This window comes from Erithacus rubecula (assembly GCF_903797595.1).
Source record: "Erithacus rubecula genome assembly, chromosome: 24".
NCBI classification, from domain to species: Eukaryota; Metazoa; Chordata; class Aves; order Passeriformes; family Muscicapidae; genus Erithacus; species Erithacus rubecula.
The window spans coordinates 484,042-765,013 of record NC_136676.1 but is presented as its reverse complement, the minus strand read 5'-3'; the positions used below and the strand labels follow the sequence as shown (position 1 = coordinate 765,013).

At 48.7% G+C, this 280,972-nt stretch overlaps 10 protein-coding genes and 3 long non-coding RNA genes across 32 annotated transcripts in view; 1 reads left to right on the top strand and 12 right to left on the bottom strand.

Moving 5' to 3' along the window:
• Positions 1 to 259, bottom strand: part of LOC306811907 — a 653-nt gene extending 394 nt beyond the window's left edge. Inside the window, exon 1 of the long non-coding RNA XR_013776765.1 lies at positions 65 to 259. This is a non-coding gene — a long non-coding RNA (uncharacterized lncRNA). The remainder of the gene's footprint in view (positions 1 to 64) is intronic.
• Positions 260 to 2,766: 2,507 nt separating this feature from the next.
• FBLIM1 (filamin binding LIM protein 1) lies at positions 2,767 to 8,382 on the bottom strand. 5 transcript variants are annotated; one of them, XM_079325936.1, is made up of 9 exons: positions 8,285 to 8,382; positions 7,155 to 7,459; positions 6,189 to 6,371; positions 5,678 to 5,811; positions 5,496 to 5,607; positions 5,238 to 5,407; positions 4,967 to 5,145; positions 4,754 to 4,871; positions 2,768 to 4,441 (listed from the first exon to the last, which is right to left on the bottom strand). In XM_079325936.1, exons 2-9 carry the CDS (start codon positions 7,177 to 7,179, stop codon positions 4,328 to 4,330), a joined length of 1,035 nt encoding a protein of 344 aa, XP_079182062.1. In that variant the 5' UTR covers positions 7,180 to 7,459; positions 8,285 to 8,382; the 3' UTR covers positions 2,768 to 4,327. The 5 variants fall into 5 exon arrangements, with proteins under 5 accessions (XP_079182061.1, XP_079182062.1, XP_079182064.1 ...); XM_079325938.1 differs by lacking the exon at positions 8,285 to 8,382 and having other exon boundaries at positions 7,155 to 7,296; positions 7,423 to 7,579; XM_079325935.1 differs by lacking the exons at positions 7,155 to 7,459; positions 8,285 to 8,382 and adding an exon at positions 6,815 to 7,132 and having other exon boundaries at positions 2,767 to 4,441.
• Positions 8,383 to 9,245: 863 nt separating this feature from the next.
• Positions 9,246 to 12,215, bottom strand: TMEM82 (transmembrane protein 82). Of its 2 annotated transcripts, none has more exons than XM_079326443.1 (6): positions 12,069 to 12,215; positions 11,912 to 11,984; positions 11,537 to 11,711; positions 10,393 to 10,801; positions 9,759 to 9,946; positions 9,246 to 9,651 (listed from the first exon to the last, which is right to left on the bottom strand). In XM_079326443.1, the coding sequence occupies exons 1-6, from the start codon at positions 12,145 to 12,147 to the stop codon at positions 9,565 to 9,567; spliced, it is 1,011 nt and encodes a 336-aa protein (XP_079182569.1). In that variant the 5' UTR covers positions 12,148 to 12,215; the 3' UTR covers positions 9,246 to 9,564. The 2 variants fall into 2 exon arrangements, with proteins under 2 accessions (XP_079182569.1, XP_079182568.1); XM_079326442.1 differs by having other exon boundaries at positions 9,759 to 10,054; positions 12,069 to 12,203.
• SLC25A34 (solute carrier family 25 member 34) lies at positions 12,164 to 14,723 on the bottom strand. 4 transcript variants are annotated; one of them, XM_079326445.1, is made up of 6 exons: positions 14,166 to 14,723; positions 13,541 to 13,606; positions 13,036 to 13,188; positions 12,811 to 12,850; positions 12,500 to 12,720; positions 12,164 to 12,300 (listed from the first exon to the last, which is right to left on the bottom strand). In XM_079326445.1, the coding sequence occupies exons 1-6, from the start codon at positions 14,619 to 14,621 to the stop codon at positions 12,247 to 12,249; spliced, it is 990 nt and encodes a 329-aa protein (XP_079182571.1). In that variant the 5' UTR covers positions 14,622 to 14,723; the 3' UTR covers positions 12,164 to 12,246. The 4 variants fall into 4 exon arrangements, with proteins under 4 accessions (XP_079182571.1, XP_079182570.1, XP_079182573.1 ...); XM_079326444.1 differs by lacking the exon at positions 12,164 to 12,300 and having other exon boundaries at positions 12,486 to 12,720; positions 12,811 to 12,945; positions 14,166 to 14,720; XM_079326447.1 differs by lacking the exons at positions 12,164 to 12,300; positions 12,811 to 12,850 and having other exon boundaries at positions 12,486 to 12,720; positions 14,166 to 14,722.
• A 907-nt stretch (positions 14,724 to 15,630) lies between these two features.
• On the bottom strand, positions 15,631 to 40,027 carry PLEKHM2 (pleckstrin homology and RUN domain containing M2). Of its 2 annotated transcripts, XM_079326431.1 has the most exons (20): positions 39,692 to 40,027; positions 29,597 to 29,703; positions 29,335 to 29,444; positions 28,275 to 28,374; positions 27,707 to 27,794; positions 27,058 to 27,244; positions 24,761 to 24,820; positions 22,693 to 22,927; positions 20,865 to 21,665; positions 20,542 to 20,611; positions 20,372 to 20,462; positions 20,038 to 20,102; positions 19,619 to 19,707; positions 18,901 to 19,033; positions 18,631 to 18,821; positions 18,262 to 18,327; positions 17,634 to 17,793; positions 17,247 to 17,426; positions 17,047 to 17,163; positions 15,631 to 16,708 (listed from the first exon to the last, which is right to left on the bottom strand). In XM_079326431.1, exons 1-20 carry the CDS (start codon positions 39,749 to 39,751, stop codon positions 16,571 to 16,573), a joined length of 3,048 nt encoding a protein of 1,015 aa, XP_079182557.1. In that variant the 5' UTR covers positions 39,752 to 40,027; the 3' UTR covers positions 15,631 to 16,570. The 2 variants fall into 2 exon arrangements, with proteins under 2 accessions (XP_079182557.1, XP_079182558.1); XM_079326432.1 differs by lacking the exon at positions 24,761 to 24,820.
• A 9,026-nt stretch (positions 40,028 to 49,053) lies between these two features.
• Positions 49,054 to 71,176, bottom strand: DDI2 (DNA damage inducible 1 homolog 2). 4 transcript variants are annotated; one of them, XM_079326437.1, is made up of 10 exons: positions 70,966 to 71,176; positions 66,389 to 66,518; positions 65,179 to 65,409; positions 63,173 to 63,299; positions 61,249 to 61,376; positions 60,595 to 60,723; positions 59,743 to 59,846; positions 59,148 to 59,337; positions 55,256 to 55,318; positions 49,054 to 55,171 (listed from the first exon to the last, which is right to left on the bottom strand). In XM_079326437.1, the coding sequence occupies exons 1-9, from the start codon at positions 71,101 to 71,103 to the stop codon at positions 55,302 to 55,304; spliced, it is 1,194 nt and encodes a 397-aa protein (XP_079182563.1). In that variant the 5' UTR covers positions 71,104 to 71,176; the 3' UTR covers positions 49,054 to 55,171; positions 55,256 to 55,301. The 4 variants fall into 4 exon arrangements, with proteins under 4 accessions (XP_079182563.1, XP_079182560.1, XP_079182561.1 ...); XM_079326434.1 differs by lacking the exon at positions 55,256 to 55,318; XM_079326435.1 differs by lacking the exons at positions 49,054 to 55,171; positions 55,256 to 55,318 and adding an exon at positions 56,947 to 57,158.
• A 1,071-nt stretch (positions 71,177 to 72,247) lies between these two features.
• Positions 72,248 to 77,115, bottom strand: DDOST (dolichyl-diphosphooligosaccharide--protein glycosyltransferase non-catalytic subunit). Its single transcript, XM_079326025.1, has 11 exons — positions 76,939 to 77,115; positions 76,062 to 76,172; positions 75,757 to 75,843; positions 75,402 to 75,505; positions 74,545 to 74,639; positions 74,149 to 74,242; positions 73,578 to 73,726; positions 73,183 to 73,330; positions 72,950 to 73,070; positions 72,714 to 72,820; positions 72,248 to 72,623 (listed from the first exon to the last, which is right to left on the bottom strand). The coding sequence occupies exons 1-11, from the start codon at positions 77,075 to 77,077 to the stop codon at positions 72,474 to 72,476; spliced, it is 1,305 nt and encodes a 434-aa protein (XP_079182151.1). The 5' UTR covers positions 77,078 to 77,115; the 3' UTR covers positions 72,248 to 72,473.
• Positions 77,116 to 77,187: 72 nt separating this feature from the next.
• KIF17 (kinesin family member 17) lies at positions 77,188 to 77,869 on the bottom strand (the record flags this gene model as incomplete). Its single annotated transcript, XM_079326165.1, has 2 exons — positions 77,651 to 77,869; positions 77,188 to 77,462 (listed from the first exon to the last, which is right to left on the bottom strand). Exons 1-2 carry the CDS (start codon positions 77,841 to 77,843, stop codon positions 77,188 to 77,190), a joined length of 468 nt encoding a protein of 155 aa, XP_079182291.1. The 5' UTR covers positions 77,844 to 77,869.
• Positions 77,870 to 79,276: 1,407 nt separating this feature from the next.
• On the bottom strand, positions 79,277 to 90,399 carry LOC306812084. Its single transcript, XR_013776793.1, has 3 exons — positions 90,289 to 90,399; positions 89,827 to 89,928; positions 79,277 to 79,383 (listed from the first exon to the last, which is right to left on the bottom strand). It is a non-coding gene; the product is annotated as an uncharacterized lncRNA (long non-coding RNA).
• Positions 90,400 to 93,933: 3,534 nt separating this feature from the next.
• On the bottom strand, positions 93,934 to 98,519 carry SH2D5 (SH2 domain containing 5). The gene is made up of 9 exons (XM_079326478.1): positions 98,256 to 98,519; positions 98,008 to 98,088; positions 97,822 to 97,896; positions 97,333 to 97,476; positions 97,036 to 97,245; positions 95,874 to 96,036; positions 95,686 to 95,785; positions 95,190 to 95,349; positions 93,934 to 94,267 (listed from the first exon to the last, which is right to left on the bottom strand). The coding sequence occupies exons 1-9, from the start codon at positions 98,334 to 98,336 to the stop codon at positions 94,058 to 94,060; spliced, it is 1,224 nt and encodes a 407-aa protein (XP_079182604.1). The 5' UTR covers positions 98,337 to 98,519; the 3' UTR covers positions 93,934 to 94,057.
• A 3,093-nt stretch (positions 98,520 to 101,612) lies between these two features.
• On the bottom strand, positions 101,613 to 122,064 carry HP1BP3 (heterochromatin protein 1 binding protein 3). 4 transcript variants are annotated; one of them, XM_079326023.1, is made up of 14 exons: positions 121,932 to 121,985; positions 120,707 to 120,771; positions 114,377 to 114,574; positions 113,861 to 113,963; positions 112,518 to 112,668; positions 112,019 to 112,178; positions 110,881 to 111,024; positions 109,967 to 110,047; positions 108,095 to 108,249; positions 107,280 to 107,370; positions 106,458 to 106,617; positions 104,538 to 104,649; positions 103,471 to 103,605; positions 101,613 to 102,746 (listed from the first exon to the last, which is right to left on the bottom strand). In XM_079326023.1, exons 3-14 carry the CDS (start codon positions 114,470 to 114,472, stop codon positions 102,461 to 102,463), a joined length of 1,674 nt encoding a protein of 557 aa, XP_079182149.1. In that variant the 5' UTR covers positions 114,473 to 114,574; positions 120,707 to 120,771; positions 121,932 to 121,985; the 3' UTR covers positions 101,613 to 102,460. The 4 variants fall into 4 exon arrangements, with proteins under 4 accessions (XP_079182149.1, XP_079182148.1, XP_079182150.1 ...); XM_079326022.1 differs by lacking the exon at positions 120,707 to 120,771 and having other exon boundaries at positions 121,932 to 122,064; XM_079326024.1 differs by lacking the exons at positions 120,707 to 120,771; positions 121,932 to 121,985 and adding an exon at positions 121,762 to 121,779.
• A 9,661-nt stretch (positions 122,065 to 131,725) lies between these two features.
• On the bottom strand, positions 131,726 to 276,206 carry EIF4G3 (eukaryotic translation initiation factor 4 gamma 3). 5 transcript variants are annotated; one of them, XM_079326426.1, is made up of 35 exons: positions 275,651 to 276,206; positions 232,772 to 232,847; positions 224,647 to 224,790; positions 205,730 to 205,825; positions 200,958 to 200,990; positions 192,743 to 192,922; positions 191,702 to 191,816; positions 189,231 to 189,331; positions 186,457 to 186,579; positions 180,524 to 180,632; positions 174,582 to 175,394; positions 167,797 to 167,885; positions 165,954 to 166,218; positions 163,439 to 163,596; positions 162,214 to 162,339; positions 161,038 to 161,148; positions 157,242 to 157,412; positions 156,084 to 156,281; positions 155,096 to 155,242; positions 154,578 to 154,814; positions 152,449 to 152,553; positions 151,011 to 151,143; positions 149,920 to 150,014; positions 148,265 to 148,358; positions 147,588 to 147,705; positions 146,054 to 146,277; positions 144,757 to 144,872; positions 142,863 to 143,035; positions 140,308 to 140,433; positions 139,270 to 139,351; positions 137,357 to 137,455; positions 136,389 to 136,535; positions 135,207 to 135,288; positions 133,655 to 133,801; positions 131,726 to 132,773 (listed from the first exon to the last, which is right to left on the bottom strand). In XM_079326426.1, the coding sequence occupies exons 1-35, from the start codon at positions 275,818 to 275,820 to the stop codon at positions 132,592 to 132,594; spliced, it is 5,385 nt and encodes a 1,794-aa protein (XP_079182552.1). In that variant the 5' UTR covers positions 275,821 to 276,206; the 3' UTR covers positions 131,726 to 132,591. The 5 variants fall into 5 exon arrangements, with proteins under 5 accessions (XP_079182552.1, XP_079182553.1, XP_079182554.1 ...); XM_079326427.1 differs by having other exon boundaries at positions 180,524 to 180,629; XM_079326428.1 differs by having other exon boundaries at positions 224,647 to 224,775.
• Positions 275,736 to 277,754, top strand: LOC306812144. The gene is made up of 2 exons (XR_013776803.1): positions 275,736 to 275,810; positions 276,305 to 277,754. It is a non-coding gene; the product is annotated as an uncharacterized lncRNA (long non-coding RNA).
• The last annotated feature ends 3,218 nt before the right edge of the window (positions 277,755 to 280,972 follow it).

Below are 280,972 nucleotides of genomic sequence, written 5' to 3'. Positions count from 1 at the left end.
GGAGGGAGAAGAAGGTCAGGTTTCACCCGCAGCGCTTTCTCCGCCCGCCCGGAGGGATTCACACAGGATCAGAGTCCCTCCGCCGTGCCCATGCCGCTCCGGCCCCGCAGCCGCCGCTGCCTGTCCTTCCCCCGCTCTCCTCCCGCCGCCATTTTGTCGCCTCCGTGCCGCTCCCGCGGCCCCGCCGGGCGGCCATTTTGTGAAGCGGGCGCGGGGGCAGTGCCTCAGGGGCCGTGAGGGGGCAGCCCCCGCCGGCGCCGCCTTTGTCAACCCAAACCCTCCTTTTCTTCCTGATTTTTTTCTTCAGGAATTTATATTTTCCGTCGCGCAACTCTTTGTCCTTATCTCCCCGTCTAGAGCCCGATCGCTTCAGAAAAAAAAAAAAAAAAAAAAAAAAAAAAAAAAAAAAAAAAAAAAAAAAAAAAAAAAAGAGAGCAAACCCAAAACGAATAAGCAAAACAAAAAACAAACCCCATACTCAGACTAAGCAGTCCAATAAATGAGATTCAAGCATATTCCCCTGTTTGGCTGTGCGGAAAAGTTTAGCCGCACGGAGAATTAAGGGATATATTAATATATATATATTTATTCCCCATCCTTCTTCACTTTTTTCCTCCCAGTGATACATCCTTGAGGACAATAATCCACCTTGACGAAGGGGACAATCTCTTATAAAAATATCCGTGTTTTTATTTCAATAAAACACATCACTCACACTGCTTTACTGGACATTCCAGCAAAATAAAGATATAACTTAAACCACTCAAAGCCATATCTGGGTGAAAATTGGTAATTTTCAGGAAATTGGACTGCAGGATGCTGTAATCACTGATAGGATGAAGGAAATCTGGGATCTAAAATAGTAAAAGCTGCTCGCAGGTATGTGCTGTGCATCTGTTTTCAGAAATAGGGTGGGATGGGCTTTTTATCCTTCATTTTATAAAGAAGCCAGGGTAGCACTCGCGGCCTGGTAACGCGCTTGCGCACTCGCCTCATCGCTTTCCTCATGCTATCAAAATCAAAGTGTTTTAAAACTACATTGTGGCAGTGCGTGTTTCAGTTTTGCCAGGAAAGCTGGGGGGGAGGAAGGGGTATATTAGCATACAGCTTTTTTTTTTTTTTTTTTTTTTTTGGGTTGTTGGTTTGGTTTTTATTTGGTTGTTTGTTTGTTTGCTTGTTTGTGTTTTTAATATTTATCCCACCTGTGCTGCATGAGCTGGAGAAATCCAAGCTTGGGCTGTTCCTGGTGTAATTCCTGCTGGGTTTTGCCTCTCCCAGAATCATCTGGATCAGACGACTTTTCATTTAAGAAATGTAATTTTTTTTTTAGGCTGTGTCAAAGGAAAGTGCAGAAAATAGGTCTGAATGCACTGTGGGGAAGATCAATGCCGCAGGGAGCTGGCTGGGATGTGACTGGCATTAACCTGGGATCCAAAGGAAAAACTGCAGCTCTTACTATCTTATTTGAGAAAAACCGTCACCAGCACCCAACTTTGTTCCCAGCACTTTTCCAGCCCCTTTGTGATCCCACTTTCCTTGCACCATACTACAAATCTTCCATTTTCCAACAAAACTGCAAAAAGGGTTTTTTTTACGAAGCAACCCTTTAACCACTGATTCAAAATTACTACAGCTGTGCCTGGTAGCTCCTTCAATTTAAACCCTCTTTTAAAAAGTCAGGCAGTCCTTTGAGTTGTAAAAAGATAACCTTTAGGCTTTTTTTATGGCATGCACCGTTGTACTCCTGGGAGCCAAATTGGCCTTGCAGCAGAGAGAGGGATCAGATGCCTTCGCTGGGAAAGCCCGAGGAAATTTTATCCGCGGGCCGCACCCAGCCTGAAGTGAGGAAATATTTGCATTTGCTGCTCCTTGGAAGGCAGCCAGCTCCTTCCCGCTCTCCTCAGGCTGCCAAGAGGGATTGCAAGAGCTGATGGGCGTATTGCAGCAGCCAAGGGAAGGGCTGGAGCCATTGGGAGCGCTGCGATCCTCTCTGTCCTTTGGCACTGCCACAGGGACAAGAGGAGGTACTTGGAGTGGATTTTACACCTAGGTGGTCCCGGGGGGGCTCCACAAGGCTTTGGAGCCCAGCCCCCCCCAAATGTTATTTTTCCCGGCAGGATGTGTGGTTGGTTTATTTTTGCAGACCTGGGTGCTTGCAGAAACGCTGGTGATGGGGTGAGGAGCCCAAGGACAGGCTGAGCCACTGTAGCTGATTTGAGTTTGCTCGGCAGCAGGACGGGATCCAGCTCCTGCAGGATCTCCTGCATGCGGCTCAAAATTCCTCGAGCTCCTCCCAAGGGAAAACATGGGGCTGTGCTTTTCAGGCAAAGCAATGCTCCCCACGCCTCCGCTCCTAGTGCTTCTCTCTTTATCCAGGAAGAAGAATGCCTTGCATCAGACTTTTACCTGTGTCCATGCATCCCTGTCCCTTGTCACTCTCCACTCCTGAAAAATCATGCTGAATCTGACCACACCACATCCCTTCACCATGCTGCCAAACTCTCCAGCAGTGCCTTTCCTTTCTCCTTGCTTTCCAGGACCTTCTCCAAGGCTGCCTGTAAATAAAAGCATTTCCCTGCCTATATGTGGCCAAAGATTCGGCAGTCCCAGTGCCAACAGCCCATTCTGGAAGGCTCCAAGGGGGAAATGCCCAACTCCCTCCCACCACTCCTCTGTGGAAGGGCAGTGAAACTTGCAGTAACACATCCGAAACACCACTCAGCATTGTACTTCCATCCTGCCCAAAAACCTTGAGTGAAAAAATATCCATATTGCAAAAAGCAAGCAGCCCTTTGCCATCCGGGACTTTTTTATCCTGCTGCCTTTGGCCACTGTCACATCCTTTTACTTTCTTAGCAGCATTTTGATGCCAGATTTTCCTCACAGTGCAAGAAGCTTTGTAAAGTGAGAACTGACTTGGAGCACAGGAATTCGGAATTCCTTGGCATGGGACAAGGAGTTCCCACCCAACTGGACCCAAAGCCACCAACTTATGTGACTAAGACAGACCACAACTTATTTATAAATGTGTTTAAAGCAAGTTATGACCTGATTGGTGGCCTGGAGAGGTGCTCGTTAACAAACACTGAATAATCAGCTTTGTAGACAGGGAAGAGTCATCAGGAAATAGCTATTGATGTGACTAATTAGCCATCATTAACCCCTTCACTTATAAACACAGCACACGCTGGAGATATTATACGTGATCCAGGAGCTGCTGGTCTGGTGGTTATTTTCTTTGTTTACAGCTCACATTTTCCATCAGGAAAGCATTAAACATCATCTCACATGTTCTTGCTATTTTCTGCTCTTGATTTGTGGCTCTTTAAACACTTTCGGTTAAAAAGAAAGTTAAAAAGTTTCTCCGCCTGGTTTGCAACGCCCTCACAAACAAAACCACTGAGCACCAGCAACATCGGTTGTGCAGATGTTGGGCATGCAGAGAAATGGTCTAATTTCTGCTGGTTTGAGGCCTGGACTGAGAGGAGATCAAAAAACTTCCACTGGCAGAGCGATATAATCTCGGATAACATGCAGAAAGCAGGCTGTCCATCTTTCCCAGCGTCCCAGCCCTGCGGGATGCTTTTAGCATAGTTTTGCTGCCTGATGGAGGAACCTGTGCTCCGGCTGCCCTCTGCTGGCTCCGGGATAGATAGTCAGCAAAAAAAAAAACCCAAACCACACAAAAACCCCTTTTATTAACACCACGAAACATCGCCAGATGCCATATCCACCCCAAAAAACAACACCCGGCCCTCCCCCAGGTGACAGCAGCATCTGCCACATTGCTACACCCTAAAATCAACTGTGATGGACCCGAGTGGCCCGACTCTTGCCATGCCTAGAAAATTCAAAACCAGCTTTTTGCCTTATTTTTAAACTTGCATTTGATAGGTTTGGAATGCAGGGTGGATGTAAGGAATGAAAGTTTTTAAACTAGGGGTTTAATTTAACTGTGAGTAACTAAATCAGTTCCTGCTCTCCACAGAGAGAGAAACATTTCAGTGAAACCTCAAGGAAGCTCGAGAAGAAACACCACCCAAGAAAACCAAACTGGCCTTGAAAAAAAGAGTTTAAAAAAAGAAATAAGGAATAAAACCTCTACTCCTTGTTGCTGCTCTGTCAGGGCATTTTATATTCATCATCATGCACATATCCACAATAAATCCACAATTATCCACCCCCCCAGGTCAGGGTCATTTTGGTGATGAAAACCCAGTTCTGCAGTAATTAGGGGTGCTCCAGGCAGGCAGGGTTGTGCCATGGGGCACATCCCACTAGGGGCACCCCCTTTTTTGGTTCCTGGCACTGGAAGAGCTGCAGGGTCTCAGCAGGATGACTCGTTGCGCCAGCGGACGTGGCAGGACTTGCAGAGGAGGTGATCATCCAAGGGGTAGCACCCATTCTCTGCCATCTCTGGCGACAGGGGCATCCTGCAGCTCTAGAGGCAGGAGGGGAAAAGGAAGACAGCTTTTATGGGTCCCTGTATTGTGTTACATCCTATTTTCCCTGCAAAACCACTAGCACTCCAAGAAAGTGACAAACTACATCAAAAGTGTACAAAGCTCAAGTTCTCCAAACACATCATCATCATCACCACCACCCAATTTATTTATTTTCCCCCTCCTCGTTACTTGTAAGATAAAGTGGGGGCTAAAAAACAGCCGTGGATGCTGCCATCCCTGTGTCCATGCTGAGCTAAGGCTCAGTGCCACCCCCTTGGCTTTGGGGGCCCCCAGCCCTGGGGCCGTACCTCACAGCAGTAGCAGCTCTCATGGAAGCTGCGTCCCAGGCACTCGATCTTGTAGGTGTCCTCGCCCTCATGGGGGACAATGGGGCGCTGGCAGGCGCTGCACACTGCGGCGTATTTCCTGATGGGAGCAAACGCAGCGGTGTGAGCCCTGCGCGGTGACAGGGATGAGCTGAGCCCAAATCCCAGTGTGGGAGACAATCCCCCATTGCCAACCTGTAGAAGTCGGGCACGCAGTACACGTCACCCTGCTCATCCACGGCAAAGCTCTCGGTGCCCATGGCCCGGCCGCAGGCAGCGCAGGAGAAGCAGCTGGGGTGGTAGCCCTTGCCCAGGGCACGGACAATGTGCTCTGTGATCAGCTCCTGGCACTTGGCACATTTCTCCAGCGTGGCCTGGAATTTAGGGAACCTGTGTCATGAGACACCAACCTACACCCCAAGGGATGTTCCGAGGGTGCCCGTTTTCCCTGAAGGAGGATGAGTACCTGAAAGCAGGTGTCACACGTGGGGCACCCATCTCTCTGGAAGAAGCGCTGCCCAGCCAGGAGTCGGTGACATGTGCGGCAGGTGAAGCAGCCAGGGTGGTACTGCTTCTTCATTGCCTCCACTGTCGGCTCCTGGGGCCCCAGAGCTTTGTGGCAGAAGGCACAGATGTCTGCAAGAAGCAGGGAGAGTGGCTGGGGCTGCATGCCTCTGTTTCCATAAGTGGGGATGAGCCCATGCACTGCTGGGTTTCCCCTTACCTCTGGAGCTGTCCCTCTCTGGGTACCCATTCACATCCTGCCACTGCTGCTTGCCTGCTTGCTCCTGACAAAACGTGAGTGGCTTCAATTCAGCAGGAAAGGTGGAAGGGGCCTGGCAAGTAGGGAAGTTATACCCCCTGCAGGTGGGGAAACTGAGGCACTGGGGGGACTGCACTCCTCACCTGGAGGGTGGTGGGTGCTGCAAGGTCCAGTTGTTGCAGTGCCAGACCCAACGCCTCCTCAGACAAGGGCTGGGGCACTTCAGAGAGGGAGAGGTCTGGTGGGGATGAAGGTACAGAGGCTACTGGGTGGGTTTCTGCAGCAACAGACAGATGTGGGGAATTTAGGGGATCAATAACATCCAGTACCACCCCATCACAATAACACCCCGTCACAATAACACCCCGTCAGCTTTGCAGCTGTGCACACTGACCTGCCCCAAAAGCAAACGCCATCGAGGCAGGAGGGGACAAACAGCACCGATAATCACCCGGCAATGGAGAGCAAACACAGCCCGTCCCCAGGAGCCGGATCCATGCCGGGATGGGTGCAGGGATTTGGGGAATAACCCCACAAAAAATACCCCCACATCCCCTTCCACGCGCGCATCCTTTAGCAAAGCATCTCCACAGCCTCCTCAGCCCTATCACCATCCTTCCACACTGCTCACAGCCCCCCATGGACACCCCTCACCTCCGTTGGGCAACGTGGGGGCTGACAGCAGGATCTGCGGGTGATGGGTGCCAGGGACCTCAGCACCATCTGGCTGTGGCTCCCGTTGGGTTTTCTCCTTGGTGGCCACGTCCCTCCGTGGTGGCACAAGGGTGATGAAGATGGACGAAGCAATTCTCTTCTCTGCTTTCCTCGGCAACATCGCTGAAGGGGCAGATCGGGGGGTTGATTGTAGGGAACACAAGAAAGAAAGAAAGTAAAACTTGCAGGCACACTGGCAGCTCCTGCAGCCGTGTTGCCCTTCGGCATCAACCTGCCTCCCTCCTCCCAGAAAGGGAGAAGGAACATCCCCGTCCCACGTCACAGCAATAAATGGTCTCATGCCTGGGAGGACACAGGGTTCAGAGTCCTGGTGAGGCAGCAGCTGATATCTCCCATTTTCACACTTCTGTGGCCAAATCCCACCTTTTCATAAGCATTTGAATCCCCTGTATTTCCTCTTATTCCTCCCACCCACCTGGGATTAAACTCCCCATGGGCAGCAGGAAATACCCACCTTTCCTTTTAAAAAACAGGGCTGCAACAGGATTTTGCTTTTGCAACCCCTTTTTTGGAATTTTTTACATCCCCATTCCCTCCCTCCTTACCCCAAATTCCCTGCCAATCACTTCCAGTTCTGTGCATCCCTCCTTTTATTTTTCAAAGTGGGAAAACTGGGGCATGGGGCTGTGAATCACCACGTCCCCAACACTGACACCATCCCCTGAGCAGCACCCGGCAGCACAGGCAGGAGGCACCCAACCCCGAGAAACCCTGCTCAGGAAGGAAAAGGGCTGTTTATCCAACTTCCCAAGGGGAAAAGCAGCTGGGGCGAAGCTTCCTAAATGGAATGGTTTGGCAGGGGGGAGAACCCTGAGGCTTTGTTCAGGGTGCCGTGTTGGTGAAGCGGGATGCATCCCTGAGGTGAATCGAGCGCTTGAAAAATACCTGTGTGATGAGTTCCTGGTCTCATGCGGCTCTGCTCCCCCAAAATGCCACTCACGGGAGTCAGCACATCCTTTTACGGGCAGACAAGACTCCCCGAGGTGGGGGAAAAGCTTCGCGATGTTCCTGCCGGTGACTTCAGCTTCTGACTCAAGCAGGGAAGGGATTAAAGAGGAAAAAGAACCCCGAGCACTTCGCTCCCTCTTTCCTTCCTTCCTTCCCTCCCTCCCCGCCGGCTGCCGGCGCTACCGGCCTTTGCCCCGCTCCTCACCCGTCGGAGCCGCCGCTTTTCCTCCTCCCCAGCAGAGCTGCGGAAAACTGGGGGGGAAAAAAAAAAGAATAATCATTAAAAAAAAAAAAAAAAAAAAAAAAAAAAATTCTCCGGGGTTAATGGGAACCATGTGCTCATCGCATTCCTCTTTGTGCCGGGGCTGACGGGATCCCGGCGGCCCCGGTGGCCGCAACCCCCAGTTTCCCCCCAGCCAAGGGGGTGCATCAATGGGGGACCCCCTTCCCCTTGTAACTCCATCCTGGTTTGGGGTGACTGAGGCTGCACTGAAAAGGAACCCCCCTGATTTTCCTAAAATCTCCTAGGATGGGAGCTCAGGTGGGATTGATGGGGTATTCCCACAACCCCCAAAACTGGGATGGGACACAACCCTCTAGAGCTGTACCTCAACTCTGCCCCTGCACCAGGGACCTCTCAGAGGGACACCCAAGGAAAAAGCGATGGGATGGGGGTACACAACGCCTGGTGTTCCTTCTCCTCCCACCCCGAGTGGTCCCACTGTCCTCTTGTCCCTCACCTGGGGGAAGTGGGGGGCCCTTGCAGCCCCCCGGCATCCCTTTGTGTCCCACCGTGCAACCCCACAGCTCCCTGTCCCCTGCCTGGCAGTGCCACTATGGAGCAGTGGCCCCGACGTGTCCCCCTGCCCGGGAGCCCCCCATCCCCTCCCTGGGAGAGTCCCCAGTGGCCTCGCCCTCCTTGGGAGGGGCTCTTGGTCCCCTTGGCGCATCCCAGGATGACTGCTGTCCTTATCCCATCACGTGTGGGGTCCCGTGTCCTCTCCTGGGGGGTGTCCCTACCTCCCTACCTGAGGGTGGCCCCTGTCCCCTACCTGGGGGGGTGGTACCTTGCGGACGAGGCTCCCTGCCGGGGGGGCGGGGTGCCGCCTGCCCGGAGGCGGCCCTGCAGCCCCTCGGAGGGTGACCCTGTCCCCGTCCTTGTCCCCTACCTGGGGAGCCGGTGCGGGTCCCTCCGTGCGCTCTGCGGGCGCGGCGGGGGCAGCGGGAAGGCAGAGCCGCCCGGCATCACCGCCCCTTCCTCCCTCCTCCTCCTCCTCTTCCACCTCCCTTCCTCCTCCCCCCTGCCTGCCCCACAGCCCTGGGCGGAGGAAGAGGGGGACACATGCCCTTAGGGTTCCCTGTTCACGCCCCGACTGCCCCACGCTCCCCAAAGTGCTCCATGGGTGCCCCATCTAACCCAGGGTGCCCTCATATACTCTGGGATTACCCCTCCCAGGTTTTCCCATGGACCCCCCTGAGAGCCCCACACACCCTCAGGGCACCCAACCCCAAGAGGTGCCCCGTGAGCCCCCCCACACGCCCCGGGGTGCCCGTGTACCCCAGTACACCCATAGTATCTACTTATACCCTCAAGATAACCCCTATTCTCCAATACAGCCCCACTTACCCCTCATACAGCTTCATCCCCAAAATGCCCCATATTTATTATATGCACCCCTGGGACACCTAAGTGCCCCCCTAGAGCCCCAGCATGCTCATATAGAGCCCCTGGTGCCCCAAACTTCCCCAGACTCCCTCCTACTCCCCCCCGGCATTGGCAGCCAGAAACCCCCCTCCCTAAACTGCACCCCACCTTCACATGCCTGTTGCCCCTGGCACAGCACAGCAGGCTGCAGTCAGGGGGAAACTGAGGCACAGGGGCACTTCCCAGCCAGAGGCTCACCCCACTCCCTGCCTCAGTTTCCCTTCCCAAGGAGGAATTCTACCCACCTCCCTCAAAAAGCTGCACTGCCACCATCCTAAGTGCCTTTCCAGCACAATGGGACCCCAGCTTGCTCTGGTCATGGATTTTGCTGTAAAAGACTTTATTTTCTGAGATTTATAACCCCCTGGAGGCCCCTGACAGTGTGACCCAGCAAGGATGGGACATCCATCAGTATCCCACAATCCCACTGGGACCAGAGAACAAACCCCAATAGTGCTGCCCCAAAAAGCCAGGGGCAACGTGAGTCTTCCCCCAGCCTCCTCCATCCCATGGGATGGGGTTGGATGCGTTCCAGGAGCGCCTTTTTCCTTAATCCCCACGGGGGATCTGTGATGGGGGGTTCTGGGCGTGCCCAGCGAAGCCACCCTGAGTTTCTGCTGAGGTCCGGTTACACCCCGCGGCTCATCGGGACGTCTCCTCCGATCTGGATCCCGTCGCCTCCGATCTGGATCCCGACAAACTATCCAAGCGAGACTGCTGGGCAAAATCCTGTGGGGGACGAAAAGAGAGAAGCCGAAAGGGCTCTCCCCGTGGCCTCGGGGCTGCCGCCAGCCCCCCAGCCCCGCGTCGCGGCAGGGAGGTGTCCCCCCTCTCACCTGCCTCCAGCAGGACTCCAGCAGCACCCCGGAGCGGAGCAGACACCAGAGCTCCGCCAGCAGCGACACGAAGACGTGCAGGATGTCGGACCATCGGCCCACGGTGAGGAGGAGGATGAAGAGGCCGCCCATCCTCACGAGCACGGTCCGGATCACCAACCCCCTGCCCGTGCTCTGCCGGGACTCCTCTGCAAGGACACGGCATTGGGGAGCCACCGCGGGGACACTGCCACCTCCGCAGCCCCACAACGGGGACACCAAGCACAGGATGGCTTCACGTACATCCCATGTATCCCCTATACAGTCCCAGGGTGCCCCATGTACCCCCAGAACATCCAATATACTCTCCATGCACTCCCACTACCCTCTATGTACACCCGGGATGTATACACATACACCCCCTACAGACCCCCAGGATGCCTCATATGGCCCTATACACCCTCAGCATCTACTGTATGTACCACCTATACAGCCTAAGGACACCCTGCGTACCCCCTGCATACCCCAGTACACCCCATATACTCCACATTCACCCCCAGGACCCCCCATCTGCCCCTACACAGCCCCCCAGGGAGCCTCCAGGAGCCCCGAACACCCCGAGTATATCCCACCTGCCCCCCAGAACCCCACCCACCCTGCATGTAGACGACCAGCAGGGTGTAGCAGATGGTCAGCGGGGTCCAGAAGCGCACGGCCTCGCCCGTGGAGAGGAAGTCGCGGTTGATGAGCTCCACGGCGGCCAGGTCGGCCACGGCGAAGGTGAGGGCCAGGGCGTTGCGCAGCAGGCGCGGGATGCCGTGCCCCGCGGCCAGCAGCAGGATGCAGACGCCGCAGTAGCGCTGCCGGCTGTGCAGCTCGTACAGGGCGCAGACGTGCCGGGCCAGGCGCCGGGCGTGCAGCGCCAGCAGCCCCGCCAGCCCCGCCGCCAGCGCCAGGTTCCAGCTGCGGTGCGGAGCCCCCTCCAGCAGGAAGCTGAGGCCGCAGGACACCCCGCAGCCCAGCGAGTACTGGCACAGCAGGTAGAGCTGGCTGCTGTGGGCGCCCTGCAAAGCAGCAGCCAGTTCAGAGCATCGGTGAGGCTGGGAAAGACCTCCGAAATCAACGAGCCCAACCGTTCCCCTCTAAACTATCCCCGAGTGCCTCATCCAAACACTTGTTGAGCCCTTCCCAGGACGATGACTCCAGCCCTGACCCAGGCAGCCTGTGCCAATGCCCGAGCACCCTTGCCAGGAATGATTTTTCCCAATATCCAATCTAAACCTCCCCTAGCTCAGCTTGAGGCCATTTCCTCTCATCCTGCTCCTTGTTCCCTGGGAGCAGAGCCCGACCCCCCTCACTGCCCCTCCTGTCAGGAAGTTGTGCAGAGCCAGAAGGGCCCCCCTGAGCCTCCTTTTCTCCAGGCTGAGCCCCTTTCTCAGCTCCCTCAGCCTCTCCTGGTGCTCCAACCCCTTCCCAGCTCTATTCCCATCTCTGTATACACTCCAGCCCCTCAGTGTCCTCACCACAGAGGTCCCAGAACTGCCCTTGAACAGGAGGTGTCCCAGCACTGCCAGCACAGGGGACAAGCACTGCCTTGGGCCTGTGCCCACATTGGGACCAGCCAGGGACCATCAGCATCACGCCCACCTGGGGACACCTGGCTGAGGTGCAAAGGGACACATGGCTCCCTCCACACCACAGCCCCTCCCATTCCCTGTGGATGCAGAACAAATCCCCACTTTCCCAGCTCCATCCACACCGCACCTCAGCGTGCCTCAGTTTCCCCCATGCCATCTCACCTTGCCAAGGGAGAGGATGGTGGAGATGGCGCGCAGGGAGAACTCCAGCACCACCAGTGCAGCCACACGGGAGCCCACCAGGGCCAGGACACTGGTCAGCACCAACACGTGCAGCGACTCCAGCAGCGGCCGCCGTGCCGCAATCGCCTCCTTCTCCGCCTGCCTCTCCGGGTTGCTGGGGACAGCGGGAGGGATGCTGAGCCGGGGGGATGTCACCCAAAGTGGGGTGACAAGCCTTAGTGACATCCCTCTCTGCACTTTGCAGCAGAGGCTGCCCTGCACCCCTGGGTGCCAAGAGCCACCGCCCAACAGCAGATCCCAAAATCAGATCCCCAAAACCAACCTCCCCTGAGGGGAGGAAGGGCTGGTGCTTACTTCACACACTGGATGTAGAGATAAACCTTCAGGAGGCTGCAGAGCACCGAGATGGCACAGGCACCCACCAGCCCTGCAGGGAAAGGCAGCAGTGGGTCACTGGTGTCACCTGGGCTGTCCCCAGGCTGACCCCAGGCCACCCTCGGGGGAATCTCACCTTGCAAGAGCGCATCCAGCAGTGCCCAGCCCCACGCCAGCCCGGGCAACGGCGGGAGCCAGGACCCCAGGGAAAACATTTTCGATGGAGAGTGTAGCCACAGTGTAGCCAGGCCCCGGCTCCAAGGTCCGCGGGGCGGAGGCGGGGAGTGGCCCGCCCCCCCCCGGCTAGTAAATCATTATTGGGGCAAGCCAGGGCAGCTGGAGCCCCGGCAGGAGGAGACGAGCTCCAGCTGCCCCGTGGAAGTGAAAATTAGGAGAAGAGGGATGTGATGCACATGGAGGGGCTCAGGGACTGCCAGCACCTTTAACCTCCCCCTACCGCAGCACTGCCATTCTCCTCTCCACCCTGAGGCACCGCAGCATTTCAGAGCCTGCCCCTCATCTGCACCACCCCAAAGACCCCAAGACAACATCAAAAAATAGAAAAACCTCTTTATTAACATCGGTGGTGATGGCAGGAGTGTGTCCTACAGCCCTGGGGGCTGCTGGTGCTGAACTATGTTCCTGAGCTTGTCCCAAAAGAAGAGGCTGAGGACGGTGTGGGGGCCGAGGCGGAGGTAGACAGCGCCGATGCCCTTGTACAAGCCCAGCAGCCCCTCTCTGCTGGAGATTTGCAGGATACAATCCAAAAAACCTCGGTAGAGCTTGCCCTGGGGAGAGAGGAGCCAGCTGTGCACCCCTGCCAGATGCAATCCTGGGAAAAGCCACGTGTCCTCTGTGCGTATCCGGAATGGCCTTACTGTGCCGTCGGCATCCACCGGCTGGTTGTAGAGACGGGTGCTGATCACGTCAAAAGGTGTCATTGCCACAGCCACGGCCACACCGCTCACCATGCCCCCCGCCAGCACTGCCGCCCAGCTGCCCTTCCTGAACCACTGCGGGAAGCGCCGGCATCAGCTCTTCCCAACAGCCAAAGGGAGCACGGGGGGCCGGTGGCAGCCGGAGCTGGCGCACCTCCCGCTCACCTGGCGCTCGGAGACCCAGTCCTTGGCGGAGGTGAAGGTGGCGAGCTGCACGGCCGAGCCCACGGCCACACGGGGCACGGCGCCCGTCACCCCCCGCCACAGCCCCACCACTCCGTGCTGCTGGTAGATGCTCTTGAAAGCGCCGGAGATGCTCTGGGGAAGAGAGGAAATTGAGGAAAAAGAGTAAAAAGGGAATAGTGCATCTCACCTGGCCAAAACTTCCCACCCCTGTTGGTCATTGGTGACATGAAGCCACTACTGGCTTGGGAGAGATCTCAGGGGGTCTGGATTCTCTGCATTCAGTATCACAGCCCCACGTGCCTGTCACACCCCCTCTGTTCTCACACCGTTATTTATAGAATCATTACGGGGCCAAGAGGACAAACAACAGCTTTAAATTCCTGCTGACTAAAATAGCATCGTCCCCGCTGGGGCCCGGAGTGTGCACGGACAAGGTGCCACCAAATCCTCTGTGTCCCCCCACCCCACTCCTGTCCCCACTCACCTCATGGTTGTGCTGGTGGCCCACGGCCATGGCCGACAGTGTCTGGGCTTGGAGGTGGGTCTTGACCTTGTGGGGGACAATGCCAGGTGACAAAACCCTCCAATGGCCCCTCTGAGCCTGGCTGTGGTCCCCCCCGTCTCCTCTCAACAGATTTTGAGGGGAAGTTTCAGCCCCTCCGATAGATGTGGGGGACACAGCTGAGCAGCCAAGCGGTAACTCCGGACTTTGAGTCGCGTTTCTTTTACCCCTCTCACCCAGGGCAAAGGGACCCTGCAAACACCCACTGCTGGAGCTCTGCAACCTCAACCGGGGAAACCCTCTGAAATAGGAGTGGGGGAATCCCCCGTAATTTCTTCTGGGGTCATTTCCTCATGGGGGAGCTCTCTGCTGGTTTTTTGAGGGGGATTTGGGGTAGAAAGCAGAGGGAGAGCATGCACAGCGCAGCCCCGCATTGGGGGGGGGGGGGAGGGGGGGGCTGGGGTGTGAAGCAAAACGGGACAAGAGAGAACGCACCAAGCTGGTGTTTATAGGATGCAGCCAAGATACCGAACCTTTTGAGGAGGGTGGGGGTCCCCAAATCAGCCTCCCCCCTACCCCACGACTTTTGGGGCGGAGCAGCACTCACCAGGTACGCGGGGCTGCCCACGACGGCTCCCACCGCCCCCGCCACGGCCCCGGCGGCCACGGTCCCGCCGGGATACCCGGTCCAGCCCGCGTCCTCGGCGTGGGAATAGCAGTAGAAGCGGACGCCGTTCATGAGCCCCTGGTAGAGCAGCCCGGCCGCCAGCCCCTTCTGCAGCCCCCACAGCCCGTCCGCCCGGCACACGGCCACGGCCGCCCGCAGCACGCCGCGGTAGGGCCGGGGGTACGTGCCCGGGGCCTGCAGCTCGCCCTGCAGCTGCAGCCGCGTCTTCACCACCTCCAGCGGGTTGGTGAGGAAGCAGGCCAAGCACCCGGCCGTGGCCCCCAGCACCAGGTCGGTGGCCGGGGGCACCCCCCCGGCCGGGGGTCTGTTTTGGGGGGCGTACTGGAATTCCTGCAGGGAGTCGGAGGGGTGGGGGGCGAGGGTCCCCGCCGCCATCCAGCACCTGTCCGCGGGGGCGGCCCCAGGCTCCACCTTCCCGAACAACCGCAGGGAAAAAAATCCGGGGGGAGCGAGAGCGAGCGAGCGAGCGCCACCTCCTGCAAACCAACCTCCCCCCCCCAATCCAGCCCCCAGTCTGGGGAAGGGATGTGGGGCAAAGGTCGGGCCTGGGGGTGCGTGTGCGGCCCCCGCGCGCCCCCGCACCCGCGTCCAGCAGGGCCCGGCTCACGTGATGGTGCCGCCCCGGCGCCAACAGGGAAACAGGCAAAAAAAAAGGCGGGATAACATCCATACAGAAACGGAGGGAGAGGCATTTTGGGGGGCACACGCAGTCACCGAGGAGGATGAGGACTGGAAAACTCGCTGTGTCTCCGGCCGCAGTGCGAGGGGGATTTGCGGGGGGTCTCGCCCGCCTCTCCCGGTGCTTTGAAATTGGAGCTTCCTGCGGAAAAATGCTGCGGGGTGTGGCGGGTGCCGCTGTCCCGCCCCTCGCCGCGGATTCCTGTTTGTAGGGTTGCGCAAGGATCCCCTGGGACTCGGTTTACCCCACGACCGAGGCACTTCGGTGATTATTGAGGGGGAGGATGTAAGAACCCCTCCAAATCCCGGACTCCTTGCCAGTTGCTGTCCCAGTCCCAATATCCCCCAATGCTTTTGTTTTGATGTCAAAAAGGATTTATGGGGACAGTGGGTGATGCTGGGGACTGTCCCCATGGCTGTCTCTTTCTTGTCTAGACTGGACTAGATCTCTTGGATCCAGGGATATGGGACTCTCTCCTGGATCCAAGGATAAGGGCAAAACATGAAGACTCTGTGTCCCGATGTGCAATTCCTAGTTGAAGCCACGAACATGTCCCACCCCAGGGTTAATGCTGCTGGGGTTCAGGGAGGAACTGGAGGTTCACGTCCTTCCCACTTTACATCCAAATCCCCCCTTCTCCCTGCCCCAGAGCCACCCCAAAGGCTCCAACGTGAGCGCAGGAGGAGCAACAGCATAGGGCCAAGGTTGAGTTATCAAGGTCCATTTATTTGGGGAGGGGGGAAAGGAAGCAGATGTATGTACATATACATTCAGTCACGTACGTTTCCTCCCAGAAAAAGGCCCCGTGAACGTATATTACATGAGAAGGTCTCCACGTTATTGTTATTATTATTATTATTAATATTATTTAAAAGCTGGGGTTGTGCCCCAAAGTGCTCGTTGTGGAGCGCAAGTGGCAATGGGTCCTCGCTGGCCTTGGATGCAGTGAGCTGAGAAGATGGGGACATGTTTGGTGGCAGCCACGTGACAACGTCCCTCAGGACACCTGAAGAACGCGGGACTCCATCTCTTCTCCCCAGTGCACAGGGCCAGCATTCAAATCACAAACCAGCTGCTAAGATCACGTAAAACCATGTTTAAAGCCAAATATTTGGCCCTGTTCCTTCTTCCCTAGCCTCAAATCTCCTGGACAGGCTGAGAGTGATTCAGTGGTGCCTGGAGGCCCCAGAGGTCTCCAGGAGAAGGAGGCAGAGGGGTGCCATCCTCAGTGATTGTATGAGCAAGAAAACATGCATGGCAACGATTGAGTGCTCTCACCTCACCCCGACCCTGTTCGAAAATGAACAAGTCCTCAGTCCTGCTCCCCACCAGAACGGGGACGCTCGTCCCAGCCCACCCCGCTCCCACCCTCTCCCTCACTACTACTGGGATATCATTCTGTGAAAGGCAAATTATTTGCCCCGTGGCAGCTGGACAAGGAGGAAGGCGCAGGTGGTGAAGCGTCTGGCTGCTCCCCAAACCATGCTGGATGTCCCTGGCTTGGTAGAGAGCGCAGGGTCCACGCTGCAGGCATGGCCCTGGTGGGGACCAAGCGATGTCAGGAGGGTTTGGGGTGCCAGCTGGCCAGATACAGGCCCTGATCCCCAAAAATGGGCTCCCGTGAACTGTCCTCCCCTGGCCACGGTTAACACCAGGGGTCTCGCTCAGCCCGGCCCCGGCAGAGGCTGTCGCTGCGCTGCCAGGCGCTGTCGATGAGGCTCTGGGCATCCTCACATTTCTTCTTCACAGCAGCATCCAGAATGGCCTTGTGCTGGAGATCGACCTGAAACACCAGTGTGAGGTGTGAGGAGTGGAACAGACAACTGTCACTTCTCCCTCTCGCTATAAAACCACCCCAAATCCACATGGGGAAGCTGCCAGTGCCATGGATATGGTGACAGCATGGCCAACCCACATTCCTCCCACTCCCCCCGCCAGAACTGGATGCTCATGGCTTGTCTTGCCAAGCTCTAAATCCTACATGCTGTGATTACATGGACCCAGAGCAGCTCCCTGGCTCTCTTGCCCTTTGTGGGAAAGCTGGGTTCACCCTACAGGGACAAATTCATCCCTCTGCCGCCTCTCACTTGATGAGGGTATGAGGCAGCCCCACATGCTCACCTGGTAGATGTTCCTCCACACGATGTTCAGTGCTGACAGAAACCTCTCCAGTTCTGTAGTGCAACTAAAATAAAGGACCCAGGGGGGCAGGAACTCCTTGCTGTCCTGAGCAAACTCCTAAACACCAAGAGAGAGGCCAGGTGTCAGTGCGGGGTGCTTGCCCAGCCTCGGGCCAGCAAGGCCCAAAGCTCTGCACTCACCAGGATACAATACTCCTTGCCAGCCTCTGTGGAGACAGCAGTGATGTCCGTCAGCTCTGCGGTGCCCAGCGAGCGGAAGAAGCTGGTCTGGCAGTCCTCGTGGCACGTGAAAGCCTTCTCGTCTGTCAGCACCAGGCAGCAGGGAACGCATGGCGTAGGGGCAACACCCTGGGGGATCACCTACAGAGGGGTGGGGAAGGGGGGCTAAAACCTGGCATGGTGGAGCCCCATCTCCATGGGATGCCCTGTGGGGAAACCCTCCTGGCTCAGGATAAAGATGCCTGCTCCATCCTGCCAGACATTCCTGTTCCTTTCAGCAATGCCCAAGGGGCTCTGGGCAAAGGAGGGGGTCAAAGCACCCACGCTCGGGGCCCATCCCCAGCTCACCCCTTTGGAGACAGCCTGGCAAAAGTACTGCATCCAGTCTGCCATGTCCTCCTCGTTGTCAGCGCTCAGCTCCAGGGAGGGCCGGTCCGTCAGGATCACCTGGAAGGAGTGGGGCCGGTCGGTGGTGTTGGAACGCCGGCATCCCCCGCACTGCTCGCCGCTGGGAGAGAGGGGGAGCATGGAGATCAGCGGGATGAATGGGCCAGCACGAGCTGAAAACAGCCTCTGACTGCCCTCCCCAGGCAGCCCTCACCCCTGCTCCCAAGAAACACTCATTTCCCATCTGTGACATCCCCTGGGATTGCTCCAAGGACCATCTTCAGGCTTTTCACATTGCAGCAGAGCTGGATTGGAGCATAGTGGGTCTCCCAGCAGGGCTCTTGGAGGGATGCATCACCCACCCCCGAGAGGCCAAGGCCCCACCCAAGGAAGGAAATGAGCCCATTTCCAGTGGCATGCACTGGAGCCAAAATGAATGGGCACCTGCCCCCAAGGCAGCAGCAGCCGGGATTCCTGCGGCATGGACCAGGTCATGATCCAACCTAGAACCCCTCCCTGGACATGCCAAATAGCTCCTGCTCCCCAGATCCCCAATGAGTCTGGGTGCTGTGTCCTACCAGTCACTTACCCCATGTTGATGGAGAGTAGAGGGGTGACGTCCGTCCGATCTGGGTACTGGTACAAGATCCCGTTGCTGCCATTTTGGAAGATGAGAGAGGGGCTAATTGGAGTCACCTCAGCTCTGGTATCCTCTGTCTGTGGTCCCACAGCCACCCCTGCCCTGCCCTCCACCCATGCAGCCCCATGAGGTCACATTCCTGCTGCTGGGCACCCATAAACGGTGGCTTTAGCCACCGAACCGGTGGCTTGACCACTTTAAGTGGCAAGATGAGTCCTCTACACCTCCCAAGTAGCTCTGGGGCAGCAAACTGCTCCCAGCACCTTCTTCCAACAGCCCTGTCTGACCCCAGGCCTGACCCACAGCCCAAATGCCCACCTGAGCACCACAAAGCAGGGCTTCCACTGCTCCTTGCCCAGGTAGGAGGTGCCTGCCTTGTAGTGCAGGATGCCATCCTTGGTCACAGCATTTTCTGCAGAGGAGCAGCTGCTGCTGCCAGGTCCCAGCACCTCATCCATGGGGTCTTCCCAGTGAACGAGGCCATAGAAACGCACAACCACACTGCAGGCCTGTAAGAACCAGGGGATGTCAAGGGAGACTCCTGAGAGCTTTCGCCACCTGCAGTGATGGTAGAGATACCTAACTCACCTCACACTTGGACTCCTGTGCCACAAACTTTGCAAGTGCCAGTTTCTCCATGGTGGCATCCGTGAGGATACTGGGATAAGGGGGCTCCCGGCACCCTTTGATCATGGCTGACTTCAAGGAGACCAGGAAGAACCTGAGAGGGAGGCAGAAATCTCTGACAAGGCTGGGGCAAACAGCCCCTCATCTCCTTCATACATTCTGGTGCCCAAGGGCCTCCCCTTAAGCATGGGCCTCTGGTCTTCCAGGCCAAAGAGTCACAAAATCAATCTACAGACCAAAGGTAGCAGGAGGCTGCAAAGTCTGAACTCCAGAAAGGAGACGGGTGACACTTGGGAGGGGGTTATTTACTCCAGCACAGATCCCAGTATGACCTGATGGTCACCTCCTTGAGCTGCCAGCACACACAGAGATCTGGGGACATGCCTTGGAACTCAAGAGCTCATCCCTACTCAAGAGACACAAGTGACACGTGGTCTGCATTGCCCAAAGCCCCAAAGCTCAGACTAAGAGATGGGGTGACAGTTTATCCAGGGAAGATACTTTGGTTGTATCCATGCCTCAGGCATTTCCAGCTGTCAGCAGGGTTCAGCTGGTGGTATCAAACCAACCCCCAAGCCCCACACAGGTGGAAGGACTGTCATGAAGGAATGTCTCTGGAGTCTCCCACTGTCCCCAAGTCCAAGAATTCCAGAGTTCCATGTTCCAGTTCCCCACTCACTCAGTGAGAGCCACGTCGGCAGTGTCGAGCAGGAACTGCTTCCTCCGGTTGGTGCACACCAATGTCACCGTCTGCTGATCCAGCCCAACCTGTGCCACACACCAATGGTTAGGGAAGCCAGGCACAGGTTCAGGGGCAACAGAGCAGGGCTCACCAGGCTTGTGGCCCCAAGGAGAGGGTCAGTGGTTACTCCGCTGCCCATGCAAAGACATAAGCAAGGGGGGCACCCACAGAGGTGGTAGTGGAAAGGGTATCACTGCCAACTCTGCCAGTCTCAAAGGTTCATGGCCCAGAACACTCCCCATGGACACAACACGCCCATTGTGGTGCTCCTGGCACTTTCACCCCTGGACAGGTGAAAACTGACCCCCCCCACTCGCCTCCAGCTCCCCTGGGCTGCCCACCCTGGTCAGGCTCACCGAGATGTAATCCAGCTCGTTGTAGGACACGGCCTCCTCCACCATGTACGGCTTCTCCGCTGCCCCTGGCACAGACACAGAGAGCCACGTGAAGCAGGGCACAGGACCCCCTCTGCAGCAGCAGCAATGCACCTGCAAACTGAGCCTGGCAGCACAAAGCCACGGGACATGTGTCCCAGGGCTCCCAGGGGGACAAGTCCATCTGAGCTCCCTACTGTGACCACAGGACTCAAGGGAAATGGCAGTGAAGGTAATGATGGCCTAATCCATGGGCAAGCCATGTATGGAGCCTTCCTCTGTGTCACTGAGCCCAGAGGCTGTTGGGAGGAGATACCTTTCCGGATCAGGTACACATAGCAATCCGTCAGCAGGACATAGATCAGCTGCAGGTTCCCTTCCATGTGCCCCGTGCTCATTCGAATCATCTGCATGGAAAAAAGGAGCTCTCAGCCCTGGGCTGATGCAAGCACAGAGCTGATCCTTCCATTGATGGAGACCCCTTACCCTGAACAACTGCTCCTCATTCTCCCGAAAGACGTGGATCATCAGCAGGAGGAGATGGTTGTTATCCACCCTGCGGAGAGAGACAGCAGAGGATGGACATAGATGTGAGTCCAGGAAGGGCAATCCCCTTCCTTGCTGAATGTGTCCATGATTTGGGCACTTGTTAGCTCCCCAAGACCTCCTCTTCCTGACCCTTTGTGCCTCCTCTTCATCCTGGAGAAGGATGTGCTTTGCCTCCCAAACCGAGGACAAAGGGAAAAGCATCAACTTGAGCTCAACATTGTTTTGAAGCTGCTCTCCCTGCTGAACAAACCCATCCTCACCTGAACTCCGAGGGATGGGTCAGCTCCGAGGGGCTGCCCTGCCCTTCCTCCACCCCAGAGTCCTCAGCGCTGCTTGGGGAAGGGCTGGGCTGCTCCTTCTTGGGCTCACAGAGAGCCTGTGGGTTGGTGGTTTCTGTCTGGCTAGTTTGAGGTTCATCACTTGCCCTTTCAGACTCCTCTACTGCCCCAACTGCTTCTCCTTCTCTGGTCTCTTCTTCTTCTTTAGGAGCCTCAGGGCTACCAGAAACATGTGGCGGTTGGCCAGGCCCTGCAGGGTCATGGTGGCCACCACCTGGTGCAGCAGCGTTTGGACTCTCGACGGTAAATCGGTAGAAGTCCATGGGGGCTGAAATCCCCTCGCTAAAGTCGCCAGAGGACGATCCATCCGGGGTCTCCCCTGGCGTGCCAGTCCGAAAGGGCTGCCCAGGGGGCTCCAGGGCAGCGTTCCAGCCCCCGGGGTCCAGCTGCCCGTTGAGCCTGTCCATGACCTTGCTCAGGGGCTGCCCCACACTCTCCATGGACGTGTCTTTCATCTCGGGGATGCGCAGGGCCAGCGGGCCAAGGGCACCGCGCTCCCCGCCCTCCTCCGGCCCGCCCAGAGCAGCAGGGCCCCCGTCCCTCGCTGGCTCCTCCCTGTCCCTCGCTGGCTCCTCCCCGTCCCCGTCCCTGTCCCTCGCTGGCTCCTCCCTGTCGCTCAGCCCGTTGATGCCGCTGTCCCCGCTGGCCTCGGGTGCTGGACTGTTCACTGCCTCCTCAGGCTTCACCTTCTTCTTCTTGCCTGTCTTCTTCTTCTTAGCTAACCTGTGAGAGAGCAGAATGTCACCCACTGTGCCTGTTTAGGCTCTGCAACCCTTTCCCAACAACATTCCTCTGCAATTTTCCCTGCTGCAGAGAAATCCGTCTATCAAGAACATTGCTCAATGTGTAGAGCCCCTATCTCTGTGCCAGTTTTCATGGACACTTTTTCCTATCTATCCCAAAAAGAGGTGTGTCACTGCTGACACAGCACCTTGGGCTTGCTTTCAGCTGTAAAGGGATCACAAATGGCTGGGGAGCTGAAGTGACTTGTGAGAAATCCCTGGTTGAGATCAAGAGGCTAGGAAGGGAGGAGGTTTCTCGAGGTGAGAATGCCAGGTGTCCCCACCTGCCAGAAGAGGGAGATGCAGGTTGGAGCTCACTGGCATGTCCTGCCAAAGTGTTCTGGCACCCACGGAATCCAAACTGCTGCCAGGTCACCCCATCTGGGAAGTGAGCCCAGTGCTTCCCTTCCCTGTGTCTCCCATGTGAGATGATGTGTAAAACCCAGCCCTGCTCCTTCCCTGGGAAAACCTGGCATGAGAACAAAGCACAGCACAGACCTGCTGGGCAGGTTTGGGGAGTCCCCATCACTGGGTGTGAGCAGACAGAGCCCTGAGCTCTTTGTCTGCATTGAGAGCTCTGAGGGATCCCTTGGGGATCTCCCCTGCAGGAGCCAAATACCCGAATACTGGCCAGGAGCTCTGCAGATGCATCTCCTGCAACAGGTTTGGCCACAGTTCACTGACAAACAGGAGGAGGGACAGGATGGGAGAGAAGATCCAAGCCCCAGAGCCGCTGCAAAGCTGCCACCAGCTGGAGAGAGCCCCAAATAAACACTTGTGGACTACTCTGAGCCCTCTGACACACACACTGACAGGGAAAGGGGGCAGTGTGAAATCGGCCCAAGGGATCCAGCCCAGCCCCATGGGGCTGACTGAAGGCTGCAGCAGAGACCGTCCTCGCTGGGTAGGAGAGGTGGCTCATCCTCAACACCCATCACCTCTCCCGAGGCCAGCAGCTCTGCCCCTACCTGATGACCTCCAGCTCCGTGCAGCTCTCGGACTGGTCGGTGCCCTCGGGGGTGGCCCCGGCCCTTTCCCGGGCAGCCGCGTGCACGGGCGTGGTGTCGGCGGAGGACGCTGCCTCGGCCCTGTCCTCGTTGAAGGGGTTGTGGCGCTGCGTGGGGCTCCTGGCCATGGCCCGGCTGCCGGGCGCCTCCGAGGCCGTGGAGCGCGGGCAGCTGAGCGTGTCCGTCAGGTCTCCATCTGCAGGGACAGGGTGGGACAGCATCAGCGCCAGCCGGGCTCCAGCCTGGAGCCACATCAAGCCAAGGCACGGAGCAGCGCTGGGGGCTCGGGGCACTGGGTGGGCACCACCACTGGCAGTGTCAGTGGCTCCTGGCGGGGAGGGACACAGAAGCCGGTGTGAGATCCTGCACCTGCTCTGCAGTTCAGAGAATGCCTGAACACAGCAGTCACCCAGGAGCCAGCAGCCAGATGGAGAAACAGAGGTGGTGTCTGTGGGAAGAGTCTGAGGGGTCTTGGGGCCATTGTTCCTGAGCAAGGTGACAATGAGCCAAGAGGCTGCAGCTTCTGCCCTGCCTGGGGCATGGGAAGGTGCTTGCTCAGCCCATAGAGCAGCGATCCTAATGATCCTAACATCCTAACGGGGCTGGCTGTTCTCCTCTGCTCACATGAGACACACGTGGGGACTGGAGTGTGCTGGAGAGGGGACACTGCATTCATGGGGGTCCAAGGACAGCACAGACAGGGCAGACCACAAACAGCTGGGCCCGTGTTAGTCTTCAGAGAGAAAAAGAGCAGTGGAGAAGGGCTGCAGGAATCATGCTCATACTATTATTATCGATTATGAATCCAAAATCATGGTTAAATTAAAGTTATCCATGCCCTCCCCTTTTCTCCAGCACTTTTCTGGTCAGGTGGAAGGTGTCCCTGCCCATGACAAGGGATTGGAACAAGATAATCTTTAAGGCCCCTTCCAACCCAAACCATTCAATGATTCTGTGATTCCTTTCCACAGCTGGCCAAAAAGACCCCTTGGGAAGAGAACCACAGCCCTGGCAGACTTATTTGGGGTGTAGGATTTGAGGAGGAAAATGAAAACTCTTGTAAAACTCTAATCTAGGTGTTTTTTTCTGGATGATTCCAGAATGCCACTTTGCTCCCACTGAAGAAGCTGGCCCAGAGCAGGGAGAGTGTGAGCTCAAATTCCTCAAATCCACAGGGATCTGCCTTCCCCCAACACCACTGGGCTTCAGCCTCCACCCAACACCCACACTGGAGCTGCTGGCTGCACCTTGGGTTTGGAAATCTGGTTTGTACCCTCAAGGGACAGGTTAAACCACCTCAGTGACATCCCTGCGTGTGGGGTAAGAAAGAAGTCAAGAGGGAGCATGTTAGAGCCAAGAGCAATCCACGTGGAATTCAGGCAGATTTGCCCAAAATATTCCCCAAATATTCAGGTGGTACCATTTCCATCCAGCTTTGAGCTGCAAAGGATGGAGTGTGGGTGTGTTTTCTCTGGGGGTGAAGCAGAGAGGATGCTGCTCCAGTGGAGGATACACACAGGGGCTGCATGTGGAACAAACTGCTTTAAAGTGGGCAAGTGCTCTTGGCCATAAAGGCCAGAAGTAGCTGGTAAATGGGTTTAAAAAGTGGTAAAATCAATACAAATAACAAATGTAGGGACTCAAACTGAGCATGGCCATGCATTGGATATTGTGGCTTTATGGGAGAAGTTCCCACACAGGACAGGATGATCTAGGGAAAATCTAACATCCCAAATTAATTCCCACAAAATGCCCAAAATTAAAGGCAGCAGAATTAGTTCAGCTGTTTTCTAGAGCTTTCAGGAAACCAATGATGGTGGATCAATTTTTCACCCTGTGTGCTTTACACTGAAGAGGAAATTCATGGCACGAGGGCAGCTGGCACATCCCACATTTTGGGCCTGTACAGAATTCCATCAGGACAGGGCAGCTGGTTGTTAAAGAAACAAACATGGGAACATGCAGCAAGCTCAGGGGGCAGCAATGCAGAGAGAAAACCAAAATGCTGTAAGAGATGAGCGTGTCCCACCTTCCCAGTCTCTGCTGGGCATGGTCTGCATTGCTGGAAAGACATCTCCAAAATCATAATCTACAAAAATGAGGGATAAAACTCAGGATTAGAAATACTGGTAGTGGAGAGGGAATGGGGAGAGGGAAGAGTGTGAAGGGGATTTGGGGAGGGAGAAGGGAATGGGGAGAAACAAAACAATCATCCACTGGTATCTGAAACACATGAGAGAATAGGGAATGTGGATGTGAATGGAAACCAGCTGCACTAATGGTTGTTCCTTCTGGAAGAACCATGTTATGGGAGCTACAAAGGGACCAGGGAAGAGTGAAGGCCCCACTATTCAAACTGCTGGGAAGCTAAACCAGATAAACATGTCACCTAGGGCTTGATCCTCTCTGGGAAGCAATTTGATCTCTTTGTGCCTCAGTTTCCCCACTTCACACTTACCTCCCATAGATATTGTGATGTTTGACTCATGAATGTTTGCAAAGCCAGGGATCTGATTAAAGGGAAAAACTTGTCCTCTGATCCTACAATCCTCAGTTCCACCTACACTCTCAGGGTAGAGACACGCTCCAATTGAAAAGATGAGCAGAGTAATAGTTACAGGAAAAAGCCAAATTCCTCCACACCAGAGGAACAGCAGCAATTCCTGCCCTCCTGGGTCCTGGTCCAGCATTCCTACAACAGCACCAAACCCCTCTGTGCATGGACAGACTGAGACAGAGCACAGCCACTGCCTGGACACATGGAATAGGCTGAGATTATGTGATACCCAAAATCCATCTCCAAAATCTCCTGAATCTCTACTCCAAAGCCCTGTTCTCTCCAGCATTAAGCAGCCATGCACCAGAAGGCCACAGACACCCAGTGACAGTGACAGGCAGGAGATGTCTGGCACATGACATGCTCTGCTCAGGAAGAAGCAGGAATACAAACCCAGGGATGCAGCACAACAGCTGCTTATGCAACACTTCTGGGGACAGAGAATCTTCTTCCTGTGATGTTTATTTCTAGGCTCCCCATGCTGTCTCCAACTTCCCTGGAACTCTGGAGATTTGGCATGAGCAAGTCACTAAAATCAAACCCTTTACTGAGTGCAAATGTGGTGTGCCCAAACCAGTGCTGTGCTTCCAAGTCCTTTGTTAAAATAACTCTACTGCCCATCCCAGGCTGTTCCTTCTCAGCACCTTTAAGACCTACAGGTTCTGTGTTGCCCATAAAAGGCAACTGATGACCCTTGTTTTGAGGGAACCCATCTGTATATGGGCTCAGTCCCAAATTCCCTGCACCCACCTAACAGTTCATTCCATTCCAATTCTATTCCAGAATCCCCCTTGCTCTAACTCCTAAAAATTAGGACAGGGTCAATGCATTTTGGATTAGGAAGAGCATCAGCAGAGCTGCTGTTTCATGGGAATGTGGTGGGTGCAGGACAGGAGCTCCCTGCTCTGGCTGCAGCAGATTCATGGGGCAGGTACATGAGGTACATGGGCAAGGTACATGTCAGCCCAGTTCCTCAGGAACAACAACCAGCCTCTCTGAAGGGATAAGGGGCTGAGTAGGACAATTTATCAGGTTGCTCAAGATGTATCAAGAGGAAAAACCAACACCTTTGAGACCACTGGCTGTCTTTCTCCCAGATTGCAGACACAGAGAAGAAACTGGAAACTACTCCCCACCAGGGCCAGCACATATGGGTCTCTGGACTGTGAAATAAACAGTTAAAAACATCCCCTGCAGCCCTGTGCCCCTGCTGAAGCCACATTCAGACACAGCCACGGCCTTCACTTTGTGGGGAGATTCCTCCAGCTCTTGCTAAAACCCCCAGGATGGGAATGTGGCCCGGGGTGCCTGCAGGGAAAGTCCTTCTCTCCCAGTCTGATGCATACAATCAGCACAGAATGGTTTGGGTTGGAAAGGACCTTAAAGCTGACCTAATTGCACCCCTGCCATGGGGAGGGACACCTTCCACTATTCCAGGCTGCTCCAGCCCTGTCCAGCCTGGCCTTGGACACTTCCAGAGATGGGGAAGCCACAGCTGCTCTGGACAAACTATGCCAGGACCTCCCCATCCTCACAGGGAAGAGTTTCTTCCTAATACCTAATCTAAATTTCATGCATTTTCTTTTAAAACTCTCAATTTAAACCCATTCCCCCTTGTCCTGTCTCCCAAGGATGTAAGACAGGAGAAACTCCAAGCCTGGCTGCTGGATCTCTGGCTTTGGTCTCTCCCAGTCTAAAATCTGCTGCCTTATCTGAAGGGGATGTGAGAAGAACACAGCCCTGCCCACGCTGCCCCCAAAACCACTGACCCTCACTGGATGGAGCAATGGCACTGTCATCCCATTCCAGGTTGGTGGAGGTGACAGAGTTGAAGGAGTTGAGGGAGAGGCTGTCGGAGCCGTGCACGGAGCTGGGCAGGCGCTCCTCAAAGTCCAGCAGGTACTGAGGCTTGTAGTAATCCGGCATGTATGGGGCCAGATCCAGGTAGGGAGCATCCTGCAGGGCAGGGAATGTGCTCAGAGTCAGGCTCCATCACTGCTGGGCAGAAATGCCACCCCACCAAAACACTGGAACTGTCCCTTGAAGGTCCCTTCTCAGTGTCCATCTCAGAGGAAACCCAGTGTTTTGCTAAGGGTTACCCAGTGGATTCGTGTTTTCTGGAGGGACACCAGCGTTTCATACTACACTTGCAGAGCTCAGCTCCTTTATCTCCATCAATCTGCCCTGCAGCTGCCTTGTTCCTCCTCCAAACAGTGAACAAGTGAGCAACAGGAATAAGCCCCATCATTGTATCCCCAAAGACCTAAAAGTCTTTCCCAAATCATCAGCTTTGTGTTTTCAGCTAAGGTCAACAGGAAGGTCCATCCTGGACCAAGCAGTGGGATCTGTCCCACCCTGGACCTCCCCTGCTCCACATTCCCACTCTCCCAGAGCCAGAAGAACAGATCAAACACTGACCAGGTCCAAGTCAAAGCGGATGAACTCCAGCCCAGACACCAGTGTTAAGAACAAGGTCAGATGATCGTGACTGCAGACCAGGGCGTTCCTGCCACAGGGAGAACAAAAGAGCTTTACAGATGTGGGAAAGAGGAGGAGCAGCTTCAAGGGCCCTTCTGTTTCTTTGGGGGCATCTCCAAGCTGCCACAGATCGGCCCCAGAGCTGGCAGCCCACTCCTTGCCGTGGACAGCCACTATGTGCTTGTCCCCAAACTGAGCCACAGTCACATTTCCAGGTGTCCAGCAAACCTGGGTGTCTGCACAGGAGCTCCTTGGAGATAATGGAGAAATATAAAGGGGACTGCAGAGAAAAAGCAGGAACTAGGAAAAATGCTTGCAGGGCCTCATAGAGGTAAGAGAACAGTGCATTTACGTCCAGGACCTTTAAATTAACCATGTAAATCTCACAAGAAAAAATAAAAATCAAGCCCTGAACAACTGCTTGCCCCCCCACTGGCAAATTTAGGCTGGCTTCTGACAAGGAGGTATGTCACACATTGCCCAAAGGAGAAGGAGTTGGGATACTCACTTGACATAGTACTTGTGCAGCAGGCTGAGGTTCTCCTGGAACAGCCTCAAGTAGCTCTCCAAGGAATTTTCGTTGAGGGCAAGGTACAGCCAGGCCCGGCCTGGAAACAGAGCAGCAAAGAGATTTATCTGGAAACACCTGAGAAGAGACACAAGTCTAGAAATAGTCATGAATTAGTTAAAACCCCTCAGATCATTAATTCATATCATTTGAGGGGAGCAACTATGAGGGAAATCTCGTGGGGGGGGGAGGTGGGGGGGTGGAAATGCCAGTGAGAGATCCATGACTTGGAGTAAAATTGGTGGGAGACAGGTGAAAAAGTAGTCACACCACTGTGTCTCTCCAGCAAGATGGGAGCCCTGAGAGAAATGCCAGGAGAGGCAGAGGGAGAATCGCTGTCAATCAGCCCAGGTGAGATTTGACACACATTCTGGTGCAGAGAGAGGTGACAGTAGAGTCTGCACTCAGCTCTGCTCTCACCAGTGCAGGCCCAGGACATTGCAGGTGCTTGGATAAGCAGGCACAGTGGATCTGGGCATGGTCCTGCATCAAAAGTGGCCTCGATGGTCCCAAACTTCTGCTACGGAAAACTCAGAGCACGGAAAATGCAGAATCATGTACATGACTGGTACACCAAGATGTGGGGTGAGAGGGGATGCTCCCATCTGCCAGGAACCCTTCTGAGGCCACAGCTCCTTGGGTTCAGGGCAGCAGAAGCTGGGCTACACCTCAGCACACGAGGCACAGTGACATTACTTCAGAGAACTCATGGGGCCATGGCAGGACTCCCATCTCCTTGGCACAGACTGCCCAGGGAAGTGGTGGAATCACCATCCCTGGAAATAGTGGCACTTTAGTGGTGGACATGGGAGTGCTGGGCTAATGGTAGGACTTGATGATGCTAGAGGTCCTTTCCAACTCTAATGCTTCTGCAATTTCTTTGCCTGCAACCTGGATTCCAATGGCTCCCTCAATCTACCAGCAGCCCCAACTCCTCAGCACAACCTGGGCCTCCTCAGGTGCCCCCAAACCCAGAGCTGGGGACACTGTGGATACTCACTGCGTCCCAGGTTGGTGGCCACGTGCTGCAGCACTTCAATCTGTTTGATGGCCTCCCGGCGCGTGAAGTGAACCACCAGCACCCAGTACCCTGAGGAAAGATCTTGCAGTCTGGAGGAAGAAAAATTGCATAGGAAAATTAAGCAAAAGTTTCATTACCTCCACCCCAATCACTGCCTAGATGCACTCCCCATGCTGAGGCTCCACACCAGTTTTTTTTTCCATGGGGAAGAGCAGCACCCCAAGGCAAGCTCCAGGCTCACCCATAGAGCAGAGCGTGGTCCAGGTGCTCACAGAGCCGCTGCAGGACCTTGTCGTGGTTTCTGATGGCTGGCGTCTCATCTTCACAGGCAGCAAAGTAGCTCTGCAGCTGCAAAAAGAAGAGATGGGATGGCTGGAATGTCCTTCTCCAGCCCATGAGGAGCAGGTGGAGGTGCCAAAATGCTTATATCCAGCATTAAACAGATTTTTGTGATCTCTCAGCTTGCTAAACTTTATTGCAGGTTTTACTTATGGGGAGCAGCTGATGGTTTTGAGAGGACCCTATAGGCAATAACTACAGGGAGAACCGTGCTCAGTGTCCCCATGTCTCCCAGCCCAGCAATGCCAGGGGGGCTGCACAACCAAGTTCCCTGATGGTGAGCAGCCTCTTCTCTCCCAGCCAACACTACCAGACCAGCAGGGCCTGGTGGTTCCTCTGCAGCCACCACAGAGTGGTTCAGAGCAGAAATAAACCCCAGCTCTGTTCTGCTTCTGGCTCTGTCATGGATGAGGCCTCTCCTTGGTTTTGCTAGAAATCCCCTTGCACCCAAATCCTATATTCCTTCCCAGCTGACCCACAGGCCTCCTCCTGCCCCCAGAGCTTACAGATCTATTTAGGTCCTGTCTCACACATCCTTGGCATCCAAGCAGGGAGATTACTCTCCCGGGATGTAATCTCAGCTGGACAAGCCATTGCTGTTTGCTGGCAACAAACAAGAACAGCTTAGCTGAGCCACACTAATATCATAGACAATATAAATGTTATTTTAGTGACCTGACATGTCTTTGCCAAACCTCACTAGATGACAGAGGTGTAAAATCCAAAAACTTGACATTATTTGCTTGTCAAATCTGACCTGTCTCTCAAAACAGGTTTCTCTTCCAGAATTATTACTCCTTTTGGCTAAATCATGCAGTCTTGATGTGAAGTTACCCAGGGGTCAGAGAACATCTCAGGGCCCCTGGAACCAGTCCCAACAACACCCTTAATAGTATGAACAGATCATGCTCCAACACCCTCCTGGCCTGAAGACCTTGAATCCCTCTGTAGCTCTTAGGTAAGATGGAAAAGCCAGGCATGTTCCTGCCTGGAGCTGGTCCCAGCTTTTAGAGAGAAAAACCTGCTGAGCCTGGAGAATTGCAGCCAGAGCTCCCTGTCCAATGGCACCTGCTCTGCCTGTCCCTGTCCCAGCAGGTGAACCTCCTGGGAATGCAGATACACAACGAGGTGGTGTTTGCAGAGGCACCTGTGGGTGTTCCAGAGATCCACAGGGCCTTTCACAACACCCAGGTGAGACCTGGCACATTTCAGCTCAACAGCTCCTATCCATTTTTGGGAGGAAGCTTTTCCAGAAGATTCCCACTATTCATAGACAGCCCAGACTGAAGCAGAGAGGAAAATGCCCTAAAATCCCACTATTTAAGAAAAATTGCAGAAGGTGCTTGCAGACAGCTGCAGCAAGAACACCAGAGGAACAAACAAACCCATAATGCAGAGCCATATCCCTCAGGTGATGGATAGATGGAGTCATGGGGATGATCTCCAAGAGCTGGAGCTCACTAAAATATCCAAATTTTGGGAAAATTGAGGCAGAAACAAAGATCTCACAGAACATGAGCCAGAATTTGAAGGCAGAAATTCCCAACTTGTCCCAACCAGGCTGCGGGCTCTGTAGGGAGCTGGGACACCCTTGGAGGAGGTTCTGGGTGTTTCTGCAGGCTCTGTGCTAGAAATGCAGCTGTGGGGGAGAGCTAGGGGGAACAAGAATAAATCAGGCATTTCATTAGCTCACCACTGAAAAAAAGAGACAGCTAGGAGAGATCAGTGTGGAGGGAACTTGGAGCCTGTGCCTCTTACTGGAGGAATTCCTCGTGACAGATACACTCCAAGGCTGGGTAGCAGAAGAGATGAGGAAATAGAAGTATTTCCTCTTTTTTCTTTCCTCCTTTCCCCTAAAATAACTCAGAACTTTGTCATGCTCCTTCCTGCAGCCAGTGCACAACTCCCATCCCCTCTCCCTGGATCGACCCCTTCCTGTCATCCAAGGGTGCAAATTATTATCAAATGGTGGCTGTCTCCATCTAAAAAATGGATTTTTCTGCCTTAGAAAAGCCCAACCTTCCTCCAGGAAGCAGTTTAGGTTTTGAAGGGCTCATTCTATGTTACACCAAGGGTTGGTGTCCCTTCTAGCTGCTCTGTAAGGAGCACTGAGCCTCCTGCTCTACACAAATCAGCTCCCCCTGCATCCCTGCTCCTGGAGAGGCTGCTGGAAAACCTGGCCCCACAGCCATACTCAGAGCAACCCACTCAAAGGGCTCAACCTCGTACCCGTGGCACATCAGGAGCCAGAGGATGAGCTGGTATGACTGTGCTCTGCTCAGCCATGGGGTCACAGCAGCACAGTGGGCAGGAAACGTGTGCTCAGCAGTCTGGAATTGGGATTCTGGCACTGTGAGTCAGTCATGGCCTTTCTGAGGGTCACAGGGAAGCCACAAGGGATCACTCCCACTGAGATGTGCCACCACGTCCCCATACAGCACTGTGCTCAGGGATGGTGCCATCCCAGCATCCCTCCAAAATAAACACTGCCAAATGATTCCAGCACCCAGCCAAGGGCAGGCATGGCTCACTGGAGCACAATTCCCAAAAGAAATCAGCCAGGTGAATCCCTGCCCAGCCACCCTGTCCAGGGAGGAAACAAGACACAGCAAGCCTCAGGATCTCCTGGGTGGAGTCATCCCTCCAGCCAGGGTGGGGAAAGACTTGCAAAAGCTGATGGGGAGGTGTTTCAGGCTTGGGAAGAAGGGTGAAGACACACAGAGAAAAGTTAGGATGAAACAGCTTTCCCAACTGGGGAACAAAGTGCAGCTGCACCATCTTTCAAAGATCCAGTGCTTAGCTGGAAATTTGCAGGAAATACAACCACGAGCATCATGAAGGATGATCCCAGCACCTGCCCCCTGAGCATGGTGATGGCAGGAGTGATATGGCACTGCCCCAAAAAATGGCATTTTATGGAGTGTTTATATGGAGTCCCCTGTAAGCTGTTATAAACACACATTGATAATTGAACCATCCTCTCCTTCTGCAGTCAGACCTGTCTGGGAGGTGGTGACCAAACTTCATGAGGCATCCACAAAGCAGCTTCCTGACACAGCTGGGCAGTGAGCTGGGCTGGAGCCAGGGAGGTCAGGAAGGAGGCAAATAATTGGGTTAAAAACATCATCCGTGGGTTTCTGGGGAGATGCTCTTTCCCTCTTCTCCTCTGCACCCCAAATCCAGAAGGAAGGGCTGAAGGCTGGCTTGCATGGAGGAGTCATGAGGGGCACAGCAGTGCCTGGAGCCCTGACCCAGGGCTATTTATAGACATTCCTGTGGCCAAAATAAGCAGTGCTGGCATGCAAAAGGCATCCTGGCTATACATCCACTGTGAGCACTCTGCAGCCCTGAGCAACTCTGAGCACCAGGGCTCGTGGGACAGAGCCTCTCTCTGGCAGGGAGAGGCCCACAAGAGCCCAGCCATGGGCTCAACACATCTGGGAGAGCCTGGAGCACAAGAGTGTTTGTCCAACAGGAACAGACACCTGGCTACACTCACCTGGGAAACACTCACACCTCAACCCCACTGAGGAGGAGGATTTAATTGCTGTTTATCAATCACAAAGTCATTTTTCTAGCAGTGGCACACCCTGGCACGCTGGCATACATGAGAGAGGCTCCTCCTTGCACAGTTTTATAACCTATTAATTCCAATGGTTCTCAATGAGTGTGAAGCTTTCCAGGCTGATCTGTAGAGCTCTTACGTTGCAAGGAAAGCAAAAAAATAATCAGAGAGGTGTTCTGGAAAGCCCATTACCCCAAATCCAATCGTTCTTGTGGTGGCCTTGAAATCCCTTCAGTAATTCCAAAAATTCACTGGACACTGAAATAGTCTCCTGACATGTTCAACTCTGGCCACAACCCAACTGAGTCCACATCTCCCCTCTGTAAATCTGCCCTGCAGATGTTTCACCAGCAGCTTTCCAGCATCAATTCCATGTCACTTGTTCTGCTTGGCATTTCCCTGGCAGGACAAACACGGTAAGAACAACAAACACCCTTTGCATTCCTCAGCTCCTTAACTGGGATGGGAGAGGGGAGAGGTGCTTCAAAACCCTCATTCCCACCCACAGCACATGGATTGAGATGAAGGGATTTTTCCCAGCTGGAAGAGCTGAGTACTCTCAGAAGCAATCCTGGTCAGTGCCAGGGAAGTGGGAAGGGCCAGGACAGACACCTCAGAACTGTCACTTTCACAACTGCTCAGGGGGTACAGACATTCAATGACAAATGGATAAAGAGGAGGCTGAACTACTGTGCCTGGAAAACTCCTAGTTTTCCATATCACCCATAAAAGAGGGCTGAATGTCATGGCAGGGGTGCTAGTCTCTCTCATACACTTGTGCAACACAAACCCCCAGCTCTAGCAGGACATTTTGGAAGTCACACACATGACCTGACCCAACACTCCTTACAAATCAGCACTGGCCTCAGCACCCAGCTTCCCACTTTGTGCACCTCACCTGATCCTGGGCTTTGTTCAAAAAAACACACCAGGCACATTCAGAGGATCAGCACCTGGAAGGCACCACGAGTGCCACTGGGGCAGTCTAAAAATGCAGAGAGACAGGAGCCTGCCACAGGTGAAGCTGAAACCCACAGCAGATTGCTCCTTGCTGGAAACACTGAGCTTTGAAGCACTCCCAATCCAATGCCAGCAAGATTGTCACCTCCTGGGACACATCCACCTCTCAGCTCACACCCCCCCCCAAGGCTTTTCTGGGGCTTTCCTTCACTATTTCTAAGCAGCAAAGCTTGCAGCAGGCAGGACCCACGTGTGGCTCAGACAAGGACAGGATTTTTTCCAGTGGGAATTTTTATGGCCTATCCTGTTCCTCTGTCACAGTGAGCAGAGCAGGGGCTGGGCACAGAATCGGCTGCAGTGGAACAGGGTCCCTGAGCTAAACAAAGGCAGGCGGGACTAACATAACAGAAAAAAACAGATTTTACAGGGAAAAAAACTCAAGTCTAGTGGCAAACACTCCAGAAATAAACAAGGTGCTGCTCTCCCAAGGAGCTGCTGCTCCCTCTCACGCAGGGTATTGAGTCCCTCCCCCTCTGCTCGCAGCCTCCTGCCCACGCTTAACTCAGTTACACCTCTTGGACCAGTTCACCAAAAGTGGGGAAAGCTGAAATCACTCAACAGACACCAAAATTGTGCAATCAGGGGCAGAGAGGCTTGGAGGCTTTCCTTTAGTTCCTTGGGAAAACCACAGCCAAATTCACCCTCCTAAACTGGCTGCTCACCGAGCAAAACACTTTGTGTTAGAGGAAGGAGAACAAATGGGATGTTTTAAGTCCCCAAATATTATCACAGCCTTGCCTACCCTCAGCTCCAGAGCTGATTTTGGGTGTTACAGAGGACAAACATCAGTTTAGGTACCTGCAGAACCCAATCCCCTTGAAATTGTAGATGGTGAACCCTGGATCATCACCAGACCTGTGGTGGTGTAAGTGTGACTACCAGAGTGGCTCCCGGACAGCCAGGCAGGGAAGTTTCCTGATCAGTGAGATCAGGCAAGAGGAATTTCTAAAGAGATAAACCCTAAATACACAAGCAACCCAAGCAATACACAGCTGTGATGAGAGCAGAACCACAGCCCCACAGAGACAAAGCCCCTGGAGGCCCACCAAAACACATCTGTGGACTTGCTAAAAGCACCTGAGTGACCCCATGTCTTGTCTTCATGGACAACTCAGGAGTTCCATGAGATGGTGTTACCTTCACCCACAGGCTTTTGGCAGCTTGCAAACCTGGTTACTATAGGCCAAGGAACATGCAGGGCTACCCTCTTAATGTGGTCCCTGCAGCAGTAACAGATGTGGCCTGGAGAGATGTGAGTGAACAAGATGAAAGACCCTGGCAGAGATAAAACCCCTGTGGTCTTTGAGCCAGAGAGATGCCTCCCAAAAGGGAGCAAGACTTTGGCTGTTCTCACATCTCCAGAGCTGCTGCCTCCAGCCACAGCAGCTGGGCTAAATAAACCCAGCCAGGCAGAGATGAGCACGTTCCTGATGTGATTTGAGTAGGAATGCTCCACTCCAGCACTCCCTGCTCCTCTCCAGGACATGAGGCCACTAAGCCATGCCCAAACCCACCCTCCCTCACCTCTCTCTGCAGGAGAAGCAGAGGTGTCACAAGGCAGAGCTCAGCAGCACAGGAGACTGCAAAGGTATTTCAAAGGTACAGAGCTAAAAATCCAACCTAGAGACAGGCAGCAAAGGCTCAGCATTAACTTGCTGTGAGGGCAGTGGAAACCTTCTCAAAGTCATGCAGAAACGGAACAGAGCCAGAGCTTTTGGCAAGAACTCCTGCAATGTCAGCAAAAACCACTGCCCCACCTGATTGACATGCACCAAGGATCAGCTGCTCCAGAGTTCATGGCAATGTGTGTCCTTCAAAGCCAGCAGAACGGCCTGAAAACTGGAGAAGAGCTCCAAAATCTGGGATTCTAACCTCCTTTCTGATTATACATTCAGCTCCTGGATTTGTCAACAATAATACTATTTAAGGACTTTGCATTTTCACCATCTAATCCCAAGTAGGAGAGCACTAAACCCCTCCTGAACCCAGGGAATATTCAGGGAAACCCAAGAGAACACAAACCACCAGCTTCATGGACCAGGGAACCTGTGGCAGCTCATGTTTACCAAGAATTGCTTGGCCAAGGATGGATTTGAAGTTGTTGGCATTTCTGGTATGTTTAGAGTCCACCTGGGCAGCACCAGGAAGCTGCCCTCATCCCACTGCCACCACACACAGCAGCATCTCCTAGAAGGAAACAAGCACTTGAATGAACAATAGGCTGCACACTGAGCCATAATGTTCATCCCCAGCCTTCTGCTCCAATAAGACCCTAAATCCTTGCAAAAAACAAGGGTTATGCATCAATTTGTGCAGTAATGTGAGCTGGAGCACAGCCCTCTTAACAGAAGGGGAACTGAGTGGGAAAAGGGAAAATAAACAGTCACAAGACAGAATTAACACTGTCCATGTGTGCAGAAAGCATCACCCTGTGAATTAATTTGTAGCTCCCAGGGAGGACACAGAGGACAAGTTGTAGATGGGAAATCAAAACCATGCTCCAAGTTCCTTTGGAACTGAAACAGGAACCCAGCTCCCCAGTGTTGAGCTTTCTCAGCCTCTCCTGCAGCCATCAAAAGCAGAAACCTCTTGGCATCTCTCTATTTTGTCTAAGTTAGCTGTTTTCCCTCACTTTTTTCAGTGAAGGCCTGACTTCACACCTTCAACCTCACACCTCTGAAATCCACAGCAGAGCTACCACTGATCTCTCCCTGGTACCTGGGAACAATACAGAGAACTCCACAGGATGGAATTACCCTCTCCAAGCCACTTTTTCATCTGTGCTCCATCCCTCATGTCTTTCCAGGAAAATAAGAGAAATGGTCCTAATCACTGAGGTTTGAGGGATTTGCTTGGAATTAAAGCTTTTTTTTTTTTTTTTTTTTTGTGAATTTGTACAGATTTCACCCATTGCTTGTGCTCTGCTCCTCCCTCCCTAAAACCCAGCAGCACCTGGTAAAAACTGAAAATACAGCCATGTACAGTCACAGCCCTGAGTGTCAAACCCTTTGCAGGGCTGTGCTGCTGTTTCTCTCCTTCTCCATCCGAGGCTGCCAAGCACAGGGTAACTCCATGAAAATAAGGCTGTTTCCTCCTCTTTGGGTCTGCAGTTGAGAAAAATAAAACCCCCAGCATCACCATAGCCACATTTAAATCCTCCATTCCACACCTGCACTGGTGGTGAAAGTAAGAAGTGAGCAACCCACAGTGAGGAAGCTTTAGAAAACAGCAGCAGGATGCTTGGAAAACCCTCCAAGCCCCATGACACAGCTTCAGCACCAAGGAGTTACTCAGGAGGAGGTTGAGGGACAAGTAGGATTTCCCAGCACAAAGCCACTTGCTCCCTTAACCTATTACTTTACTCTTGCCACTCACAGGAAAAAAGAGGATCAGGGATTTCCGGCTGAAGTGGAAGGGGTAAGCACTGGGAAAAATGAGCAGCTCCATAGTGATTTCCCTGAGGAAGGAGAATGGCATCCTGGGGGTAAAAAAGCAGGATGGAATTTCACCACAGTCTGAGTTTGGTTTCACTTGAGTGGTAGAAATTAATCCATCAGGCTGAAGTAGGCTCCTACACTCCCCAGAGTTTTGCTCTGAACAAGAATGAAGAGACGGGATTAGAAAATTCCAAAATTTTCACTGCTGGACCAAGACATGAGTTGGCAGGGATCAGGCAGGCCAAGGTGTGTTGACAGAGCTGGAGCTGAAGAGTCCTCTTCGATCACACCAGCAATTAAAATAAACATCATGTTGATTTTTTAGCATTTCCAAACATGATCTTCCAAGGATTTTCTGAATGCAAATAAATTATGTCAAACCAATCCTGTGTGCAAAGTTGTATTCCTTATATATACACAGGGAAACTGAGGCAGAAGAATAGCAGAGACTTGTGATAGAGCTCAGATTAGGCTGAACATCCACTGATTTCCAGATAGATATATATACGATTATCCTTAATTTTTAGAGGATAAAAAGACAAGAGATCAAAAGTGTGATCATCCACAGAAGAAAAATGCCAGGAGAGATTTGCATATCCATCCTACATCCCAGAGGCAGTATCCAGCCATCCCTTTCTTAACAGCACCAGGAACTCACTCATGCTGGTCTTCATAAAACAAGTTTTCATGGATGAATCTGTCAGGACACACCGCAGAGCACAGGAAAGCTCCTATTCCATAAGGCAGAGGAAACCCAACAACTGGAGAAACCACAGCAAGTCCAGACAGCCTTTCCCCCAAAACTTGGAAAAACATAAATGAAACTCCCGTTGCCTCCTCAAATGGAGCAGGGGTTCTTTTTCAAGGTTGGCTGGAGCTCATGTGGGCCAAACCAAAACTTCCAGCATGTCCTTACAACTCACTCCTTTAGCCTTCCCAAAGATTCCAGCATCCTGGTCCTGTCTGTGCCAGCTCACGGATGTTTCCACCACCACTGTGGGCTTTAAGGAACCATCCGAGAAGAAACAAGGGGCAAGGAGAAGGTGACGTGCTCAGAGCCCTGTTTTGAGGGCACAGGGATGAACCACACATCCCTTGTGTATGTGGGGAGAATGTCCCAAGTCCTGCCCCTCTATCTGGTGCCCCCGCAGGACATGCCTGGCTGGAGGCAGAACCTCTAGAAAGATGGTTTTAGGCTGGACTCCAAATCCCTCCTGAATAGAACCCCAGGAAAAAGGACAATTCTGTTCTTTGAGAGGGGGACCCCCGACAGGAGAATCCCAGTATATCCCAACCAGCTAAGACAGAGGGTCCTGGGAGTGACCCTGGCAGTGTCCCTTTGGCAGAGTGACTCCCCACCCCAGATGTGCCATCCCCACTACCAGAAGGACTCTGTCCAACCTCACACCGTCAGCACAGGGAGTCTCCAAAGACAGTCCCAGAAGTGTTTACTTCTGGCAAAGGGGATGCTGGGTGCCCTTGACCCCACACTCCTGTCCCAGAGTTCATCAGTATCCCTGGGATGTTTCTTGGGTGTGGGGGTCTGTAGGATTGTCCCCCAGCCCTACGCCTCAGGCAGCGGGTCCACAGGGACCCGTACTTCAACCCTACAGTCATGGCAGTGGTGATTGTCTGGGGGATCCCCAGGAGCGTCCCCCAGCCCTGCACTTCTGCAGACACAGCCCCCACTGGCACCCTTGGGCAAAGAGGAGTCCCCAGGGCTGTCCTGGAGCTGTCCCCAGGCCCACAGCCCCACCTCAACCACAGGACAGTAAGGGGTCCCTGAGATGTCCCCGGGCCCAGCACAGGGGAGTCCCCAGGGCTGTCCATAACACCGCCACCACAGCACAGCACCGGCCTACGCTGTCCCAGGGCTGTCCCCAACCCCGCAGCCCCGGCCCAGGGATTCCCCAGGCCTAGTCCTTCCAGCAGCGAGGGTCGGTATCCGCAGCCCCCGCCGAGCTCCCGCTCTCACCTTCTTGACGGAAAGGGAGATGTTCTCCAGGATGCGGTCCTTCACCTCCGCCGGCTCCATGGCGCCTCCGCCCGCCGCCGCCGCCGCCGCCGCCCGCCGCGCCCGCCCGGCGCAGGCCGAGCGCCGTCCCGCCCGCCGGGCCCGCTCCGTCCTGCCGGCTCCGTCCTGCCGGCTGCCCCGGCCGCCCCCGGGCTGGGGCTCCGCGGCGCTCAGCGCGCCATGGCCGGGCGCGGGGGCGAGCGGGCCCCGCAGCAGCACAGCGGAGCCGAGCCGCGGTGGGGCCGCGCTCCGCCGGGAACTGAGGTCACGGGAAAGGAGGGAGGGACGGAGGGAGGGAGCGGGCGGCGTTGCCCGCCCCGGGCTGCCAACGGGACCGCCCCGCCCGGGGATGCGGAGCGGCCAAGCCCGGACGAGCGCGCCCAGCTGGGACGAACGCGGCCGAGCCGAACCGAACCGAACTGAACAGGGCCAAGCGGAGCCGAGCAGAGCCGAACCCGGCCCGGCCGAGCCCAGCCCGACCGAACAGAGCCGAGTGGAGCCCAGTCGGGTCGAAGCCAGCCCGCCCAAATGGCGCCCGCAGCGGTGGCGGTGGGACCCTCGTGACCCTGCGAGGGGACTGTGAGGGGAGATGGCGGTGGATCCCTCATGAGCCCCTGAGGGTAGATGGTGTTGGAGACAGCTGAGGGGATGTGAGGGGATAGTGAGGGCACTCGAGGGGATGTGCCACTGCGGACAGTGAGGGAAGGTGGCACTGGGTTCCTCACAGCCCAGGGCTCAGTGAGGGGATACGAGGGCATATGATGTTGAGGACAGTGAGGGCATATAGGGAGGTAGCCCTAGTCAGTCACAGCCCTGGGGTTAGTGAGGGGACGTGGGGGCACATGGCACTAGGGACACTGAGGGGCATGAGGGGAGATGGCCTTGGGTCTATCATGGCCCTGACCTCAGTGAGGGGAGATGGCATTTGGGACTCCACGACACAGTGAGGGGACACAAGGGGAGATGGTGTTTGTTCCCTCACAGTCCAGGAGGACAGGAGGGGACAGCGCTGTTGGGTGCCTGCTGAGTGGACACACAGTGTGTGATTAATAAATTCTTCACAGAAAGTTTTACCCTGTCTCTGCTCCCGTTCTTGGTCCTGCCCCGTCCCCGCTCTCGCTGCCGTCCCCGATCCCATTCCCGATCCCGCGGGAGGGAGGGGATGCTGCCCGTGGCTTCAGCCCCGCACTGGGATCCTGGGCAGAGCAAGTGGCTTCACAGGGATAAAAATTCCAGGGGACATCCCAGCGGTTAAAGTTGTATGTTTTTATAAATGTTCCCGGTTGTCTGTAATGTTAATTGTTAATGTTAAATTCTTGGCCTCACCCTGTTCTCGGCCCCCAAGTGTTTTATCCCATACCCCTTTCCCCTCTCGTCGAGTTAATGCCCTTGCTGCCTCCCTAAAATGGCGCCTATGACAGAGGAGGAGTCAGTGTAGCACATGCAAATGCAAGACGCAGAGAATGCTGGGACACCAAGCAGAGCTGAAACCTCTAAAATAACGAGCCCAAATAACATCTAAGACTGAAAATAGCGTTCCACAGATGGGAATCATAATGCAGAAGGCAAAGTCACCAGCCGGAGCTGCTTTGTATGTCGCCGTGACCTCAATAGCATCCTACCATCATGACCTCCCCTTACAATAAGGCTTCCTTTCCTAGTGTCATGTGCAAGTGAAAGAGGAAGTTGTGGCTGTGGAAATAGAGCTGAATAATCAGTTTACACGGTGTTGCTGTTTGGGAGCAGCAGGTGTTGGTGTTCCATGCCTGGTGTGTTTATCTCAGCAGTGGGTTTGACGACATGAGGTGCCACCCAGACCTCGGAGCCAGGGCCAGCCTGCGGCTTTGCTTCATTTGTTCTGCATGGAACCCCGCCACCTCGGGCTTCAGCAGTGCTGCTTTCAGTTCTGCTCCAGCAACCTGAAATGGGGGATCCAACTCTTTGCTGGAGTCCTTTTGCTGGTGGCACCATGGATCTAAAAATGGGCCACATTGTTCCAGCCCAAACTTCCATTGGTGGGAAAAGTTCCTAAAAACCTCAAATACAAGCTCCATTTGCCATTACAGGACAGAGACAGGAGTTGGTGAAAAGACTTAAGATAAATTATAAATAAAATCTGGGACTGAGGTGAAGGGTTGTGACTCGGGGCTGGGGGCTTTTCCCAGCTCCCCATCAGCCTCTGGGGAAGCAGAAATATTGCTCTAAGGAGGACCCCAGGGATCACAGCTTGTCTTGGCATGTGGGGAGGAAGGTGACTCTTTCCTGCTGAACTGAGGGGAAGAATGGAGCAAATCCTGAGCTTGAAACACCCAAGCCTGATCCCCAACAAGTTACTGGGGAGACTAAAGTCAGCTGCTTGTAAAGCAACCCAACAGATCCCACACACCAGTTTACTCTTTCCTGGTGAATTTTAGGATATAAAGCATAAGGCAAACAAGCTGTACAACAGCAGCAGTACCTGCACCCATTTACATTCCTCCCTGCTCCAGAGGCACTAGGTGCGGCATCGACACCTGTCTAATCCCATGGGGGCTGGAGTGAGCTTTAAGGTCCCTTCTAACCCAAACCACTGTGGGATTCTATGGTAGAACAGACTTCCTGGTGTCATGCTGTTTCCCTGAATGTTTTGGATGCCCCAATGTTATGGGCTGATGTTTGGACTAGCTCCTCTCCTTGCTTCCCCCGTGCAGCTGCCGGTCCCTCCCTCGGATGGTTTTATCTAGGCTGGTGTTTTCCGGCTCTCGCTCTCTTGCTGCGCTTCGGTTGTGGGCTGTGTCTTGCTCTCTGCCGTCTGCTCAGCTGTGACCCCCTCCCCTGGCTTCTTTGGCCGTTTTTTCCCTTTTCCCCCAGCTGTTTTGTCTGTGCCCCCGTGTTGGCTTGTCTTGGGTTTGCTTTTGCTTGTCTTGGGCTCGCTTTAGCTTGTCTTGGGCTTGCTTTGGGCCTGCTCCCGGCTGCCCCTCCCCCTCTCTCCCTTCTCCCTGCTCCAGGGATTTGCACCGACTCCGGAGGACAAGGATCTGGACTTCGGGGGCCGCTGCTGGAGGTCGGCTTGGGAGGCTCTGCCACTCTCCCCGGCGAGGACCGGCTGGGTTCGTCTCATCTGGGTTTGGGTTGGGGGAGTGTTTCTTTTGTATTTTTGTTAATAAAAAGTTTTTTTCCATTTTCACCACAAGAACAATTCTTTCTGAGCTCATTGAAGGAAGGAATTGTAAAAAAGAAAAGGGGGGGGGGGGGCCCTTTGGAGCTCTTTTTTCCCCAAATTTGTCCTAAACTTGGACATACTTTTTGGTGGCCCGTACGGGAATCGAACCCGCGACCTTGGCGTTATCAGCACCAGAAAAAAGTGGAAAAAAACTTTTATCTAATACTATGTTGGTTTCAGCTCTCGGCATGGCTAAGTTTCTTAAATCCATAATGTCTTTCGTGGTGGGGACCTGTTTGTATGTCGGCTCGTTAGGTTTCTTTGATGTTTTGATGCCTTTGTGGTCAATGGGTCTGTTTACTCATCCGGAGATAGCTCCGGTGTTGTCTTTGATGCGTAGTTTTTGTATGAAAGGAATATTGACGAAAATGCTCATCGGGCTAGGCTTGGTTGCAATGGCTTACAGGAGATTTATGAGAATGTTGGAATCTGCTTCAGGAATGTATAAATCATGGTTTGTGTTATTTATTAGAGGAGAAGCAGGCAAAGAAGATTTCCTGCCTTTATTTCCTTTCCTCTCCTCTGAATCGGTTACATCTTTATTAGAAAACATTCAGATCTCCCTGATCTCCTTGAGTATTAAGGAAATCATCTTTATGGTAATTAATTTAGTAAGTCTTTGTTGCACCATTTACAGTCTATATAGAATGAAGGCTGAGATTTCTAAAGGGGCTGGGAAGACTCCTGATTTAGGAGTCAAGCTCGGCAGGAGGAATCTTGAGTGGAATGGCAAATGGGAGAATGCACATTCCTGAGTACAGCCAGATTGTGAGCCCTCTTTACCTTATTACACGCAAGAAGAATGATTTCCACTGGGGCCCTGAACAGCAGCAAGCCTTTGCTCAGATTAAACAGGAGATTGCCCATGCAGTAGCCCTTGGCCCAGTCAGGAGGGGACCAGATGTGAAGAACGTACTTTACTCAGCAGCTGGGAGCCATGGTTTGTCTTGGAGCCTGTGGCAGAAGGTGCCTGGTGAGACCCGAGGCCGACCCCTGGGATTCTGGAGCAGAAGCTACAGAGGGTCCGAAGCCAACTACACTCCCACAGAGAAGGAAATCTTGGCTGCCTATGAGGGAGTTCAAGCTGCCTCAGAGGTGATTGGCACAGAAGCACAACTTCGCCTGGCACCTCGACTGCCAGTGCTGGGGTGGATGTTTAAAGGAAAGGTTCCCTCTACTCACCATGCCACTGACGCCACATGGAGCAAGTGGATTGCCCTCATCACGCAGCGCGCCCGTATTGGTAACCCAAATCGCCCTGGGATTTTAGAGATAATTACAAACTGGCCAGAAGGTGAAGATTTTGGTCTCTCTGATGAAGAGGAGCAGGAGCAAGTGACCCGGGCTGAAGAAGCTCCACCGTACAACCAGCTGCCAGCAGATGAAACACGCTACGCCCTTTTCACCGACGGTTCCTGCCGCATTGTGGGGATGAACCGGAAGTGGAAAGCTGCCGTATGGAGCCCCACACGACAGGTTGCACAAGCTACCGAAGGAGAAGGTGGATCGAGTCAACTTGCTGAACTCAAAGCTGTTCAGCTGGCCTTGGACATTGCTGAGAGAGAGAAATGGCCAAAGCTCTACCTTTACACTGATTCGTGGATGGTAGCCAATGCTCTGTGGGGTTGGCTGGAAAGGTGGAAAAAGGCTGACTGGCAACGCAGAGGAAAACCAATCTGGGCTGCTGATGAGTGGAAAGACATTGCCACTCGGGTGGAGAAGCTCCCCGTGAAAGTCCGTCATGTGGATGCCCATGTTCCCAAGAGTCGGGCTAATGAAGAACACAGGCACAACAAGCAGGTAGATCAGGCTGCACAGATAGAGGTCTCAAAGATAGACTTAGATTGGGAACATAAGGGAGAGTTGTTCCTGGCTCGATGGGCCCATGATGCCTCAGGCCATCAGGGTAGGGATGCCACCTATAAGTGGGCACGAGACCGAGGGGTGGATCTTACCATGGACAGCATCTCTCAGGTTATTCATGACTGTGACACGTGCGCTGCCATCAAGCAGGCCAAGCGGGTAAAACCCCTCTGGTATGGTGGACGGTGGTCCAAATACAAGTATGGAGAGGCCTGGCAGATTGATTACATCACACTGCCTCAGACCCGCCAGGGAAAACGTTATGTGCTGACCATGGTGGAAGCCACCACTGGGTGGTTGGAGACTTACCCTGTGTCCCATGCTACTGCCCGCAACACCATCCTGGGCCTGGAAAAGCAGGTCCTTTGGAGGCATGGTACCCCTGAGAGAATTGAGTCAGACAATGGGACGCATTTTAAAAATAAGCTTGTTGACACCTGGGCTAGGGAACATGGTATTGAGTGGGTGTACCATATCCCTTACCATGCACCAGCTGCAGGTAAAGTGGAGAGGTACAATGGATTGTTGAAGACCACATTAAAGGCATTGGGTGGGGGATCTTTAAAAAACTGGGAGCAGCACCTGGCAAAAGCCACTTGGTTAGTCAACACTCGAGGTTCCACCAACCGAGCAGGTCCCGCCCAGTCTGAAGGCCTTAATGTGATAGATGGAGATAAAGTCCCAGTGGCCCATGTTAGAGGGTTGCTAGGAAAGACAGTATGGATTCATCCTGCCTCGAGTACAGGCAAACCCATTCGTGGGATTGCCTTTGCTCAAGGACCAGGATGTACTTGGTGGATAATGCAGAAGGATGGAACAACCTGCTGTGTACCTCAGGGAGATCTGACTATAGGATGAAGTATAGACAAATGTTATTGTTGAGTGTTGCCACCATTGTATACTAGATTCTATGAATAGAAAGAAATGTGTAAGTATTGAAGGTTTAAGCAAGTCAGGAAATTTCCATATCGTGTTTAGTGAGTGTGTATCCCAATCGTGTGTCAATGATCACGATGTGGGATAAGGGGTGGAATGTTATGGGCTGATGTTTGGACTGGCTCCTCTCCTTGCTTCCCCCGTGCAGCTGCCGGTCCCTCCCTCGGATGGTTTTATCTAGGCTGGTGTTTTCCGGCTCCCGCTCTCTTGCTGCGCTTCGGTTGTGGGCTGTGTCTTGCTCTCTGCCGTCTGCTCAGCTGTGACCCCCTCCCCTGGCTTCTTTGGCTGTTTTTTCCCTTTTCCCCCAGCTGTTTTGTCTGTGCCCCCGTGTTGGCTTGTCTTGGGTTTGCTTTTGCTTGTCTTGGGCTCGCTTTAGCTTGTCTTGGGCTTGCTTTGGGCCTGCTCCCGGCTGCCCCTCCCCCTCTCTCCCTTCTCCCTGCTCCAGGGATTTGCACCGGCTCCGGAGGACAAGGATCTGGACTTCGGGGGCCGCTGCTGGAGGTCGGCTTGGGAGGCTCTGCCACTCTCCCCGGCGAGGACCGGCTGGGTTCGTCTCATCTGGGTTTGGGTTGGGGGAGTGTTTCTTTTGTATTTTTGTTAATAAAAAGTTTTTTCCATTTTCACCACAAGAACAATTCTTTCTGAGCTCATTGAAGGAAGGAATTGTAAAAAAGAAAAGGGGGGGGGCCCTTTGGAGCTCTTTTTTCCCCAAATTTGTCCTAAACTTGGACACCCAAGTATTTGTTTTATTTGGAGTGAAACAAGTTGGTTATAATCCCTTAAAGCACCCACCACACAATTATGGATTTACACGGAAAATTTCCCGCTCCCAGCATTTAGACAGCTCACATTCTCCTTAGAAAAGCTTGGGAGGATCCATCCCACTCCCACCACATGCTGGGTTGCTTCCCACCCTCTTCCCAAGACATTTTTAACTCTTTGCTCAATATTTGCAGCCCGAAGTTGGCATGGAGAATATGATCCCCAAGGAGAAGAGCCATCAGACACTTGTCACGGATGTGAGGAAGCACGGAGTGAGTCACTGTGGAGAATCACCTCCTGCAGCAAGGTGTGTTACCTGCAAGATACTCCCAAGACACCATCCCATGCAGTGCAGTCATAGGGCACCTCAGTAATGCTGCCAGTGATCCAGGCAGAAATTAAAGAGGCACAAGAAACACTTCAAGAATTGCAGTATGGATTCCAGTAGTCAAAAAAAAAAAAAAAAAAAAAAAGGTATTAGGAAAACCATGGAAGAAATTGCTGGGTTATAAGGATAAGTCAACAGTGAGCCCTGTGAGTACACCTCCATTTCCACTGGCACAAGTACTTTGGTTTTAAACCCCTTCATATTTCCATTTGTTAACAAAGAGACTGGGAACCAGACATTCCTTTGGCAGTGGCTGTTGGGAGGAACTTCAGTCACCAACCACTCACATCCTTGTGTTTGACTCAGTGCTTTACTGACAGCACCTTGTAATTAGCACACTGTGGTTGCTGGAGGTAATTATGTCATAGTGCAGTGGTTACACTTCCAGGGGTCCCAGCAGCCTCAGCATACCCCCAGGGAATGAGGCAGAGCAGATTATCAATGTAAGGTCACAGTGAATCAAAAGCCAGGTGGGCCGGCAGGATTTCCCAAATCTTATTCTGGTGACAAACCTGCCCAAAAAGTGTTTACCTTGGCAAAGCCACACCAGGTGTGTGGGACTGAAGGGCCGGGCAGGGGCTGATGGGAGGCACTGCAGAATTCCTGAGCAATTGCTCAGTCGTGTTCCTTCTGCTGACCATTCCTTGAACTATCCTGAGGCAGGAAATTGCATGAAAGAACACTCACCTCTCTGCATCCCACTCTTGCTCTTGATGCATCCACGTGACTGCTGAAAAAACCTTCAGCTGTTATTGTTAAGCTCCATACCTCTGCGGGAAGTTTTTAGGAGACTCTACTCCTAAAGGCCCACAAGAAATAACCAAGGAAAATACCAACTCAGAGTCTGCATTTATTGCACAGGGCTTGACCCTCTCTTGGCTGTATAAAGGCTGCAGATTTCAGGGTACCAATGCCCCAGTCCATGGAATCCCAGAATGGTTTGGGTTTGAAGGACCTTAAAGCTCATTCCATCCCACCTCCTGCCATGGCAGAGACACCTTCCACTATCCCAGGCTGCTCCAAGCCCCATCCACCTTGGCCTTGGACACTTCCAGGGACCCAGGGGCAGCCACAACCTACCCTTGTTAAACTTTAGGACATCAGGGCAATTCAGACTGGAACAATCCCAAATATGAACACAAATGTGTCATTAATCATATTTTTTATACATTACCAAAATAAAACCATCAAGCAGAACAGACAAGGCCCAAATGCTCAAAATAGTTTTGAACCAGGGCATTCAATCCTTAAATCATCTCCCAGCAGAAGAAATTACAGAAACCCTTTGGTCAATGAGGCTGTAGCAGCCCACACGTCAAACCTTCCCTTTTCCCACCCTTAGTAGGATCAGTTTTGCATGATTAATGACCTCACTTAGCTCAAACAGTGACACCAGCATCACGTGCAGAGCTCTGAACATGTGAGGAAGCCACTGCCCCATTTGTCACAGTCACTGAATCATAACCCATTGTGTTTGTGTTTCCCTCACCTAGCACCAGCACTCACAGCTCTGGTTTGCAGGGATTTCAAATGGCTAAAACTGAGTTCTGTCTCCAGGAAAAATGGAAGTTTTTCTGGATCTGAAAAAGGAGCTGCTCCTCCACTAAATGAAAGCACCTTAGGGTTAGTGACTATGCCCCAAGTTTCAGAGGAGGACTATCCTCTACACCTCCCTTCTAAAGCCTGTTCTACTAAGTGACACTAAGGGAATGGGACTTCATAAATGCTACTTCTATCTAAAAATTCTCATGGGCTTTTCAGGGCTTTAAATGCCAATTTTTTAAGTGTCCCAAGAAATTAGCTTCCAGCTCCAGAAAAATAAAACCATCTGCTAATTGGGCTGGAAATTAGGTATTTAGGTAGGAGACAAGGAGTGTCGCATTCACTTTCCCAGCAGACAGTGCCATGGCCAAGTGCTGTTTTATGTTTACTCTGACACTTTTCCAAGTCCTCCATGAAGGACCAAACAGCCCATCCCCAAAGAAATGGAATAGAGGAATTTCTCAAGTCTGTTCTCCAATCCTCCCAACTGGAATAATTTACCCACAGATTTCTACTCATTATATTCAAAATGTATGTTATGGAAAATCCACTGGCTTTGTGAAAAAAGGGTGAAGGATTTGAGTGCAGAGCTGCCAACCTCAGAAATACAGACAGACTAACCAAGCAACATTATGATAAAGTGTTTATTCATTTATTTAAATATCAAATTTTTTTACACATAATTTGTTGATAAACAGTCCCCAAATATTAAAAAAAATCAAAAAAATAATCAAGTGTGTATTACTTTGGGCAGAACCACATCCCATTGATGACATACCCACTCCTCTCTTCAGCCGCCTGCGAGGCCGCAGTGTGTTCAGCCCACAAGAGTCAATGACACAAAATGCAACCAGCTTTAGGATTCCTGAGTATTGATTCCCTCAAGTTCCCTAAGTGAGTCTGTAAAACTCTGAAGCATCAGTCAAAATGTGACCCAAACCGCTGCGCTTCGGGTCAAGGACTAAGCCTCATCTACACAGTGCAGGAAGAAATCCCTTCAGTGCTTCAGAGGGGAATGATATACATGAAACCAACCTCGCTTCCCAAGCTGACTTCTGAAAGAAGCAGGCAGAAATACCTCTGGATTTCTCCTCTTTGAATTTCTGTTAAGAGTTCTGGGGAGCCATTTGGCAGAAAGTCCAAGTCTGGTGAAGAAATCTCTAGGACCTGCTCCTCCTTTTGTTCATCAATGGCATAGTTTTACAGAAAATGGATCTGAAGTTGAGCATTCAGCAAGTACACTTAAATATTGCTACTTTTGAGAAGAGGAAACAGCAAGAGGGAGAGACAGAAGAAGGGAACATGGAGGACATACAAGGTTAACAGTCCTGGAGACCGAGTGTCTACATAGAAAGTTAAACATACACAGCAAGGAGGCAGAGATTGTCACAGTAACAGCGTAGCTCAGCTCTGTCCTGCAGCAGGTAAACATGCCAGGGATGGTCACCAGGAATATTCCCTCCTCTTATCAGAATTACCCATGCCCAGAAACTTCCAGATGTTGGGATTCCACTAAACATCACCTCTGTGTTCACCTGTGGCCTTGTGAACACAAACACGCAGTCACCAAGAGGCCAAGTGAATTCCTTCAGTATTTTTAAGGAAAAAAGCAAATCTCAGAAACCAGGAGTGGCTCCAGGGCACACACAGAAAGAAGCTCTACAGACCCACGTGGGACCCCACAAGTGCTGGCAGCTTTACAAAGCAGCTTCCAAGGACTGCTTTACTCTCTAGAACTAGACTTCCATGGTGAAGCCCCTTTGTTAAGTGATGTGACATTAAGACACTGCAGCAGTGGTTAATGAGGAGGGGGAAGAGAAAAGAACCAAGTGCCTGATTTTAGGCTGGAATACCTGGCTCCTTGGAAACAGCTGTTGGTGGTACCTTTATCCCATGCTGTAGCCAATAAGCCACAGCACTCCCACTCTGTGGGCCAGGTCAGCACAGGGAGCAGTGAAGGGACTGCCAGAGGCTGAACAGAGAATTGTGTGTGCATGCAGCAGAAACAACACATGTTGAAACAAAGACGACTTTTAGACAGTGTTTGCTAAACACACATTCTATTACATTTTATTTTAACCTTAAATACTCACCACTGCCCAAATTTTATACTAAATCTCGCTCCTAAAAAAATTATTCACTAATTTAGCAGCACATAGCCATTTACTCAAAGCAAGGCTTGGAAATGAAGAGATTTAAATCACCAGGCTTGGACCTACTTGATAAAAGTTTTAGTAATATTTATCAGTTGGGGGTCAAGGTTTGTTTCTAGCAGTTTGGAGTGAGTTACCCACGGAATTCTAGCACTATGGATAAATGCTTCCATACAGCTTTGGCAGAAGGGCGGGATTCAAAACTTACATTTGACAAGGAATAGAAGTGAGCATTGAAGCAGATTGGCTGATGCTCTAAAGCTTTTATAGCATAAATTCTGTATGTGCAGCCAAATCAGCATGGCCGTGAGAGCAGAGCCTGTCACCAGCTTGGTGCAGAGCAGCACCACTTGGGCCAGCTGAGCAACAGCTTCTAAAACAGAGGGAGAGATACAAGGGGCCAACACTGAGTGGCCAACACTGAATAGCCAACACCTGCTGCTCCAAGCAGCTGGCAGTAGATCCACCTGCAGGTGAAGGGTGCACGTTCAGCTCTCTTGCATCCAAGAGAGCCAACCTGCCCCTGGCTCCTGTTACTTTGCTCCCAGGGCCACCTCACCAAGCCCTGCAGTGCCAATCAGGAGCAGATTCAGCCCTCTGAAGTCACTGGGATCTGGGAGCCTCATTGCTGGTGCTTCTGGTGGTGAACCAGATGCAGACAAGAATGGGTCTGATAGATCCTATTTCCTAAGGCTTCTAGAGAGACCTGCTGATGCTGTACTCCTGTACCAGCTCAAGCACTGCCCTTCACAGAGGGGCTTCTGCTGATTTGAGGTGTTCATTGCAAGGAGAATATTAAACCACACCTTCAGTAGGGGTAACTGCCCGGTGAAGATGAGAAAGCTGCAGTCTGGCCTCAGTAACTCATTTTGAGCAGAGCCTCATGTGAGTCATTGGATACTGCTCCAGACAGCCAAGCAATGCTTCCCACATGGAGCAGTGCCTGCTGCTGGCACCACAAGCAGAGGGATGTAAGCCAAACCTGCCTGGGACCTCCAGGTCTGGATGATACTGTCCCAGCTCATGGAGAAGCTCCATTTGACAGCAAAATACCTAAAGCCCTTTATTACTCCGAAGGATCTTCTGGCTGCCCAAGTGTCTGAGGCAAATCTGACACCAGCACTCAATGACAGCACAAACTCCTGTCAGGTGACAGATGAAACCAAATCTGTGTTGTTTTTAAATGCCACCTGCATAAAAACAGCCCAGTACACACAGGAGACCTGCTAAAGCAACAGGGAACACAAACACCAGGACACAGACCTGAGACAACCACAACACCACATGGAAGCCATGAACAAAAACGTGTCTGGTGTTGCTGAGCCATCGCTCCAGCTTTAGCTCAACGTGTCAAGTTCAAGACAAACACTTAACACAAAGCCACTTCTGAGATTTGCAAGTGGGACTAAATCAAAGCTCCTACTTAAAATTTGGTTTCAGCCATGCTTTCCTTTCCCTTCCTCAGCCCTGACAGAGTTTTGGGGCTTTGCAGAACATCACAAAGGAGTTCTTCCCCCTCAAAAAAGCATCTAGAAAGGGCTTCCTACAGCACAGCCTTGATGAAGCCTCACCACTCAGGTGACTCACCTGAGATATCCCAGACAATGGCTGTAAGGAAGAAGCCACATGACTGTGTTTGTTCCATGAGCCCTGCTGGGGAGCCCTCACTCTTGAGGTGTAAGATCAGCACCCCCAGCCATGACATTCCACAGCCAAGAGGCCAATCAACCCCACAGCAAAGCAAATTCTTCCTGCTTCCATTCGCAGCCCTGCTTGGAGCCACTGAGATGAAGTTCATTCCTCCCCAGGCACAGGGAGATTTAGAGCTGTAACACACAGTTGTTTTGTTAAACAAATTCATCATTAAGGTTTAGCCTTAAACTGGTAGAACTTGTTCTTTTTGCATGAGGAAAAACATGATGTGGGCAAGGCTAGAAAAAAAAAGTCAATATTCCTTTTCCCTCCCCCCCCATCCCTACAGTTAATACCATCATATCTCCAAATAAGTTAAAACGTATCTTGTAAGTTTTGGTAGCACCAAATTTTATCCCTTCCCTTCTTCTATCCCCATGTTGTAAACTGGAACACACTGGCCCAAGAGCATCACAGAATATTCTGAGTTGGAAGAGACACACAAGAATTATTGAATCCAACTCTAAATCAAAGCATAAAAGGGTTTGGCAAAAATAAGCATCAGCCTTCCCTCTGCACACACGAAAACCCCCTGCTCCTCTGGCATAGCTTTACACATCCATGAGCATCTACACATCTTCAGGAGCTCCCAGAATAATTTCAACAGCTGGATGTTGGGTTCCAAGGAGCTGCAACAAAACCAGCGTCCACACTGGACTCAGAGTGCACCTCCCCTCCTGTGCACGTGTGGCCAATCCCCATCACAGCCTGCTTTGTTCCAGACAGGGCAGTGAGCGCAGCGGCTGCTGCTTTTTATTCGTAGCATTGGAGAATATTCTAAAATTGTACATTTAAATAAAACCAGTAGTTTTAATCCAGTATGCATGATTAAAAGCTATCCTGTCCACACAATGCAAGGATGTTTTCTTTCTTTTCAAAGCCCAAATGTAATAATTGAAACAGAAAAAATATGTTATTTTGGCTGCAAATAATTTAAAAAATCTGGCTCAACATTCTGCTTGTCCATTGTGGTGTGTAATTGAGATACTCCTGTAGGAGAAAAGATCGCCCAGTCAGCTCCCTCTTTCACAGTTATGTGGGAACAACAATGCTCTTGGCTAGCAAAATAAGAAGAGCAAGATCTGCATTTCCACCTGCTTGTTCCAAGGCCTGGAGAGCTTCCTGTGGAGTAAAACCAGCACTGAGGATCCGGTCAACATCAGCCACAGGGAAAGCAGGGGATGGAGAAGCCCCTGTGGTCAGTCTGGTGGAGGCAGGTGGGGGGCTCAGTGGTGGTACCTCACTCCCACCCACTGGCCACAGACCTTCAGGAGCAGCACTGCCACTTCTCCCAGGTGCTCCTGTGAACAGGCTCTGGGTATCCTGGGGTGCACCTTCACCTGAAGCAGATGTGGAGGAAACAGGTGTGCTTTGCTCCAAAGTTGGACTAGGTGGACTCTGAGAACCTCTTGCCAAAACCTCCCTCTGCTCTGGGCTCTGCTGCTGATCAGGGGTGGCTGCAGAACTCACCACAAACACATTGCTCTTACCTGAACTCTTCTGCCTCTCTAAAGCATCTCCCCCGAGCACAGGCTGCCCAGGATGGATGGGCCCGGTGCTGATGTGCTCTCTGCCAGAATCACAAGGTTGGCTCTCCTCTGCTCCTCCACCCTCAGACCTTGCCTCAGCAAAGGAACAGCTCTGTTCCTGGCTGGCTGGATCCAAGCCTTTCTGCTCACCTTCAGCAAGTCCCTTCTGCTGCACTGCTGGCTCTCTGTGAGCCATTTCCAGCTGTGAGACTTCTTCCGAGGCAAGGACCTTACATTCTCCTTTCCGACTGATAACCAAGAGTTTGTGAAGCTCTTTCAAGGCTGACGCTAGAGGGAAACACGGCTCTTCTGAAGGTCTTCCTGGATCTGTGTCCAGCTGTTGGGTGCTGGAGGGGGAAGAGCTGTCTGCTGCTGAATTAGCCAACTCATGATATTCTGTAGGAATTTCACTAGTGCTTTTAGACTGTAGGACACCACTGGTGGAAAGTGGATGACTCAAGGAGGATGGAGACTTCAGCAACTCCACCTCCATGGAGAAGGCCTCTGAGTTCAGGTTGGATATATGTCTGTTCTCAGTCTGCTGCTTCTGCTGCCTTGCTGAGCTCTGTGCTTCAGCTGCAGCCTGCTCCACTGCATCTATTTCCATGGAGGCTTCCACGTGCACATGACTACAGGAGGCTGACAGTTGGATACTCCCTTTCACATGGGAAAGACCTGCTCTCTCCAGTCCATCTCTCATTTCCATGGGAGGATTTTCTGGCTGTTTGGCTTTTGCCACAGCAGGTTTCTCAACCCCACCAACACAGCAAGGAGGCTCTGGATCAGTTGTCTCCGTTTGCTGCTCAAGATGTTCCTTTTCTGGTTCTTTGCACATCCAATGATCTGTGGGAAGCTCATGTTTTTGCTCCTGCTCTGAAGACAGACAGATATCTTTATCCTGCCTGTGCTTGGCAGCAGTGTCATCCAAATTGACTTTTGTCACTTCCAGAGAATGCTCCTGATCTTGTCCTTTAGCATTACAATCCTTTAAAATGTCAGCACTAAATGTTTCTTTGAGTGTCTTCTGTGAAAGGCAAGCTGGACTGGAGCAGGTTCCGTCTCCGGTGTGTGGGGAACGGTCATTATTTGCCAAGGAAGAGCTATTGGAATGATGCTGTGATACCAGAGGTTGTTCTTGTTCTGGGGTTTTCTGGTGTTCAGGTGAAGAGCTGACAGTTCTAGGATCAATGGGCTCTGCAAGGCTGGATTTGGATGAGCAAATTGAAGCAGGGGCAGAGACAGAACGATCAAGTAACTGATTTGTGGGATTACAGATCTTGGAATTTAGTCCTGAAGACTGGACTGGAGTTTGAAACCCATCAGAAGCTGGTAATGAGGGCATTTCCAGTGAGGTAGTTTCTTTGTCACTATTCTCTATGGAAGACAGAACGAAAGGAGCAGTGAGGACACAGCAGAAGCACTGTGGCAGCACAAACTGGAACAGGTGGCTCTAAATACCTGGTCTGTGGCCCACTCCAGCTGTAGTAAACACACACTACATGCATCAAGGCTTCCGACGTTCTGTTTGGATTAGGAAACAAACACACCAAACTCGTGTTAGCATTCAGAGCACACACCATGCGTGGTTTCAGTCCTGCACAGCTCCCCTCCTGATGGCAGCCAGGCTGCAGGAGCTCCTGCCTCCCAGAAAGATTCTGCTGGCAAATGTGGCCCATCAAGGCAAGAATAACTCTGCCAGAGCACAATTTAAGGGTTGTTCTGTACTGTCTATGCCACAGAGCAGTCTGTGGGTATACTAGATACTTGGTAAACTCTGCACAGTAGATCACATGTGTCTAGTGCCATACTCATCTCTTCTCCCTTTGGCTGGAGATACTCAGGAAACACAGATTGTAGGGGGAAAGAAATCTCCAAAAGAACTGCTGCCCAAGGCTGGGAAGAGCAAAGCCAAGGAGAAGCAGCCAGAAGTCAAGCCCAGCTTGCTGCTTCCTTGTTCTCACAGAGAGCAGATGAATTGCAGATCTCTATCAGAAGCACCAAACACTGGCTGTGGTGATCAGGGGAGATTAAGTGACATTATCTTGCTGACAGTCTGATCTCACTGATGTATCACAGCTCTTGTACTTGTTAAATCACTCACACAACCTTTGCAGGCCCACCTGCCCTGACACCACAGCTCTGTCTGCCCAGGATCACACACCCAGGTTCTGTGCTCTGTGATTTGCTGCCCTTTCCCTTCTCAAACTCAGTGGTCTTAAACACACACCACTGGTTCTGCTGGAGTCTCTTTTTACAGGAGTACTGGGGCACAGCTTGCCATGCCTACACCTCTAACTATGATTTCCTTTAAATTCACCAACACGACAGAAATCTGCCTTTCTGTCCTCAGCCTTGTTCCTTTTATTCTCTGTTAACTAAAACCAGTGCAGTATGTGCTGTGACACCACCCCACTGCTCATCTTTCCTAACGGTGGCAAAGAGCTTTCTCACAGAGGATATGGATGAAAACCAGAGGGGATCCTTTGTTTCTGTGTGGAATAATTACATTCATGCCCTCTGCTCCCAAACCAACCCTTCAGGGAAGAAGGGTTTGACCTGCTGGATTGTTAATAAGGGTCTGATCAGACACATCAGGGATTTGCATTTAGGTAGCAACAGGAGCTAGTTTTCTGCCAAGCACTCCTCTGTGTCCTCCTTCTCCTGGGGTAGCCTAAGGTGCTGAGTCCCAGCCCCACCAGGGATATGGATCCAGCTAAAACCAGGAACAAACTCTTCCTCACTAAGTGCACCATCAGGGATAAATTCCCCTCTGTACCAGGAGCAGCCTGAGCTGTTTGTGGTGGCAGTGACTTGGACTGAGGCTGCCTGGATAAAAAGCTGTGTGTGGGATGAACTGCCTGGCTATGACTCCTCCTTAGCAAAACGGCTCCTGTTTGGCTGCCAGGTTTGTAAATCCTCCATGAGCACAGAGTTCCCCAGTGGTGGGAAATTGGCATAAAAGAGCAGCAAACCCTCAGAGTCAAATAAGGACGTGGAGGTCCTGGATCTCAGTGAAGCCCAGCAGGACTGCACCACCACCTCAGCTGCCTTCCATAGGTGCTGAACCAGCAGCAAGGCAGCTGACAGAAATCATGAGGCTCCCTAAAGTGGGCTTCAGGGGATTAAATAAAGCTCAAGGATAATCTAGGTGCATCCAAAGCAAGCACTTTAATAGCCTCCAGGTGCAGGCAGCCATTTGTGTTGTAGCATCTCCTGGGAGCCAGCAAAAATTCTGGTTATAAAAGAACACACATGTTGTGGGGAGCTGAACTTCTTCGGAGCTGCAGCACATTATCTCTCAGTCCTTCTTCTGTTTTCTGGTTTTTCCTTTCTTGGTTCTCTTCGTACCACCTAGCAGCAACTTCAGTTTTGAAAGAGAGAAAGAGGGAATGTGCTGATATTTTAGGATACAGCCAACAAAAGCCTATGGGCCAGAGGCTGGTACTGTGTCTAGAACTGTCAGGACTGTCACAGTCAATCTAAACAAAGACACATTAGTTTTGTGTCTCGGTGTTCTATGAGCATTTAAGTGAACACACAAAATAAGTACATAAGTAGCTTGGATTTAAGTCATTTCAGGCACTTTTCTATTTAAAAAACTTGTCTAAAATGCTTTTATTGTAAAAACTCACAATTTGGACTGAGGTTTGCTTGTTATTTATTTCTCTTTCAACTATACTATAATATCTGCAAAGCCTCATTCAAAGTGGAAATATATTCCAAAAGATAACCCAGGCCCCATCAGGCTCCAGGTTTTAACAGAAAAAGAACTAATATTTACATCTCCCAGGCTGTGGGAACAGACAAAAGCCCAAGCTCCTGAGCCTGACCTTCAGCGATATCAAAATCCAATCAGGAGGTCAAACCCATGTTTGTGTTTCTCTCTACTGGCTGCAATTCCAGTTAATAAACATTCAAATTTGGCTAAAAAAGTCACACATTTAAACAATTTCTTACTGATTCATTAAAACCAGACCTTCCTTCTGAGGTTTTTTACATTTCTGGAAAACTTATATTCTCAGGATGGAAGAAAATTGGCCAAAGAGAGCAATAAGTGCAGTCCTGTGCTTCCCTTAATGTTATCAACTTCATTATTTGTAACTAACTGCTTACTCTTCGGGTGTTGAACAGTAACTAAGAAGTGTTAAAGAAAAATTTCAGTGCATTTCAACTAGTTAGATATAGATAGATAGTCAGATAGGTAGTTATATATAAATTTTAGTATCTAATGAATATATAAAATAGATGGTTAAATCTTATTTTCTCATTTCAATTTTAAATATGGGCATGTTAGAGTCTTAAAAAATTAGCAAGAAAAATGTTGAAATCAACTTGATCAGCTTAAACCCAATGCAGCAAAGAGTTCTACATGTGTGTAGGAAGCAGAATTTACTGCATTTTTTCAGAGGAAAAATGAGCAGTAAAACTCAAAGGTCTCCAGAGAACTCTTGGATATAAAATGTTATCTTTAAAAGTTTCAGAAAAGGCTTAAGGAATACAATCTTTGGTATTCACAGCTTCTCTGGAACACTAGGGAAAAAATAATGAATTCCCCCTTCAGCTAAAAGCTGAATTAAAGAAGGAGTTGAACAGAAAATTTGAGTTTCAGACTGGTTTTGGCTCATAGCTCAGCTTTCAGCTATTATGGCTGAAAATAAAATCACTAAATTCTGCAGCCACCAAAAGTCTGTGTAGCCATCATATCTGTGCAGTGTTTGGATTCCAGGGATACTGGGAACAAAACTGCAGGAGAGATAAAGTTGTCTTGGCAGGTCACATTTAAGGCTGAGGACATGAATTCACCTTTTGAACCTTAGAGCAACTGCAAGGAGGCAAGTTCCCCTCCAAGGGCATGAGCACCATTCCAGGGGAAAATGCTGAAATAGTGTGAATTCTAAAAATTGTCATGAACTTTTGTCACCACTACAGTTGCTCTATTTTTATGTGGTGCAGCCAACACGAGCAGGGTTTTGGGAGCCTCCCCAAAGCTGTGCTCACATGAAGCTGCAGATGAGCCATGTCCCTGCTGGGCACCACAACGTGATCCTGACCATAGACAACCATTAACCTCCATGCCTTGAAAGCCAGAAAAGCAGAGCGGGTGGGAAGCTGCAGGGAGAGAACAAATTAAACAGCAAACAGCCCCGAGTGCCTTTGTGCAGGTTTTGCAGCCCAGAAAGGAAGAGAGAAGTGCACTCAGAGGCCACATGCAAGAATAAAGTCCCTTGTCTCCACCCTTTACTGGCTGATCCTGCTCCCAGGAGTCAGAAGGGGAACTGCTCACAGACATCCTAACACACAGCAAAAACAACCCCAGGGATTCCTATTTCAGCTGGGCTCCTGCTGGTACCTGCTTCCTCTACAGATTTCTGTATCGCCTCTGCGAGCTCCCGGTCGGCGATGTCCTCGGGCCGCACGTCGTCGCGCCCCGCGCCGTACGCCAGCCGCGCGCACTCGGGCAGCTCGCCCTCGGGCAGGAACGAGGTCTGCGAGCCCGTGGTGCCAATCACCAGCACATTCTTCTTGAGATCAATGGAGCACTGCAAAACAGCACTGGCACATCAGGGGCTGCGGAGAGCCAGGCGGCTCCCAGAGAAGAGCGGAGACACGAGGCCGAGCAATCCTCTCCAATGGGACAGCTCACAGCAGGTAAGGGGGGGCTGGGGTACCAGCTCTAACCAAAGGGCCCTGTCTGACTCAGTTTGTTATAAATCATTCCATTGGAAAGCTCTGAGCATCTTTGATCAGAGCAAAAAGCTCCAGGCAGCAGCTAGACACCCTAGAGCTGTCCATGATGGATGCAGTGTACGTGCTTCAGGCTGGAAGATAATCCACCACCAACTCTCCCCAGGAAAATCATACGAATTCACAGGTGAGGCATTTATGTTGCACTTCTCACTAAACCTGCAAGAGCTAGGTAACTGTTTCAAAAGAGGTTTTGATACCTGATGCCTCTTAAGCATATCCAGTCCTAGGAGCATGTCCATGGGCTGCTCTTCAAGGATGGAGAAGGAGCATGCCAGGAAATCCCCTTCGATCTGCACCTGAGCTGAAACACAAGGAAGAGAAGTTCCCACTACAGCACGACAAATCTGTTTTCTGCTCTTTCACCTCCAGGGAAAGGTCTGGGCAAATCTGAAATCTATCAGCACTCTGATGCACTGTTTTGGTCACATAAAGTCTGGCCCTGTGCAAGCCCCAGGACTGCCAGGTCTGCCATGGTACTAGAATAATTATTTTAAAAGCTGATGTGCCTAAGAACCTCGAGTCCTGCTTCTCTGGCCCTCCAAGCTTGAGCAGCTGCGAACAGTTTAATTAGAGCACAAGTCTAAGCAGCAGCAACAACAAACAGAATTGATTTTTCAGTAATAAGGACAACGTCCTCCATCCAGAAAAGCTCCACAAGAGCACAGAGAGGCTTCTCTTTCCAAAGAAACAGCAAACACTGCACTGTGCTGGAACCCTTCCTGAGTAGCTCACTCTGCCCAGTTGTCTCTCTCAAAACAGGGAAAGTTGTGGTGTTTCACATTCACCTCAGGTTTTGCCCCCAGAGAATGTGTCCTCTACATGTGCAGGACTTGGCACTACCTCACCTCAAAGTGTGACAGTAATTCTATTAAAATACAGCATTAAATGAGACAGAAAACAGAGCTCTGTGCTCAAGACAAACAAACATATTGCAGATGCACTTTGATTTTACTCTGCAGGAGCTCCTAACAACCAAGCTCCTAGCACCAAGATTGCAGGAAATGCAGTCAAATCCCTGCTAAAGCTGCCCCAAAAATGCCAGTACTTACCTAAGTGCACTCTCCCAATGATTTTCTGTGTCCCAACACCCTTAGCAATGCCAGCCCACCGCCGATCCACCAGCCTCATGATGTTGCACCTTTCAGCACAGGCTTGGCTCATGATGGTCATCTGAGCACCTACAAGCAACAGAACTTGTGTCAAATCCTGATGGCTCAGCACAAAGTTATATTTTCTCCTGGAAGAGTTTAAGATCTGGCACTCAGTAGCTGGAAAGCCAATCCACTTGCCCCAGGGCATAAAGTCTTCCTGTGACTCCCACTGTGCTGACCTGGCTACCCACACACAGGTTAGCACTGACCATTACTGCAGGGATGGAACAACCCTAAGAACTTTGCCTTGCAGGATGTGGATGGGAACCACCACATTAAAGGTGTGTGAAATCCTGTTTGCAAAATGAGATAAGACACACACACATGGCAGCGACCTTCCAGTAAAGGAAGTCCCAGAAACTATCCCAGGAGCCCTAATCCAGTGTTCCCAAACTGCTTCTCCCAACAATCTGCTCTGCTCACCCTGGCTGTGCTCAGGGTTCAGTAAAGTGCTCCGAAATCTTGTCATGCAGTGCTTTATTATAGGATTTTTTTGGGAAAACTATTAGGATGTCTACTGTTGCCCTCAGAGGGAGAGTGTGGAGAAAGCACCTGAGTCCACAAAGGCTTTCACAGGGTGTCCATTGACTTTGCAGTTGATGTAGAGCATCACCACCTGCCCAAAGCTCTCGGGTGCCTCTTCCATTGCTATTGTCATGTTCTCTTCAATGTTTTGTTGCCTGAATTTTGGGGAGAAGAGAGAGAAAAATCAAAATTTCTGTCAACCAGACCTTGTAACATCTGTCTGACACACAGACAGAGCTGGAAATTCCACCAGCTGCTGCTCACCTTATAAACATTTAAACCACAGCAAAGGCTGCTTCCTTAGTGAAACACAGACCTGGGAGCTGAAGATTGCTAGGAATGATCTCAGCTTAGTCCAGAGACACTGAGACACTCCCAAGCAGCCACTGCCCCTTCCAACCCCTGCCTAGCTCACATTTCAGCTCCTGACAGCCCTGTGTTGCCAACAGGAACCCACCATCCATGTTAACCTGGAGAACTCAGAGAAAAAACCTGTGGATTCATTAGTCATGCCAAGGGTACATAGAGATGTTGCCAATAGCTACATCACTGGAATCCCACACAGCAGCTGAACATTAAAATCTTCAGGTTTCCCTGGTATCTTTCCTTTTTCAGGCATCAGAAGGGAGGGAGGTGAGCAAAAGGGCAGAAGGAACACCATCATGAGCACCAGCCCTTGGTGCAAATTCAAGCCAACAGAAAAAATGCTCTTCAAGAAATCCCTCACAGCCCCAGATAATCTTGGAAGTGATGGGCATCCATAGTGACTGCATCCAAAACAGCTTTATCTCCCCAAAGAAGGGGAAAAGGCTTAAATTCTGATGCAATTTCATTTTTCACTGAGTAGGGTGTGAAATCTGGGGATGGCTCAACCCAAACAGCTGCAGAACCTTTATCTGTCCCTCATCTAAGAAAGAAGGGAAGCATTCCTGTGCCTCTGAGCAATGTTTCACTATCTACAAATGTCTATTTTCTGCATTGCTGAGTGTTTATCTGGCACCAACATCTTGTCAGTCATAATCTGAGAGCACTGCTACCACCAGTGAATTCTGGTTCTGACCAACAATGGGTCTGCACCAGAAAGACACTGCTATCAGGAAAAAGCCACCAGCCATGAACCAACTCCAGGATTTACCACTCAGCTGAAGAAATCAAGCCTCAGCCCAACACAATTACATCTGGAAGGCAGCAAGAGGGAGTGAGCTGATGAGCAGGATGCATTTCTGCAGAACCTCTCCTCAGTGAATTAGCCAGACACAGAACAATTAGCAAGATGCAAAACCAAATCTAGAGGGCATCTGGGAGAAACAACACCATGTTGCTGTGCAGAGCTCAGCTGGGAGACAGCACCAGCCCAGCTCTTGGGCTCAAAATGCCTCAGGCACCAGACTCACACCTCTTAAGAGGAGATGTGCTTTCCACACATCTCCTTGACAGGTGCTTCAGTCTCAGAAGTAAACCAGTTCAGGCAGCTCCAACACATCACATGCACAGACAACAGTGCTGTCATCTCATATCACACAATCCCAGAATGGTCTGGGTTGGAGAAACCTTAAAGCCCATCCAGTGCCACCCCCTGCCATGGTCAGGGACACCTTCCACTATGCCAGGCTGCTCCAAGCCCTGTCCAACCCAGAATACTTCCAGGATGGGGCTGCCACAACTTCTCTGGGCAACCTGCGCCAGGGCCTCCCCACCCTCACCAGGAGCAACACTCAGTGGTCTCAGCTGGACACATCTCAAGGACAGGGTGCACCTCCACACTCCTGAATCCCAACCTTCCCACGTGCAAAGATGGCCCAGAACATCACCCTGCATACAAATGCCTTGATACAAGGCATGTGTTTAGATTCTGCCTTCTCTGAGGAAAAAACACCACGGGTGGAAGCACACAGCAGTTTTTTCTCTCCAGAGAGGACCCCAAAGCTACAAAACCACTTTAGTTTGTTACCTTATGTCTTCTTCTATCTTGGCCTGTGCCTCGAGATCAAAGGGGTCAGCGGAATAGAGTCGGATCCTCTCCTGCTCGCGCCGCGCTCGGTCCTGCTGCTGCTCCAGCAACACCCTGGTGAATTTCTCTGCAGGAATAAGGAAATAAAGAAATGCTTTTTACTGGAAATTACTCTTGCAAATCAAATTCTGGCACAGAAAACACTACTTTTGATGCCAGCTAAGGAATAGACTCAGCAGCACACAGAAAAAAGCTTCCTCTGATGGCAGCATGGATGGACCTCAGAAGATCAGTGGCAAACTTGGCAACCTGCCGAGACGAAAAGCAACAGAGCTTAATCTCCTCATGTCCCTACCCAAGCACTGCACAATCAAACTCAATTTCCTGGCACATACATTTTTATAGGGAAAAAAAACCCCCACCAAAACTAAAGGCTAGCGACAAGACTTCCTTCGAAGTTTCAAGGAACATGGCAAAAATAGAGATTACAATCCCCAAAGCTGATTGCCTACCACTGGAACCAGGAGACAGCCAGGTCTAAATGCCCATTTTAACACCACAGTTTTTAGATTCCCACTTTCCAGATGGCCTCTGGCCACTTTTCACACTTGAATAGGATCATGTATATCCCCAAAAGGACTTGGCAGTCCGTGCAGGTCTGCACACAGGGGAGGTCTGGGTTTGCTTACAGAGATGCCGTTCCTAGGAAGCAGCTCTGGCTCGTTATGTGCTCAGGGAGGTGTTGGGTATATTTGACTGTCGGATTTTTGAAATCAGGCTTCTGTACAGCAGGTGCCTTCATCCAGCACAGCCACAGGGCACGGATCTATGCAGATATTTGGGAACCCGAGCTGGAGCTGAGCTGTAGAGCTGGATCAGTGCCCAAACACTGCCAGTAGCAGCAGTGCAGCACAACAAGGGCAAAAGCAGCCCAAACCACTTCCTCCTGACAGTCCAATGCAGCAATTTGGAAATGCACATGTGGGTCAAAGCTTGATGTGCACAGACCAGGCAGAACAGCAGAGAAGCCAGTTCTGGCTGTCTTGGGCTTAACCTCTGGTTTCCTGTGCTAAAAGCAGCACCCCTGCTTAAAGTGATGGGAAAAACTCCCAGCAAGATCCATGAAAAAGCCTGAGAGTGCAAAGAATGTAGCTTCAGCTCTGGATATAACTAAAGACAGAGTTAAAACAGGTTGACAATATCCATGGAAGTTCCTCTCTGGTTTCCTCTAACAGAAAGAAATCACTCAGATAACCCTGAGAGTGGATAAAGTCTCCTGCTAGAAGCAACTTCTCTTCATTTATTTCTCTGCACTCAATAGCACCTGTTTCCCAACTAAACATCCTGCAGAGGTTCAGAAGCTCATCTGCTGCTACCCCAAACTCCTGTTTTTTCACACCTAAAGGACACCAGAGTTCAAACCTCCCACCACAGGAAGAACAACGGACCAACATCAGCTGCAGAGGAAGTGAAGGACAAGGTTTCAACTGTGCCCAAAACACACAGATGCTTCCAACATTAACAGAAACTTACGCATTTATGACTATTTCTATTGAGAAAGTTCCTAAAAGCCACCATGCCCTTGTTCTTTTTCTCCTCTCCCTTTCTGCAGTTCATTTCCAGAGCACATGATCACTATGGACAGGGCTGAGTTTGGAGTGTGTTGCTCTGTTGAGTCTCAGTAGGATTTGGGATGCAGCAAACACACCACCTTTATTGAAAATGTGCAGTAAGGAGTGCTTGGTGTAAAACCAGGAGCTGAGTCACTTGTGTTCACAGACATCCAAATTATCTGTGCTTCTGATATTTCTGAGTAGGAGATATTAAAGAGGATATTAAAGATGTCAGGCAGGAGAAATGTACCCAGAAACTAGGAACTCTTCCTTGAGTGCTCCCAGCTGGCACCTTTTATCTGCACCACCAAGGAGCCTGCAGCACACCCCGGGGCAAGCCGGAGCTGCCTCGATGGGAGGAGCTGACCCCGCCCAGCCTCCAGCCCAGCTCACCGAGGTCCCCGCTCAGCAAGGCCTCGGCCAGGGGCGGGTTTCGCTCCTTCAGCAGGGACAGCTCGTGGGGGTTGGCGAGCAGCATCTCCCGCAGCAGCGCCGGGTTGTCCAGGCCCTGAGGGAACGAGGGCGCGTCTGGAGGCGACGGGCGCGGCCGCTGCGCCGGGGGCTGGTGCTGCTGCGTGGATGTCCCGGGAACGGCGATGCTGCTGAAATCTATCCTGGGCAGACCTGAAAGGAAGAGCACAGGAGTCACTGCTTCTGTCGGTTGCAGTTCTGTTGGAAAAACCACGGGAAGGATGAGCTGCCCTCGATGCTGCTCGACAGCAGATTCTGTGAGCAGCAGCTCGTGTCAGAAGTGCAGCCACGTCCCTGGGTTACTGGGTTAGCAACGCTGGTGCATTTATGTAACTGGTCTGGTCTGCCTGCCCCATTTTTAATCCCCTGAAATGCACTTGCTGACTAGCTATTCCCAGCTTCATAAATGTGACTCCCTCATGGAGGGACTGCAGGGCTAAAACCAGTGGCTCTGAGGCACCTCAGAGTCTCTTGGGTTAAAAAAAAGCAGGGGAAAAAAAACGTAGTAACGTTCCTGCAGACCTGCATTGCAGGTACCCATCCTCCAGCTGAGGCAGGATGAGGACCTCAGCAATGCTTCCACACCCTTCTCAGCCTGTGGCACCTTTTCTAGGGATTTGCTAGAAGTGGCTGTGGAAGGCAGGACAGAGGTGCAGGGCTGTGCTCAGGTACTCCTGGAGAAGCCTTTGGCACATACATACGATTAAACCACTGGGTTTGGCAAGATGTGGCTTCTCAGGCAATCTGCCACAGGAGAGATTCGGGACACACATCCATAGAGGCTGTTCCTGGGTCTGAGCCACTCACACCTGTGCCACCGCATTGAGTGGAAAGGGAACCAGTGACTGTAGGAAAACTCACACACCTTTCCCAGGCCTGTTCTGAACCAGTCACCTGCTCACTGCCCCCACACTTCCCCAAAGGAACAGTAAAATGGTATTGGCTTCCTCAGAATAAAACACCGAATAGGAAGCTCTCTGGGTGGTTTACATGCCCTCCCTGACTCACCCCAGCCTCCCCCCTCCCTTAGCACTTTGCTCAGAAGGTGCTAAAGGGCACGGACAGAGGTGGTGCTGGGTAGGTGTTGATGCATCTCTGCAGGCTCGGGCAGTGCTGGCAGAGCCCTTCTCACCTGGGAAGCGCAGGGAAGGCCGTGGCTCCACCGTGTCCTTCTGGCGCAGGATCACCACATCCCCATCCTTCAAGCCATAGGACGCCAAGGACCTGTTGTTGTCGGTCAGCGGCCGCTCTGCATAAACAATCTGTGCCAGGACAGCCAGCAGAGAAAAAGTTGGGAAAAAAAAAAAAAAGGCAAGATGTTATTTTGTTAGAGAGGAAAGAAAAAAAAGTTCCAGTCAACGCTCTTGATTAATCTGAAGCTTCAGAAAGGAAGGCGTGATGTCCTCACAGGCCTCAAGTGCCTCAGGCACTGCAGGGCCTCAACACGTTCATGGCTGGACAACACAGGATTGGTCTTGCTGAAATCCAGCTGTGGTTTGACAACTGGCACCACAGAGAAGGGCTGTTGCTCTCCCCTGATCAGAGGCCAAGATCATTAGAGGGAAGCAAGTCTTGACCGGGACTGTCTGTCCACATTCCCAAACTCCAAACTCCATGATTACACAAGCCACAGACAGTTTCTGCAGCATTCCCTGCCCCAAGTCATCACCCACTGACCCTGGATCAACTGCAGACATCCCAGCAGCACTGGTTAAGGTAGATCCAGCGATGATCCAGCCCAACATCCATCACTCTGCCTCTTCCCACAACACAGCTACCCAGAATAACCAGTTTTACAAGGACCTCAATCATTAGGTCAGTGCTTTCCAGTTCACTCCAGTGATGCAACTCTCCAGACTCAGGGAACTCAAAGGCTCTGCTCCTGAGACTGCCATCAGCCCATGCAGGGAATTAACTTCTTGTGACTACAAAACACATATATCACATCTGTTTCTGTTTTGATAACCTGGTTTAACAAGGGGTCCCTGAACATTGGACCTGTAATACATACAGATGCCCTATGTTGTGGGAAAGCCCAAAATGTAACATAAAGCTGGAACAGAATCTCCCAGAAACGGTATCTGGCACCAGGAAGGTTTCTATGCTGTCACTGGAGCACAGCGACACCAGGCAGATCAGCCCAGCCACCTCCTGCCCTGGCAGCAGCCCAGAGTATGGAGAACTTGGCCTAAACCCCTCAGGCACATGATCAAATTTCACAAACACCACCTTGTTTAGCCAAACCACATCTCTTTGGGGCTGGAAAAGGCCAGTTCAGCAACAACACATTTTCCACAGGTCGGGACTGGCTCAGCCATGTGGGAGAAGCTTTCACAGTACTGACGTGGATGGGCTGTGGCTCTGCCTGATGCTATCACAGGGAGCAGATCCAATAAGATCCCAAAAAACAATCACTACTTGTCTTAAGGTCCAGTTGACACTACAGACTTTCACTGCTTCACTCCAGCAACTCCAACATCTTACACATCTCCCTGCAGCACTCTGCAGTGGAGACCCATCAGCAGCAGCAGCACAAGGCAGGACAAGGCAGGAGGAACACAAATGATCAGAACTTTGTGGGGCAGCAATCAGAGAATTGGAGAAACACACACAGTGGAACCAGGCACGAGATTCCTGCCTCCTCCTCACCACCACAGAAAGCAGCCTCAGCATTGCCTCACACACCAGGTCCCTCCCAGGGCCCATGTGCAGATTTGAAAGTGAGTGGCCTCTACCCCACATGACACCAGCAGCACCATCAAGGTCAGAGCCCAGAACAGCCTCTCATGTTACTGGCCTGAGTCAGTGCCACAGCAGCAGCAGCAGCAGCCAGTGTGTTATAAATCCCAGCCACACACCCAAATCTGAAATGGCAGATTCCTTGTGCAGGCACTCTGGAAGAGACAAGTTAATCAGTTTAAGTGAGGCTTTACCTCTGTCATCTTGCTGGGATTGGATTTATGAGCGTTGGGCCTTACATCCCAGACAATGAATTAAGCGCCTGGCACTCGCACCAGATCCATTAGCAGCACAGATTAATCCACTCCTGACCCATTCTGCTCCACTCTTAAAACAAACTGATTGGATTTTGCTGCCTTTTGATTGTCTGGTTCATGGCAGTTCTGCTGGCTGGCAGGCACCAGACATCAGCTCTTCTGGAGGTGACTCAGACAGGGATGCAGGCACTGATGGATTCACTGTGCATGATGCCAGAGGGTAGAACCTTCCCATGGACAGGGAACCCCAGCCAAGATTGCCAGATACCACTTGCAGTCATCAATCAAGCCAAATCCTGGGCCCATCAAATATTCCTGAGCATGGCACAGATGGAGGGCACAGAGAGAAAATAAAGGAAGGGAAGGAATGAAGAGTGTGGCTCTGCTGAGAGCCTCCTGTCTCCTCTCCCAGAAAGCCATGGCCTTGGTGTGTGGAAGAGACTGGAAAGTCAGATTATTGCCCAGCTCCTCTTATCACCACAGCCACCAGCAGTGCCTCTGTTATCTCACCGACCTCTGCCCACAGCCATCCCTCTGGCACCTCACAGCTCCTGCCCCACCCCAAACTGCAGCACCCCAATTCACTGCCCAAACCAGCAGAGAACAAGGCTGGGATTAACCCTCCTCCACACACTGAGTGGTTTACTCCACCCTGCATCACCCTTACAATGAAATTCATCCTCTCTAGTGCCAACACAGCACCTTCAATGCAACACTCACCTTGGCTGAGGAAAAAGGGCAGAAAACAGCCAAGTCTGGTAAATGTAAACTGGCCTATTTGTGATTTAACAATATAAAATCCTTTCACTCAAGAAGCTGCTTCACTGATAACTTGTACCTTTATAACTTTCTCACGTAATCCTTGAGGCTGGCAAAGCCCTCCAAGATTATCAGGTGCAATGGCCACCCTGTCCCCAGCCCAGAGCTCCGAGGTTCTGCAGCTCAAGTCAGCCTTGCACACCTCCAGGGATGGGGACTTCAAACTTCCCTGACAGCCCCTGCCAAGGCCTGATCACACTTTCCATGGGGAAATTCCTCCTGGTGTCCAACTTGTTCTCCCCATTGAAGGTCCTCAAAACACCTCACAAACACCAGGCAGAAAGAGGAGGGAGAGGAGCAGGAAATAACTGCCTGGAAAACACAACACGACGAGGCACAGGATGATGCACGAGTGGCAGATGGATAAGCAGAAGGAAGGCAGAGGTGGCTACAAAAGCGCAGCACTGCTCCCCTCGCCTGGGGCTGGCAGCACCCAATCCCCACACAGGTCAGCTGGAAAAACTCAAACAAGGGAACTCCTGACAAAAAATACATGCAGAGGTGAGCCCTCATTATTCTAAACCAGGCCCAGAGCTGCAGGTCACCATGACACAAGGGACAAAGGTAACAGTGAGGAGTTTATGCTCCAGTTCATGCCTGGAGAGGACAAAGCCACCACAGAGTTCCCCCCACAGGGGTTGTCCCCAGACCTGGGAGCTCACTGGTGGCTGTGACACAGCCACGGGAGGGTTGCTAGAGCACAGAACCTTTGTGTGAGATGGGTTCTCCCTTTCCACGTGCTCAAAATCAAGAGCTTTTTTCCTAAAACAGAACCTGTGCTCTACCTGGATTTTCTACCCCTGCTCTGAGACTGTTCCTCTCTCATCACCAACCTCCCATTCCAAAATACAAGGCTCTCCCAAGGCAGAGGGAAAGCCAAACGCCAGGAACCTGCTGGGTGAGGGACACCACAGCTTCAGGGCTGCCCCTGCAGCAGCTCTTCCAGTGCTGACTAATCCTGGCTTGGCTGGAAAAACACTTTGTTAATTTAGACTGGGAAAAGGCTCGGGAAGCAAAAGCCACCACCGCAAAACTCCACAAACTCTGCCAGGCACGGCCGGCGCCGAGAAAAGGAGCCGACACAGCCCTGCCCAGGACAAACGAGGAGGAACGGCCAAAAACGCGGGACTGAACCCAAAACATGAGCCAAGCCCAGACAGATGGCCCAGAGCCGCCCCCACACACAGCCTCCCCCATGTTCTGGCACACGACTGAGCCCTGAATCCGGGCTGGAGGGGGATATTTGCTGGGAAAACCACACCGATGTGCCTCTTCGGTCACCACACCTGTGCAGAAAAAAGGGAGGAAAAGATTGAATGTGCCCTTTCCGCCCCAGACCGGGCAGGGGCTTGATGGGATAAATAAACCCTTTCTCGAACATTTCAGCCCCGTTTCCTGCGGTTTGAGGAGCCACGGGCCACCACCTTCCCCGCGCTCCGACTCCTGTTCCCCTCGCTCCAATTCCTCGTTTAAGCATCAGAATCCTCCGAAACCTCAACACAAAAACCAAAACAAATCCACAATATTTTCTCCCTTTAAGCTGCGCGGCAGGGGGGAACCGAGTCATTCCCGGAGGGACCACAGGTCACCAGGGTCTCGGAGCCCTCTCCCGAGTGGAGTTTTAGGGAAAAGCGAGGTGTTTCTCCTGAAACCCGAGAGGCCCGCGAGAGGAGGGACCGGGAGGGATCCACCACCCCAAATAACCCCAAACTCCGGAGGGCCGGGGCGGATCCCCGGATCCGACCCCGCGGGGCGTGGAGGATACGGCCGCTCCCAGCCCAGGAGACCCCGATCTAGCGGGAGAAGGCGGCACGGCCGCTCCCAGCCCGGGCGACCCGGCCCGGGAACACCGGCCGGGCCCTCCCCGGCGCTCGGGGCGGGGGCAGGCCCTGACCTGGCTCTCGGCCGCAGGGATGCCGGACTCCAGCTCGCAAAGGGCGCGGAAGTTCTGCAGCTCGAAGTCGGCGTCCACCTGCAGGTTGAAGGTGATCTCGGAGCGGTCGCGGCGCAGGCAGAACACGGTGAGCAGCATGGCCGCCCCCGCCCGGACCCAGACCCGGACCCGCCGCCGCCGCCGTCGTCAAGCGCCGCCGTCGCAAAGCGCCCGCCCCGCTGGTCAGGTGCCCACGTCAATCGGGACCGTCCGGCCAATCAGAGAGCGCCGGACGGGAGGCCCCGCCCCCTCCACTCCTGTACGTGGGCGGAGCCGAAGGCGCCCGGGTGTCACCGCCGGTGCCCGTGTCCCCAGTGCGCCTCTGGGTCCCCGCGCGCCACGGTGTCCCCAGGGCGCCTCTGGGGTCCCTGTGCCGCCAAGGCATCCCTGTGCCCCTAGGCGTCACTGGTCACCGACGATCCCCGTGTCACCGGCGGCCCAGGTGTCCCCAGATGTAGTACGGCAGTTCCTGTCCCCAGTGATCCCTGTGCCCCTGGTGGTCCCTGCACACCACCTGCTGCCCCCCCTAAGCCCCATCATCTTCATCCTTTTATTCACTGGCACCTCTGACCCGTCAGTCCCAATGCAATTTCTCCACCTTCCATCCCAAAACAGCCCAGGTGCACCCCAAAAGCCACTCATTCCATCTCACACTTCGGCCCCCCACTTCAGCTCCTCCACCCCAGTTTTCTTGGGATCACATCTTCCAGCTGTTTTTTCTCCCCATGATCCCTCAGTGTGCATTAGGGGGTTATCCCTGGTCCTTGCAGAGCCTTTGGTGTGCTCCTCAACTCAGCTGTTTGCATTATGGAGCACAGGGGGGGGTTTTACATGCCCTGTCCTCCTCTGTGTGCCTTTGGTGACACCCCAGACCCTGTGTTGTGCTTTCTGGGGTGTCCCAAGTCCCCCTGTGTGCCCCAGACTGCCCCTTTTGCCTTTCAGCACTCTCCAGCCTCAGCACAATCTGTTTCCTGCCAGCCCACCCTGGGGAACACTCGCAGCAGAGAGAGATGGGGACAAAGCCCTCAACTCCAGGAATGCATCCAAATGCCCCAGGCCACGAATTCACCCCACTCCCACCCAGGGTGAGAGGAACGAAACTTTATTTTGAACTGGGAGTTAATCTGCAATCCACATCATTCAAACCCAACTCCAGCCCAAATCATTCCAACCCAAATCATCCCAACACAACTCCAACCCAAATCATTCCAACAGTGGAGCGAAGCAAACATCGAGACTCATCTGTAACCGTCAGAAGCATTCTGGTCCAGGTTTACAGACACTTTGGCAACAGATTCTCCCCCCAAAATTTAATTTTCATTCTCAATAACCCCCCATGTGTAAAAATAAAAAAGAACAAACACAGCCCCACAGCACATCCGGCACCCACCAGTTCTCGAACGGATACACAGGAGGCTCTGAGCACTGCCCGGCCCTCCTGGCACCGGGAAAAGGCTCCCACAGGGAGCTCAGTCAGATTTCTCCTTCTCCTTCATGTGCAGGAAGACAATGCTGAACATGAAGAGGCCGACCATCATGGAGAAGGCACCGGCGTAGTAGGGATATGCCGAGGGGATGAACCGCTCGTACTGCGTGTGCTGGAGGGGACGCACAGACACCTGGAAGGGGACAGAACAGCCCTTGCAGTCCAGCAGCCTGAGGCAGCCTTTCCTGCTAGGAGAGGGTGGGATTCACTCCCTCACGCTTACCTGTGTGGAGGAGTAGAGGTGGGTGTATCCCAGCCGGTTGTAATCCACCTTGAACTGGAACACGCCGTAGACATCTGGCAGCTTGAACTGCACGCTGTATTTGCCACCTGAGGGAGACAGGGGAGACACGACAGGCTGTGGAAGGTGCAAACACTGCCAGTGTGGGGCCAGGGTAGTGACGGGGACCCCCTGTTCCTCTTGAGGGGAACCTCCCACTCCTCTTGATGGGGACCTACCATTCCTCTTGAGGAAGGTGCGCACAAAGGGGTCAATGCGAACGAACTCCAGCTGGATGTCGTCCCCATCAAAGGGCACCCACTTGCTGTCAGTGAGCTTCTCGATCACAATGCTGTACTCCTGGGACAAATTAACCAGCAATGCCTGAAAATGAGCCCTGGCCCACTCCAAACTCCAGTGCTCCCCAAATCCTGTCCCCAGGCAGTGCCCCGCCCCAGGCTGGCAGCCTCACCACGAGGTCAGTGACAGTGTAGGCGTTGGGTGGTGCCAGCTCCCCGACGCGGTGGTGGGACACAGCACCCACGCGCAGAACCCCTTCCTCCTTGAACACCCAGCGGGACAGGGCCACGGCCAGCTCGTAGTTACCTGTCTGGGAGTACCTGTGGAACAAGGAAGACTGAGACAGCCAGGAAAATACCCCATGACCCAAACCCAAACCAAACAGATGTGAAAGCACCACAAACTGAGCTGAGCTTAAAGGAAGGAGTTGCTCTCCAAAGTGCTTTGTTCTGCAATGGTAAAGGATGTGTCACCCCAATTCAATTCAAGCTTTCTGCTCCTTCCCAAAACATTTGCTGCCTCTGTTCTCAAAACACTCCCCAGACACTGGCAGGGGAGCCAACACACCTCTTGGAGTTGGGAGTGGCTTTCTGCACTGCAGAATTGAAGAAAGCATCACTGAAGAAGTCGAGGGAACCGCTGAAGACGACGCGGGCGTTGTTGCGCGCCTGCAGCCCCGCGATCAGCAGCGTGTTCTTCCCCACCGCGTGCGGGTACTGCGGAGCAACCAGGGAGAACAGGGCTCAGCCCACGGGGGATGCATACAGAGTTTGCTGTGGGGTGGGACAGTCTGGTTGTAGTAGCACCAGTTGCAATTAAGGAGTAACCACAAAGCTCAGAAAAAGCAGGAATAGGATTCTGATACCACTCCAGCTGGGATGGATGCTTTGAAGAAGAGATACTTTTATCTAGGCTGGCCTCTTCTCCAGAGCATGGAGGACATGCGTCCCTTACACTGATCACCTCCTCACCAGCAGAAAACAGAGAGGAAGGCAGAATCAGGAAGCAGCCAACAGCCCAACGCTTTCAAAATCAATCAGGAGATCAAACACTCCAGGATTTTCCCAAGCAGCTCAAGTTAGAGGGACTAAATTGTAGAAGAACATCTCAAAAAGTGAGAGAAAGGTAGGGAGCGTACCTGAGTGATGGGCTTATCTGGGAAGAAGGAGTAAGAGGTAGAAGAGCCAGTCAGGATATCCAGCACGAGTGGGTTGTCAGGATCAGCCACCATCCTTGCAGGAAAAGCCATGGTGAGCAGCACGAACACCCCCAGTATCCCCATACCCAGAGGAATGTGTGGCCACCTGCTCAACCCCATGGACCTTCTACATGCTAAAAAACTAAATATTTCCTCCATTATTTTGTTATGAACCACTCCTAAGTTAACAACTAAATTACTTTGGAGAATTTCCTTCTATTTTTGTGTGAAATCAAGAGAGATTTGTTAAGCTCACATTAAGAGCCCTAGGGGCTCACCTCGCAGCAACACCTCAGGTTCAACTGCTCTTTCCCCACTTCACCCCCTGCTGCTCACCCAACTCCTCGGAACAGGATGGGGTTCAGTGCTGCTTTCCCCACAATGGTGGGGGCCTTCAGCAGGTTCTCGGTGTCGGCCACGATGAGCGTGTGCTAGGAAAACAAGAGAGATCTACGTCAGATGCAGCGGGGTCTAATGACAAACAACAGTTTCTCAGGTAAAAGCTGGTTCTTACAGACAATTACAACTGTCGGGTGAACATTGTAGTTCAACTAAAAAGCAAAACAGCATTTTTGTGTTTCTCATCAAACTAGGTTAATACTGATCTTCAAGGAAATATAAACCGTCACTTGATAAAGACAGCAACACCTACAGCGTTTTATTTCCCTGTATTTAGCAACCTTTACCCTCAAATCAGGATAACATGCACATATGTACTGCTTCAACAGTTTACCTCAAACAAAAATTATCAGAGTATATCTAACTCAGACTTTAATATATGTTTTAATTTTAAAGTGCTGGATTACACCAGGCAGGTAAAACTGTAGAAACATTTGTGTTTCTACACTGATCTGAAAATCCAGGACTGAAAACCTCCCTTCCCACACCTGAAGTGTTGCACTCAGTGTCTTACAAACTTCACATTCAGGTCAAATTCCCCCCCAAACTTCAGAACCAGCATTAATCACAGTTCCACCGCCTGCACACAGCAACCATCTGAAACCAGAGCCTGAAGGATCCTGACAGCAGCAGAACTGAATGTTGCAACATGGATTATTTCCCACTTTCCTGGGAGGATGGTGGGAAAGAAGGGATAGAGGAAAAACAGGAGCACAAGGACATAGGATTCATCCCTAAAGCTTTGCACCCACGTGCTCATTAAAGCAGCCAGAAGGAACAGGCAAAGGCACTACCTGGCCAGGGTCAGAGATGTCGTAGTTGTGGTGGTCAATGACTGCTGTCCTCTCCTCATCAAACTCGATCCCACACTCGCTGCCCAGCTCCCGCAGGGGGTCACCTGCAAGGACACAAAGGGTTCTCTGTCACAAGACACAGAAACTCAACAGTCAATTTAGCTGAGAGTTGTGAATTCAACACTCTATGAGCCAAACCCCAAGGAGGAACGTGACCTCCCCAGCTAAATTTTCACTGAACATGTTACTAAAGGCATGAATCACCCATTTCCTCCCTGAGCAAGCCTTGAGGGGCACAAGGAGCAGCTGGTTTTGCTGCAGTGAATGAATTCTCTGGAGGAACACCTGCACTCACCGATGTCTGAGCTGGCGGCAACAAGAACGCTGCCGCCGCCATCGATGAACGCGGTGATGGTCTCCACGTTGATGTTCCCACCAAAGTCTGAAAGCAAACACCGAGAATTCATGGCTACAGCTCAGAAATAATCCCCCAGCAGAATGAAACCATGGCAAATCACCAAGTCAATGGAAGAACCACCACCAAAGGTTGGGACAGAGTTGCAATTTCCTACTGAGACATCCAAAGCATATGACTTAACTAAAATTCACAAAACATTCCAAAAATGCCATCAAGCTCTAGTCTTCCCCTCTCACATTTACCTTCTATGGATGGGGAGAAGATGATGAGGTTGTCGTACAGGAATTCCCCGTATTTTATCAGGGACAGGCCAGCATCATCTGCTGTCCGGAAGGTGAGGTCAAAGCCCCTGTCTGCAGCCAAGAGACAAAAGCGACAACTTCTGCATGCTAAGAAACCACACATGGAGCAGCAAAACAGCAGCAGGATCCAGAAGTTCATTTCCCCAGTGAAGGGATGTTTTGGAAAAACAGGCTTAGGGACTTTTTAAGAACAGCACCTGAGAGTTCCCACATAAACCCAAGGAGCGGATGGATCCCTGATGTCAAAGGATGCCCTGCTGTCACCCATAAAACATGGACTCATGCTGCAGGGGAGCTAAACACAGGCACAGCTGGGAAAACAACCCCCATCTCCTGCATCATTCTGACCAGAAGATCTCAAACAGTTTCCCTTCCCGCTCCAGGGAACCCCAATCTCTTCCCTCAGACTGGCACGATCTCCCTCAGCCCGACAGTGGACCCCAGTCCTCCACTCTGACATGGGAACTCCAAACACTCCCCTTTTCGGCCAGGAAATTCCAATTTTCTCCCTTTGCCCGGTGCAGGAGCCCAAATCTCCTCCCTCACCCTGATCAGGAAACCCCAACCACCGCCCTCTCCCCTAGGGGACCCTCATCTCTCCCCCATCCTGATGAGGAGTCCAAACGCACCCCCTTCCAGCAAGGGACCCCTGGCTCCGCCCTCAGCCCCTCAGCCCAGCCACAGGACTGCAATCTCCTCCCTCTGCCTGACTCAAAGACCTTTTCCCTCAGGTAACCCCAACCTCCCCCATCCTCACTCTGGGTCCCCCCCTCCGCATCCAACCCCTCCCGGGATCCCGCCCCGGCCCGCTCTGTACCGGCGAGGCTGCGGAAGAACATTGAGTGCGTGTCGCGCAGGTTCCCATTCTCCAGCAGCACCAGCGTGCGGGCCCCCCCCTCAGCGGCCGCCGCCAGCACGGCCAGGAGCCCACACACAACCACAGCGCCCGCCGCCATCTTCGTGCCGGCCGCCGAACTACCTCAGAGGCGGGCAGCCTTCAGCCAATCAGCGCCGGAACCGAGGAGCGTCGGCCAATCAGCGCCAGGGCCGAGCAGCCTCCAGCCAATCAGCGGCAGACAGCTCCGCGACGCCTGGACGCAGCGCAAGCGCCGTGGTGCCGCATCGCGGCCGCTGTCGCGACAGCCGTGCCCCTCCCTCCTGCGCGGGGGCGCGGTGCCCCGGCGCCCGCGGTGGGTTGGAAGCGGCGGGCGCTGCAGCTGGCCTTGCCCTTCCTGCGCTTGGTGTCGGCGCGGGGAGCCGAGGCCAGGGACTGCAGGGGGAAGGGCCGGGGCTGGGGGATGGTGCAGGCGCTGCCCGCGGCCTCCTCGGAGCCTGCGGGAGCTGCGGGAGGAGAGGAAGGTGTTGTGGTGGATGCGTGCAGGACCCCAAAATGCGGCTGCATCCTGCGAGAAACCCCTGAGAGGTCAAGGGGTTGAGGCAGAATTGGTCTGGGGTGGGTCACCATTTGATTTCTCAAGGGAAAGGAGGAAAATGAAGCGTGCCGCGGATATCTGGGGAAACGGGATTACCTTGGTTCAGTTGAAGGATCTGTCCGGCTCGCCGGGATCGGAAGTAGTTGCTGGCGATGGTCTCGCTGCCGCTCCTATCCAGCACCAGCCTGCAGTGGGCTTCCTCGGGCTGCAGATGGCAAACGCTGCCAGCAGCGCCACCAATAAGGCAAAATTGGTAAAATGGCATTAAAATGGAGGAGGAATGGGCCATACCGCTGGCTCCCCGCTCTCGCTCGATGCGCTCTGGAACCGCTGTGGGAAGGGATGGCGGCAAGGGTCGTGGTGTGTAGAACAGTCACCACTCTGCTGACTGCACTGCCGGATCCCGACACTGCTCAGAGATTCCAGAGGGATCCGCACCACGTGCCACCTTTGGGCAGACTTTGTGTGGAAGATGGGAGTGCATGCAGCCCAAGCGTGACCTGCCCAGCTCGGCAGAGCTGCGTGCCTGCATCAGCTCCTCTCCCCAGGGTGCTGTCCCCTTACCTGTGGGCAGTTGGGTTTTTTGAATGACAGGCTCTGGAATTTTCCAGCAACTGCTTCCTCGTCCCGGACGGATTCACGCCTGATCCTCTCCCGGGTGCTGTAGCTGCAGTCGCGCCTGACCCAGCAGCTGGTGGCAGAGCATGAGCTCACTGCTGGTGCCGGTGGTGCTCAGGTAACCCGTCTGTTCCAGCCCAACTCCCAACTGCAGGTCTTTGGTCTCAGTCTCGGCAGCTGGACACACCAGCAGGATTATAGGGCAGAGAGACCGATGGATACCAGGAGTACAGGAATTTGGCAGGCAGAGAAAGACACTCAGGAAAGATTCAATGTTTGGAAAGATTTCTAATTTAGGTACAAATTAGTATGAAATTTGTGTGGAGAGATTATTCCATGTATGTTTTAAAGAAAGTTTTCTCATGTTTCTTCACAGGTATGATTTTGAATGAACCTGAAGCTAATCTTAATGGTTGATCTTAGAACTCTTGAAAGTTCCTAACTCAAGTATAAGAAGTGCAATATATCTTTGATAGCCTAAATACCCAAAAAAACCAAGTCCTTAATGTGCAGGTCTAGGACTGTACACACAAATGTCCATTTTTTTTGCAGACTCTCTGATTCTGCCACAAAATACCAGAGCAAAACTGATTTTCATGTGTTTTGAAAATGAAGATCTTAAATGTGAAATTTAGAAGCATTACTTTCATGTTTTATTTCTTGCCCCAGAAAGTGTGCTCAGTACTGGCAGCAGCTGCAGCAGGTCTGTAGGTCAGCAGAGGGAGTCACATCCCCTCCCATCCCAACACAGCCTCCTCCTGCCAAGTGTCACACACCAAGCCTTTAAAACTAGTGGGGTTTGGGCTTCAAAAGCTTAATTCCCCACCTGAGGGCTGTTGCATCTGGGTTTCATAAAAGCTCACACAAACAATGTGATATATGAAATACTGACACAGCCAGAATCATTTGCTAAACCTACAGCCCTAAACCCTGTAAGGTAAAAAATGAGGATGTGGAGGAGGAAGGAGCTGCTCCCTCACCTTTTCCTGCACCTTCTCCAGGGTCTTGCTCTTGGCTCAAGCCTCCTCCAGGATGGCGTTGCAGCCATTGAGGAGAGCCTTCCCACTGCTGTCCTGGTTGGATTCCTGCAGTGCAGCCACCAGCTGCAGCCTCCACTCATCCCCATGTTTCTTCTGGCGTTTGTGCTTTTCCTTCAGGTCCTTGTTCTGAGCCTGCTCCCCCTGACCACCTGCTGCTCCAGCATCTGCAGCCTGGAGAAGGGGAACACAAGCTCAGTGGTGCTAAGAACCAGCTTCACAAATGTAGAGGATGTACATCCTTCCTCGGGTGACATTTGGAAAGGCACAAAAAATTGGGAATTATTATAGCATTTTCTGCCCTGAGTAATCATGGCAGATTCTACTTATCATTAACAGTTTCTGTCATAAAAGAACCCCAGAATTGCAGAATGGTTTGGGTTGGAAAGGACCTTAAAGGCCATCTCATCCCACCTGCCATGGGCAAGGACACTTTCACTATCCCAGGCTGCTCCAAGCCCCATCCAGCCTGGCCTTGGACACTGCCAGGGATCCAGGGGCAGCCAAAGCTGCTGTGAGCAAAATACTCCACAAAGGCAAAGCATATGTTACTCAAAGCATCTTGGTCAACAAGGATGTCCAGAAATCCATACTTGCACTCACAAAAAGGGTTTATCTTTAAAACCCTTCTTTTGTGTAATTTATATTTAAATCCTTACTTAAACAAACATTTCATATATTATATTTATTTTTTTGTCTCCAAAGATGCACAACATGTGCCAAAATTACACAGAGAATTATTTAAAATGGTGGATGTGGGAGTGTTAGTGCTGAAAGCTGCAGTGTGGTTTCCCATTTTGGGGCAGTATCAGCCAGAGTTGATGATTTGTGTGACCTCAGTGTTGTTAATGGAGCACTGGCACAGGCCTGTGTTTGAAATCATGCTCTGACATGGAAATAAAGGCAAGCTCCAGAGCCATTCCTTTGTCTGCACAGGATCTGGAGCAGAGCAGATAGCTCAGCAGATAGCTGGTTCAGACTGGCTGATAACCCCTTTACAGGTAACAGCCTCTTAATTATCTCCAAACTCTCTGAAATGGCTCATTCAGAGTTCGTTCAGAACTGACCTGCTATTCTGCTGCACTGCTCCTGCCAGGCAACCTTCCCTCTCCTTACCTTCATTCACAATTGAATCCAAGGATTCAATCCTTGCTCTGCTGAGCAGCCCAGTGTGTAAAGCTTGAGCAGGTGGCTTTGAAATCCCCACACATGTGGAACCAAACCCTCCTGCCCAATCTGCACAGAACCTGGATTTAACAATGTGATTAGAAGGCAACAGGACTACTGGCATTTGATATCAAATCCAAATGAAGGGTTTCTTTGGAGATCTCTCCATTAACAGAGATTGCCCACAAATTACAGGCACTGTTCTGCATTTGATAGCTGCTCTTTTTTGAGCCAGAAGAGACCCAACAGAGCAAGGACATGCCACAGGGAAGCTGAAACACTGGTTAAAACCCACAGAAGGACTGGTTAAAACCCACAGAACTTTCAGAATCAGACTCTCTTATAGCATATCTTGAGTTGAGCTTTTCTAATTGTAATATAGTTTCACACAATGGAGTAAGTGAAAAATCAGCAAAATTTGCTTCAGTCATATTTCTGGAGCAGCCCAAGCCCCTATGCTGCTTCAGTGGTGTACTCTGGCTGAGGCAGTTTTCTCAGGACAGCTCTCAACACACACAAAACCTTGAGTGAGGTTGATTTTGAGATGAGCTGAGCACGAGTCTTGAGCTGGCATCCCTCATATCCCAGCCCTGTCCCCCAGGCCCTGACAGTGCCCCTGAAATTGGTAATTTTTGCTGTAATTTCTGGATGATGTGCTGCAAACACTGTGAGGTGCATGAGCTGGAGGCAAAAGTGGCCTCAGTTATGGGAAGAGTCCATCCATGTGCCACAGGACAGCTGCTGCCTTACCTGTAGGGACATCAGAGGGCTCCAAGTGCCCTCAAGGACCTCTTACAAGAGGAAAAGGAGGCATCTCCATAACTTGTGTGGGCACTTAAGGCTCTCCTGCAGCTCCAGGCAGGATTTACCAGGAACACAGACTTTTTGGCATCCATATTTGCCAACTTGAACGTCTCCATTTTTCTCTCACAGTTCTGGGGCTTGGCCTCACTGAGTGCTGCAGGGAACAGTTCTTCATCCACCCAAACAGGGCAAAGTTACTTTTGAGGTAAAAACAATCTGGAGGAGAGAAAGCTCCAGGCAGACTTCAGAGCCCCTCCCAGTGTCTAAAGGGGCTCCAAGAAAGCTGGAGAGGGACTTTGGACAAGAGATGGAGTGCCAGGACAAGGGGGAATGGCTTGGAGCACCCTGGGGTAGTGGAAGGTGTTCCTGCCCATGGCAGGGGTGGAATGGGATGAGCTTTAAGGTTCCTCCCACCCAAACCAGTCCATCATTTTGACTCACATGTGCCTGGTTTGGGGCTGCAGTGACAGCTGGAGCTCAGCAGCTGTGGTGTCATGGCAGAAGGCAACTGCTGCTGCCTGTGGGTGCTGCCCAGGGGACAGCTGGCACAAGCAGGGATGACACTGACCTGGCAAGCAGCAGCTGCTGGTCTTCAGGCAGGGAAATCCCCAGGGCAATGACAGCTCCTGCTGCTCCAGCACTGCCCCTGCTCACTCCACCAGTGTCTGTGACAGTCCCAGGTGCTGCTGTGTCCTGGGGATAAGAGGAAAGCAAAGGCTGTAGCTCTGGAAAGATGCACTGAGAGTCCTGGAGGAGATGAAGCACAACATTACCCACTCAGGTTTATTCATCCCAAGGGGAGAAGGAGCCTGGAAGGTACCTGGGCTGATGTTGGCTCTTCATGTGCTGCAGCAACACCACCTTCATATGAAGGTTTGTGGTCAGAGGTTGTTCTACTCCGTGTGTCATCTGAAAAGAGGAAACTCCCACAATGTTGCTAATGAGCTGTGCAAAACTAGACATAAATCTGTGAAAGCATCTCCCAAAGCCTTCACCCAAAGCTAGGAATGATGTGTCTGAAAGGAAAAGGGCTGTCATTCACCTACTTCTGCTGGTCAGTAAAAACCATGAAAGACTGAGAGGGTGTATTGGGTAAGGAATGTAGATTGTACAGGGCTGGGAGAGCTTGGCTCCAAAAATAATCCATTTCAGAGGCTGGGGGTGCATATTTGCAATCAGAGGGGGAAGAAATAAGGAACCTCTCAACCTTCACCTCAGAAAATGATAGCACCAAAAATGAAGAATACAGTTTAAAGAATTACTAGTGGGTGGTAAGTGCTGTATGAGCACATTGCAAACCACGCTCTGAGGCACTGTGGGGGAGAGAGGAGGAGAGGAGAGGAGAGGAGAGGAGAGGAGAGGAGAGGAGAGGAGAGGAGAGGAGAGGAGAGGAGAGGAGAGGAGAGGAGAGGAGAGGAGAGGAGAGGAGAGGAGAGGAGAGGAGAGGAGAGGAGAGGAGAGGAGAGGAGAGGAGAGGAGTTTCTAGATGTGAGAGGAATATCTGCCTTGCAGCAAGTGCTGGTGCTGATAATCCACCGGGAGACCAAGTGCTGCAGCACATTTGCATACAGAGGAAGAGACTGCAGCAGCCACCCTGAACTCTTCCAGTGGGATGGGAACAGCAATGATCTCTGCTTCAGAGACACGCTGCCCTCAGTCAGGGGGAACTCTGCTACATGGGCAAAAAGCAGGCATTTCATTCAAAAATGAGGTTTTCATTGCCTACAGGTTTACAGGATTGGGTCAGAGTCAGGCTGGTCCTGACAGGGAAAGAAGTCAGGGAAATAGGGAAGAAGACAAAGCTGGGACAGCGTCTTAAATCTGGCCCAGGAGGGGCATGTGGATAAGTGTGGGTTGAGAACAAAGACTGTTTCTGCCAGGCAGCACGTGCTGCTTTCTAAAGGCTGCAGTGGCTGCCACAGATCTGACTACAGAAACAGTCCCTGCTCCTGAGGGAACCTGAGTTTGGCTGCACAGCCTCCACCCACCTCCTCCACACCTGCTTCCTTGTTGAGGAGATCCTGGAGATCAGATACCTTGAGATCAAAGTCATCCCTCAGGCTGCTGATGTCCTTCTCCAGGTGGGTGTGGGACACCTGCTCTGCTTGGTAGCTGGTGTGGAGCCAGACCAGCCTCTCCTGGTACTCCTGCAAGGCACAGCACAAGTCCTGTGACTGTTCTTGAGGTCACATCTAAGTCCATTCCAGGTCACACCTTATGCCTGTCCAAAAACAACTCCACCACCAATATTCACTGACTTTTTCTGTAACTTCAGTTGATGTGGGAAGATAGTTTGTAAGGATAGTGCAGAAGGCAATTTTCCTTGATAAATTACAGCTGTAATGATTGCTGAGAAGTGGAGACAGCCTTGCCTCACCTGATGAGGATGGGGGTTATAAAAGAATGGGTTAGCTGGCTGAGAGTCAGCTGTAGTTGGAGCTTAAGAGCCAGAGTCTGCTGGCTGTGAGGAAGCAGGGACAGATGAGGTAAGAAGATGCTGTGTGAGGGACAGAAAGGGTTAGTTGGCTGGATAAGGAACAGCTTGGGGTTAGGCAGTCATACAGAGGGAAGGAGTCAGTATTGTGTGGAGCTGCTTGAGACAAGTGCACTGAGAGAGGGCATGAAAAGTTGTCAGTAAGGGACTGGTGGTGGTGCCAGTCATGTCCATCTTGACATAAATGCAACGAGTTGACACAGTAGTGATTGTTGTTGAGGAAAGTTACAGTTTAGCCTTGGGTGGTTGTGATGCCCTGGAATGAACTTCCTAAAGAGCAAGGAGAGAGTTTTGTTTCCCTCTGGCTCTTCCTTCTTCTTCCTGGCTTCTGTATTCCTCTCTTTCCTCATCTCTGTACTGTTCCTGACACCTTTGACCACTCTTTCCTCAACTCTATTCCTCCCTTTTTCTTACAATTTCACATGTAGTTCCTCTAAAAATTCTTCATGGGAATCCATTCCAATCCATTCCCAGAGAGGTGGGTTTTAATAAGGCACGTGGCCTCCATAACACATGGTCCCTCCATAGGAGAAGTCCAAGGGTTACAAAATGGAGAAAGAAATAGAAAAAGAAAAGTACTCTGGAAAGGCTGAACTGTATTTGCAGTGCTTATTATGAAAAAAATTTTAGTCCAAGCCACTCTGAGATATCCCTTCCCAACTTACTTCTCTGATCAGCTACTTCTCTGCTCCCAGACCTGCCTGGGGTTTGAGGCAGGGAGCTGGATTTGCTCCCAGGTGAGCAGCCTCAGCAGGGAGAAGCTCTACAAAGCAAAGTACAAATAAAAATCACAGTCACTGGTGGGATTGTCTGCAGAATTCCTGGAAAAAGAACAAAGAAGCTTGGTGCCAGGAAAGAACATGGCAACCCCTGTACTCCTTCAAAGTGTGCTTGCTGCCAAAACACTGCTGGCCTGGGGCTCCCTGGGTGTGGGGAGAGAGGGAGAGGTTCCAGCTTCAGGGGAAATATGGAAGTGAATGTAATGATGTGGAATTTATAAATACAAGTATCTCTTTCAAAGAAAAACTTTGAGACTTGTTTCCAGGGCTATGCTACAGATTTGGGAGATAAGAGACACTGGAGGATGAAAAGTGCAGGAAAATTGCCTTCTTTGTTCACAGCTATTTCTGAAAGGGGCCATAAAGGGGGAAAAAGTCATCCTACAGCCTCATTCCCCTGATGAAAGTTGCCCTTTTTAGGAGCTAATTATCCAAAGGTGATCAGCTCCCTAAAGACTGCTCTTTGCCATTTGCTCCTACATTTCCTATTCCTGTTCCAGATGACAGAGCAAGTGTGCTGAGGCTGGGCTGAGTCCTCAAGCACTGCCATAAGGAGGGCAAAACTTCTCTTGCAGTGTCAAAAATTCACATTGCTTACTTTGAAAGCATATATATATATATATATATATATTTAATAAAGAATTTTATAGTATTATTTCTTTTGCAGCTCGTTTTTGTTCTTCCAGCTGAAACTTCTCTTCTGCAACTGACCAAATTCTAGGCACAATTACCAAAAATAACCAAGAATTTGAATCATGTTAGCCTTTTCTAACAGAATTTGTCACTATTGAAAACCCTGGATTATTGAGATGGTCTTTGCCAGTGGAATAAGGTCAATGTGGCAGCAGTGAAGGAAAAGTCTGTAATCTGAATGGAGAACTCTTCCTCCAATAGGTAAGGGAAAGGATGAGTTAAAATTTAGCTCACACTTTGTGTAAAACCCTCTTTTTTGACATTTCTGCAGCCAGTAAAGGCTCTTCTACCTGACAAGTCACTCATGCCCCTCTGTTCAGCCAGAATGGCCTTTAGCTTCTTAATCCCCTCCTGGTACTCCCTCAGCAGGGCATCCTTGGGGTCCTCATTGATGCAGGGCTTGTTCCTGATGTTCCTGGCTCAATTTGTGTAGCAGAAGGTGCTGAGGCTTTCCTCATAGCTGTCATCAGCCAGAGACATGCATGCTCACCATCAGGGTTCTGGTGTTCTCCCCCAAGGAATCCTGGAGCAACCTGGTCAGCTTGGGGCCTTGGTAGGGAATGTGTCTGCACTTGCCACCCCCAGGGCTGAGAGGACATTGCCCTGGGCAGACAGGGAAAGATTGACCTTGGCCTTTCTGAGCTGCACCCCTGTGGCACCAATCCTTGACTGTCTCTCACTTCCTGCCAGATCCACCAAGTAGAGTTTGGCAGCCCTAAGGTGGTCCTGCCCTCACTCATCTGCATGGAAACAATTCCCAGTTAGCTCTTAGAAGGAAGCACATCTCAACAGTTGAGAACCAGGACTCTTTAATAGGTCTTTAATTTTTTATTTAATAAATAAGTATAAAAAATGCAATTTTTAAAAAAGATACAAAAATCTAAGTAAAAATACTGATGGAAACTTGCATGTTTCAAATATCAGCAGCCAAGAGCCCAGTATTTTTCATAATTCCTGAATGTGTTACTTAAAAAACAGTAATAATTTACAGGAAGTTGATATTTTAAAATTATTTACTAGAGGCTCACCTGGAAAAGAAGCTTGAACTCTTTAGGAAGCCTAAAGCCAACAGCAGAAATACCAACTTCTTCAACTACTTCAGCCAATGCCCACCCCAGCAGAACCATGTGGTTTATGGGGATTGGCCAGAGCCCTCAACTTTCTCCTCAAATATTCCATCTCTTTTTAACTACCAAAGCTGCAGGTTCCCCACCTGTCATCTTGTCATGATTTCAAAGTTTTGAATCAGAGAATTCAGGCTTGATTGAGGGCCCTGCACTAATCTTGAGCACAGAAGAGGAAAGCAAATATTTCTTCCCTGTTGGGATAAAGCTGGGATTTTACAGACCCATACAGTGTCGGTGCTAATTGAGAAACTCACCAAATCCCTCACTGAGTGAAAAATGAGGTACTGCCATCAACATCTGGACATCAACATCTGGAATTACAATTTTGGAAGGCACTGTATAACTTTCCCCATGACTGAAAGAGCTGAAGAAAATGAAGTCAAGCTGTTCCCAGCCAGGGTCAAAGACAAGGCAGAGATTAATTCCCTTCTGCTCCTAGGAAAAGCCCTCTCAAGGTCCATGTTTAGATCCAGAGAGGCAGCTCTTCCAACTAAAGAAATGCCAGTATGATACTCATGAAAGGAAAATTAGTCACGAAAACTTTAATAAAGGATTCTTTAATTCCATCTTTAAAAAATATGCCTTATGATTAAGCTCAATTAAGGAACTGTCAGGTGCTATCATCTGAATAGTTTCAGTTGGGAGAGACCCTAAGACTTATCCCATTCCACCCCTGCCATGGGCAGGGACTCCTTCCACTATCCCAGGGTACACCAAAATCCAGTGTCCAGCCTGGCCTTGGACACATCCAGGGGCAGCCACAGCTTCTCTGGGTACCCTGTGCCAGGGCCTCCCCACCCTCCCAGGGAAGAGGATTTTTGTCCTGGACCTTCATTTGGGATTAAGGGTAGCTGTGGGATGATGAGTAACCACAGATCCTGTGCTCTGCTAGGCCCAGGCCCAAGGCAGGGCATCCACAGAGGGTGCAGATGTCCATGCTGCCAGTGAGGATGGAGAGGGACCACGAGGAGCCCTTGTTCAGGAGGGTGAAGGCCACTGCTCTGTTCCTGCAGCCTGTGGCCATGGGCTGCTCACCTGGGCCATGGTGTGCAGGGACAGCCCCTTCAGCTGCCAACAGAACAACACAGGCCAGGTCACAACAAGAGACACTTGCAACCATGGAAAATTACACTGGGAATGGCCTGGGAGCTTGAGGGCTATGTGAAATTAAACTGCAGCATGAGAAAAATGCATCTGACTGCTACCAAAAAGCCTTATTTCTGAAGGAGGAATAAAACCACATAAAAAGAGGGAACCACCTTCGTGGCTCAAAGAATTCAAGTTAAAAGTTGCTGATTGATTCAGACATTCCCCAGGCCATGAGGAACTCAACTTCTATCCATCCTCCACCATCTCTATTATTAAAGCTGCATATTTTAAACAAGAATCAAAATACATCTCACCTATTATGGCAAAGGCTCTAAGATCTCCTCAGTCATAGGAAGATTTTTTTAATATCAAAGCTCAGATACAATATTTCCAGATATTGTTCCCAGTGCTTTGCTGAACTCTCTGCTCTGAGTGGGTGGCTTGAGCTCACTGACAACATTCCCAAAGTACCACCTGTCACACACAGGTGAACTGCCACCATCTTTTTCCAGATTTATTAATTTTAAAATGAACAAAAATCCTATTTGAGATCCTGGGTTGAGACAGAGCATTAAATACCCAACAGCATCTTCTCAGTAATTATCAACCACACAGACGAAAAATTTCATACAGAATGTTAATAAGCAATGGAAATATCCAAATTTTTGGGTTATCCATCAAACCTACATAAAACATACAAAATAATCCAGAGATCCCTGCACTCCTACACCAGCCCCCTCCACACTGGGAATTTTAAATGAGCTGAATTAATTTTCCACAGCTCTGTTACACCCCACATCTGCTAAGTTCATCACCAAAACTATCTTTATCATGCCAGCTGGGATATCGAGATATAGTTGTCATGATGGAGCAACAGAGACCACATTTGGCACTGTGACTTCCAAAGAGGAGGCTCAGATACTTCAGTGATGTTCACAAGAAATGATGTAAAACACTGTCTGCTGTTAAAAAATTCCCACAGAACAGAGCAAAAGCGGCTGAAAACTTAACCAGGTGGGATTTATCCTTGTTCCAAAGCCACAATGCACAGGATGAACCCAGGTACAGCCACAGCCAGTGTTCATACACTGTGACTGGTCTGTGCAGTGAGAACCCCAGCACTGGCCTGGGTCTGTCTGGGGGTGCTTCCTGAGGAGCAGCCGACCATGGCTGTAGGCACTGAGTGAAAGGCAAAGGAATGGAACAAAAATGGGATTCTGGTGGTATTGGGGGGGACTCAGAGGAATGCAGTGGGGCAGCCTGTGGTTTGTTTCGGCAGGACACGCTCCTCAAGCACTCGGTGGAGGCAGCAACAGGCAGCGTGACAGAGTCACTCTGCAAACTGCTGTGCCCAGCTCAGTGACAGAGTCACCCTGCAAACTGCTGTGCCCAGCTCAGTGACAGTCACCCTGCAAACTGCTGTGCCCAGCTCAGTGACAGAGTCATCCTGCAAACTGCTGTGCCCAGCTCAGTGACAGTCACCCTGCAAACTGCTGTGCCCAGCTCGGTAACAGAGTCACTCTGCAAACTGCTGTGCCCAGCTCAGTGACAGTCACCCTGCAAACTGCTGTGCCCAGCTCCTGCCCTGCCTGCCACTGCGTCGCCATAGAAACCTGTGTCACCGCCGCTGAGGAACAAAGGATGGGAAACTGCAGCAAGAAGTCCCCTTCTCCCACTCTCCCTCTGCAGGAGACAGACAAAGCACACTTGGAACATGGAGCAGACAGGGGTTTTCCTGCCTTAAAGCCAGAAATACCAGAAATACCTGCCCTGTAAAGCAGTTTGGGTCTGTTGCCATCCCAGAGCAACTCACGGTGCTACTGCCTTGGTTTTATACACCAGGACAGTCCTGCAAGGAAGCAGACTGGGACAGGAGATTTCTGGCTGCCTCCACGAATACATATAAGAGGACCTGCAAAGCCACTGAAAGGTAAATTTTATAAAGATCAGCCCCCTGATTAGGATTTTGGGAGAGTTTAGCCTCCTGTCCTGTAAATGTCATATGTGTTCCCATGGGGAGTAATATCTGCTGTGTGCCCTCAAAACAGATCAGCCTTTTTGGTTTAGGCAGATAAAGAGATCATCCATGGCTCCACTAGATCAGATTAAGCATTTATAAGGCTCTTATAATCCTCTTGCTTTAGAGACAAGCATGAGATGAAGGGGATGAGGAAGAAATTGCCCCATGAGCACTTCATTCCATCTTTGTCCAGTAAAGGATTTTCACAGAGCTGCTACTGAGCTACCAGCCACTATCATGTGGACATGTCTCCGACTGCATCCTGTTCCTAAACTTTCACTAAAGTCCCTCAAAAGTCTCTCTTAGCTTCCCCATTCCTCATGTAACTTCATATTCTGGCGCTCAAGCTTCTGAGAGAGGCCATTGTTGCACTTCTGTAGGTCATGGTAACACCAGTCTGAGCTAATTAAAGCACTTAATTAAGACACATTGAGCCCATCTCACCTCCAGCTTCTGCTTGGTGTCAGCTCCTAGAAGGTCTCATATGTCCTCATTGTAGATGTCCAGGTAGGAGGCTCTCAGCAGGAATTTGGCACATTCAGCACACTGCACAGCACAGGAAGGATTTGGGGTGAGGCTGCACAGCATGGGCAGCCCAGGGAGCCCCTCCCACAGCTGGCTGCCCACCACCCTTCAGCACCTCATCCAACCCCCCTTGCAATTCATTCCAGGTGGAATCACTCAGTGCAAGGGACTTCTGGTCCTTCCACACCTCAAGTCCACAACATAATCTGGGATGAGGCTGCAGTTCACCTGACTATGGACAGGCCTCAGCTTGAGGATGAGAAGCAGTGCACCCCAAACCTGTCCCCATGCACACTTCATGCCATCAGCACTCACTTCTTGAGATAGGACACCAAAACCTTTCTAGCAAAAACTTATCAATGGGATCTCTTTCACACCCACCTGGACGCTCTCAAAGATGTGTTCAAATGCCCTGAGAACGATCCCTTTCTGCGAGGAGGGATCTGCAACTCCCTGCATGGTGAATGACTTCCCACTGCCAGTCTGGCCATAAGCAAAGACTGTAGCCTTCCATGACACCCTGGAAATGGGAGAAAATCAAATAAAACAGCCATCATCTTTGCCTATCTGGAAACACATTGCCCAGACTCATTCCCACTCCCTAAAAGGTATTTTAAAGGAAGAGCTGGAAGTAAACATCAAATGGCTGCTTAATCTTCACACGCCATCAGAGAATAGCAATTACAAAATTAGCATATAAATAAATGTTTTTCTCTCAAAACAGGGAATCTTGAAGTAATGCAGGTGTTGAAAAGCAGGTGACAAAACCAACACTTAGAAAATCATAAGATTTTTGCCATCGGGCACAAAAATCTTATGAGATTCAAAGAGACAACTAGAACAATTGTTGGTTGTGGGGTGGCCAAGGGGATGGTCTCCAGCTTTGAATAATTTTTGCTTGGCAAGCTGCTCATTGTCACTCATCCCTGTTACAGAGAAGCATGGTAGTAAGAAAGAATAACTGAATTTCTCAAGGTTTAAATAAGCAAAAAAGAACCTATTATTTTAATATCTACTAGCCCTGATAGTAGCCCTGTTTCTAGCCCTGCTTGTTCTCATGATCAGGAACTTTCATCTTAAAACCATCACAAGCCATTTAATTCATGTTACTTCTTCTAACAAAACTTTTTTTTTGTGGGGGGAGGAGGTTGGTCTTTTTTTGCTAACAAGTTCATTTTCAGCTATTTTCTATGCTTATCTATTAATAAGGAAACAAAGGGATCCCCTGCCATTTTGCCAATCTAAGCTAAGCTGAGGTTCCCCATCTTCCCTAAGGTTTCTCACTTGACAGTAAAAATGTCCCTAAAATCATCAGTTTGATACCAGAGCAGTTGTGGCTACCCCTGGATCCCTGGAAGTGTCCAAGGCCACACTGGACAGGACTTGGAGCAGCCTGGGATAGTGGAAGATGTCCCTGCCCATGGCAGGAGGTGGGATGGGATGAGTCTTAAGGTCCCTTCCCACCCAAACCTGTCTGGGATTCTAAAACAACTAAATGTAACTGCATCCTCGGTGCCCTGCTTGCTGCTAACAGTTTGTTTCTTCCCAGTTTCCCAGTCGTTTGCTGGGACGTTGTCTGCTCTCTCTGCTCCCCAGGCTTACAGCTAAACCTCTTGAAACAGTGGACAGGGCTTTCTGCTCTTAAGTCATAGAATCCCAAATGGTTTGGTTGGGAGGCACCTTAAAGTTGATCTCGTTCCACCACCCTGCCATGGGTAGGGATATCTTCCATTACGGGGAAGGATCCTGCTTCACTTAGGAATCGCTTTTAAAACTCCTCAGCCTGTCCCAAGCTGTGTGTTCACAGTGGGAAGGGACCCACAAGGATCAGAGTCTAACTCCGGGCTCTGCACGGACACCCCAACAATCCCACCCTGTGCCCGAGAGCATTGTTCAAACGCTCCTGGAGCTCTTTCTTTCCTTGTGGTTCCTCAGACTGCTCCCATCCCGGGGCTCCCCTGGGCACTGACCTCCCCGAGCGGGTAGGCGATCTCGCTGTAGATGTGCTCGGTGTTCTGCTCCCCATGAAGGCCCCGTGGAAGAACTGTCTGGGGAGCTCCGCGGGGTTCTGCAGGAGGCACCGGCCCCGCGCTCTCCATGCCGACCATCGCCCGGCACCCAGGGCTGCCTGACACCCGCTCAGCGGCGGCAGCGCACGGGGACAGCGACACACGGGGACAGCGATACACACACACAGGGACAGCGATACACACACACGGGGACAGCGACACATGGGGACAGCGACAAACTGGGGGTCAGTGACACACACACACTGGGACAGCGACACACGGGGACAGCGACAAACTGGGGGTCAGTGACACACACACACTGGGACAGCGATACACACACACGGGGACAGCGACACATGGGGACAGCAACAAACTGGGGGTCAGTGACAGCGACACACTGGGGGTCAGTGACACACTGGGGATCAGTGACACACACACACGGGGACAGCGACACACGGGGACAGCGACAAACTGGGGGTCAGTGACAGCGACACACTGGGGGTCAGTGACACACTGGGGGTCAGTGACACACACACACGGGGACAGCGACACACGGGGACAGCGATACACACACACGGGGACAGCGACACACTGGGGGTCAGTGACACACACACACTGGGACAGCGACACACGGGGACAGCGACACACGGGGGTCAGTGACACACACACACGGGGACAGCGACACACGGGTGTCAGTGACAAACTGGGGGTCAGTGATAAACACACGAGGTCAGCCCCACACACCGGGGTCAGCCCCACACACCCAGTCAGTCCCACACGTGGGTCAGACTCCACTCCCCAGGTCACCTCAGCCATGCAGAGCAGCCCCACAGGCGCTCTGGCGGAACTGGGGGCGCCGGGGGGTGGGAAGAGGCCGGGGCAAGCCTAACCCTGCGGATCTGCACCCAACAGGGGGGGCACGCAGGAGGACTCCGAGCCAGGGAGGCTGGGGGAGAAGGGGAAAGCATGGAGAAAAAGAGCTGGAGAGGGATGCAGAAAAAGGGAGAAGCTGGAAACAAGTCTGAGGGGAAATGAGGCAGGTCGGTGGGGAGGAGATCGGAAGGGTTTGTGAGGGAAAGCCGGAGGGGAAGCTGAAGGGCGGGAAACTCAAGTATGAGAAACCCTAAGGTAACTTTCGCGAGCCGAGACACGCCCGAAGGGGCCTGAGCAAGGGAACACCTGAGGTAACCTTGCCGGTGCCGCGCTGCCCGGAGGGCGCGCACGGACCCCCGAGGGGGCGACGGAAGGCGGCGGCGGAGGCCCCGCGCATGCGCGAGTGACCGCACGCGGTCGCCACAGCGACCAGGACTGCACCGGGAGATAGGCCCCGCCCACTGTACCACGTGACCTCTGCGTGCGCGCGTGTGCGAGGTGGGGTGCGCGAGGACAGGTGTGCGTGTGCAAGGAGGGGTGCGCGAGGACAGGTGTGCGTGTGCGAGGAGGGGTGCGCGAGGACAGGTGTGCGTGTGCAAGGAGGGGTGCGCGAGGACAGGTGTCCGTGTGCAAGGAGGGGTGCGCGAGGACAGGTGTGCGTGTGCAAGGAGGGGTGCGCGAGGACAGGTGTCCGTGTGCAAGGAGCGCGCGAGGACAGGTGTGCGTGTGCAAGGAGGGGCGCACGAGGACAGGTGTGCGTGTGCGAGGAGCACGCGAGGACAGGTGTGCAGGCCGTGGTGCACAAGAGCACAGACTGATGTGTGTGATGACACCGGCACGCGGCTGTGCCTGTGCTCGGCTGTAACCCCTGCGTGTGCAAGAGAGAGTGAGTGAACACGTGGGTGTGCATCCTCCTGCGAGCACCAGTGCAGCACTGCAGCAGCGCGCGAGCGTGCAGGAGGGGGAGCCCGGCGAGTGGAGCAGTGGTGTAAGTACGTGAGTGCAGCGTGTGGTGCATCGTGCGAGAGGGCAAGAGCGCCAGTCCATGGGGCGCCTGGGCCGGAGAGTGTGCACACGCGTGTGAGCGCACAGGTGTGCGGTGTGTCCCGCCGAGGGTGGGGGTCAGCAGCCAGCAGAGCCCTACTCCGGATGCACAAGAGCTTTATTGCGGGAGGCGCCGGACAGCCCGGGCAGGGGGATAAGGCAGGCGGCAGCGAGTTAAAGCTGGGGGTTGTCGGGGGACAGCCGTGCATGGGAAGGGGCCGGGCCTACCCCCGCTCGTGCTGCACCCCGATGGGGGCGGCGGGGGCCCAGGCGGCCTCCTCCGCCCCGGCGCTGGTGCTGGCCCCGCCGCCGGGGTCCCGCTCCTCGTAGCCGGGGTTGCATCGGCCGGAGCCCAGGCGGCAGAAGCAGCCGCCCGGTGGCCCGGAGTAGTGGGCCAGGAGGGAGGCCACACTGGCAAACTCGGCATTGGAGTGCTGCCATCGGGAGAGAGGGGAGGGAGAGATGAACCCCTCGTGCAGGCTGTGCACACACACCCCTGCACCCCTGAACTAAGTGTGCCCACGCAGCAAATCCCTGTGTGCCCGTGTGCCACCACACCCACACACCTCACGCAGCCCTGGGTTCTGCACCAGGTACCCACGGAGCCAAGGCACCCCCGCACTGGGGCACAGGTGAAGGTGTGAGTTCAGCACAGCCGTACACACACCGCACCCCTGCGTGGGGTCCTGAGACAGTGTGTGCCAGATACACCCAGACACATCCACACGTCAAAGGCACCCTAACCAGGCTGGTGGATCAAATGCACACCAGTGCACTTGTGCATCAAATCCCTGTGCATTAGTGCCCCAAACTCAGGTGTGTTACACACCAAAGGGTGGATGCACAGGTGCAGCCTCGCCCAAGGGTACTTGTGTGCCATGCCCAGATACACCTGTGTCCCAAGGCCCATGCCCAGATACACCTGTGTCCCAAGGCACCCGTGGATCGATCGGCCCACACAGCCACACCCCTGTGTGCACCCACACCTGCACTTGTACCCACCTTGGTGCCTCCAAGGCACCAGTGCAGCCATGCACAAGCACACCAAGTGCATTAAGTGCATCCCTGTCCTGATGCACCAACACATCGGTGCATCAAGGCAGCCCCCAGTGCACCCATGCATGAGTGGTCCAACACACAGAGTATGTGCACATCCATGCACGGGCACACCAAACGCACTCACGCAGCACACCCCTGCACTGAGGCAGCGCAGGGTCGCACAGGCGGATCACATGCACTCACACCCCGCTGCACCCACGCACAGACACATCGGGTGCCCTCACCCCACTACAGCCCCCGTGGCCTCATGCACCGAGCACCCCCTCAGCCACCGCCGCTGCGCATCCCCGCACTCACCTCCACGCAGAACCTGCCCTGGTGTGTCCTGACCAGGCCGTAGGACACGACGCCGCAGGGCGCCCGCACCCACAGGCACCAGCGCTTAGGCAGCCCGGGCTCGGGGCGCAGCAGGAAAGCGCCGGGCACGTCCCGCCGCAGCAGCGCTACCCCGGCGGCCCTGGGGACGAGGCGGCGGTGGGGCAGCGCCGGGGATGGGGCAGGGCCGGGGATGGGGCAGGAGGGCCCGGGGATGGGGCAGTGCCGGGGGATGGGGCAGCGCCGGGGATGGGGCAGGAGGCCCGGGGATGGGGCAGTGCCGGGGGTGGGGCAGGGCCGGGGATGGGGCAGTGCCGGGGATGGGGCAGCGCCGGGGATGGGGCAGCGCCGGGGATGGGGCAGCGCCGGGGATGGGGCAGGGCAGGGAAGGGGCAGGAGGGCCCGGGGATGGGGCAGGGCCGGGGATGGAGCAGGGCTGTGGGTACCGAGGATCAGGTGCTCGCATACACGCTCTCACCTGGCGATGCCGGCGAAGGCCCACACGGTCTCGGCAAGGACGGTCTCATTTTCGGGCAGGAAGGCCAAGCTCCTCGCCCCTTTGCTTTCCCCTCCTGCTGCTGCCGCGGGAGCTCATTAATTCCCTTTTCACCCCCAAACACTCGTGGTACTGTGTGTGCCCGTGCCTCAGTTCCCCCCAGCACTCACCGGCGTCGCGGGGCTGCTGGTGGAGCTGCCCCTCGCCCCCGCAGTCCCGGTAGGCTCCCGAGCGCAGCACCTTGCTCCGAATGGCTTTCTTGCGCACCAGCACTGGCGAGCAGTAGGGATTGCCCGGGCGCCAGGCTCTGCCCTCCGCCTCCAGCCGTCGGTCCTGGGGCATGGACAGGCTGTGAGAGTGGCCTGGGGGCTCTGGCCGTGGGGAATGTCAGGCAAAACACGCGGGAAAATGCTGTTTAAAGGATGTGACACCACAGAAGCTGTGCGAAACACCACAGGGAAAAGAGAAAAAAAAACAACAAACAAACAAAATGTGCAAAACACCGTGGGAAAAATGCAGTACAAAAAATGCTGTGCAAAACATAATGTGCAGAAGAAATGCCATGCAGAAGAGGAAAAAATGACCATGCTTGCAAAAACAGTGCAAATAGAGCTGCATGAAGTACCACGCCAAAACAGCCATGCAAACCACCATGCAAATAATTGTACAAAAACGTATCATGGAGAAAAGTGCTGTGCAAAAACGCCAAGAAAAAGATGCACTGTAAAATCGCTGTGCAAATACTAGCTGTGCAAATTGGCCAGTTCCAAACACCAGGCAGGAAAGGCCATTTGAAACCGGCTGTGCAAAGTAGTGTGTGGGGCTGGGCTGTGCAAGATGGACCCTGCAAAGTGTGACCCTCAAAATACCGTCCGAGAAAAGGTTGTGCAAAACACCGTGCATGTACCACTGTGCAGAGAAAGGCTGCAAAAGAAGAAGTGCAAGGAAACACCTTGCAAGACACCAGGTAATAATGTATGGTGTGGCAACGTGCTGCTCAAAAGGCAAAAAAAGGTTGCACAAGAGCTGCCTGTGCAAAATCATCCCTCTGCTATAAGCATCATACCCAGACTGCTGTGAGAGAAACGGGGCTGTCCTGTGCAGGGCTACGAGCTGGAGACTTTGATGACCCTTGTGGGTCCTTTCCAGCTCAGAATATTCTGTGAAACGCCGTGCGAAGGAAGGGCCATAGAGAGACAGCGGCAAACGGGCTGTGCCAAAGCACTCGTGCAAAGTTCGGAGCGAGGAAATGCCGCGTGCGAATCCCAGGTGTGAGACGAGCAAAGGAGCAGCAGCTGGGCGGGCAGGGCAGGGCAGGGCAGGGCCACCTACCCCGGGGCCCAGCGGGCCGAGGCCGCCGGGCGAGGGCAGGCGCCGGAAGGACACGAGAGCGTTGACATTTCGTGACACCTCCTCGGGGTTGAGGGGCTCCCGCAGCACCCCCGGCCCCGGGAGCTCCCCCTCGGCCGCCTGCTCCTCGGGGTGCGCCAGGAGGTAGCCGAGCTGGAAGGAGCGGCAGAGCAGGAGATGCAGGGTCTGGACCTGGAGGAGGCGAAAGACGCTGCGTGCAAATATTAAAAATAATAATAATGATGGTGTTTTGGGGGCGTGGCGGGGTTGGGCCGCAACCTCTCCCGGGAGCCCCACGAAGAGATGGCAGAAGAGGGTGCTGGGGGGGCTGTGGGGGTTGCGGGCCACGAAGGCGAACTGGCGGTCCGGGAGCCTCCAGGTGCTGTACAGGATGCGGCGTAGTGCGTGTGCCATCAGCAGCGTCTGCAGGACGGGGAGGGAGGGGGTCAGGGACACCAGCACCCCTGCCCCGCCTCAGAGCCACCCGCGTCTGCACACACGAAACAGCTTCTCGAGAGAAAAGCAATGCTCAGAGAGGTACAGCACCCCACCCCCCCAAGCACCTCCCCAGCATCCCTGACACCCTCAGCACCCCTGACCCCTCCTCCCAGCATTCCTGACGTCCCTCCCCAGCACCCGTAATCTGCCAGCCCCAGCACATCTGACCCTCCCAACACCCCTGGCCCCCATACTCAGCCCCCCTGAGCCGCAGAACCCCTTTCCCCCCGCCCCCCCCCCCCCCCCCCCCCCCCGCCCCCAGCCCCCTACCTCCCCATCAGCACTGTAGACCTTCAACCCCTGCAAGCTGAACCTCAGCACCACCGACCTCCTCCTGGGACAGTCCTGTGCGGGGGAGATGTGGCACTGGGGGTCTGGGCTGTGCCCCCTGTGGGTACCCCCATTATTTGGGGTCCCCTCTGTTTCCCAGCAGGAGGAGCAGTGGTAGATTCCGACCTTCAGTGCCCGCAGCTGCTCCTCCAACCGCCCCGCTCGCTGCTGCAGGTCCACCTCCTCCACCATGAAGGATCCCACGTACTGGGGGGGCAAAAACCCCACCCGTGTCAGCAACCACCACCCACGATGCCCCCCCAGGGCAACAGGCCGAGGCTGAGATGATGGTTTGGGGAGTTATGAGGATGCAACAGCATCCAAATCTCATCTCAGGGTGTCACCCCACCCCGCCCCCGCCATGGGTAAGTCACCTCCGCTGGCTTGGTGACAGACCGGGCTCGCTGGGGGGCCGCAGGGTCCGGCCCCCACCCATTGCCCGGCTTCTTCTTCATGGCAGCGGAGCCTGGGGGTGAAGGCTGAATCAGGACGGGGTTAAGCAACTCTGATTCCACATCTGAGTTATCCAGAGCCCTTCAGGGTGATGGTGCTAGAGAAAGCACGGAGAACCTGGGTCCGGCCCTCGGTCACTGTCCCTGCAAGGAGGGAGGGGACAGACACAACCTGCCCCCCCTGTCCCCTGTTTCCAGCCCGCTGAGCCCTGGGGAGGTGCTGCGGTCCCTGCGCGAAGCTCTCCAGTCCTGGCGCCAATGCAGATCTCCCCAGGTCCCGGCCCCAATAAAATGGTGCAAACCCCAACACAAGGGTTCCAGCATCCTGACTGCACGGGTGCTGTGAGGATCCCCATCCTCTGTTCCTGAGCTCCAGTATAGGGTCCGTGTACCAGCAGCATGCAGGCATTCCCCCACGTCCTGATCCCGACGGTGAAGGTCCCCAAATCCCCACCCCAAACCAGATGGATGCAGTGTCCACATTCCATCTCCAAACGAAACCCAAGCAATCCCTGCATGCCGAATATACATCACAAGTGAGGTGCCTGCAGTCCCACATCCCGAACTCCAGCAAGGTTTTAGGGTTCCCCCACATCCTCCCCCTCCCATCCTCCATCCCACTTCCCTGTGGCCATGCAGCACCGAGACCCCTGGGGTTCTCCAGGGGTGATCCCAAAACACCTGAGATGAGGACAGCAGATTTGGGGATGCTTTTTGGTCCAGAGCAGCCACGGAGGAGTGCGCCTGGCCCTTCTCCAGCCACCCAAAGGGGGTTTGTGCTCCACAGCCCGGGGCCGGGCTGAGACCGGCGCAACTCGTACCAGAGACCCCGCAGCCGCCTGGATGTAAACGCATGAAAAGGGGGAGGGGGTCCGGCTGCCCCAGGCACATCCTAATGGTAGGGGGGGGTCCCTGCGGTGCCGTCTGCCCATCACAAGAGCAGGTTGGCCCCTCTCCTTGCTGGCACAATTTGGGGGGTCTCCCCCCCATAGCCAATCCGCGGACAGGCAGCCCCCAAGCCCCGCCCCCCTTTCCCCACGCTTCATTTCTCAATGGAGCCCCCAGCCCACCGGCCACCCTGGGGGTCCCCAAGGGAGGGATGCTGACCCCCCAAATTTAGGTGATGTGCGACACCAGGCACCAAGCATCCCCCTGGGACCCCCATCCCGCTGGACTCCCCCGGCTCACGGGCAGCTCTCGCTCGGATGGCTCCAGAGAAACGCAGGTGAAAAATTCCCGTTGCTCCGGCTCTCGGCCTCCGCCGCTTGTTTTTCCTTCGCCGGTGGCTCCTCCGGCAGCTCTGGCCGCGGCGCAGGGATGCTCGACCCGTGGGTGTCAGGCCCAGGCCCCGGAGAGCCCGAGCCCACGGAGCCCACGCCGGGCACGGGGCAGGCAGCAAACTCCCATTTCCTGCCTCCGATCTGCCCGCGATGAATCACCGCAATTTTCCTCCTCGGTTCTCTCCGTTCCTTGGAAGCGACGGCGAGCAGGAACGCTCGCTCGGGGTTTTGGAAAACGCAGCGGCAACTGATTTTCTCTGCGTCTTTTGCCGTCCCCTCCGGCGAGCCCAGCGGAGCAGCGATTTCTAACCCTGACACGTACACACGTGGTTGCTCGCTCGCCACCCCCTGCCCTGACGCTCAGACCCTTTCACCTCAGTTTCTACATTCCCTATGGAGTTTTGCCCACTGCTGTCTGCTTTTTCCGGGAAAAATAACGAAGATGGGTGGCTCTCGCCTCACTGCAGAGCAACCACGTAACCCAGAGCCTCCCTCACACCCTCCGGGCCAGTCAAATAAAAATGTCCCCAATCCCAGGGACAAGCTTAGCTCCTGGAATGAGAAAGCAGAAGTTTGGGCAGGAGATGGGGTCTAACCCTCGGTGCTCCATCCAAAAATCCCCATCTTGTGCCCCAGCAATCCCGAGGGGGTGAAGAAAAGGGTCTGACTGGCAGCATTGAACCCTTGGCTCACCACCAGCACCAGCTGCTTCAAGACACGGTGAGCTGTGATGGCAGAGCCACCCGATCATCAACAGTGGAGAAACCGTGGAACAAAAAAAAAAAAAAAAGACAGATGGGGCTGAAGAAACAGCATAACGGAGCCCAGTCTGGTCAGGAAGCAGAGACTGGGGAGGAGTGAGCAGCAGAACCAGCACAAACCCCCCAGAAGGTGTTTGCTCTACTGGAAATGAAGACTTTCCCCTTCAATTCCAGTCACTGCACCTGGGAAGAAAGGATCACTCCTTTGGACTAAATACAACCAACCCTATGACTTCTTTTCGGCTCGGTGTGCAGAAATCATTTAATTCAAACCACAGCCAGAGTCTGGTGATGACCAAGGTTTTGGCACAACTCTTAATTCAAGGTGCTCCTGCTTGGATGTGAGAAATCTGTGTCATCCACAGCAGTGTTTTAACAAATACCCATGAGATTTTTGGTGTGGGAATACAATTTGGAAGAGGGAGGTTGAAAAATGCCCAGCATTTGGGTAAAGACTCCTTGTCTCCATAAACGTGCTAGCACTGAGAAGTTTCTTGATTCATCTCACCACAACACCAACAAACCCCACGGCTTCAGTACAAGCAGTCCAGGAACAAGCCATTCACTAATTTTTCTAATTGCTTTACATCCCTGTGGATCATTCTTGGATCAGAGCTTTCACTCTGTTTCCCATCAGCTGTGATTTTTAACCTGCTGTTTGTACCCTTCTTATAGGGTTGGGAACAATTTAGGCCATTTCTATAGGAATTTTTAAACTCCCAGTTAGAGGTAGCACACTGAGACAGCAGGTGAAAAGAATAAATTCAATGAAGCTGTTTTCTCCCTCTCTCTCTAATTCCCCTCCTCACAGCTCTTTGCAGCAGCACGTTGGAGACTGTCAGGCCCCACTGGCATCACTGCCATGGGCACAGCAGAGCAGGGACACGGTGAGACATGCTCTGAAGGAAGGTGCTGCTCTGTTGAGCAGAGAGGGGAGAGAAGGTTTCAGCTGGGTTTTTTTTTGTCCTCACTGATCACTGACAAGGGGAGAAGAGGACCAGCAAGAGGTTCCAACTGAGCTTTTTTCCTCACTCACCTTTGTCTCCAGAGAAACCAAGGAAGAAAAAGGTCAGGAGTTGGTCCAACTACAGAGCTCGGCAGCAGCTCTCAGAATAAATCACGCTGTCTTTGAACAAAGATCTGCCTCTGCAGCAAGCTGTGGTGACTGTATTCCCTTCTCTCTACCTTTCCAGGAGAAGAGGCTGGGGCGAGGAGACAATGTACACAGAAGGCAGGCCTGGAATCTAGTTTCATTTTATTTTAGCAAACCGCATGTTCTTCACTTATCAACATTTCTACATTAGCAATTTTATAGCTCTCCAACTTCTTTTTAAAAAAGGGTAAACAAGAGGTGACAAACTCAGGCTTTTCATCTCTTAAAAAAATTTGAAAGCTGGATTCAAGAAGACTTTGATATATTTTGGTTTTAAGGTAACAGATGTGGTGTGGAAACACTAATTCAAATCACCCGCCTAACCAAGAGCTGCCCCTTTTGGAACCCCTCTGACACCAGACCCTCAGGAGATGCTGAGAATCCAACTCAGCAGGCACCCCCAGGCCTGTGGCTGAGGAAAGCAGCACCTCGGGGCTCAGTGCAAGTGCAGTATGTACACGGCTCGCCCACAGAAGCGCCAAGGACCTCGGCATGCAGGGATCTAGGGAGGACTCCTCTGCCACGGCACCTTCTCATTAAAGAATCACATTCCCCCTTCATCCTGTTCCTGCTGTCTAAAGATGTAATGATCTTCTCTGAAGAATTGTTTTAAAAGCCAACCCTCCCCCCTGAAACCCATGTGGAACACCATAAATGTACAGATTAGAGACGTCCTAGAAAAGTCCTAAAATTATTGCAGAAAGTAAAGATGACTCGTTCCAGGGGAGGGGCAGGCACGAGGCAAAGCATTGAGATCTTAACAAATCCTCGGGTTGGTTTGATTTAGTTTTCAGCTTTTCCCCATCATTCAAGAAAAAAAATAAAAAAAAATTAAAGAAGTGTTTAAGCATCAGAACTAAAATACAAATGCACGTTGACTTATAAAACAAGATTGTGGATTTGACCATGGGATTCCCTGACACTGGAAACATTTTACTTTTTTGCCCGGAGAGATTTCCTCATGGTGGATTTGCCCTTGGCAGAAGGTTTCACTTCCTTCCTCCCACTAGTTGCTGATTTCTTGGAAGAGCTGCCACCAGAGGCTTTCTTGATGGCTGGGGCTGCTGGTTTGGCTTTCTTAGCAGGGGTTTTGACCTTGGGAGGGGGCTTTGCCTTGCCCCGGCGGGCGGTGGGGGTTTTCCTTGGCTTGGGTTTGGACTCTCTTCGCTTCATCGGAGGAGCCCTGCTCCGGGATTTGGGGGGGGGTCTCTTCTGCATCCTGTCAGGAAGAGACAGCACAGGAGCTCAGTGGAGGCACAAACAGTACCCAGAGCAGAGCTGCTGTCAGCAATTTGCATAAATGAAACACATCTTGGCATCTTAGAATTTGCCAGCACATTCCACGAGCTAAATCCCAAAGAGCAAGAGCTCCTCTGGTAGCTCTATACTGAGCACCTCCCATCACCACAGAGCTGCCATTGAGGCTTCCAACCCCTCTTTGTTAGGCAAATAAACATATAAATAATGACAGTGAATCAGTCAGCTGTCAGAACAATTAAGAGTCCTAAGCACTATCTCTCTACTCTAAATGGAATTTTATTACTTAACAAACAACACCATACTAAGTCCAAATTCTGAGTGAGGCGGGTCTCATATCTGGCTACAGAGCTGCAAATAATTACTGTAGGGAAAAATATTTTTAAGGAAACAATAAATACAAGAAGTTCCATGTGAAACATCACACTTTCTAAAGCAGGTGAATGAAGACAACAAAAAGAATAAACACAGGAGAAAAGGAGGAGAAAAGAGGAGGGCTTCAAATTATAGAATGGGAGAGGTCAGTATCTCTGGAACAAGGAATAACTAGAAACTTCTGCCAATACCTGTGAGCAACAGCCCTGTGGATAGGTGACCACACCAAGATTCACACCTGAGCCCTCTACAAGCTGTGATGAGACACTTATTTAATTCAAAAGAGCCCCTCATCTCTCATGCTTCCATACCTCTTCTTTGGTGGTGGCTCTTCCTCCTCAGACTCTTCCTCTTCAGATTCTTCCTCCTCAGATTCCTCTTCTTCTTCCTCATCAGATTCCTCAGAATCCTCATCCTGCTGCTTCTCTGGATAGAGCACATCTGGGCTACAAGAGGGGTCTGGTCAGACTGTGATTTGCTTCTAAGGGTACAACTCCAGGGTAGACAAGCCCTGGGAAACCCTGGCTCTCCTCTGGCACTGCAGCTTCCCCCCAAGGTTACAGCTTTAGCCTAACCCAGAAATGCCCCCCAGGGATTCTGTGATTGCTGTTGTCCCAAACCAAGGCTATGTAGCCTCTGCAATGGCAAAAACATGACAGCCTAGGAATGCACCAGCCCTAAGCTGTCCCTTCTCCATTTCTATCCCTCATTGCTCCTTCCCTTCAAACCCAGGCAGAGAAACATCAAAGAGGCAGAATCAGACTCCAGCAGCAAAGTGTGGCTGAAGCTGTGGGAACTCCTGTGTGCAATAAAGGCAGCTGGGGAGCAGGCACTTCAATGACTCTGCTGCCATTTGGCTCTTCCTGGGACACCAAGGCCTCACCCCTGGGCTCCACATGGCCCAGCACAATATCAGCTTGCAGCAGGAGAAGAAAGGCTGGTTTAGATCAGAGTAGCTAATCTAGGTCATCCTCCCTCCTCCCACCTCTCCTCCCTTAAGGAAGGAACAGCTGGGTCCTGCTCCTTTGGAGCATCCTGGCATGGAGAATCCACCCCAGTCCCTGCTCAGGTGAATTTGTTTTAGCACAGAACACTTGAACAGCCCAGCCTGCACCAAAAGCAGCATAACAGACTACCTGAGAATACTGAACCCACTATGTCTACTGCCCTTAAAAGCTTCCCTTGCTATTGAAGTCAGCTTCCTGTTCACCCAAGTAATGCCATTACCCAGAGCATAATGGGGTGACAATGTGGCAGTTCACCAGTGATTAAACCCCCCACAACATCCCTGTAAATAGGAGGCTGGCTCACCAACTTCAGCTCTGCTACCTGAGCTGTACAAAATTTCTCAACATCACTTTACAGACAAGCTCTTTACCTGGGATAATAAGGGAAGCAAAGTTGAAAGGTTCCACTGAAGCCCTTCCCAGAAATTTGCTCCATCCAGCCATTCTTCTCACATTTCTGCAGAGTTCTCTTCAGTAGATGCACTGTGAAAAAGAAATCAGAGAAAGGTTGTGTTACTATCTTTATCCTCTTGTCTGATCTCACTGCTCTCTGCTGTGCCCTCTGAAATGGCATAAATCATTTGACAGCACCATGTAACTACCTCTGTCCAAATTTAACCCAGGTCTCAGACTGTTCTCTAAAGTGTGTTTTAAAACAAGCCTTTTACCTTGTTTTTGATTTCCTCATGTTCTGTATGTTGTATGTGCTGCCTCCTTCCTCATACTGTGGTTTGCTTTTTTGTTTTGTTTTTTAAAGGGTTTTTAAAAAATATTTGGTCTAGAAATACAACAAATGAATTTTTTATTCCAGTCTTTTATTCCAGACTTTCCATTGTACACTATATAAGTATTGAAGCTCAAACTGTGCAAGTAAGGGGATCTTTATTTCTTGCACAGGGCTTGGGTTGTTCAGTCTGTTCAGAACCATTTTCAGCTTGAATTAGGGGCCTATTCACATATTGAGCTCCCAGGCAAAAACAAGATTCATTTTTAAGCATGTTCCAAAGTTTTTATAACCACAAGGCTGGTTTTACTCTGGGTGTGAAAGGTGAGTAACAGCAGGTAAAGAATTTGTCTCTAGTCAAGTCCAGTTCTGAGATGAGGCAAAAACTGGGGAGAAGAGCAGAGCTGTGCAGTGTGTACCTGCCTGCTTTCACATCTCACCAGATCCTCCTCCAGTTGCTCTCAGAACATAGCAGAGATCATCAAAATTCATTTTAGGTAACGGAAGGAGAAGGAAAACAACAGATTGCTAGCTGAGATTTCCTTATTGGCCTTGACAAGCACTGAAGGCTGGCTCAACACAGGCCCTGAGGACCAGGGACATTTCCAATGGTCCTGAAAATAAACCATGTAAGGTCTTAGGAAGCCTGGAAGCTCTTTTCCCTGCCCCAAGATGAACAAGTTACACTCAACATCCATTTCTAATTGGCAGAAGGCCTCAGGGCAGCTTCTTCAGCCCTGGAACCTGTGCTGTGTGCCAGTAACCCAGCACCAAACAGCTGTGCTGATGCTGTGCTCCAGCTCCAGGCAAAGATTGTGGGATCAGCAATCTCCTCTCTGCTCCTGAGGAATGGCACCAGCTCAGTGACACCACAGTAACATACTGATCTATGTTCAGGTTAGAGCAGAGACTGCTGTGAGCTCAGCCTGTCTCAGCTGACCTCCCTCACCAACCAACTGCATCAGGGCTCAGGCCAAATAACCCAAATAAGTCATCAGAAGATCTGCTTGAAAGCCTCTGCTCAGGCTAAAGTCAAACCAGACATTGGTGTTGCTCCCGGGAACAAAGACATGCCACATCTCCCTTCCAAATAAAATACAATTGGCTTTTCTCCCTATTTGCTTGACCTTTTAAAAATCAGATGCAAAGTAGGGCCTCAAACAAATCAGTAAGAGGGGTGCTCATAAATTTTTTAAAAAAGTTAAACTACACAAGTGCTCTAAATAAAAAGCAATTAGGAACTGCACTGATGCCAAGCTGTCCTTTTCAAAGCAGAAAGATATGAAATCAACTTGGTGATTTAAGAACAATAAAGTACTTAAATACTATTCCCCCTTCCTGGCTATAGACAAGAGAATTGTGCATTCTGTCTCAGGAACTAGCCTTTGTCTGGCTTGAAAGGGACTGATGGGAATTAAAACCACAGAGCATTTCTGCAGCACAAAGAGCTGAGCAGCTGCAGCTCCCTGCAAGCTCAACAGAGCTGAAGGTGCTGCACAGGCACATCTGCAGCTGCAGGACTCTCTCAGTGTGCAGAACAGAAGTGGTACAGGGATCAGTACTTTACCCTGGAAGTTGGAGTTGGTCCCTGGGTAATTTTCCAGGATATACTTCTTCAGCGCTGTGGTGGAGCAGGTCTTCGGTTCGTTCATGGCCGCAATAGCAGACAGGATGGCATCTTCCATCAGAGTCCCACCCAGCAGGGGCTTCTCCCCTGATTTCTTCAGCTATTTTCCAAGGAGGAAGAGAAAAGCATCAAGACAAAATTCTCCCAAACCAGGTCAGGACAAGCTCCTCTGCACCAGGTGGGTCGGCGCTCCTGCATTAGCACAGATACGTTTAATATTAAAACACTGAACAGGAAACGCTGCTCTCCCAGCTGTAGGTGGGAGGACATGCCTAGTCAGCCAGCTGGCCTGTGGGGCTTTATCAGCAACACCTCACCCCAGCCCTCAAATACACTGCAAGGATGTGGCAGCCTAAGGGACTATTGCTCAGGGGAGGAAAGAAAGCAAAATAAATCACATCTTCCTCCATCCCACGGACCAAATGTACTCTGCGGCACACCCATGAGTAAAAGATGCACAGGCATCTGGGGTACCTGCTGCACTTCCAGTGAGGGATGGAAAGGAAAGCTTACCCCACCAGTTCCCCTACTGTGTTGGTGAGTCAGAGCTGAGCAGTGCATGCAGCACGCTCAGCAAGGGAACAGGGGACTGCTCCTGAAATGGAGACCAAGAAGAGAACAAGAGTCCTACTGCTTCATAGGTGGACAAGCTCTGAGCATGCCAGGCTGCTGAAGAAAGGGCGACCCGGTGAAACCAGGGGATAAGGCGTAGTAACTGACATCCAAGGCTTGTGGTGAACAGAAATGAACCCAGTCTCTGACCTGGAATGTCCCAGATGCTCCCTTCCCTGTGATCTGCTCTAACTGGCCCTTCTCTACAGCTCTCTGCAGGGCATTCTTCAGCAGCTGGGGTCTGAAACAAAGGAGGAGAAAGCTTTACTGACACACAGTGACAGCTCCAAAAACAAAGAGAGGAACAGTGCTTGGCAGCCTGTGAGCAGAGCAGCACTTAGAGTGTCTATATGCAGACACTTTAAATGGAGACCTGTCAGGGAGGCTTGGTGCCCAGCAGAACAGGCTCCAGGCTGGGAGCCAAGCGGCGGCGCAGGCTGGGTGTGACGGCACCGCCGGCAGCTCCGGGACACAGCCCTGCCACGGATCCACTCACCTCGAGGAGCACATCTGGATGTGGTGGGTACTCAGTCAGCTCACAGGCAAACAAGGGGCTGACAAAACCCCATTAGAGGTGACACACAAGATTTTCCTAGTTTTGCTCTCCAAGCCTCAACTCGCTCCGTACAGGTCAGCTTAAAGATTACTGTACATATGTGTTGACTAAAGCATCCAGACCCAAGGGGGATGAGACCCCAAGGACAGGCCTTCACATCCAGGCAGTAAAGGGATATGAGTGTGGTTAAGGTGTGCAGAGCAGTGCTGCTGGTGCTGTCAGGAACAAAGATGAGATGTGGAGGGATGCAGGGAAAGGCACAGTTTTCCCTCAGGCTTTCCCACAGACCCTGCAACTTGGAGCAGCACCTGGCTTAAATACCAGACTGAATCATTGTGAAACAAGATAGAATGAGGGGAAGGCCAAGTCTCCCCAATCCTCTGCTTGCTAAAGCAACTCCAGCACTTACCTTACATCTACTTTGAGTTTGGGGTAATACTGAGACACGTATTTCTTGATCAGGCTGTAAGAAGCTTCCTTGGGCTCGCACAGGCGGGTGAAGGCCAGTGGCAGGACGTCCTCCAGCTTCACCTGCTGCTCTGCACTCAGAGCTGAAGTGCTTTTCTGAAATACACAGACTTTATGCATCAGCAGGGCCTAAAACTCTTGGTTTCTGAACCAGCAATACACACGTGGGGATAAGTGCTCCCACGTGCTCAGAAGTGATGAGCAGGAAAGTCAGGTGCTGTAAGGCAGTTTTTTAACAACTTAAAATGTTTCGCTTAGGAGATACACACCAAATCTGGCTGAATTTCCATAGGTGTTTTAGGAAAACTTTACAAATACAAATTGCTGAGTATCTAATGTCTCTATTTTTAATAATTTCCCTCCTCTTGCTATAGATGTTTTCCTCTGCCACCCTTCAATGAGACAGTAGAAAAACCATAAAACCATAGAATTATTCAGTCTGGAAAAGCCTTCCAAGATCATTGAGTTTAAACACTAACCCAGCAATGACAAAGTTACCACCAGACCTTGTCCCCGTGGGCCACATCTGCAGGATTTTTTAAGATTTCCAGGGATGGTGACTCCCTGGATCCTCTGTGCCAATGCTTTACAACCCTTTCTGTGAAGATGATGATACATGCTGACACGAAACGTTAAACTCATCAACAGGACCTGTTTACACAAATCAAGTCTTCCCCAAAATGAACAGCTAAACAGGAGTACTTTTTTTTTTTCTTTTTGAAATAACACAATAAAATCCTGATTGAAGCCAACATTCCACTCTGAGTTTTCCTCCACCCCTTTTGTTACTGAAAGGGGACAAACATGGAAAAATGGTCTGTTCTTTATAAAGAAAATGTGCTGAAGTTCAGTGATTTGATACTGAACAGCAGCTCTGCAAACAGTGCAGTGGGTGAGGGAGCTGCTCCCCTGCCAGCTGAATTCATCCAAAACATTTGTTTTGCTGCAACATAGAGAAAGTAACTGGGAACAAAGACACCCATATGCTGCAGAGAGAGGTGATGTGTCAGCAGGTATCAGCTGCCTTGCTCACACTTCTCTTGGAGCCAGTAAGCTCTGCTTAAAAAGTTCCACTGCAATTAGTTTTCTCCACGGCACTATACCAAGTGTGTGAACATTTCCTTCAGTTTTAGGGCTTTTGGTCACCCCAAAAGGCAAGAGATGACCACCAAGATGTTATGTGTCCAAATTCAGCAGTCTAATCCAAGGGATTGGCTATTCCTGCTAAACATTTTGTAACTGCAGTGTTAGGAATGTGTTTCACACACTCAGCACAGCATGGAGTAGAGATCAACAGTGCTGGAACCACAACTAATTGTGAAGCTCACAAAACCACCCCCTTCACATTAATCCCCAACAACACCCAGCATCAGTGGCTTTCTTTCAGAAGCCTTAGAATATCTTCTTCTTCCCTGTCCTCAGAGCTGATGGGAAAACATTCCCCTCAGTCCTAAAGACTGAAGTCTTCCCTTTATCCACACAACAGCAGCATAAAACTCTCTTCCAACACCTCAGAGGCACCCCTCTCTGCCCAGTAAAGAGAGAGAGTTTCATGGTTATTTAGTTTTCTGCCTAGAACCAAAGCCTAGGGGGTTAACATAAACATTTTAAAACTGAGATTTTGATCATTTGACTTGGGTTTCATTCCTCATAGTAGCTTTCTGATTCTGATACCAGTGGGATGGGGGTTTTAATCACTGTACTTGGGGAGAAAAACATCAAGGAGCAGAACACTGGGTTGAGAACATTGGGTAGGCTACATGTGCTTCACTGCAATACATTTCAGAGTGTTGTTTAAAATGATCCATCTTACCTTTCTGTCTCTGGATTTTGGAACAGTTTTTCCTGCATTAGACACCACCACAAAGCTCCCAGAAGCTCCCTTTCCTTTCACCTGGTTCAAGAGAAAGTCCATTTCAGTCCCTAACAGAGTAACTCAGAATACTAACAACCTGAGAGGGACTTACTGACATTATGATGCAGATTTTGAATGCACTGCCACCTTGCAGTGGGTTTTTATGGCAGAAGCCTGATTTGATCCCACTGAAACTTGAGTAAGATCAGAAGCTGCACCAGACATTGGGACATATTCTGCTGTCCTGACCAGGAGATCCTGACAGATATCACAGGCATAAATTACAGTGTTAAAACCCACACTTCTGCAGAAGTGACCCTGCTGGACTCACATGCTGCTGCAATGCTGTGTGGCACAACACCCATAAATGGCCAGGAATTGCACAAAAAACCAACAGTGCCAAGTATGTGACTGACACAACAGTGCTGAAGTCCTGCCAGTGTCCAACAAAGCAGAGACAGAGGTTGATGAACCTCTATAAGGGAGAACATGCTCAATCCACACATCTTCTAATGCAGTTAAGAAATCCCTATGCAGTTCCCACAATCATGGAATGGTTTTGACTGGAAGGGATCTTAAAGATTACCCAGTTCTAGCCCTGCCATGGGCAGGGAGGGACATCTGCCACTATCCCAGGTTTCTCCAAGCCCCATCCAACCTGGCCTTGAACACTGCCAGGGATAAGGCAGCCACAGCTTTTTTGGACACCCTGTGCCAGGGCCTTCCCACCCCACAGGGAAGGATCATTTTCCATATCTTATCTGACCCTGTTCTCTGAAGCCATTCCCCCTTGTCCTGTCATTCCAGGCCCTTGGAAATAGTCCCTCTTCAACAATGCCATCTCCAGTGCTGCTCCACAAAGCAGCTCTTACCTGCCTAATGATTCCCCTCTCCAGCTCCCTTTTCAGTGCCTGCTTCAGGAGGTATCCCCTCCTCTCCAGCTCCAGCGAAGGGTACTTGTGGATGATGTATTTCCGTATTGCAACCACCGAGGCACCGCTCTTCTGAAAGCAGGCCTGAAACAGAAACTAACATTAGGAACTACCTGCACTGGAATTATCCTGAGTAGGGTGGAAGAACAGAGATTGGACTGATGCACAGGGGCCACCACAGATGCCAAGGCTGGCCTTTTCTCCACTATGAATCAAGTGTAGGACACGACTAACAAAATACTTAACTTTCCCCCTTCTGAGTAGCTGGAGAACAACACAAAAGCAGCACAACAAGCACGTATCTACTACTCTGCTCTGAAACACTCACACAGAATGGCTTTAAATAAAAAATACCCACATTTTGGTAATGCTGCACAACTGATTTACTAACATTTTATTAATGCAAGACAGAGTAAACATTAAGCCAGAACATCCTGCCAATTATTTTTTTTAAGAAGATGGAGGATTGACATCAGTAAAATAGCAAAACATAAGGTGAAGTTCATTTTTTGAAGATGGATGGAAAGGCCATCTTGCAAGTAAGGCTGGTGGAGCCCACCCTCCTCTGAAGGGAGCAACCAAGTCTTGAGGGGAGAGTAGTAGCACAGCTACAACACCAGAGATCTCCTCTTACAATCAGGAGGGATAAAGTAAACCAAGACCACTTTGGAATGCAGGTTTACAGTATCTCCATTTGCCCTGAGTTAGAGTAAGTCATTGCTAAAAGAAAGCACACATATCAAATAAATGGCTGAATCCAAGTAAATGGAGTTAAATGTGACTAGGATGCACAGCAAACAAAATTATGACTGCAATCAAACAGGTCATGCCATCCTAGCTGTTCCTCATAATGCAATTAGGGAGGGAAACAAATCCTAAACAAAGAAATCAGCTATAGGGCCCCTCATCATCCTCATGGACTCTCACATCAGCTCCATGGGCTTCCAGGCACAAGCATACCCATCTTACACACTGAGCTTCCTGCTAACACACAGCACTGTCACCCCAACCTCAGCAAGCTGGGCTCGTGTGGTTTAGGATGCAAAGTGAACAAAAGCCACGTCTGTGTCCTGCTTGCCTTGATGGCCTCGGTTAAGATGGCGTCCATTTTGGGCCGGGAGGTGGCGGCCACCTGCGTCTGCCTCTGTGCCCGGGCCAGCTGGCTGGCTGACAGCGTGGCCCACGCAGGGATGGTCTTCTTCACCTTCTTCTCCTTCTCCTTAGACTGGTCCTTCTCGCTTGGGGAAAATACAGAGAAGGGTGAGAAAGAAGCACTAAAACAAGCCAATTAACAGGACAAAGCCCAGAACATCTGACATTATTTAAATTTCGGTAACTTAAGGACTATTTTGATGTTGCTATTAGTGAAAAGGAGACCTTCTATCACTATTCAGCCTCACATGTTCCAGAACAGCAGCTCCATGTGATCAGTAGCTTCTTCCTTAGAAGTATCTTAAGGAGAGGCACCTTAAGGCACTCATTTTCCTTTTCTCTCCCACTATCTTTTTTCTCTGTAGAGTCTGACTTCCCTCAGAACCCTACACAAATCCCTGAGTTCAGCACCAAGCAAGCCTTACTCCTTTTTGGTTTCTTCTGAGGACTTTGTTTCCTCCTTCCCTTCATTCTCAGGTTCCTTTGGCTGTTCTGCTTCACTGGATGCAGCAGGTAGGGTTTCAGTCTCTTGTTCCTCTCCAACAGAGGCAGATTCCTCAGAGGTGACTTCTGCATCTACAAAATGTGAAAAAGCATCAAGCTGGTCCAAAACCAGCTTTTATTCTTTAGGAAGGTAGAGGGGGAAAAAAGTCAAACTTAATTATTTCCCACCGATTTATTTTCACTAACTTACATGCACTATTTAAAAGCAATTTTAAAAGTGAAGAAAAGTACTGAAAAGAGCTTCAATAAAGGTGCAATCAGACCTGAAACGCCAGAACAACTGCAAACAACATATTGCAACATTTTCACAACAACCAGTTCCAACAGTGTTCTCCTCTTAACTCCACAAGCTGCTGTTGCAGGCAAGCCTAAGGCTGTCTAAGAAGTAGCTTTGCTTATGACCCAGTTGTTTTCAAACCCAAAAGCACCTGAAGGATAATTACAATTCCATCACATTTTCCCAGACTGGCAAAGTTTTAGGTGGCATGTGCATGGGCAGGAGCACTTGTATATAAGAAGGATCAAATCCAGCCGGAATCAACTTACCAAGGAAATAAAAAAATACATAAAAGTATATTTAGCTGACAACAGGCCTTAGATAGTGTGCTGCCTATTAGATAAAATGCATATAAACTGAAAGGCCACACTCTCTGGATAAAGAAGTGCCCACCAACATTGCTCTGTGCAGCTTAATCATTTCTGGTACATTCCTGTGTTGTTTTCCCATGGAGGCATTTAAAATACACAGTAAATTAAGAGTCAGTTTTGTAGGTAGTTTTTATACTTGTGACACCAAAGACACAAAGTCAGTGAAACCAACTGACTGTAATAGTGAGGCCAAGCTGCTAAGACAGCCACATTAATATCAGGCTAGACTGCATGACATGTTGGGGTAAAACATTTTTCCTAGAAAAAAAAAAAAAAAAAAAAAAAAGAGTACTCTGTTTTTCCATTCCTTAACTCCATCTTTTGATCTCAAATCATCTTTCTGACACTACTGAAACTTCATAATTTCTTTACCCGAAAGGATGTGCAAACTTAAATGGGATGATATTTAGCCATATTTTCATGTCTGGAGTAACACAGGGTACAAAAGACAAAACAAGTGGGTTCAGACTGAAAACAGTGTCTGCAAAGTACAAATCCTGGAAAAGCCTTTGACAGGGAGAAAAACAATAATAACATTTTCATCCTGGCTGCAAGGTTTTTCAGGAGTTTCAGAGGCATGTTTGGATATACATTAACCCCTCTAGACTGACTGTACCTGCTTTGACCTCCTCCCCTTCAGCAGGTTTGCTTTTGGGAGGAGTTTCCCGGGAGGAGGAATTCACCGAGCGACGGATCGGCATCGTGTCGTCTTCCACTTTCTACAAAAAGCATGGGAAAATCAGCACAGATCCTGGAAAGATTCTGAAAGTTTTGAAATGGGATTAAAGTAAATGAAAGCAGCAAAGGTAGAAATAGTCTGGTTTGGATTTTTTTAGGATGGTAAAAGACAATAGCCCTCAAACCAGCTTCTTCAAAGCATACTAAGAGGGGATAGTTGCACATTTTACAGTTATAAAAGAAATAATTTCAATTCCAAATTAAATGAGATGAGCATTTGAGGATTTTGACAGACACATCATCTCAGGGAAAGCAGGGAAGGGGAAGCAGAGCTTGTTAGACTCCCAGCTGAGTTTCCTAGAATTAGGGGAGAAAGAGTACTAAGTAACCTTGAGCAGGTCTGGAAGTCAAGGACTGATCCAAGGGCAAGCTTGGAGAAAGGGCCAGCCCCTACCTCACTTAACTTGTCCGTGTGGATCAGCTGAGCTCCCGTTAAGAGTGGAAGCGCCTTATGATGCACGGGTTCAGCTTCAGACAGATCAGTCGACATTTAAATTAATTTCTAGCCTCAAGTTCAGGTAACTGTGGAGCCCCAGGTTTTAACCCCAAGGACTTTTTCCTAATGGTTTTCACAGTGCAGTGAGGAGTCAACCTAAAGTACAGAAAAGATGTGGTGTGAAAATTAACAAAACAAAAACATCTATGTCCATGTATCTATCAAATTAAAGATTAAAAAGAAAAGGATAAATGACTTACAGCTCATGACTAACACAACTGACAAGCAACACTTGCATTCAACAAAGGTGCTAAAACAGGTATGCAAACTGGAGAGTTATGGGTGGAGCAGAAATGGGAAAGGTGAAAGCCAGACCTGCCCCATTAGAAGATGGCTGAAAGATAAAAAGGCTCTTTAAGTTAAGGGCAAGCATTGATGAGAAGCAGCCATTGCACTGTGCCCTGAGTGAGGGAACTGGTCTCACTGTGACTTTGGATAAAAGCAGGAGCTGGCACATGGAGCTAAGGAATGACACCTTTACATCTGTCAAGCAGAAGATACAAGCATTGGGAACCCAAGCCATGGCCCCCCAAACTAAACCCCATGCAATTTAAAGAAATGAAGGAATCTTTTGACAAAAAAATGACAATCAGAAGAGCAGTCTCCATGCCTTCTACCAGAAAACAAGCTTGCCAAAGCCCTGCTCCAAACACATGCACTGTCATGGATAACAAATGTGTCAAGCTTAATTTAACCCTCATCAAGTCTCACCCCCTATTGCTATTATGGTTTTACAGCCTTTCTTACCTGCTGCCCATCTGCCTGCACTGGTCTCTCCTAAGGAAAAGGGCTCCACTAATTCCACCACAAAACTGGGATTCATTGGCTCATTCACTTCCTCTCAGCATCCCCTTTAAAACCTCAGAAGCAAAGCCTCACCTCCAGCAAGCCAGGGCTGAACCTGCCCCAACTGCATCCAAAGCCTGAGCTCCAGCCTGCCCTCCTCCCTTCCTAACAGAGGAACAGCCAAATGCCCTGTTTTCACCTGCTCTCACCTCCTTTGGCTCAGAAGGCAGGCACTTACCATAGACTTTCTCTTTTAATAGGTATTTCTGCAGCCTGGGTGTTTTCCTCTTGAACAGACCCAGCACCAGTGGGAAAACCTCTGTTTTCAAGCAGACTTGCACCAGAGTTTCAGCACTGCTCTACCCATTGCTCTGCACCACATCAGCACCACTTCTTGCCCAAAAATATGGGCTGTCATTGCTCAGCGGTGGGGATCCCCTACTCAGTCACAGGCAGATCTGATAGGAACTGAACAGCCACTCTGAAAACCCACGGGGAGCTGGTCCTGCCTCAGCACCAGGGAAAGCAAAGCCCAACAGCACTGGATATTTTCTTCTGAGGCAAAACAAAAAGATCAAAACACATCACATACCAAAACAAAACAAAAAAAAAATAGATGAATGAAGCTTTCTTGTGAAATGCCAGGATGTGAAAATACACTAATTGTCAGCTAGAATATACAGAATATAGCACAGCACTAAAAAAAAAAAAAAAAAAAAAAAATTGGCCTGTTTTAAGGGACCTTCATTCCTCAAGTGTGGAAAGTGAAGGAAAAAAAAAAAAAAAGAAATTTTTCACCAGGCTTCAGCTCAATATCCAGTGTTTCTTTTCTAGCAAGCAGAGTCTAAAGCCCTTTAAGAAAATGCCAGAATTTTGAAGTGAGTCCTAAAATAACCAATTACATATTCCCCCTCAGGGAAATCAGTTGGGGGCTACAAAAGACACATTCCCTGGGATTAAACACACACACAAGCCACACTGTGGCTGACATGGTCCTGGGGTTTAATTATTTTTATGACTGCATGACACATGCATGAAAACAGTACTCCCAACTTTGACTTAAAATTCTCCAAGTTTTGAAAACCCTTTTGTTTAGATCAGTGCACAAAGCACTGGAGTCTTTTTGCTCTCAAGAGTACAACTTAGCACAATTTCTGGCTTCTGTGCCTACAATACACAGACAAGCCAGATCCAGCAGAAATTCAGGCTTGGTGATTCCCTCTGCATTCCCAGGCATGGATCATCTCCTGCTCAAAAGGCCCAGGGAATCAAAGGGGCAGAAGGACTGCAAAGCACTCATCTCCAGGGCAAGGTCAGGAGCCCCACCTCCTGAGAGCATCCTCCCAGGGACTGTGCCTGCTCAGCCCATTTCTTTCCATGGGGGGCATCAAAAGTGGTTTTCCTTACCAGGTGTGAAATATCAACCACAAAGCCTGAACTCAGCTTCTCAAAAAGATAAAAGTGAAAAAAGAGAAAGTTTGGCAATGACAATGCAGAACACCTCATTCCCCTCTCCAGATAAAACAGGTTCATGTAAAGGAGAAATTAAATCACTCAAACCAATGATTACCTGGACATGCTATTTCAAAAGAAAACTTTAAATGGGAACCACAGCTACAGTCACAACCATCACTCAATAAAAAAATGAAAGTAACAACTGTGTTTTACATTTAGACAAACATCAAAACACAAACATTCTGCCTTGAAAGGTGATAGAGGGCACCAGCTGAGGATGTAGTTTTCAAGGTGGTTGTTGGGTGATTTTAATTGACATTTAAATCTGATCAACTGTCAAAAAAATACAATTACATCAGCTGTGAAAACACCACCAGGGCACTAAGTTTCACCAAAGTGTAGAAAGTCACTCCTCAGAGCGACACCCCTTTTTCTACAGGGAAACTGCAGGTTCACAGGCTCCCAGAAAATCATGAACTAGTTATTTCAAAGTAGAGAATCCAGGACCTGATAAGCAAAAAACCTCCCCAGACTGCTGCATTTCTAGATTAGCACGAATGTATTCACTCTCCCAGCTCAGGGAGTAGCTGCTAATGGAAGATACAAAGGTACAGAGAACCACCTATAGCAATTTCCTCCTGAACTATCATGTCATTAGGAATAAATACAGGGAGGCTTCAGGTGAGACACATTTTTGATAATATTTCCACAGTGTGGAGTCCCTCCACTAATATTAGAGACACAAGAATGTTAAAAAAAAAAGAATTAAAAATTGTCTGAGTTCTTGAATTTCTGCTGACTTTAAGATATTTCAACTTATTTCAGCCTTCAGTCTCCTTTGAGAGAAAATGCTCCAGGATGAATTAGGTTTTGAATGTGGCAATCCAAGTGTCAGGCTGGCAGAAACTCCAACTCCCAGGAACTCAGGGTAGGGTGAGCAGGCTGAAAACAAATATGCAATGGAAAAAGGAGGAAGTGTATCCAATCCTGGGCCAGAGGGGTGTCCCCTTACTGTCACACAACACCTACGGGTGATTGATGTACTTAGACACGACTGGGTACAAAGTACATGACACCAGCCTAGAAATGAGGTCAAAAAGGGCTAAAAAAAGCTTTTATGCACTTGCAGGTTAGAAGGCAGGGCATCAAGGGGTACAAATCCAACAATTTGGCAAGTGGTGCAAGCACAAACAGCTGTTTGTTATCAGAAAGCCTTAAAAAGCAAAGTAAAACTGGGTTTAAAACCATGCTATTGATTATTAACAATTAAACCCCAGGCTATTGATTATTGACAGACAGTTACTACTCTGTAATGCAGAAGAGTATTTAAATGACTTGGAAACTGCAGAAAAAAAAAACCACAGGAAATGTTAATACTTCTGCAAATCCAAATCAAACATGCCAAAACTCATCCCCTTCCAAATTGCAAGCTGCACAACTCTTTCAAGGCTTTATTCCTGAAATCCTCAAAGCCCTTCCCTAAAATCCCAGCCCAGGTAGCAGATATTTTGTCTAACCCTCAGTATCCACATGGACAGTGTATCATGCACAGTATATCATCCTGGATACAAATGTCTGTCAGGAGTTCTCAGCCCGTGCAGTCACTGCCTGCACACCGAGGTGTTCAGCATTCCACCTCGGCCTTTTCCAGCTTGTGGAGCTCCCCGTGGTCTTGGCTAAGTCAGCCCAGGACTACTTAGTCATTTAAACCAGTCGAAAGTCCTGCAGATTAATAAAACATGCTATTGAATAAAGACTACAAAGTTAGTTCCACCTTCTCTCCCACGTGGCTGAGCACAGCCGGCATTCCCATCACTCGTGCTGCATGCAGCAAGTTTTATCCCGATCCTGAGGGCCGGCATTTCCCGGGAATTTCCCCTGATCCAGCTCCCGGGTCTGCATTTGCAGCTCTGCTGCGCTGGAGGCTCCCAGGGCTGCTCCCGGCTACCGGAGCTGCACAGAGCAGCTCGTTTCAATTAAGCAGGAGCAGCGGTCCAGCACACACTTCCCAGAGCTCCCCCCTTGCCAGGCAGCACATTCCTCAGCCTGGCTGTGTTACAGAGCCCATTTCCATCCAGCCCTTCCCTTGGTGGGGGAAAAACAAACTCCAGGTACTTTAGGGTTCAGGAGAGCACGGCAAAAAATCCTTCACACTTCTACCATCCAACCACAGGAATTCCTATACTCAGAGACACAAATGAGGATTTTCATTTGAAAACATTTTCATTCAGCATTGAATTTGAGCCTCTGACTCCAAATGCCACGAATGCAACCCAGCTTACACCTTGCCTGTCCTGATTTTTAAAGAGCACAGTAAAAATTAAACCATGCCTTCTGCACACACAGATGCTGCTTTCACTGAAGGAAAAAAAAAAAGGGCAGGGGGGAAAGAGGCACATTACTAGAGTGAGACTGATGCTCTGGCCCAGGGCTGAGCACAGTGCTTGTGTCTGTTAGGGTTCAACACCAGCAACCCCAAGCCAGCTCAATCCCACATCTGCTAATTAAAACAGAAATAACCACCCATGCCTCACCTCCACTGTTCTTCTCACAAAGAACCCCAGCTCAACAGAAAACCACTACACATTTCTGATCTCTCTCCATCAATCTCTGACCTGCACAGAAGGCAATAGGAACAGAGTTTCCATTGCCTGGATTATTTTGCATTCCTACACCCAGGAGTTTTTCCTCATGTCCCCAAACAGCCACAGTCAGCGAGTAATTTAAATTACACCACCATCATAGCTAAAACTCACAGAAACTTCAGCCAAGGGATTAATATGAAGCAGAATTTCTGCCTGCATGGCTGTCTCAAAATAATCCATCTCCACACTGATGTTCAGGATCATGATGGTGACAAGCTCTGAGGAACAACAGCTTTGAACAGTTTTTGGCTAGAATGGCCCTTGTTTCAAATTCTCCACACAGCCACTGAGGGAAGAAATCACCCCCATTAGAGTGCAAAGGGTTCAGCTTTAAATTTAAAACAAGGCCAGGTCACAAAATTAAAACAACTCCATCATGAAAATCCCTTGCTGAAAGTTTTCATAGCCTTGGATAAAATAGCTTAATTCAGGATCCAACTTCATGAATTTTGACAAACTGCTGACACCTGAATGAAAATTTAGGCTGCAAATGTTACATAACAGGGTTTGAACCCTAAATAGACCTTGCCTAGATAGAGTAAATTTAAAATCACTGTATAAACCCTCCTCCCAACTGCTACTTATTCAGCTATCATTTATTATTCTACAGACAAAACTATACATTATAAAAGCCATTATCACATGGCAGATTGTAAGAAATCTACCCACACCTCCCATTATAGTGCATCAATGTAACACGTCTATTCCCTCTCACAGAAGTTTAAATCCTCAGAGGACCCCAGGTCACTTGTAAAAAAAAAAAAAACAGCTGCCAAAAGATTTACATGTCACTTTCTGCTGAAAGGGAAAAAATACACAGGACAAGATATTCTGAAGACAAAAACAATTCAAGGAGCTTCTGCCTGATGAATGCACATGATGAATTGAGAAGATCATTAATTAGCAAGCTCACACAGGTAAACAAAAGAAAGCTCCAAAAGTCACCTTTTTTCCCAAGGTATTTATACCACGTTCTTCCCCCACAACAGGAGTTAGGTGTTCGCCTTTTTCTTTTTTTTTTTTTCCCTCTAGTCACTCCTGATTTCCAAGGATCTCCACTCTACCCAAAAATTTTTTTGAAGTCTCACCTGATGAAGGTCTGGGCTCTCATGCCCAGTGCATCAAACACCTCCACTCTTGAGCTGAGCTCCCCTCCCTCCTCCCACTGCTCTCGTGGAGAGGGGATGCTGCTCACAAACACAGGCACTTCCGAACCTTCCCGCCTAATGGCAGCTGCTTGCCAAAGAATGCTGGCCAACTCTTTCTTGAAGATGCTAAAAATACTATTTATGGTCAAAGCAAACAGAAGTCACGTGCTGGGAAATCAGAGTGCAACACTTACTCAATAATTAGACAAGGACTGGGAAGTGACACACTCGCTAACCCAGAAATAATTCAGTAGGGCTCCTAAGAAGTGAGAAACACCCGAGTATCAGAGAAATACCACACTATAAACTAACAGTCTCTGCTACACTGTATAAAGGAGCCAACACACCCACAATCCCACATTTTCCAACGTTTCTTCTGCAGCACAGGCTAGGCAGTTCCACAGGGATTTGCAGACACTGGTTAGTGGGAAAACAGTTAAAATACACGTGGGAAGGATTTGTTCCGAACGGTGTTCCCGGTCTGGGGCTGTCCGCAGGTGAGGCAGGTAAGGTGGTGGGGCCCCCTGACCTGGCAAGAGCCACCGCAGAAGCTGCACCTTCTCTCCTTAAATCGCTGCAATGTTTTACCTAAAAACAGCCCAGAGCGGCAACAAGGATAACGACAAAGGAATGGAAGCCTGCCTGAACAGCCTCATTCCAGACTGGAATTTAACAGCCCTCTCTATAGGGAATGGTGCACTACGGGGAGGAAGGTGATTAACATTCCTGAGGCGGGCTGTGAGCACCTGGGCGCAGGGAGGCACTCGGAAGTGCCGACAGGTCTGTATCCATCGCTATCAGCGCACAGGGGAATTAGGGCTCTTCTAAGAAGCGGAGCCACACCGAGGTTCCCCTCGAGTGCTGGCATTTCTCGGGCGTTGAGGAAGTGAATTAGTGCAGGCAAAAACCCAAACAACCGCACAGCTAAGCAGCCGAAAGGCGGGAAGGCCGTGGCGTGAGCCAAGGCGCTGCCTAAGTTTATAAATAGCGATTATTTATTGTGTCGCGGCCCTGTCGGCCGTTGACCTTCCCCGGGGCTCGCCCCGTGTCGGCGGGACGGGAGCGGCGCGTTTGAGACCCGCAGCTCCTTTGTGCGGCCCCGCGCCCGCCAGGCCCTGCCGAGCCCGGCGACACCCGAAGCCCGGGGCCGCCTCCTCGGGCCTGCGCAGGCCCGAGCCCACCGCGACATCGCGCCAGGCCCGCGCAGCGTGTCGCGACTTCCCAACACGACGCCCCCGCTCCCCCAGGCCTGTCAGGGCAGGGAGGACCGGGGGGGGGAAAGGCGCTCAGGGCAGTTCCGGGGCCCCTCCGGCGGTGTCGCCAGCCGCCCCCGCGCCTCGCACGGCACCCGCGGCCTCTCAGGCGTGGCCCCGTGTCCCGCCCGGCGCGGCGCCGGAGGCGGGCGGGGCCGGGACTCACCGGGCCCGGCGGACACAAAGCGGCGGCGCCTCCAATGGCGGCGGCGGCGGCGGCGGGACGGGGGGCGGCCGAGCGGGGGAGGCGGGGCCGCGGCGCGGGGGCGTGGCCAGGTGGCGCCGCCGGCCAATGAGGGGCCGCGGGCATTTTTTGAATGCCGCCCCTTCCCCCCAGCCCCATAGCCTCAACGTTGCGCGGCAGTACGCATGCGCGGGGCGGGATTGCGCACGCGCTCCCCGCCACTACTGCGCTGAGGCGATTCCCGCCGGCTGGGGCGGCTGAGGGGCGAGAGCCGCCCCCGGGACCTGCCTCAGCCCCGCCGGGCTGGGACCGCCCCACCGAGCCCTCAGCTCAGCCCCACCGAGCCCTCAGCTCAGCCCCGCCGGGCTGGGACCGCCCCACCGAGCCCTCAGCTCAGCCCCACCGAGCCCTCAGCTCACCCCCGCCGGGCTGGGACCGCCCCACCGAGCCCTCAGCTCAGCCCCGCCGGGTTGGGATCGCCCCCACCGCCCCTCAACTCAGTCCTGCCGGGCCCTTAGCTCAGCCCCGTTGGATCCTCACCTCAGCCCCCCAGGCTGGGACCACGCCGCCGCCTCCTCAGCCCTGCCAGAATCGTGTGGACGTGTTCCTGTGTCACCTGCTCCAGGTGACCCTGCCTTTGCAGGGCTTTGAACTGGGTCTTCTTCAGAGGTCCCTTCCAACTCCTGCTGTTCTGTGATTCTGTGCGTTCCCGTGAATTCCCGTTCCGGAGCACTCCAGCCTGTATCTCACCTCCAGCTGTATCCTCACGCTCTGCGGTATCCCCAGTGCCGCTTTCTTTTTGCCTCAGCCTCTTTACCCCCATCTCTCATTAACTGTGTAATTATTGCCTGCCACAATTACACCGGTGCCAGTGCTGAGGTCTGGCTGCAAGTTGGGAATTTTCTGTCACAACAAGTTTTCGCATGCGGGAAAGATCCCTTTCTTGATGATGCTGTGCTCCATTTCAAGCAGTTTTTACCTGTGCCTCCGCTGCTCAAGGGGAGGAGTATCATGGCAAGGCAGAGCTGAGGTGTGACCCACAATTGTATCTTCACTGTCACAGTAATCTCAGGACTGTGCAGATACACTGAGAGGTAAAAACCAAAAGCTTGTCTTGTGTGCCTCTTGCTATGCTTTTGCTCCAAGTTTACTTTATTTAGATAGATCCATGGAGATTCTTTTTTTTCCCTCCTTCCTTCAAAACCCACTACTTTACCTAACCTCGAGTTTAAGGTAGAACTCCTCAATTCTCTACCTACACTTATTTTCTGCCATAAGCATGCCTAGAATCACAGAATCATTAAAACTGGAAAAAACGTTAAGATCATTAAGCCCAGCCTTTCCCCCAGCACTGCCAAAGCCACCACTAAACCATGTTCTCAAGTGCCACATCCACACATTTTGCACAGCTCCAGGGTTGGTGACTCCTAATACAGCACAGCAGTTTAATCTGCTGTCTCTTGTCTGAGCAGTTTTCTCATTTTTGTTTTCTGCACATGATCTTTACCCATCTCCTGCCAACCTCTCTCCTCATCCATGTTTTTAAAATTTGAAGACCATATGGGCACTTACCCATTTATTTGGGCACTTTTATCCCTGCTGTGATGGGAAATCCCTCTGTGAGCACATTTAGAAGCATTTACATTCAATGCACTGCAGATGTGTCTTATTTCTGCAGTAATGCCTGCTTCTTGTCCAAGCTGTTCCCAACTCTTTCCCTCTTAGGTGACTATTCTAATTTTACTACACCTGAGGATATCACTTTCTAAAGCCTTGTGAACAAAGCCTGGACCTGTTCAGTTTTCTCCACTCCAGATGATCCCTGCAATATGGAGTCAAACAGCCCTGGAAGTGCCTCAGACATATGGCTTCACTTTGCTGAACATTCCTGTCTTGCCTGAGTGTGAAACAAGCCCTGTGCAGCTGCAGAAAAATGTGTTCTTTGGCTTTCCCCCCCCCTGCAATGCCTCTCTGGCAGAAGGGAAAGGTAGTGCAGAGGGAAAGGGAATGTGCTCCTTTACTGCTGTTGTTTAAGACACCAAGAAGGAAAAGATGAAATCAGAACAGCAGCACTTCCTTTGCCCACTGCAAGGATGTCTCCCAGCACCAGTGGGACCGAGCTTGTAGCCACAGAGCTGCAAGCAGAAGAGAAAAGCTGTTGTTGTCTCCTCCTCTGATTTTTACCACAAAATCCATCCCAGAGAGGAGGAGCAAACCCTTCTCATTCCTTACAGGCACATTCTGGGATCACAACCCACTGCTCTGTCTCCTCTGTTCCATTTTCTGGGCAGGTTTGTGTCATTTGTGTTCCTCTTCCCACTGTGACACACACTGTGTGACAGTGACAGGAATGAAGCTGTGGGAACCTCAGAGCCAGCACAGGAGGAAGGAACAGGGAAATCCATGGCCAGGGAATCAGACTGCAGCAGGGAGCTGAGTTGTTTGTGATGGTGTCTAGCACTATCATCAGAAGTACTTCTAATAAATATTAAACACTTTTAGTAAGTACTAAGCAATTTTTATAATAATACTTTTTAATAAGTACTAAGGCTTTTCAATACCTTTTCTGCCCACAGATACCATGGACTAGTAAGATTCCAACTGTTCTTTTCCCTGAAAATAACTCAGTTTGATTCCACCTTGCTGTCCCTTAGAGGTCTCCCAAGCCTCCCCACAGCTTTTGGTTTCGGCTGTGCTGCTTGCAGATCATCCAGACATGTCACTTTTTTTCCCAAGGAGTTGATGTAAACTTTGCTGGTCAAAGATTTTACTGTTTCCACCCAGGGTCCAGAGCAATGCCAGGTGTCATTCTTCTCCTAGAAACATGGAAGCTGTTGTGTTTCTCATTTAGATAGAGTTTTGAATTATGTTTTAAATCTGCCCATGGAAACTCCATTCCAGGGGTTATTTAGTTGACTTTCTTACCCTACACCAACTTGTATTTTCCCCACTTTGCCACATTTTTTTCTTTAAAGTGAACACTTCTGAGTTTAATAAGCACCCTTCTGTGAGGTTTAACATCTACCTGCCACATGATTATTACCTTTTTTTATTACCTCTGTCAAACTGTGCACCTGCTGAAATCATCTTCTGCCAATACGTTCTTGATCCTGGTGCATCTCTGTTGCCAAATGCTGTTTCAACACTGACCTGCAGCTCCAAACTTCAGCTCTGAATACATTCAGGCTTTGCCTCCAGTGTTGTCACCCCAAGTTTTTGTCGATTTTCTGCTTTTTCACTTTTACTTCAGCTTTTACATTTATATTAGGAAGCCTTTTATCTCCTTCTGACCTGCAGTCCACCTGGCTCAGGGAGAATTTGAGCCTGTGTATCTGCACAGGGATCGATGCCAAGCACAACAATCCCATAACCATCACTGAACCAAACATTTAATTGATGTGGGTTCTCACTTGTTGAGCCACAACACAAACTTCCAGAGGCTTTCTGCCCACAGCAAAATAAGCATTACACAAGGAGCTGTTACCTGGTGGTGATATCCTTCCTGCAGACACACACATAATTCTTGTCTTTATGCCTGAGCTGTTTTTTTAATCTTACTTCTACTTTACTTATGAAGGGATTTTTTCTCTTTTACATGTCCTGTAGAAATAGGGACTTTTAGTCCTTTAAACTGCAATTTTCTACTTTGTTGCTGATTCACTTCACCAAAGGCATCTCTAATGATCACCAGCACATCTTCACTTTTTTTCAGCTGCAGTCTTACTGTCATCCCTGTAGCTTCTTTAATTCTATGCAAAAATCACTCCTCTTCTGCTTTCATCCCCAAAATGCATTTTCTCTGCCTCTTCGTGTCTTTCAAGATACCACTTTTGATCTCTTTATTTCTTAACAGCTTCCTAATAATTCTCCATACTTTTTCCAGTGTCACTCTACACCACCTCTCAGCTGATCTCCCTTGCTGCCCCTCTGACACCTACCCTTAAGGTTCTACTTTCTTATCTTTATCTTTTCAAATATTTCCCCATTTCCAAGGGGTATCCCGTTCTACCCATTTCCAAACCAAACAACCCATTTTTACATCGGATCTAGCAAGTGAATAAAAATACACTTAAATACACCAAAGTTTGTTTCATTCTGGAGCAAGTGTAGAATAGAAACACCACTGGAGCCAACATGAATTTGAAGCAGGAAAATGTCATGGACTGAGCAGCATTCACAGGCTGCTGCTTTTTGAGAAACACTCTAATTTGAAATTGATGCTGAGTGCTAACGAGGCAGGTGCTGTCATCACTGGAGGACCAGAGAATGGAAGTTGTGATTCTTCTTCTACACCACTTCTGGCATTACAATAATGACTTATGTTACCCAAAGCAGACACGTGAAGTGACACCTCCACTAAGCAAGGAGCAGCTGAAGACACCAACTCAACACTGCACGCTGGGAGAGCTCTCCCAAACCCACATATCCCCACAGGTAAGTGATCTGGCAGCGAGAATTTCCTTACCAAACAGTTTTTTCAGATGAAAACTGGTGAGCCGCACGCAGGGGCTGCTCCCCTCACCTGGGCAGGTAGGAACTTGCTGCCAGACCTCCCGGCTGGGACAGTTTTGCAGCCACAAAGCTCATTTTTGGCTGCTGCATGTGCACTGCACACCCCTGCCATAAGCAGCCTGGCTGGACTCTGGCCTGCACACCATATGAGAGCAGTGCCATGCCTGTGAGCCTTGCTGGGAAGACAACTGAACAGGAATTTAAAGCTTTTTTGGTCATGGCTCTTGCTGGAAGAGCTCTAGAGCTGGCTCACTCATCGCTCTGTGGAAAATCTTGTCTATTGGCTTTTCTTTGATGGCTCAGCTGCAGCTCACACTCCTCAGAACATCCACCTTGTGATGCTGCAGGGCCTGGAGAACCAGATTCATCCCCTTGGAGAACAGGTAAAACATTCAACTTCTGTTTTGCAGAGATGAGTGCAATTCCCTGTGTTTATGATCCTGGTGTATAAGAACACCCTGGTGGGACAGAGCTGTGAGTGGTGTCCATCTTCATGAATCCGTGCAGTGATGGTGCTGAGTGCCTACTCCCTTCATGGGAATGATTCCCTTCACTCACACGAGTGGGAAGTGGCCAGGACTAACAGATTATTCACTTCATGCCATCTGTAATGTCACAGAGCATTTGCACCAGCTGTTATTTCAGAACAGTTCACCCTGCAATGCTGAAAATGACCCATTTCCCTTCACAGGTGAGACCTGAACATACCAGCTGCATCTGCCAAGATGATCTCTACAGCTCCTTTCTGGCTGTTCTCCAAAATGCTGTGATAAACCACTTCTAGCAGGGCTCTGCTCCACCCTCACTAATGCTTTGTACCTGGGAGCTAGCAGTAAAACTGCCTTATGATAACATCTGCCATTAATTCTTGCAGGGGGCTGCAACAGAACAGCCAAGCTTCAACATTCTCTCACCTCACTCAGTAACACCGAAATTTCCCAACCAACTGCACCTATTGCCTTCCTGATGCCTACTCCCCTCCTTCCCATTTGCAGCCACAGTATATCCATCTCTGCAGCTGGGCCAGCAACTTGGACACAATCCCCCATGGAAATGACTGAATGGAGTGGGAGCTGGTTTTATTCCTGTTGCCATTTCAGCACAATTTAGCAGCTGGAAATGAGAAAGAGAAGCTGGTGCCACATGACAAAGCTTTCCACAGTCAGCATCCCTACAGCAGCATTTAAAGCAGCAGGAGTTATTTCAGCAAACAACAGATCCACAATATATCATCAAAGGTGGCAATGGAGCCCTTTGAAAAATACAAGGGTAGACAGCCTGAGATCTCCTCGTGATTTAGTCATGCTTCTGGAAGCTGAGTTAATCAATCTCTTGCTGCTATTCTTTGCCCATGACTGTTTTTCCTCCAATGGTTCCTTGCAGGTTGTCCATCTGAAGAAAGCCAAGCAGGATCCTCTGGGCTGAAGCTTCCTGGTCCCCAGGCTCCACCCTACAGTCGTTGCAGGTTGCCCATGGCCCCTGGCACAGCAAACCTGGAGTTCCTGTCAGCGTATGCGGCCTCATACAAACCTTGGGGCTGGCACCTCATGAACAGTCAGTGGTGTGTGAAGAGCTTGGGCTCCTGCTGATGCTGCCTGGCTTCAGATACTGCTCTGCTGGCAGCTTCCAGGCCAACACCTTCCAAAGGACCAAAAGGCCAAGTTCCAGTTCCCAGCCTGACTGGGAGAAGCAGGAGCTTGGAGCACTTGCCAGCCCAAACACCTCCCAATGGTGTTTGGATTGGGATTTACCCCTAGGTAGAGCCCAGCATTCCTGGCATCTCACCCTCACATATGACCTGCAGCCAGCAGCCTGCTCTATACAGGTGGTTCAGTGCCTCAGGGCCAGGGCTGTTGGATCTAAGGGCACAAAAGCATCCTGGGGAGGTCTGATTTTGAGCTTCCTGCTCCCAAAGTTAAACCCTCCAGAATGTGTAAAAGAAGCCAAGCATAAAGGCCTAGCTAACAGCTTCTCTGCTCTGCCCTGGATGCTTCTGAGAAAGCAACCATCTTCAGGGCATCTACCAACAACTCATCATGGCACATGCAGCAGAACAATCATGGTCACCCTCTGGAAACGAGATGCCAACATCTGCAATTGGCTTTAAATGTCTTCAGAATGTTCAGCAAGGGAGCTTTTTAGAGACTGTTTTTCCTTTATCAGTTAAAACAATCTATAGGGTTGGAACAAATACTCTGTGGGTCATAGCAACAACGGGTCTAAGTTACTACTGGCTTAAACCTGGCCTTGTGCACACTAGAAACCATCCCTGCAGAAGAATTCCTTCTCCTGAGCCTCTCCTCTACCTACCTACTATGTCCTGCACCAGGGAGGGCTGATTCCAGGCAAAAAAAACCCCAGGAGCTGGACTACATGGTTCTGATGGGTCCTTTCCAACCCAGCATATTCTAGGATTCTGTGAAAAGACACTTCCACACACCAAGATCTGCTCCTGGACCTGAGGCTTCTTTGGAAAATTAGGTAGAACCTGAGCATGTTGAGACGAGCAGAGAGCACAGCACACAGGATCAGTGAATTTCCTGATCTCATTCCCAGAAATGGCTGATCCCTTTCTGAAAACCCTTTCCTAGAAAGAAACCAGCCTTAGATGGACACCTGGCCTGAAAATGTGCTGTTTGGTGGCTTCAGGTTAGGGGACATTCTCAGTAATAAAGAGGGATGTAAGCAATGCATCTGCTCCTTGCCTTATGCTTCTGATGTGTCCCAGCCTCACTCTTCTCTGCTGAGTTACAGTTTACTCCCCACCACACTCAGGAGCCTGCACACAAGATGTGTTTAAATAGGATCAAGACTAGGAGACAAAACATGCAGTATTTTTGGTATAAACCTGCTGCCCTCCCTGCTGAGTCTTTGCTGCAACATTAGGCCTGTGACCACAGCCCATCTCTCTTCACACAAAATGAAACTCCTGTAAATCACATTCCCACAGGAATCTGTTTTAATTAATAATCCCCTTTTCTATTTCAACTGTCTTACAGATCTTTTGTATTTTAACCCTTCACAAGAAATTGGTTATAAAGATCTTTCATGAGCCACATCCTGAGGAGTCACAACCACCTGCAAACCTGTGCTCATCTAGAAGGAAACTGGAAAGCAACTGGGTGCAGTAAATACATGGCAAAGAACACAAGTGGAGCAGAGGAAGGAGTCTGGAGTTCTGCTCCTTGCAGAGACATTGCTGGGAAGCTGAAACTTTAGGTGACACATCCACAGCTGGAGACCTCAAGGCCTTGTGCATAAACTGCTCACAGCATCCAGTGTGCAGCTGATTTAACTTCAGAGAACCTGCCATACTGCAAACCCAACTGAAAAACCCCTTGTGAAAATCTCTGAAAAGTCCCTGCCTGGCCTTTGCAGGACACTAACAGGGCAAGTTCTCACCTCCTGGAATGTCTAACATTAAAGGCTCTAACAAAAGGAGGAAAGACTTTCTCACCTCACCTCTACCCACCTGCTGGCAATTCCCATTCCCTCCAGCCAGTGGTTTTCCAGCTTTTTCAGCCAGAAGGTTTAAGCTCCCCAGACAGATTTCCCAGCCCTGACACACTGGATTCACAGGGCTGTTCAACGGCTCTTCAGCAAGTTTATCCTGTCCAATCCAAGGCAAGGAGAGAGAAATCAGTCCTTGCACAGCTCTGCTGTTGCCCACTCACGTTCCCAGCAGGGTCTGACACTGCTCACCCTGAGAGGAATTCCATCATTTGCCCACACTGACGTGGCAAACAGTTACCCTTATTTACATACAATCTGACATCCATTTAATTCAACTATTTAACTGCTACAAACCACCATGTACTGCTCAAAGAAATGCCTTTTAGAAGAAGAGCACTCACATGACCTTCTGCAAAGGTTTAACAGACACCCCTGGAGCCCTGGTCTCCCTTTTGGAGACCTTGAGAACCCATCCAAACCTCTGGGCCCAGCGGTGAGGCTGAGGCATGGCTGAATGTCGTACACGCAGATACATGAGCGGTGAGAATATTTTTTCTTTTTTTTCTTTTTTTTAACAAAACATCAGAGAAAAGTGTTTTATTGTTACTAAAAAAAAAAATAACCAAACAATGCTCTAGTGTTTTAGGCCATGGATTCTCTAGCTCAGATTCATGGGGTGGAACATGTTAACAGGGAAAGTGTCTCATGGACATCTCTCTGGCCACAACCAAGCACCTCCTCCCTTCCCCTTGGTGATCACATCCTCAGGCAAGTACAGCAATTGTTTACATGTAAAAGTAAGATTAGGAAAGTATTTAATGTATTTGTATCCTTTCTTCCCTTTTTTTTTTTTTTTTTTGTTTCTTTTTGTTGTTGGGGTTTTTTTGTTTGTTTGTTTGTTTGTTTTCCAAAGAACTGATTTAGCAGCTGGAAAGAAGACAGCATCATGTGAACAGCCAGTGCTGCAGACACTCCCAGCAAATGCTCCACAGGTTACTCACGGTCCATGGCCCACAGTTCAGAAACCACATTTCAGAGCTTCCCCAGCTTTGCAGAGTTCTTGATGGCAAGTGCTTCTGACAGTGAGAGCCAGCAGGTCATCTTTGGTGGCTGAAGAGACGCGAGGGCCTTGCCGTCCTCAGCAGCAGCTCGGCTGTGAGCAGCAGCTCCCGCGGGGCACGCGGGAAGGGCTCGCAAGGCTGCGCTTGTGCTCCCGGCCGCGCTGGCCCCGCGCACACGGCGCTCCTCAGCCTTCCCGGCGCTGCGCTCCCCGGCCGCTCCTCCGGCTGCGCGGGCACTGCGGGCGCGGGGCTGTCGGATCTCGGCTCACACAGCTGCGACCTCCGGAGCTCCCAGGGTCTCAATCCCTGGATGACACCACCGGTCCAAGTTACACGAGACCACGGCTGCCACACGGCTGGAGCAACCCAGCTGAGGTCGGGCACCATCCGCCCTGAGGTCACGTCCCAGCCTCGGGAACCAACTGCACCCGCGTGACCCCGCAGCCACGGGCTGCTCCCTGGCCAGGGAGTTTCTCTGCACAAGAGCAACCCCTTTTCTCCTTTCTTTTTTTAAGCAACAATTGCTCTCACCCTTTGTTTTTGGTAGTCACACATACAGACACACACTATATGTACACAATTTGGGCCCGAGTACCTATGACATGCCAAGGAAGCCAGCACCGCTCAGGATGGTGCACACATTCAGCAGCTGTCAAAGGAGAAGTCGTTTTACTTTCTTTTAAACTTGCAATGTTTGTCTTTATTTTGTTCTTTATATTTTGAAAGTGAAAAGAAATAGTATTGAGTCAATTTCTTTTTTTCTTTTTTTCTTTTTTTTTTTTTAAATATTTGTTCTATGTATTTACAAGCCTTAAAGTTGCTCTAAAGTTTCTCAAAGTATCACTAGTACTTTTTTCCCCAGGGTAGCACGGTTTTCAATGAGTTATTTTTGGAGCACTCTGGTCCGCAGCGGTTTTCTCAAATGCATTTTCCTTCTGATCCAAGGTTATGTATGGTTTGATTACTATTTTCTTTTTAAATTTCTGAAGCAAGCTGAGAGGCAGGCAGAAAAATCTGATGACAATAAAAAAAAATTGATCTTGTCCTCATCTAGCTCACCCCAACCCCCTTCAAAGTTTTGTCTATTTATCATGCTTTGAAACAGAACTGAGGTGCGTATGAAGGGGAGGGAAATTTATTTCTCTGCTTTTGTTCTATTATACAATTTGTTTACAGAAACTGCAAATTTAAAAATTACACTGGCATTTGCAGTCCTTAAAATAATAAATTAAAAGTTTTCAACTTGTTTTTGTTTTTGCTAAACAGATTTGTTTTGCTGTGTGTTTTCCTAAGTATGAGTCCTTGTTTAAAAAGAAAAGAAAAAGATTAAAACAGAAAAATTTTCTATAAATAATACATGTATTTTGGTTTAGTGCTCCCGCCCTCAGGTTTGAAGTTAACTTTTGTGGGTTTGTTTTCAAGTACCTTTTTGCCTCCATGATCACCTCGGTGTTTATGGGGTTTTACCTCTCCCACTCGTGCGTGTGTGGGGCAGGGGGGGTCTGCGAGAGAGAATTGGCCTTGCTGCACTGTGATTGGCGAAGACGTGAAACTTTTTAAAAAAATACTTAAATTGTTTCTCTTTTGTTTGTTTGTTTTAAATCTGTATTTAAGTTTCAATTATCCTCTGACTCCTCTTCAGCCTCCCGTAGCCATGTGAAGAACGCCGTGACAGATTTCAGCGCGACTCCTTTCCCGTTCTGCTCCGCTGGGTCCTTGCTGCTTTCCCACTTGTAGAAGGCATCCTCCGAAATGACCTCCTCGTCATACAGGCAATCAAAAAACATCCGCAACAAATCTGCAGCAATGGAATAATGGGAGGGAACATCTGTCAGCTGTGGCTGCAGCAGAGACCAGCTGCAGATAAGGGGATTAATGTGACCTCTTGGCACAGGAGGTGGCAAGACAAGGAAAACAAAGGGCTCTTACTCAGTTATTGCTTCCCGGCTGCTCATACTCAGGTGAGGGGGAAAACTGACCTCTCTGACACTGTCAGAGGAGAGGGAAAGCTGGGAAAGCAGCTGTGGGAATACACTATCTAGAGACTGGCTGGCAGGACCCACCTCCTCTGGACCACAGGCCTGGATTCCCTCCAACCCCCGATTTTTGTGGCTCATTCAGGAGAGATAATGCCCAACTAATGGCATAAAGGACACTAAGGATGATTGTGTTGGATGTTTTGAGGTATTCTCAGATTTTGTGCTGTAGATTCCCTGGGAATCCCTGTTTCTTTGGCTATGCCCTTGTCTTTTGTCTCACAAGAGTTTTCTGTAGCATCTCTGGGACAAAACCTATCAGTTGACCAACGCTTATTATTCCCTCCAAGCCCACAGACATCTGGGGAGTAGCAATGCAGTAACAACACTCATGCTGTCACATGTCCAGGTACTGCAAACTCAACAGATTATTTTTTACTGCTCTTTTTTTGCTTCATTTTGTCAACAGACATTTGACCTTCCTTCTGTGTGGCTGCTCACAGGAACAACCAAAAGAAGAGCTGGCCTTTGGCCAAGCATTTGGGAACCTGAGCTGCTCTAAAAAGCAGGGATCTAGACAAGCTGAACCCACCCACACCAACTTCTCTCATCTGCTACCTACAAGGTAAGGAAAGTACATCTTCCCATCAGAACCCCCTTCCCTTATGTGGGCTCAAATCCCCAGCACAGAGGCAACACTTACTAGGAGGTTGATCAAGTTTTACTATTGATGCTTGTAGTGCATAAAGTGCTTGTAGTTCCTTCTCTGTGTCTGAGTCCAAGTACTTGAGTAAGATGGGCACTCTCTGTTTGATAACAGCAGTGTCCACTCGGAAGCTGGAAGAGTCCACTGAGGGGAAGAGGAGAAAGCAGGGTCAGCTTGGCACAAGGAAACAGGGACAGGTCTTTGACTGCCTCTATTTATGCAAACAGCAATCACAAACACATATTCAAATGGAGAGAAAAGGAGGGTCAGAAAACCAGGAAGTATTTTTGGCTAATAGGTATTTCTGGAAGTCTTGTTCCTTTACAGTTCCCAAGTTCAGCCACTGCCTGCAGTTACCCCCAGCTCTAACACAGGCAGAAGCAGCACAACCTTACTTTGCAGTGCAAATTGTGTCTCCATAGGTAACTGCATTTAGAAGGTTAGAAGGTTATTCTAAAATTATTTTTTTCCTAAAAATACCAGGGCAGAAACACAATAGTAAGGTGCACATATTAAAAAAACTCATAAATATATAAAATATATAAATAATACATTTATATATAAAATAGATTAAAAGTAGGCATTAGAAGTCCATCAGCCACAAGGATAAATTATTCAGCAGCTTTCAAGTAGATCATGAACCCAATTAAGTGATATTTTGAAAACAAAAGAAAAAAAACTCAGAAGCAAGGTCAACATTTAAAACAGAGGATGATTTTCCTTACACAACAGGGAACCCTTAAACATTGGAAATTAAGTCCTGTGCCATGTCTCTGTTAACACTAGGTGGCACGAGCAAGATTCTGTTCCCAGAGAGAGGAAGGAGCTGGGCTGTTCCTCCCCTCCCTCACAAGGTGGAATCCAGCCAGTCCACTCCCCCACATCACAGCTCAGAGCAGAATCAGACTCTTTACAAGCACCACTTTCTGCTATGCCAGATGACAACAGTAAAATTAAAGAAAACCAAGTGAACTGAGTAGATGTTTCTGGCTGCGGTGTTTTACTCAACCCTGCCGAGGGTCCGAGGCTCACGTGTCTGACTCAGGGGCCCTCCCTTTCCTGTGCCTCCTGCTCTATAGTCAGGCAATCTACATAAACCTTCTTTCCAGAACTGAAACTTTGGATATAAAACTCTACAAGCCTGAGCCCCAGACTGGCTCCTCCCTGCAGCCCACGCTGGGGTGCCCATGCATCTTTTCTGACACAGGAGTGGAAATGTTAGTTGCCTTAAGGATGATCTCTGTCATTTCCACCTTTGTTAAGAAAATCAATAAACAGCCTGGCATTACCCAGTGCTGTCTGAAACCCCTGCTCCCACAAGCTCACTGGGACACACCAGGGTCACCTCAGGAACACCACACCAGCAAAGAACTTGGCTGTCACATGGGGAAGGAACAGCCTGCTCTCAGGCACAATTCCAAATGATGGAAAAGCCTTAGTGTGTGATAAAAACCAACCTTGGGCAGGGAAATGTAATATAAACCTGAAAAATAACAAATAATTCTTTGCAGGTTTGATTTATGTGGTGTTTACACTGCAAGTTACTCACCTATAATAGCTGCTTTACAAACTGCTGTCATTAAAGCTCTAAGGAATGTAGGTGAACTCATCTGGCTTTCATCTAGATTAGCCTGGAATCAAGAGTAAATGGACCAGTTAAAAATTGCAAAATTCCAGCGCTGAATCTGGCAGCAAGTCCAGGTTCAGCTGCTGCTGCAGCACAAACTCATCTCACCCCTGTAACACTCAGCTTCCCCACTCACTCCTTGAAACTCCCTTAGGGATGTCAAGAGGCAGCACCAGTTCCCATGGGATCCACGTGCCACTGAACACCTCTGCTAAACATCTCCCGTTTGTCTTCAGAACCAAACCAGCCACACTGGGCTCCTGCAACGCCCTTACACAGTTTCAAAGAGTTTCAGGCTTTTCCAAAACTTTACAGCGTGCTCCTTGGGTGGAGATTGTTTGCCTTGTAAAAGAAATTCAGGGAATGGCTGTGGAACCTGTCCAAGGCTCCAGAGAGCCTGTGGGTGATCCCAGATTTTCAGTGCTGGTTTCATTCCGTTCTCAACTCCTCTTACCAGCAGTGGAAAAATAACATTTCTAACACAGAATGACATTGCTCTGCCACAGAAATAACAGAACTGAAGCTGACCAAGATTTAGTGTAAGCACAGATGTAAATGCATAGGTTGGGTATAATTTCAGACACTAAACATCTGAGTTAAGTAAGGCAGCCCAGACACTGGGCCAGTGGGTTGACAGGCTTTTTCCTCTTTTTTTCTTTATTTTTATTTTCTCCTCCAGTGCCTGTCCCAGTGCACTGGGAAAAGGTGCTCTCCATGACTGCCCAGGATATTTTTACAGGGGAAAATTTGGAGCAGTCATGTTGGAAAAAGTAGTGAGAAGCTTCTCTTCCCTATTTTCTGAAGAAACAATGTAGCAGCATACATGTAGCAGTGTACATCTAAAATGTACTAAGTGGCAGAAGCAGGATATTCAGTGTCAGAAAGTCTACAGTATTTAAAAGCTTACACAGTCAATACAGCTAAAAGTCTTCTTTCTTGAAGCTGACTCTTAAATACTGATTATATTTTTGATTTTAATTCATTGGAAGTGTTGATGGTGCAGACCAAATCCTTGCAGTGACCCATACCCAGAGATTTTCAGATCAGAACATATTTACACAAGCAGTTAAACAGTCTGCAGGGAGGGTGAAAATCTCTTTGTACCTCTACCCAATCAAAGATTTGTTCATCATTCGCCTTGTCCTCAACAATGAGTTTTTCCAGCTGCTTATTCAGCTCTTCTGCAGAGAGTTCTTTCTCTGAAAGTGCTTCTGAGGAACTGGAACAATCAGACTCCGTGAACTCCAACTTCTGCAATACCACATGTGATGATGAGAATTAGTTAAATGTACTTTCCTAGGCTGAATTACACCAGACTGAAGCAGGAAACTATATTTAATTCTGCTTCCTGGCATCTTTCTGCTGCTCAGTTATCGTTACAACAATATAAACTTTCCCTGTTCCAAAGGTTAGGAAGTGATTTACAGACACATGGGAACTCCATTATTAATGAGTAACCTCAGGTAGCTCCAGCCCTGCACAATAGAGCACAAAATCAAGTGTGTGTTGCCCAGCTGGAGCTACAGGGGCTGGAATGCAACAGCCAGAGCTGGCATTGGCTCAAAGGATTTGCAGCCAATGCCGCAATTCCTTGAAAACTGTGACAGAAGAGCTGCAGTCCCCTCAGCAAGGCCAGGCCACGGTAATCATTTAATTTCCTGCAGCACTTCCAAAGTGCCAGAACAGGGCAGGGGATCACTTGAAGCTCCAAAGGGAGACTGACTTTCTGTGGAGCAGCATCAGCAAGAGCTGAGGTGCCTCCATTAGTCCTGAGTCCCTCCAGGATCGTAATCCAAGGTGGGATGAGTGATTAACTGCTGCTGTTAATTGTGGCCCTTCTGCCGATTGTCTGTCCTTGCTCTAAAACTCATTATTGAATATTTTTGTCCCAGCTGGAGAAACTGGTCTCCTAGAGGAAGCCAAGTGACTTCAGATGCATGTCTGGGAGCAGTGGGGACAGGCTTGTCCTCTCTGTGCTTCAAAAGGTGCTGCTGAAATCATCTATCCCAACTTGGAGACACTTCACCCCATATTCCAACTGCACATAAGAACAGGAAATGATCTGAACTCACTTGTTCCATGAGAAAGGTATGTACATCCTCCCCTTCGGGCAAGTAGTCCTTCCAACTGAGGCCAGACTCCCTCCATAAGGCTCCCACTTTCTTATGGCTCTGAAACACAAAGAGTTTGTCCATTTAAAGAGCTGAGGGACACCCCGGGAGCTCACAGGGCCCGGAATGGTGCAGCTGTGTCAGGAGGAATAAAGGACAATTCAGCCACCCAACAAACACCCAGCAATGAGTGAGAACATCTGGAGACCCCGTGCAAGAGACACCACGTGTGCAATCCCCCCGGGTATGCACATCTGGTCAGGTGGGCAGCGCCTCGTGACAGGGAATGGGCAAGGCAGAAGTGACACGGGGGGCTTGCAGCGACCTCCGAGGTTCCCCAGGAGCAGTGACACGTGGAACAGGCACCTTCCCACAGCCTGACACAGAGCTGGGGCAGCTGAGCCAGGGTGACTCAGACCCTTCTCCTGACCTACGCCGTGACTCACACTCCCTCGCCTTGACAGTAAGACTCTGGCAAATTGCTCCTTTGAGAAAATTCCTCTTTACACGGCTGTTTCCTGCACAGAGACCAAGCCTCAAATTCAGGCACATAATCCCAATTCTCTCCTCAGTTCCTAGAGCTTATGCACACCTTGAGAGCAGTGCCTCTGAGCACAGACACTTCAGCCTTTTGCAGCCTCTAATGTCGCACTGACCTTTGAGCCTCCTGCCTCAGAGAGCACAGTTCTGACACACTCAGTTCTGGTAAGAATAAAAATGCTAAGCACAACCAGCTCTTTCCACCCAAATGCTTTGCCAAAGTTTCACCTTACAGCATCTGCTCACAGAAGATCACTGAGTAGGCTAAGCCAAGATGAGAAATGCAACCTGATTTTAAGTTCACAAAGCAGATTACAATTTTCAGTTTAAAATACAGGTTGTTAAGAGCCAACTGCATAGTTCCTGCTCTGATCCATCAAGATCTGGATTAGACGGCTGACATTACACTGAAATACCCAAGTCCAAGTTTTGGCCTGGACAAGATATAATCAGAAAGCTGTGGCAGAAACAGAGACCCAAGGCTATGCTTCCACACTCAGAGCACAGCAGCTTTTCTTTCACAGCATGGTTTAAAAAAAATGGAAGCTGACTGTCCAAACAAGCACAAGACTAAAATAAATAAATAAAAAGTCACTCTTTGCACTGTTGGACTGAAATGCTCCTAGAACATTCAACCTTACTTGAATGCATGCTTGAAAAAATAAAAAAAAAGGCAAGTGAGGGATTTTACAGGGTTGGAATTAAACACTATCCAAAGTGTGGGATTTAGCTGGATCAAAAAAAAGACAAAAAAAAAAAAAAAAAAAAAGACAAAAATGGAGACGAGTTATAGGGAAACCACAAAACTGGTTGGACACGCAGCTGTGACGTGTGAAAGAGAGCTCTCGGAGTCACGGGGTGAGGAGGTGTCACTACCCCAGTGCTGGGTGAACCTCCAGAGTCGGCAGGTTTAGTTTGGATAAGCACACAGCAGTCTGAGGCCATCGGAAGCTTATCCGAACCCTGAGAACCTCTCCGGTCTGCAAGAACAGTTCTCTCGCAAGATTCCCGGCACTTGCTGCTTCTGGTCAGCCCAGAAATCCCTTGAGTATGTCCCTCTTGCAGTATTTCAGCACTCTTAGCTTCTGGGAGAAGCCAGGTGCAAAGGTACCTGCAAAAGGGAAAAGTGATGAGAAAACAAAAAGTTAACTCAACTTTTTGGAACCTCGTAAGGCTTGGTTGGAAACTGGGGGTGCGAGGCAGGTTTCCTAAGTTATCTGGACTGGCTGGCCCATCCCTAAATGTCCTCACGTGGGAACTGTGTAGGTTTCATGCATGAACACGAGCGCTGCATCCACTCCTCCCTCCACAGGACAGGAGCACTGGGCACTCACCATTTGTTTGCATAGAAGGTGCAAGATTTCAGCAAGCAAGACACCGGCTCTTCCCACAGGAAGCAAGGGTTTGCTAAATTCTCTAGAATGAAAGAAGAACAGGTGTTTTTCCTTTGTAATTTGTATTTGGAATGCAAATTCAGGGGTAGTGATCATACTGAGGCAGGAAATCACCTTTAACTTCTGCCAGGGAGGAAGGATTTGATTAATCCAGCACTGCTAATAGAACATTTAGTGATGCAGTGACCTTGTCACAACAGGGCTAATTACAAAGACTTAAATTCTACATCCAAAAATATGCTATATTAATGTCAAATACACTCATTTTTGTGAGATGCTGTATTTGGGTAGAGGGAAAATACTGTTACCTTGTTAATATACTGGTAATAGAAATAGAAACCACTCACAGTTAATCCCCAAATATGTAAGGACATACAGAAAATACAGGAATTCTGGTCCAGGAAAGAGTTTCTGGTCTTGTGGACAAGGTTTTGTGCCCGTTTAAGGCAGTGCCAGGTGGTAGAGACACGGCATCCCATAGTTTGGCCAGGGACACCTTCCACAATCCCAGGTTGCTCCAAGACCCATCCAGCCTGGCCTTGGACACTTCCAGGGATGGGGCAGCCACAGCTGCTCTGGGCAAACTGTGCCAGGACCTCCCCACCCTCACAGGGGGGAATTTATTCCAAATATCCCATCTAACCCAGCACTCCTTCATTGCCCCTCTGAGATACCTCACTCTCTGCAAGTCTAATTAGTTCCCAGAGTCTCTGTGCTCCCAAATGACCCCAATTCTACAGCACTGATGGGTATTTTTAAGCTCAGCAGATTTATGGATAAAACCCTTCTCCAAGAGGGAAAGCATGAATCTCCCTTCTCAGCAGACCTCTCAGGCTGGTGTGGGCCCCCAGGGATGTGCAAGAAGCTTTCCATCAGCTCCTGTAGGGAGCTGAGCCTCCAGCACTGCTCATCCTTCGCCTCCTGATGGAAACCACGCTGAGCAGACACTACAGGCACAGCTGGGAAAGCATCACTTACTGTATAAGTTCTCTCATAGAGATTCCTCCTTCTTTTAACATGGGGGTCACCAACTCAGCCAGGTACAACCAGATATGGGGTATATCTATGGCCATGTCATCTGCCATCTCCAGGGTCTCGGAAAAACTTTGGAAGGAGGAAAAAACATCAAGTATTAAATAAAATTTATTTGGAGACATTTCCTTCAAAGCAATCTGCACTTTAAAAATGTTTTGCAACATAAAAGAGGAGTGAAGAGAGAGAGGAGTGAGGAGAATCACAAAGGTAACAAAAATCTACTGCCATTTTATGCTTTTGCTACTTCCAAACTGCCAAGACTGAATTTCTCCATGCATAACATGGAGAATATGTGGACAAGATGTGGTCACCTCTTGTACTTCAAACAGATACATCCACAAAACCTCCAGTCATAATAATTCTTATTTCCCAAAACCAAATAATTTGCTAAACAGTAACATCTATAAAACAAAAAAAAAAGCATTTTTGTCTGTACATATAAACCATGAAGTAAACGAAACTTTCTTAAAAATATCCAAACATTTAGAGAAGAAGGTTAATGCTAACAGAATTCCAAATGTAAGGTAAGCAGTGAAATATCTGTAAATAAGAGCTCAGAGTTCATCAGAGGAGAGTTTCTCTGCAGCAGGAATTACAACACTGCTCCCCAGTGATACACTTTCCAGAATGGCTCAAAACTCTTCCTTCCCATGAAACCCTTGCAGGTGACCTCACTTCCCATGCCTGGGAGATGTAATTTTTCTGCTCTCCTGCCTGTTTCACTCATGGTTTGTTTCTCCCCGAAAACCTTGAAAAGCCCAGTGTCCTGTTTAGTGACTATAAATCCACATTTTCTCTCATGTTTCAAACCAGAAATCACCTCCTTTGTTCCAGCCTTTCTGCCAGAAATTGTTTTCCTGTTGTGTATCTTCCCAGACGTGGGGTGGGACCATCCTGTGATCCCTCATTACACGGTCACTTCTCCTGTGTCAGTAAGAGAGGTGGTTTCTGGTGTTCTCAGCACCCACTGAACACCACTTGCCCTTTCCATCACCTTCAGGAGTTGTTTCACTTTGTTTATGTCACATTCAGAGCACAGATCTCAATATTTCATCAAGATTCACTTATCCAAACTCCAGGAAACTCAGTAACAGCTTTAATCACAATACATTTTGGATATGTAACACCTCAAACAAGTCCCTCTGACCATCAGTGCTGTGTGGACACAAGTGTATTCCCTGTGGATATAGATTTTTTCAGGTGCTCCATATGGTTTTGAGCTCAGGCTGTCTAAACCTTTCCTGTGAGCTGATGAAATTCAGGGACAGGCACGGGTGCAGGGAGTTCCCTGTGGGATTGGTTCGTGGTACCACAATGACAGGGATTCAAATTAAAGACAGACAGAGCCAACTTGTAGAAACTCAGTGCTGAAGAATTACTTCATCTGTTCCTTCCCTGATGCATTTGTGGCTATCCCTGTTTTATCCCTCCTGCTCTGCACTCCTGCAAGGACTGAGTGCCACCAGGGACTTCCATGGGAACAGGGATTCTTTTAGGACTGGACACCAGGCTGGGAACAAAACTCAGGGAGCTGAAATGAGCCAGAGCCAAAACTCAGGTCTCTCAAAGCAAGTCCAACCCATCTGCTGCATGTTCTCCTCCTCAACCCCTTGAGGATTTGGCTGCTCCAGCTGAGGTGTCCTGTGCAATGGCATCACCTGAGTAAAGCCTTTTTCCCCGTGGGAGAGTGGCTGAGGCTCTGTGGGTGCACGGGAGCTCAGGCTACAAAGCTCCCAGGTGCTGATGTTGTGTTTAGGATTCTGACTGCCTGCTGCTGACTGACTAGGAAGAGCAAATAATGTACCAACATATGCTACTTTTTCCAAGCAGCAAGAAGAGATGATTTATTGAAAAGCCATGGCAGATATATAGGATAGATTGCAAAAAATAAAGTAGAAAAGACTTATTGGTCAGAGAAGGCAAAACTTCTTTGAAAACACATTTTTTGCAAAATATCACAAGACACACAGCTTGGTGTTCAACACTAGGTGTTTATCTGTGTTGTTATTTTTCCTTTTTCTTGTTTTGTCTCTGAGAAAAATCCCCAGTCTGGGAAAGGTTTGGGCTGAAGCTGAGAAAGCCAACAGCCCGGGAAAAAACCAGACTGGATTTTTCCACGAGCCTTCAGCAGTGTCCACAACTGCCTCCTCTTCCAATTTCATTCAGGGATTTGCAAAAGGCAAACAGGGAGAAATACAGCACGGAACAGGGATCTGAACACACACATTTAAACAGACACCTACAGATCTGCTTCAAAATAAAAGCTGATATAAATATGAACATATTTATGTTCACTAAAGCATCTGAAACACTTTAGAATATATTACAATAATAATATTCCTTATAAATACATCCAGATGATACAGTCCTTCCAAAAGAAGGTGTGTAAAGGGCAGAATACCAAAACAAGGTGGGAGGGCATTTCTCTGCAGCACAGCAACCATTTGCAAGAAACACTGAGGAAAAGAATCTGTAGATTCCCTGTGCAGAATACCAACCCCTTGAAGAAATCCTGCTTGCTCAGCTTTCCCAACTGCACCAGCTGATGTAACAACTGGCCCATGTGATCCCTGGTGATCTGACTCCGCTCCAGCGTGGACTCCACGCCCACGCGCACGAACACGGGCAGCAGGTTCTGGGCACTCAGCTCCTCCACACACTGCATGGCCTCCTGTGGAACAGCACACATCAGTCAGCCCTCAGCTGAAAAGCAGCAAAAACATGGTACAGGAGTATTTCCTATTGTAACACTGAGGATTTTTGGTGAAATGGGTAATTAGTGAGGTTGCCAGGCAAAGTGCTGAATTAGGCTGTGGAACCTCATCACATAATAATAACAACAAAAAAAAAAAACACTAACAGCAAAAATGGAATTTATACCACTCAGGTAAGAATTTTTAAAATATCACATTCCAGGCCTGCTTGGTGAAATGGCAGGACTTGTCTTCTGAGAGCAGCTCTCAAAGTCCCACATCAAAAATCTTTATTGCCATCACAAGAACCATCCAGTGACCTTCTGGGTCCAGCCCACAGATCTGTGGCATTCCTTACAACAGGCATCTGCTCTGTGACTAGTTATGCCTTGAGCTACCAAGACCTGGCAGCCCTAGATGTGTTTCCTCAGGCCCTGTATGGATTTATGCTGCAGGTCAGGAGCCCAGTGGTCCTGGGACATCACCAGGGTCACTGCTCAGCAGGTTGGGCCCATGGTCAGGTCAGACTGGGGACCAAACACCTGGAAAGGGCTGTTCCTCTGCTCTACAGAGCAGGAACTCCCTCACAGGTGGCTGCAGGAACATCACCTGTTTGTCAGAGATTCGCTGCACCTGAAGAGCACCAAGAATCCCCCAGCACCAAATAATTCCTGATTCAAACAAGCTGCCTCGATTTCATAGACTTTTAACCAGCCCTGCCCTGTCTAAAGTAGCTCAGCTCAGTTTCCAGTCAGGCACAGAAATGCATTCCTATATTTGCAAACAGGGAACCAACGTGGCCCCTTCACCACAGGCATCCAGGAGGAGCCTTTGGAGTCCAACAAAAGCAGGAAAAAGAGTAGAGACTCCTTGGCTCACCAGCTCCTGGGTTTCAGGCCAGCTCACTGCCAATCAGAGCAAGGTTTTTCCTCTCCAAACCAAGTATTTAATAATTTATCCCAATAACTAGATGTGAACCCTAAACAATCCATCACAAGAATATTCCTCTTTCCAATTATTAACTGGAAGTCCAATGAAATGGAAGCAGCAACTGTGCTTTTAGGGTGCCAAACCAGCAACTCTCAAGTGCTGCCATTTCAAACTTGGCAGGTTTTAAAACTTATTTCAGTGAAAGATCAAATGAAGCAGCTTTGCAGCCAATGTAACACGTCTCACAAACTCCCTGGATGAGCTAAAAAAAACCCATTTACAAGGCAAACAAAATTTCAAACTTTTAACTAGGAAGTGATGATGGCTGCTCAGTAATTTCCAATGTTTATTAAATAACCTCTGGAGTGGTTTGTTCAATATTTAGTATTGCTTTATCTGCCTCCAGATCAGAACAGCACATGCTTTGATAACTAAATGAAAACCTCTGTTTATTTTCCCACTAGCTTTTCTGCTTCCAAAATTGCTGGTATTATGTCGCTGCTCAGTGATTCATGACAGATACACATCCATCTTGCTACTTAAAACACACTGGCTGGGCTATTTTTCCTATTACCAGCAGGGCAGAAAACAAACTTGGGAAACAACTGTCCTGGGAGTGCCCATGGAGCTGCTGCTGCTGCCTGGCCTCTGTCTGGCCCTGCTGCTTCCACTGCTTCTGTGTGGGCTGGGTGCTCACAGACACGCCCTGGAGAGAAATCACTGCAGACCCTCAGAGCTTTCTGTTGAGTGAGATTTTCATCTTGCTTACCTTAAAATCATTAATATGCAAGAACTCATCAATGATAGATTTGCATTTTCTCTCTATTTCCTCTTCTGATAGTGAAGGCTTTTCTTGCACAGGAGTTGGGGGAGCTTCTGGCTTGGCTGGTGGAAATAAAACAAAAAACGTTTGGAAAAGGAAAATCAGCATATTAAAGATGACATTCTGAGAACTGAAGTCACTCTAGGGCAGGTGTGTCCCCTGTCCCATCCTCAGGCACAGGGTAGTTCTTTGATGGGGCTTGAAGCAGCCTCAGAAAGGTGGAAGGTGTCCCTGCCCACAGCAGGGGGTTGGAACTGGATGAGCTTTAAGGTTCCTTCCAACTCAAACCATTCTGGGATTCTGTGATCCTTTCCTGGCTACTTTTCCCCCATATGAACTCCCTTGCAGGATCACAGCTGGCAGTGGCACAAGTCGAACACCTTCAAAGCTCTGCACCAACATTAAATAATTAAATGGGAGCTGTTGCAGCAAAGTTAAAATAATGCTGACTGTGATGGGCAGCAGTCCAAGGCAATCTCCCATTCACAACCCAAAACTCTGGTCCCCATGGATTGTCTACAATATCCTGAAGCATCAGGATAAGTCTGTGCTGTGCTGTGGCAGTTGGGGTGTTTCCCTCACTGCAGCAGTTTCTGATGTTTCCCAGGGAAGGAGCTGAACGCTGTACTTGCTATAAAGGTTCTGTCCAATGGGAACATCACCCTGTGTCCCTATTTTCCCACTAACAGATCAGCCCAGGGTGGCAGGAGGGAAAAGCAGGAGCTGCAGGACTGACAAGCTGACAGACGAGTCACTCTGGTGGGTGCAACCATCCTTTGCACCAGGGCTGGCTCAAAAGGAGGGCTGGCAACAACACAGTGCTAAAAAGCTGCTCTGCACCATCTGCAAATCCCTGCCCTGGCCTTGGGGAATGCTTGAAAAAGGTAGATATGGCTTTACTGGGCACTGGAAAAGCATTCCTGAAGAGCTGACACTGATCTGGGGGACTTTATGCCCAGAAGCCAGTGAGACAGTGACAGGATAAGACAGGCAAGACAATGCCATGGGGTGCTGTGCTGGCACCTGCAGCCTTTCAACGCCACTGGATCCTACACAGGAGCTGGTGAGAGGGATAAGCCCAGGCCTGCCTGACCCAGCTGTGTCACCCAGCTCTGGGAGCTGCATCCCAGCTGCAGCAGCCTCACAGTGCCCTGCACAGACACCTGTCACTGCTCCTGACAGATTCTCCCTTGTGCCTTTCCACGCATTCAGCAAGACTCCCCGGGCACAGAGGAGCCATTACCAGATTCCTTGGCTTTGTTCCTGTCGGCCTCAGTGCTGTTCCTGTCCATCTCCATGCCTCCTGTCAGCTGCTTCACCGTCTCCAGCATCTCCCTGCGCTGCTCCTCCTGGGCCTGGTTGTCCAGCAGCAGCTCCTTGCTGCTGCTGCCCCGGAGGAAGGTGTTGGGCCGGGACAGGGAAGGTGGCAGAGCTTTGTCGTTCTTCTCCCTGCCCGTGCTGCCGCGACTGCCCAACAAGAACATGCCCAGAGGTTAGAAAAGGTACAGGAGGGACTCACTGCAGGAAAAAATCACCCCTCGAGCCCCACAGGACTGTGGACTCCATTTCTTACAGCTGTACCTACAACCAAAATTAACTCCATTTCAGGGATGCACAAACAGAAATACCCAGAGAGGACAGGCACAGCTAATGCCTCCTAGAGAGCATATGTCAAAGCAATGCTCTACAGCACCCATTTTATACACAAAATAGTGAATTTTATAACACAAGGACTCTGCTCCATTTTGAAATGGTGTGAGAGCTTTAGATTAGATGCAACAAAGAAATTCTTCCCTGTGAGGGTGGGCAGGCCCTGGCACAGGGTGCCCAGAGCAGCTGTGGCTGCCCCTGGATCCCTGGCAGTGTGCAAGGCCAGAATGCATGGGGCTTGGAGCAGCCTGGGACAAAAGGTGTCCCTGCCCATGGCAGGAGGTGGGAATGGGTGATCTTTCAACTCTCTCCAACCCAAAACATTCTGTGATTCTGTAAGAGTTGTATTTTTCACCCATTCATTGAAAAATACTTCCCAAAAAGTGAAGGCTCTTAACAACAGGTCACAACGATCTGTCCTATTATTGTGTTAATGAGTAAGATGGGCAAAATTATGCCAAAATTGAATAATTTCCAGGTAAGTCCAAGTTTTACATGAAATTGGAAGGAAAACATTAGAGACACAACCCAGGAAAACCCTTCAGCAGCTTGTGTGCACTGGAAGGAAGATCCAGTGACATTTTAAATGAACTGCACATTTATAAACCGTGTCTAGAGTTAATAAATTATTGAGGGTTAATACATGTTTCATGCTCCAATCTGGAGTGGTTGCAGCCTCGAAGGAATTGCAGTGAGAGAGGCTCTGCAGTTTCTTGTTGGATGCAGGAGCACAGGCAGGTCACACCTGCTGGGAAGGGTCAGACACAGTTTTATGCTGCATTTCTGCCAGGTTTTAGGTGTGCTCTCCTGGATAAATAAACCTACTGACCTGGCTGAATTCACAGCCATTAAGTCCAACCTATTTATTACCACATTTTATCTGAAGAGTTTTTATCTGTTAAACACAACTACCCTTAGCTGAAGGATGAAGTGGAAATGAAAACATTCATCAAAATGTTTTTAGAAGTAATTCCACCTCTCTCCTATGATATTATAATATACAGGCATGTCTGAAGCTAACTCGGAGGGGGAGAAGGAGCCAGGCATTCCTGGGAAGGGAAGGAATTCTCTTTTTTCTGAGTGCTGCTGCCCAGAGCAGGGGTGCAGCAGTGAGGAGTGACACGCACCTCGTTAAGGCCCTGCGCGATTCTAGGTCTGAAGACGCAGATGAGGCAGATACTGGGGACACTGGAGGCTGCAGGGCAGAAAATCTGTTCAGACTTGTGGCACTTGGTCGCAAGGAGTCTGGAGATCGTGGAGACAAAACAGAGCAGAGCAGCAAGGTCAGGACTGCTGATACCTCAGCATCACTGAGCAGCTCAGCCAGAGCTGTTTCAGAGCCATGGGGACAGAACTGCAAGGAAAGGCTGTGCCTGCCTCACTTCAATCCTTCCTGTCAGGAGATCACACACAGGGGGAGGGACAGGAGACTGAGCAGAGCCCTCATTGGGGGCTGCAGTTCCTCCAAGGGGAGAGACAGCTCTGATCTCTGCTCTGTGTGCAGGGACAGGACTGAGGGAAGGCTGGAGCTGTGCCAGGTTTAGGTTGGATATCAGGAAAGGCTCTTCCCCAGAGGGGGCTGGCACTGCCCAGGCTCCCCAGGGAATGGGCACAGCCCTGAGGCTGCCAGAGCTCCAGGAGCCTCTGGACAGGGTGGGATTGTTGGGGTGTCTGTGCATGGCCAGGGGAAGGACTCTGATCCCTGTGGGTCCCTTCTAGCTGAGGACATTCCATGATCCAATGAACCCCACCCCAACCTGCTCTATGGCAGCAAAGCTGAGGGTGAGGGCCCATCCTGACTTACCCATCTCGCTTGCCTTGGCTCCACCACTGCTGCCCTTCCCCCAGCTGCCCAACTGGGCTTTAGGCACGAGCTGAATCTTCTCATCTATTGTGGGCTGTAAAACATGCCAGGATGTACAATTACAAGGGCAAATAGTACAGTTTAATAATAAATGGGAGTTTTTTGGCAATAATCCCAGTCTTGTGAACACCAAAATATACTTTACATATTTTTGGAAGACCAAACTGTGGCCCAAGACAGAAAAGACAAAAAACAAAGGGCATCACAAAGAGCCTCTTCCAAATGTCAGTGAGAGACATTCACAGTGAGCAGGAGCTTCTTTTTCTTGGGAATTCTGAAGCTCAGGAAGGTGGAAAAACTCAGTATATCCATATTTGAAAGGTGTTCAGTTTGTTTGTGATGTGTAAACCAGCTTCACAGTCCATCAGCTCTCCAGTCATGGCTTTGGAGGGACCTGCAGGGCACCAAACAATCCAGAGGGCAAAGGATGACAACAGGTTGCAGAACTTGGAGGAAAGAAGTTGTGTCTGGCAATAAGAGAACATTGATTTTACAATGTTCAGTGGAGAATTTATTGACAAAAAGGTTGTGACCTCGCAGATCTCAGGGGAGCTCCTCTTTCCTTCCAAAGCATCTGCTGTGGAACCAGCTCCATTTGTATGGAACAAAGGAGAAGGGCTTTTCCCAGATGAGCCATAAGTCCAGGCAGGAGGAGGCTGAACCTCTCCTGCTAATGAAGTTTTGGAGACTGCTTTATGACATTCAGAAGGAACAAACTGATTGCATCTGCAGAAGGGCTGCAGTCTGTCCAGGTCCTGCTTTACAGGTCTCCAAGAATCCAGGCACTGAGTGTAAAAATTCAGGGTGAGTGACATTAAGTGGAACAAGGGGATATTCAGAAGTCAATGATTTATGCAAAAGGCCAGACTTTTCCTTGGCAAGAAAACCCAGAGCTGTTCTGATACAAAGGAGAAATCTCCAACTTGCCCAACCTGAAGCCTGGAAATCCAAAATCCAACCAGCCCCAAATCCACCAGTCCAATCGTGAAATAACAGGTAGATGCTCATCTGAAGGATGAACATGAGAATTTATCACACACTGGGAGATGCAACCATGCCACAAAGTCAAGAAACCTCTAAAAGCAGACACAGCTCTTCCCATTCTACTGGAGCCTCCTAAGTCTGGAGTGCTGCTGTTTGTGACATTAAGTGGATGTGGCCTCCCTGTTTTATGGAAGAGCTGCATTAGAAGAGGGTCTCAAAAACTTGATGCAGCCAAAGATTTCCAGCAGGTGTTTCAGACCCCCAGGTGATGTGTTTGAGACCTATGAACATGGGTGCTGTGCTGCATGTCCATGTCACACAATACCCTGGCCCACATTTTCATCACTGAATGAAATGCAGATTTTCTGACTGTGAGAGCTTCTGGATTACTAAAAGGACACCAAGAACCTGAGAAAGAAAGTCTGCACATTCCTTTCCCTCAGGACAAAACAGCAACATCCAGAAGATAATGAAGCTTGATTTACACACAATATTAACTCTGAGGATTTAAAATGTCTCAACCCCAAGTTTTGACTTGTACACGCTGTCCCAGTCCTTCCTAGACTAACAGATGTTTTACAGTACTGAGGGAGGCTTGTGCTGGCACCTACCTTGGTGATTTTAAGGAACTTGGTGGGGTCCAGCACTCTGCTGTTCTTTGCCCCCTGCACAGTGTTCCAGCCGCCTTCATCGACCCGTGGGACACCTGAGGATGGAAAAGAGAGCCACCCTCAGCTGATCCTGCTGCTCTGATGGCATGGTCCTGCTCAGGAACATCCTTCACACTGACAAGACATAACCCTGCTGCTGTGCTCTCACAGAACAGCCTGGACATAGCAGCTCTCACTCCTTTCAAGGGCTGCTTTTGGAAGGGATGGTTTCTGGCTGGATTTCTCTGCATTCTTGTGGGTGCACGTTCATGAGCTCAGGGAAGGAGCAGGTGAGATGCCTTCCCTGACCAGAGCCTCACTCACCCCACAATTCCTGCAGCACTTGGCTGGTCTGAATGGAGCCCCTCAGGCACTCCCAGGTTCCTCACCTTCTCCTGCTGTCACTTTTAGGATAATTAAAGTCTACATGTGTTTTCTTTACAACCTGTTTTCAAATCACTTTCATTTGATAATCCTTATATTGAAGAATCCCCAAAATCAGTTTGTCCTTGCCCTGCTCTGTCCCAGTCTTCACTTTCCCAGTCACTCCAAATTTGTCTTCAGGTCCTGAGGGCCAGGAGCAGTTTAAGGTGATGCCAAGACACTCCCTCACACACAGTCAGCACCTCATGACTTTAACAATTAAAGACAACACAGTTATTCCTGAAATGAGATGTTTTTTCTCTTGAAATGAGACTCTGCAGTGCATGAGAATGGATGGCAAACCTGACTTCTAAGTAATAACTTGTTAGAACAGATTTCTGGCAGCCTGTCACAAAATCAAGCATGGTTTGCATGAATGGAAAGCTTAAGCACTGCTGACCTGTGGTTGGTTATATTCATCAGTGAGACTTGCCCCTGACAATCCCCACAGCCAATCCATGGCAGATCTGTCCCTTTTCCAGCATCTGCCATATCAGGCCCCAATGCCCTGTGCTCATTACACTTAGCAAAAAAAACCCACAGATTTTTTTCCTTTTATGTGGGATTCCCTCTAAGGCCACTGGATGTGTAACTAGTGACAGGAGCAGCCAACTTGGCTTTTACTTTACCTGGTCTCCTCTTGTCTTTGGTCATGAGTTGTTGCACCTTCCTCTGTTCCTCCTGCTCTTCAATCTTGGCTTCTTTATGGATCTGCTCAATTGTCTTGGGGCCCTGGTCTGCTCTCCGTGACACCCAGTTGCACTGGAGAAGAAGCAAAAAAATCAAACACGTGCTCAGGGAAACTTCCAGGGGAGCATCAAACAAGAATGTGAACACTGGGAATAAGGCCTCATCCTCCCACCCTTGTCATGCCTTAGAGGGGCTGGAAAAAGTCCTGTGAAGCTGGGACACATTATGGACATGGTTACCCCAGCACCAGAGAGCAGAGCCTTATACTCAAGTACAGAGACTGCAGCAAAGACCTGACTGAATTTAGAACATGTCAACCCCCAGCCTGACATTCTCAGCTTCCCTTTCAAGGTTCAGAGGAAAGGAAAAAAGCTGCTGTCACTCTCTGTTTATGACTGATACCCTTGGTGAGAGCCTTTCCTCCAAGCTTGAGGGAAAAAATGAAACCTTGAAAATAAAAAAAAGCCAAGAAGTGACTGATTTTATACTGGAGACAGTACTTTGCACTCCAGGAATGGTGATGGCTGACACAGGAGTCCTGCAGAGTGGAGCTGTCACTCCAAAAACCACTTTCCTCACTTGATGTGTCTTTTCAGCTGTGCAATGCCCAGACCCTTCCAGCCCTGGAATGACCACACTGTCCCTTATCTTGCTGCAGCTTCATTACAGCTCTCAGGGTAATTATCTACCTGCAGCCAAAATGGTGACTTCAGCCTCCACACAACCCAAACCAGCTCCCCTGGGGGGAGAATTACATTTGCTGGGAAGGTTTGTTCCACCCATGGTCACGTCTTCACCTGCACAGTGATGAACCCCCTGCAGCACACGTGTACTGACCACAGCACCAGGACAACAAGGAGACATTTCCTGGCTTTGAACAGCCAGACTCTGGGGAGAAAGGGAACAGATCTGCCCCTAACAACACTTGAGCCGTGAATCCCTGCTCAGCATGAGAACTTATCCAGCCTGGATATGGAAAGGAACATGACAGACTGGCATGACAGAGGGTGTCTTCACCTTGAGAAGGCCCCAGGGAGAGCTCAGAGCCCCTTCCAGGGCCTAAAGGGGCTCCAGGAGAGCAGGAGAGGGACCTGGGACAAAGGGGAATGGCTTCCCACCGCCAGAGGGCAGGGTCAGATGGAATATTGGAAGAAATTCTTTACTGTGAGGATGAGCAGGCCCTGGCACAGGGTGCCCAGAGAAGCTGTGGCTGCCCCTGGATCCCTGGCAGTGTGCAAGGCCAAGCTGGATGGGGCTTGGAGCACCCTGGGACATGTCCAGGGCCATGGAACGAGATGATCCTTAAGGTTCCTTCCAACCCAGATCAGTCTAGCTTTCCATGATTTCATGCTTTAACTCACTGGAGTTAGGACCTACCAGCCTTAGGTCTATTACATCCTGAAGCATGAACCGAATCCTTGAGGAGGTTTTCCTTTCTTTCACAATCTTCTCCATCTGATTAAAATACTGGTCCATGCGGGGCTAGACAAGGAAAACATCATCAGCACGTTGTGGAGAAAAATGAAAACACTTCCTCAAGGGACACCCAGTGAGTCCTGCATTCCAGGATTTCTGTGCCAGAAACATCAGGGACACAGGGCTGCTCCCCAGAGAGGTGAGTGCTGGGTCCTGTACACTCCTCCAGGATGGATTTGAGGGTGCACAGGGCAGCATGTGCAGGATATGAGGCACAACTATACAGGCACACACTTTCTCTGTGTTTTTAATTACACAAACCATCTACATCCTCTGCACATACATGATAATAAATATTACCTCCATCAAAAATATGTCTCAATATGAGCTTCACCTCCTCAAATCAGCTGTGTGCTCACCTCAGCCCAAGAAAAACTGTCTCAGGAAACAAAATGGGTACAAAACCAGCCTAAGACATATCATTCCATGGTTTATTCCCTGAGCTCAGCCAAGCCAGACTGAGCAGCAGCTCTGGGTCTCTCTGCAAGAACAGTTTGATGAGCTCAGCTGTGGGAAAAAGTCCCACAAACTTCTTCTCATCCAGAAAATTGGGATGTGGTGCAATCAGAGATCAGCAGAGAAGCTCTTGTTAGGTCTAAATTTGGCTCACCAAGCTCTAAAAAGCCTTTTTTTCTCAAAATAGAGTCTCTAGTTGTTTCAAACAAGAGTTTCAGAGCAGTTTCCTACTGTGTTTCCCACTCTCTTCACTAAAAACCAGCTAAACCCCTGTAGTTAAATAAACAAGAAAGAAGTCCATTCAAATTTGTGTCTGGCCTTGCCTTGGAAAGTTCCAGCTCTGGGAGCAAATGTTTCCAAAGTTAGGGATGATGGGGAAACACTTCCAATGGACTTTGTTTGGAAGTTTTAATTGAACTATGACTAACAGTTCAGTTTCAATAAAAACACATTATAAAATGTCTATCCCATTAAGATTCTCTCAGTCTTGACAGAAATAACCAACCCCAAAGACAGGACAGAGGCATCTGGAATTGCTCCCTCACTCTGTGTCCTGCCATGCCCCAGCTTGAGGGTACAGAACCAGCAAAATGTTGGCTTTTACAGTGCTCAAAAAGCCCAAAACAGCATCCAGGCCTTATCCAGCCTAACCTCAGCTTGGAAGTCAGACCTGGTTTTCTTCCAAAAACACATGGAGAAACTGAATCCCACACTAGTGCTGTGCTCACAGCACGGGGCATTTAGCCTGGAACTGCTGATAAATCTCATTGTTTCAATCAGTGCTCGCAAAACAGGCTGGGAAATTCTTTCCCCTTAAGGCTCAGGATTGATCCACTGTGATTCCTGAGACCCAGGGAGTGCAGAGGGAACTCCCTGCCCGGGGCAGCTGAACACAATTAGCTCCGTTTGCTTCCAGAGCTGAGTCCCACTGATTCCTGGCAGAGCCCTCGAGTTTTGCATCCCAAGCCTGGCGTTTGTGAAAGAGCAGCAGACTGTCTGTCAGAGTGTGCCAAGAGAAGCTCTTGGAGTGTGCAATGCTCCATGCTACAGATACAGCTGCTGGAAAATGGGGAGGAGGATGCAGGAGCGCTGCAGAACAGTTACCACATCCCAGCACAACTGGAGACAAGGAGGACACAAAACACAGGCACCCCTGAGGCTCAGGTGTGGGTTTGAACAGGTTAATGAGCGTGTTTTAGATTTAACCTGAACAACACATTTTATGGTGGCTTCTGTAGGAAACATAAACCTTCAGCTGGAAATATGTTTTGGGAACTACAAAGAAAGAGGGACATTCAACTTGGAAAAAGTAAATGCTGAGCATTTCTGGACTGCGTGTTTGAACAAAATCTTTGGAAATAACAACTAGAGAACACTGCTATGAAAATGATACAGAGTCTATTACAGAGCAGGGAGCAAGGCCAGGTCATGACAAAACATGCACAGAGTGGATGATTTCCTCATGCCATATGGAAATTCCTGAAGAAAAACAAATCTTCAAATAAAAACACCCCACACCCATTTTTCCAGTCCTGCCCAGAGAGCCTCATCTCTTGCTCCCATTCCTGCCCTACCTTTGCCTTCTCAAAGTCCAGGTCCTTGCCAATGGTCGTAAGCAGGCGGCAAAGGCACTCGAGGGACTCCTCATCGTGGTTTTTCAGCAGCTTCACCACACAGTCGTGCATGATGGCCTCTGTCAGCATCTTCAGCTTGAAAAGCTCACCAATGAATTTTATATTCCCGATGGATCTCCGCCGGGCTTTGTCCTTGGCCTCTTCCAGCTCATCATGGAGCCGCGTCTTCTCCTCTGGCTGTAAAACAGGAAAACAGCCCTGCAAAACCACATTCCCAGTGCACAGAACTCTTTGAAAGATCCAGTTTTATATCCATAGACACTGTTCCCTCTTTATCTCCTAAAGTCCAAAAAATGTTGGAATAAACCCACTGTCAAGGCAAATATTTTTTATTATCCTCAGGCATAGTGACAGAACGAAAGTCTCAACTCCAAAATCCCCCCAAATCAACTGCTGTCTCAAAAGGAAATACATTTCTGAGGGAGATCTGAGATCTTATGGAGAAAAACACCACTTACAGTGGTGGCAGCTTCAAGTTCTTTCTGCTTCTTTTCAAAGACATCATCGTCAGCCTTGTCCTTTTCAAATTCCTTCTGGCAGCGATTTAACAGCAACTTACGGAAATTTACTGTGCTCCCAGGTTTGTCTGCCATGGGCACTTTCAGCTGGAGTGAGAAGGAAGAAAAACATCAGCAAAAATAGGGATAAACTCCACAGAGGAGGGGTCATCTATAACAATTTATTCTGTTCTTCATGTTGAGCTGTGCAGCTCCACGAGGCTGTGAAACTAAAGACTCACAACAAGATTTCCAGTGCAGTTTTACATTGCAGATGTTAAGTCACACTCCAAACTTGGCTGACACCACCTCCGCCCGGGAATGAATTACATTTCCATCCATAGGATTCCTTAAAAACACCTCCTGCTTAAAAACACTCCTCTTCTGTGCTGAAGGCTTAAGCCATATTCCTTCACTACATGTCATGAAGGGCCTGGGGAAAAGGGGGCTCTTTTGTCCTAAATTCACTATATGAGAATGATCTGTGCAAAGCCTAGCTCATCTCAGGCTCCCTTGGAACACAGACACAGACACAGAAGAGTGGTGAGGCCCTGGCACAGGGTGCCCAGAGCAGCCGTGGTTGCCCCATCCCAGAAGTATCCAAGGCCAGGTTGGATGGGGCTGGGAGCAGTCTGGGATAGTGGAAGGTGTCCCTGCCCATGTCAGCAGGTGGAATGAGAAGAAATTTAAGTTCCCTTTCCCACCTATACTATTCCATGCTTCTGTGATTCCATGAACGTCCCAAATATAACTCATCTTGTGATTAAGTGGAGCAAGGAGCCCTCAACTCCCAACAACTGCTCTAAGCAAATCCTTCTGCCTCAGACATGGCCAACAAACCAATACTCCACATTAATTATTCTTACTTACACTCAGAAAGTGACATTTAACTCTGCTCTCTGCAGTTTGTGTCACTGCCCAGAGGAGTTCCCGTGCCGGCAGCTCTTACCGTCACCAGGCACCGGCACATGTTGGCGTAGGCCACGGAGAAGCTGGGCTCGTCGATGGCCTTCTCAAAGACCAGGTCAATGACTCCCTTCAGCCTCTCCTCCGTGTCCACTGTCAGGTCTGTCACCTGCTTCATGAGCTGGTTGAACATCTGGGGCGTCAGCTTGTTCAAGATGCTCCGTACCTTGCGGAACAGCTCCTGAATGAGAGAAATGCTGCAAGTTCAGGCACAGGTGGTGAAGGGGGATTCCAGAAATGAGCCAGGATGCTTCCCACAGGGGAACGGAGACATCCTGTAGGAATGTCTGGGAAGCTGAGGGACACATCACATGTTTCTGCACAGCCCAGCCCCAGTTCTCACTTGGCTACCAAAGACCAAGACTACAGGGCAAGAGTTTTGGAAACACCCAAGTGCTTTTATCAAGTGCAACAGAGGCACAAAGCCCTTCCTATCAGAAATACTCTTCTTTATATAAATTTAATCCACGAGATATAAATTAACAGGGAGTGACCTCTGTTTCCTTCAGCCAGAGGTAACCAGTCATTCCTATAATTCACTTTAAGGCACTTCATCTTTTGCTATCCAGGATGATAATGAGGTCAACAATGCCACCATTAGCTCCAAGAACAGAATTCCAGTGTTCTTCAAGACCATCCCAACTTACCCTACAAATTACAAGCTTGACTACCAGACAAACACCTACCAGAGCGAGTACCCCATGGAGGAGAGGAGGGGGAGAAGGACAGAAGAGAGCTTCAGATGGCACCACTGAGCTGGGCAGGACCAAGTGAAAGATTTCACAGAGGAACCTCAGTCTTGCTGAGGATTCAGGGCAGAAATGTAGTTTAAAAAAATGAAAACCAAGTTCTGTGCAGTAGGAATGTAGGGTTCTTTGCTTTAGAACAGAGACAGAAATATTCCAGTAAAAGAGCAGTAGGAAAGCAATCAGAGTTTGTCTAGTGTTCTCTGCTTAATATACAGGCCTGGCATTTAAAAGCCAGGTCAAGAATAAACATACAAAAAATATCATCAAGGTAGGGGAAAACTGGGATTCCAACTGCAATTCATTGCCCTTTCTCACTCTCTGATACAAGAGGGAAGGTAAATTATCATTACCTGGTGCAGCTGATGCACCCTCAGACCTGCTTATGCCCTCACCTGGGTTTTGACATTTTCCGGGTCCTCCGTTTGGTTTTCCCTCTTCAGGCTCGGCTTCCAGGCATTCTCTGCCTTCTTCAGGTGCACGTCCTCCTTCACACATACAGTGATGATCTTCCTGGGCTCCCTCCTCTGGCCTGGCTGAGATCTCCTCGGTCCAACATTCAACAACTAGGACAAAAACATTCCTTGTTATATCCCACTTTAGGCTCACGCTGGGTAACACACTCCGGGGCAAATGCCAACAGCCGCCGATGGCACCGCTGGCACCAGCACGTCCTGCTGGACAAGGAGTCCCTCCGACCCACTACTGCTCCAGGCTGCTCACAGGGAATGTGGAGACACCAGACACATTTCTCTGGGCAGCTTTTCCCAACAGAGAGATGGGATGACTCTGCCTACACAACCTGGCAGTGCTCCAGGTGCTGCTACATGGGGCAGAACTGACCCCGACGGGCCAAAGGTGCCTCTGGAGAGTCAGAAACTGCGTAACTGAGACATCACAGCAAGGTGTGGAAGAATTCAGCCCTTACAGGCATATTTCAAACATGCCATCCCAAGCACTTAGACAATGATAAATTAGCAGGTCTGCCAGAAATGTTAAGTTCTACTGGAGATTGCTTCCAACAAAGCCATTTTGAGATGGGAAAGATGTAAAACAGTGAAGGAGTATCACTGCAGCTCCTGCACTCTAAAAATAAAGATCCTAGCAGATATGGGACAAACTCTGGGTTTCACAGGAGAAAGGGAATCAGGTTGCTTTGGAACTGCTTAAGCACCTCTGCAATCCTGTGTAATGTGATGCTCCTCCCAAATAGGCACAAAACCTGCCACACCTGGGAGATTTTTCACCAGATGTACAAGTGGCAGGGTACAAGACACCCCCAAACCTCCTCTTTATCATCTGAGGGCTTCTGATTAAGGACTAAAGGTACCAGGTGATGTTGGGAGGTTGCTCTTCCTCCACACTCTTTCACATTTCTGAACTCATTTATCACAAATGGCCAACCTCGAGGTACAAATTAACACAGCAAAACCCCATTATCAAACCTGGTACTTCCCACAGCAGTAATTAATCTGCTCAGCAGCCACTCATGGAAGATGGGTTATTTCAAAGGCCACTTTGTTCAACAAAGAGATTTTCAATGAGCATCAAAAAGGCCAAACCACTGCAGTTACTTGAAGAGCTTCAATGATTAGGAGGAAAGGGCTCTTGGCTGATGCCTCTTAGGTCATACATCAGCCACAAACCTGGGTTTGTGTTACTGAAAGGTAAAATCCTTCTTAAAGGCAGGAAGGATTAGAACCACTTGCCTTTGACAAGGCAAATGTGTGCAAATGAACAGGAACACCAGCAGTGCTGGAGCTTTTTTGGGCTTCATTATGGGATAACAGCGAGAGAGGAAGATGCTGTCAGAAGGCAATGACCTCATGCCACAGCTTCTCTGCACACCCAGTGATGCTGGGAGAGGGCTCTGAGGGACAGGGAGTCACTGGGCTCCCCTCAGCTTACAGAGACCCCTGTTAACATCCCCTGCCTCAGACAGAAACAGCCCAGCAGATTGGTCAAACTGCAAGGGGCACAAGTGTCATGAATGCTGTAATTCACTGAATCATTTATCTTGGAAAAGATCTCCAAGATCATCAAGTCCAACTGCACCAGCTGATCACTCCTGAGGAGTCAACAGTGGAACACGGAGCCTTCAGGATGTTTTTGTGTGTTAGACACCTTCCTAAAGCAGACACTGAACACTCCCTAGGTCCCATCTCTGCTCCCACCCTGATCCCTGACTGACACTGGTCTAGCACAGCAAGGCCTGACAACAGCCCTGCCTTCACACACCACCTCTGGTGTTACACAGTTCTGCTGCCCAGGCTTTGAACATGCTGCACACGTGGAGAGAAGAGACTTCCCTCCAGCTGAAAAACCAGACAGTGATGTAACAGAAAACTGACTGGCCACAGCTGTGTGTGCCAGAGCTCACCACACATCTCCTGCCCGTGGACAGCTCTGTAATCAGAGCCAAGCTGGAGTGTGCCCAGAAAACCCAAACCTTTGAGCTCATTCTGCCCAGAACAGGGGCAAAGCCAAGGAGAGGTGACCTGCAGCCAGCCCATCTCCTGCACAGAGGCAGCTCTGCTCTGAAGGACTCCCAAACACGCCAGGCTGGAACGCACAGGACGGAGTCAGAGGCGGCGCTTCCTCGGGCACGGGTCCATGCAAATGCTCCTTGTTAGCAAACAGCCACCCCTGAAGAGGTGGCTCCCTTGGCAAAATGAGGGATGCACGGAGCACCAGCGTGTCACATGTCACCTCCTCACATCCAGCTGCCTTTGAGCCCAGATCTTTCAGGCATCAACACAACAAAGACTTTCTTTGAGACTGTACCATTTTAATATCTGTGAACAAACTCAGTTCCAACTGTGTGATTAGGTTTTCCATCAGTGAACAGCTTTGAAGAAGTAATAAAATAATAGACAGATCTAACTTTTAACAGAAATGACCTAGGGGTCTGGGGCTTTTTGCTCCAGATTTATACAGCAAGTTAAAGAGGTGGCTGAGCTCAGGCCTGGTTTTCTGTAAATAATGATAGTTCTGGGGCATGGGGCAATTACCAGGAGCTCCTGCATTAATCTGAATGACCTCTCTTCTGGAGGAAGACGCAGGAAAAGAAAGCAGGAAGACACAGGTACAAGACTCTTGCAGAGGAGCCAAGGACTCAGCATAGACTGATCTGGTGCTCCCACTCAGGCAAGTCATGGAAATACTTTAGAAACCATCCAAGGAATTAAGGAAGTGTTTCTCCCTCTATAAGAGGCTTTGAATGCAGACAGTGAAATTGATCTTTGATGGTGGGAGAGGTTGTGCTGTCCAGGAACAAGAACTGAGGAGATTTTGGTGTCCATCACCTCTCAGGAAGGACAAAGCAAGTGCATCCTGTGCAGGACAGGCCTGTCCGCTCCAGCCCCACATCTCTGCATTTCCTCACCTGCCACGCACACCTAACCCTGCCTACACCAAAGAGCCTTCCCAGCTGCATTCTGCTTCTGTGCAACTACATCCCAGTGCCATCTGATGCAACATTGGTTAGTGCCAGAAACAGTCAAAACACACTCAAGCAAAAAGAGAGAAACAAAGACAAAAGCCAAAGAAGCGAAACAAAAGACTGAACGTGCCGGAAGTGGTTAGAGCTGAGCTGCTTGACATTATTTGGGGCAAGGAAGAGGCAGTGGTTTGATGGTTCATGGCATGGCCTGTGCAGAGGTGGGATGGCTGGGGGCAGGCAGCACACGCAGGGGTTGCCATGCGGCACAAGGGGGAACATCTGGCATTGCTGGGCTCAGAACCCTCTGATCCTACAACCGCAGGCGTCAAGGACAGGCTGGTTAAACCACATCACCCTTCCAGCCCTCCTCCAGAACAAGGCAAGGAGAGGCTCTGCTCTGCAAAGGTGCAAATGTAAGATGTATGTTATGTGCTGAATGCTCCAAATGAACGGGGTAAGCGGGACTTACCTTTTCTCCCCCTTTCCACAGGTCTGCAAAGTGCAGACCCTCGCAGATCCCGCTCAGGCCAACGTCCCAGCATGCCCTCAGCTGGTGATGTCCCACCCACCACTGAAGACTGCCTAGAGGGGTACAATGCAAGTCTTGTTTCGGTTTTTTTTTAAACAAGGTTGCACCTTTTTGTAAAGTTTTCTGCCAGTCGTTCTTTATCAACAGTGGGTGATGGGGAAAAAAGGCAACTCTACAAAAAGGTGCAAAGTCTGGGGAGAGAAGGGGGGATTTGGCTTACCCCTATCGGCAGGTTCCTCAGTGGTGGGTGAGGCGAGACCAAGAGAGGGCATGCTGGGGGCCCACACCGAGCCAGGGAGGGCAATCCAGGGGTGCTCTGCACTTTGCAGGCCTGCGGAGAGACAAAGAGCGACAGGTGCGTTACCCAGACGCCGCAGGGCGCGGGACACTCAGCACGTGACAGGAGAGGAGGCGCCACAGCACAGCCTGCACGGCCCAAAGGTGGGAAGCACTGGCGTCTTCATGAGGTTTTGTGGACCAGATGGTGCTCCGGGAGAAACTGTGGCACCAAGGCAACTCCAAGACACAGATGTGCACCTTGGAACTGAGGCACTGGCCACAAGGCTGCTCTCATAGCACAAATGTTACATTGACCCAAAATTGCTGGGTTTGACTCCTGGAAACCTGCACACTTAGAAGTTGGAGTGATTCAGGGAACTCTTCTGGAACCAGCAGGTTTAAAAGCTCCGTGATGGCTGTGTCGTTAGACACTCTAGATGGACACAGCAGAAGCAGATCAATAGCTGAAAACAAGTGATTGCCCCTAACGGCGGCAGTGTCCTCCTCCAGTGGCACTGATGGGGTAGCACGTGCTGGGGGCATCTGTGCCCCAGGAAAAGACATGGCAGATGCATGAGTGAAGAACTCACAGAGGGATTTCAGAGTGTGGGCAAAGTCAGACACAGGGAGAAGAAGGGAAAGTAAAACAAAAGCAGCGGAAAAGGTGGGAAAACAAGGAATGAAGTGACCAAAGCAACACATGGAAGCACAGAGAAAGCAGGAACACACAGGTGCTGCTGTATTTTATTTGTTAGCAAAATCTCTTTGCTCTGTTGGTGTGCTTTGCAGCACAGCCCTCAGGCTGATGCGCGGACGCCGGGTCTGTTGTACGACGAACACGCGACTACACACGCAACTGCCGGGTCCTGGTGTGGAAACACTTCCACTCTCTCACACTGGAGACTGGAAGGAGATCAAACCCTTCCCAAACAACACTTACTCGTGACAAACATCCACGACCATTTCCTATTTCCCTGCATTTTGTCAGCCAAGCAACCCCTGCATTAATCCTGACAAAACCAGAACGATCGGCGCATTGGAAGAGGCTCAAAAGCCTGAGGAGGAACTTCATCAGTGCTAGGCCAGTTTTTCAATGAGCAAGTTGGAGTAAACTCACACTTCCAGACACGTTTCTTCCCCCGGGGGCTTGCCTCCCAAAATCAGCAAAGGCTGGCGTGAAGTCAGGGCCTCGTGGCAGGATCCGGGGGTCCAGAGTCCTCAGCGGCAATTTCGGCTGATTGACCTGTGCCGTGAGCAGAGCACACAAACAGGGGCTGCTCAGGGGTGCTGAGGTCATGCAACCTACAGACAACATCTGCTAAACTATAACAGTCACATTTAACATATTTAACATCCCAATTAAAGCTTTTAACAAACTGCTCAAGTTTTAGGCATTCACACTTATGTTAAAATAAGCATTTAATTTAAAATACATCTTCTTCAGCAGACCATTGAGGAAACAGGTGGAGTTCAGAAACATTTCAAAGATCATGCAGGATAAAATCATAGTAACACGGGCCTGTCTTGGTTCAGAAGCATGAAACTGCCACCTTCCCTCAAAGCAATGGCTTCTGTGCCAACATGAGAGATGGGCAACTGAGCCCAGGAAACTCAAACACAGAACAGTGAGAAACAATCATGGGAAAGTAGAAGGTAGATGAAATAATTTTGGGAACATGGCTGTGTATTATAATTTGCCTGGGTATGAAATTCAGAGTGCAAATGTTTCTGCACACAAGGATCACCCACATCCCTGAGTCTCAAGAGTGAGTCTGCTGTGGTTCCATCAAAGCCAAGGAACTCCCCAGTTCCCAGTGACAGCAGAACAAGGCCTTGCAGCACTCTGAAATCCCAAGTGTTTCACTAAGCCCAAACCTCCAGTGGAGACAATCAGCTCTGAGATGACGCTGGAGAGAAATCTTCAAACTGCCCGAGAATGGAGATCTTAAAGATCTTTTATTAGATCAGCTTAGAAATAGTGAATAAACTGCTTCAGATGGAAAAACAGTTTCCCCCAAAGTTTGTCTTTGTTTTTCAATTGATCTAATAGATGAATTAATTGATCTAATAGAAGCCACTGCCTCTCCATCCAGTCTTAATTTGGATCCTCAGCTCTTCATGGCTGGGCCATTTCAAATTTTAATAACAACCTGGTATAATTTATCTAGACAAAAAACATCAAAACTGCTTTCATCTGTGCACATTCATCAGGCACCAACACCTCTATTTGTAGAATTTTGCGATGAGACCAACTAGTCCCACTTCCCACCAAAACCTGACATGAAAATGGTTCAGGAATGAGGCATTAGGGATCTTTATTTATATCAAACCCTTGCACATACCTGTTTGATGGGTTCTCCTCTCACCTTGTCGAGCACCACGTCGCTGATGGGAGGCAGCCCCTCGGGCTTCTGGATACAGGCAGGCATGAACTGGATATCCAGCAGGAATTCCCGGTCGTATTGCTTCTTCCCCTCTGGGTCCAGGGGCTTCCACTGCTCTATAGGGAGAGAAGTCCCTGAGAGTCAAGGAAACAAACCCTTTGTTCACCCAGATGTCGTTCTGGTATATCCAAAGGGAAGTGGCTGCTGCACCAGCCTGGGAAATTTCAATTTAATTTAATTTTCATTTTGAAGGGAGTGAGGAAGGCAACATACATAACATTAAAGGGACATGAATAATGGGGAGTGTAGAGCCTGGTCCAGAGCAACCACACTCAGAACCTGGTTACTAATTCCAGTTCTAACCCATGTATCTAAATTTAACTTCTGCTCTCCTGTGGGATATGGTGGAATGGAGCAATCCCCTATTTCTGTATGAAAGTGCAGAAGTTAAAGAGGTTTGTTTGGTGCAAAAGGGAGTCATAAGCATGAAGTCAAGGAGAGCAGAGAATGGAACAAAAACACCCTCTGAAAATGTGAAACCATGGAATTGTGAACAACCCAGACTGGAGATAACAAGCAGAAACAAGAGAAGTCACAAACTACAGGCCACGATCTGGGAATTACAACTTTCCACCTATTTTTCGTGGGGGTGTTTTGGGTGTGGAGGACTCTGCCTGGTGGAAATCACAGCATAAACCTACAGCCACTTTAGCACAAGGAAAGTCAGCCTCTGGTGGCCTGGAGATGGCATTTTCGGCACTGGCCACACAGTTGGTTTGAAATTAGGAAAGAAAACATGTTTTATCTGAAGGAAAACATCTGTATGAGAGGCTGCCTTTGGATCTTCCTCCTGCCAGACTGTGCTACTCAGCATTCATCAGCCCTTCAGGTATTTATTATTCCTTTATTTCCCTCCCTGGCACCCAGCTTTGGATCTCTGGGATCTCACCATCCGCACCTCCACAGACGCCACAAGCAGGGACTTACTCCAACGATGGGTTTTAATGACTGGGAATGAAAATACACAGAAGTAAGTGCAAACTTTAGCTCTTTAAGCAGTTTTATTTCTGCAGAGCTTCAGGATACAGGGATGCAGAAATGGTTTGGCTGGATCCTGGCTGAAATTCCTGGCCTGCCCACTGTACCTGACCTTTACCATGGAAAAACTCCAAAACAACAACAAGCAGTTTATGTGTAGCTGCCTTCTCCTGGAAAGCTCTCAACGAACTGTTTTAATGTGAGGAGCAGCTGGGCATTGTCACAGGAAGAATGCCCAATGCAGGCAGAGAGAGGGACCAAACACACCATTCCTCCAAAAGGAATTTTTTTCTGAAAAAAGTAGAGCCGAAATCGAGGACTGTTGCACAAGTCCAAAGTGTGCTGCTTTCCCAGGGAAGAATCAAACCCCTCTGGATGAGTGAAACGACATCTGGACCCAACTGGGATTCTTCTGACTGCATCAGGTGATGAATTATGGATTAAATTCAGGAAGTGCTTGGCTAGTGAACTGGTCAGGTACTCTGAGTGTGATGAGCTATCAAGAGCCCTCTGTGCTCCCCCACCATGATATCATTGTGTTGAATTAATAAAATCGAAGCAATTGAGGTCTTTGTCAGAACAAAGTGGTGCAGAAAATAACCACTGCAATGAAGTCCCCTAACTATGTTGCTTCTTGTCCACCAGGTTCTAAAGGTCCTTCTTTATTATTATTATACTCTTTAATTTCTGGGGTCCTAAAGAAATGACTGCTTTATTTCGATGGAGTTTCACTTGAATAAGAAATTGCTTAAAAATTGGGAGCAACTGAGAAGTTGGCCTCAAGTTCTCTGTAAATAAGGTGGATTAACTAAGGTTCAGGACTATGAATTACAAAATCTTCATAAATAACAAAAAGGTTACATCTTCATAAATAACAAAAGTACTCTGTAGATATCTTATACTCTAATCAGTGGGACTGAGATGGGCAGAGCCTGGATTGAAAATCACAAATTGTTTATTTTCTTTACTTTTCTAGAAATCAAAAGATTCATGCAACTGTTTAGCCAGGAAATTAAATCTTTATGAATATACATATTGTATTTAGGACCCAATGAGCACTTTCATTTCTTATTTAACCACCTCTTATTTCAGAGGTATATTGGTTTATGTGGAATTTCTTGGATGGTTTCCAGCTGTTGATTACACAGGAATCAACTCTCTGTCATTTCCACTGTGCTGTAGCCAGTATCCAAATGCACATAAATTTCAAGGAATTAGGGATTTTCTCTACCATGATCAGCAAGACAAAACAAATTTTCCCCTTCTTCCCCTGGAAGATCTCTCAAGGCCTGCTGGGCTGCAGATCTCGGCAGAGCTGTGCGCAGTGAACGCTGAATCCCCTTCCAGCCCCCATGGGAACACCCAGAGGGTGACACACGGGGTGTCAGCAGCCCTTACAGGAGGGAGGCAGAGGGCAGAGTGGAGCAGGACTTACCTGGTTTGTACTGGTACATGGGCCCCTCTCCAGAGCCCTCCGTGCAGCCCGAGTTGGCGTCGGTGCCTTCGCCCTCCGAGACGCTCTCGGCTCCGTTTCGCACCGGCTCTGCCTCCTGCTCCCCATTCTCTTCCATGGGTTTCACTGCTTTGAGCTCTGAGGGCTCCCTCTCTGCTTGAAGCCCATGGCTCATTTTCTCCTGGTCAGATTCAAGTACTTTGTCTCCTGAAGGTTCCTCCTCCTCCTCCTCCTCCTCCTCCTTCGGCTGGAGCACAGACAGAGGCAGAGGTTTCGTTAGAAACACTCTGACAAATTCAGTGCATGTGAAATGGTTCTTCATGGATTCCCATGGCATTTTTGGGAGCAGCAGGAATCCAAATGCATCTTACACAGGGATATGGAACACTACACTTAGCCACTGCATGATTTACCAGCTCATTCCCATGGACAATAAACTGATAATTAATGGTGCAACTGGAAAGACCCAGCACTGCCCATGAAATCCCCACAGGATTGGATGGAGGTAACTGTTAAGCCATGAGCAATCCCAGCCTGGAAGGAAAACTCTGCTTTCCTCTTCTCCTACCATCTATGATAAAGGGATGGTAAAAGGCACGTGGTCCTTGTTCTGCAGGAAATCTTCCTTTAAATGCCTGCTGACTTAGTGGGAGCAGATCCCACTAAGGAAGGCAATGTGAGATCCAGCCACAATTCCAGCTTGTTGGTTTCAGGAAAAAGTATTAATAGTATCCCTGGCTGTTAATTTTGGAGCTCTCCAAGGACACAGCCTGATTGTGCATTCAGACGAGGAGGCGTTGGAATGTGCTTCTCCCAGGAGAAATCCCAGCAGATCTTAGCACTGAACAAAGGAATAACTTCATTGAGGATGCTCTGCAGGAGGCTCCCAATCCTTTCGCCTCCCTGCCTGATGGCACCACATCCTAAAATGCTTCTTGCAGAATTTTCAAGGGAATTCTCTGAAGAATTCCTCAGTGGAACTGCCAGATGGTACAGGAGACATGACTCCTCCAAGGGAGGATGAGGAAAGTGTGGAGGATGAACCTGCTGGTGCAGCCCCAGTGACACCCTTTGCACTCCTGCTCTGCATCACATCTGGCCAACCTCAGCTTTTATCCACACACCGGGCAGTCAACTTTTACATTTTTACTCTCTTGCTCCCTTTTTGATTAATTCTAACCCAGGATATTAAGCACAGCTCCCTGCTGCAATATCCCTACTAGAACAGCAGTGAGGGAGGTTTTCTTTACTCATCTAATCACTCTCGAGGTGGTTTTACCTGAAAACTTAAGCATTTTCCTTTGTCAGTTTCTCCATCAGGTAGTCATCAGGCAAACTATGCTTTGCCATTATATGCCCATGCAGAAGAACCTGCCAAATGTCAGGACGGTGGCCTGGGACCAAAAGGGGGCAGTGCTGAGGGATTCAAACCCACTTTTCTCTCACCCTTCACTGAAAAGGGTTCCTCAGTTCTGGGAGGCTGATCGAAGTTTAGTGGAACCTTTAGTGGAAGGTGTCCCTTGTCATGGCAGCAGTTGGAATGAGATGAGTCTTTAAGGGCCCTTCCAACCCAAACCAGTCTGTGATTCTGTGACTTATTAGTCATTAAATTAGGCAAACCCAAAGAAAACTGAAGAGCTTTAAAAGGGAGCAGACTGACACCTGTTATCTAAAGGATGCTGTGGAATAGCAGAGTTCCTCCCCAGAACTCTGCCCTGGATCCTGTGAGCTAACAATGAGAGGAAGCAATGCCTCTAAAGTAAAATTTCAAGAGAGGAAAAACATCTTTAAATTTGGGTAAAGCAGGACTTTGGTTCCCTCTCACCTCTGTTTCTGTCTCTGTCACTTCCTCAGTGGCTTGGGTCTGGTCTTTTGGTTTCTTCCAGGTCTTTGGTGCAGTTACAGCGGTTTGAGCTGCAATGTAAATGTGCATCTGTTACAACACTAAATGAATGGAGCTCATGTGGCCATGGCTGAAGTGATGAGCTTCCCTCTCAGAAGCTGGTCTGAGACACAGGAAAACGAAGCAGTTGCAGCCTTGTGGAGGATCCAGCTTGATTTAACCACTTTGGCTTTCAATGCAGCAATAACAATCATTAGAATGACATTAAAACACAGAAATTGTTTTACAGGTTGCTCATTCAAGCTCCAAATGGCACTTGGGATAGCAAGAAGGTCATTGCCAACAGCACAAGGATCACACAGTGAAAAAAACCTTCAGGAAATCAAGTTTTTTGAAAGATCAGGTAGGTGCTGGTGGGTAGAGAAGGTTATTATCAACATATTTTTCTCAAGAATTCTAACATTGTTATAATATTAACCAGAAGCAAGCCCAAATTTCCAGTATCTCATCGAAAAGGCAAGCTCCTTCAACCCTACAGCACTGCTCCAAGTTGGATTTATATTTCAATTTAAAAGCAGGTTGATATCTCCACCATTAATGATCTCCCTGGCCAACTGAGTCAAAGGAAACACGACGAGTATTCCCAAGATCAGCATTGATTTACTCCAATCATGTTTTCCCCCTAAAGGGTAGAAGAAACCACACAATATATTAAGAGGAGACAAACCCATTAATCCAATCTGTTCCTAATTTGTGGCAACTGCTCCCAGCTTAAATTCAGATCCCAGGCACACATGCACAGTAAACAGAGTGCAAATGGGACTGATTTTGTGACTGAAGTTTACTGCAAACAGATTTCCAGCTCTGGCCTTTGGTTTCCAGCAGATGCTGTGGAAAAACCCAGTGTGCACTTCCTTTATCACAATAAAATACAATTTTGAAAGGTTCTTCACTACGGATAAATAAGAAGAGTTAATAGAAGCCAACTCTGTTCCTAAGGGCATGCAGCAAATGGGATTTGCTGTGTTCCCACTGCCTCAAAGGGCATAAGAGCTTCCCTGGCCTCTCCAGAGTGTTTCCCTGTTTGAAGGAGTGACCATGGACCTGCAGACACCCTACAGATTCCCGTGGGAATCACCCATCCAGGCCCCAGCCCAAAGAGCAATAGGAGCTACCAGCAGACATGGAAGACTTTTACCTTCAGGCTGAACATCCTAAAAGCAAAGTTAATTAAAAAAGGAACGTCTTATTTAAATATTCAAACATCATCTCTTGTTCACAGAACCAATGGCTGGAAAAATCACCCAGATCTCCCAAGCTCCAGGTCCTGCACATCCCATCCACTGTGTCTCCTTGTGGAGAGGCTTTAAAGGCAGGGCAGTGCCCCAGCACAAATCCCAAATTTCCTGGGGCTCAAAGGAGGGGAGAGGAAGGGCCCAGCAGGCCCAGACTGCAGCATGGCTTTGTCTCCCACAACTGGCATCTCCCACTTCCTTGACTGCTTGTCCTGGCAGCTCCCAGCACCTTGGCAAGACCAGCCCGCTTATTCCCACTATCCTGGGGTAAAAGCAGGGCTGGGAATGATCAGTGTCCTTGAACATGGCAACTTCTGGAATTCAGCAAAGCACAGATCTAAGCCAGGCTCCCCAGTTACTCCATCAAAAAATCTGCTACAAATTCAGTGAAAAAGGAGCAGTTTTCAAAGCGCTGTTTTCAGTCATCTTGTCTGGGGTTGTCACTTGCACACTTCCAGAGATTTCTCCAAGAAGGGATTAGGTGTATAAAGCAACAACCCAAATTTTGCCACAGCCAAGTAATTTAACTGATCAATCGCAAAGTTCTTAATCTGACAGAATTCCACTTCCCTCAAACTCAAACCATGGAAACCATCTGCAGTGCAAAACAATGTTTCATTTTTAACAGCACAGAAATAAACTCAGGGGTCATGGATTTGGGGCTGGCAAAGGTCCGGGGTGTTTCCTTCCTCAGCTGTCAGGATGTGAACAGTACTGCTGCACAAGTATACATTTTTCCACCTTTTTTTGGCAAAACTAAGCTCTGTAGAGGCTGCAATCCTGCCAAGCCTCCCAAATGAATCTTGCCTTAATCCCACGACTTCCATCAGCCCGGGGGTTCTGCAGCCAGAGCAACCCCCAACCATGATGTGGAGCTGCCCAGGATGGATCTCCAGAGATGCTGCTCAATTTCCCCTCCTCTTAAAATAGCAGACACCAGATTTCTTCTTTTCTGTTAAGTTCACATTTCTGCTGCAGGAGCTCAAAGGACAATTTACACTGATGTAAGTTTGGGTGCCAACTTCCCAAATCCCAAATCTAACAGGACAATGGTGCTATTCATCTGAAGATGGAGTTTAATCTGTGAGGCTGTAAGGAAATACAAAGTAATGTGTCCAGTTTGGCTCTTGGAAAGGGACAATTCCAGACATTTCTGGTCTTCTTTTCCATTTTCCTGTCCCCAAATAGGGCAACTTCATGTGCTCTCCAACAGTTTAATTCCTGCCCAAATGCAGGTTCATTTTTGCCACTATTCACACTTCCAGACTTTGTTTTCAGCTCATTTCATTCTTTGGAGAAGGAACACCAGAAACCCAACCAACACTCTGAGCTCTTATCACGGCTTACAAAGCCAAAGGAGATAACAGGAGTGACAACAAAGGTTTATTTAGGACTGGAAAGAGGAACAAACCCTTAATTCCAGACTAACCCGGACACCACTGCCAGAGATAACCCCACCACTGCAGGGATCTGCTCAGCAGGCCCAACACTCCCTCAAGCCCATTTCTCCAGCTCTGTCATGTTCCCCAGTGGAACATCTTCTCACAGGATTTACCCACCCGTGAGCTCACAGCCATTCTGTGGGACAGGAGGCCTCTCCTCTCTCATGTGGTGCCAGCTGTGAAGTCTAAATTAATAGCAGCTCTTATATTTTTATTTTATTATCCAAAATGCCATGAAAGACCAAGGCAAAGATCCACCATCGCCTTGCAGCTCATAAGAAAATACATCCCAGTGGTTATGGCAGCAGATCAAGAAAAGAGGCGACACCTGATTTATGTTTCTGCTTCTCCAGGTTCTGGTGCTGGAGAAATTTCTCCAAGGTATTTCCAATTACACCCCAAGTCGCTTGTTACAGCCTCCCCAGCTCAGAAACTCCAGGACTCACCACAGTTGACTTACTTAATACAGAAATATGTCTCATAAATGAGCTCTACAAGAAACAGCCCTTTGAATTCCATGTGTATTAAGTTCTTTCAGCTTCCTGTGTTCCAAGGAGTTCTGTCTGGCATACACATCAGTCTCTTGTTTTCCTCTCTGCTCCTTGTAATAGCCATGACAGAATGGTGACATCAAAGGCCTCAGGTCTCTGGTAGCAACTTCTGCAGAAATTCCAGTCCACCAACAACACTTGTCCTGTTTTGTTGCCTGGAAAGTGCTGGTCCTTCACTATAGCTACAGAAACTCCAAAATTTAATAAAAAGCAACAGTTGTTGATGACTTTTAGCCAGGATGATGTTTTTAGTGCTGATTGGAGCCCCCAGGTCCTCTCTTGATAATCTATTTTTCTCCTTGTAGAGCAGATGAGTAGGAATTAATTACTTTAAAAAGCACGTGCTCTTGCCCCTTACAGATAACAGCTCTGCCTGTCCCAAAAGCTGCAGGCAAAAATTCCTGAGGAGGCAGGAATGCAACCTGTGCCCTGAGAACAGGGGGAACATGTCCCCTTTGGGCAGAAGCTCAGACCAGGAACATGGTCAGTATCAAGAAACCACCCCTGGCTACAACATCCTGCACTGCACAGTGGTTTAATGTTCTGAAACCAAATCTTCCCCATTTCATCAGGATGTACAAGCAGTGATGCTGACAAGCAGGGAATGATGATCCTGTCACTCACAGACACAGAGACTGAACCATTGAAACTGCCAATTTTGCTGTGAGGGTGCTCAAAGGAGGCAGAATTCAGTGTAAAATACGAGGGTGCTCCAGTAGAATCCCCTGACCTTAGAAATCTGGTAGAGACCTAATGCAAATGGAAAAGGAGGAGTGGAGCTTCCCCTGGATCCCCACAAGATCAACTCAGCTCCAGCCTTTCCCTGCAAACACTGACAAAGTAATTTTGTTGAACTGTAAAAAAAAGAACTGCTTCAGGATAAAGATGGTTAAGGGCCTGGATATACTTTTTTTCTAATCACAGAGCTCGACAGAGAAAAAAATCCAAGTTTAGTTTCTCTGACTGTTGGACAGAAGGTGTAAAACTGCAGGAGCAGACAAATCCCTTTGCTCATCCCCGAAAAGCTACCATCTCCATTGCAAAACAAGGGATCCCCCTGGGAGCCTCAGCAGTGCTGCACCAGCAGCTCAGGGAGGAGGGGATGAAGGTCTCATTCTCAACATCAGACAGGCCAGGTTATAGCTATGAAAAGGACACACAGGAGGAACTGCTGCAGGAATGAGATTATCTCAAGCGGTCCCAGCACTGTCCCCCAGGCAGCCTAGCTTGGCTCCCTTTAAAGGAAAAGCAGGGGGACAATTCATGGCCAAGCTGCTCTGTAATAAAAATATCATTCTGCTAAAAACCCCAAAGAAATATTGCTCAAAGTCACAGTGCTCACAGCTACCAGCACATGCTCAAGAAGTTTCCTTCATCCCAGATTTAATCCTAACTCCAGAGATCATAAAAAAATCTCTCAGCCTTTAGTCCAAGCAAAACACAACAATATAACCCCTTCTCCTTGCTGCTGAGGGTCAGCATCTGGATTTTCCAATGTATATGGCAGACATGCTGCTCCTCATTCCTGAATTAGCAGGCAGCCTCAGATATGTTATATCAATCTCTCTCCCTGTCTCCAAAAAAGAACTGGAAAATTATTGCTGAAAAGAGGGCTGGCAGAGAAATGCAATAGTTTGGGATCATTAGATCAGGGGTAAAGCACAAAAAAACCACTTGGAGAGCTCTGTGCTTTCTTTGAAGCCCTGAGCTTTTAATAGAAATCTGACTTTCAAGTCATCTTTTACATGACTTGAGAACTCCTTGTTTCCATGTTGCCAAAGCCAATGGCTTGGCTAATGTGTGCTCTGAAGCATAATGACATTACAGCATTAAAATTAATCTTCTGCATAATTAAAAGCCCAAACACTGTAAGTTCATTTTTTTTTTAATTTAAACTACAGGCCATTACAAAGCCAGCAATAACAGAGCAAGCTGGAACCTGCCTGTGCAAAACCTTATTTACAAAGTCCCATTTCTCCTCTCCATTGTAAGGAAATTAATTTGGGTTATGAAATAGCTCAGATCGAAAGAACAACAAATGCCAGAGCAGTGAAATGACCCGAGTGAAATAAAAATAGAAGAAGATTAACAGGGAAAAATCCTCATGGTTGGTGTAGTAAGGGGATCTTTCTTCTCATTTGTAGATACTGGATTTAAAAATCAGCATATTGAGCATCACACAAGCATGGAACAGGGCCAACCTCAGCCTTTCAGTGCATTTAAGAGCAGAGCCTGAGATTTCTGAGCCCATTTCCCATCTATCAAAGAAAAAACTACAAAAAAAAAACCCCTATATGAAATGTTGCTTTAGTAAAATGAAACCAACAAGATCCAAATCATAAACAACTGTTTGCCCTCTTTGTCCAAGCTTCACCAAGTTCCAAAGAACTGAAATAACTGCAGAACAGGGCATAGAAACTGCGGCACATTAAATGCTTTAACACTGCTGGATGTGAATTTAGCCTGTTACTACTCCAGCAGCAAATACAAGGAATTGATAATTTAACTTCTTTTTTCACAATCTGAGTCCTGCAAAAAAAGCCATTTTCCAGTTTCCACAGAGTGTTAAAACCACAGTGCCAAACCAGAGATGTGGCAGGGCTGAAACCAAAGGCAGGCAACCTGGAGAAACAAGCTGGATTTTAAAAGGTGGCTGCAGAAATTGTGATTTTAGTGAATTTTAAACTGCAAACTGCAGAATTTAAATTTAAAATTTTAAATTGCGTATTTTGCTTACATGTGACTTTTGCAAACATAAAGCAGAAGCATCACTAATGAAGGCTGGGCAGGTAGAGGTGTGTGACACTGAGGTGACAACGGGGTGTGACCCTGGTACAACCCTGGTTGTCAGTTGTTTGGGTGAGTGTGAATTGTTCATTTCATTTTTCCATATCTGGGAACACATGACACATTTTTCCAGCTGGAAAAGATCCCACTCCATCAGTTCTGGAAATTGCTGACATAGAGGCTTCATCCCAAGAGCTTCAGGGTCCCAAATCCAGAGCCACAAGCCCTTGGACCGACCACTCACCTCGGAGGGAACAGGAGCTGTGGCCGCCCAGTGCCCGGAAGTGGCCAAGGCTAGGTTGGGCATGGGGCTTGGAGCAACCTGGGATAGTGGAAAGTGTCCCTGACCATGGCAGGGAGTGGCATGGATGGGATTCCAGGTCCCTCCAATCCAAACCATCCTGGAATTCCATGAAGAGTAGTGTGCTATGCACTCTGTCTCCACCAGCCCTGAAAGCATAAGCCCACCCCAGCCTGGGACACACATCCACGTCAGTGACCAGTTATGAACAACCAGGATGGGTTTCTATCCCTTCCCACGAAGATCAGCATTTCACAATCACAGCAGCCACACAGTACCACATGCTTTTTTCTTTTGCAGATACAAACAGAAACATTTGTTGGAAGAAGAAAAATCCCCTTTCCTTCATCCTGCTAGTTCACCATATGAATCCACAGAGCCCAGCACTTACCTGGGACAGGACTCTTGCTCGAGTTCACACTCAGAGTCTCCTGGCTCTCCTCCAGTTGCCCATCTGCTTCTGTCTCTTCCTTCTTTTCAGTATCTTTTACCTCTTCGCTAAGAGTAGTTCTTGTGCTCTCCTCTCCTTCTGAATCTCCCTGGACAACAGAGAGGGCACTGGGAGACGGGAGAGGAGGTGGAGAAGGAGCTGTAGTGGTACCAGCAGCGACGGAAAGCGGAGGGGCCGGGGGCGACGGGGTGAGGGGCGGGCTGGGAGGAGGAGAGGGAGCAGCCATAGGAGCACTGGGAGGGGATGGAGAGCCCTCCACTCCCGCTGGGGGGGCCTCGATGGGCTCCAACTCCACAGTCAACGCCACAGCTTCCGCCTGGGCCCCCTCTGCCACGGGCTCGGCCCCCGCGGCCCTGGCACTGCTGGTGTCTGCAGGGAGCCCGGGCGTCACCGCCACCGCCACGGTCAGCGGGGCGTCGGCGGGCAATGCCCTGGCACTGCCGGGCGGCTCCGCAGCAGCTGGGGCCGGCGGCTCCGGGCAGCCTGCGGCGCTGGGCGCGGGCACTGCCTCCTCTCGGGCCGAGGCCAGGTCACATTTGTCCTCCGGCTCGGCCGCCGCTCTGCCGGACACGATGACAGCTGTGACAGGAGGGGCTGGGGCTGGCGATGGAGGACAAGGAAGTTCTGATGGGGTTTCCACTGATGTGAGGGTCTTGCTCATCTGCCCAGCTTGATCTTTCTTCTCTCCAGTAGGTTCTGGTCTGAGGACTGGAGAAGGTGGTTTTAATACTGGATCTGGTTTTGGCTTCTCTTCTGAGAAAGGAGAAAAAACCCATTATCAACTGTAAGGCAATTCCCTGCTCCTGCCTGGTGCCCTGGCTCCCTTGGTTCCCATTCCTGCATTCTGCAAGGAACTCTGAGGAAGACAGGAGAGGCCCCTGCACCTCACTGGGAATCTGCATTTGAAAATACAACCTCTGCCATGCTCAGAAGAGACGTGTCTGGAGAGACTCACTGCAGCCTTCCAGTGCCTATAGGGGGCTTATAAATGAAGAACATTTTACATAAAAACTTACAGGGCAAGGGGTAATGGGTTAAACTGGAAGACAGATTTAGATTAGATGTTTGGAAGAAATATATCAACACAACCCCCAAAATCTTGTGCAGAAAAGAAGTCCTTGCATTTATCAACAGACTTGGTGATCCCATCGCTTCCATGACCATCACACAGATCTGCTGCAGCTCTGTTGCAGCTCTGCTGCTTCCCACTTATTTTCTACAAAACTACAAGCCACTATAGTTTAGGATCTTTCATGAACACTAAACTCCTTCAGGACACTGTTAGACCAGCAAAATTAATTCTGGAAAAGCCATAGGCACGAATCTGCTCTTCAGATTATGAAGTCAAGGGCCACAACCAACCCCAAATCATCAAAATTCAGGTAGAACTGAACAGGTTTGGCTCTGCTGGATTTACATTTGGGGCTTACTCAACAGCTCAGCTGAAGGAAAGGGTTGTTGAAGGAGAACCAAAGTGTTTTTGAAGGAAAACTCACTTGAAACTGCCTGGAGCATCCAATCCCACCTCTAGGAAGAGCTGGAGCAAAAAGCAAACTCTGCTTGCAGAGCAGAGCAGCCCCAGCAGCACTACAGAGGCCCATGGCCAAAGCAGTAGTTTATCAACCTAATGAGGCACCCAGGGACATGGCTCTGGAGGAAAATGACAAGTGAGGAAAGAGATGGAAAAGAGTAACCCAACAGCTGATTTTGATTCTGGAGGCTCCGTGGAAGAAAAAGTATGCGGGAACTGGTTTGGAAAAAGAAAACACGTCACCTCTGATTTCTGGAACATCCTTTGCAGGAACTCCTGGAACATTCCTGACATTTACAGCTCACTATAAACAACTGCCTGGATATTCTCTCCTTGAGTCAAAGAAGAATGCTCAAAAAAACCCCAACCAAATGCATTTGCAAGTGTTAAGAGAATAATTCTGAGAGATACAACCAGCACAAATCCACAGCTGTGTTTGAAACCAGAGGTTTAACTCCCTTCCTTCAAATCACACCTTGTCTGGCCAATGTTCTCATTGTGAATACAGGCTGTGTGTGCAAAATCCCAGAGAAAAGTGATTTGAGGAGGGATTTCAGAGAATGAGGAGCAGATTTGGCTAACAAGAAGCAAATTTGAACTTGAACCCCCATCCCAGAGAACAAATCTCCAAGTCCTGGCAGAGGAGGACTCACCCCTGCCAACTGTTACAAGAGTCACATGAACAACTCACAGCTGGGGAAGGAAAACAAAAATCAACGCAATTCATCCCAACTGGATCAATCCCTCTTCCTAAATATGCTGAGATCATTCTTCATGCTATATTTGGAAAGCATTTGCAGGAAGTACTGGCTGCTCCAGGGGAAATATCAAGAGATATATTTTCTTCAATTTCCTGATAAGTACAATTTTTGCAAAATTATTCCTTAAAGATTCTTTCACATACCCAGTGGGACACACTCTGCTGCCTCCTTCAGGGAAAAGCTGTTGTTGGGCTGCTGGATGGTCCCAGTGGCACAGACTGGCCAGGGCATGAGGAAGATTTTACTGGAATTTGTTCCTGCTCTGTGATGTTTATCTGACAATAACTGCTGGGCTCACTGCCATTTTTCCATCTTTTGTCCTGATGCAAACACTCACGAGGCGGCATTGGGACTGACTCAGTGTCAGCAGAGGGGCTTTGGAGCTTTCCAAACTCCGGGGTCTGACACTAATCTGTTTTCCACAAACCATGCTGCACATTCTCCATGTCTGATACATTGCAAGATTTGGAAAGAGGTTTAAAAAGAGGATAATACTACTCCAAACATCCCCCTGAACCTCTGCAAGCAGAATAAACATGGGCAGCTCTGATTCCATGCAGTTCTATCCCACTGCAGCTCCTGTGCCAGCCTGGCCTACAGCCAGGCTCCACAGGCTCAGCCACTGGCTTGACCTGGATTCTCCAGCAGTATCCTCCCCTCTGTCAGGATGACTACTATAGACATACCAGGGGCATCTCAAAGAACCAGAATTTGCACCTAAATAATGGGATATTTCAAGGTATTAAAGTAGCAATTCCTATTCCTGGTCCACTGGAATGTGTCCCTGCCATGGAATTGGGGTCAGAACGGAGGAAGCTTTAAAGCCCTCCAACCCAAACCATTCTGGGATTCTACAAAATGCCAAAGGCTTGTCTTCAAAGAAAAACCAACCAAGGACATAAATAATCCCAAATCCAGCCTTAGGAATGACTTCCAGACCAAGCCAATAGGGAGCGCAGATCCTAGTCTGTGGGCAGAGCACACGGCTCCAATCCCAATCCCAATTCGAGCCCAGTGGACCAGCTGGATGCTGCTCACAGTTAGAAGCAGCTTCACAAGCAGCACTGGGTGTCACAGAATCAATGAAAGTCTGATACCAAACTTCAACGGCTGCAAGTGGGCACAGGAGAGGAAGGGCACAGGGAGGATCCGAACCACAGGATGAACATGGCAGAGGGACTTTGGAGAAACAACAACACTGCTATTAATGAACAGTTCAGCCATGCAGCCCTATCTGTCACTGCTTTTATTCTGGAAGCAAAAAACCCCCAATATAAAAGTGAAAAATAATATTGATACTTTGGCATATATTTCTGAATAGAGAAGTCATTAGTTCAGTTTGAATATTAGTAATGGAGTCTATTGATTACTGACACCAACCCCTGCATTGCTCTGCCCACCCCCCCCCCCACTCAGCCATGGTCAGGTGTTATTCCAGGGCTTTCCCTGCAGTGCTTACATAAATGTGCTCTTTAGCAATTTTTGGACTGGAACAAATGTTTGACTCTTTATGGGATGGAACAGAGATAAACACAGAGAAGTTCATCAGTGTTAAACCACAGTCAAGCCCTGCTTTATGTTTAAACTGTCACTGTCAGAGCCGTGTAACTAAACAAACACACTTACTTGCAGTTTACTCACAACTGCCTAAAGGATTAAGTTAGAGAGAAGAGGGATAAGACTTGTTTGTCCTGGAAATCTACATTTCCGTACACAGAGATGAAATACTGTGATGCAAAGTGCTGGATTTTCACAGATCAGAGTTCAAGGAGCTCTTATCATATGGTTTAGTGGTAGGTGGTCCTGTGAGGAGCAGGGGCCTGGACTTGATGATCCTTACAGGTCCCTTCTGGCTGGAGATGTTCTGTGATTCCACAGCCTTACAGATCAGCCCCAGCTCTGTCCCGAGGGCAGATGCACTTCAGTGATCACCAGTTCTACTGGGTGGCCATGTGGTGTGCTCAGATGATGTCTCTGGCAGCAAGAGGGACTCAGGAATGTTGGCAGAGCAGACACAGACAGGGAAGAGCAGCTCTGCCAGAGCTGGGCAGCACCAAATAGTCAGGGGAGCTCAGGCAGAGCAAAGGACATCAGACCCACCCATGCCTTGTTCAGGTGACACTGGGGACATCGAAGGTTTGCACCTACTTAAGGGAGCCACAGCTTGCATTTAAGTGGGAGATGGGACCAGCCCAGCACCAGAAATCCTTTTTCAATCTTATACAACCAATTTCCAGACACTGCAGTAGTTTAGAGGTACAGAACTGAAGATGGAAATCCTGATGTCCAGATTGCTCTATGAGCAATGCTGGGACACTGTCCTTGGCTTCTCAGCAGTGACTGTGCTGCAGCTGGGATCGAGGACATCTACAGCACCAGAGATATTGGTTTTTGTCCCCTTTTCTAGAGCTGTGCTCCTCTGGGGCTTGGTTTTCTGCTAGCAAAACTCTCCCTGTGAATACACAATGGGACAAGAAGAAATGGCCTCAGGTTGTGCCAGGGGTGGTTTAGGTAGGATTATGGGAAAATTCCTTAGTGCAAAGGGTGGCCAGGCACTGACTTGAAAGTATTAAAAAAAGGTGTGGACGTGACAACACCTGGGGACATGGTTAGTACTGAACATGGCAGTGCTGGGCTGGACTTGAAGATCTGGGAGGGTGTTTCCAACCCTGGTGATTCTGTGACTCTGAAATAAAAATCCCAGCACTCCATGACTTCCCTACACACGTCGCTCCAGGCAGAGCCCAGGAGGCTGTGATGCCATCACAGGGTAAAACTGGGAAGCAAAGGGTGGTGGTCAGCTCTGTGCCCCAGCACCCATTCTGCTGCCACACATCAGAAGCTTCCAATGGCTGCAAATTCCAGTGTGGGAACAGCCTGGGCTGCTCTGTTGGCCCCCTGGGACAATTTCCTGAATAGTTTAAAAAATCTCCCTTCCAATGTATATTGTGGAATATCCTGACCCATCAGGATCATCGAGTCCAACTCCTGCCCTATGCAGAGACCCCAAGGATGCCATCTTGTGCCTGAAAGTGCTGTCCAAGGAAATGGAATTTTAAGAAACTTTTTCCATCTGCGCCATTTTTACCAAAGGCAGCAAAATCTGCCATGGGCTTTACGAGATACTTGGCATACTAATGCTTTTTTTCCTAGTTTAATGTTGCCCATTCCTACTGGACCGGACAAGTAGCCCTGGGGAAGCCGTATGATCCTCTGGATCCATGCCACTACTGTGGCTAATTATCCAAATGATCCAAAGCCTCTCTGGCTAAATTGTTTCCCTGACAACACACTGGTTTCTGGAGGATGGCACTTGGGTGAGAGGAGTTTCATCCTTCTGTGCACTCTGAAACAACGTTTAGGACACAGAAGACTGAAGACAATTATTTTTAACCAGTTCACATTAGCAAATTCCAATTAATTGCCTTAGCAACACACTTAAAATGTTCCACTGGAAGAAGAGAAATTCCTCCCCTCCTATTTCTGCTGCCTGCTGGTATCCCTGCCAAAAATATTCCAACTAAAACAAGAAAAGAAGGGAAAAAATAAATGATTGCAAATAATAAGGGAAGAAATCTCCATGAACCGACCTTGTTTGGAGGCGGGGGCCGCGCTGCCGGGGCTGCTGCCAGAGGGGTGGGAGCTCTCCACAGCTCCCAACGCCGTGGGAACGGGCTCGGGGACCTGGCTGGGCACCTGCTGGGGGGGAAGCAAAACAGGGTGAGCCTGGGAACATCAACAGTGAGCAAAGGCAAGGGGGAGATGAGACAGGGTGGGATAGAGAGGAGAAACCAAAGGCGGGGAGAATAAAGAGAAAAAATATAGAGAAGATACACAGGGCAATTGGATAAATGCAAAAAGTTCATGGGAAAGGGAGGGTAAGGCAGCAGGAAAAGGGGAAAAGGATGCCCACTGTTAAGAACAGCAAGGAAGGGACAGCACAGCACCATTATGAACATGCTTTGCACTACCAACTCTTCTTCCAGGAGCTGCAGGAATGCTCCTCCATAGAGCTCACACCTTGCTCACACCACGGCTCTTGGATCTCTCTGTGATTTAAGTTCACTTTTGTGACTTGACTCCTTTCTCTACTGATCCATTATTTCAGCCCCATTAGAGATTTTAATCTGTTGATTTATTCTTTCATGTATTTATCAGTAGCTGATGTGTGCAGGATGGGATGAATGGCAGACAGATCTATCTGCACACACATCACTCCTTACCCGAGGAGGAAAATCATCCTAGACTGGGAGTGGTTGGATGAAAAAAATCCCCCAGTGCTGCCCACAAGCAGCCTGGGGGTGGGACCTGGAGGGCCAGAGGAGAATAAAACCAGCTGGGCAGCAATTGGAGAGAGAGCAGGAGGAGCAGATTCCCAAAGAAGACAGACTGAGATTGTAAGGAAGAACAAAACAAAAGCCTGCAAAGACTGAAGGAAGACTGAGGGAGCCCCAGCCAGTGGCAGACACACATATTTTAATTATCTCTCACCAAACACTCACTTGTGCTCATGAAAGCTTGATAAAATCCTTTGTATTTAGTCTCAGAATTTAAGGAAGAACAAGTTAGTGTACCAAGTTAGGTGAGACGCTGGCGTGGACAAAGACAGGGCAAGGCAGCTGGTCACAAAATGGTCTTAAACACACACTGGGGACCAGGAACAGAAGAAAATGGGGCTAAATTTTAATTTTCTAATGCCAAGTGGAAAGCCAGGCAGCTGCCCACAGGTGTCTGCTCTCCAGTTCCACATCCATGAACTTCTCTGAACATCTACAGGAAAAGGAATTTTCATCAATCCAAGCAAAACAGAGTGTTCAAGACATGGGTACCTTACTCCTGATTGCAGAGAGGCTCTCAGAAATCCATGAAAAACTTATTTCCCTAGAAAAAGAAATGGTCTGGCAACCTGTTTCTCTTCCTGAGACTGATTTTTTTTCCCCATCTCCAGCTTTTTGCCTATTGCATCTGAACAGTGCAGGATAAAGGAGGAATTATCTCCAACACACTATTTTTTCACCATTTCAGGAAAACCAGATAAAAAACACATCTGGAAAAATAAGAATGAAGATTTAAGTGGGGGTGAAGTGTTGAAGTTTTATTTGGGATTGCTCCTCTTTCAGGAATGAGCCTGACAGATTGACTGGAGAATGGATGAAGAACTGCAGCCCAGCCTCCAGCCAAAGGCAAGAAGCCAAAGAAAGCCCAGCTTTACAAATGAGCAGGTTTCAAGAACATTTTCCCCTCACCCTCAGTGATTAGGATTTTCATCTTATAAGAAAATTTATGGAACGTGGAGAAAGGAAACTGTGATAAGAACCACAGGAACCTAAGCAGACCAGTGAAGAAGAAACCTGTGAGCCCAGGAACTTCTTGGGTAAGGAAATGTATTTCCTTAAGAAATGTGGAAAACACTAATTTATTTTGTGGAAATGATACTGCAAATGAAGAAATGGTCCTTATGCACTGAGCCTTGCACCTGCAAAATGGAGCATTTAGAGAATTCTTAGGAAAAAATTCCCACTGAAAATTGCTCCTGATTTATGATGCTCCAAGGGCTGTTCTGGGTTATTCTACCCCAGCACAGCCTGGACACTGAGCAAAGACAACTCTGACAAACTCATGAGACCTGGAAGAGTTTGGCCAAGAAAACAAGAGCATCCACTCTTTAAAAGTGATCTTCTGTGGAAGCCAATGCTGAGGAAATATCATGATCAGATTCTGGCCCTGGGTTTTCTTTCTCTTCTCAGCAAAAAATGGAGTGCAAATAGTGTCCTGCTAGAAAGAGATAAATCGTATCTCCATGTACCTCCAGCTTCTCTTGCGGGAACTTTAAAGCACTTTACTTGCTCAAAGGCAATTAAAATACACTGCAGAGGCACTGGGAAACTCCACCTAAAGCACTTTTTGGTCAGAACCACTGAGTAAAAGATACAGGAATGGCTCAAACTACACAGCTCATCTTGGCAGCAATGCTCATCTTCTGCACCATTCCAGTAACTTTCCCATGCTACACACAACTCCAACAATTTTTTGATGTTCAGCACTTAATCTACTGAGAGAAGAGGGTGCTTTGGGTTTGTGTTAGCAACATTTTGGTTTATTTGAACCAGTAAATACAGTAACACAAATCAAAAGAAAAAAAAGAAAATTTGGATACTATCATTATTATTAAAAGGTTTCTTTTTCAAATGCAGAACTTGGGATAGGACCTGGTCTCCAGCACTTCCTGAGGACATTTCCTCCCAAGTTTGTATCACTTAAATAATGAGACAACAGATTCACAGAACGAAGTTTTATGAAAATATGCTATAATAATAAAAATCTCATTGGACTGGGAGTCACTTTTGATGCTGCGTTGTCAAGCCCTGATGATGCACATTTACATTTTGAGTGCTCAAGCAGGTGAAATCTCCCGGAGCAACCTGGTGAGCAGGGTTTGGTTCAGAGAGGTGAGCAGGGTTTGGTTAATGGGGGTGAGCAGGGTTTGGTTCAGAGGGGTGAGCAGGGTTTGGTTCAGGGGGGTGAGCAGAGTTTGGTTCAGGGGGGTGAGCAGGGTTCGATTCATGGGGATGAGCAGGGTTTGGTTCAGAGGGGTGAGCAGGGTTTGGTTAATGGAGATGAGCAGGGTTTGGTTCAGAGGGGTGAGCAGGGTTTGGTTAATGGGGATGAGCAGGGTTTGGTTCAGAGGGGTGAGCAGGGTTTGGTTAATGGAGATGAGCAGGGTTTGGTTCAGAGGGGTGAGCAGGGTTTGGTTAATGGGGATGAGCAGGGTTTGGTTCAGAGGGGTGAGCAGGGTTTGGTTAATGGAGATGAGCAGGGTTTGGTTCAGAGGGGTGAGCAGGGTTTGGTTAATGGGGATGAGCAGGGTTTGGTTCAGAGGGATGAGCAGGGTTTGGTTAATGGGGGTGAGCAGGGTTTGGTTCAGGGGGATGAGCAGAGTTTGGTTCAGGGGGGTGAGCAGGGTTTGGTTCAGGGGGATGAGCAGGGTTTGGTTAATGGGGGTAAGCAGGGTTTGGTTCAGGGGGATGAGCAGAGTTTGGTTCAGGGGGGTGAGCTGGGTTCGATTCATGGGGATGAGCAGGGTTTGGTTAATGGGGATGAGCAGGGTTTGGTTCAGAGGGGTGAGCAGGGTTTGGTTTAGAGGGATGAGCAGGGTTTGGTTAATGGGGGTAAGCAGGGTTTGGTTCAGGGGGATGAGCAGGGTTTGGTTAATGGGGGTAAGCAGGGTTTGGTTCAGAGGGGTGAGCAGGGTTTGGTTCAGGGGGATGAGCAGGGTTTGGTTAATGGGGGTGAACAGGATTTGGTTCAGGGGGATGAGCAGAGTTTGGTTCAGGGGGGTGAGCAGGGTTTGGTTCAGGGGGATGAGCAGGGTTTGGTTCATGGGGATGAGCAGGGTTTGGTTCAGGGGGATGAGCAGGGTTTGGTTCAGAGGGGTGAGCAGGGTTTGGTTAATGGGGGTGAGCAGGATTTGGTTCAGGGGGATGAGCAGGGTTTGGTTAATGGGGGTAAGCAGGGTTTGGTTCAGAGGGATGAGCAGAGTTTGGTTCAGGGGGGTGAGCAGGGTTTGGTTCAGGGGGATGAGCAGGGTTTGGTTAATGGGGGTGAGCAGGATTTGGTTCATGGGGGTGAGCTCGGTTTGGTTAATGGGGGTGAGCAGGGTTTGGTTCAGGGGGGTGAGCAGGGTTTGGTTCAGGGGGGTGAGCAGGGTTTGGTTCAGAGGGGTGAACAGGGTTTGGTTCAGGGGGGTGGAACAAACAACAGCAGCTCTGCTCCCCCTGCACTCTTGCAGGAGCTGCCCCAAGTCAAGATCATCTCAAAAGTTATGGCTGAATATCAAAAATTTACTGACTCAAACCTGTTCAAAACAGTACCACCCCCACCACTGCAATTCCCGAGCACAGTTATTAAGGCACTATTTAATTTCACCCAAGATATTAAATGTGCTCCGAAGACTTGTTATAGGGAAGCTGTTGGGACAATAATGTTGAATTTCCTGGTTTAAGTGGGCTTAAATTTTCAGTTATGTTACACAAATGCACTTATTCTGGTGCACCCAATTTCAGAACTCTTCTGTGATTACCAAAAGTGGTTCCAAGCACCTAATGAAAAGGCAGGCTGGATATTAAACAAAAGAATATTTGCATACCTTGGAGGAGATGATTGGACATCATTGCTGTGTTCTGCATATAAATTACAGCTGATCAGAATTCAGGCCTATTAACCTCCTCTTGAAACACATTTATTTCCTTCTGTTTGACTTAATTGTAGTGCCTTAAAATAGATTTCAGGATGTAAGAATGATCAGTGGAGTGCCTGGATTCACTGAACTGTGCAGGAATACCATGGGAAATCCTGGCTGATTTCAACTCTTCCCACTTCCAATAGGGAAAGTCGGGTAGCAAGAAGAAATGGGGAGATGATTTCACCAAGATTCCCATGTTTGGGAATCTCTACTGTCTTCTCAGAGGGAAAGAAGCATAGCAGGTGCCTTATTGCTGCTTGTCCTCGATGGGGACCAGAGGAGAACATCAGTGACAAAACACAATGTGGTGCCTTCAGAAGACACAAGGACTTGACTGAGCTGGGAATGGCTGAAAGCTGAAATCCTGCTGTCTCAGGGAGGGGTCTCTAGGCCAGGCTCTCATTTCACTTCAATGATCCCTGGAATCCTGAGCTCCCACTCCAGCACAACCAGTGCTCCCAGACATCACTGTACTCCTGCCTCAGCACAGGATTTTCAGAAGAAAATCTACTCCCATATGGAGAGGAAAGGAAGGTTTGAGCTCAGGAAAAGCTGTTTCACCTAAAAGCTGCCAAAAGCTGCTGACATGCAACAGGGAAGAAAGTGGAAGAAGAAGAAATCATATCCCAGCACCAGCTCTGCTCTACAGCCCAGCCATCACCTGGAGAACCCTCCTGGTCTCTGGCCAGGGACTTGAAGCTGTCAGACTCAAAGGTGTATGACAAGAATTCACCAGGATTTAGGAGCTACAGAAAATTATTTGGAATATTTATAATTTTTCTCTCATCAGAAAAATGTATTTTTAAGTTTGAAAACCCAGAGACTAAATGTGTGATAAATTTATTACAGTTCTGTGAGAAAATTCCTGAGCTCCAGATCTTCTGGTGACTCTAAAACAGCTCCACAAAGGCAGAAAGAACAGTGATGCAACTGAAGGTCTATAATCAATCACCTGTGAGACATGGAAAAGATGCAGATGCATAAGAATTAACAGACACCTCCTTTCCTACAGATATTCTGGCCCCTCCTTTAACACTGAAACACTGAAAAGTTCTGAAAATCTTCTGCTGACAGAAACCAGGGAGGGAGAATGTGCAGCAGCACTGAGGCTTCACATCCATGAGTTATGGACTCCTAAGAATGATCAAACTTGGGAAAAAATAATTGCTGAAGAATATTGACAATTTAGGAGCATCCAGGTCTCTGAGGTGTGGCTGGTGGTGTGAGGGAGAGGCACAGCAAGGCAAAGGGCACAGGCGGAGGAATGCAGCCCTTCCTTACCTGAGGTGGAGTCGGGGTGGAGGTGGGTCTGACAATGGGGGGTGTGGGGTTCCTGCTGCCCCCTCCAGACATGATTTCTTCTGTTATGTCTTTGCCTCCCTGGTTTGGATCCCGGATTCGGATCTAGAGGATTGAAAGAACTGGAATAATAACAAAGGAATAATTCCCAGAGTGTTCCTGGTACTGCTGTCCTTGTGGAAAGCAGCGTGGGCAGCACATGCTCCCACCACACCCAGCAGGAGATGGTCTGGGATGAGCAGGAACACAGGGATGTGGCTTGTTTCCATGGCTTGGAATGCATGGCATGTCATCCCTTCATCAACACCTAATTTAATAAAAACCTAATTTAATCATCAAGCACTCTAGTTCAGTCTAAATATGTGCACCCTGTAATTCAAAATACAGGTTCTGCTGCTGGCACATGAGTTTCCTGCAACTGAGAAAATCTGGGAGACAGTTTAAACTTGCCCAGTAGTGGAAAGGGCAAGAATGGAGAAAAGGCTGTATTCTACCCCAACAAGAAACACCATGACCTTGCCAGGCCAGCTTCTGGGAAAGGGGGAAAGAAAATCAGCAAATCAGGTCCAAGTTCCACCAAAACTGAGGGAATCAAACTAAAATACTGAGTGGAGGAAAGGGAAACTGAAAGGACAAACTCAAGTCCTGTAGAACTCTGGAGCATTTAGGAAAAAAGTGGGATTTTTGAGTCTCTTCACAGTCCCAAAATGGGAAGAAAAAATATTTTTCAAAATACACCACTCCATAACACTCCCTGAATCCTCAACTGATACTTGAGCCAATCTGTGTCCCTGAACAGGGGGAAGAGCCAGCATGTCTGGGATAATGTGAAACAGAGCTTTTCATCTCCTGTACTGGAGATTCTGATAACCCTGAAAACAGAGTTCAGTGTATCTGCCCACCTTCTCCAAAACTCTTGGCTAAACTCGGGATTAATTCCATGCAGAAATCCAAGCAAACAACTCCAAGCAAAGCAAGAGACACCATCACCCTTCCCAGGGCAGGGGTTCTGCTGGAAACCCCCCTGTAATTGCCCCATGGCAGGGGGTGGGAATGGTCTTTCAAGTCCTTCCAAGACAACCCTTCTGGATTCTGGGCTGTAAAACCTGTAACTGCAGAAGGGGTTTGTGATTTGCCAAACTCAGTTTGGTGGGATGGTGGCTTCAGTCTGGGTTGTGAACACACACACACATACTATACTCAAGATGCTAACTCTGGGCTTCTCTTATTTTTGATGGAGTTTTTTTTTTGCTAAAACATTTAATTAACTACAGCAACAAGGACCTGAGAGCTGGCACTAATTCCTGCCCTCTCCTCCCCCTTACACAGAGTCAATGGCATTAAAAACAAGATTTCCCTGCCTGGAAAATTGTAGTACTCAAATACTCAACTCATGGTGGATGAGGACATGTGCACATTAATGCATTTAACTTTAATTTTTCTCATTTCTCCAGTTCCAACCAATTACCAAATTTAAACAGCACATTCAGAGAGAAGCATCTTGGGCATTTAAAATCTTTTTTTTGCCTCAAATAATGCAGCTTGGCTGGCATGGAACTGCCTTAATCCCAGCTGAGCGTGTCTGATCAACTCTGCATTTCAATGGCATCAGGGATCCTGGCATGTCGTGTTTGGGATGCTGAAAAGAGACTCCTGGGGACTGAAGAGGTGACAAAAAAGCTGCTGAGAGCAGCCACCAAAAAGGCCTTTCCTTCAAGCACAGCTCACACATTGTTCAGCTCTTCCGGTCTCCCAAATCAAGTGTCACCCCAGATCACCCTCAAAATTCCAAAGATTCAAATATTCTGCATTCTGAAACATGTCCAAGTCCCTTTATTCTTTTCTACCCCCAGGAAACTGTTCTCTTTCAATGTTTCCAAAACACTCTCACACAAATACTGCATTAATTTCCGTTTCAGTCCTTTATAAACGATTAATTCACAAATTCAAGCCCCCCATAATCTTTTCCTGGTTAAACCTTACATTCACTCCATATACCTTCACTGTTTCCCACCATCCACCTGTTGCTGGGTTTAAATTCCATTCATCTGCCTCTCTCAAATTCCCCCCAGTGAATTAGAAAGAGGGAATATGCTCTCCAAACCCATATCCACCTTGATAATGTGGTCAGGTTCTTTCAGGCCTGCAAATACATCCTTAACTTAGTGGTTTCCCACCTTTTTCAAGGCATAATATTCAATAATTACTAATTTGCCACTTTGAACCAGTTCCTAACATTCTCCCAGACTGCTGAGTTCACTCATTCCCACCTGGTTTCTTGGGAACACTCTAAGGCACAGGTGAGGATTCCAGACTTGGAGAGACCATGCTGCTTTTATTTATGTTTACTTAAAACCATCAAAATTATTTTCCTTTTTGATTGGCTGAGATTTTAAAAACTCAGAGTGCAGAGTAGCCACAGAAAAATGGAAAGAAAATAAGGCACCATTGCAGCACTGTGCAATGCTTAATTACACTTAATCACTTTGGGAATCACAGAATGACTGGTCTGGGATGGAAGGGACCTCAAGGCTCATCTTGAAGCATGGTCAGTGACACCTTCCATGTCCCAGGGTGCTCCATCCAAGCTGGCTTGGACACTGCCAGGTATGGGGCAGCCACAGCTGCTCTGGGCACCCTGTGCCAGGGCCTTCAGTGAAGGTAAAGCTCAGGTTTAATCTTAAGAACATTATTCATGTCCTTGCACCTCCCAGGCAGGACAGACCCGGGGCTGAGTCGCCCAAGGCCCCACTCACCGTTTTCTTCTCCCTCTTGGCAGGCGGCGGCTGCTGCTGCTGCGTAGGCACAATGATGGGTGCAGACTGGTACACGGGCTGGCTGGGGTAGAAGGGTGTTCCTGGGGCACAACAACACAAACCACAGCAACAAAGTCAGCTCAGGACAGAAAATCAAGCGCCAGATGTAGCACAGGCCAGAACTTCCAACATCTGTCTGGGAAAGCTGCATTTGCTCAGCTCCACTTCCACTAAACAGAAACTGACGTTCCATCAAGACAAGAGATTCAGCTACTATTTCTTATTGATTTCCATGACCAATAATTGGCCACATACAACATCCATTTCTGAGAGGCTCTGCACACCACAGAGGCACTGCAAGACCATCCCTGGACTCCTCTGCCTGACAAACAGGAAGGATTTTTGCTGGGTTTGCTACTGGTTTATCATGGGCTTTCTGCATTTGTAGAGAAATTCAGTCTAACAAATACAAAATATTTGTGAGGTCAACTGCAACCTATTTGGAAGCATAACCAGAAAATTTATCTACAAGTAACCTTCTTCTCATGCTGCAACACACAAAAAGCACAACCACAGTGATTAGTGCAGAATCACACTGTGGAGCTGATCATATTCCTAACACCCAATATGGTTCATTATGGTCTTCTCAGTGGAATGAGAGTGGCTCAATAAATAACCAAGTGCTTTAGACCACACCAGAGATCAGGTGGCAAAGCAGACCTGCCTCCTGCCCATGGATCAGGGGTCAGGGGAATGTGTAAGGTGCTGCTGGGTGTTCTCCCTTCTAGGCATGGATACTGGATGAACTGACTGCTTGCACTTGTCTCTGGCACAATCTGATCTATTCTTCAGCTGAAGTAAGCTTTAACTGGGAATAAAAATCTGGATTGTGCCTGTAACCCAACAGGGAGGTCACTGGATCTCAGACAAAGGGTGAAAACCAAGAAGGCACATTAAACCCGCCCACCACAGCCTGATTTGCAACTTCCAAGGATGCATTCCTCCTGCTGAGTGAGAGCTGGAAAGCCCCAGCTCGGAGTAAGCTCCCTGTCTGCATCCTCAGAGTGGGAATCTTCTCCTGTCCGAGCAGAGAGCACAGCATGGCACTGAGGAGCTCTAAGTGACACTCCTGGCTGGGCTGAATCATTCAAGAAATGTCTCATTTTGAATGTCAGGGTCAGCAAAGCCACTTCAGATCTGGCCTCAAAGCCTCTATCAGCATCTCTGCAGGCTGGGAATCAAAAACTATTGCCCAGGGAAGCCAGGGCTGCCCCTGGATTCCTGGAAGTGTCCAAGGCCAGGCTGGATAGGTCTTGGAGCAGCCTGGGATAATGGAAGCTGTCCCTGCCCATGGCAAGTGGTGGCACTGAATGGGATTTAAGGTCCTTCCAACCCAAACCATCCTGGGATTTCGTGATTCTGTGAACCCTGCTGATGAGCAGGTATCCAAGCAGAGCCTGGGTAAGGTGAGCGAACAGGAGGAGCCTGGGATCCTGCAATGTGTGAATTCCCTTCATTTATAGATTCTTAGAAACCAGATCTAACCACATCACCTGCTGGAGAAGCACCTCTAGCAGAACTCAGGGAATGACTCTCTCTTTATGAAAAGTATTTTAAAAACCCAAATCCTAAAAAGAAGAACTTCTGGGAAGAAACAGCTTCTGTGACAAGCCAAGTGCATTTGCCAGTGCCCGACTCTCTGCTCTGCTTCCTGCCTTTGATCCCTTCCAGCTCTCCAGCACCCAACTTTCATTCTCTCTCCTTCCCACTGATCATTTCAAGGTCTTCCCCAATGTTGTACAGAAACTCTCTGATATCAGAGAATGACAAACTGCAAAACTCAATTATAAAATTGCAGTCCATCTTCACAAATTTTGTCTTCCATTGTATTTTCCCTCATCACCTTCTTCAGATCCTGCCAAACTGCAATGATTTGACAGCAGCCACACTGGCTACAAATCCTATGGTTTATAGAAAAGGCACTGCCAGCAACATTTCCCATACCTGGATTGTAGATTTAACTGCTCCCCAAACCTGGCAGCACCTGGTGAGAGACTTAGCATTCCAGTCTCTACACATAGCAAGGGAGTGACAGGAGGGAAAGGTGGGTAAGTAGAGGCAAATCCTTGGTGAAGCCTTCCCTGCCTGGAAAACTCTGCAGGACAGAGAGCTCTGGCTTCACCCACTGAGGCTCCACAGGCACAGCAACCTAAAGCTGAGAATGAAAGACAAACAGCCCCATTCCTGGTCACAGGCAATCCTGGGCAGCTGCAGCCTTTCCTGACACACTCACACAAACAATACCTCGGGATTTTTCAGGAGTGAATAATCAGAGCTGTGACACCACCAAATTTAGCAGCTATGTGAAGTTCAAACAAATGCTAAGCCAGCTTGTTATTATAAATCTTCAGCTGACAACAGAAAAACACACCAAGAAAAGACTCTGTAAGAACTCTCCAAGCAGAACTTACCATAGGCATTGGGGAATTCTCCAGGACCTGGGCCTGGATAAAAGGGTCCTGGTCCTGGTGGCTGCACAGGATATTGCTGGGGTGGCCCGACGTACGGGGGGCCACTGTGACGATACTGGGGGGGACAAAAACAACCATCACTGCACAAGGACCTGGACAACCTGTAACTGAGCCCCCCCAGTCAACAGGGATCTGATCCTCAAACTGGTTAATTACAGCTTTGGGAACCACAGAATCATGGAATTGTTAAGGCTGGAAAAGATCTTTAAGATCACTGAGTCCAACCATCATCCAGCACCACAACCAAGCCCACCACTGACCATGTCCCCAAGTGCCACATCCACACATTTTCTGAACACTTCCAGGGATGAGGACTCCACTGCTGCCCCGGGCATCCTCTGCCAGTGCCTGACCACCTGTTCCATGAAGGAATTGTCCCTAATATCCACCTAAACTTCTCCAAATGTTAGTGCCAAAAGCAAGGTAAAACCAAGGTAGGGAGGACACAGGAGCTGAGGTAGAACAAAGTCACTCCCTGATTGCAGCAACACTCTGTGTTATAAGGCCCAAAGTTCTGGAGTGCCTGTGGATCTGTTAAGACAAATGAGGTATTTTTAAAGCACTGAGTGTTTTCCAAGAGCTTGGTTTCCTACCATGTTTGAAGGAGGCCTGAAAAAGGTGATTGATTCCTACTGCCTCCATGCACAGAAGAACAAATACTTCATACAGAGAAAGGTCAGAGGCTGAACCGCAGATTCATGGAAGCATTTAGACTGGAAAAGCCCCCTGCAACCACTAAGTCCAACCATTCCCCCTGCACTGCCAAGCCCACCCCTAAACCTTGTCCCCAGATGCCACATCCACACATTTCTTGGACACTTCCAGGGATGGTGACTCCACCACTGCCCTGGGCAGCCTCTGCCAATGCCTGACCATCCTCTCCATGAGGGAATTCAACCTGACTCCATAGACACATCCCCATGCACTCCATGGAGCAAATGTTGCTCTGCAGTTCCTCAGGTGCCTGCATGCTGGGTTTACCTGTGGGATACAGTACTGGGGGCCCTGAGGCATGGGGTAGGGCATTGGCAGGTGGTTCACCATCATGATGTGCTGGTTGGTTTGGTACACGGCAGTCGGGGTCTGTGCTCCGGGACGGATGGAGGGGCTGCTGTTCTGAATGGTGGCTCTTGGAGGCTGGATCTGAGGCCTCTGAAAAAACTAGGAGAGGGAAGGGAGAGGGGAGAGAAAACAAAGAACTGGTCAGACTTTCTAGGAAAGAACTGGAAATATTCTTACAATATTATAGTTATGGTGTTAGTTTCCAGGGGTTGCCACGCTTCCAGAAAACTGCAGGACAGTCCGTGTTCCTCTGTGAACAGTATGGCCATCTATGGCTTTCTATTTTACAAGGCAGAAACAGTCAAGAAGTTTACAAAGTGATTATTATTAGTTTGTATCACCTGAATTTTACAGCTGAACCTTCTGAGCAAACTTAAGTAAAATTAGTTTGTCTAATTTTCTTTTTATAAGGTGGGTTGGCTGCTAAAAAAACTCCACCTTTATAAATAGCCCAGGAAAATAAAAGATCAAGGCAACTGTTCCAATTTATATCCAGAAGAGCTAAAAATCCAGAATTTCACAAAGGCCAGAGGCACCTCGTGTCTCTCCTTCCCATACAGGTGACTTGTCCTGCCCTGCTTTCCAAAGGGTGGCAACCTGTTCCAGGGTGGTCCCAAAGCCTTGCACCACGCTGGGATGAGGTGATGTCCTGGCAGATGGGCCAGGCCCAGGCAACCAAGCAAGCCTTGGCACCTGCTCCATGCTGGCCCTGCCTCTGCATCTCAGCTCACAGCTCACAGCTGAGAGATGCACTGGACACCGAGGCATTCACTGACTGAGGAGTCACCAGGTGAGAGACACTGATGCCATGCAGAACCAGGAGTTAGAGTTACCTGTATAGGTCTGAATCCTCCCTTCAATAACGAAGCAAGAAAGCAGCAGGAAACAGAAAGAAAGCCAATGGAACAGCTTACAGATCAACAGGAAGGAGTAGGATACAACATGCACCCTAAATGCACACAGTCAGCTGCAGCCCTGCTCTGACTCATCCCTTCTAGAAAGGGCCAGGAAAAGACACTGAGTGGTACCATGGACTCTGCTGCCAGAATCCCACAGGGTCAGAACTCTCCTAGAAAAGTTTTATATGGAAGTATAAAAGTTAAAAAAAAAAAAAAAATCCAAACAAAAAACCCAATCAAACCCCGATTTACTGCGTGAAATGTGATACTAGAGAAAGACTTTATGTTTACTGTGTTCCTAAAACATCAAATATTTCTCCTTCTGGTCTCTTTCACTGGTACAGAGAGGGTAGAAAAAGCAGAAACTCTGGCTCCATGGATTTCTCTCCTTTTCTGCACCAAGTCTGGGAGAGGACAAAATGCCACATATTTAACTGCTAGGTAAAAAATAATTATAATAATTAGGCCACCACACATCCCACTGAATCCTGCTGGCTGCTGTACAGGGATGTGCTACAGGGAGTAACTGCCAGGAGTGAGAAGAGAGGGGAATGAAGGGATGAGCTGGGACTATCCACCACAAGTTTGGGAGAGGACAGAAAGAAGCTGAGATGTCTCTATCCTCGACTTGACAACAAGCTTAAAATGGCCATTCTGGTGCTGCTGAAGACTTCATTACACCTGAGCTGCTCCCCACAGCAAACCATTTCTCCAGGAAAGTCCTGGATGACTCTCTTTCACATAAACAGACATTGTTATAGTGAGCACAATGATTTTCTGTCCAGCCCTGTCAACCTGGATGAAGAGCTGTCCTCAGCACACTGGAAATGTGACCTGAACAAGGAGAAGGCAACAGTTTGTGGAGAAAAGTTTGCAAGTGAAGGTGGAGAAAGGCAAACGAAAAGGACAGTCTGCCATGGTCCTGCTGTGATAAAACCACGTGGCTGTGAGATGTGGGGGAGATGCAGGAGTGTGGCATGAACCGAGCACAGGTGCTGACTTGGTGAGAATCACTAGAGTTTGTAATTTTTCAATATCCAAAGACATCAAAAAGTGTAAGTCTTTTTTCACTGTGATTCACTGAATAATGATCATTTTTAAGCTGTAAGCATGTTGCAGCACGTGTCTCACTGAGGGAGAATAGGAAAAATTTAATAATCTCCACATGGGTGTGTTAATGCAGAGTGAAAAGGGCCAGAGGCAGAAGTGAGACCTTTCTCCATCAACAGCACATCCAAACCCAGGGCAGTGCAGGCAAACCCCGATTGCCAGAGCTGGGCAGACTCCACCTATGGAATCTGCTTCTCAGGCTCCTGCTGCACCTACAGAACCTGCTCACAACCAAGTGAGCCCATGCAGGGAACACTGCCAGCACTGGAACTCCTTGTCCATGCACAGCTGCTTGCTCCCAGCACTTCCAGCCTATCCCTAGAGGCTCTGGAGGTGAGCCCTGCTGGGGACATGGGCTGGGGAAGCTCCTTTCTGTGGGACACAGCCCAGGCTCTTCCCTGCTGCAGCAGAAGGAAGCACAGCACCCTGCTCTGGAATGGGGGTGGCAGTGACCTGCTCTTCCACGAGCACTGAATGCCCCACAGAGCAGCTCCACAGCAGCAGGGGAGTCTCTGATAAGGACACTGGATGTTAAAAAACCTCTCAGAGACCCCCTGTGTCCATACCATCCCAGAGCTGGCTCAGCTTGAGGGATGGGGAGGAAAGGAGGAGAATTCCACCCTAGCAGCAAGATAGAGCAGGAAGAAAGGCAGATCCATTATTCCAAACAACAGGACTAACAGAAGCTTTTGAAGTGGCAACCTGAGATCTCTCTGACAAAGTCTGAATGACTTACAGCTACCCCAGTTCCTGTAAGTAAAGCCAGGATTCTGGAGGAAATCTGGTATGGGAGCACCATGCATCTGACCTGGGCATGGGTTTGACAGTTCTAATCCTGCAGCACCTGGCTGACAAACTGCTTTATGCTCCATCCTCACCCCTGGCCCTCAGGAGCTCAGCCAGCAGTGTTCACAGGAATGTTTAGCTATTTGATTTGCTAAAATAGATGAGAACTCATCCAGTTGTTTTTTTTATTTTTCTGTTTCTTGCTACTTTATTTGCTATTTAGTTTGCAAAAAAATCCACCTTGCAAGGTCAAATAGATGCCTACACAGACAACGCCTTCAAGTAACATTAACCATGTCCTATGAAAGAACAGCAGGAAGTGAAAATCTGATAGATTTGGCCTCTATTTCTTCTAGAAAGTGCAATATTTGGAGTGGAGAACACCCAGGACCAGAGTAAAGGTACCCTGGGCCACAGAAAAACTTCTGAGAGAAACTCTGCATTGCACGAGCCCTTCCTTGACTCCTTCCTTCAAAAATTAAGCCCTGCTATATCTAATGATGGTCAAATTTTGGTTGTTCAGCAACCAGTGAGGACCTGGGCCATGGTCTTTGAGTCACATCTCATCCCTTATCTGCCCAAGTCTGGTAGGGAGGGAATTCTTGGATCACCTTGGGGTCAATGCTCCTGGGCAATACAGTCTCTGACTTCACCCAGGGCTGCTCCCTCTCGGTCCCAGAGGAGCACAAGCAAAGCCCTCTGACACTTTCATCAGCTGCCTGAAGCTCAGCCCCTTGGCCTGCTCATCCCATAAGCCCTCCTTGTCTCAGCAGCCCTTCCCTCCCTGCTCAAGGAAGTTCTGGAAAATTAAAAAGAACTGCACACAGACTCCACATAGGGGTTCCCTCAGTGCTTCCCAAAACTCTGTAACTGGAAAGAACTGCAGTGCTTTAGCTGAAGGTTGCATTGCAGAGATGATTTCAGCTGATGAGCTCTCACTTCATGGAATTAAACCTTCTCCTTGGCACTAAGTCCAGGCTGGCTGTCACCTGCTGCCATGCCAGCCCTCTGTGCTGATCCTGTTTTCCAGCTTTGCACTCACTAAATTTGCTGCAGACACATACCTTCTGTTTGAGCCAGAGGAATTAACACTAATTTCATGGAAATCCACTGCAAACCTCCTGCCTCCCCTTCTGCACTTCCCTGCCATTTTCCCTTTAGTCACTGCTCCCATACCCCAACCCCCTCAAATCCTTTTATTTACCATCATCTTCTTCATTTCTTCTGCAATCACTTTGTGCCCAGAGAAAAAAAAAAAAAAAAATCAATGACCAATGTGCCATCCAGGAAAAGCAGAGATCAAGGAGAGCCCCAGCCTCCTCTTATCACCCACCATTGTTCTTCATGGATTTGCTATTTGTTCTTTCCAGGCCATGGTTCCCAGTGCCAGGAGTGCTCCCTTGGACTCCAAAGCTGCACCAAAAAATATTAATTTGGGATAAGAGCCTGAAAACAAACCTATGCTAAGCTCAGCCTGGCAAACATGGGCATTCATCGATTTTTTTCCTAGGATCATGGCTGGATGTTGTGGTCCATGGAGCCCTGTGGGAAGCTGTGGAGAACAGAACCAAAAGGAAAGTTCAGCAAGTTGTCACCCAAGCTCTGCACTTCAGTCAAGCTTCTTGTGCCCCTGTCATCAATTTTTAGTCCTTCTGGTGCCACCAGGAAGGTTGGTGGGTTAACCTGAGCCCGGCCTGGGGGAGGGAGGAGGAGGTGCCTGGACAGGCAATGCAGTAGGAACTGAGGAGTTGCAGCCCTGAGATATGAAGATTAGAGGACTGTAGAATTGTTTAGGTTGGAAAAGCACTCTAAGATCATTGAGTCCATCCCTAGCCCATGTCCCCAGTGCCACATCCACACATTGTTTGAACACTTTCAGTGATGCTGACTCTGCTTCTTCCAGTGCCTAACCACCCTCTCCATGAAGAAATTCTTCCAATATCCAACCTAAACCTCCCTTGGTTCAGCTTGAGGCCATTTCCTCCTGTCCTGTCCCTTGCTCCCTGGTGCCAGGAGCAGGAGCTGCAGCACAAATCCCCAGGTCCTGCTCTCCCAGCACCTCAGTGCAGCTCTTCTGGCTAGCTTAAGGCAAGGCTTGTTTCCTTCCCCTCAGACTTCCCAGTTTTATTACTCACTAAATGATAAAATGAAGGGGAAAAGCACTTTTTGGTATTTAGATGAGGCAGCTCCTTCACACACTCATGGGTGCAGACAGGGAAGTGACTGCAGCAGCCATTTCCTGCCACTTTCTGACTTGAAATACCCCAAAAAAGTTACAAAAGGGTCAGTTGGGTCAGTTCAGGGAGTGAATTCCCAATCTCTCCAAGTCCCAAAGCTTTCTCACAACAGCACCCAGCCAAGCCCATTCTCTGTTGTACCAGTTACACCCAGAGGATCTCAAGTAACCCCAAGTTAAAACTGGAATCAATTCTTCCAGAAACCTCAAGTGAGAGGCTGAGCCATGAGCAGCAAACCCATCTCAAACACAGTTCAAGGCAAAACAATTCAGTTTATAATTCTGATTTCTGTTTTTAATTACACCAGTCTCTTCTGAGCACTCATTTCTAAAATAAACTCCACGCTCTCCAAGTCACTTAATAAGTGAAGGGTTTTAGGCAGATTCAAATGTAAAAAAAATTTGCATTTTGAGACTCAGGTTAGAAGAAAACTTCTGTTCTCAGCTGTGCTTTGTGAGGATCAGAAAAAACAAAGTGACTCCAGAGCCTCACTCAGAAAGAAAAAACAAAGAAACTCAGTGCACGAAGTGGAAAACTGAACAGCAATTCCAGGCAGTGTGTGTGCTACAGCACGTGGGGAAAAACATAAGCTGACAGTGTTATTGAAATATATTGCCCAAAAAACTTTGTAGGGGCTGTTTTCTGTCTCCTATAAAGTGACGTGATGCACATTCAACTTCCAGTCAGAACTGCTACAATGACTTCATTTCCCTTCAGCCACTATTGTTAACACCCTAAATCTCTGCTGTTTTCTCTGACAGAGTGTGGTGACACTTTTTCCAGCATTAACTGGATCCATCAACTCCCACTGTAACTGTTCAACTCCAGGGCAGGCTTCTCCACCCAGGAAAAGCCATTCAACTTTAGGTGCTTAAATCATGCTCATTGGAGTACCTTAAAGATCTAATAATTACAGGCAGTAACATTAAAGAACAATCCATTATTTGCCTGAAGGAGACCCAGAATCAATACAAGGCACATGTTAATAAAAGCTGGGATGGACACAGGGAATTGCAAACCCCACGGTGCTGCTGCTGTCTTCAAAGAGAATGTGGAATTGTTGCAGTAAACATTAACCCTGCTGAGGCAAATTTACTTATTTAGCATTTTCTAGCTTACAAATCTCAGTCTCAAAGCTCTCAGCTTGTGTTACACAGTTTAAGCAAGTTTAAAAACTCTCATGTGACAACAATTATTTATGTTTGTCTCGAGCATCCTGGGAGTGCTGGGTTTAGGATGAAATTGCTCCCTGCACGAGGCAGGGGCCAAAGTCCCTCTCTCTACCCCCAATCCACACCATGGGTGTTTTGGATTAAAGGAAACAAACATCTCACCCACAGCCCAGGTTTCTCTGTGCCTGTCCTGATGCAGCACATGACAGATGTAACTGGAAATAAAGCCTGGAATATTTTTCTAATGGTGACAGCTTCTCACAGATAATTCAAAGCGGATTCAAATATAACAGACAAAAATCTAACTGTGATAAAACTGGGAAAACATTGAGATTTACAAGTGTAGTAAGAGTGGGGCCATAACTGGGTCCAAAGGAGTGTTTTGTATTCCATTCTGACAGGCTGGTGGCAAAGTCCCACCAGTAAAGCCCCCAGTCATGGGAATTATCTCCTCCAAGGCTGTGCTGCCTCAAGACTTGTGTGCCAAAACCTGCTCAGAGAGCTCAGTCAAGTTTAGGAGAACATGAAATGGCTCCCAGTGAATACATGCCTTCAGAATGACCCATGAAGGAACCAAGGAGCTGCAGAGCAGTAATGTACTCTCTGTATTGTGCAGTATAAACACTGACCTGAAGTTAAGGTCAAGAACAGAAGTCTCTAAACAAGATCCTGATCCCATTGTTGCCCAGGCAGCCCAGTCATCCTGCAAACATTCCTCTACTACTGCCTGTCCACACCATCCCAGCCATGCACAGAAACCACTGCCCCATCCCATATGACCTTTGCCCATTAGCAAACAACTACAAATGTCCCACTCTACTCTTCAAACTCTCTTTTGCCCTGCTCTGGAAGGCTCCAGCTCCCCTGCTGCTCCCTGATCTGGAAGGAACAAAGATAATGGGGATTTTGGGATGTCAGTGCCCAGCTAACTTACCTGCTGTCCTTAGACAGAACACTCCCCACACTGCTCATCCCAGTGTTCAACTGCTCAGTAACACAAGTGAAGTGAGAACAAAATAATTCCCTGGAACAAACCTTCCATGCCTCAAGCCCCTTTCCTGACACCAAAGGATTAATGGGATTTTTTTTCCTATTAATTTGTAGAAACAACCTGCTTCTTCCAAGCCAGGAGAGCTCTGGGAGAGTTTTCCTGCCTTGCCCTGCCTCTCTTCCTCTTTCCCACCAGCAGTGCCACTTCTGCTTCCTCAAAACCTACAAGAAGCATCAAAATCAGTTCCCAAGGATAAGCATTTGGCGAAGAGGAGTGTAGGAGCTGAAGAAAAGACAATTCCAGACACCCTGGCTAGGACAGACAGGCCCCTGTATCTCTCCTGACACTGGATAAGTCCCAATTCTGCTGCCCCTGAGTTCCATGAACCAGAGCTATTCCAAGTTTTCCTTGTTAATAATGAAGTGGTTCCTTACAAAGCCCAAGTCGTGCAACAGAAACACTAGAAGTTCCCTACAGCTCAGGCTTCTGTGGGCTAAGTGCAAACGACATTCAGAATGCAATGATGACAGATAACCAGGTGTGTCACACAACAAAGGCAGGAACTGGGAAGTTTGCTTTGCTCTGAGGAAAAGCAGGATTTTCTCAGGTGACATCTTCAGGAAATGGAATCCACCGACTTGTTTGGGAAATATTCAGAATAAGTTTCTAGTGATGTGAGAAGGGAAGGGAGTCCCACAAATCCCTGGCAAGGATTCTGAGAGGTTCTCCTCCCCTGGGGGCACGGGGTGGTTAATGGGACAGTGACCCTGGAATGAAGTCAGTGTCACTCAGTGGTGCAGGCAGCTGTTAGCAGGGTTATGCACGTGCCAGTAGCTACTACAGAGCTGCTTTTCTCCACTCAGTTAGTGGGTGAGTCACCTCCACCCCCGCCCCCCAGCCAGTTAGTGCAGGGTGATAAGGAAGGGGCAGGTACTGTACCTGGTGATGGGCAGGTCGAGGCCCCGCTGCAAACTGAGGAAAGGCGGGAGAAACAAACACAAAAGGAAAGGCACAAAGAGTCAGAAACACCACAACAAACCAAAATGTCACACTCTATGCAAAAAATAAACCCACAGAAAATAAAATAACAACAACACAGTCAAAAGCTTTGCTGCAGGACAGTGACACACAGGGACTGAGGTGCCACAATGGACATCGCTACAGGCACTGTGCTGGGAACTGGGAGAAACAGCCTAAGCTGCCCGGGATCCTAAAGGCACTCAGGGATGCAGGCATTCCTTACCCTGCCAGGGAAGAAAACATAAAACCAAACAAACCAACTTAAAACGAGCAGCAGTGGAGATTCTGAGACTGTTCAAGGCTGGGGTCAATGGTTAAAGCAGCAGGGTCGGAGCCGTTGCGGGGATTTGGATGGAGACTCATGGCTGGGAAGAGCCAGGGGGCCCAGGGGCCATGGCACATCCCTGCGAGGCAGAGAGCAGCATCCCCTGCACGTGCACCCCCTGCTACTGCCCTTCCAGCTGTACTCCTCCATTGGGATGGCAGCAACCCCTCTGTAAGAGTGGGGTTTGTCACCCTCTCTGAAAGGGAAGGAGCAGGTTATCCCGGGGAGCTGAAGGCATCACCAGTGGAGCTGCAGGAGAACAGGAGGTCCTGGTTCACAGTCCTGAGCTCAGGCTACTCAATTGTTTCCCACTCACTTGGGCCACACACAGAGGAAAATAATCCCAATTTCACATGCTTAGTTGACATTAAAAGCATTTCCCAATAAGGAAATGATTGTTAAAATAGAAATAAAAAATGAATGCAAGAAATGGAAAATATAAATAAAGATGACCAGGTACCCACTTCCAGAGCTGAGTTAGGTGCTGAAACTTAATTTTCAGTGTAACGAGCAGAGCTCCACAATAAGAGCAGAGAATTCTACTGATAAGAGCTCCAATAATTAACTGGAGTGAAAACAACTATATCCAGAGTGGATTTTACCCATTGTGTGCCTCTGCTGAGATGGCTCAGCACAGCCACCTCTGCTTTCTCAGGGGCTCACTGGGGTTTACTTTCTGCCTGAGATTAGTAGCCAGTGATCAAAACTAGCTACTAATTAGTGATTTTATTAGTTTGTTTTTTTCTATAAGGAAAAATGCGCTTGGGATCACTTGCAACCCTTCCAGCTCCTCTAATACCACCAAACATGAAGTAGACCATAAATATTCACTGTTCAATTTGATTTTTTCCTTTATAAACACTTAAATTGCCTAGATTTAAAGATTTTCAAGAACTACTCTGCTAATCCTGGTGTTTATATATTCTTTCTACCTTCAACTCATGGTGGCACTTGGTGACATTTGGATGAAAGTCATAAAAATCTTCAAAAGTGAGTAAATAGGGACACCACAGACTATTCCTGGGACAAGAGTTTTTAAAGAATGATCTGCACTGGTTCACCAAATAGTTTTCTCATCTGGGAAAATTTTCCCTAAGCCTTACATTAAAGGATAAAAAGCAAAGCATGGTCACCTTGTCAAACTAAAAAGCTGTAATTTCTATTTTAATAAAACACAAGGACTCAGCCTCTCAGCATCCTCCTGAGGCTCGGGGGAGAGGAGGGCTGGGGCTCTGTGGAGGAGGAGAAGCAGGTATCTGGATGAGTCTCCGGAGATAAAAGCACTTCAAGTCCTTATTTTCCTGAAAATTTTCCTCTAAACCACCTCAAATATCTTGTGTGTGAGAAAAGGGACTAAAGGGACCCTGGAAGGGCTGAGCATTTCTGTGGGGCTGCATGTTCTGTGTTAGATACCAATGAAAGAAAACAGCCAAAAAGAGAATGTTGAGATGCAGAAACCTTGTACTACTTCACTTCAGGGACAAGGCACCTCTCTGATCCCTGATGCACAGAAAAGATCTGTTCTCACTATGCCTAAAACAAGAGCTGGAGGTTTACATCTGGAGAAGCAAAAGTTTATTCCATGGTGGAAAGTAATGTGTGCTATAAGAAATAAAATAAAAGCTCCAAGTTCATGAAATTTGCCCTCATCTATTTTGCACTGGTCACCACTGGCTCTTGATTTAAATTTTTTTTTTAAATTCTGTTTGATAGGAATTATTCCTGTTAATAACTGTAAGCAACAGAACAAACTGTAGTCACTGCTGGCTTAAAATACACTCTTTGGGTGTTTTTTTCTCTGTTTGATGAAGACAGTTGATAGGAAAACCTTCTAAATCCTGGGTCCAACATTCCTGCCCCATCCCCCCCACTCCCTACAGTCCTGCCCACTGCTCCATGGACTCTCTCCCTGTGGATGTTGGGCTGGCACACCTCACTCATCCTGGATTGCTCCAGCACTCTCTCCAGCATATCTTTTTTTGATAGAAGTCCTAAAATTGGACTGTTGGTAATGAGATCACCTGGTGCTCGGGGCTGGCATGGCCAAGAGCTAATGGGCCTTCAGCAGTGCTGAAGGATCTGGATTTTGTTTTCCTTCCTCAGCTGGAGCTTTGCAGTTCCTGCTACGGGAGCGATGCTAACAGGGAGCAAACATGAAGCTGTCTGGATTGCAAAAGCAATGTCCTGGGAGGAACAGAAAAGCCTGAGCTCTGCACTTCCAATGGTCCTTGGATGCAGGACAGGATGGAGGAAGCTCTGGCTCGAGATAGGGGTTGGGTCAGTCCTGCCTACCCACAACAGAAATTCAGGGATGGCAAAGCCACCCCACCACCCTCCTTGTCCCCTGCTCACCCTCCCTTTACCACCAAATGGGACAGTTAAAAAATAAACTAGAAAAAAATAATAATTACAAATAAATCAAGCAAAGAACCAAATGCAGGAGTAGCTCAGGCCTGGGCTAGTCTTGCATTTGCTTTGGGGTGGGAGGTGGAATGAAATGTGATGAGTGGGAGCAGCTTTTAGTCATGGGGTGAGATGGCCACTAGCAGAACACATGGCAAAATCTGCACACAGGAGAGCTCAAAATAATACAAACAAGGTTGACAGGTGCAGATAAATTCTTCCTCGGGATCTCCTCAGTTACCGGGCCAAGACCCTATAAAATTTGACATTTACTGGCCAAATTTCCCACAGATTCTCCCTCTGCTGAATGACAAAGCCCAAGGGGCCCTGGTCTCTGTCCTACCCCAGGGCAGACCTCCCAGCTGCAATTCAGCTTTGGGCCCTTGTGGCACCACCTCACCTGGCAGAGGCTGCCATGGCAGCTCGTGCTTTCAGCAAAGAAGCAAAACCAGTGCATTTCTGTAGCCAACAAAAAAGGATGTGGTAAAAATATATATATATAATAAAGAAAGAAAGAAGAAATAAAAACAGTGCCATGGGCACAATTGCCTGCAAGAAGGAGTACAGTTTGTTATATTGCTTACAATGCAGTATTTTATCCAGCCTCTTCCAGCCAGGGACCTGTAAACCGGACTCTGTTCCAAAACCTTCCTCCTCTTCCAGTTTTCTGTGCAATGTATTGGCACTGTTCTGCTGGGCTGTCAAAAAAACTGGTTTAGAGATGCAGCTCTTCAGTCAAGTTTTTGCTCCAGCTTAGCTGTGCTTTGCAACAATTAAAGAGAAAGATGATTATACTTACTGAGGAAAGAGTTTTACCAGCAGTGTCCTGCATTACTGACTAGAATGGGGCACTAAGGACAAATTCCCAGCTGTCCACATCAAAGAACTTCAAAGTCAGTGTTACCTGGCTCATTCATCAGCAGGGGTTAAGGGGCCTCAGAACAAATCCTGGCACGTCCCGGAGGAGGAACCTCCAGAGCTGGGCAAATGCCCCAGTGATGTTGCAGGTTTGGGGATTCTTGTCCTGGGTATATCTGTATTTACAGCTGTTTTGTGGACAAACTCCTTTGTCCCAGAGGCTTTCAGTTAGCTTCAAGAGAAGAGTGCTGGGAAGGCACCAGGGGGTTATGGGCAGCCTGAAAGTGTCCTGACACAGAGTGGCAAGGAGGTGCAGGATTGCTGCTCCCTTGGCTGACGGAGCCTTGAGATGTGGTGATGGGAAGCCAACATGCTTCCAGAAGCTGGGCAAAGTCTCTGATGCCCTAGGAGGGTCTTTCAACATCATGTGGAGCAGTGTTACAAGCAGAGAATCCCCAGAAAGTATCAGGTTTGGGGAATTTAAGTCCTACAACAGCAGAGTGGTATCACAATAAACACCCACCCCCAAAAAATATACCATGAAGGATGATCAAACCTGAAGTTGGATGAAAAAGGGGCTCAGCACAAAAAGATCTGAGTACACAGAAGCTCTAGGCTACATGTGACCACCTCCAGGATTAGAACTGATCAGTGGCACTGATTTGGGAGCAAAGCCCAGAGGCCACTGGAGACCAAGTGTTGCTGCAGAGAATTGCTTGTATTTGATCCTTGGTCTGTCCCTGCATAAAAGGCATCCTTAAAGAAAAAATAAAAACAAACAAAAAAAAAAGAAGATAAGAGAAAGATTCTGGTAATGAACCTGAACTATATAACGAAGTGAACCTGAAAGCAACTAGGCTAAAAATAAACGGTGTTATTTGAAGGTAGATAAGAATCTCTCCACTGCTTCTTTAAGAACTTGAGAAGGAAAATTATCCTACCAAGATGGTGTTTGAAAAACTCAATCAAGGTTTGCTGTTCAGGATGTGCTTCCAGGTGAGTGGAACAGGCTTTCCAGAGAAGCAGCCATGTGCTATAGACACACAGACAGAAACACACGCAAAGGAGGAAGTGACAGGAGGTGAGGCCAGTGCGGGCTCCTTACCGGCGAGCGGGTCTGAGGCTGCGTGCTCATTGTCTGAGGGGCTTGAGGGTACACCAGCGTGGTTGCAGCTGCATTCTGTCCTGAGGGATAAGGAGCCTGCCAGGGAACAAGAAAAGCAAAATGAGTGGATCCAGTGATTCATCCCAAAAAACAGGAACAGAACACGTTATCAGCTGACGTGACTGACAGGGAGATAAAGGTGAAAAGATTGCAATGGAGAAACTGTCTCTGTCAAGGTCCAATTCATCAACACTGCCTCTCATGGTAGCAGCTTGGAGCTCCAATAGCACCTCCACTGTAAGTAACAGCTGCATTACTCATTATTAGTCAGAGTTTACTTTTTTGTAAGTCAGTTTGTTACTATTTATCACCTGAGCTCCCCAAGTGCTGCAGTAGAAAACAACCCACAAGACACATGCCCCAACGAAGTGTCACCAAAACCCTGCATGTCCAAAGGCCTGGCCACCTGTTTCCAAAAGCCTCTTCTGAACCAGCTTCCAAGGAAAGCCACAACTGTAGATGAGGCCAATAAACCCTCCAAAATCAGACAAACAGCAAGCAACAACCTCATGTGTTTAACAGAAGCTGCTGCTCCATTAAAGTCTTTCCAACACAATGGAACAGCCCCAAATCATCCCAGATGGAGGCAGGTCATGGCTACAGGCTCTGCACATTTTTCCTCCTTCCACCCATTTCCATGGGCCATAACAATTTATCCCACCAGATGCTCTCCCCAGTAACAATAAACTGGAGCTCTGCTATGGAGCTCTGCCTGTGATGCATTTTAGTGAGACATTTAGAAATAACTTTTCAGAGTGCCTTTTTCCTTACTCTTTTTGAACAAAAACATTATAATTTACATTATTATTTTTTTAAATAGTTTATTATTGTAATGGAACAAAAACCAGCCTCCAGTCTGCAACAGCCTTTGCTCTCAAGCATCATAGAATCATGGAATTGGCAATGTTGGAAAAGCTCTCTAAGATCTTCCAGCCCAACTGTTCCCCAGCACTGGCAAGGCTGCCACTAAACCACATCCCCAAGTGCCACAGCTACACATCTTTTAACCCCTGTCCCAGGGATGGGGACCCCACCACTGGCCTGGGCAGTCTGTGCCAGGGATGGACAGCCCTTTCTATGAAGGAATTTCTCTCAATATCCAACCTAACTGAGGCTGTTCCCTCTCCTCCTGTTCCTCTTTCCTGGGAGCACAGCCTGACCCCCTGCTGTCCCCTCCTGTCAGGGATTTGTACAGAGCTACAAGGGCCCCCTGAGCCTCCTTTTCCCCAGGTTGAGCCCCTTTCCCAGCTCCCTCAGCCTCTCCTGGTGCTCTGGACATGCTCCAACTCCTCAGTGTCCTTGCAATGAGGATCCCAGAATTGCCCCAGAACTGGAGATGCCCCAGAAGTGCCAGCACAGGGGTAGAGTTTCCATTTTCTTTTTTTTTTTTTTTTGTTCTTCCATCTCTGGACTAATCATCTGCTGACAAAAGTGCAGCACAAGGTAAATGAAAATACAGTTTGGAAACAATTCAACCAGGAATTCCCTGGTCTTGGGAAAAAAAAAAAAAAAAAAAAAAAAAAAAAAAAAAAAAAAAAAAAGAAAAATACAACAAATACAGCAAACACTTCTCCCCAAAACATGGCAGAGGGGATGAAGGGAATGAGCACAAAAAAAACAGCCCCATCCCAAAACTCAACTGCTGCAACACCTTCTATTCCTACTCTGGGACCACACTGGAACAGCTTTTAAAGATCAAGACTTAGACACGACTCCACAGACATGCAAGGACCCTGCTCCTACCACACAACTTAACTAGGCAAGACCTGTTAGCTTCTGCCTCATTTTCACAGCTTTTTGGGTCAAAATGATGATAAAATGTGTGTCTCTAAATACACCACTAGATCCTTACTGTGATCCAGGACACCAAACTCACTGGGGCTGGATATTCAGCTGGACAGTGTTGCCATGGAGGAGTTTATACTGATACAGCAGCACAGCCTCTGGTTCAAGAGCAATTAAATGCTTTGCTCAGCTCCTGATGGCAGCAGCATCCTCTGAGGTTTGCCCTGTCCCTCCTCTCCAGGAGCTCACTGATCCAATCCACTCCAGCCAAAACCTAATTAATGTAAACAACTAAATGGAAAGAACTCTTCTTTTTTTTTTTTTTTTGAGATGTCAGATGTCACATCAGTTCTTTTACCCTTATACCTGATGAGTGATTCTGCTGGAGCTGGTGCTGTCAGTGTCATTCCAGAGTGAATAACCCAAAGCTAAGAAAATGTGGGGAAACTCTTTTCATCCACAACCTGGAGAAGTTGTCCTGCCTCTGTAGTATTCTGCAGCTGAATTTCTGCATCTTGGATCTCCACCCAATGTGAGATTAGGGCTTCTTCCAAAGGTCCAGATGCTGCTGTTTGTATCATGGAATCATGGAAGGGTTTGAGTTGTAATGGACTTCAACCATCCTCATCCAGTGCCATGCCTGCCATGGACAGGGACACCTTCCACTATCCCAGGCTGCTCCAAACCCTGTCCAGCCTGGCCTTGCACACTGCCAGGGATCCAGGGGCAGCCACAGCTGCTCTGGGCACCCTGTGCCAGGGCCTGCCCACCCTCACAGGGAAGGATTTCCTCCTAATATCCAACCTAGACCTACTCTCTTTTGTTTTAAAGCCATTCTCCCTTGTATCTCTCCCACCAGCCAGCAGTGAGCATACAGGATAGGTGACTAATAAATAATAATGCCAAATAATACTAATAAATGCACCAGATGATCACTGGCTCCTGGTGCCTCCAGCTCCACATCTCAGGAGATGAGACCTCATCCCAAACTGCGGCTCCCACAGCACCTCAGTAACAAGAGAGGAAAATATCTACTATTCCTCCCCATATTCAGGCTCATGAAAACATTTTCTTCAGGCTTAAGTTGCATGTGGCAGAGCAGAGCTCTGCAAGGACTCCCAAAGGGCAAGTCACATATCTGATGCTGCCCCAAAGTCTGTACCCACATCCAAAAGAGCCCCTGTTTTCTTTTAATCACCCAAGCCAAAGGAAATGTGAGAGAAAGGGAGCACATCTATCACTAAGCCTAAAAGTCCTTTGAGTTTTAGCAGCAAAACTATAGAACAGATACTTGGAAACACAGTGCCAAAGGCACTTCACTGGTGACACTCACTTGTGACATTAACACAACCCAGGGTTAAACTTGCTTTAGTATTTAAGCCCTACCAGAATGAGCACAGCATTAAGTTATAAAGAAAAAAGTATATAAAGGCTTAACTAGAGGCCACAGAAGGGTCTGTGCTATTAAGGTGTCATCAAGCAAGGCAGTTTTGTACAGATGACCCTCATGGGTGTAAGGTCACAAGTAAGGAACAAGTGCAATACAAATCCTACTGAAGACCACAAACATCAGCTAAATAAACATGTTTTACAACTATTGCACAACAACAAATGCTTGTGCTCCACAAATATCCAACCAAAGGGATGTTGCCTTAACTGGTATTTATGTTAAAACCATCATAGGGGGAAGTAAAGGGAGGGAAAAGTGGTTTATAAATTTCTGCAGGTATTAACTTCGTATCAGCTGTGGGAGCTTAAGTAAACTATTAAAGATCCAACAGAGCAAATCACAGCACTCTGCTGCTTTTCATACACACCAGCTGATTAAAGCATTGCATCTATTCATCTGTCAAAGGGCTTTTTTCTGTGCCAAGCAGCTAAATGGGTACAGAGAGTGACATGGTCACATGCAGCCACACAGGGCTGGAGTGCTGGAGTGGGGGAATGAAGAGATCAGTGAGGAAATGCTCCAAAAATCCCCTAAATAAACCCCCATAGAGGGGAAGGCAGGGAAGCAAGTACTGGTCTGCAGACAAATGTTGGTTCTGAAGCATCTAAAGGCTGGATTGAATCCCTGAAGTTCAAATAACTGCTGGAAGAGGACAGAGTGCTGCTGAGCTGTTTCACTTCAAGACAGAGCAATTTGCTTCCCTTAAAGCTCTCACCTTCCTAATTTTACATTTCAGCTGTGGCTGTTCAGGGGAGGAAGGTGATAATAAATGAGTGTTTATGCATTCCCACAACTTGCTGGGAAAACCCTTTCTCTGGGCTGTTTCCCCCTGGAGTTACTGCCTGTGCTAAGCAAGGAAAAAATAATCACTATTAACAAAACAACTGAAAAAAGTTATTCTTAGCTCAGGTCCTGAGCTGGTTAAAAAACACGGAGCCTGCAGCGTAATATGACTCCCCTGGGACTCCTTGTCCTGGGAATAAACAGCAAAGTACACACATCAGGCTCAGAAGGGCTGAGTCACCCAGCTCTGCCTCTGGAAAATTTTTTTGGGAACAAAACCTGTCCAGGCCCAGGCAGAAAGGTGTCAGTTGCTGAGCTCTGTGGCTGGCTTGGCTGGGAAGGGGTTATCCCTGTGGCTGATGTATCCCAAATCCTCTCCAGACTCAGGGAAGAGGTTGCTGGGTCTATATTTACTGGAGTTACACACGAGGAGAACTGGACTCGCAGCTCCAGCACGTGGCCGTGACTCAGGAGCTCCAGGGCCGCTCCCGCCCTGACCTCGGGGAGAAAACCCTGGAATTCCCAGTGCAAACCTTGGAATTCCCAGTGCAAACCTTGGCATTCCCAGTCACTGCCCAGTGCAAACCTTGGCATTCCCAGTGCAAACCCTGGAATTCCCAGTGCAAACCTTGGCATTCCCAGTCACTGCCCAGAGCAAACCTTGGCATTCCCAGTGCAAACCCTGGCATTCCCAGTCACTGCCAATTGCAAACCTTGGCATTCCCAGTGCAAACCCTGGCATTCCCAGTCACTGCCCAGTGCAAACCTTGGCATTCCCAGTGCAAACCCTGGAATTCCCAGTGCAAACCTTGGCATTCCTAGTCACTGCCCAGTGCAAACCTTGGCATTCCCAGTGCAAACCTTGGCATTCCCAGTCACTGCCCAGTGCAAACCTTGGCATTCCCAGTGCAAACCTTGGCATTCCCAGCACTGCCCAGTGCAAACCTTGGAATTCCAAGTCCAAACCCTGGAATTCCCAGTGCAAACCTTGGCATTCCCAGTGCAAACCCTGGAATTCCCAGTGCAAACCTTGGCATTCCCAGCACTGCCCAGTGCAAACCTTGGCATTCCCAGTGCAAACTTTGGCATTCCTAGTGCAAACCCTGGCATTCCCAGCACTGCCCAGTGCAAACCTTGGAATTCCCAGTCACTGCCCAGTGCAAACCTTGGCATTCCCAGTGCAAACCCTAGAATTCCCAGTCCAAACCCTGGAATTCCCAGTGCAAACCTTGGCATTCCCAGCACTGCCCTGTGCAAACCTTGGAATTCCAAGTCCAAACCCTGGAATTCCCAGTCCAAACCCTGGAATTCCCAGTGCAAACCTTGGCATTCCTAGTCACTGCCCAGTGCAAACCTTGGCATTCCCAGTGCAAACCTTGGCATTCCCAGCACTGCCCAGTGCAAACCTTGGCATTCCCAGTGCAAACCTTGGCATTCCTAGTGCAAACCCTGGCATTCCCAGCACTGCCCAGTGCAAACCTTGGCATTCCCAGTGCAAACCCTGGCATTCCCAGCACTGCCCAGTGCAAACCTTGGCATTCCCAGTCACTGCCCAGCCCCACTGGCACAGCCACGGCTCTGGCTCCCCCTGGACACCAGCACAGAGCTTAAATCTCTTGGGAGGAATGTGACAGAAAAAGCAAACTTCAGAACAACATGAGGCTTCCTGGGGCCACAGGCCTGGCTGTCCCCCAGAAGCCCCAAAGGACATTTTGCATGGCCACAGACCAATGTGGTGCTGCAGGGCAATAAAAACTATGGTTCCTTGTCCAGGTGGTTTTACATCTCATATCTCATGTATCACAGCACTACTGATGAAGAGCCCCCAGCTAAAAACTAACCAAAGTGCCACCACACACATTTTCAAAAATATCTTGTTATTATTAAATGTCAAGACATAAAATATCAAAAATATGCACTGGCTGGAAACAGGAAAAAACTCTTACAAGATCTCTTTTCCCAAACAACACAACATCCCCATCCCATCCCCTTTTCCCCTGCAGTACAGGGATTTCTGCATAAAACCTGCACTGGTCTGTTCCCAAGCCAGTCCCTGACCTGGTTAAATGCTAAATATTGATTCAAACCCCCCAGCTGGGCATTCAGAGGCACAGTTAGTGTTCTTTATACGATATATCACAAGGGTCCTGTCCCTAGATTTATAAATTCTTACTCACACAAGAACCTAAGACCAAAGGCAACTGCTCCTGTAGCAAGGTACAGGAAGAGGAGGTCATTGCACAGGAGTCTCCTCTTTATCCATGTTTTTAACAACAAGACTTGGTTTTTCCTTCCAGCTGCTGAATGATTTTCATTGAGTAAAAACCACAAAGGGACATGGGACCAGCTGTGTAGATGCACCAGCCCCTGAGGCTGCTTTTGCAGAGTTTTCCCCTGTGTCACTGGTCTGGACAGCAGGAATTTATTTGGCCTCAGACACAAGTGAAGAAGTCCCCCACAGCAGCAGAACCCAACACTTTGCTCACAAGTATGGAGCAATGGTGACAGCAATGATGTGGCTCTTAATTGTGAATCATCATTTCTTTGTGGAGTTGGGCTGGCTGTGCCCTTCCATAGCCCCAAATCCAATCACTGTGACAACTCAAACAACTGCAACCCTCCAATGAGAGAAATCTCTGGGCATTCATCTCTCAGAAAGTAAGAGGATTATAATATAAACCCTGCATCTTCATTTCTCCCTAATGAATTCCCCAAAGGCAGCACAGGCCAGAACAGCAGCTCCTTAGACTGTCCCTCCTCACTCGTACCCAGCAGCTTGATTTCCCCCAAGCTTTGGTTTCTGCATGCCCTGATTTTGGGAAAGGTGCAGCAGTGCTGGGGGAAGAAGCTTTCCTGGCCTCCCCAAAGGCAGCTGCTCCTGTTCCTGCAAAAATGCACAAAACTTCTGAAGACTGAAGGTTACAGCAACATTTTACTTTGGTCTGATGTGAAAAGCTGTGTTATTGAAAGCAGAGAGAACAGCCTCAGCCAGAGCATCCCAGAAGAGCCCAGAATCTCCTCCTCCCACAGACACATGGCCAATGAAAGGCTCCTGTTTCATCCAGGGGCTGCCTTTGGAGCACGGGCAGAATCCAGGGAAAGGCACAAGGAAGTTCCTGCTCTCCCTGTCTCCCTTACCACATTCCCAGGGGCTGCAGCAGAGATCACTGAACATGGGGTAGAGCAGCTTTTGACCTAAAATCAGAATTAAGGGACAAAATAAACCACTTTGTAACTATGTCACTGAGCTCTGGAGATGCCCAGGATCTGCCTCAGGCACCTCCTGGATCTGACCACAAACAGGGCCTTGTTTGCCCCTGCACCTCTTCTGGACACATCTGAATGTCACCATTATTTTTGGCAACCACATAATTCAAGTCTACATCACTTTTTTTTTCCTCCCTGGTGTGCTCTGCACTCAAAAAAACAGGTTTGGAAGCTGCTGGCAGGAAAAACTCAGAGTATCTGTAATATATAGATCCAGCTCATCTGCAAATACTACAGATGATGGTGGAGAAACCTGAATTATTAAATTCAGTAATTTCAGCCTTTTTTATACAGCACCCCTCAAACAATACATAAAGTATATTCTCCCACTATTCCTGTGAATTATTCCAGCTTTAAAAATAGCACAACAAATGATTAAACCACTAAACAAGGACAATTCCCCTATAAATGCTCCCAGTTTGCCTTTCATTATTACAATGATACTTCAATGATCATCACACACACTCTCAGACCCTCTGCTTGCACACAAGCCCCATTCACAGCTATATGCTCAAATATGCAGGGTTTAGGTACCATCACACCAGGGATGACACTTTTTTTAAGCAGCTCATTTGCAAATTATCCAGAATCACTGAAATCAGCTCATCCTCACCAGGGCAATGCTGCAAAACAAAAATATGCAGCAGTTCTACTTTGCTGCCTCTCTAAGCCAGGGCTGCTCCCCTGTAGGCTGCATCAGCACTAGAGAAACAGTTTTCCTGCACATATTGGTATATAATATCTGGAATATTCAAAGAGCCATTAAAATCTGTGACAAAAGGACCAGAGCTCTTCTCTGACACCAAACAAATTGTGTAGATGAAGAGCTTCCACATAAAAATCTGAATGAACACAATTCCAATGCAAACACTCTGCTCCTGATGGAGGGGCTGGGCTGGCATCAGGGTGGGACATGGTCCAAATCTCTGCACATTTGATTTGCTGGGAAGTTTTGAAGTTTGGATTTGGGTGGAGGCCCATAATAAACAGGAACTGTGACTGTTCAGTGAGTTTATTTAAATATGTAGGCTTTTTCTAAAGCTATTTCCTCGAAATGCCAGGACTCAGCTCCAGGTGTCTTGCCTGATTTTAGGAGTTTAACAAATTACAGACAAGTAGAAGATGCAGAGAAGTACCTGGCATCCTCACTGCCCTTCTCCTGACAAGTACACAGTACATTCTTTTTCAATAAGCCCATCCTTCAGGGAATTCCTCTTGTGGGTAAATGTATTAACATTTTAATGGAAGGTGTCCATGCCCATGGCAAGGGGTGGAACAAGATGAGCTTTAAGGTCCATCCCAACTGAAACCAGCCTGGGATTCTGTGATTAAGCTCAGCCTTTAAAAGGACACAAATTTCCTGACCCAGGAGGAATTCCTCCCCTCCCTCCCCTTTTACCTCTGCAGCAGTTTGTCTCAGGAGACATCACCCGTGCCATTACCTGAACAGCCAAATTTGTAACAATCTTTTTATGGCTTTACGTTTTCACCTCACACATCTGAGTGGGCAAAGCAGCAAGGCACAGGGAAACTGAGTCCCAGGTAACATCCACAGAGATACGGGTACTTTTCCTACTTCAGCATAGATAATGAGATTGTCTCCTAGGGAAGATGGTGAAGGGACATGCTCTCCTATTCCCTGGACAAGGACTGTTTGTGCCAGGGACCATTCTTGACCTGCTGGAGCAAGTCCTGAGGAGCCCATGGAGATGTTCCAGGGCTGGAGCCAGGCTGGGAGAGCTGGGAGTGTTCACCTGGAGAGGAAAAGGCTCCAGGGAGAGCTCAGAGCCCCTTCAGGGCCTAAAAGGGCTCCAAGAGAACTGGAGAGGGACTGGGGACAAGGGATGGAGGGCAGGACACAGGGAATGGCTTCCTACTGCCAGGAGCAGGGAGATGGGATATTGGGATGGAATTTTTCCCTGTGAGGATGGGCAGGCCCTGGCACAGAGTGCCCAGAGCAGCTGTGGCTGCCCCTGGATCCCTGGCAGCATCCAAGGCCGGGCTGGATGGGACCTGGGAGCAGCCTGGGATAGTGGAAGGTGAGGGACTGGATGAGCTTTAAGGCCCCTCCTGCCCAAATCCTTCTGGGTTTCAGTGATTTTCTCCTCAGCTCTACTGGGTGTACGTGTCCCTCACCACAGTGCAAAGGCAAACAGAACACCCAGCCTGAGAGAGGGAGGAAAGAATCATCTTCCTCCTTCCTAGGTCAGGCTCCAGCCCAGGAATCCATGCTGAACTCCAGACACAGCAGAGGACCTGGAGTGAAAGACTAAATCAGTGTGATTTTGAGCCATGGGGGTGAGCAGGTGTCCTGTTGGTGGCAGCTCCATCCCAAAGTCATTTTTAAATCCATCAGCATGGAACTGCTGCTAACAAGGGTGTGAGGCCACAGATAATGTCACAGGAAATCATTCCATAACATCTGGAAATGCTGCAGTGGCTTCACATGGCTCCTTACTGAGCTGCCAGGATCTGCCCTGGCTGCAGCACCTGCCTTGCAAGCCTGGGGTGGTATGCTAATGACCATTATGTAATTAAGTAAACTTTCATTTTCTGTAATAAAGGTTCTCAACAATATGGAGTGTATGTGTGTGCTGAGGGCAGAAATTCCAGCATCTCCACTGCTGAAAGCAGAGCTAGGACTGTGCAGAAACACCCCTGAGCTCACAGAAGCTGCAAAACTGCATCATCTGACATCTCTGAGAATGCTGTCATCCTTGGAGACACCCAAACCCAAGAAGAGGTGGCCCAGAGTCATCTGCTCCAGCTGATCCAGCTCAGAGCAGGCACCTGGACCTGACAATCCAGGTCTCGGCCAACTTTCACCTATGTGAGGGCAGCAATCAGAAAAAATATTCAAGTTTTACTGAATTACACTGAAGCCCAAAAATACCCAACGTATAAAGTGTTTGAATCTGCAAAAAGTTCAAACAATTAAATAAATAATGAGTTTCTAATGGTACCATAAGGAGGGATCTGTGGAGAACAGAGGCACAGCCCTTCCAGGCTGAAGGGAGTGGAATTACCGCTCCATCATCTTTGTTGGTTCAATGGAAAACAGCAGAGTGAGACTTCAGCTGGCAGGAGAACCAGGCTGTTTATGGATTCAAAGCCTCACCTCTGGAATGTGCTGTCCCTGCTGCAGGGTAAATGGCTACACAGGTTATTCCTCTGTTTCCCAGTCTGACACAACAGCTAACAGTGGACTCCAGGAATCCAGGGCTCCATCTCCCTGGTTTCTCTGCCTGCAGGAATATTTTATACCCTCTGTGCTTAGAAAATGCAGGCTGTGTAAAGCTCTGACTTTTGTGCTGACTCTGGTGCTTTATGGAACACATGGTGTTTGTTTAAAAACTGCGTATTTTCTGGAGCATGCAAGGAAACATCCATTAAATTGCATGGAACAGAAGGTACTATTGCAGAAGGAATTCCAGAATTGAAATTATTAAATGTAAGAAAATGGCAAATTGCCTTGTATTGTTTTGTCTTCTTCTATTATGAATAAAAATGTGGTTCAACAAGTAGCAAGGTCTGAAAAGCACATGACTCTGAGAACAGAAAATATATGTGAAGAGTCCTAAAGAAAGGATTCTGGAGAATATTTAAACAGCTACAGAGAAGTTTGATTTTCTATTAAAAATGCTGTTTCATTCCACCCCAAACCAAGTTACTGGTGAGTTTAAAAGTGCTTTTGATTCCCAATAATGTCACACAGCAGACAGCTCGTGCAGCAGCCAGGATGGGCTGTGTGGCCAATGCACCCACTGAGAGCTGTCCCTTTCCAAATCCCTGAACCTGCACAGGGTGGAAGGGCCACGGAACACTCGGATCCAGGTCACGGCTACTCCCGAGAGGAAAAGCTCAAGCAGCACTAGAAAAACACTTCTCTCCCCACTGGGCAAACCAGACTGCTTGGAGAAGGATTAAACAGACCTCTCAGAGCAGGAATTTTTCACATGGGCCTGGAGTGCCAGGACAAGGGAATGGCTTCCCACTGCCAGAGGGCAGGGATAGCTGGGGTACTGGGATGGAATCCTTCCCTGGGCAGGGGGAGGCCTTAGCACAGGGTGCCCAAAGCAGCTGTGGCTGCCCCTGGATCTCTGGAAGCATCCAAGGCCAGGCTGGATGGAACCTGGAGCAACCGGGGATAGCAGAAGGTGTCCCTGCCCATGGCAGGGGGTGGAATGGGATGAGATTAAAATCCTTTCCAATTCAAACCATCCTGGGATTCTATGATAGGATTCAGATGAGGGGTGACTCTAAAGCCAGATGCAGTCCCAACTAGACTCATCATTTGTGCTGTAATCCTTTCTTTGCACACATATATGATAAAATTGTAATGGATCTTCCTTTCTTTCCTTTCCTTGCTAGAAAAAAAAAAAAAAAACCAAATGAATTAAAGGCTCTTTCTGTCCTTATTGAGTGCACAAATACTAATTCATACATCCCTCCTACATTGTGCCTTATGAAAGCCAACTGCTTCCAAGGTTAAATAATTAAAATAAATAGTGTTAATCAGCATTTGAAGCTACATTATCCCTTCTCAAGTCTCCCTTCCTGCAGCTCTTACACCTGGATGCTTTCCCAAATTAGAAGACACCCATGAAGTCAAGCATCTCCACACAAAAGCCCCCTAAGGCCCAAAGGCACCGAGACACAAGACATGTTTGATGTTCCCAGCCAGTTTTGCCCAGATTTAACTTAATGAGGTAAAAAGCACAGTAATGAAGCAAAAATAATGAAATACATTCTAGGAGGAAATATTCCCAGCATTATTAACCCAATCAAAAACCTCCTAATCCTATTACGAACCAGAAGGTTCAGCTGCACTTCCAGCAGGTCTTGAACACAAAGGCCAAAAGAAGATTACACTTCTGGGTTTATCAGCTATTAAATAACTTGCAGTTTCAAATCTCCACTTGCAGTCACATATTCCTGCAAGCCTTGAATTTCCAAAATGCACTGGAGATGTGCTGGGATGAAGCCTGACCCGGATATACAGGAGGAAGCACGAGGAAAGAAGTGAGAAGAAAAAGAAGTCAAACTCTTGACTGGTCAGAAAAAATCCATTACTATGTATTAATCTGGTTATTTAGGTAGGTTTATTGTTCACAAAACACTATCAGGAGTTTAGTTGTTTAAATCTGTTGTATTCTCATTATCTAGAATGGACAGAAGATCCAAGAAACTGGAATCTGTTGCTTGGAGGAGCAGCACAAACAGGCAACATTTCCCTCAGTTGGTCCACACCACCTTCTTCATTTACACAAGGAGAGTTTTGTTGTGTCTGCATCAGGAATAAAGACCCTGGACTGACAACTGTAAGAGTTAGGCATGCTGGGTGGTTTTAACCAGCAGTGAATTACCTCTAACAGCACCTTACACAAAATAAGAAGTTTATACATAGAGAAGTTCTCTGGGGGAAGAGCTCTCTGCAAAGCTTAGAGACCAAGTCAGATCAAGGGATCCACAACGATGCTCCTGAACACAGACAATTATAGACAGGGGTTTTATCAGAATGAGACAATAAAACCCCATGCCCCAGGAGTAGTGCAAGTTTATTGCCTGATTTTATGCTGACTATTTCCTTCTAGCAAAGCACACGTGGACACAAATAATGAGGAATCATGGACATGGAACCATCCAGGGCCAACCACAAGGACCATCCAGTCTAACCCCTGCCCTGCACAGACACCCCAACAATCCCACCCAGAGGCTCCTGGAGCTCTGGCAGCCTCAGGGCTGAGCCCATTCTCTGGAGAGCCTGGCCAGTGCCCAGCACCCTCTGAGGGAAGAACTTTTCCTGATCTCCAGACTAAACCCCTCCGACAGCTCCAGCTGTTCTCTGGGTCCTGTACCTGATCACCAGAATTTGGGGGAAGACGAGATAACTATGTAGCACCAGACTCCAAAGACAGCTGCCTCCAACATGAGGAGACAACAAGGAGTAACACTCCCCAGGTCCCAGGGCACCGAACTGACCCCAGCGTACCAACGGGTGAAGTTAAAATTAAATTACATCCCTCCTTCTATTCCAATCCCTTAATAAACATCCTTTTATTAAAAGCATCTTAAATTGGGCTGTAGAAGATGGAAGCATTGAATAAACATCATGGTTCTAACAGGATTATTCCAGCTCCTGTAGAAAGGATTGAAGATCATACAAGAGGGGCTTGGGGATTGCCTAATAAACATGCCACAGATGGCAGGCAGACTTGCTTCCTGGCACACATTCCCAGACCCCAAGGTACTAAGGAATGTCTCTCTGCTTTTACAAACGCTAATTTAATGGTGGTGACATTTTTGAGGACCAGAATGAGACCACAAAACTCTCTTCACTTCAGGCACAGAACCAGATGGTAACAAGTTTCAGCTGGTACAATCTGTTCTGGATTTAAATCAGCCACCTAAAAGTCAAGGTCTCTGCACACCAAGATCCAGAAAATTCAAACCCTCTTGCACTTTTGTTCACTTGGGTGTATTCTCGACCTATTTAGGAGCAGGTAAGAGATATCCACAACTACAACAGCCCCAGAAGAAGGTCCCCACCCATGCTGTGGGATCCTCTGCTCCCCAGGTGCTCCAGCATTCCAGCCCAATCCAAGAGGCAGCCATGGGCAGGCAGTGCCAATCTGCTCAGTGCACAGCATGCTCTTAATGAGAGCTGAAGCTATCTCTGATTACAGAGGAAATTCCTGGCAATTTGTTCCAAGTGTGGTTGCTTGATGTTTTCAAACTGTGGGCCTGGACTAAGAGAATCCCTCAGCATCCCACTGGAGCCTGCAGTTCTAAAGCTGAGGCAGAGAAAACCAAAAGTCTTTTCCAAACCATTCACCCTCACATGCCAGAACCCACTGCACTTGTTCCTTGGGATGCTCCAAAAAACACTCCCAGGTCACAAGGGGGATGAAACTCTCTTCTCCTGGTGCCCTAAGCTCTGCACACTGCCTCTGCAGGAGCCCTCTCCTCCTCTGTTCACTCCATGGACAGAGGGAAGCACTTTCCTGCTGCTCCCAGCCCAGCTGCTCTGGAAGTGCTCTGCTTTCCCATTATTCCATCCTACAATGGCTGTCCCATTCATGAGTGCAAGGCACACTGGAATGGGGCAGATTTTCAGCTGCTTTCTGTTAAGGGCTCTGGGAATGCTCTCAGCCTGCTCTGGATTCTTCCATCCATCACGGGATGGTGCCTATTGTCAATCCAGGCCCTACCTGAGCTGTGGATAACCTGCTCTGGGAGCCACATCCAAGGAGGAACTGCTCTGCTCCTTTTCCAATGGCTTCTCCTTTCCTCCACACACTGTGAAATGGAATTGTGTCAAACCAGCCCCTTAACCAGCCCCTTCTGCAGCCTCAAGCCAGGAGAGGAGGCAGAGGGGCCATGCCCCTCCTCTCTCTGTTGGAACGAGGGAAAAACATGCAAAACCCAACAGGAATATGAAATTTTATGTACTTGGGGCCACATCTGGCCATAACATCACTGCAGCAGCATGTGCTGCAGATTCCCTTGTGCCAGAGCTCAGCACATTCCTGAGAGCAGCACTATGATTTCAAGGCCCTGGAATTTAGGAAGTAGAGATGCTGCCTGTTGCTGCAAAGATGGGGTGTGGGACTGTTCCATATTGCTGTCAAGGTCTCCTCGTTGTGCTGCACAAACTGACCCTAAAGGGCAGCAAAGAGCTGGAGGGTGTCTGTCAGGAAAGCCCTCAGAGGAGGAGGAACAGGGAGCCATGCTCTCATTCTGGCTCTGTCAGATGGAAACAGTGGAGGAGTAGGAGAGAGAGACATCCAACCACAGCACCACAGCACCAGCTGTTTCTGTCTGTTCAGGTAAGGCTAAAGAAAACCAAACACAGGTACAATGCTCACTTGCACCTGACTTTTCAGGTTAAAAATCCCATACACAGTTCCCAAACTCTCCCTTTCAGGCCACTTGGCATAATGCCATCATCTTATCACACACTTATAGTAAACTGCTCCAGCTCCTAGAGTTCTGGTGAGGGACAGCAATTCCTTTTATCACTTACTAGAATTCAAGACATTACCTCATCTCCCAACCCCCAGATGTGCTGGGACAGGCAGCTCTGAAGCAGCCAGGACAGTGAGGGGTCACTGGTGGAACCAAAGAATTTGTTAACCCTTGTTCTCCTCCAGAGCATGGCCTCTGCCAAGGGGAAGGGTGAAGAGTCTGGAGGGGCCACAAAAGGAGCAGCTGAGGGCACTCGGTGTGTTCAGCCTGGAGAAGAGGAGCCAGAGGGGAGCCCTCTCTGGGGGCTGCAGCTCTGATCTCTGCTCTGTGAGCAAGGACAGGACTGAGGGAAGGCTGGAGCTGTGTCAGGTTTAGGTTGGGTATCAGGAAAGGCTCTTCCCCCAGAGGGGGCTGGCACTGCCCAGGCTGCCCAGGGAACAGGCACAGCCCTGAGGCTGCCAGAGCTCCAGGAGCCTCTGGACAGGGTGGGATTGTTGGGGTGTCTGTGCAGGGCAGGGGTTGGACTCATCCCTGTGAGTCTCTTCCAGCTAAGGACATTCCCTGGTTCTGTGAGATCCCCACTTAAAGAAACTCTTGAGCCTGACGAGATGCTGAGATCCCACCTAGTTAACAGCAAGGAAAGACTGCTGAGCCCAGGCTGAGCACTCAGAGCAATCTGCCCACACCAGCAGTGACACATTCTATCTCTGCCCAAACTCCATTTAGTACCTAATGACATCCAAAGCCTAAAGCATCCACCAGTATTTTCACTCACTACTGCCTCAAGAGCAGTCCCTACCTCACAAAGACTCACTTTGATGAGTATTTATTAACTCAGGGGTCTGATGGAGAAATCAATGACCCTTAATCAGATTCTAATTCAAACAAAGTGGTCTTGTCCTTATCTTTTATGCAGAAATACCCCCTTGCTGCATTAGGAATGACTGGACAAAGGCAAGACAACCTTTGTTCAGTGTTCAATCACCAACGCAGCGTGAGTGGGTAAAACACAGTTATTTATGGTTTGTTGCTGTTAAAGGAATTAATAATACATTCATCTGAATCCCATGTCAGCCTAGGTCCCTTTATCTCTAAAGGGAAACAGCAGGATTTAAAGTGCCCAAGAATTAGCAAAATTACTCTCTCATCACTTTCTAAAACAAAGCAAACAAATGAAACCATAATGGAAATTCACAAACTAAAAAATGTGTGGAAAGAGGAAACTTCCACTCATCTTGTTCTTAACACAAGTACCAGGTTGTTCCTTGAAGCCCAGGGGAGACAAATCACAGATGCAATGAACAGATTAAACTTTCATCCAAACCCCCATTTAGCTTGGGAATAGCATAACATAACATAACATAACATAACATAACATAACATAACATAACATAACATAACATAACATAACATAACATAACACAACATAACATATAACGCAACATAATACAGAAACTCAGCTCCTGACAAGGGTCCAAGTGAGATACACAGAAAAATATTCAGAATTTAAATTTACCCAAATCTCTAATAGTTTGGGGGTACAGAAAACTGTGCCTGGGGACAGGTTATTCTGTAAGGCTTTGATCCCCTTTCAAGCCTTACTGGTGTCCCAAGTGCAGGCACCTGCATTTTGATTCTTTGCAGAATGATTTGGGTTGGATCAGCTTGTACCTGCCACAGGCAGGGACAGTTTCCACCAGACCAGGCTGCTCCAGGCCCTGTCCAACCTTCACCCAAGGAGAGTGTTCTGAGGGAAGCCCTGACAGTGGCTGGGAACAGGAGCCACCATTTATGTTGCTCCACTGCTCAATCTCTCAGCAGGAATCAGGTGGGGAAAAGCTCTGCAGCCCCCAGGCCTCTCTGGCCCCAAAAGCCACAATGCCTGGAGCTTCACCTGCCTCCTACCCCTGGGCCTTGCTGTTCCTCCCTGTCCCTCACACACAAGGGCTGGCTCCACACAGTGGGAGCACAGCCACCCTCTGGAGCCCCCGAGGACTCTCAGCTGCCACAGAAGCTCTGTGGTCACTCCAGCAGCATGGCAGGGACACAAGCTGACCCTCACTTCCAGCAGTCAGGAAACAGGAACAGGAAAGCAGAATATTCCAGCTGGCTGGAGATTTGGCAGAGCCCACCCTCTATAGATGCACTGACTCAATGGGAAAATATCAAGGAAAGAAAAGAAATCCCTTAATTACAATAGATTTTGAGAAGCTGCCCAGAATGTTCTCTTCTTCCCCTCTCCTGCGCCACACGAGTAGCTTCCCTGTGTAGATGAGGTTTACCAGGAAGGAATGTTTTGATCTGTGACAAAAGCCAGGCAGCATCTCAGGGTTTGCTCTGAAACCCTGCTGTGTCCTCCTCCCTGCTCTGTGAGCCTCAGCCCCCAGCCCACAGCCTTCACTCCCAACAACCCTGCAGCAAGAGTGCAAGAACAGCTCCAACACCACTGATGCCTCCCAGAGACACTTCAGCCTCTAATTTCCCAGCCACGGAGAATGAGCATCTGCACAGTCCCAAGCACAACCACAAATTTCACTTTCCCCATCGTGTTTTATCTAAAATGTTCATCATTCAGGTGAAGTGTTCCTTCCATGACCTGTTTCCAGGCATGTCCTGGTCTGGAAGGTCAGCTGCAGTTTAATGTTTCAGAGGTTGGCAGGGGGCTTGGATCCACTTCAGGCTCTCCCCATCACCTCCTCATTCCCAACCCACCCTTGGCCTCTCATGCTGCTTCTCTTCCTCAAAACAAATCCACTCTCCTTAACAGCTGACTTGCTTAGGCCTTCCTGCTTGATCCACAGATGTATAAATTTACAAGAGCAGAGGGAACATCAGGCTTTCTTCTATCTCACACCTCATTCCTTATACATCCCACTTTCCCCATCCCAGTATCTTTCATCTCCCCTTTTTTCTGGCCCCACTACCTGCCTATTTGGCCCCCTCCTTTTTCAGTTAAGCTTCTCCATTCTCAAGTCAGCCCCACAGATTATTTATCTAACAGAGGATACAACGAGACCGATTCATTCCACATATATCACTAAACTCTATTTCTCCATTCTTCTTATAACCCCCATTTATCTCCTATTCTGGACTTTTCTGTAACTAGCCCTTTGTCTCAGCTCTTTTATGAGAAATCATTTGTGCAACTCATTTTCCTGACCCATTTTTTAGAATTACAGAACTGCACCATCTTGTACAAAACTCCTCTTGTAAAATCTATGAGAGAGGACACAGGGCACCTCTAGAATGTTTAACCTGGAAGTCAGGCCATGCCTCAAACTGCCTGATCCACCAGCAAAACACATTCCTCCTCATCCGTGCTAATTTTTTCTAATTTTTCAAGATGCTTTTAGTTTCTGTTACAGACTCCATGAGGAACTAATGTTGAATAAACTTGTATGTAATTTATAAATACCAATTTATGGTATTGGTGTGCTAACAAAGTGCTGCCAATAGGTCACTGCAAGGTTCAAGCCACACCCTTAATTCACTTTATTTCTACACTGGTCACAGACAACTCAGTTCCTTATTGAGCAGAAGCTGAGAATGGGATAGGAGGAAGAGGGGGAGGCTGGGAATGCTCTGCTCCAACGCCAGGTCTTACCTGTGAGAGCCCAGGGGACGATGCATGTCCCGGTGGCGTTGCAGCAAGGTTTGGGTGTCCCTTAGTTATTTCATGTGCAGTGTAAGGGGATGGGGCAGGAGGACCCGGCTGTCTTGCTACTTGTGTTACCTGTGTAGAGATAAACTGTTAGTAAAACATTACATTAGTAATCAGTCTGCAGAGACTCCATTGTACATATCTAGAGAGATAATATATATTTATCTAAGTGAAACACAGCACAAGTCATTTAACTATTTATGTGATTCAGGAAAATGTGGAAGGATCAAAAAATCAGAGCACCAGCTGGAGTCACTGGTGGAAATGTGTGGGATCCCTTTGCCTTCAGGCCTGGGACCTTCTGATCCCTTCATGAGAAGCCACATCAAAAAATATTGGGATTTTGCAAGGGGATACAGATTACCAGCAACAAAATAAGGGGGGAAATTGCATATTCCCTGCAGAGAGGCCATGGTATCTGCAAGGCTTGGTACAAACAAAGAATGATATAGCAAAGCAATTCTTGCATATGTTTCATCTCCTTTCTCAACTTATACTCAGCAAAACACAATAAGCAAAATGCTCGAAAAATGTTTTCGTGGCACACAAATATTTGGTCCTCTTTACTATCTCCATGATGGCAATGCTTTAAATATATTTTAGAGAGTGGCTATACTAAAAAAAAGGGGAATCATAGGAAAAAAGAGTCAGACAACTATTGGGTGACACCTCTGGCTATTCAACACAATTAAGTTTTGGCAGGTTGGGTTAAAACTCACACTACTGAAATCCAGCATTTGCTTCTCACTGACCTTTTCTCACGTACTCGTTTGCTGAAAAACACCACTTAATCATGGAATGGTTTGGGTTGGAAGAGACCTTAAATCCATCCAGTGCCACCCCCTGCCATGGACAAGGACACCTTCCACCATCCCAGGCTCCTACAAGCCTTGTCCAACCTGGCCCTGGACACTGCCAGGGATACAGGGGCAGCCACATCTTCTCTAGGCACTCTGTGCCAGGGCCTTTCCAGCCTCACAGGGAGGAATTCCTTCCCAATGTCCCATCTAACACTCCTCAGTCTCAGCTAAAGGCACCTGAAGCCAGAGGTCACTGGCACTGCGCAGGCCAAAGTGTGCAATAATGTCCTTAGCAGGGTAAAGAAGGCAGAGGGAATTCCTGGCTCCTTTAATGGACTACTAGCTCCAAGCTCCAAGAGAGCAGAAGTCACAGAGTTCACCACTTAAGTGCTTTTTCCAAGTCACTTTACTGCACTTGGGATGTCCACGCCTGTTGTTACAGCTCCTAAACCACTGCAGCAGCTGCGCCAGCAGCGAAATCCCACAAAATCACAACATGCAACAGCTCCAGCCTTGGGAATGGGCCAGGAGCCTTCAGTGTGGGAAGATTTACAGCCCCCGAGTGCTCATCAGAGGAAAGGGTGGGTCAGTCACAGAACCTCATCCTCTGTCCCCAACCAGATCCTTCCCTTCACCAGGGATGAATCATCTCTTTTTCAGGCTGATCTCTCTTGGCAGGTGTGCACATGCAGCCTCAGTTGAATCAGAGCCAGCCTCACAGAGAGTTCCACACAACTTGCCACATCCCTGAGAAAATTAAAGTGTCTCCCATGACTCCTGTATCAACTCTGAAAGAGTTGCCATGTTAGTTGTGCAGCACTCGCTGCTTAAAGGTGACTATGGATTGTGATGGGTATCAAATAATGCAGTCAGAGAGGGGGAGGAAGCAAAGGCAACCCAAAATACAAGGAAATCACTCCTATCACCAGCCCCAGTGGCAGGTTGTGCCCGTGCTCCTCACTACGATTCTCCTTGAATGGCACTTCTTGGGGGAAAATAGAGGTTATTTTGTGACAGCTGTGGGACTTCAACCACTGCCAGTTTTCACCTTCCTACTCTCAGCAGTGCAAACACTGCTCCAGCTAAGGCTGGAGCCATCCAAAATCCTCTGATCCAACAGCAGGCAAGTCCACATGGGATTTTAACAAAGGGGACAAGGCACTACCAATACCTCAGGTCAGTGTGATTATCCAGCAGTCCTCTTCCTCCCCAGAAATTGTAACATGCAAACAGAATCATGGAGTAGAATCCCAGAATCACTAAGGTTGGAAAGCCTCCAATATCATCTGGTTCAACCATTAACCCAGTACTGCCAGGTCCACCCCTAAACCACGTTCCCAAAGTGCCACATCCCCACACCTTCTGAACTTCCAGAGATGCTGACTCCAGCACTGCCTTGGGGAAAATAACCCAAGCTGGAGGTAACTAAAAGACATCAGGAAACACTCTCATGATTGGGTCTGAAATCTGGAAGCTGAGCTGAGAGGAAAACTGCAGCTGCTTGAATAAGTCCATGATATACCCTCATGCAGACACAATAGACAGAGGCCTGTCTATTAAAACTGGCTTGAAAGCCTAACGAAGGCAGCAGAACATTATAAAATTGCACCAGATTGATAGTTTGGCAACAGCACACTTGGAGAGAAATCCATAGGAGCCTACCACTGATTTTTCAGGACCTCCTAAGGCTAGCCAAGTCTAGCTTAGGGCACACAAACCAAGGACTGCTGTTCGTTCCAGCAGAGGTGAAAGCACAGAGAGCCTTTCTCAGCAGCTACACCAATGTTGGTGTTTCCACACTTTCCTCTTCCTACAACAAATTATTTACAAATAAACTGAATATACTGAATAAACTGAAGATACTGATTTTAATGTAAACAGATAGTAAAGGAAGACAAACTTACTGACTTTGAGTGTTTTCTCAGCAATTTTTAACAAAGGTAAAAGGTAGAGACTGTCTAAGCTCATCACTCCTGAGGTACCTGCCCCTGTAGAGCCCAGGATGTGGTTTGCTGTTTCTTAAATGGCCTGAAATGACTACAGAAGCAAATATCCTCCTTAAATCTATAGGCTAAATTGTTCTCCTAAAACTGGAAGCAGAAAATTGCATATTAATTTGTTAGGGTGTCACTTTCTATTTTCCCTGAGTAGCAAGAGCTAGTTTTAGTTTTTCAGAAGCCTTAATCCTATATTTTAAAGGAAGCAGGTAATGAAATACAAAATAAAAACTCAGTCTGGAAATCTTGCTTTTCTTTCTGAGATCTTTTACACCTTTTGCATTTAGCATCTTCTACAAGTCTGGGATTTCTCTTTACTCCATCCAAGTCCCTGGTTTCAGGTAATTCAGAAGCTGCAGCTGCTCCATCCCTGGAAGTGTCTAAGGCCAGGTTGGATAGGGCTTGGAGCAACCTGGAATAGTGGAAGGTGTCCCTGCCCATGGCAAGGGGTGGCACTGGATGAGCATTAAGGACCATTCCAACCCAAACCATTCCATGATTCTAGGCTGGAACAGGATGAGGAACTGAGCTTCCCTCCTGTATGTTCCACAGCCTCTGCAGCAGCCTCCTGACCCAGATCCTCCCTTTAAGCACAGGGTGCTGGAGCAGCTGATCCTCCCTAATCCCTTTTCTACAGGATTCTCTTCACTGCAGGAAGATCCCTTTAAAGGACATGAAGGTGAATCATGGAACCTCTACTGGGTGTGAAACACTCGGGGGGACCAATGGGCAGCCCGGGACAAGAGACAACCAAACACCCTAAGAGTGAATGATGGAGTCAACCCTTAGTTCTTGAAAATCTGGGACAGGGGGATTCTTCAGCACCACACTTCCCCATTACCTTCCTTGCCCCCAGCTGGTGTGAGCTGGGCACCCTGACTGGAGCTGGTACCTGCTCCAAAGGCACAGGGGGGGACAGCAATTAATGAGTGGCTTCAAGAAGTGCTGGATCCAGCTCTGCACAGGGAGCCTGATCCAGGCTGCACTCGACCAAGTGACTTCTGCCCACACAAACACACCTTGTTAACACTCACTCCTCATCACCTCTCCTCCAGAAGTCACTCACAGAAGCACAGAATGGTTTGGGTTCGAAGGGACCTTGTATCCATCCCATTCCATTGGCAGGATACTTTCTACTGGGCCAGGTTGCTCAGAGCATCAGTGTTGCTTCTCAGCCCATGAAAGTTTATCCCAGATAGTTTTAGTCCAAGCTTCAGCATTTCCAATCACAACATGCTACTAAAGCAATTACAAACCTCCACCAAAACCTGCCAAAACCAGTTATTTGTGCAAAAACTGCATGTCCATGAACACTGTTACTGTTCTTATCCAATTCCAGAATTGTGCCTTGGGCTGAATTTGAAGAGCGTATCTGCTTCTGCTCATTAATCTCATTTTCTATAGATTTAGCCCCATTCCCCTGGGACAGGACAGGGTGGGTGGTGGGATTTACAGTCACTTTGTGTGCAGTTGCCATCCCGTCAGAGATCTACATCTTTCAAAAAAACTCCAAACCAAAAAACTCTCTTGAATATATTTCTTTGAAATAATTTACAACAGAAACAGAATTTCATTCTTATGCCCCTTCTGAACTCAGCAGGTTTGGGATCTTTGACACCACACAAGTAATCACCCCTATTTCTTGCAGTATAGAGGATTAGGAAACACCAGGCAAGAAGCTGTTTACAGGACAACCCCAAATCTTTATGTCCAAAAGTAGCTCTGCAATAGAGCATTCTCCATTATTGATGAAGGAAAATTATTACAAGGGTAGATTATTGAAATAATTATTTCCAACTGTGGTTTGCTTTCAAATAATTTTACTGCTGTATTTATTTATTAAAAAACCCAAACGTACAATCCACTCAGTATGTCACAATAAATAAATAAAGATGACTTATAATGAATTTAGGTGGGTTTGGTTTTAATACCAGTATGACTTCCTTGATAAAGAGGTTCTACCAAAGCCTTGTTGTAAATTTTGAGTATCTCCAAGTTCTCAGATAAACTTCATCCCACTTGGTCTCTTCCTCACCTCCTACCTCTGTACTACAGAAAAATGTGTTCCTCAGATTCAGTTTTATTATTTGGGCTCATAGTGGAAGCCACATGATTTTCAATTTCTATTTTGGTAGCTGTGGGGAAAAGAGGATCCTGGAATGTGCAACCAAGGTCCTGATAATGCACATGGAAAGACATTGAAAGGATAATTGAATTTTCATCTTTATCTAACTAAAAATTGTGGGCTCATCTGTGGGTGTTCCATATCTCAAGTGATTCCTCCTCCCACCCCATGCATGATGCACAGGGAAGCAGCTCAGAGTCACCACGTGGTGTTTATGGACCCCAGACCTCTTCCCACACCAGCAATGCTCTGACAAAACATACATCCCTGGAAATGATGATCCATAACCCACGTGAATTCCAGTGAAAGTGAATAAAACTCCAACAGGAAAAAGCAGCCCCTGGGTGCTGAGGATGCACTTGAAGGTTGGACTTTAAGATCTTGGAGGCCTTTTCCAACCTTCATGATTCTATGATCTCATACTGCTCTCCCTCATCTTCAATTAGGGGATTTTTGTAAAATCTAGACAAATTGTATCAAATTAATCAAATAAAAAATGGCTGCTTAATGCAAGCCAGGCCTTAACATGGTGCTGTTACTTGTGTAACAAACCACTGAGACCTTTCATGAATGAACTTGTCAGGGCCCTCCCATGATGTGTTTTTTCCAACTCAATTCATTTTTCCCTGGACTCCCTCTGAATCTGAAATCTGCCTGGGGCTTCAAATGGAAGCCTGAAAGGAACCCAGATGAGAAATTTCTCTCTCCAAAATATGACATTTTCTCTCAAACTTGTGCATTCTCAAATCCTGAGCTGAGATATTCCCAGCCCTGTATTCTATTCCTGTAACATAGCAAGAAGTTATATTTTTCTACACTGAAAAGCTATTTTAGGTCATTCTTCACAGTTACTTTTCTATTTTACATTAATTTAAATTTTTACAGTCATATTTTCCCCACAGGCATCTGCATTATATCTTGGGAAGAAAGAACTGAAAAAAATAACCTTCTTTAAAGCACTTCAGATACTTTTTAAAGTGTTTTTTAAGTGTTGTATGGGATATACAAAAGATAATATAAACTGAATTATTTATTATAACTGTTTGTACATTTATGTTCACAGAATGGTTTGGGTTGGAAGGGACCTTAAAAGCTTCTCTTGTTACATGGGCAGGGACATTTTCCACTATCCCAGGGTGCTCCCAGCCCCATCCAACATCCAACCTGGCCTTAGACATTGCCAGGGATGGGGCAGCCACAGCTGCTCTGGGTACCCTGTGCCAGGGCCTCACCACTCTCCCAGGGAGGAATTTCTTCTCAATTTGTTCTTTTGGTTTTGCTTTTCTGCACACAAACGTTTCTGTATCAGATATTGAGAACAGAGAGTGTGCAGAACCTGCAGCTCAGGTTTGTTGATTCACTGCTGTCAATGCCACAAGCCTCAAAATCTTCACTTGTCAGAGCTGTATCCCAACCATTCCAACTCACCTGGATGGGAACCCATGGCTCCCTGGCCACCACAGCACCCATGGCCACACCTGAGTACTTCTGCCACTACAGCCACCTGAGCCGCTGCATTTCTAGGACCAAGGGGCACTTGGCAGCACTTCTACCTTTAATCCTGCCCAGAGCTTATCATAGAAATCCTGACAGCAGTAGTAGAGGAGGCATCACAAAACTCCTCTACAACCCAAAAAAGGGAAGGGCTAAATATCATCATCATCATCATTGTTGAATTATCATGGAATGGTTTGGATTAGGAGGGACTTCAATCCTCCTCATCCTGTTCCACCCCTGCCATGGGCAGGGACACCTTTCACCATCCTAGGCAGCTGCAAACCCAGAGCCCAACCTGGCCTTGGACACTGCCAGAGATCCAGGGATCCAGCTGCTCTGGGCAAGAGATCTCCAGGTGCCCCCAGGGAGCCAGAGGCAAGAACCCCATTCCCAGTCACTCCTGCAAACAGAGAAGGAGAAAACCTTGCACAGCAGCTTATTTTGCTCTATGAGCAGCTTATGTTCCTGCATAAAACACAGAGAATTTATCCCATCTACAGCTTTTCTTCCTGTTTTCCAAATAATTAAAAGAGCAGCTTAAAAGCAAGGTTTTTTGGCATTAAAAATATTTGCACTACCCCAACCAGAAAAGCAAAATATGACTTTCCCAGGGCTGTGCTGATTTAGCAAAGCTTATAAATAACCCCAGGCTTCCAGCTATTACCACTGGAAAAAAAGAAGTGAATAAAGGGAAAAGACTATCATGTTCACAAATAAGCATCACTGTTTCTACACTGAATTTCTACAATAATCAATATTATACATAAGCAATCATCTAGGACAGTGAGCCAAATGCAGCCATCCCAAATATTCTATTTACTATCAAAATATTTCTTCTTCTGTGCACTGGAATGTTTCAAGTGAAAACAAATCTTTCTTGATTATTTTTCTCATAAGAAGGTTAGAAATGTGAAGCCAATAGTCCACAAAAAAATCAGTCTGTGAGATGTAGGGGAAAGAGATGGAGCCACCCAAGCGAAAATATGGCCAAAATACTGTCCCAGTGTTCCAATGACACTGTTGGGAAAACCTACTCTCCAATATGTTAAATAAAACTAGGGACACTTAAAAACAGCAGTGGACCCACAAGTCCTCCAAAGATTTCTTCCTTTGTTATTCCCATGAAACACAAGAAGGTTCTTCATAAAACCATAACTAAGGTTGGAAAGGACCTCAAAGACCAAGCCCAGTGTTCAACCAATATCCCAATGCCCACCCAACCCTGTCCCCAGGTGCCACATCCACACAACTTTTGAACACTTCCAGGGATGTGACTCCACCGCTGCCCTGGCAGCCAGTGCCAATGTCTGAGCATGCTTTCAGTGAAGAGATTTTCCCAATATCCAGTGTGAACTTCCCTTGGCACAAATTGAGGCTGTGTCCCCTTGTCCTGTCCTTGTTTCCTGGGAGCAGAGCCTGACCCCCAACTGGCTGCACCCTCCTGTCAGGGAGTGGTGGAGAACCAGAAGGGATCCCCTCCTTTTTCTACTCACACACAACTGAGAGAATCTTTTTGAGCACCGTTTGAGAGGGCAAAAAGAAGTTGCATTTTCTGCAGTGCATGATTTCTAAGTGCAGTTTCTGGCTGCACTGGGGCTTTGCACAGCCTGTGATCCCCTCACACTGCCCGAGCCCCAGCAGATACTCACAGTGCTGTACACAGCCGAGACGGTGGGAGTGAAGATCCGATCCTCCAGGGGCTGCTGGACAGGACCTCGGGGGATTCTGCAACACAGCGAGTCAAGGAAAGCAGCATGGAAGGCAGGGCTGTGCTGAGGACACCCCAGGGACACCCACCCCAGGCTGGCAGCTCGGATCCTTCAGGATCTCCCGCGGCTCCAGAGGCAGCTGCTCCCACAGTAGGGAAGAGGGAACCAACACAAACTCCTGGCAAATAACCCCCAAAACCTTGGGCCTGGCAAGAGCGTCCCCCGCCTCTGCTTTTATGTGAAAGGGAAAAACCCTGGAAGCCACAGGCCCCCAGCATTCAGCAGACAAACCCTGCAATCAGCAGGGCCCTGCTGGACAATGGCAGCTCCTGTTCTGCTAACCACGCAGGATTCCTGCTGGAATTGTTTCCTTGTTTGCCTCTCTTCACCCAGTGACTCCTTTCCTCATCCACCCACCAAAATAAAGGGCTGTCAGGGGGATGGGAGCTTTTGAGGAGCTGCTGCAGGGTGACTTAAAGGCCAATTGCTAGAGTTGTCTTAATTGTAAAGGCATTGTGGAAATAGAACTGGAAAAAAAAAGGGAAAAAAACTATGCACATCCCCCCGCCCCCCCTCAACAGCATCTGGTTTATTTGTGGAATAAAACAGGGGGATACAGGGATCCATAAGAATAAAAAAGCTTGACTTGGGTAACTTTGTGGCCTCATACAGATCTAGACAATACCCAATGCCCACTGTCACAGAAAAGGCACTTGCTGAAAAATTTTCCTAAATGCCATAATTGGATTTCACCTTTTTGCTGTTTATATTTTACACACCAAAGTTTCATGGGAAATGAAAACAGGTGGATCAATTGAGATTCTTGCATACATGGAAGAACACAGACCTTATGTGTTAACATGGTGGGATACTTGAAAATAAAATAAAGTCATTACAACACTTCTTAGTTTTATTCTAACAAGGAAAAACACATTGCTAAGTTAAATTCTGAGATTAGTTTGAGTCAAAATTTCTTTGCACCCCAAGTTTGATCCCCAGATTAAGGCTGCTGCCCAAAGATTTGCAGGGATGACCATCACAGTGACAGGACAGTCCCTGCCAGCACTGACACAACTCAACAGCCACCCCAAGCTCCACAATCCCAACTATTCCACTTAAAATGGATCAAAAGTTAAGGCTGAAGTAAGGACTGTTCAGACACAATCTGCTCTGCCCCTGTCAACTGCTCACAGCACATCCCAGCTGGATCAGCTCCTCCTCCAGCAGTGCTGAGGCAAATTTACAGCATCAGAAACACAGAGTTAAATTCACAATCTCACTCTGCTCTGGCTCTGAACTCATCACTGAAAAGCTCCTCCTCACCAAACAGGCTCAGAAATTGCTCTAAAACTTCTCAGTTTTGCTATATATTTAATGTTTGAGCACCAGACACAATAAAAAGCTGCTTGATGGGATTATACTGGGAAGAGCCCAGCCCTGACCTTTGCAACACTTTTGCAGGGAGGCCCTGGTCTGTCACCCTGGCAGGTGACAAGGGACAGCCCAGGGCCAGCTCCAGGGCAGGAGAACCAGGAACAGGATCCAGCCCTGCTGGTGCCCAGGCTGCTGCTCATTCACCCTACATCTCTTCCTGCCTTTTTTAAACAATGGAAAGAATTTGTTTGCAGGCTCTAAGGCTCATCTGCCAGCTCAGGCCCAAGCAGTGTCATTTGATGAACAGAGAGGTTTTTAACAACCAAATGGGATTTAAAACCCTGATCTAGCCAAACAGCAATAAGATTTGTCACAAACTTCAACAGAGTTACTCCCAGCCTTCATCCCAAGGACCTTGCATTCACCCCCAGGTTTTGGAAAACAACAACAAAAAAGCAAAAATCTGAGAAAGAGTAAAAACACAGTGGAAGATGGAAAGAAAACTCAAATTTCCTGCTGTAGCACTATTCCCTCTCCCCCGGAACATCCCTATGACAGGGATGACAGCCTGAGGCCCAGGATGGAGCTGCCCCCCTTGTGTCACAGCTGAGATTTTTCCCCTGCAGGCACTCCTGGCAATTCATTGAAGCAATCGTTGCTTCAAAAGGGATCACTCCTGAGTTTGGAAAAACGGTTTCATCCTTGACAAGGTTGGGATTTATATTCTTATTTTAGAACTTATATAAGTCAGGAGGAAATAATCTCCTTTGAGCAGAGCAACCACTCTTTTTGCACCCAGGAAGAGCTACCTGGAGGAAGGAGCAGTTTAGATGGATTTGCAGATTTTGGAGTCACTGTTTAAGATCTCTCCTAGAAAGGGATGATTCTTGTCCCATCCAGAAGAAACTTTTTAAGTCCTTTTTGCCAAAGGATTTGACCTAGACACAAGACTGATATGAACAAAACACCTTAAATTCCAGTAAGCCTTAATGAAATAAGGCTGGAGAAAGCAATTATTTCCAATATCCAAGTTGTGGCATCCACAGACTGACTCGCTGCAAGAAGTTGAGCAAATAGAAAGGTTCTTGCTTCCCGGAGAGGAGCTGGACTAGTGGAGAGATTCCAGCTTCCCTGAGAGGAGCTGGGCAAGTGGAAAGGCTCCTGGTTCCCACCAAGCTTCTTGGAACTTGTTTCTCCCCAGTGGAAATCACCAACTTCCCTCTCCCTCCACTTGCCAAAGGAGCCTGTCCTGGGATAACAGCTGCTGTTATGTGGGAGAAGTGAGCCAGGGTGACAGCAAAGTTCATCACGATTCGTGCTGATGACACTCTTCTCCTGGGAATGGATTAAGTGACAGCATGGATACTCCACCAAGGAAGGTGAACAGGTCAGGGCAGGCAGGTGGGAAGCAGAACCTCATTCAGCAGCATCATTCACATGCACATTCACACCCACACCACCCCCAGGGCACTCACTCATCTGCTCTACACACAGATTTTGATGCCACTGGGGCTGCACATCCCAGAATGCAGCACAAGCCTTGGGATCGCTGCCCTTGGGCTGCCCCAGCACACCCAGGCAAGTGCAGGAGTTCAAAGTCCAGCCAGCCCAACCTCATTGCAGCACTGGATTCACCCCGGCCAGGAAGACCAGGACACCTTGAGTAATTCAGGCAGCTCTTTCATGTTACTGCCCTGCCATGCTGAGATCCAATTCAGGAGCATTCTGTGCCCTCCTCTTCCTCTCCCTCCTCCTGCCCTATATCCTGCCACACACACCACAGATTTGTGCCACCATGCTCCAAAATCACCCAGGGTGGGGGAGGGCAGGGGGGGCAGCAGGGGCAAAAAGCAAAGAAAATTGAAACCTCACATTGTTTTCAGAGCTCCTTCCACAGGGAGAAAAGACAAGGAGAGCAATGAAGGAGGAGAGACCCTGTTAAATCCAAGAAGAACCTCTTAAAGCACCATTAAGATTGGTAAAGTAGAACTGCAGTCTCTGCTTTGCTCATGTCAGGCTGAATGAATCCTCAGAGCTCTCCCTGCTCCATCAGCATCATGCCAGGATCCAGGAGAAGGACAGCAACTCTGGCAGTACCAGCACTGGATTCTGCTCGCTAACTCATAAATATATATTCAAAATCTCACCTAAGTGAGATACTTCTGGCAGATTCATAAATGCAGGCACAGATGCAATGGGAGTTCTACCTAGTCCCCATCTGGCTGCAGTAGTGATTACAAGCTAGGGAATTTCAGGAGCTATTACAGACCTAGCTATTACAGCTATTACAGTTCCTTTGGAGAAGGAACGTCGGCTGGAAACCAAATAGAATTTTTCTGGAAACCAAAAATCTCCCTAAAAGAGGAGGATCTCTCTTAATTAGGCAGCCATGGCCACACTCCGAGGAGAGGAGAATATCTGACTGCTCTGTAAAGTGATTAAGGAAAGAAAAACCAGCCTGGAGTTGCTGGAGCAACCAGTGACACTGCCAAATGCTGAGTGAAATTACAGCCAGCAGGAATCCCTTGCAGAAATCTCCTCCTTGTATCACATTTCTCTGCTTGTTCCAATCATACTACAGAACAGCAATTCTGTGAGATCTCCATGTGCTGTTACAGACCTGGAAACACACACCAAAATCAGCCCCTCCAGCAGGAATTTGTACAGGTTTCTCTGCTCCACCGAGATTGTAGGAAGACGGAAAGAATATTATTCCATTTTCTCCCAAAATGGATTCATTTTCCCTCATATGGTGCTTCTCACCTAAGTTCATTTCAGCAACTAACAACCATTTTACTCCAAGCACCACTGGCCTCTCCTTCCCTTCCAGCTCACAGCTCAGAGAAAGCACCTTTTCCCAGGAAAAAAACCACCCACGGGCACCTATGCAAACACCTTCAAAAAAACCATTCCAGAACTCCTGATTTTCATCCCTGCCCAGAAACGGAGCCAGTCTCTCACCGGCTTCCCCAGGGTTATATAATCCCCACGTGTCCCTGCTTGTACCAAAACTGTGCATTAAAAATCGTAAGGAAAAACTGTCAAACCAGATAGCAGAAGGGCAAGAAACCACATCAAATTTGAGCATTTCTTTCAGCATTTTGGTATAAGCAATCTATAAAACCCCTCCAAGCATGCAAGGATGTAACGGCAGGGAGCTTTCCAGGAACATGTTTCTCCTCTGCAGCCTCTTCTCTATTCATCATACAATTAAAATGCAGGAGGTGAACATCCCAACAGCAGCAACACTTCATTGAGCCAGCTGGGAAACCACATGGCTCTGAAAAGGTTCAAAGGGAAAAGCTGCCAGTCACAGTAGCTGCAGCTTCCCTGGTATCATCCCATCCTTCCCAGCTACACCATCCTTCACTTGTGGGATCAAGCCTTTTGTTCAGTGCACTCAGTCCTACCTGGCAGAAAGCTCTGGCAGTGAGATCCCAGAGGGCTCTAGCAGAGAGATCCCAGAGAGTTCTGGCAGTGAGATCCCAGAGAGTTGCAGCAGTGAGATCCAGGGAGCTCTGGCAGTGAGATCCCAGAGAGCTCTAGCAGTGAGATCCCAGAGGGTTCTGGCAGAAAGATCCCAGAGAGCTCTGTCAGGGAGACCCCAGAGAGCTCTGGCTGCGAGCCGGCTCAGCACTGCATCCTCTCCCTGCATCCATCATCCATGGCCCCATCCCATCACAGCCACATCCCACCGTGGCCCCATCCCATCACAGTCCCATCCCATCACAGGCACATCACAGCCCCATCCAATCCGTGCCACGCTGGGCTGGCTTCGGAGCTCTTCCTGCCCATCCCTGTGCAGGCAGAGCTCAAGCTCTTAAAGAGGCAGCACAAGGGGATTCTGTGGGGTTTGGTACCCGAACACACCAACGCAGCTGCAGTCTCACTGATTCCCCAGTTTTCATGCTGCGCAGAAAAGGGATGGGAGGCAGCATCATTCTCCTCTTAGCAAGTTGATATGGGATAATAATCCAGCCAAGCTTATAAAGAAAAGGATAAGGGAAAAAGATGAACTACCCCACAGCACAGAGTGGTTTGGAAAGCTGCATGGCAATGAATGAGCTCAGAAAGCATCAGTGCTCCCTATTAGAAGAATTAAATCGCAGCATAAACTCCTCAGCAGGAAATTTTGCAGCTTGTTTCCCCTCAGCTTTCATCTCGCTACTCCCAAACACCCCTTTACTTAGTAACTACTTCAGCAATCAATTTTCCCTTCAAAATCAATCCCTCTTTTGAGAGACCAGGTTTCAGAAGCCTGAGGAAGGAATGCTGGCAAAGCAAACTACAGCCTTTAGAAGACAAAACAACAATATCCCAAAGCAAACTTCACCAAGTGACACATTACCAGGTAAAAATTAAAGTATGTAAGATCAAAACAGTGTCGTCATCTCTCCATGCTGAAATATGACAACTGAACTGACTTCTTGCAAAGAAAAACAAAATTCAGGTTACAAAGTATCTCCAAACTTAGGTAAAGGCAGGATTGATGTTGCCTAGGTGACAATAATCCAATCCTCCTTGAATTTGCAGAACCTAGTCCCTAATTACAGAGGCCCATGCTGATTTCCCCCATTCCCTGTCATCCTCACATTTTCAGGTTACAGGACTCAAGCACCCTGGCCCTTCACAGCTGAGATACTCTTGATTATAATAGATGAAAGATAATTAATAGTACAAAAATCAAGATCAACATAATTCAAGGACTTTGGAAAACATTTGAAGACCACACCTAATAGAATGCTGACCCTCCATAACCACTCCCCTGCCTCCATCCAACGACATATCCCATCTCCCATCCTTGCAGAGACTGTGTTTTATTTTAGGGTGTGTTTGGGTGGGTTTTTTGTCTGTTCAGGGGTTTTTTGCTAGTGGATTCCCAACAAGGGGTTCATGCCTTTCAGCTGAGTCTCAAAGTAGTGAGGTGGCCTGTTTATGAAAAGAGTGCTTTTATCTCCATTTTCTCAGCTGGATGCAACTGCTCTTGTACAATGTGATGGGATGTCAAAACAAAGCACAACTCTGAGCCCTGACTATACCACAGGTCAAGCTCCAGCAGGGCATTGGTGTTTGGTGTTTATTGTAACTATACTAGGGAAAAACAGGTATAATTTTTGCTGGCATGTGCACTTATCTAAGGACTATTTCTGGCAAGTAAAATGTTTTAAAAACAGAGAAACACAATAGAAAGTGTTTGCAAAAAAATGGGATTCATGGCTTACAAGTACTGAAATTTTTAATGGAGCAGTACATCATCCCCATCAAGAGATGCAAACCTCCAGCGTCTGCCACTTTCCAGAACAACTTATACCCAGAAGGATCCGATGGCAAAAGCCAATATTAAGCTTGTTCCAACGTTTTATGGCCTGGTATAAAGCTCCTTAGTGCCACATGTGTAGTCAATGCTCACAGCCTGACTGCCATTTATCAGACACATAAATTTTAAGTAGATCAATGAAGTGTTTGTACAAACAACCTCTTTAATCCTTCATGTATTTTGTATATTAAACTGCATCACTGAACTCTCTTTAAATTCTTGTTAATAGGCTATTTTATACTTGGAACAAAACCTTAAATAAGGTATTTATCTTCTCCTTTTGTACCAGAAATGCACCTACATAAACACTGTTGATGTTTCACCACTCCTTTATTTCCTTGTTCAAAATCCCTGACTGCAGGACTCGTCCCTTGCTCCCCAACCAAACTCTGAGATGACAGCTGGAAGTTACCATCCTGTCCATCCCTGTGAGATTATGTGATCCTCATTAAATCATCCTCCCCAACCTCTGTCTGGATCCAAATATCACAGCGAGGCTTTCCCTGCTTATCCCAGCAAAACTTGCCATGAAATACATCTTGAGCTTTTTACCTAATTATGTATCATTAATCTCAGCATCAGCCTCCAGATAATCCCAAACACTGCCTTTCCCTGCTGTCTGCCACACAATGTCCCCCGAGCTGCACTTGCACGGAGCTGAATGGGAACAGGGAGAGCTTTCCAAAGAGAAAGGGCACACAAATCCCAATGAACCTCAATGCCTGTCAGAAAACAAGCTTTCCAGGGCCACAAATTGCAGCTTGAAAGGCAAATGTGACCTTTGAATGCTCACTGAACAGCGTGCCATCCCTCTCTTGCCCCCAGAATCCTGTCACTATCCAGGTTCCTGCTCCTCTCCCTATGGAAGTCCCGACGTGTTTCGGGACTCTGTGGACGCGGGTGTTGGCAGGTCCCAACATATTCCCAGCCCATCTGTCTCAGCAGCCAAAGCCACAATGAATGCCCTGCTTATACCCCAGCACATCTCCAAATCCTCCAACTTATATCACTTTAAATATCCATTCCACAAAACACTCCAGAAGCCCAGACTGGTTTGGGTTCTGAGGGTCCTCAAAGCTCATCCAGTCCTACCCCTGCCATGGGGAGGAACACCTTCCATTATCCCAGCCCCAAGCCCTATCCAACCTGGCCTTGGACTCAGCCAGGGGTGAGGCAGCCACAGCTGCCCTGTGTAACCTGTGCCAAGGTCTCCCCATCCTCATAAGGAAGAGTTTCTGTCCAGTATGCCATCTATCCCTGCCCTCTGGCAGTGGAAAGCCATTCCTCTTTGTCCTGTCAGTATCTGCCTGCATAAAAAGCCCATTTCTCCTCATCCTTTCCCTTCTGTCTTTGGTCCATGTGTGATAATCTCACAGTGAAGCCAAACGGGAATGCCAAAGGAAAGCTGGGGGCTAGGAGAAGGTAACAGAAAGAAAACTCATTTGTTGCAAATTATTCCCAGTATTCCCAGCATCCCACTGATTCCACGATGCTTTCAGATACAAACCAGCAATATTGGGAGCACCAGCTGCAATAGTTCCACCTGCAGACAAGCACCTAATTAGCTAGAGTCCATTACTTCCAGGCTCAGTTTTACATCTCTAAATTAAGCAGCTCACCCGCACTAAATCACCCCAGATCTCGCCTCACCCCACACATCTCCTCCCATGCAGAGAGTCCTGGGGGCTGGCAAGATCCACACCCAAGCAAACGCCAGAAAACCCCAATCAATTCTCCTGCCCGATACAAATGCGTTTCTAAGGGCAACCCGATTTTGTTAGTTCATCTCTGTCTCCCTCCTCAGCAACCTCAGCATGGAGGCAAACTGGCTATTTTCAGCTGAGACCTAGAAAGGTTGTTTGGGGTGGAAGAAACCGTGTCTAAACCCTGCTAATCCTGCTGAGATTTTCCTCAAAGCAGGGTGTTGGTGGGTGGGGGACAGGGCTGGAGACAACGCATGGAGTATTTCTGTAACTGTGAACCTTGAGGTGTATTTTTAATGCTCTCAGAAGTGTTCACAGCACAGCCTGAATAAGGTTAAATCCAGGTTTTAACCAAGCTGTGAAGTATTAGGAATTACCAAAAAAAAAAAAAAAAGCCACAGAGGGTCTCTGGGTCATGCCTGTGTCAGCTCAGGTAGCAAGGTGAACAATGTGCCAGGAGAGCATCTCTTGCTCAGCTACAGACAACTTCTAGCCAGCTGACTTGTCCTCTTTTCTCCATAAAACACCAGCCACTTCCATATGTTTTCAATTCACATTTTATTATCAAAATATATGGACTATTCTAAGAAATGAAAAAGTCAATACATCTCATCAGCTCCCTTCAGCTGGAAATCATGGCATTGCCACAGAGAGGCAGAGGGGAATGTGTCGATGTAGCCTTAAAATTCCATTAATTTTAAGAGGGTTATTTATGATTGTACTTGTCCATGTTAATTGAAACTCCCATTAGGCAGTAGGAAACAGGCAATGCTCAGGAACCTGGAGCAACCCTATTTGTCTTTCAACAGACCCTGCTGATCCAAGCGATTCCTCACGGATGTCTAGCCACAACCCCAGGGCAGACACCTTATAAACAGACTAAAATATAAGGGCAGGGAAAAAGCTCAACAAGGTGAGCTCTGGAGACTCCAGCTGAGTTCTGGAGAATGGTCTCTGAGTTACAGAGTAATATGGTGGGCCAACATCCCATAGACATATTCTAGATGAGGCCTGAACTCCAAAATGAACCAAATAAATAGGAAGCGGAGTTGTGTTACACCAGCAGCGCACACACTCAGCCAGCTCAGAGCAGCTGGACCCCAAAAACAGCCTCAAAGACCCAGGCAGGGCAGGAAGCTGGGCTCATGTCACGTGATACAGGGCTAAACACCTCCTAAAATTCGATGAAATTACTACAGATCTCTGCTGGAGCTGTGCTGCTCTCAGCAGTGATTAAGCTTTTCTTTGCTTTCTGACCAAGGAGAGAGCCAAGGCATGGGAATGAAGGATTTTGGTGCTCCTGCTCTTTACATCCACGTATTAAAGGCAAACCTGGATTTTTCTTTGTCATCTTAAGTTCTACACCAAGACATCATTCCCTTATTTCTTAAAACAAGTATCAAGTGATCAAAACACAGAGTCAGAGCAACCAGAGTGTGTTTGTAAAGATTTATAATGTGTAAATGCACATTTACAGGTGATTCATAGGCATGTAAAGCAGGGAAAGAAAACCTGCATTTCCCTGTTGCTGCTTAAGAGGAGCTGCACTTCCCCAGGCACCAGCCATGTGTGCAAATAAATCACATCCAACATGCCCTAGGTAAGATCTTCGTTACCCTGCTACCAAAGTTGGGGTGATGTTCTTGGAGAAGCCACTTCTGGCTGACAGGGAGGTCTGTGGGTCAAAAAAATACTGAGGTTTCCAAAACAGCAGGACAATGGGAAAGGAAATCATGGAATGGGTTGGGTTGGAAGGGACCTTAAAGATCACCCAAGTTCACTCCCTGCCATGGGCAGGGGCACCTTCTACTCTCCCAGGTTGCTCCAAGTCACATCCAACCTGGCACTGGATACTTCCAGGGATGGGGATGCCACAGTAACCTTTGCCAGGGGCACATCACCTTCACACAGTAGAATTTCTTCTATTTATCTAACCTAAATTTCTCCTATTTCAATTTGAACCCATAACTCCTTATCCCATCACTACAGTTCCTGATGAAATCAGCTTTTAAGCTGTTCCCTCCTCATGACACAGCAACTTCCCATTACTCAGTCCTTCCTCTCAAACCTTTCATTTTGCTTTTTAAAACTCCAAATCCAGCCCTATGTTCCTTTCAGGGGATGAGCTGATTGGCAAAGAAAGAAGCTGCAGCAGCTGGATGCTCTTAGACCTATCCCTAGGCAGTTCCTAGCAGAAACAAGGGAACAGACAAGCCTCTGCTCCCAAGGCTCCTGAGGGCAAGGGTAGGCACCCATGGCACCTGTAAGCTGTCACGTGGCATCAGAGGAAAATTACTGTCAGGAAGGTGTAATCAAAAGGCCAGGATCCTGCAGGCATGGATGGAGAGGAGATGGAGGATTAAGCTGTCACCCAGGGGAAGGCTGACCCATAAAATGCTTCCTGGTGTAGATTCTCTAAGCAATCACTGCACAGGACTGTGGGATGCAGTAACCCCAGCAGTAATGGCAGCTGCCAAGGCAGATCTGAACATAACCCAATGATCCTGAATATTAGAATCATGGAATCCTTCAAGATCACGGACTGATGTGTTCATCATTAACTATACCCCCAGGTGCCACATCCACATTTTTTTTTAACACTTCCAGAACTGGGGACTCCACCACTGCCCTGAGCAGCCTGTGCCAGTGCCTGACCAACCTTTCAGTGAAGAGATTTTCCCAGTATCCAACCTGAACCACGCCTCATCCTGTCCCTTGTTCCCTGGGAACAGAGTCTGACCCCCCCCTCTTGGCTGTCCCCTCCTGTCAGAAGTTCTGGAGAGCCAGAAAGTCCCCTCTGAGCCTCCTTTTCTCCAGTAAAATTGCACTGCTGAATCAGATGCTTTTCCAGAGTTTTTCTGCACTCCCAAATGAGAACCAAGCAAATCCCCCTTAAGAAATAATTTTCTTTACTGTGTCCAATTCTGGGCCCCTCAGTTTGGGAAGGACATTGAGACACTGGAGCGGGTCCAGTGGAGGCAGCAAGGCTGGTGAGGGGCTTGGAACACAAACCATGTGAGGAACAACTGAGGGAGCTGGGGGTGTTTATCCTGGAGAAAAGGAGACTCAGAGGTGACCTTACCCCTCTCTACAGCTCCCTGAAAGGTGGCTGTGCTCAGGTGGGGGTTGGTCTCCTTCTCCAGGTAGCACTGGCAGAATGAGAGGACAGAGTCTCAAGCTGCACCAAGGGAAATTCAGGTTGGATATTAGGAGAAGGTTTTTTACTGAAAGAATGATAAAATACTGGAATTGTCTGCCCAGGGATGGAGTCACCATGCCTGGATGTGTTTAAAAAAAGACTGGATGTGGCACTTCAGTGTCATGGGTTAGTTGAGGTGTTGGGGCGTGGACTTAATGATTTTATAAGGTCTCTTCCAACCTCGTGATTCTGTGATTCCCATAGTACCTTCAGTACTTGAATTCACAGCACGAGAACCACCAGCTTCACAAATCAGGGCAAGTCTAGAGGACTTAATTAGAGGATGGAGGTTTGATGAGACTGGGAAAGAAGGAGCAGGTACACACCCTCAGGAATTAGTTGAAGCAGTGCCATATATACCACGTACGTGTATATATATATATATATATATATATATATATATATATACACCATAACCACACATCTACCCAAGTAATACTCTGACTTGAGGCCACAAGGGGATTTTTGAAGATGCTGTTCCCCATACCCATGTGCATCTCTTCTAGGAGCACAACCCACCCCAAAAGCAGCAGCTCACTCGTCTGGAAGCACCAGGGATAAAAAGACCTCAGTAAGATAAAGGAAATAACAAACAGCTTTTAGTTTTGCCCTTCCCAATTAGAGAAAAGCCACCAAGCTACCCTTGCCCTGCACTGTCCCCTAGGGGCTGACCAGACTTGACCACACCAGCAATGAACAATGTAGAAGCTGTAAATACAGATACAAATGTTAAAATCATCCAAACTGAGTAACAGGCTTTCAGTTGACCAGGCATTGGCATTTCTTCTAAAATTATTCTTGTAGTTGGCAGCAGCTGCTAAATCACTTTCTGTGCCCTGAGACGATCCAAACATCTGCCCATTCTCACAAAGGCAGGAGGTCTCCTATTGAAAATGCTGGAGGAGCAGCAGCTCCTGGGTCAGCTGCTCCAGACACAAAACAAGGCCAGGCTGGACGGGGCTTGGAGCAACCTGGGATACTGGAAGGTGTCCCTGCCCGTGGCAGGGGGGTGGAACTGGATGAGATTCAAGGTTCCTCCCAGCCCACACTATTTTGGGCTTCTATATAAAGCATGAACTTGATTTAAACAGGAGAAACCTTCATGATTCCTGAAGAAGCAGCTTTTCCAGATGTTCTCACATCTCAAAATAATTAGTATTTTAGTGGCAGTTCACAAGCCTAAATAGCTCAGCTGCTTATTTTAATTAGAAGATTTTTATGCAATTATTGCACCCCTGCTACTCCCTGAAATGAGACAAAGCTCAGAAGCTCCCCTGCCATGGAAATACTTATTTCTGTGGCCCTGACAAAAATAAAATCCCTTTTAGTGTCAGCCAGCAGACTGCCTACCTATATAATGCCACCTCACCTAGTTACCCCCTTCCAAAACCAAAAATTTTCATCAGTCTACTCAAGTAAAATGAAAGTAATAATATTAATTCTAATAATAACAACAATAATAATAATTTATTGTGCCAGTGACTGAAGTCAGTGGCTGTTACTATTTTACATGGCTCTTACATTGCACATCTCATGCTTTCAAAACACAAGGGACAATCCCAGATTAGAACCAGAAAAAAATGGGGAAAAGCCCAAGTCCTCCATCCTCCAATTCCTCTGTCCATCCATGCCTGGGCCAGGTAAGGAAAGAAACAGACTTCAAAGGTGTTATAAGCTGTAGATCTAAAAGCTGATCTTCTTCTTGCACCCTCCACTTCCGTGGAGTGTTGCTTAGAAACCTTCTGGAGCACTGTTAATTAGAGAGGCAAGAGGGAGCAATTCCAGATCATGGGGTAGCCCCAGTGTCCCTGGGAAAAGAGAAGAAAACCAAGGCATGCCTCCCTAAGGGCACAGTGCTTCCACTGCCACTGCCACAGGCACTGGGCTGCCACAGGTCAGCTTCCACGGGATCCCAAACCAACCTCGCTGCCCAACCTTGCACACAGCTTCTGCCACCTCCCTCAGCAGGAATAATGTTCCTCAGAAAGGACTAAGGATCACAAGATTTCTTGATGAACCAGCTCAGCCTGGTGATTCAAGTGAAAACTACTTTTTTCCTTGGCTGGGTGAAGTTTTCCGTGGATTCCGTGAGCTGATTTAAATCTCCACAAGCTCACGTGGTCATCACATCTGAGACACGAGTGCAGACACAGCCCATTCAGCAGATCCACCCTTCTCCCTGCAGCTCAGAGGGACATCTCTAATCCCAACAAGAAACCACATCCATAAAAGCACTCTGGAATATCCCAAAGCCCACTCTGTGGACCAGAGGCCGGGGCCTTTCTCAGCAGGGCAGAACTCCCCATCCTGCCCTGTGGCTTTGCCTCTTGCACTCCAATAGAGGGACTGTCTATGGTTACACACCAGGTTCTGCCCACACTCCACACTCTTCCCTTCTTCCTGCTTCTTCGTGTTTCCACACCTCCACGACAGTCATGTTGGAGAAGGAAGAATGGCCCTGAGGGGCCAAAGAAGATTTTGAAGCTATGAGAAAGGAAGTAAAGCAATGGGCATGTTCACAGCAGCTGGAGTCACAAGGAGCCCTGTGATTCTCCAGGATTATTTTAGTCCTTCATGTGAGATGGCAGGGAGGTGAATCTTGGTAGGATGTGACTTATTCCTGAGGGATGAAGTCTGTCTAGGTGAAAGGAAGTGGTGCAGAGCAAATGAGCAAGAACCAACATACACACCACAAGGACCACTTGAGCCTCAAGGCAATTCAGGCCTCAGGACAGGACACAAAACTTGCCATGCATTTACCACATAAAAAATAAGGAAATACATGGGGAAAGCAACACCATCTGAGAACAGATTTCCCACTGCTTCCCTTCAATACTGAGATTGTTCTCTATGCTACCACCTGATTTGAAGCCTTCTAATTCTTTAATGAGCAGTTCATTTCAGTGTCATTTGTTCATCTGCACACTGAAGCTTTAGGAGATGTTTTACATACCACCCTGAACTTGCCAGCTCTTGCCTCCTCTGGAAAGACACTTTGGGAAGGGCACCCTTCCACCTGGAGCCATGTCCAGCAGTGCACAAACCCATCCTGCTCTATGGAGTGGGTCCAAATCCTGCAACCCCACCCCTGCAAATACTCCAGTATGTTTAAAAACAGTAATTGAATGCTACAGTCACAAGCCAAGCTGTGATGTATGTCTGGGATCTGTCCCTTTCGGATCTGTCCCTCCACAGCCCCCTGACTAAACAGCACATGCAGTATGATCCAAGCAGTGACTGTAACACACAGAAGGGTGTTTGGAAGGGAGAATTCCGAGGGAAGACAAGTTTATGCAGGGGTCAGGCTGCAATTCAGCATCATCTGCCAGGCAAGGGGCTTTAAATTGTTCCTCTTTCTGGTGTGGGGATTAAGCACTGTGGGGAAGATCACCAGCACTGGAAACAGGGAGCAAAGAGAGATTACAGTCAGGGTCCAGCCTGGAGATCATGATTTATCCCAGCTCCTACCTCTTAGTGCACTGGCAGGAACACTATTAATAGGAAGTGACACTAAGTGGAGCGTTGAGCACTAATTTACATCCAGGGAATCTTTCTAATGGACATGACAAGCAAAAAGCAGTCAACACTGGAAAAAAGTAAAATCAAGGTCTCTACCATTGAAATCTAGGCATGTAGGTCTTGCAATTCAAGATAAAGGGCATTCCCAGTTGGCTCAAGGAGCTACAGGGCACTTGTCTCCATGTAGGCAGGTCCCTCCAGCCATCTGAGGACTTCAAAGCAGAAGGAAGGGAAGGGAAGGGAAGGGAAGGGAAGGGAAGGGAAGGGAAGGGAAGGGAAGGGAAGGGAAGGGAAGGGAAGGGAAGGGAAGGGAAGGGAAGGGAAGGGAAGGGAAGGGAAGGGAAGGAAGGGAAGGGAAGGGAAGGGAAGGGAAGGGAAGGGAAGGGAAGGGAAGGGAAGGGAAGGGAAGGGAAGGGAAGGGAAGGGAAGGGAAGGGAAGGGAAGGGAAGGGAAGGGAAGGGAAGGGAAGGGAAGGGAAGGGAAGGGAAGGGAAGGGAAGGGAAGGGAAGGGAAGGGAAGGGAAGGGAAGGGAAGGGAAGGGAAGGGAAGGGAAGGGAAGGGAAGGGAACGGAAGGGAAGGGAAGGGAAGGGAAGGGAAGGGAAGGGAAGGGAAGGGAAGGGGTGACCATTTGTGCTTAACTATGAAGTTCTTTTAGCAAAAATTCATGAAAATTTTAGCCTAATGGAACTTGAGACAGAAGGCTGAAGTCCTCCCTCATCCCTGTACCAGGAATAAGGAAACCAGGAGATAACTGCCATTTAGCCTTCCTCCACACGAGAATTATGCCCAGAAGCTGCTGAATGTCCACAGCACCAAGCCTGTGGTTGCTCCCAATATCAAGTCCAACATAAGTCCATATACAATCTATCTATATAATAAAAGTGACCAAGGGATAAGACTTATTTTAAAATATCCCGTAATGCCAAAGATATGCGGCTGCTACTCAGCCACTTTCTTCTTTTTTTGTGTTAATTTCACATGTAGGCCCTCAGAGGAAGAAATGCTGGTATTGGAGGACTAACTGCTTATTAAGGAAGGAGTTTCCAGCTCATGCTACTTCAGTGCAGGAAGTCTTCTGGCACAGCTTGAGAAAGGGCAATTAGCAGCAGCTTGTGTAACTGGCTGCACTCTGCTCTGATGAAGTGAAGGTGTTATCTGGGATACTGGGCCCATGTCTCCCTTAGCTGAGGGCCCCCTCAAGGTGGGAGCCAGTTTTCAGGCCCAGGATCCCAAGGAGCAGCTCACCAGCACTAAGACAGGGTGCAGCTTTCCTGAAAGCTCTCAGCATAGGGGCAACTATACCAGGAGCTCCCTCACACGTTCACAGGAACAGGGACAAAAATCACCAGGAAGCATTTTGGGGCATGTGTCCTCAGTGCAGCAAGTAACTGTATCCATCACTAGAGGGGTCAGGCACACAGACATTTACACCATCACTGGAAATCTCCCTGCTGGAGGTGGAAGTTTTATGCCTGTTTTATTTGAGATATTAAAACCTCTTAAATTCAGGAACAAATAGAGAATCCCCATGCTGCACAGCAAAAAAAATACAAAGTGATGTAGATTTTTAAGTAGATTTAACCGAAAACAATTTTGCTGGATGTCCGAAGCACCACATGTGCTTTTTCAATGGTTATCACATCCCTATCAGCATAAAGAGCTGTCAATCTGTAACCTCCCTTAATGCCCTTAAGATGAAAAGTATCCCGCCTTTCCCCTTTCTCCTGAGTCATCTCACTCTTCATGCTCCTCTATTTTCCCAGCAAATGCCAAGGTCACTAAGATTTTCCTGGGCAAACAGTCATTTGATGGCACAAGAACTGAGAGGTGTAAGAACCACTTATGCAACCAAGTGGCTTTAACGTAAGCCAGGAGTATTCGAGGTCAGTGCTCACCTGGGCAGCACAAACACAGCCCTGACCTTCCAAGGGAGGAAAAGCTTCTCTGGATCAGACAGCAGCACAACACCCCCCCACACACTTCCAGTGCAGTTATGCTGCTGCTACCAGTAAAGCAAGTTTTTATTTCCCTAGACATTGCTGAATATATTCCTTAAATATTGGACAGGAACAGCAATTCAGGAGCATTTATAAGGTTCACATCCAAGTCTGGGCAAAGTCCGACCTGCGTATTTGCATTATATCCAATAAAAGGGACGGATTTACGATTTTTCCACCTGTGATTAAAACCCAATACTCCTTTAAAAAAATAAAATGGGGATTAATCACGACTACCTGCAGTATTTTTGCCCCAATTCTGCCAACAGAAGTTTCACTAACCATATCCTTGGATTGATGTGCAATTCTGTACCTGCTACGTAACATCAGCTGACATTTCCTGCAACTGGTGCCAAGTATGGACACAGCCAGACCTGCATGCCTGAATACTCCAATCCCCCTAAATCATCACATTTTTAACAACAAATTATCAGAATGCAAAAAAAAAAAAAAAAAAAAAAAAAAAAACAATCAAAACCTAGCTCTCTCAAAGCCAGGCAAATTCACATTTAATCTAAAGCACTTGGGTGTCTCTTTGGTTGCATTTGTTTACTTTAAAAAGGAATTTTTAAGGACCCATAGACAAGGAATTTGCAAAACTGCAGAGATAACTCAGCTTTCTTTTGAGGAAAAAGAAAAAACAGATGCCGTAAAATTCCAAAGCATCCAAGCCCCTCTAACTCACAGAGTTCTTTAGAGACCATCCCCATTAATTGAAGTGTTCTGAGCTGAGCTGTTCACAACTTCTCACACAAATTCACTGAATGGATTAATTGACAATACAGACAATTATAGAATCATTTATAGTAAATACACGTGATTTCAAGATTTACGTAAGTAAATGTCCAAATTTTTATAAACCACACACACCACCTGCAGATTTGTGTGAGGTTTCTTGGAGTCATGGATCAGAGTTTGCTCAAGAAGTTGCTTCTCAGGCTAAAAGTGGAATATGAAGCATGCTGCCTCTCTATATTTTAAATATAACCAAATGATTGTATCCACATCCTGTGATGTGTTCCTCTGTATTTAACAGCACAAGCCAAGAGAAAGAATTTTGCAGGGTCAGCTATTTCCTCAGCCATCCTAACTTTTACTCAACACACTTTCTCCCCTTTCATTCCACAGTTTATTAATCTCTCCCCTATTCCGATACAACCCATGGTGCTCTTGAAGGGGAAACCCAACTGGAAATCCCCAGCAGGAGCTCCACATCTTGAATTCCGATACATTTAATCACACTTGCTACAGCCTGAAGCACCTGGCCTTGACTACATAAAAAGGCTTTTTCCTCTTGCTGATTAAGTGTACACTTCCATTTGGGTTGACTCACACCCAATGTGCCCAGAGACACTCCTGAACCACCATGGTGACCCAACAAGGTCTTTTGTAAAAATAAGAAATCAAAAAGCTTTTGGCAGGGCAAGTGGGAATCTGTGCACAGATAAAGGACAGAGAAGGCTGTTTTCCAGCAGCTGCTGGAAAGCAGCTGCTCAGCCAGGTGGGTAAGTATAATCCTAATCTGCACCTTGCAGTGACAGAGCCCTGCAGCGGTGGGAAGCACACCATGGCAGGTAGGGCAGAGGGGAAAATCCCCTATGGCACTGCTTTAAGGACCATCCCTGTCACAGGTGAGGGTGAGGCACTGCCACGGAACCAAGGAAATGCCAACAGGTATAAACACAGGCTAATATGTACCACAGCAAATCCCAAAGCAATCCATGCACAATCCCACGCAAAGCAGGGAGTTACTTTCTGCTATTTACTAGAAAATAAATTCCCAGTTATGACAGAGAAAAGAGTCCTGAAAAAGAAAAATCCTTTAGGAATCTCCTCCTAACTGAAGGGAGTTATTGCTGCTTCCAGAGTTTAAAAACCCTTCACTGGAGGAAAGCCTCATCTCACTCAAACACACCCCACAGGCTTCATCCTCTCCTGTTTAGCAGAAGAGCTGGTACACATCCAGGAAAGCAGGTGTCCTTGAGCAGAAAAATCTGAGCACTTTTTAGGACCCTCTGAGTGGCACTGGGAGCCTGAGATGAGCTGAGCTATGGGAACACCTACATGAGGCCATTTACTGCACAGCAGGCACAGAGTTGGGGCCAATGGCCAAGGGGAGAAGGAAACATTAATGCACAGAACAGTGCTTGAGCAAAAAAGTTAAAATTTCACCATGCAGCTCCTGCAAAATAATGAAGAATTAATTTTATTATGGATAAAGTGATTGCCACTTTGATAATTTTAATTTTGTTACTTGGCCTGATCTGCTACTTTGTAAGGAGTTGCTGAAATCAACAATGAACAATCAGCTTTCTCCTGATTTCCCAGCTCCTGGGTCTCTCACACTCTTGCTACAGAAGGACAGGGACTCCCATATGAGCAAAACTTAATAATAATCATCATCATCATAGCTTCTTTTCCTTCAGTGGCATTAATCCTCTTGGCTCTGGACATCAGAGAAAGAGAAACTTGACTCCAGAACTGTTTCTGTTTCTGTTTCATGATGTCTGCAGGAGTGTCAGAAGCAGTCCATGAGTAACTGTGACGTGTCTGCCTCTGAGCCCAGCTGATCCACACGGGAACTGAGCTCCCACCTGGAGCTCCCATGCAGCCCTGGAGCACCCCTCTCCCCTGTTCCCAGATGACTCCTGAAGCACAGTGACCAACAGCATCCCCCAGACAAATTTCAGAATTTTTGCAAGCACAGGGTCACCTCCTCGGAAACCTACTGGAGGTGGAGCAGGAGGAACAAGGCACTTCGGAACTTCCCAAAACTGCCACAGCAAGAACAGAGAGAAACAAGGTGTGAAAGCCAAGCTGAGTGAGCATTTAGTTTGTTCCCCTTGCATTGCAGCTCCTGCCCTTTCTCCTCCTCCATCATGAACCAGGCAACAACCAAGGCTGGGTTGAACACCACCACTGCTCCATTCAGCTTACTCCAGTCTCCACACTGGAGCAGAGAATCCCCAAGTCAGCCTTCACACCCTGCCCTAAGGAACTTTGGTCAAGGGCCTGGAGTGCCAGGACAAGGGGGAACGGTTTCACACTGCCAGAGGACAGGGTTAGATGTGATATTGAGATAAATCCCTCCCTGCGAGGGTGGGCAGGCCCTGGCACAGTGTCCAGAGCAGCTGTGGCTGCCCCTGGATCCCTGGCAGTGTCCAAGGCCAGGCTGGACGGGGCTTGAAGAAACCAGGTATAGTGGAAGGTGTCACCACCCACAGGATGAGCTTTAAGCACCTTTCCAACCCAAACCAGAAGCCACTGCATTCTTCTCATTTCTGAAGCTTGATGATTTTTAACACTGTTCAGCCTCCAAGGATGAGGAATGTACATGGATTTGGGAGCAATCCCATGGAACTTGGCAATGCTTTGTTGCCTGAATTAAAAGCCTCAGCTGTGAGCCTGGCACTTACACACTTTGCAGGGTGAGTAATGAGGGAGCTGCACTAATGACTCTGCTCATCCACAGGGGCAGAAGAGCCCAGTAGGATTCTGCCTTCCCCTCATGGCCTGGGCCTCCCAGTCGCTGAATGAAGCACTCCTGACCCAGCCTGCGCCGGCTTCCGGGACTCAGGCTCTTCAATACCTCCATTGAGCAGGGACAGCTGACTCGCTCTTTCTTTGGAGAGATGTGGGTGATGGTAGAGCATAAGAAATGGATATTTATGCCATTTGGGAAGAAAAAAGAAGAAAATTGAGGTTCTCATCCCCCCAAAAGCTTTTTGAAATTCAGTAAAAGGACTAAACAGCACAGCCAGATATTCCTTAAGCACCTGAATTGTGGTTTCCTACCCCACTCCCTGCACTGATTTTGGTATGAGGTCATGACAAGTCATCTGTATCCCCACAGAATATACCTCCATGTAGCTATTTCCAAGAAGGTCCAGACTTTCAAAGAAAAAAAAAAAAAAACAAAAAAAAAACAATGTAAAGAGATCCCAAGAGGACAAATACCTGAAACAGAACCAGGTGCATGAAAAGTACTGTGACAATTAGTAAGAGGGTGTGAAAAAGCAAGTTTGTACTTATTTTCTAGCAGAAGAGTTGGAGCTCCCACACTGGTGGGAGGCGAAGTTAACGAAGAGAATGTAAGGACCCAAACAAAAAAGGAGAGTTGATCCAATTCCTACAAAGCCCAGCAGCTGGGTGTGAATGCAGCCGCTCCCAGTACAAGTCCCACAGTAAAACAAAGGAGCAGCTCCTCTTGCCACTCTCTGACTCATCTCCTGCATTCCACGTCAGGGAAACAGAAAAGCTTTCTCCAAGATCAGCCCAAACAGGAAAGGGATCATTGCCGTAGCTCCCGTGGCGTTTTCATCACCCCCAGTCAAATAGATACATTTAATACGCCGGCTTCTTCCGCTCCGGAGGCCTCCGCGGGTGTGTTTGCCAGGTCAGCTAAGCCAGTATAATAGGCATGCAATTGGATTTTGTGTTTCTGGACAGCAAAGGCTTAAGGGACTAAAACAGGGATTGTGCCTTCCCATGGCTGATGCAGGGACAAACTCACACAATTTAGAGGATCAAGCATCACACAAGTGTAGTCAAGACCCCTCCTAACTCAGCTGCATCAATCCCCTCCCAGCCATTCCGGAGCTGCTTCCTGCCTCCACACTCTGACAACACTCCCACTGTAATTAATTATCAATGATTTCAGAGTTCCAGGCTGATGGTTCTGCATCACAGAAGTCTCTCTTTACTCAAACCTAATCAAACTGGTGTTTTAAGTCCGGAAGCACAGCCATGTCTGTCTGAGCACAGCACGTGCCTGTCGAAATCACCACAAATATGCAGCACTCCAATATCAAAGAAAGGAAAAGAAGAGCAGTAAAACGGGCACCCAAGGTCAAAGCCAACACCAGGGCTGCTAAACCCAACGTTTTTATTAGAAGAAACATTCCTGAAAGACTTGAAGAGGAAGGTGGCAGATTTCCTCCCAAGAGAAAGAAAACCAAGATCTGAAAACCCGCATTTTAGCAGCTGGAACAAAGCCATTGGGTGGATTTGTGCCACAGGTGATGCTGAAGCACGCTGTGGTTTGGGTGGCTTTTGGGGTAGAGGGGATTAGAAGCACATTCCTTGATTCAGTCAGGGCTATGTGTGCCAAAGTCCAGCTCACTTGGTCCAGTCCCGAGCTCTAAACCCTCCACAACTGAACCAAGTTTTACTCACTGAAGATGGCAAGGACACAATTTATTTTTACTTTGTTGGGTAAGTTTGGGCATAAATTTTAAAGAAACTATTAAGAGTTTGAGTGTTGTCTCATGGACACATCTCACACTTTTTAAGCAATGCAAAGGCCCCAAGGGCTTCAGATTAATTTCCCTTTTGATTTACAAGCCCCTACATGTATTAGTCTTCTGGACTTGTGGTGAGGTGCATCCTTTGTACAGGAAGCCAAAAGAAATTCAGTCAAGGCTTTAACTAGAGTTCACACTCCCCCTATTGGGCTCCACCACCACACAGGAATTTTACCCCAGACACTGACTTCCAAAGCTAAAAAAAACCCAAAAAACTAGAACCACACCCTCTGACAAGAATAAATAAATTAAGACAACCCTTAACCAAAGCATGAGGAATGTTTGCATTATGTAGTCGTCCAGTTGTGAAGTTGTTTCTGGATAATCCCTTCTGAGTAATTAACTAAATATTAGTGCCTTTTCTGGTCATAAAATCCCAGAATGGTGTGGGTTGGAAGGGCCCTTAAAGCTCATTCATCCTTTTCCACCCCTGCCATCGGCGGGAACAGCTTCCACTGTCCCAGGCTGTTCCAAGCCCCGTCTCCCCTGCCCTTGGACACTTGCACGGATGGGGAGTTTAACCCAGGATAGAGTACACTGCAATCAGACAGATCCACATCCCTCCAGACAGGCAGCAAAGAAACACCAACCCAGGGGGCTCTCCCACCTTCCATCTCCATGTTGCTGTATCTATGTGAAGTTGGTTTCATTTATTTAAGATTATGGATCTTTAAGCCTTCAAGTCCTTAAAAATAAGCACACGCAGGGACAGGTACTGAGGTACTGGTGAGGCACGAACTGGCTGAGGGGGAGTGATGAGCAGTTCTGTCTGGGGCTACTTTTTCCAACTTGAAAGTGTATGCTCAGCAGCCATCTATTGAAAAGTTTAAGTCATTCCCCCTTTGGTGAAAAAAAATCCTCAGTCATGCTCTCTTGACAAGGATTTCTTCTGTGACTCGCTCAGGCCCCTCCATGTGTCTGAATGCTGGTTTTCTCCCCGTTTGTTACATATTCACTATGGAGGGTTCTGCTATCCTTTAAGAGGTTCAGAGACACAGCCTCACTTCTCCCAGCTCCACAACTCATGTTCCAGTCAGGGCGACGGAAACCAAAGATGACACAGCTTTACATTTAAAAATTGGTTCAGAATACCAAAAACCCAACTATTTCTAGAAAAAAAACAGCTGTATTGAGGTGCTTTGAATCCTGCAACAGCCTTTGTGATCATCTGTCAATTGCTGATACTACCTTATTTGCACAATCAGACTCATCCCTGTCATGTTCTCCCAATTTGTTTCACCCAACAGTGCATCTGATTTTGGGGCACAACCCCTCCAAAACCTGCCTGCCTTCAAGATAAGAAACAACCATTCCCCCCTCCATCCTTACCCCCAGCAGCATCTATTTATTTTTGCATGCCTGCTATGCACCAGTGCTCTCCATCAGCTGCTTCCTAACCGTTTATTTTCATGAATTAATCCCACAGTGATGTTTCATAACTATTAGAGAGCACCTGCCAGCATCTTTCAGGTTTATTAACACAGAATTGGAAAAGTAGCTTTGCTTTTGGTCATCTCTATGCAGTGGTAGGCAGTGCTGACCTAGGAGATTCTTCCACCTTCCATCTCCATATCGCTGTATCTATCTGAAGTTGGTTTAATTTATTTAAGACTACAAATCTTCAAGCCTTAGAGACATTAAAACCACAACCCCTCACAAAACAGAGTCAGTCTGGGGTGATGCTGAGTGAGTTCCCAACTGTTGCACAGCACCCCCCGACTCGGCGCTGCCGCTCAGCAGAGCAGCTGTTTTAATAAGCGCTTACGTCTCAGCTGCCTAATGCAATAACAAAATAAACAGGACAACATGGAGCCTAATCCAGCAGGGTGGGGGAAAGCCAGTTAGTGCTCCCAGGCACTGGAACAAGGCACCGGGCTGCGCACGCAGGCGCTGCCGCTGCCCAGCCACGCTCTGCTCCGGCACGGATTTGTCAGGATCTGTTTACGCAATCCACTTTTCCCTGCGGAAGGCATGAAAGAAAATACTCTGCGGAGAATCTAAGAGGCAACATGTTCTCTCCACAGCTTTTTGCAACTTTTCCTGTGAACTGAGCAAACAAAATGTATTCAGAACTATCAGTGCTGTTCGGGAGCTGCATTAACAATGAACGTGAGGCTGCCCGGAGAGAAAGGGGGGACTGAGTGCATTAACAAAAGCCCAGAGCGTGCTGGCTGTGGCCAAAGCCCAGAGCCTGAAAGGCTCCTTTGTCTCTCTGGTCAATGCAAACCCATTCAGCTGCCCATAGACAGCAGAAAGAAAGTGAGGGTGGGAGGAAGAAGAGTCCTGTCTCTTTGGGGGACATCTCAGCTGCCAGGCTGTGTGGCAGAGCAGGGACGCGCATGGACACAGAGCGGCACTCCAAGTGCCAGTAACCCCAGCATGGTGCCCACTGAGGACATGCTCTGCTCACACCCAACCTTCCACGACCAAGGGACACACATTTCATGAACTGGACATCTAGTCCCCAAAAAGCCTCCAAGTGCAATATAAATAGCAGGCTATATAAAATAACCCCCTATTTCTGAGTCTTCTGGCTTTTCTGCAATCCCTTCCTCTCAACAATGAGCTATTGTTCCACTCCTGGGACTGAGGAAATGTTTGTGTTGGTTCTCCAAGTCCTTTACATTTAGAGACCTGCTCCTCATTTCAGCATCATTCCCCACCATGCTAAAAGCACCCAGCCTTTCACAGCTCAGGAGAAAACACATTTAGTAGTGACTGCACCAAACAAAACTAACACCCCCTTCCTCATTTTCTTGGTGCAACCATACAACTCAGAAGAGCTCAAGAGCAAATGAAAACATCAAGAAATTATCAAAGGAGGAGGGTCCCAGTTGGTACTGGTGTCCCATTTAAATATGGACATGTGCAACCACCATTCTGAAGTATAGAGTGATAAAGGTGAGCACCATCTCCAAGGATCTGATGCTTGCTGGGCATGTTTCTCCTCCCAGATGTTGAAAGAAGGGTACACACACTCCTCGCCTTGGCCACACAGCCACCAGCACCAAGAAGATCAATGAGGCAAGATCCTCCATGTGGTGGAAGACATGGCTGTCACAGACCTTTCTGTGGCCCACACATCCCAAGGAACACAACCATTTTACTAAAAAATCCCAAAGCCCAAAGCCATGAATTCATGCTGGGCTGCTCTTCTCTCCCAAACTGGGCTCTTGCTGCACACGGGAGCCTCTGGGAAAAAAGCGAAGTTTGAACCCTCTGTGTTCAGCAGAGCCAAGGTTTTGACACAAATGCAGACTCTAAGAAGAGACTTCTGCAGAGAGTCTCACCCATAGACAAAAGAAACATTTAAGTGAGCAAAACCAACAGTGTCTATTTCCACCGCTTTAATATTTATCCATCTCTCTACACCAGGATCACCCAATTATCTTGCCCTAACCAGGGAGTTGCTCCACTCACAGGACACACACACACTGGCTTAAAGGAAACTGGCTCCCTTTTCCTTCAGCGGCCTGATTGGGATAACCACACAAAAGGCAAAGCTGGCTAAATCCTGTCCTTTTGCACCACCCCATGAGCTAAACCATATGCTGCATTTAAACACTTCACTTTCAGGGACTCCATATCTATTTTTGGAGATGGCCAAGGGGCAAAATATTTCTTTATACAAAGAAGAAAGCTAATTTATTTCTGCCTAAAACACAAGAGTTTCTTAATTGCAATCACAGCAACAACTTTTGCAAGAAAAGCATGTAAAGATCAAAACTTTCTTCTCCCTGTGTTGTAGCTGAACTAAAAAGAAGGAAAAACCTGTCATTACCAGAGTTTTAATTAAACTGATTGACAACACATTCACATGGGCCACAGCTCGCACAGGATACTGCTTCCTTCTTGGATTTTTCAATATAAAAAAGACTCCTGCTCTTCACTATTGAGATAAAGATCTTTTTAGAGGTGCTGATCTGTTGCTTCACTGGAAAATGAAGGACGGCCTCATTAAAAACAGCCAGTAGTGCAAAAAAAGTCACTGTTCTTCAGGCATCCAACGGGAAATCCACTCAGAGGAACCAAGTCTGGAGACCTATCCAAACACACCCCTGGCAGCACAAAGAGGCATTTCAGACACACACACACACACACTCACACACACTCCTGCCACTCTCTCCTCCTCCAGCGCAGGAATATTTGTAGCTCATTTTGTTTCCTCACAGGTGAGGAATAGCAATATAGACTAGGCAGCTTGTAAAGAGGGGAAGAGGAACTTACAAACCAAGTCCCTTGCATAGTGAACAGACATGGACCCGTGGCTGCTACAGAAGTGGGAATTTACAGCTGCTCTTGCAGCACATCTTTTATTTTTCCCTTTTTTTTTTTTTAGTCAGGTCCAATACTCTGAAGTCCAATTATCATAACACCCTCAAAGGTGAGAAAGAATAAAAAAGGAGAGAAAAAAAAAAAAAGTTATCCTTGGGGTATAAAAGAAAGTGATTCCTGTGGTTGCCTTGTACAGGGACAGGAGTAGGACTTGATGATCCCTGGGAGTCCCTTCAAACTCAGGATATTCCATGATGATCTGGCATGAAATCAGGTAATCTGCACTCAAAACTCCCGTGAAGACAGCAGCTGCTACAATACACAAGCTTGAAACCAAAGTCTAAAGAAATGTGGAAATAGAGAACAAACAAAGAAAAAGTCCCTAAAACACCTATTGCTGATTGGCAATGACTTGGACTTCCACTGGCAACTCTGGCATGATGAACAGTGGCGGGATATAACTAGGAAATTCCTTTTCACCTTCCTAAGGTAGAGCTGCTGTACTAGTCATTGAGAATAAACCCAGAGAGTCAGTTGTATTTATTTATACTTCAAATCACAACATGCACCACACAGCATAAAATAACAACTACTTACTCCAAAGCTTTAGTGTTTGCACCATAGATAAGAGAACATTAACAATCTGCAGCAAAGTACACCCTGTTTCCAGATACAGCAAGATGCATTTGTTCTACTTAATTCTGCTTTGTACCGTCCAGATAAGACACGTTTTGAGATGCAATTATGAAATGCCAGCATCTAAAACAATCTATGATAAAAGTTAATATAACAACCAAGGGGAAAAAAGACAATTCTTAAATATGCTCATACATGGTACAGAAGAGCTCCAAGACACTGCTTGTACCTGAAAATTCATGTAGAACAAAATTAAGACTTAAGAAAAGCCACACAAAAACCTCATTAAGGTTATTAGGGCCACTAGAAGAGCTCCAATTGTAGAAGTCACAGGGCAGGTGGATTTAAGTCCCAACTATCCGGCTCTTTGCCAATTTCACTACAAGTACTGCAGCCAAAACTCCAGGTATAAACAGGCTTAAAGAGATAAGGAACACAAGCAAAATGTGTCAACCAAATGAGATTTTTCAAAGCATCGTCTGTAGAGGTTTCCTGGTTTATGTTCTTCGCTTTTACTGAGTGGTAAAGAGGGTGATGCATATTTTGGGTATAGAGACACTACAATCTCTGTTCACTGATCTCACCCCAGGCAACTCTGAGATTGGGATGATGTTAAAATATTGTCCTGTCCCCTCACACCACACAAAGTGGCTCCAGAAACTGTTGTTTTCCATGGAAATGAAAGCCTGCCCTCTGATCCTACCTGCTCCTAATGCTTACAACAGGCACCTCAGGCCTCTCCAGAGGACTCTTCACATCATGCTCCCACCCTGTGATTACACTGACGCAGAAACCCAAACCTACAAATGGACATGCTGGGCTAGCAAAGACAAGCCCAGCCTGGGAATAATGCAGAAAAAAGTCACAATTCCAGCTGACAGATGAACAACTCCTTGCTTGAGGGCACCATGTGATGAACCATGCGAGCTGGCCTTTTCTGCTCACAGACACCGAAGGTCGCAAAGGGAAATCGATATTATTACTAGACACCAAAATGACAATATCATGCAACACCTGCAGCTGATCTTTACTTTTCAGCTCCTAGAAAGATTATTTTGTTACAATTCCCTTGTATCTAAGAGGAATTTAGCAAGACAGCTGCTCTGATTTTCTCTGGAGTCAGTATGTGTCAGGAAAGTGAGGAAGCTCCTTTAAAATCTGATTCATTCAACCTCCCATGCAAGTGACCCCACTTTCTTCCATTCAATCCTTCTGCAACCTGGCTTCTCTGGAACAGCAATGAACAGCAAACAGCCTCACCTGTTTCACAGAACCACAGACTGGTTTTGATTGGTAGGGACCTGAAAGACCACCCAGTCCCAACCCCCTACCAGGGACAGGGATGTTACACCCCAGGGCTGTTTCCATCCCTCCTGGCCTATCACTGTCTCTTAGGCTTTAATCCAGATACACTTTCTGATTTCCCGAGGTGAAGATAGAAAGTTACAGCAAAGAAACATCTTTGTTCTCATCTTTAAGCAAGAGAAAATAAAATACCCAGTCAAACCTCAGTTCCACAGAACCTCAGACATCCCCTGCAGGATGACAAAGGACAGCACTGCAGTGCACCACAGAGAGGAACCAAGGCCTCGAGCTGGACAAGACCTGCATCCCTTGAGGCACTCACTGAAAAAACCAACATGGGCAGAAAGTTCAGGACTTCACACTATGACACCAGTGGCAATGAGGGCAGAGCCTAAACTAAGCGATCAAAAGGTGAGGTTTAGTACCTTCCCAAATGTTTCTGAGAATCATGGACCATCCTGAGCTGGTGGGACCCAAAAGGGCCCTGCACAGACACCCCAACAATCCCACCCTGTCCAAAGTCTCCTGGAGCTCTGGCAGCCTCGGGACTGTGCCCATTCCCTGGGGAGCCTGGGCAGTGCCAGCCCCCTCTGGCACTGGGGGAAGAACCATTCCCTGATCTCCAACCTAAATCCTCCCCTGACACAGCTCCAGCCCTTCCCACAGCCCTGTCCCTGCTCACAGAGAAGAGATCACAGCTATGCCTTCAGCGCCCCTTGGGGAAGCCAAATACAAAAGGAGGTGAAGTCCCTCCATCAACACCAGCTCAGTGTTTTTACTGATATATCTGAGCTGTATTTTGAGTGACAACTCTCAGTGCTGTAGTGGAATCCCCTTGCTGAGATTTGCCAAACTTTGTCACTACATGTTTACTATGGGACGTGTTAATGGCATGAAGCTGCCAGTACCAAACTGGAGCAGATCCACTCTGTCCAACAGCATTTGGATCAGTCTGCCTTCAGAGCCATGGTATGGACAACCTGCAGACCAGCACATCCCAATCCCCACCTAAAAATAACTGCATTCCAAAGAGCAGTCAATTCTATCTCCATTACTCAATCTTGATTAAATCTAACGTTCAGTATATTTCTTAATCAACTTGCCTCAAGTGACTACTTTAAGATTAATCTCTCAAAGCCTTTTTCATAGGAGAGAAGATTCTTCCACCATCTGAACACACCAAGGAGCAGGTAGAATATGAAAATTATTATCCACAAAGCTTGTTCTTTCCAAAAATATTTGGCAAAGCAATGGGGTTTTTTTTTTGTATGTTTCATATAAACACGATGTAAAATGAAGTTAAAACAAAGTCTCAAAAATGCCCTTCAGCATTTAGAAAAGGATCCAAACTCAGAGGAAAGAAAGGATTCTGAACAAGGCATTTTGCAGCATGGTGAAGCAAAGAAACAAATCCTTTGGATACTTTTAACTGCATTTATTTTTGCAATTAACTACAACAGAAAGGAAAATAAATTCACTACATAACAGAGAGATATCTTTATACTACTTTCCTTGATGAAGTTCTCCTAGAGCAGCCTTTGGCTTCCAAGCATTTGGTAAGTGTTAAAAACCGTATTTATAAATGGAACAATTCAACAGGGAAATGGCATGCCAACTCCCATCCCCTAAGCACGCATGGAGGCACCTCCACACACTGCAAACCTCCCTCTGGAGGCCATGGAATGCAAAGGGGATGCCAAAAACCTTCCAGCTGCTCAGGAAGGCATTTCTGCCCCTGCTGATAACATCCCCACAAAGCCAACCACACCCACCCCTGGCCTGGCAGCTCAAAAGTCCTCCCTGACCTGCCACAGGAAAATCCTTGCTTAAAACAGTTAAATATGGAAGTGAAGGGAATCATGGAATCCCAGAATGGTTTGGGGGGGAAGCAATTCTGAAGCTCATTCCAACTCCTGCCATGGGTAGGGACAGCTTCCATTATCCCAGGTTGCTCCAAGCCCTGTCCAACCTGGCCACGGACACTGCCAAGATCCAGGGGCACTCACAGCTTTTCTGGACATTGCAGAAGGGTTGGGAGAAAAAGAGATGTACTCTCTTTTTTTCATCTCAAAAGAGATGAAAAATCCTGGGTCACTTTTTCAAGCAAACCCACCAAACTAATTTCAACCACCCCTGGAGAGAATGGAAGATGCTCATCCCAGATGGTGGTCAGAATCACTGCTCCTAAGAGAATGAGGAGTCTTCAGAGTGAAGAAACTCCACTGCTCAATAAATAAGGGAAAAACAGGAATCTATAATAGGAGACATGCATAAAAAGAAAAACATCACACACACGAAATTCCCAGGCAGTGGCCAAGCAAGAGCCAGGGGGCACAGAGGCAAATCTGACATGAGGCAATGTCAGAGTTAGAACTTGTGATGATCATTTTGTTTATTGAATTTTCAAGCAGGAAAAAAAAGTAGCAGTAGTAGTCTCACACTGAACAGTAGCTAAACAAGGCTAAGACTGAGCAAACCTCCTAGTAAATGCCAGAAGGCATTTGGATATAAAAATATCCAAAGCAAGGCTGTGAGCAAGCTGGCTTGACGGAGGTGACGAGGAGTGACTGGGAGGAGACAGTCACAGAGAACTCCTGTCTGGCCAGAAACACATACCAGTCTACTCCTTTCTGGAGTAACTTTGGCTTTTGGTCTGTTCCAAAAGGAACAGGAATGGTTCTTCAGCTGTTCTTTGCACTTCTGGTTGCATTAGATGCTTTTGCACATCTAGTCTGGCAGAAAAAAAAAGGTTTTTTAATAAAATGCCACAGAGCAGACAACACAGCTGAAGCCACACCCATCCTCCACCTTTCCTATTCTGAAATGCAGCTGCAGATAGAACAATTATTTTCAAATACTCCTGGATTTCAATCATTGAGCTTAAAATAATTTATATCAAACAGCCAAACCAAGCACTATCTCACAAAAACTGAATCACAATCCAATGAAAACAAAGGTCCTCAAATTCAGCATAGCTGTCTCCTGACTAGCAGCTGAAACAGCAGTTTTGGCCAGATACCAGCTCAGGGAGAGGCTCTGATCAGCTCATCCCCCATCCATGAGGCAAGCTGATAAACACACTCTGGGTCTGGGCTGGGAAGTGCGGAGTCACTGCTGCTGCAGTAGAGGACACTGACCGGGAAACACACTCCAGTCCCAACAGCTCCACCAGGAAGAGAAAAATAAGATTGTTTGGGGCTTAGTTCCTTCAGAGCAGTTACTTTACACACATACACAGAGTTATTTCTATCTCAAGTTTACCCTGCACACACATAACCAGGTAAGAGCATTAAAACTGCAAGAGCCAAAGCAGACAGGGCCAGGTGACATAACTAAAAAGGCACAAACAGAAGAAGACAGAGCAGGAGGAAAAGGATCAAATCGCAAAGACTCTCAAGCTTTTATCCAGCCCTTACTCAGCTTACAGCCTGAAATAAACTTCCATGTGGGTATGAGAGCCTACCTTCCCTCATGTTGAATTCCCAAAGTAAAACCTCCCATCTCTGGCTTCCCTGCAGTGCCAGCAGTTACTGCAGCTGGAGTTGTTACATCACCAGAGAGGAAAGTTCCCATCCAGACAGGAGCACTGAAGTGCTCGTTCATGGCAATTTTCACCCAGAAGTCTGAATTCCTGTAAAGTACTAAAAACCAGCTGACTTTTTCCTTCCTATGCATGCCATTAACACAGAACTGCTCCTGCCCACTCACCTCACACTCTGTGCCCTAAAATCACAAATAAACCACTCCAGCTTGCCAGGCTTTTCCCCCCATGTCTCTGCTCCACAGGAACAGCCCCTACTTGTGTCCTGGGGGATGGGGACCCTGCAGCAGCATCCATCTATTTCTGAGCCAGGTTCTTGATCTGTATGATAAGCAGGAATATCAAATAGTCTGGTATTTTACCATCTCATTCACTCAGCTGTGTTTCCTGCGGTGTCTCCAGAACTTCATGCTGTGACCTCATGGGGAAATGCAATGCTCTGCTGGTCACTCTGTTGTGGTGACAGCAGTGTTGTCACCCAGAGTGATGGTCCTGTTAGCTGAGCAAGGAATTCCACAAGGATGATTCTCCAGTGTCTTGATGCTCATTTCCATTCCCAATTCTGTAACTGCTCGAGGTTTTCGGCCCATAATCTTTATTTCAGCAGTTTATCAAAATGAAATGAAATCCTAAGTACCTTCTTGCCACATGTGGAGCTTATGACTTCCCCTGAGTTAAAATTCTGTGTCATTCAAAATGGAATCCTGGGAAAGCTGGAATTCAGGAAGAGCAGTGCAACACATCTCACACTGCTGCACAAAAAACAAAGTTCACAGAGGGCCGTAGGTAGGACAGGAGCCCTAAGTCTCCTCAGTTCAACCCTCTGCACCTCTAATTTCCCCTCAAAAGGAATCTCAGATGCACACTTCACACACACCTCTGCAGGGGAATCCAAGAAAGAGTAACAGCAACAATATATTCACCCCACCAGGGTCTGAAGATGAGTGGTAAATTAGTGTCTGAGCATTTCCCACTAAAAAAAATCCTGGTTTGCTCCCATTGGCTCTGCCTGTTGGATCCAAGGCCAGGTCAGATGGGGCTTGGAGCAACCTGGTCTAGTGGAAGGTATCCCTACCCATGGCAGGGGGTGGAACAGGATGGGCTTCAGGGTCCTTCTCAACCTAAACCATTCTGGGATTCTACAGATTCAGGCCATGAACAGGGATAAAACACAGAGGGAAGGCTGCAGGTGCTGCAGGGCTCTCTGAAGCCACACAGCTGAACCAACACACAGGTAGAAGTCAATGAGGATGTACCTGATGCACTATCCCAGATGGGAAAGAAAAGGGAACTTCAGACCTGTCCCTGCCTGGTTGCTGAGGCCTATCTGCACCAACAGGACAACCATGCACCACCACAGGCACCATGGTTCCTTTTCTGATAAGCATTAACCCCAGCTGTGCTGATTTCAGACTGCAGCATCTCCACAGTCACAGTAGGGCTTTAAGACTGAACTTTCCACCTATAAACACTACCCAGACAGCTGGATTTTACCACCAGCACAGCCACAACTGTCATCATCACCTTAAGTATGGACAGGGAAGCTCTGAGGACTGTGCTGGTGACAGTGCTATCTTAGCAGACTTTTTTTCAAATTACCCATAGTTAAAATCATCATTGTGTATGGGAGGAAGGGAAGAATTAAAGGAGTATTTTTTCCCTTAAATGCTAATGTTTGGAACACTGCAGAACAGGAATGGACCAAATCAAACATTGCTGGTTATCCCTAGCACCTCTGACATTATCAGGAACTGTAGTGCAATTGGGTTCACCAAACTGGTTGAAATACACTTCATCTTCTTCCTTTTTCCCCACAATCCAGAGACATTTCAGACCCACTGAAGCTAGTGTGGATGATACAGATGTGGATCTTTTGTCTCCCATTCCTAAGCAGAAACACCATCTTAAGCATCATAAAAGCAAGGATCATGCTAGACCACAAAAAAAAGCAATCCAATCCTGGGGAGTGAATTCTCCTCCTTTGAGGGAGTATTTGCAACCCTCTCCTCCCACTGGTGGAAGTTCAGCAGACTTCTCCAAGAGCTTCCAAAGCATCCAAACCTTTAGGAGCTTTAGCCCAACCAGTGAGACCTCAAACTCCCTGATAGAGATCAAGAGTTATCCCTGCTTTCAACACTTCCAAGCCTGGCTGCATTCTTGTTTCAAACAAGACAGAGCTGACCTGACAATAGAGAAGCAGCTCTCTCCACTCTCAGTTCTGCCCTGCTCTCTAGGTCCTTTCTCCACACCCTTCCCAAGTGGATGAATACTCATCCTGGATGCTCAGATGTCTGGTAATTCAAGCTTTTACAGCTCTCCACACCATAACTCTCTGTAAGACTCATACATTTCACCAGAAAGCTTCTTATTGACTGTTCCCACTCCTGACATCCTGGGCATTCAACAAGACATTCTGGACAGAGGTCTCAGCTATAAAACTATCATGTTCTTCAGCTGCCAGGATGGGAATTTGGTGACAGTACAATTCATTCATTTATTTAATGATCCTAACATCAGCCTGAGTGGATGAAGTGTGCTTTGGCTGCAGCAAGGCAGGGAGGGGGTTGTGTCAAGGGCTAATTGTTTTGGTGAATGCAGGCAATGCCAGGTACTGCTGCCACGGCCACCGCCATGAAACAGGGTAGTTTGGGGCAAAATGGGAATCATTTCAAGTTAAACATGGTACACAACCTCACAACCAAATACTGAAATATAAAGGAATTTATTTGTGCAGATGAACTTACTCAAAATTAAGAAAGTGTTTGGGAAATGTAATCAATGAAATTAAGGCAAACAGCTTAAATTCATCAAAATTTAGGCTTTGTGATATTTGCATATCAGAAAAAAATTAGGTCTTTTTTCCTTTCTGAAGAGACAGACATAAAGGCACTTTGAAATCGACTTTAAAACACAACGCTGAAGGAAAACATAAAACTCAAGTTGGACAGGTTGACAGCTGAATTATTTGCATTCACAACTCTAAAATACAAAAGACAGAACCCAGAAAAACTGAGTATTTGGAAAGAGACTGTCCAGTGACAAGTGTTTATAACTGTATGAGCACTAGTGAGGAAGAGTGACACTAAATGAAGCTGGTTTTATATTATACAGCAAGTGGAACTCAAGATGTCTCACCAGCTCAAAAAATACTACATCCAAAAGCACCTTCCATATGAGCCTTGCCATACTAAAGCTGCTGAAATCCCCTTCCCAGCACACTCCAGAGTTTAAGGTGCACCATGAATTTCACAGTAAAAGTCACAATAAACAGGCTTTAAAAGTTTTTGGTTTTTTTTGTTTCAGTTCTTGAATTCCCCCACAAATAAGTGGTATAGGTTGCTCATCCTCAGCTACAACAACCCTGCTGAGTTCCCTTTCTGATAAAATACATTGAGTCAGCCCAATGATTCAGCTGCATGTTGCAAAACCAAGCGTCCAGTGTGGAGCCTGTACATCACCCCAAACAGGAATTCAAGACTTCCAGAAAGTTTTCAGGCCAGATTTCAGCCTGAATTTCACATCAGACCTGACAGTTCTGTGGCAGATCTCGTGGCAGCCCCAGGACAGAAGGGCCGGGTCTCACCACTCAGCAGAAATGCACCTTTTTTTTAAAAAAGGTCCTTTCCTCAGGAGGCTTAGGAGCCTTCCCAAGACAACAGCTGACTAAAAAAGCAAAGTTGAAAGTCACATCACTACAAAAGTCTTTCCTTTTGATGCACATAGGAAGAGCCTCCTGCTTGGTCTGAAAGATCAGACTTCTCTTATTTTCGCCTTTTGGCAAGAGAACAAAATAAGCCCAGAAAAAGACAGATTCAAGGTACAGTAACTTCTACAACTTACTAATAACACATAAAAGGGAAATCAGTTTTCAGACCACCATTAGTAAAGCCATAGCACCAGCTCAAATGGATTTTCACCTATCATCAGTGACACAGACACTGCAGTCAGACTCCTCTAACTACTCTGAGTAACTCAGTAACTCACAGACACTCTCATGTGTAAATCAAACCAAACACACAATCATCATCTGGCAACTCCAAACAGAGCAGCCCTGCAAAAGCTTTCTAAACTTATGAAAATCTGTGTTATTTAAGACCTTTAACTGCATTGATTCCTCCTTGGCAAACTCCAAGGCTGGCCGGGAAATTTCTGTTCCCACCATATTCAGTCTCGTCCCCTGCTAAAATCAGGGATGTTCTTTGAGCTTCCAACTTTTACAGCTATTCCTGTGCAGATACTCTTATCCAGTGTATGGGAGCCTCATTTCTGGTGAACTCAAGCACTTGGAAAGGAGCAGCAGCTCACTGCACTTCGACAAGTCCTAACCCATTTCAACACTACACCAGCAGACTTAGAGAGCACGACTGGGATCAGTCGAGGACAGGGTAAGTTTTATTTCCAAGACTCACATTCTGGAAGCCACTTGGCTTTTTTTTCAAGCCGATCTAAAGCTCTAGAAATATTTTAACTCTCATGTAGATAAAGGAAAAACAAAGTTGTTACAACCAACAACTGAAACATCTTATTTTTGGTGGCAGAATTGATTTAAACCTGATTCTTGGTGTGGGGAAACCTGTCCTTTTCTCTCTACCTCAACTACACAGCAAAGGTAAAAACAACTCCTCAGGTACAAATGAAATACAGAGCATGTAATTTTCCTTTCAGGAAAGAAAAAAAAAAAAATCATGCTGTCCCATTAACCTAGTTATATGCCCAACAGCAATTTGACTCAAGTCCCATCAGCAACAGTGTGGCATCACCTATTCCAAAAAGAGGGAGCGTGTCCTGGGACACCTTCCAAAGGTAAAGAATAAACCAGAGGAACATGCACCAGAAGATTTCATTACCCTAAAACCTGATTTTGCTCTCCTCCGTCTCTTTTATAAGAACACATTCTTTTTTTATTCTTCCAGCTGTTGAACATCATCAGCTCCTATTCGGGAGGAAAAACGGAGTCCAGGGTATGGGAAGGAATGCTGTGCAGAGAAGTGCTTGAACTTGCAGCAAGTGTAAAACACAGCTCCCTGAGAGTGTCATCAACTGTGTTCCCTTAAAAAACAAGAAGAAAAATTAGTTCCCCTGGTTCCTCCAGACCACGGGGCACAGGACTACTCCCCCCACACGTTCATGCCTTGGAACAAACACCAGTTTTCTCTTCCTCATTCATTCCAGAAAAGCTTTTGCAATTGCTAGCAACTACATTCAAGTCACAGATAAAGTTTCCTACCGAAGCAATGTAATGCCCATAAAACAGTGATAGTACCCATCGGTAATTCTCCAGAGTAAAAATTCCAGCAACTCTAATCATATTAGCGGATTTACACACAACTAAACTTGACAGTTGACAAGCCCTGAAATTGTTGGATTAGGAGAAAATGAAAACACAGGAGGGAGATCATTGCTAACTCCTACTACTAAACAAAAGTGGAGCAAATGCACCACTTCAACACATCCCAATGTTTGCTAACAACACGGAAAAGCCTTTCAGCCTGAAAATTATGGACAAAATCCATTCACACACAGATATAAATCCTTCTAAGTCCCAACACCTAAAAGGGAAGTTACTTGTTCTGATCTCCTGTTATTCTCTCAACAACTTGTTACACAAACTCTGCTCCCAAATCAGAGCTGCTCATTAAATACACATATATTTAAATGGATAAAGTAACCTTCTCCCACAGACTTCTGTCACAGAACATACACAATCATGTCCTTGGATGTGAGAAGAAAATAAGCCACTTGAAATCACATTTTTAGAATGGATTTCTCCAAGAGATTTCACCACAAAAATCTTACAAAGCTGGTAAAGTGGCACATCTGTGCTCTAACATGATTAGCTTTTGTCATTACATAAATTAAAGCTATTGCTGCTTGAAAGAAAGATATGCCAAGGCTAGGAAACAGCAACAGGGGAGATGGCAGAGAGGGCTTAAGGCACTTAGTTCTTTGGCAACATGCTCTCCAACCCATGCCCATTCCTTCACTGCAGAGGAGCCACCACCATGGAGCAGCAGGGACAGTCTCTTTTCCAAGCTCTCCTCCTGCTCTGACCCTCCCAAGATGTTTGATCTCCATGGTTTCAACACTTCTAAAGAGAAACACTTCCCAGGCAACACCTCTGCCCCCTTCCCTTCATCCAGCTGGGAACATTGTCCATTCTCTCCTCAAGTCAGAAATATGGAGAGCAAGGGACAGACACCTCTGCTCTCAGCCTGGTCCTTCCCTGCCACCTCTCAACCACTCCTTCCCTTTTGGGACTGTAACACTCCTGACACCTTCCTCACAGGCGGCTGCCACTGGCACCTGGAAGAGGATTCCCAGTTGTGCTCCACCGACGGCAAAGCCACCCAGGGAGTGCCTCTCACGAGAGCCACAGCCACGCTCTTCAAGCTCACTTTTGTGCCCAAGCATCTTCCAAATGCCTTGTCCTCAACTTCAAAGTCATCAGACAGATGTCAACAGACAGACAAACCCCAGAGAGAACAAAGCTGCTCCCTCACATAGTCTGGGAAAACACCACTCAAAATGGAAGTAAGGGAGGGAAGATGGAATTGGCTCCGAACTTCCAGAGGAGATCACGGCAACCCAGAGACCCCAACTCTTCAGTACACGCTGCAGATTCTCTTCTGGGAAAAATTATTGGGCATTTTCTCCTCCAGCTCAACTCTTTGCTCAAAGAGACATAATAGAGAACCCCACATACCCAAACTGTACTCAAGAATCCAGACTTAACCAGATCTCTAAGGCAGGCATAATCTAGCCTGGCCTGCATCCCAAAACTAGGCAAGCACTGCCAGGAACTCACCCCAATTCTCACACAGCCTCAGACATTCCTGAACATCATCCTGCATTTCTTACTGTCCTCCTGGGCTTTGGGAAAGCTGCTTGCATCCAGAAGATGCCACCCAATATAGCAGGAATCAACACAGCACTTCCTGCAAGGGACTATAGCACAGTTAGCTGAACAATGCAGGAAAAACTAAAACTACATTACTGAGGCAATGTTAGCAAACATGTTTCCTTGCACAGCAATGGTGGAATTCACACAGAGACCAGTCCTCCATATACTGACCCTTCCTCTCCGCTTCTCAGAAATGGAATTAACAAGGAGGAAGAAGAGAAAAAAAATTTAGTAACAGTCTACTGACACCCACCCTGTGCCTGCCACAACCTGCAATAGCCTGAGGAACACCCAATTTTTCAGAGATGCCCAATCCCACACGGAGGCAGTCACAGGGATAGATTAAAGTCAAGCTTACTGGTGCCTGCACATCAACAACCAGGAACTCCCTCCAAATGTAAGCAAGTTGGGAAAAGAAAACAAAACCCTACCAACAGCAGCCCAGAGCTGCAGACAGCTCTGATTTGGCTCTGACTGACCAGTGTCACGCTAACCTGCAGTTGGGGGACCTCACCCCAGGTGCCATCTGCCCCTTACAGGCAAACGTTTGCCCATGTCTAGGCTGAGAAGAAACTGGTGACCTGATAATATTGATCCATAAAATTTATTCACAGCATGGGGACTTTTGAAAGAACAGCTTAATGTGACACACACAAAAAAAATTACTTCATTCCCAAGCAGGACAGTAAGGAACAGGCTGGAGGGTGACATGTGTCCGAAGAACCATTGAGGTAAAATCACAAAGGCCCACAGTGCCCTTGAAGCACCTTTGTTACTGTACCTTTTTATGGAAGAACTCTCACTCCAAACTTCACTGGAACTACTCCTGCAGAGGAAGCCTGGGAGTCAAAGCCAAGGATGGCAGATTGGGATTTACTTTTTACAATATCCCTTCTGTGTGTCACTTCGCCCTCGCTTGTCCTTTCCAACCAAATAAGGGTCAGACCCCAATTGAATGATTTATCCATACTGACAACTTTTGAGCACAATTTTTTGCCTGAAATCAGGTTTGACTGAGTACTCACCACTACCAGAGCCACAAAATTACCCCAACTTACTTTTACACAGGAAATTAAACTTCTTGAAGCCAGTGTATTAAGGAAATTCCTCACAAGTCTGTCTTGTCTTAGAGCAGCACCAATAACTTCCTATTTAGCATGAAACATAATGAATCTCACATCCACACATTTCTGCTCTTCATGTCTATTATTTTCCACCTTCTCTTTCTCTCAAAATAATGTTATTTTGTAAAAAAATTTCTTCATTCCCCTCTATGTTAATTCTCCCCCCCATGCCTCGTTACATGCACAAGCTGAACACTTCTCTCATATACAATTCTTATTTTTTTCCAATTACACAGATATTGTTTAATTTCATGATACATTACGTCTGAAACCACAGGTATTTCCAAAGTTACAAAGTCCACCATTAAGAAACTGCTTTGGTTTAAAAAGCTCAAGTCAGAGAAACCTGCAACTCTTTTATCTGCTGTGAGGTAACAGTGGCTCAACAGTTGTATCAAAACACAGAGAAGAAAAAGAAACCAAAGAGGGCTAAAAATAAAGCTGAACTTAGATGAACTCCTGCACTCCAGTAAATCAGGGATGAACTCTGCTCCCCAAGCCTCACTCAGAGAAGCACAGAGAGGTAACAGCTTTTGTTTATAATCAAACACAGGTTTTGGTGGAGGATAAAACCAGCCAGGGCACCTGAATAAGCTTCACCAGGACACCTGAATAAGCATCAAAAATAAAGTGTTTGTATATAGTCCAAGCACAGATGAGTAGTTTAGGAGTTAAGGAGAGATATCGGTCAAACACAATGTTTTCAAAACAGGCATGTATAGAAATAAAAATGAAACCTCTCCACTTTTATAACACCAACTTGTCATCTCCATCAAACACTTCTCCCTCCCTCTGTTCCTCCTGCTCACGGTGTCCAGGTGGGTCCCCAGGACAGGACACACTGCCACAGCAGCCCCGGCTCCTCCAGGAGCTTCCCCAGGCTTTCCAAGCCCTTTTGGTTTTAGGCTATGCTTAGAGTAAACCCAAACTTCATCCCTCGTGTGCTTCATGCAACACTCACCAAAAGCAACAGCCACAACAGCACAGTCCCTCGTTCGACCCACCAGGCTGCCCCTCAGCGACACCCAGAGAAGCACCCCAGGGAATAAAGCCCCAGAGCCAGGCAAACTTCAGCCTTCAACTGTCAAGGCATTCAAGTGCCACGTTCCCCGATAAAAAAGCCCCTACCCAGACAAACCAGCACCTTGTGGGGAAGATCAGCTGGGCACACCCCGTGCACGCTGGCCGGCATTCCCACTCCAACGCTTGGCACATCCTTCAAAACTGAAGCACATTTTCCCTGAGCAACAGTTTTACTTAACACCACCCCACTGACTCTACTGACAGCACCTTCCCACATTTTGTATTCCTAAACCGGTTGGAATTAGAGGATACCACAAATCAGGCAAAAATCAGCCAACAAAGAGAACATCCAGGGGTTTTCATTTGACCAAAAAAAATCTGTAACGTCAACAGTCTCATGATTTAAGCAATGAATTTGTTGTCATGGCAGGTGGTGATTCTTGCCGGAAGCTCAAGAAAACAATGGACCTAAACTGATTATAGAAGGGCTGGGTTTTCCCACCTCCAAAATGAAAGTGAGAGCAGGAAAAAGCTCATACACAGTGAACACAGTTCTGAGAGTACAGCCCTGGACACGAAAACAACCCTGCACTTCCACCTTAAAATCCAACATACCGCCAAACATTAATAGGAAAATACACTCTCGACCATCCCTGCACCATTCCCAGATAATACAGCACGGACATATTTCACAAAGTGTGTTTTTCACTTCATACTCCCCCCAAAACTCCAAGGAGGGGAGGAACAGAGCAGCCAGTTTGCCATGGGATGCTGTCGGACGCTGGAAACAAAACCTCGGGCCGGTAGGCACTTTCCTGCTGATCCCTGCAGTATTTCCCTCCTGACTCGGGGCCTACTCGCAGCACAGAACTGAAGACCTTTAAAAAACACTCGCAGTCCCCGCTGGCCTCTCTTTGTAGCAGTGGCTGCTTTGGTGGGGGGATTTTGGGGAGTGGGAGCCTCTTCCTCCTCCCTATCACGCATGGCCTGGCACAGAAAGCTGATCAGTGAAATGTTCCACCTGAGATTTATTCTCACCAACCAAGTAGGAAAAATAAAATAAAATAATTCATATTAAAATCGTCCCCAGCTGTAAATTAAAAAAAAAAAAAAAAAAAAAAAAGGGTTTAAATTCGCCTGGACAAACAACAAAACCAAAGCACTTACCTGAGCAGGATCAGAAGGAAAACTGAAGAATGATTTATAATTAAAAGTTTACCCTTGGGGTCACCGCTGCTTTGGGGGAGGGGAAAAGGGACCCCCTGGAAAGGGCTGAACCTCCAAACCAGCCCACTGGGTAGGTGGATGGCCCCCCATTCCCTGCATCATCCCAGCAGGTGCAGCCCCCCCCTTACAGGGGGCCCCACACACAAACAGACACACAAAAAAGGGCCGAGAACCCCTCAATAACCCCCACCTCAGACCCCCCCGGCTCTGGTGGGCCCCGCGATCCCCAACCCTCCCCCGGTCTGGGGGGCCCCACGAGCCCTCACCCCCCACCGCCCTCAGGCCTCGGGGGTCCCCGCAGCCCTTACCCCCCCCCCCGGCTGCGCTCGCTGTGGGGAGGGGGTGTCCCCCCGAACCCCCGGGGCAAAGGATACTGTTGGGGCGGCTGGGGCGGCAAGGCCCTGATGTTGGGGTGAGGCGCCGGCGCCGGGTGAGGGGGAGCCGGGGGGGGAGGCGGCCCCGCCGCCGCCCCGCTCCCGGGGCCGGTCCCCGCCGCCGCCGCCGCCGCGCCGGGTTTCAAAGCCGCCTTCTGCGGTAAACTCATGGCCAAGCGCAGCCACCACCCCGCGGCGGGGAGCGGGGCCGGGGGGAGCCGCGGAGCGGGCCGGGGGAGAGCCGGGGCAGCGCGGCGGGCCGGCACCAGCGCCGGTCTCCGTGACAACGCGCCTCCCGGAGGGCTCGGGAGAGGGGCCGGCGGGGAGGGAGGGGAGGGAGGGAGGGAAGGGGGGGGCGGCTCAGGCCGCGCTGCTCATGAGCCGCCGGCGGCGGGGGGTCGCGGTCGCCCTCGCCGGGGGCAGCGGAGCCGTTCGCGGCGGCGGCTCGGGGGCGATGCCGGCGGATTTTCCTCACTGGAGTAGCGGAGCATCAAACATGGCGCTGCGGCCGCCTCCAGCTGTCCGGCCGGGCGGGCGCTCGGGCGCCTTCGGGCCGCTCCGGAGCCGCTCGGCCCGGAGCCGATCGGCGACCTTCGGCTCTTTCCGGAGTCGCTCGGCCCACCACTGATCGGCAACCTTCGGCTCTTTCCGGAGTTGCTCGTCAGTCAGCACCGCTCGGCAAATCTCGGGTTCTTCCGGAGAGGCTTTCGCGGGCGCAAGCGCCGTGCCCTGCTCCCCCTCCCCCGCTCAGCCTAGCACCTCCCGTGACCCCCGTGCTCGGTAAACTTCGGCTATTTCCGACAAACGAGGCCGTGAGAGAGTTCGGGAAGTTTCGGAGAGGCTCGGAAGAGGGATTCCCGCCCCGCTCGTAGCTCTCCGGAGCTTCTCGGTGATCTTCGGAATCTCTCGGTATCGCCGCGGACGCAGCTTCGGGCGCACTCGGCTCGGCTCGGCGAGACTTCGGCAACGCTTGGCGGTGGGGGATTGGCCCGAGGCTGTCAGGGAGCCCTGGGATCCCACAGTACCCACCCCACTGAGGGCTTCCTGTGCCCGAAAATTCACCCCCAGCCCTAATTTCTGGCTTCTGGAGAGGCTGGAAGGGGCAGGGCCGCAGCCCTCCCAGAGGCATCGTGAGGGCCGGCAGCCCTGAATGCGACATGAAAGCCTGGGACTCCTGGGACTCTCTTGGCTGTGAGGGTCTCGCAGTATCCACTCTACCGCGGGCACGAGGAAGTGGCTTACCTAAAAAAGCTCACCCCCAGCCCCAATTCCCAGCTCCTGGGGCAGCTGACATGGGCCACACTGCAGCCCCTCATGAGGGGAGACAGTCCTGAGGGTGACAGGGTGGCTGTGAGGGATCCCGGGGACCCCCAAGGCAGCCCACCTGTGGCAATAGGGCGCCCCCAGACCTGCCCCTATGGGGAGAGGTGTCCACCTGACCCCATAGTCACACCAAGCCATCATCCCCCAAGGGTTGCCACACCACCACCATGTTCATCATTTCACACCTAACCTGCAGAACCCTCCCCGCGGCCACCACCTGGGCTTGACAGTGGCCAAGGCGGTTTGTACTATCTCAGGGAGATAAAAAGCACCTCAGAACAGGTTCCAGCAGCTGCCACATTGTCCTGACTTGTCCTGCCTCGCCACTGGCAGCTGAGGACTCATTCCAAGCTGCTGGCACCTTCCAACGTTCCTGCCACACCGCACGTCCCAGGGAGACGCTCCCAGCACCTTCACAGTGCCCACAGGTATTGCTGCCCCAGTCACCCAGCTGGGGTGCTGCTCTAGAAAACCTTCCCAGGGTTTGTGTCCTGACTGCTGCAAATTCTGAGCAGATGCAAGTTTAGGAGGAAGATAATGTTTTAATGCAATCACAAATAACACTTAAATGTGGAAAGCTTCTTTTACTGAAGTGAACAGCTCTCATAGTGGTATATTCAGGCACCTGGAGAGTAGCTGGTACAACCATAAGCTGAGAGAACACACTGCGCACTAAAAAAAACCTACCTGAGGAGTCACATCTGTCCCCATCTGTGCAATGGTCCTGTTTCTATGAAGAGAAGTAATTTTGAATTTTAAATATAAACCTGAAGGTGGAGAATCTGGACTGGGTGTTGTTCACTGAAGCAGAACTCAGCACAGTGGGTGAAAGACAGTAGAAGGGTTTTGAGTATGTTTTCACTTTGAAATCAGACTGAGTTATCAAACAACGGGTTTGTGCAGGGCAGGGTTAGAACACAAAAGGATTGCAGTGTATCCAGAAGCTCTCCCTCCTCCAAGGTGTGGTCTGAGAAGGAAAGCTGGGAGCTGCCATGCAGGTCTCCATTAAAAATAGCCCTGCAACTGGAATACTTTCTTACTTACTCAGGTGCTACCTGGAGGGCACAGCCACCTCCCGCAGTGCCAGCAGGCATTAGTGGGGCAAGGGAAGGTGACTCATGCTGCTTAGTGTCCCTTTCTATGCTCTTTGTTCTGCACTGGTGTAAAGCCAAGGAGGAGTGAGCTCTTACATACCTCACAGTCTGTGAGAAATAGGAAACACTGAGATTTCTTTTTGAGGGAAAAGAGCCCAACCAAGCCCTGCCAGCCTGCAAAGAAGTCCTGAGTGGGGAATATTTCCACCTGAACCCAGGAACAAATATTTAGAGGGCTCTCTGGCTGTTTTTTTTCTGAGTCAGTTTTCCTCAGCAGCCTTCAGCCTGCCATATTTAACTGATTCCCCACCAGGAAAACTGAAGAGAGAAGTAAGACTAACCTAAAAAAAAGAGGCCAAGTACTCCTCCACTCCCCAAAATTGGGAGACTATTTCTCTTATGGTATGGGATTTGCCCAAGGACTAATACAGCTCCCCGCACCACAGAGAGCTGCTGTACTCACAGCATATCTCTCCTGCTGGGAAGATAATTCTCCCTCCACAGCTGGTAAAGACTTGACTGTTATTACTTAGAGTGTGTAAGTAGAGCTGTGTGTTCTGGGGGGGCTGGTGCCATTCCATGACCACGTCCTGGCACGGCCCTTCTCCAGGTAGCCCCTTTGCATGGAAGGAAATTCATCTCAAAAGCAAATTGACACCCATGGCTCCCTCCATTCTACAGAAATAGCTGCCTGTAAACACAGTTGCAAAAGAGCTTCTGAATTCCAGGATCTTTGGCTATAACATTTTTTGCCTGTTTAGAAAGAATAATGGCATTTTTACCGTATTACTTGCTGAAGCTCCCAAAATGAACTGGCCAGGCAAAGGAGCCAGGCTCCCAGATCTGCCTTAAAGCCCTTCCACAGTCAATGTTTCTCCCCCAGCCTTTTTTTCCCATTTTTATTTTTTCCTGAGAAGAAAAAGCAGGTCTGTCTCCCTTCTACCCCACAAAGGACAATTTGGCCAACAAGTCCTGCAGATTTTAGAGTCTGAGTGAGTTCCTGCTGGATTCACACCCCTCTTGCCACCTCACCATTTTGTTTTTCCTCCTCTTTTTCCTGCTAGCTTTATTAGCACTTGGGAACCAATGTGTCGGCATCAGCAGCTGGAGCCTACAGTGCTCAGCTCCTCTTTCAGAGCATCACCAGCCCTTTTTCCAGTCCCACCAGTCTCTCATGTACTTGCCACAGCAGAGACTCAACCCCACAGCACAGAGTGTAGTTGGAATGCTGGAGCTGTTCGTGAACATAGGAGAATACACTGGAAAATGGCTGTTTTCCTGAAGGGATGTTCACGAAGAGAAAATCTTAAAGTGAGAAAAGTGTAAACCACAAAGCCAAGGTCCTGGGAGTGAGTCAGGAGATACAGCCTTCTTGTTGCTCAGCTCCAAGTGAAAACTTGCAGTGATCAGAATGAGCAAGTCCCAGCTGCAAGGTGGGATTCCCCACCTCCCACTCCCCATCCTCCTGCCTTCAGGAAGATATGGCTTGTTCAGAGAAGCTTTTGGCCCTAAAATCTGTTTGTCCTACTAGGTGACCTCAGCACTGTTGTGATGTGTCAGGGGTTAGATCCTCCTTGGAGGGAACAAAACAGGAAGGAGGAGGGCAGTTCAGATGCTTGGGTTCAGCCTCTCACCTCTCAACAGCTGTCTTGGTCCCACCAAACCTGTGAAGAGCCCCCATTTCCAGCTCTATTTGGAGGCTCCAGCATGCTCCAGGTGCCTGCTTTCACCCAGTGCAGTACAGCAGCACCTCCCTCTTTTGGCTTCTCCTGCTTTTCCTGCACAGATCCCCTTCCAAATACTATCCAGACAAAAAAAAGACACCCAACATTAAAAATAAAATAAAATAAAATAAAATAAAAAGTGGGTCCTGCTTAGAGCTTTCTCCATTCCTCCTCCTGCCTGGGCTCAGCCCTCAGTAAATGTCTCAGCCCTCCAGGGCACAGCTGAGCACAAAATAAAGCAAATACCACCCAGGACCAGGCAAGCCCACACCAGGAGCTGGCATAGAGCAGGATGATTCACCTCCTGCCTGCTCTCCCTATGCCCACAGCCTCCCAAGAAGGAAAACTCCCACCACCTGCTCCCAGCCCTGCACTGGCAGACTTGACCACTCTGTGCCCCACCACAACACAGCTGATGGTCACCCTCGAAGTCCTCCCTGCCCTGAGGCTATCCCTGAGCCATCACCTGCCTGGTCCCTCCCTGCAACTAAGCCCCAGAGAGCAAAAGTATTTTCTTTTTGGATGGTTAAACCACTTCTAACAGCATCTCCGTGTGACACCTGTGCTCCCTTCCCTGCTCCCTGCAGCTGGGAAAACACCCTTTTACCCCAACCCCGTTCTATTTCTCTTTGCCTTACACCCACGCTGCTCCTCTGTTTCCCTAGGAATGCAGGTATTCCACCACAACTGAAACATGCAGGGCCAAATCCAGACCAAAATAGGACTCTGGTAACGTCGCTGGCTCCTGCCAGCCAAGCATTGGAGTGTGCAGGCAGTGATTTTCTCGGCTCCACCGCCCTCTGCGGGTTTGTGCCATTTCCAGGCAGATCCCAGGGAAAACAACGGCCACAGCCACTCTCCAGCGCTGCAGGAAACTAAGGGCCTCACACTGAATCGTGCAAGCAGAAAGTGAGCACTATTACTACATTTCTGTTCCATCTGGGTGAGAAAACATGGTTAAAGAGAGGTATTTATAAGAAATATATAACACAGTCAGAGAGGCATTTTAATGTCTTATTTACACAACACCCATGTCCCCAGCTCACTGCTGGCTCAATTCTGCCCATGCCAGCAGAGACACTCTGTATGCCCAAACCTTTGCTACCAGTGGGCTGCAGCCTCCTAGTTTTGTCCCCAGTTCCAGCCCCCAATAACTAAGGCTAAATGATAAAGGAGTACCC

Coding starts and splice junctions, on each gene's coding strand:
- SH2D5 (XM_079326478.1), bottom strand. CDS start 98,336: ATGAAGAAGAAGCCGGGCAATGGGTGGGGGCCGGACCCTGCGGCCCCC. Junction 97,246..97,332: donor TCGTGGGGCTCCCGGGAGAG/GTTGCGGCCCAA, acceptor CGCCTCCTCCAG/GTCCAGACCCTGCATCTCCT. Junction 95,786..95,873: donor CCAGCAGCCCCGCGACGCCG/GTGAGTGCTGGG, acceptor CTCCCGCGGCAG/CAGCAGGAGGGGAAAGCAAA.
- PLEKHM2 (XM_079326431.1), bottom strand. CDS start 39,751: ATGGAGCCGGCGGAGGTGAAGGACCGCATCCTGGAGAACATCTCCCTT. Junction 28,375..29,334: donor GGCCACCAACCTGGGACGCA/GTGAGTATCCAC, acceptor CTCTGTTTCCAG/GCCGGGCCTGGCTGTACCTT. Junction 20,463..20,541: donor ATGAGGAGCAGTTGTTCAGG/GTAAGGGGTCTC, acceptor TTTTCCATGCAG/ATGATTCGAATGAGCACGGG.
- DDI2 (XM_079326434.1), bottom strand. CDS start 71,103: ATGCTGCTCACCGTGTTCTGCCTGCGCCGCGACCGCTCCGAGATCACC. Junction 66,519..70,965: donor TCCCTGCGGCCGAGAGCCAG/GTCAGGGCCTGC, acceptor GTCCTGGCACAG/ATTGTTTATGCAGAGCGGCC. Junction 63,300..65,178: donor CTTGCTGAGCGGGGACCTCG/GTGAGCTGGGCT, acceptor TTATTCCTGCAG/AGAAATTCACCAGGGTGTTG.
- SLC25A34 (XM_079326444.1), bottom strand. CDS start 14,621: ATGGCGGCGGGGACCCTCGCCCCCCACCCCTCCGACTCCCTGCAGGAA. Junction 13,607..14,165: donor TGGGCAGCCCCGCGTACCTG/GTGAGTGCTGCT, acceptor GTCCCCCACAAG/GTCAAGACCCACCTCCAAGC. Junction 12,721..12,810: donor CGGTGGATGCCGACGGCACA/GTAAGGCCATTC, acceptor CTCTCTCCCCAG/GGCAAGCTCTACCGAGGTTT.
- FBLIM1 (XM_079325934.1), bottom strand. CDS start 6,549: ATGAGACCATTTATTGCTGTGACGTGGGACGGGGATGTTCCTTCTCCC. Junction 5,408..5,495: donor AGAGAGGGACAGCTCCAGAG/GTAAGGGGAAAC, acceptor TGCTTCTTGCAG/ACATCTGTGCCTTCTGCCAC. Junction 4,872..4,966: donor TGCGTGCCCGACTTCTACAG/GTTGGCAATGGG, acceptor TGCTCCCATCAG/GAAATACGCCGCAGTGTGCA.
- EIF4G3 (XM_079326426.1), bottom strand. CDS start 275,820: ATGAGTTTACCGCAGAAGGCGGCTTTGAAACCCGGCGCGGCGGCGGCG. Junction 200,991..205,729: donor AGCCTCAGACCCGCTCGCCG/GTAAGGAGCCCG, acceptor GCCTTTCCTCAG/TTTGCAGCGGGGCCTCGACC. Junction 175,395..180,523: donor GGCCCCCGCCTCCAAACAAG/GTCGGTTCATGG, acceptor CTCCTTTCTCAG/AAGAGAAGCCAAAACCAGAT.
- HP1BP3 (XM_079326022.1), bottom strand. CDS start 114,472: ATGTCGACTGATCTGTCTGAAGCTGAACCCGTGCATCATAAGGCGCTT. Junction 112,669..113,860: donor AGGGGAGGAGGTCAAAGCAG/GTACAGTCAGTC, acceptor CACATTTTGTAG/ATGCAGAAGTCACCTCTGAG. Junction 110,048..110,880: donor AGAGGGGAATCATTAGGCAG/GTAAGAGCTGCT, acceptor CTCTTGAACCAG/GTGAAAGGAAAGGGAGCTTC.
- DDOST (XM_079326025.1), bottom strand. CDS start 77,077: ATGGCGGCGGGCGCTGTGGTTGTGTGTGGGCTCCTGGCCGTGCTGGCG. Junction 74,640..75,401: donor ACATCTCTGACCCTGGCCAG/GTAGTGCCTTTG, acceptor TTGTTTTCCTAG/CACACGCTCATCGTGGCCGA. Junction 72,821..72,949: donor CACCTTCCTCAAGAGGAATG/GTAGGTCCCCAT, acceptor TGTCTCCCTCAG/GTGGCAAATACAGCGTGCAG.
- TMEM82 (XM_079326442.1), bottom strand. CDS start 12,147: ATGTTTTCCCTGGGGTCCTGGCTCCCGCCGTTGCCCGGGCTGGCGTGG. Junction 10,055..10,392: donor GCTGGTCGTCTACATGCAGG/GTGGGTGGGGTT, acceptor GGGACTGTATAG/GGGATACATGGGATGTACGT. Junction 9,652..9,758: donor TGGAGTCCTGCTGGAGGCAG/GTGAGAGGGGGG, acceptor CGTCCCCCACAG/GATTTTGCCCAGCAGTCTCG.